This window comes from Euprymna scolopes, chromosome 15, assembly GCF_053919585.1.
Source record: "Euprymna scolopes isolate OS-2025 chromosome 15, ASM5391958v1, whole genome shotgun sequence".
NCBI lineage: Eukaryota > Metazoa > Mollusca > Cephalopoda > Sepiida > Sepiolidae > Euprymna > Euprymna scolopes.
This window is the reverse complement of record NC_136496.1, coordinates 13,285,983-13,530,982: the sequence shown is the minus strand read 5'-3', so window position 1 is coordinate 13,530,982 and position 245,000 is coordinate 13,285,983. Positions and strand designations below refer to the sequence as shown.

Sequence of the window (245,000 nt, the reverse complement as noted above, 5' to 3'; positions counted from 1 at the left end):
TATATATATATATATGTGTGTGTGTGTGTGTGTGTGTGTGTATGTATGTATGTACGTGTGTACATGTCTCTTGTTTGCTTTAGTCCTCCTTAGGACACACTTAAGAAGTAGCGGCATCATCTAATACGATTAAACACCTTGTAGAGCTCAAAAATCTCGGCTGAAATGGAATGTTATCAATTATATTTAATATCCGGCCACTTCACGCCAACAGATACATTCCAATATAAAACAAAAGAAACAACGACCACAAACGAAAATAGAAAATAAAACATTTCCTTTTTTTTTTTTTTCGACTTCATTTCCAGAGATTAATCAGAAAACCACCTGAATATGCTAAATTGCTTGAAATTAATTTCAATTAAGTAGATTTTAAAAAATAAATAAACAAAAAAGTTAAAATTGTTTTGTTTTTTTTGTTTTTTGTAGAATCATCTCTTGGGAAATTTTTCATTTTAATTTTTAATTTTTTTTCTTGCAATGTTCTTGATATTTTGAGGATATACATTTGATTTTGTTTTATATAATTATGGTAAAAACAGGAAAATCCAGAAGTGAACAGTTCTTAGAACAAAGATAGAGATCAGATTTGTATTTTGAAATTTTTTTGCCAATTTTTGTTTTTAGCTTTTTTTTTTTTTTTTTTTTTATGGAGGAGAACCAGTGCGCATGTCAATAACTACATCATTAAAGAGAATGGATTGCACACAGACGTGTATTTACTGTTTTGCTTAAAAAAAAACACTATTACAGTTTATTAAACCTTTTCTTTGCCATATGATGATTGTGATGTCATGTCAGACGAGTGCCACTCTCAGTCACTGAACGTTCACGTGACTGTAGATTACTTTTCAATCCTACCAGCGACTTGCACACCCTCAAACAGACATCACAGTCATTGGTTTGGATGAAACCAACAGCAATGGAACTTGTATTTTTTTTTTTTCTTCCTTTGAAGATTGTAATGCTGGGTATGGGGCAGCCAAACCAACTGCTAACATTGCCCTGCTTTTTATTGAAACCAACCGAGAGCTCTTTTTAGTATCATTGTGCGCTTTCATGTGATTAACGAAACCTGCCTTGGACAAAAAAGCCCGGTCACACACCTCACAGATCCAGAGATCTCCATGATTGGGTGACAAAACTTAGTGCTTCCTACATGATTTCTTAAGCATTGCTTGGTCCATCTTGGCCGCTTCAAAGTGTTCTGTGTCCCTGTATATCAGTGCCCTCCACTGCTTGCAATCAGATGCTAGGGACTCCCAACTGTCAACAGGAATATGAAAATTCACCAGACTCTCCTCGATGTTATCACGAAAATGTTTTTTGGGCTGGTGCTGGGGGGTTTTGCCAAGAAGGAGCTCATCAGAAAACAACTATTTTGGGAGGCGACAGTCATCAAGCCGAACAAGATGACCCATCTAACGCATCTGGTTCTTAATAACAATGGTAGCAATATTGGGCATTTTGGCCTTATTTAAGAAATATGTATCAGGGACAAACTATTCCACTTTAAACCAAGAATGTATCTAAGGCAGTGCTGATGAAATCTTTCGAGCTGTTCCACACACGTAGATATATATATTTGTTTGAACCTATACACACTAGTAGGTTTAAGATTTAGGGCGACCATCACACACGTATACGAATACCTTTCTTTCTAGTCTCCCATTACCTCTATCTTGCCCTTTAATCCCCCCCACTCTTTCACATTCATTCCTATATCTAAATACAAACACAAATCTGCATCCCTATTCGGTCTTATTTATATACAACCAAATATTTTTGACAACATTTGACGGAACTTCCTGATATTAACTTCCTGTGACAAGGAAGACCTGATATTTTCATTGCAAACTTTGCTTTCATATAAGCTATATCGACTGAAGAGGTCTCTAGTTATTGGTAACTAGCAAACCGAAACATGCTCATGACCTTGTAGCAACACAATATTGCTTATGTAAAAACAAATAAAGAGTATATATATATATATATATATATAACTGAAATTCCTTTAGACTTTCTCATTTCTCTTCAAAAACCACTATCACAGTTATAATATCTAATATCTTTTCTTTGTCATATAATGTCTACGCAAACAGTCATACTTTAGCACACAGATACACATACATCCAAAATGAGTGGTCTCAGCAAAGACAACAAAATGCAGGTTCTGCCACACAGAAGTAGAGAGTGTGAGCCACCTGATTTCTAGCTGTAAGGTTCTGCTAGGGGACGGCTACTATACAATGCGACACAATGAAGTATGCAAATATCTCCACTGGACGATCTGCAATAAGTTAAATATCGAATGCAGTAAGAAGTCATGGGAACATATACCCGAAAGAACAGTCGGAAACAAGTCATATACCATCCACTATGACTATGCAATCCCTACAGCCACATACCTAGAAAACGGAGCTATAAAACCCGACATTGTAATATGGGACAAGAAGGAGAAGGAAGCAACCTTGGTGGAAGTTAGTGTCCCGAATGATGCTGGGTTAAACAGAGCTGAGAGGGAAAAGATTACTAAATACCAGGGTCTTATGTATGACATGAAAAGAAACTGGAACCTTAAGAAGATCTCTATCATTCCAGTAATTATAGGAGCAACCGGACTTATGAAAAAGAATTTTACAAACTATCTTACAAATATACCAGGTAAACCAAGTGCAAAGGAGATTCAAACAATTGCACTTAAAGGGACGGTTAGAATCTTAAAAAGATCTCTCGGTTGGAGTGTCTAAAATAGCAGGTGTATGTTTGGCATCTGGTAGGATGCCCCATCCCTGGCTTAAACAAAATGATAAGAAAAATGAAAAAATAGAGAGAAGCCAAAGGCACATATTTTATAAGCACACATACATGCAAACACATACATATATAACAAAAGTATACATTCACTCAGAAACGTGTATGTGCATATATCCTACATACAGAAATACAAAAGATTCCAATATTCGTAGTTTCAAAAAAGTCTTTTCTACTTTTATCTGGAATGACATTTCCAAAAGAGGAATACGGTTCCATTACGACATTGAGAACATTTGCAAGAAGTTACCTTTTAAAATTTCACCCTTTTCTTCTAATTGATTTTTCTTTTGCCTCTACCTTTTTCTCCTACTTTCACTCCTCTCTCGCATGCAATCAAAAGAGAAATGGGGTAAGATACGAAACTATGGATTCCTCTATAAAAAAATAGATATTAAATGATAATATATATATATATATATATATATAAAATTTTAGATTAATATTTTCCAGAGGTAAAATAACCAATGAAGTTTTAACGCAGTTAATCCAAGAGTGCTCAATATTGAAGTAGGCCAAGATATACTTATTTGTTTTACATAAGCCTTAATATGTTGCTACACATTCATGAGCATGTTTCGATTAGTCAATTACTAGATACCTCTTCAGATGAAAGCAACATCGCTTGAAGAGGTCTTAAATTACTCGTAACTGTTTGACCCAAATGTGGAGCAACGTATTAATGCTTATGTAAAACAAATAAAAAGAGTGTGTATGTGTATATATATATATATATATATATATATATGTATATAAAGTCGAGTTATTTTATCACTGATATTAATATTAAAAGCCTATCTTTTCTATTGGTATTTGCTTCCTCACGAGAGCAAAATGTGACACAAAGTCGTTTTTAATGTGGGAAAACCAGCTCCCAACAAAGAGGCACTCTGGAAGCAGGCAAAAATAAAAATGACCTTAGTATAGAAGGGTTTCCCTTACATTGTCTAAGGACAAATTAACTCGAGTATAGCCTGAAAGCCAGTATTTACCACTCTCCCATTGTGAGAGGATATAACACAAGGTTGGAACATTTTGCATTGGTCTGATAGCAAAAAGGCCATTGAAATGGCCCAGTTTCTGTCGGACTGATTGTTGAGGTCGGAATCTCGAATAATGAGTACTACGAAAGGCCAAATCTACTTTTTTTTATTTAAAAATTATTAAAATGATCCTCTAAATATACTCAGTCATGGATATGCCAGTGACTTCATGAAGGTTAACTAATTTGCATATTTCTTTGAAAAACCAGTGTTCGTTAATTAATTATCTATTTTTTTTTATGTTTTCTTATTAAATGATTGGTTTCATTTAACTATTACACTTTATTCTTTTTATGCATAGTTTCTATGTGCATAATTGCCTAGAATTTAGGATGCAAACATTCTAGCACACAGACATGTTTTATATATATATATAAAAGTGACCTTGTCTGTGTGTGAAAAGTCTCTACCAAACTCCTCTCCAAATATTTGGTCCGCAGACTTGGAAATTGATATGTAAGACCTCAAAAACACTTGATTTGGTTTTTAGCCTGTACAAATAGCTTCTAAGGAATCAAAAAAGAAAAAAAAAAAAAAAAAAAAAAAACAATTGACCATAGCAGGATTAAATTGACTAACTTCTGAGTATGCGTATATTTAGATTTTTAGCCTTTTTTATCTATGTGGCAATAAAAAAAAAGTTAAATAAATAAGCTCAGATGGTAAGGACAAAAGCTAAACTGCTAAAAAATGAATATGTTTTGATTTTGATTCTAGTTGATAGCACCAAAGTAATTTTTGTTTTTGCAACTTTTCAAAATCATTACTATATATTTTAGGTACAATATAATAATAGAGAATTTGCTTTATAATCATAAATACAAAATCTGCAAAACTTTAAATGTCATATTCAAGCATATTTTACAATCGCCCAACACAGTAAACCTGCTGGTATATACATAAAATTAATTTAGACGTGACTAACTTCTGTCCTAAAATATCAATATTTTAGATAGCCATGTCATTTTTAGTGCTAGCCCATGTTGTTGATGGAAGCACTCTCAAATAAGTAAGCTATGAATGCACAATACCTTTAAAACTTCAAATACAGCCTATGGAAACGGTCCCAAAACGTTATCTACATCAATTAAGACAAAATCCCCCCACACACACCTAAAACCTACAAATGTGTATATTCGGTTCTAATGACATTTAAAAGACATATATATATATATATATATATATATATATATATATATATATATATATATATAAAAATGGTAATTAGTAAAAACCTGAATAAAGTGCTCAATACTATTGGAGAGCAATTATGTGTTTTGTTTTTTTATTACCGTTTTATCTGTTTAGTTACACATGTTTCGGTTACTGAATCGTATTTATGATCAAGCAACTTCGTCAGACATCACCTTCTATTGTTTAATAAATCTTAAAACTTAAAATGGAAATTTTCTCCCACCCCCTCCTTTCCTTATCCCTATCTTCCTCTCTCTACCCTCCCCCTCCCTATATCCATATATTTCTATCCGCGCCTCGCTGAACTTCCAAAACTTCTCCTCCCCCTCCCCACAACCGTATAATGTTCCTTAAACCTCAAAACTTAAAAAGGAATTATTTAGTGTTCTATTTATAGATGAATTTTATCCTTTCTTCAGAATTGACACATTAAACAGACTTTTTTGGCCGAGTTAGCCATTTTGATTTTACTGTTCGTTTGAAGAAGATGACAAGAAGGTCAATACTCTTTTTTGCATCCATTTTATTAAGATGGCAACAAGACGCAAGAGGTCAAAGGAGGAAGTCATTGTCCAGACTAATCACGGCTCAAGATGACTTAATTCATAAACCTAGATTCACTCATCCACTTGACCCTTCGGTCGTTGGATTCACGCTGGTCTACTTTACATTTTTTTTTTTTCTTGTTGTGTCTTTATTTCTGTTAATGTCGCAATTTTGAACTACTTATGCAGAATTTGAACTGCGTTACATAAAACGAACAAAAAACTCTTTGTTTTGTTTTTATTTTATAAAATACTGGCTAATTTTTAAAGTGCTGAACAAAAACTTTTTTCTTTTTTGGTCAACATCTAATCAGTTGTGAGTTTCTTTTTTTTAGATGAGGGCTGATTGTTTATATTACTGGTATTGACTGGACTATTGTTCTCATCTTGAGTTATATTTGTGCAACGTTTCAGTCAGTGTAGCCTCCAACCTTCGTTAGGCATCTTTCTCCTTTCTTTTCTAAGATGCCTGACGAAGGTCAGAGGCTAGACTGACCGAAACGTTGCAAAAAATAACTCAAGATGAGAACAACAGCTCGATCAAAACAATACAATCTCCTAATCAATTCTTAGTTTTCCTTGTCTTGACAAAATAAAGTTCCCAATCTTCACGATCCATACATCCTGCAGCACTTTGTTAAATTTAGCAGTCAGTGCTCAACTGTCTGATCAGTTGAGTTATAATCAAACTGAAAAGAACGCTAAAAAGCCTGTTTATAATTTATTTTCGAAATCTAGTGGACAATGCTTATTTTTCATTCCTACTACTATCTCTTTCTCAGAAGACACCTTGCTAGTCTTTCTCTACTCTATTGTCATTTTTATGGCAGATGTTCAACTGAGTTTCAATCTATAATCCCCTCTGTAAAACATTCTGTTAAGATAAACCTAAGAAAATAGTCATTTCCTTTGCATGGAAAAAAGTGTAATCGCCCATGGATTTTAAAGTTGGGGAGTCAGTTGTAACACCTTGAGATACACATGCGCGGCTCGAAATTGAGAGTAATATCCAGTGGTTAAAATTATAAAAATCTCAATTATAACTTGTTAAATAAATCTGTTGAACATTCCGAGTTCTTGTATCATTTGATACGCATTTATTTCAAAAACAGCACCCATTTTTAAATATGTAACACACTCACAACAGAAAACTTGTCTCACAAATGTCCACAACTCAGAACCATCTGTCAACACAACTACTTTGTGCATGTGGAGCTTAGATAGTAAGTGCTATGAACGGGGGGGGGGGGATATTATAACTATTAATGCCTGTCAGAAGATTATGCTCGAATTAGCTCCCCTTTTTTGCAGAAGATTATGCCGTTTCAGATTCCATAGGGAACGAACTCACATACTCAAAGTTCATTTTTATATAATAGAAGATAGATAGGTAGATAAATAGACAGACAGATTATAGTGACTAGTTAAATTCCAATGATCAAAAATCAGTTAATTATATTTATTTTGCAAGGACAAAATTGTCGATGATTTTATAAACGTTTCGTAATGTGAAAAACAATGCTACAATTAAGAGCAATTACGCTGCTCATCGGAAACTTCAAGAAAAAACATAATATTAGATCATGCCAATGAAAAGCAATCAACACTTACGCAAAAACACCACCACCACCATATATGCGTGTAATAAAAATATTTTTTGATGATTTATTTTAAAGTTTGCAACCTCTAAAAACAAAAAAGAAAAACACTCTTTATACATAAAAATCTTATATATATATATATATATATATATTATTTTTAAAATGTAATTTTAAAAATAATTATAAATAAAATAATATATATGCCGCTCCCCATGTGGGGGTACCAAATTGGTTAAAGGGAAAATTATACCCAGCTCGCATTTAGGTAAAAATGCGCTTTCGTAAATAATTGAATTCATTCAAAACATATCACTAAAACCAAAACAAACAGCATTTATACATATATATATATATATATATAAAAGACAAAATGTGTGTGTGTGTGTGTGTGTGTGTCTCACAAAACTTTCACACAGGTGATGGATTTTCGCCAGATCGGTATCATTTTGAAGCTCGAACCTTCGGAAGACAAATATCGAAAAATTGGTTAAAAACATTAATCCCTTCACCCTCAACGGGTTGCTTTTCTACAGGGAGGGGTAGCAAAAAAATCATTCCTTCATTTTCCTTTTCTACTACTACTACGACTATAGTGTGATGTTTGAGCTAGAAAACATTGATGTTAGTTTAATCACCTGCTGTTTTTTTAAACATTTAATTTTGTCAGGTCACAGTTCTCTGTCTCTTTAGCGTCGGGGTAACGTCAGACTGTTTTTTTCGCCTTAGCCCCAAGGCTTCGGGTTCGAGCCTACCTCCCTACCAAAACTGTTTTTTTTTTTTCTTTTAAACCGCCAAACACCAGGACAACGTTTTTTTTATTTTATAATAATTAATCGCCCATTTATTTGATCTAACCCCACCCCCACCCCACCCAACACACACACACCTCCAAACACCCGGGCAATGCCAGCCACCTCCGCTAGTATGTATATAAAAGAAAAATTATAAAATTATCCGATGCTGATAAGTTCACAATAAATGTTATTCCATTTGTCAACGATTAATTATAATGATGCCATTCTCGACCTGTATAAGAGCCAAGTACATCCTAGGATGGAGTATTGTTGACACATCTGGGAAGGAGCTGCTAGAAACACCTTATTTTGCCTTGACAGAGTTCAAAATAGACTTTGTAGCTTAGTGGGGGATGCCCTTTTCTCTTCTCTATAGTCTCTTTCCCACAGAAGAGACCTTGCAAGCCTGTCTCTGCTTTATCGTTATTTTCATGGCAAGTGCTCATCTGAGCTCCAATCTATCTTTGCTAAACTTTCACAAAAAATATTTGTCTCACTGAAACCATTATAACTAATTTCCTCCACTCTTTATCTGTGCCAAAACCTAAACGTTAATTCCATGAACAAAGCTTCTTTCTTAGAATTGCAGACCTATGGAACTCTGTTCCATTTTCCTACTTTCCAACTGACTACAATATGGTCGTCTTCAAGTCCAACCTAAACAAGTTCTTGATGAGCCGTCCCCTTTTAAGTAATCCAATTTACCAAATTTACACTACTAACAATTATTACAATATTTTCCCATCGACTACTGTACACTCATTAACCCTTATCCTCGAGTGGCTTCCGGACCTTGATAAGTGGTGACTCCTTTGTAAAAAAAAAAAAAAAATCTGTATATGTTGTGTTTCTACAAAACGCCAAACATTAAACCAAAAGAGGAAACATGGATGATATCAGCCGTTTGTTTTCATTTCTCCTCATAAATAAATAAAAGACGGAATTTAACGGCCATCATTCAATATTATTCTTGCCACCTGCTGAGAACTTTTACCGTCACACTTGGTAAGCAGCTTCCAAGACTGATTTCGCAGCTGATAAAAACAAAAAAAAAAGATAAAGCCGCACACACACAAAACGTGCAAATATTCACCGATTATATCAAGGTACTTTTTTTTTTATTCTACTTGTTCAGCAATACATTTCTTTTGGTTAAGATTTTCTTTCATTTACTGGGTGTCCGAAAAGCGTGAACATATACTTGGATATTCACCAGTTATCATGGTTGACTTGAACTTTTCTTTGTTAGGTTTGGTTGTTCGGCATATCAATCCTTTTCAAGTTATTTAATGCCGAATCTAGTTATTTTGGAAATAGTATTCATGTTGCATTTTATAGAAGGTTTTTATTTTTTGAGCCCTTTGTGTCTTCAATCGCTAGTTTGTAGTGTTTGGTTGGTTGGTTGTTTGTTTGGTTGTTTGGTTTTGTACTGGATTTTATCGTTTTTGTCCCTGCCCCGCACAACATGAGTTTTGCAATGGGAGAGGGAAAAGAATTACAGTACTAATGTTTAGTACATTTTAAGTTAGGAAACCAGTCAGGAAGTGGGGGAGATAGAAAGAAAAAGGGGAAATGGGAAGAAGGAAAAGGTGGGTTGTCGTTTTTGTTTTTGTTTTTGCAGAACATAAAAAAAATTTGTGCAAAACGAAGTAGAAAAACAAAAAGCAATCAATGTTAGCTGCATTTCATCTCAGGAAGCCAATATCTTCAGACAGCCTGATCTGGTAGCACCAGTTCTTTGTTAGAATAGGGTTATGTTTGGCTTGGTCTCAGAAGGTGGACCTTCTCAGGCATTACCTCCTCTTTCAAAAGAGATAGGCTATTAAAAATAAAATATCGATCAAGTTTAAATATCAAAATTGCCTAAATTTATTGAAAATATTTTTTTAACCAATATTTTGCTAAAATATTAATTACCAAAGTTCCAAGTAAAAATTATTTTTCTCTATACTTGATGTTTATCTGTTTCCCATGGCGGAAAGATGTGACATAATGTCTGGAAAATAAGATTTAAAAAGCTAGCGCTCCAGAAAATGAGCAGTCTAGTCTACAGAAAATACTAAGACGCCCCTACCAGAGAATGCTGAAGGGGGCCAATGCCCAGTCATTAGCAATAAACTAACCCCTTCTCCAAGATAAAGTCTGAGTCTCCTAGAACATCGCAGCACCATACACCTTAGAAAACAAGCCATATTAACAATACCAAAAATGTGTTCTATCCAAAGATGTCTATGATTAAACATATCATCATCATCAATTCAGAATCTGTCTTCCATGCTGGCATGTGTTCGACGGATTTTAGAAATGAATTTGTACACTAAAAATGTCTACTCAGGTCATAATTTATACCTATTTCTCGCAAATCCTTCCGTATCATTTCTTCCCATCTTCTCTTTGATTTTCCCTTTGTAACATGGCCGTTACACTTGAACCGTGTCGTTACATTTCAACCACTCAGACCCACACGTTGTAGGAAACAAAGAAGGACATAAAAAATACGACTCAGCATTTTTCTAGATGAATACAAAAGGCATTTATTCCAGTAATTTATGACAACGCACTTCTGTTTCAAAATATCACCCACATGTCGAACATATCTGTCAAGACCCTATTTCATGCACGTTTATACTGTCCCTTAAATGGCTGCTGTTGCTAATATTTTCACTAGTCAGTTATCATAGGCTGCTGCTGGTTTTCTCACACGCATCTATATGTGCTATGTTACACCTTGCCAACTAACCCTGCTACCCCAACTGTTCTACATCTACTAGCCCAGGCACCCTCATCCATTCTTTCATAATCGGTTTGATGCCCGTTTTATATGCTGGCATGTGGTGGATGGCTTTCTGAAATGGACTTCAAAACTAAACTATTTTGAGTTGGTTTCTTATTTACTCCTCTTTCTTGCACGTCCATTTTTAGCACTTCCATGTTTTCTGTCGACTTTCCCCGTGAACTGGACTTGCTACTTAAACTATTTTACATCTATGATGATGTACTTTTGTAGTTTGGCAGAAAATACATGCCTGAGTTCATTAGCATATGTTGACGTTCATATTGAGCAGAAAAAAAAAAGAGCTGAGATCAGCTTGACTATTGCACACTTGCCGGGGTGTGTTAGGTCGTGGAAGTGACCAAAATTTTTCTTCCAATAAGAAGGAGGCAAGTATGGTCTTAAATGCACAGTCAACATATCGTACCAGATTAGTTTGTCCGAAAACGGGATCAGAGTCTTTCTCAGCGGAATAGATGTAGTTCGCATAAACTCTGTTAGTGACGTGACTTGGTCTCGTTCGGCTGCAATGCAGTCTAAATCCATACGTTTCTCAAGACTTTTGAGATCGCAGAAACGAGAAAGGGTGTCAGCTACAATATTCGTTTTGCCGAGTAAATATTGAATGTCGGCAGAATATTGTGTCACAAAATCCATCTGTCGAAGTTTATGTTTACAAGATGTAAGGGAAACGATCTAAGGTTTGTGGTCGGTGAAAATTGTGAATTGTCTTCTCTTCCAACATGAAACAAAAAAAGAGTTGATATAAGAAAAGCTTAGATCTGATGACCTCAGAGGAAGATTAAATTTAGACAATATAAGGAGATATAACCAAAGAGCTCTCACCCATTCTTTCAACGTGACTATACCACCACAGTCTGCAAATATCTCCCTATACTGTTTATATTTAATCTTCCACTGAGGTCATCAGATCTAAGCTTTTCTTTAAGACTGATGTTACATATTCATTGCATCATCCTCATATGATTTCTATCCATGCAATACATGTCCTTGCTTCCACACATTACCCTTCCACATTATGACACTGCACACATATGCCTGATAGTTTCTTTCATTAAGTAGTCAGAATAAAAATTTTGTTTTAATTTGAAAAAAAAAAAAAAAAAAAAAAGAACTTAAAAAAAAAAGGGTTTGGTTGTTTTGTTTTACAGCATATCAACTCTTTTTGGATTATTTAATGTTGAATCCAATTATTTAAAAAGTTTTTATGCTTAAAGTTCTTTATATCTCCAAATATTTATTCAGGATGTTTGGTTTGGTTGTTTTGTTTTACAGCCTATAACCTCTTTTTGGATTATTTAATGTTGAATCCAGAAATTTTGGAAAAAAAGTTTCTTATATATCTTTATATCTTCAAATATTTATTTATAGTGTTTGGTTTGATTGTTTTGTAGAGAATAATTGTTATTTAGCTTTTGGCTTTGCAAAACATAATTGAGTTTTACCTTTGATGCATTTTAGATCATGAAGCAAGTATCTTCAGACAGCCTGATCTAAAAAGGCAGAAACAAGGACAGCAAAGGTCGAGCAAGGAAACAATCGGATGTGTTTGGACTCTTGTGCGGTGAGAGGTAAAATGTGCTGCATGGTTGAAAAAGCAGAAAGGCAAGAAACAGTAAAGACGTGCGTGAAAAAGGATCTCGATCAACCCAATTGAACAATGAGAAAACACGTCTTATTACTAACATTTGAATTCTACAATTTCTGGTGGATATGCCTGATTTTGGTCACTCTTGTACAAAAGAGGTGTAGCACTTATAGTGAATCAAGTTTTTCATTCCGGCAGATTCTTATTAATTACTGTTGAAATCTAAGTGCACAGACAGACCAATATTTTTTTGTGAACTAATTACAGATAGACACTGATTAATTTGGAACAGATAAATTAGTGAGAAAATAGTGATCATTAATCGTAGAAAATTAACAATTACACTTTATGAGAACGGAAGCTAATTTTCAGGTAATTACATGAAAGGTAAACAGGTGTATGTTACGGAGGAAATGAAGCGAGCGATTCTCACCATGGCAGGTGAGGTAAAAGACAAATAAAAAAAAGGTAAGTCAATAAAATTTGATTAGTCTTATATCTATATATCTATAAAAACAGAGATGTGTGTGCCACAGACGATTTCTGATTGGTTAATCCAATAATCACATCTCCTAAAAAACTATGGTTCGTAGGCTCTTAACTTTACCATAAAATATTATGGCTTTATTTATTGTCCATCTTGGAAGGGTTTAATTTTTTCCTAACTTGCGATTTACAAATTAAAAAAATACGAAACTTACAATCTAACAATCGAACCTCCGACATCACGGCCGCCATTATGAAACTAAAGTAAAAAAAAAAAAGCGCCTTCACTCGTGGTCTTTACATTTCGGGTTTGGGTACTTGTGCAGTTTTCCATTGACATTAAAAATGGAAATATTTAAAAAAAAATATATATATTGTACGTACTCGTCATGGGATAAAGTTTTCCTACAGAAAAAATCACGTAATTTCATCAAGTAGTTATTTTTTTATAGCGAAAAAAGAAAAAAATCAACGCTACAAGCGAGTCATTATTAATTAAACAGAAAGTTCAAGTAGGGGGATTTCCCCATTTTTTTTTTTTATAGCGAGGCCAAATTTCGCGAATTTGGCCTTTTGGCCTTTTTTTTTAAAGCAGTTTGGCCTTCAAATTTCTGTTTGGCCTTTTTCTTCACCGATGAAATAAAAAAAGCAAATAAAAACAACGCAACAAAACTTTTAAAAATACGGCACACTTTTGTTGTTCTTGTTTGTTTTTCTTTTGGTAATTTTCCTTATTTTTTATTTTTTCAAGATAATACTATTAAATGGACACTATTATGCCAAATTAGCCCCCCCCCCCCCCCCCCCGAAAAAAAAAATGCACAAAAATTCGAGATTTAAGGTTTTGACGAGATAATTTAGCGAATTGTCCGGACTATTGCGAGAGAACCATCCATTAGTTTTTCCTGAAATTTTGCCACAAATTGTATTTCAATACATAGATGTGCATAGTCACAACATTTTTTAGCCGAAAATTCCCGTTGCGTCCCCAGATTTCATCGGTGAAGAAAAAGGCCAAACATAAATTTTGAAGGCAAAACTGCTTTAAAAAAAGGCCAAATTCGCGAAATTTGGCCTCGCTATCAAACGATTTGACCTTTGAGAACTCTACCAAACTCCTCCTACAATTTTGAGTCTAAACACGTGATATTTTAGATATAGATTCCTTGGACATGGATCTAACTTATTACCTTTACTTGATCCCTAAACAATAAATGTTAAGAAGTCATAATAGGGGTCAAAGTTTAAAAAATTGACCGTTTTTTTTTCTCAGCATTAACCTCAAAACACCTGGGCAACGCCGGGCACCGATTGCTAGTATATATATATATATACATACACATACCGGCGTTGCCCGGGTGTTTGGAGGTGTGTGTTGAGCAAAAAAAAAAAAAGTGGTAGTAGGCAGGCAGGCTCAAACCTGTACTGTAAAGGAGGAAAAGAATGGGGGGGGGGATATCTTTGCCGTTGCATCCATTGTCAAACTGGAAGTGGCGAAGGTTTAAATTAAGGCTAGTCATTCGAAATGAGGGCATGACTTTCAAAAACATCGTCGAAAAAAGCGACCCCTCCTTGTAGAAAAGTGCCCAGTTGAGAGTGAAAGAATAAATGTTTTTAGCCAATGTTTTTATATTTGTCATCCAAATCAAATGTCTTCAAAATGATACCAATCTTGTGAAAATCCGTCACCTTTGTCAAAAGTTTTAGGCAGACATATAAACATACATACATTTAAACAGATAGGTGAGATTTATATAATAGACTAGCGAGGGGTACCCGGCATTGCCCGGGTGTTTGTAGGTGTGTGTGAAAAAAACCTGAAATGTGAAAAAAAACAGGTGCCTGTGAAAAAAAAAACGAAGCCTTGACGACGCGCAGTTGGAAAATAGTAAAGTGTGAAAAAAAAAAAACAGGTGTGCGTTTTTGATTGACGTGACGGCGATAGCTATTCAGCAGTTAGCATTTTGTGCGGGACAGTTCAATAAATCGGTTTGTTTGTTTTTAAAAACCCGCTCCCTCGTCTCGAAATGAAAGCTACTGTCTGATATGACGAAGTCGACATTGACTAAACGTTACTTAGCTCTCTAGAGACCACTGGCTCTGGGCCTGTGATTAGAGTCGAGTTTTGCTTTTTGTTTATACCGAAACCGAATGTAACGCATGCCGATGCGGGAAATGTGGAATAATTAACGTTTGAAAGCCAATAAAATTAAATAGACAGGCGAGCTCCGTGGTTAACTGTGAGATATTACAATTTATAGATGATATAAAAAGTTTTAAGAAGTTGTGAAGCGAGCGAGCGGTTCTCTAAAAGAAGCCTTTTGTGGACATCGAGGAAAAGTGTACATACATACATTTTCGCTTTTATATTTATAGATTATATATATTATATATATATTAGCTAGCTTGTTAGCACTTTATGATTGTCCTACAAAAGAGATATTCGTTTGAAGTACTTAAATGGTCTTGATTGCAGTATTCAAATAACAATAATCTAGCAAGTCGCTTTACTGAACGGTTGTTTGTGGTCAGAGTTGGTATATACTTAGCATACAGTTTCGATGTCCCTATCCAATGTCTCTACCAGTTGGTAGTTATGGCTTAACCATTCAATGGAGATCTAATGGTTAACGACACGGAATGACCACATAAGTTAAAATCCAGTTCATTCCACAAAAAACACTTTCACTTAAGATGTTGGCAACTTTCACATAGTTGCTCCCGTAAGTACCTTATGCATTTCAAGAAAGAATTCTGACTAGAAAAATAACAGGGAAACCAATGCCAACAATAGAATCTTCAGATTCATACGATATGATAATGATGATGAACCTGTTAATCATACTTCTTGGCATACCTTTCAACGTCTCTACCAGTCGGTAGTTATGGCTTAACCAGCCAATCATATTCTTGTAAGGTGGAAGAACCCGGATGTATTCATATTCATTGCATCAGTATTAAAGTTAGTTAACTAGTTCTTTTTTTTTTTTTTTTTTTGTATTTTACTAAGTACATCGGTCAATGAAAAGAAAACTTTTTTTTTCAGTTAATGCATTTAAATTTATTTTATGCATTAAATATTGAAATGCATGTATCACAAAATGATATATCCCAACAAAGAGATATATTCGTTTGAAGTAGTTGAGTGGTCTTGGCTACTATTTGAGTAATAATCAAGTAAATCGCCTTAATTTTCTTCTTTTTTTTTCAAGTTACATTTCCACCCCAAACAAGGCACAATGCCACTTTGATGTAGGGGGGTACTATCAGGGTCATAATTTGCAGAGTTGCTATGTAGGAAGTTGAGCAGCAAGATGTCTGCTCACATTACACTTGAACTTCTGCATGTCAGTACAGTTGGGAAAGCAGAAACTCAGACGGGAGTTTCAAAGTCTAGCATTTCTGAGCAAGAAACTATTAGAGTAGAAGGTTTTCTTACATCTAGGGATGTCTACTCTGTAGTGGTGGAATTTTGCTGCTTGTCAGGAGTATTTAAGGTTGAAGAGGTACCAAGGGCTTGTAGTTCGTCAGAGCATCCACCATTAAAATGGTTGTAGAACAGGCAGAGGGATGCAATATTTTGTCAATGGGACAGAGGCTGAAGCCTAGATGACAGTTCAGGACCTATCAAGTTGGCGACTCTCTTTTGAACCCTGTCCAGGAGTGAGAAACTAGTAGCAGATGCACCAGCCCAAATGTGACAACAATACTCCATGCATGGGCGAATGGTGGCTTTGTAGAGGTACAGGATACTTTCAGTCGTAAGTAACTTCCTAGCACGGTAAAGAGAGCCCACCTTCCTCGCAGCGGCCCTGGCAATGCTCTCAATGTATCTGTTCCAATTCATATTCCCTGTGAATTTTAAACCAAGGAGTTTGAACAAGTAGTCGTAGTTAGAGCTGGTATATCCTTAACGTGAGACTTTCAGCGTACCTGTCAACATCTCTCCAAGCTGGTCTACTTGTCAGTATTTATTCATAATCTTGTGAGGAGGAACCCAGAGATACTCATTACACCATTTTGCAAAGTCCACTACTTAAAATAGTTAAAACATTAATTTAAAATAATAAACATTTCATTCATAACTTTACTGTAAGCACGAAACAGAATGCAGATAGATATTAACATTTTGGTAACTTCGATACAAATTTATTTAGCTTTTAAATATACCCCTCCCACTCCGAAAAGAAAGAAATCAATTTATCAATTTTAATTTTTATTGCGGACTATTATCCTCATCTTTTCTTACTTGTTTCACAACGTTTTAGCCAACTATTCCTCTGGCCTTCGTCAGATTCCAGGTGAGAATGGTCTGAAGATAGCGGTTTCAATCCTACCCAAAGCCAGCCAGAGGCTTACTTGGCCAAAAACGTGGTGAGATGACAACAACTATGGAAGGCAGTAATTGCAGTGGATGCAGTCAAGAGATTCAGAGTTCCTATCCCGTCGCGGTTACCACCTGACGAAGGCCAGAGGAATAGTTGGACGAAAAGTCGTGAGACAACTAAGAAAAAGATGAGGATAATAGTCTGCAATAAAAATAAAAATTATCTCAATAATGAATTCCAATTAAATAATAAAAATCAATTTGTCTTTTCACTTGCTATTTAGAAACAGATTGCAATTTGTTGAAAATTAAATCTGTTCCTTCTAAAAAATAGGAACATTATCTATGAAAAACTATTTGCTATTTCAAAATCAAAACAATCATCAAATTATAAAACACAGTCACACAAAAGTTAATTAATATAACGTCTTTTTTTCAAAAATAATATGCAATGAAATCAGCACGATATATTACTGACAAGGTTCTTGCGGAATTTTTAATTTTGTTTTCAAATAAGTTTTCGTTATAGTACCTTTACTTTATATATCATTTTAAAGAGCGTTTTTCGCTCTATTCAATGGTTTAAATTACAATCGTTTTAAAACAGTTATGTTTTCTTTTCAGAACATTTAATATAAGATAGGCAAATTCGCAGAATTGTCTTATTTCAATTCAAGCTGGGCCGAAAAGGCTGGGTAAGAGTCTTAAGCAATTTGAAATTTCATTCTTAGTATTGAAATTTTATTCTTAGTATTGAAATTTCATTCTTAGTATTGAAATTTTATTCTTACTATTGAAATTTTATTCTTAGTATTGAAATTTTATTCTTAGTATTGAAATTTTATTCTTAGTATTGAAATTTTATTCTTAGTATTGAAATTTTATTCTTAGTATTGAAATTTTATTCTTAGTATTGAAATTTTATTCTTAGTATTGAAATTTTATTCTTAGTATTGAAATTTTATTCTTAGTATTGAAATTTTATTCTTAGTATTGAAATTTTATTCTTAGTATTGCCTGCAACGAGAATTGAACCTTTAATTTCCAGACGAATGTCACTTTAGAACTGAATTTTTTATTTTATACTTTATCCTTAACACCACAACTTCTTGCATGCAGATCCCCACCCCACCGAGTTCAGAAAGATTCTTGAGTTCTAAGTAAAACTCAGTTCTAAGTTACACACTGGAGGTTGAAGGTTCAATCCTCAGTGCAGGCGATACTAAAAATACAGTTGTTAATTACTTAAGACTTCTACCCGGTCATGGCGGACAAAACGAGAGTATGCCCCCCCCTCCCCATGGATTAAATAAAGAGTTCCATTTGAAATTCCCAGGTTCAACAGAAAGATTCTCAAATTTCATGATACATCTGAAGAAGATCAAAGGTTACATTGGTTGTAACATTATTTTGGAAGTCTCATAACCCTCGCATCCTTTATTTTGTCCTTTAGTCCTCACATGACATGAGTTAGGTTTCTGACAAAGGGGAAATAATGGCTGTTCTGGGTAAAAATCTATCCATATAACCTTCATTGTTATCTATTTTTTACTCTGAAGTAGTAGGTATTTTTTAAGTGATTTCATGCCTTTTCTGGGGCAATCCCCATAAAATAAAAGATGAGAATAATAGTCCGAATAATAGAAATAATACATAAAGTTACTACAGTATGGTCGTCTTCAAGTCCAACATAAACAAGTTCTTGATGAGCCGTCGCCTTAAGTAATCCAATTTACCAATTTTCCACTACTAACAATTACTATGACATTGTTCTATTGACTACAGTACACTCATTAACTCTTATCCTCAAGTGGCCTCCGGGCCTTGATAAGAGGTGACTTCTTGATAAAAAAAAAAAAAGTAGGGGGTTATTCTTGCCTGATGGACGGAAGAGATTAAGTGATAGAAACACTAAGTCGGACATGTAAGACAAAAGAAAACAAAAACGCATTTTGTATTGTAAAATTCTGACAACCAAATGTGGTTATTGTAGGATTATAATGTTTAAATGAAGTGCGAAGGGGGGGAGGAGGGGGGGGTCATGTTTTGTTATTCGAGCCGATTAGGGAGCAGATGTAACGAAATGCATTACAATACGTCAATCAAGAATTTGTTTATATTTTGTTCTACAATTATTACTCCACTAGCAGGACCCGTGGAAATTCCATATCTAATCAGCAAATAGGTTTTGATAACGCTCATATTTTTCTGGATAGCACAAAAAAAAATTAGGGTTTTTTTTTTCTTTTTAGACAAAAAATAAAAACAGCAACACGCCATAAATATGAGTTCATTAACATTTCTATGAAAATAATGTCCATTGACCCAAACGAGATAAATTAATAAGTACCAATAAATATTCAGAAAGTAATATTGTGCTACATAGTTCAATACAAATAATAAAATCACATTATAAGAGACAATGTTTAATTACTCCGGCACCTTTTGCATCTTTTTTTTTTTTGCTCTGTTTCTTTTGAATGTTCCCTTTTTTACGTAACGGTTTGCTGACTTTTTTTTGCTTAATTCCTCACATTTTCGAAGAATTTATAAGAATTTATTTGAATAAAATCTTAGTTACATTGAAAAATAGGAAATGTACATCCTAAAGTTTTCTTTTAATATTTTTGGTATATACATAGACATTCATTTATTTTATACAAAACTGAATAAAATATGCTTATAGTAAAAAAAAAACAAAAAAAAACGTGTTTTTGTTCATTATTATTACATTAAATGTTTGTTTATTCATATAGTTACTATTGAGATTACTAATGTGTTATTTTTACGTTTTTGAAATAATTATTTTTGCCACTTTGATGCTTCCATAAATATCAAATCGACATATCGATGAACTTTCAGTTTCGCTAATGGTAAATAACAATTGTCAAAAAAAAAAAAAAAACGTTTTCCAGGACTCTTTGTTTAAAAACCCTTTTATTTAAAAAAAACATGGAATATAATATATAAATATGGACAAATTCTTATATATGAAGAATAGAAGCACCCATAGCTTAGTAATTTTGAACAAGTTATTTTTTGTCAGTTATATATATTAGATTTCGATGAAGCTAAATTCGTTGATTTTCGTGAAATCTTTTTTAAAGAAAACCGATTAATTAAAAAAAAAAATATTGCATATTTTTTGATTAAACCGTTTATGATTTTAAAATTTGGTCTTTGCTCATTTTATTGAAATAAAAATTAGGGTTTGAAATTACATTTTCATATTGTTATAAGCTTGTAGACATGGAGAGTCTATTTAATCAAATGTTTGGAATGGCGACTTGCCCCAAAATTCTGATACACCTACCGCTACACGTTGAAATTACTACAAGTTCCTTTCTCATGCCATTAAAACAATGATGATTGAATATTATTATGATACTTTGAAAACAAGCCTACATCAAAGGGATGTCACTCTCATATTCTTGTCCAAGGTTTAGCCTTTTTAAAGCAGAATTTCTCGAATTTGGCCTGTTTTGAAGCAGTTTGACCTTCAAAAATTGTATTTAGCCGGTTTCAAAGCGTAATGTACGGACTAAGAAAGGAACAAGCAGAATATTATATAAATATACGTGATATATACTTGTATTTATACAGCATTGCCGGGTGGAACGCTTGACAAATTTGAATTTATTTTTAATTTCAGAAATCTTGCAATGTTTTAATTCCTTTTTGACTTAAAGACTAAATAGTTTGAGATATTAAAAAAAATATTCTGAAATATTGAATTTGGTTATTATTTTATAAATATGTAATTTTTTTTTTTTTTTTTTTACATAGGCATCCCCACATTATCAAGGCCAAGAGGCCACTCGAGGATAAGGGTTAAAGAGTGTACAGTAGAAATTGGACAATATAGTAATTGTTAGTAATGGAAATTCGGTAAATTTGTTAACTTAAGTGGAACGGTTCATCAAGAACTTGTTTACGTTGGATTTAAAGACAACCATATTGTAGTCAGCTGGAAAGCAGGAAAACAGAAGACGGTTCCACAGGTGTGCAGTTCTAAGAAAGAAGCTTTGTTCATGGAATCTATGTTTAGGTTTAGGCACAGATAAAAAAAGTGGAGGGATTATTGATAGTGTTTTCAGCTAGATGAGTGTTTCTTGTGAAAGTTTCGTGTGGGAGGATTCTGATTTGAACTCAGTCGAGCATTTGCCATGAAAATAACGCTAAAGCAGAGACAAACTCGCAACATCTCTTCTGTGAGAAAGCGGTTGCAGGGAAGAGAAAAGGACATCCCCTATGAGACTACAAAGTCTATTTTGGCAGGATAAGTTCTTTCTAGCAGCTCCTGCCCAGATGTGGCAATAGTACTCCATCCTTGGATGAACCTGGCTCTTACACAGAGAATTGCATCAGCAGTGAGATATCAACTGGATCGATAGAAAGATCCCACCATTTTTCCAGTGGCTTTGGCAACAGATTTGATGTACATGTTCCATTTAAGATCAGGAGTAAAGGTCAAGCCCAGAAGCTTGTCAAAACTTGAGGCCTCCTCAAGACGAGAGCCATTCATTTCAATTGATGCCAGATGTGGATCAGAATGATGATGTAAAGAGAGAAGCTTGGTTTTAGATGCATTAAAAGTAACCAGCCACTCCTTTCCCCATTGTACCACGTGCTCAAGATCAGAGGAGAGAGAATCGGAGAGAACTTGTTCGTTTACTGTCTTAGATGTGCTACCTTAATTCAATTTTTTTTTTTTTTTTTTTAATATTTAAATTTTTTATTTTTTACTTTTTATTTTTGTTTTATTTTTTAGTTTAAATAAAAACAAGAAATCGGCGTCATATATTTTTAAATGAAATAGAAATTCTGTAGAGTTTGAAAAATATCAGCTGTAAGAAAAAAAATGAACTGATATTTTATTAAATAGAAACTAACGTTATTAAATAGTAATATCTATTTTTTCCGTAAAACTACCCGGTGTTGTCTCGGAATAATTTTACTCTTATTTCAGGATATTACTATAACTATTTTGAAACATCTTTGCTTACCTTAAAAATTAAAGGTGGGTATTATTGTAGATCAACAAGGTTAGTTAAATGATCCCCCCTTACCCTCACCCAATAAAAAAAATGAGATTCTACTTTTTCTTTTCTTTTTTTTTTTTTAGATGATTGCATATAGATTGCATATAGACACCCTAAAAAAACTTAATAAAAATAGAAAAACAAAAGGAACATTTTTTAATTTTGAATGGGGGATCAGTTTCGCATATAAATTTAATATAAAATGCTCCTCGTTTCCATCGTTTTCAGGCTATCAACAAAAAAAAAAGATGGAAGAAGAAAGATAAACATGTAATTTTACAACTTTTTTACTTAGATATAAGGTTAGTTGTAAAAAAAAAAAATGTATTTACCTACCCTAAAAAGTTAGAACGGCACGGAAACGGATTATTTTACCTTAAATTTATGCACGAACGAATAGTGTGTGTGTGTGTGTGTGTGTGTGTGTGTGTGTGTGTGTGTGTGTGTGTTACTTTTTTCTGTCAAGTTCCTCGGGGTGTAAAAAAAAAAAAAAAAAAGAATTTCATGGGGGTGGGGGGTACCTAAATTATCGTCAGTCTTGGTTAGTGTCACAGTAACCTGAATTAAATAAAGAATTCAGTCCGAAATTCCGGGTTCTCTAGTTCGAAAAGATGCACCTAAAGAAGGTCGGAGATTATATCGGCCGAAATGTAACAATAGCAATCGGAATGAGTACAGTAATGTACCTATTTACTATGCCTCCCCACGGGACAGAGTTAGACACCAGGGTCGTTTTTTAACGTGGAGAAAAGGTACAAAAATAAAAATTGCCTCAGTCGTGAAGGATTTCTCCTCCACCGAAAGAGAACAAGAAATAGAAGTGCAGCATCTGCAGTAATGTAATTAATAAGAATAAAGTTTAAAATCGTAAATTAGTCATTTACAAAATAAAATTACAGAACACTTGCAGACAAATAGATTTTTTAAGGGTAGGGCAAAAAAAAAAAAGAAAGAACGAAAATGCCCTCGCCCTCCCTCCCCCTCACACAAAAGAAGAAAGCAAGAGTTTGCGGAATGTCAGATATGAACATTTGGAAATATCTTTCATCCCCCACCTCCATCCCACGAAGTTAACTAAAATAATACATTCCACGCCAAACAAAAGAACCCAATCCAATTCAAGAATCGATTATCCAAAAATCGAATTCTTAAAGTAAAAGCTGTTTAGTGTCCGTTTCATTAAAATAAAAAAGGATGGACTTTAAAAAAAAAATAAATAAATAAATACTGAACCAGATATCATTAACTATATTTTTTCAATGAGGGTGGTACCTACCGTTCAGTACCCAGGGTAACTCGGTCGCGGCGTTCTTTTTTTTTTTTATTTCATAGATACAAAGACTATTATTGTTGTTGTTTTTTTTTGGGGGGGGGCTGCATTTTATAGTAATTGTCAAAAATCGTTATATTAATAAAAATTGTTTCTCGTGTCAACTTTGAATTATTTATTTACTATTAATCGAATATTTGTTGAAATCAAATTTTAATAGCGTAAAATAAAATTTTTAAATTCATTTTTTTAAGTACAAAATAAAATCCACCAGAATACGTTTCATTTCTTCGTAAAAAGAAAGGGGGGGCAACTATTTTAATCCTTTCTTAATAGTTGGAAAAAAATTACTTCATGACCCTTGAAAAGTTTGAAGGCATTTGGAAGCCTTTAAACTGTCGAATAAGTCATTTCTGGCTTTTAAAGATTTAGCAATATATGACTAAGTTTTGGAACCCAACCCAATACTTTATAAATATGCATTTAATTTACAACATTAATTTATAATGAAAATAGTTAGTTTTATAAGAATTTTGAGTACTTATGGAGAAATACGAACCGTGGTGAAATAATAAGGTTATTCTTTAGAAACCCGTTCTTAACATAAGGAGGGGGATTCCCCCCCCTCTTTAACTATTCTGTATTTTTCATCTAAATAAACAAAATGTCAAATAAACTTGAATTTAACTTGAAAATCCTATCTAAAAAAAAAAAAAAAAAAAAAATTAAAAAAAAATAGCACGGTCCATGAAACTGCAAAAGTAGCCAATTTTGTTCGACTGGTGCCAAAAATGATACCATAAGAAGTAAACATAACTTTTAAAATCTTATTTTTAAAATAATATTTTGATTTAAAAAAAAAAAAAAAAAAAAGTCAAATTTTAAAATGGTAGGCAAAAATGTAATATCTTGTGCGATCAGTTTTAACGCAGGAATATTTTTATGCCTTTTTTATGCATGAAAAAAATATTTTTAGTTGTTTATTTTGCAAACTTTATCTACGAGATATGAACTAAAAATGAGGTTTTTAAGGGTGTTTTTCTCGCCCTTCGTCATATGATTATTGCAGTCATCATGCAGTGAAAAACTGACCGACACAAATAATTGGGTCAAATTACACAAAAGTGCGTTTTTTGTTTTTTTTTTTTTTTTTGTTTTTGTTTTTCTTTATATCTTTTCCACATTTCTATTTATTTAAAAGAATAGAAGTCAATATGTTGATCGGAATAAACATTATTATAATTTATTATCATCATTATTATTATTCAAATATATATTTAAGTGAAAACGTTGGCAGTGGGGGGGGGGTATCTTTATGTGTCATGATTTAAGGAAGTGCCCGGTAGGAAAAAAAAAAATGGGGAAAATTCCGAAAATTACAATGATTTTTGTTTTTTACCATGTTTCACATTACAAAAATAGTAATGATACTTTTTCTTTTCTTTTTTTTTTTCAATTATTATTCATTTGTAAAAATAAATGTTTACAAATAAAAATGGTATTAAAGTACATACAAAACTTTAATAGATAATTAAAAGAAATGAAAAAGAAAAAAGGTCAATTAGGGTCATTTGGAATTCTTTTCATTCTGTACGCTTTCAGCTTCCCAAAAGATTCGTCATTTTAAAATTACAAATTTAGATGCAAGAAATATTCATAAAAAGTAATATCAATTCTTTTTCCTAAAAAAAATATATATATTGTTTATATTTCAATATCTACATAAAATTTTATAAGGTGATCAATTTTCAGTATTTACTTCGAACAGTGCTCAATACGTGATTAGAAAAAATTACCATATATATATATATATGGTGCTTATGCTTATGCAGTTTTGTTACCGCGCTATTTCTTTTGAATAGTATTTTCAAGTTAAATTCAAGTTTCACAGTATTTTTTTTTATTGTTAGGTGAAAGAGAACCCCCTCCCCATGTTAAGAATGGCTTTCTAAATAACGTTATTATTTCAGCACGGTAACAAAAATGCATAAGTCACATATTTCATAACTTGGTTGATTTACTGAAAAATAATTAGGTATTCTTTAAGAAAATATTGCATATATTGTCTGCAATTATTTGTTAATCTTTTTTCGACAGTTTCGACTTTTTCTAACGTACTTACTTATGAGTTATTTTTTCATAGAATTTTCAAGTTATTTTACGGTATTTTTTTTTTTTTACTTAAATTGTAAGGTGAAAGTACAGATCCGTTACAAGAGGCTCTCTCCTCCCCATATTAAGAATGGGCTTCTAAATAATAATGTTATTATTTCAGCACATGTGCATATTCCATCGATAAGTAGTAAGTACCATATTAAGTCTTAAATTTAGATCTATCGTCTTCCTTTGTATCCGTAACTAAAGAGTTATGATTTGGGCTTATTTGTTTTTAAATCCTTTTAAAATAAATGAAAGAAAATTTTTGTAATGAATATTAAATAAACTTGTGAATATTTTATTTTGTTCCTGTCTTAAAATTGCAAAGTAATTTTTACGAATACAAATCGAATAATCGTATTTCAGAATGATCGATTTTTGAAAAGAGGGATTTGGGTCGTTGAAACCGTACTACACAACATTAAAAGAAATTCGTAAATGTGTCACGAGTTAAGGACCCCCCCCCCCTGTCCCCACTCCACCGGATAGGGAAAAATGGGGGAAAATTCTGAAAATTACAAAGTTTTCTTTTTTTTGTTTTTTTTTAACCGTTCTTCAGATTATGAGAATTGTATGATTTTTTTTTCACCCCAAACAAAGCACAATGCCACACTTGGAAGTGAGGGGCTAATATTTAGAAAAAATAAATACTATGTAGGGAGTTGTGCATCAAGATGTCTGTTCACATTTCACTTGAACTTCTGCATATCAGTACAATCGGGAAAGCAGGAACCCGAGAGGGAATTACAAAGTCCAGCATCTGGGGATCTCTAGAGTGTAGAGGTGGGATTTTGCTGTTTGTCGGGTTAATCGACCGTAGGTTGAAAGATATATATATTAGTTATGAACTTACTATATATATATATATATATATATATATATATATATATATATATATATGTATATATATACACAAGGTAGTCACCACCTATCAAGGCCTGGAGGCCACTCGGGGATAAGTGTTATAAGTGTTATATTGTAGTAATCGCTAGTAATAGAAACAGATAAAGAGTGGGGAAAATTACTGACAGTAGTTTCAGCTAGACGGGTGTTTTTCGTGAAAGACCGGCGAGGGGGGGGCAGAGATTGGAGCTCAGACGAGCACTTCCCATTAGTTATGAACTTACTACCTAGCTCTACTTATGTATTGAGCACTGTTGAAGTAAATACTTATAATTTACGCATAAAATTATATATTCGTACATTAATTTATGTGATTAAATGAATTACTCATATATAAATTAATTATTGTAGAATTGTAGAGTTTATACACAAAAATACAAAAAGGGTAGTTAGATTAAAATGCAACAAAAAAAATCAATATAACATTGTTTATTGCAATTATTTATTTCAAACAAAGAAATTCATTGTAAAATAATTTATTTTTAAACCACCTTTATTTACCTGGCATTGCCGATAGAGAGTTTAGAAAAAAATAATTCAGGAGTAATACTTATAATTTTATTTTTAAATAGTTTTATTATTATTATTCATTCTAAATTTTTTTTCCAACAAATATTCGCGTACATATACGAACCGCACTAACGTTATTATTTAGAAATCCGATCTTAATATGGAAAAATGGCGGGTTTTTTTTTTTTTTTTTTTTTTTTTTTTTTAATTATTTTGTACTTGCACCAAACAATTTTAAACTTAATACACAAAAGTTAACGCAAGGGTTGAATTTAATTTCAAAACTTTATCTAAAAAAAAAAAATTAAAAAAAAAAATAGCATTGTCGTAACCACCAATATTCGATTGATAGTAAATAAATAAATAATTCAAAGTTACGTATAGGCGAGAAACACTAGATCTGGTATGACAGTTTAATAAAACAGATGATGGAGAAACAAACATTTTTTTTCCTCAGTAAATCTATTTCTCGCTAATTTTATTTATTTTTTTAATATTGCAAGATTTCTGAATAATATGCTTTCTTGCTGCCTCTCTTTACCCCCCCCCCAAAAAAAAAGGAGACCCTTTAAAGTTATTTAAATTTTGTTTTGTTTTTATCCTCAATAAGTAGAGGAGGGTCTAATGTACTATTAGACTTGAGAAGTTCAGTTGTCATGCAACGTAGTGAGGGTGGGGATGATAAATGACAATTTTATGAATCACAACAAAAAAGGAAAGAAAGAAAATCACGCACTGACTACTACAAACGCTTTTATCCCCCACCCCCAAACACACGTGAAATTGAAAGTTCGTTTGACTTTTGTGTGTGTGTGTGTGTGTGTGTGTGTGTGTGTGTGTGTGTGTGTGTGTAAAAAAATCAATTCAAAAAATATATAAATATCTTTTCTACAGTTATTTCCAATTTGTTGACGTGTAGGAATACAAAAAGTCTTTCGAAAAAAAAAAAAAAACGAAAACGTTTTGTTTCAAAAGCACATATTTTTTTGACCGATCCTTCGGTCTTCTTCAGTGTGAAGATGATATATATATATATATATATATATATATATATATATATATATATACGCACTGCCTGTCCGTCCCTTTCACTTTTTCTCTGAAACTACTAGGTCAATCTGGATGAAATTTTGCTTTGACTTTTGTTATAATAAGATGCAGCGAACTAAGTATTATGGTATCTGTTCGACGCACAGTTAGGGATTAACAAGGATTAGTCACTACAATACATTTACTCTAGAAGTTTACACAAAACCCCCATTTTAAATGAACGGGCTATAACTTCTGCCTGTTAAAAACGGGCTAAAAGCCTAGTATATCCTACATAAATGTGATTGTGTGTGTACACACACACATTCATAAATGAATAAATGTGTGTGTGTGTGTGTGTGTGTGTGTATACACACACACATTTATTCATTTATTTATTTATTTATTTAAAGGGGCGGTTCGAATCTTAACAAGATCTCTTGGTCGGAGTATCTGAAAAGTGAATGTCTGATATCCGAAAGAATGCCCCAACTCCAACAAAAACAAATAAGAAAATTAAAAAAAAAAGTGGGGACTCATTATCTATGTCGGGGGATGGGGGTCTATAGAAAGATTAAATTTACAGAAAATCTAAAAGTCTATTCTTATGTAAATTTTACCAGGGAACACAATAGAAATGGTTCCCCGAATCTCTAAGTGCTCTTCTACCCTAAAGCAGGTATGTGGGTTAAACTTATGCTATTTTGATAAAAAATTATATCATACACTAGCGAGAGGGGGGGCGTAAAATACGCTTAAATATGATATTTTAATTTGTCCAGATTTCGTATATATCATTATAGAGTGATGATTTCAAAAGTAAAAAAAAGTATTTAGGTGCTAATTAAAAATAAACTAAGATGAATGTACAAAATGTATAACGATTTTTCCACTTTTGACTCATTTTTGACGCTTTAAAAACTATTTTAATCAACTAAAGACCTATAAAAGAACGGTCTGTAAAAATTCCAATCATTTGAGGCCCCTAAGGAGTCACTACTTAAGGCTAGAAGGCCACTCGAGAAGGGTTAATAAGTGTACGTTGGTCATCAGCACAACAGCATAATAATTGTTAATGATGGGAATTTAGAATAATTTGATTATTTAAGAACTTGTTTACACTGGACTTTAAGCCGATCATATTGTAGTTGGCTGGAAAGCACACCAACCAAAACAGAGTTTCACAGTAGAGCAGTTCTAGGAAAAAAGCTTTGTTCATACAATGCACATTTAGATTCAGGCACAGATAGAGACCGAGGGAAACTATTGATTTTTGTAAACGTTTGGCAAGAGATTGGAGCTCGGACGAGCACTTACCATGAAAATAATGATAAAGCAGAGACAGGCTAGCAACATATCTTCTGTGGGAAAGAGTTGCATGGAAGAGAAAAGGGCATCTACCTACTAGATTTCAAAGCCAGTTTTGAAGTCTATCAAGGCAGGATAGGGCGCTCCAAGCAACTCCTACCCAGACGTGGCAACAGTATACCATCTTAGGACATACTTGGTTCTTAGATAGACGATTGCATTGGCAGTGAGATATCTACAGGAGCCGTCCTCATTTAATCCTGAACAACATCTGATCTTATATTTACCTCATCTTCATAAGGGGGATACACAAGTTCAGGTGTGGGTTTTACACAATTCTGTGGAATGAACTGGATTCGAACTTGGCACATCTAGGTCTTCAATCAGTGCTGTTAACCACTTAGACACGATCATCCATAGTCATCCACATACAGTACTCATCAGCAACTACCTCAGCCAGGATCGAAACTCGACTGCCCAAATGACAGTTGGAGCTTTTAACCCTTGCGCTATTCGGTTGCTGCTATAAGGGTAGTGAATTAACAATGTTTTGACATTGTCCAAATACCTAAGCTCAATTTGGTTACACAAAGAACATCACTTAATACGCTAATGGTAATTTGTATATCACTTTCCAATATGCTCAACCTAAGATAAAGAGCATTATAGTCATCCACATGCAGTACTGTTTCGCTGTTTCACAGCTCATCAGTGCGGCTAGACAAGCAACTACCTCAAGCCAGGATCGAAATCCGACTGCCCAAATGACAGTTGGAGCTTCTAACCATTGCACTATTCAGCTGTTGCTATGAGGGCAGTGAATTAACAATGTTTTGACATTGTCCAAATATATATGTATATATATTACTAGTTGGCTGCCTGGGGTTGCTTGGTCGTATAATATGTATGAATATTATATTTTAATTCATGCAGATTTCGTATTTATTATTAGAGAGCCCATTCACCAATTGATTATTATTCATATATAGTCATGGTTTCAAAAGTTATAAAACAAAACAAAAAAAATATGACTTGGATGCCATCTGCTAGAATCCAAACCAAAACGTTTTTTAGCATTCTAGCCTTAGTCGTTATTTCTTGCTCCAGCATCGCTACCGTCTGAGCTATCGACAGACAGATACGAAAGGTTAAAAATTAAGCAATTTTAAGCTATGAATGTTTAATTTTGCACATGCACAAAAGTAACAGCTTTATTCGACTCATTCCTGCCAAAGTCAACTGTTTTGTTTGTAATTTTGACCTCTTAGCAGTTATTATTGCAGGTTTGGAACAATATTGAAATTGTTCTACAGGCCAAAATCCTCTATATATCAAATTTTAAATCTGGAGACCAAAATTTCAGAGAAGAGTTTGGTAGAGATGTTCTCCACACACACAGACAAGGTTACTATATATATATATATATATATATATATATATATATATATATATATGTATGTATATATAAATAAATACATACATGTGCGTTTGTTAGAACTGTTTATCCTAAATGCTATGCAATTATGCACAATGTAAAAACTATGCATAAATAGAACTGAATGTAGTTAAATGAATCTAATCATCCAATAAAGAACCATAAAAAATGAATAATTAATGAAATTCGTTGTTCAAAAAGATATGCAAATTAGTTAACCTTTATGAAGTCTCACATATCTATGACCGAGAATATTAAGTTTGTTTTAATAAATTTTAAATAGAAAAAATAAGCTTTTAATATCAATGTCAGTGCAACAAAAAATTCAACTTTATAGGCGTATAGATATGTATGCAGATATGCATATGTGTATGTTTATATGCATGTAGGTGAGTATACAGCATAATCGCTTTGACATACTGGTTCTCATCAGATGAACGAAGTTAAGCAACGTTGAGCCTGGCTAGTACCAGATGGGTGACTATTTGAGAATTCTAGGCGCTGTATGTGCTTTCCGCTTATCTCAGCATTGTTTCCAATTGTCCTGAACCTCCACTTGCCACGGGTATTTAACAACGCAGACTCAGCAGAGGTGTGGTTGGAGATTGTGCAACTCTTGCCACAAAAAATTTCATGCGAAAGCACCCTTACAGTGGGTATCCATAGTCTGTCAAGACTAAAGGAAGCTTCCAGGTGTGCATGTGAGTACATTTCAACATTTTATGACAGATTGAGGTTTTGTAGAAAAGCTATTTAAGTTGCTGACCATTTTGAGGCAGGATTGGTCACATATAAACATTTCCACATCCCATTGGCCATACTCTTTCTTCTCCTGCTACTAACCCTAATCCAACTGCACACTTAAATATCCATCATTACACTGAAGCAAACCATTCCATGAACAAAGCTTCTTTCTTAGAACTGCACGCCTGTGGAACTCTGTTCCATCTGCCTGCTTCCCACCTGACTACAACTTGGATGTATTCAAGTCCAACGTTAACAAATTCCTAATGAACCGCCCCTTAAGTAAACACTTCATCAAATTTCCACACTAACGTACTGTACTTGCAATAACCCTTATCCCTGAGTGGCTTCCGGGCCTTGATAAGTGGTGACCACCGTGTAAAAAAAAAAAGAGTGATAAAAAATTTGTTCTTTCAGGAAAAAGGATGGGGGGGAGGGTTAAAAGACATTTTGTATTCCTACACATCAATAAATAAGAAATAATAAAGAGAAAAGATGTAAACATTCGTATTTTGTATGTTTATTTTCTACACACACACACATACTAGCTAGATGCCCGGCGTTACCCAGTCATACAATACGCTTAAACATATTTTAATTTATGCAGATTGCATATGTTTTATTAGAGAATCAATTCTCTATTGAATATTATATATTACAAGGAATAATTTGCCTGGTGGACTAATTTGCAAAAAATATTTTTTAAATAATGATGATAATGTTGTTCATCATCAAATTCTGTCTGTGTTTATTTACAATATCACCTCAGCTGATATTTGGGCTTGTCGATAAATGCCCTGGTTGGTTGGTTGGTTGTTTTACGGCATATCAACCCTTTCCAGGCTATTTAATGCCGAATCCAGTGATTTTGAAGAAATTTTTTTTAATAGAATATATTTGTTTTTTGCAAGTCGGTTTCTATCCAACCCATAGTTGGGACCCTAACAGGTACTACCCCTCTAGGTCAGAGTTGACCTGGGAGCAATGGCAATTAAATGGTGGTTCCACACTCCCCAAAGCCCGCAAGCTGGGGCCTCAACATCGGATATAGTTTAAGGTCATATCCAGGACCGATAAATGCCATGGAAAAGTCACTTCTAATTAATATGCAAACGAATAATTTGAAGCAATTTTAAATGGTACCTCGTTTATCATAAATTGAACTCATTAAGAAAAACAAAATAAAATGATGAGGTACACTCAGGCTTGAACATGGGATCATTTGATCTGCAGTCGAATGCTCTACCATATTTATATCTCCAGATTATAATAAATCTGTTTTTTTTTTCAAAGTAGAAATGATTTGCTGAAATTTTATTATCTCCCTTTGCCAGTGTAACGTAAAATATTTCGCAATAAAAATGATTCTTTTTTATTTATAAAAGAGAACAACTATTTTTAAGATCGGATTTTTTGATTTTTGATACTTATTGGATGAATTTCTGTACAAAACATATCTAAGAACACTGCCAGACATATAAATTAGCTTTGTGTGTGAAATTTGCAAAGGATGGGCTCAGCTGTTTCGGAACCTATGAAGAAGGAACTCCTACACACATACACAAACACAAAGTGACTTTAATATAAAAGTAGAGGAGATCTGGGGACATTTTTGTTTTTTTCACATGGTAGTCACCACTTATCAAGGCCTGGAAGCCACTCGGGGATAAGGGTTATTGTGTGTACAGTAATCAATGGGATAGTATTGTAGTACTCATTAGTATTGGAGATTTGATAAAGTGTCTTACTTAAAGGGGCGATTCATCAGGAATTTGTTTGTGTTGGACTTGAAGACATCCAAGTTGTAGTCAGGTGGGAAACAGGCAAACGGAGGAGAGTTCCACAGGCGTGCACTTCTAAGAAAGAAGCTTTGTTCATGGAATCTACGCTTTGATTTAGGCACAGATAAAGAGTGGGGAAAATTACTGACAGTGATTTCAGCTAGATGGGTGTTTTTTTGTTTTTTTTACACAGGCATCACCACATTATCAAGGCCAAGAGGCCACTCAAGGATAAGGGTTAAAGAGTGTACAGTAAAAATTGGACAATATAGTAATCATTAGTAATGAAAATTCGTAAAATTTGATAACTTATATGGAACGGCTCATCAAGAACTTATTTACGTTAGACTTGAACACAATCATATTGTAGTCAGCCGGAAAGCAGGAAAATGGGAAAGATTGGCGAGGGGGGGGACCAGAAATTGGAGCTCGGACGAACACTTGCCATGTTAATAACGATAAAACAAAGACATGCTCGCAACGTCTCTTCTGTGGGAGAGAGGTTGCAGAGAAGAGAAAAGAGGATGGTGAACACTGAAAAGATACGGAAGATAGAAATTCCTGAATGCATGAATATTCTTTAACTACAAACAAGTTAAACTCATCAAATTCATTCTAAATAAACCTGAATAGCACTTCTTGCAAACTCAAACACAAACAACGTGGAGGTTTCTTCAATTTATTTCTTTTAATTAGTAAACTTTTATGAAAAGAACAGAACTTAATTTTAGACACAGGCTGACTTATTTACACCACAGAAGAAAATACTTCCTAATCAACTAATAATAACAACAAAGAAACGTTCATTTCATTTCATTTACGCATCCAACATTTGAATTATACCGGCCATATCCAGTCCAAAAAGAACAGAAATTGACTCATATCTTTTTAAACATCTAACGGCTATATGATGCTAAAATATTTCAACATGCAATGTGAATGCTAAAGGTTTTTTTCATTCTGAAATAAAACAAAGACATCCTTTTCACGTTACAAGCAAAACAATTATATTTTTAAATATTGTACTGGTATTTTATTTTCTTCAAATTAATTATACCGAGGAAGTCTAGAAATAAAGACGAAACATTGATGAACATTTGGTTTGTTTATGTTAGCTGTGGTTTTACTGTAGCCGGATAATTACGCGTGGTCGGGCATGATTTGAAAGTCTGGGTAGGTCTATCCATTAAAGGCATTGAGTGAAATTTGAAAATCAGACTATATATATATATATATATATATATATATATATATATTAGAGAATAAATTACCGATTCCACACTAAATTCCTGATTCCAATTCTTTATAAATCTCCAAATATTTAACTATAGAGTTATTTTTTCTGATTTATGTAAAAAAAACATGTTAGATCTGTAGATATTTTCCTAAATGTAAAATTACATATGCAGAGGATGATCTATCGATTTTAGCTTTATTGGTATTTTAAAATCAATAAATATTAATTATTTTATCATTATCACCAGCTATGGAAGATTTTGTTTTAAATAAAATAAAATAAAAAAGGACAATTAAAAGAATCGTTTTGGCATCGGAAAATAGACACCAATTTTTTTTATTCTGATACCATTCCTTCAAATGTGTAGATTTTTTCCGATTCCAGATTCCAATTAATCATCTCAATATTAATATATATATAGATTACCACTAAAAAAACATTAAAACTTGAAGTTATAGACATTTTGAATTATTAATACATCAGTAAACTTGTTTTTTAATATTTAACATTTTTTACTTTTTTTTAATAAAAGATGGTTTTTAGTAAAAAAAAAAAAAAAAAAAAACACTGAAACACAATCATATTATGTTCTTTCTATTATTAAGTTTGATCCTTCCCGCCATATTCTTCCAGGTTCAAGTGAGCAACTGCCTTTCCGATGGATACAGTGCAACAAATGATGTACTACATACAGGGTTCAATCATCATGCCCATGTTGTTTCTCATCTTCATCAATCACTTGCTTGAAGTGATTTCTCAGCTGTCCCTTCTGTTTGCCGATGACATCAAAATTCTTGCCCTCTGCAATGACTATGAAGACCTCCGGCATTGCCTCCATGAAATCTGGAGATGGTCACTGCACTGAGACCTGAGTTTAAACGTCGCCAAGTGCAGCCAGCATCCCCCAACTCCTCCATTTCCCCTTGACTTTCAACCAAGTGATTGGCTGAGTTCATCAGTCAAACCAAGGGTCTTGGAGTGATTGTACATTCCACATACTCACCCTCTGAACACTGCATCACCGTTGCTAATAAGATCAAGGGTGTCCTGTTCCTCATGCACTGCTCCTTTGATCATCTCACTCCCCCATCTTCCTTCCCCTCTATACCTCCATGGTGCACCAGATTCTCGAATAGAGTATTCAGGCCACATCCTCCTATTACGTGAAAGACGTCCAGCATCTCAAACAGGTTAAGTGCCTAGCGAAGAAAATGGTGGCTGGTTTCAGAGGTTTATTCACTCCTGCCCCAGATCACAGACTCCATGGGCACACCACAAAGATCTACCTTTGATAGTTCTGGAGGGTTTGATGCCAAGCAGAATTCTCGGTTCAAATGGCATTTCCGTGGAGCCAGCTACCTGATGAGTTTGTAAACCAGCCCACACTACAGGGCTTCAAGGCGGCCTTGGACAGATGTTGGTCAGACCTCCAAGGTTTTCTCTCTGTATAGTTTCTCTTTATACATAGCCCCCTAAATTCTCACAGACTTTTTCACCTTATAAATGGCAATCACCTGTGTGTTCATTCTTTGCCAATTAAATGAATGAATCAATCAATCAACTACCAAGTAATCCATTTCATTAACTCCTATTATCGAGTGGCTTTTGGCCTTTATAAGTGACAACTCATTAAAATGAAAAAAAAAAAAAAACAATTCACTCTAAATCATTTCTGACCAACCATTAGGAAATGTCAAGAAAAAAAATTAGTAGCTTTACATGTTGCATATCCTGAGCTACAAAATTTCTCATGAATGGTATTTGCTGTCTAGACTTCACAAGGCAATGATTCGTACTCATTTGGAATACGGGTCCCTAGGGTTAACCGGAGTTGGCAGAGTGTTCTCCGATTCTCTTGAGCGTTTACAAGGTTGTGCCATCAGATATATACTCCATATTTCTTGCCACGATCTTATTCCCTCTGGAGTATATGATATGCTTGGATTAGATATGCTGTCTACTTGCCAGACTGTAACAGTTGCATCCGTTGCCTACAGATTATTTCATGGTTCTTGCCTCACCGTAATGGTTAAATAGCATCCTGCAACGATATGCATTCGTATTAGATCCTCTGCATAATTACACCGGCGTTTGCATAGAGATGTACCATCAATCTCCTTTTCCATTGTGTTCTGCAATCCTGAACATGCTGCCTCAGAACTATGTGAATGAGCATGTATCAATATAACATTTTTCACGTTCTGTATTGTCTAACTATCATGATGTTCCTAAGTTTTATGCATTCCCTAATTAGCTTAAGTAGCCTCTGTCTATGGCTTAATAAAGGAGGAAAAAAAATGATTGCTCGGTAACGTTCAGTGAAACTCAGAATTGATGATGAAAATATTCTTGGATACTTATTCATAAAAAGTACCAAAATGAAAAATTATGAAATGCCATAGACAGCTTTGATTGCAAAACCGATTGATATTTCTTTCTTTTACTTTCTTTCCAACTCAGCATTCACTGTTAAATTAAAGACTTTTATAGACTTTCAGATATGCTGAAAACGAATATCATATTTAAATTTAGTGCAGACAAGTAATTTTCTGGATATGAAGATCTTTATTATCAAATGTAATCCACTACGTTTTTACTGTAGGCCATGTTTTTTCACAACTGAAAAATACTAATACACATGTATGTTACATAACACCCTCTCCTTCTCATGGCAAACGCCAGACATTTATTCAGTGATGTATTGAAGAAAATGTTTTAATATCCAGAAAACTATTTGCCCGTCCAAAATTTGAATGCGATATTCGTTTTAAGCATACCCGAAAATCTATAGAAGTCATCATTTTAAAGGTGAGTATTAAGGTGGAAAAAAGTAAAAAATTGTGAACAAATTTTTTTAGGTGGGAGGGGGGGGGTAGTGATTGTGATAAAAAATACGGTAATGTTGACCGATATGTTATCCAGCTCCGAGATGTAAAATAGTTTGTTGTAAAGTTGTGTTCATGAGTGGAAGTTGATTCATAAATTTCTCTAAGAAAATGAAACGAAACTTCCATTAAAAAAAATAAATAAAAATAATATCACCGGTCCTTTAGCAGTGTCAGATGTCGCCATTAAAAATGAGTGATAAAAATTTGAATAATTAGACTCCCTGTCTTTCGAAGCTTATAACTACTTGAAAAATGTAGTTTAAACCCTAACTTTTTTTTTTCAATAAAAGGAGCAAAGACCAAATTTTAAAACAATCAAAGGCTTAATAGAAAAATATGCAATATTTTTTTTAATCGGCTTTCTTTAAAAAAACATTTCAAGAAAATCAACAAATTTTAACTTACTTCGAATATAAAAATATATATTAATTCCAAAAAATCATTTTCCTATAAAAATTAATAATCAATGGGTGCTTCCATTCTTCATTGTTAAGAATTTATCCATATTTATATTTTATATTCCATGTACTTTTTAAATAAAAGAATTTAAGCAAGGATTCAAAAATACTGCAATTTTAAATTGTCATATGAGAGGTTCACAAACGGAGTTATCTCTCTTTCTTCCAGTTGACAAATACGGAGGGCGAAAACCACCATAATTAATTATTTCAAAAACGTAAAAACACATTAGACCAAATATATTTCCCGATAGTAACTATATAAAGAAACAAATATTTGAAGTGCTGATATCTCCCCTTTGAATTTCTGACATGTGTTTGCTGTCAAAAATCAAATAAGTCAATTATGCGTCACCGTATTTGAAAAATGATCACATTTCACTCATCAAAGTTTACTTTAAAAAAAAAAAAAACCCGCCGGCAAATTCTCCATTTTTTTTTTTATTCCTTTAAAGAATTACATGAGTTTTAATTTAAAATATTTTATTTCTTCTTTATGCAATGAATTTTTTTTTTTTTCAAAAATCTAAAAAAAAAACAAAAAAAAACAACTGAATGAAATAGAAAAAAAAATTGATGTAGGTGTCCAATTTTTACAGGACAATATTTTCAAAATATAAGGTTTCACTTACAAAAAAAATAAATAAAATCAACGTGTTTTTTTTTAAAAAACAGGTTTTAAACTTGACTTTACAGGTAAATTTACACATGATTATTCTTTTGTTTTTGTTTTAAATTAGATTATTTTATTTATTGATCCTTTATCTCCAATTTGTGATAAACCTTAGGTGAGAAAATTAATTATTTTAATTTTAATAGACATTTCAAAATGAGGGGGGGGGGGTAAAAAAAAAACAACGTTTATCTAGAATATTATATTCGGTTTATTGGAAAGAGCATAAAATTTAACATTAAACCTGAAAATATCTTAAAAATTGAACCAATAGAAAAATTTTGATAGATTTTTAAATTGAAAAAATTGAAAAAAATTTAACTCGTAAAATTCAATTCATTTCATTATGTAGAAAAAAAAATGACTGCATGAGTGCGCACATGCACTTTGTAAACACTTTTAAAAAAATAAAAAAAATATCTCTTATTTTTTAAAAAAAACTTTAATAGTTTATTTTGGAAGTATATTCCATAAAGAAATTAAACAACTCACTTTAAAAAAAAAAATTACGACTTTTGTATATTTTATTCACAGTTTTGTGTTAAGGGTGTCAAAAATTCCCAAAAAATTCTGTACCGCTCCTTTGCTTTTTTTGGATTCTCGTTTTTGTTAATTATTTTATTCTATGTATTTCTGTTGGTATCTTCATTTTTCACCGGGTTTTTTTCTTTCCTAACCACAAAAAAAAATTTTCTGGGATGATAATTGCATTGCAATAGCAGTGTCAGAAACCGATCTTAAGAATGCATGAAAAAAAAAATTGAATAATTTGACCTCCTATCTTTACAAGCTTATAACTACTTGAAAAATGTAATTCAAGCCCTTTTTTTCTTCAATTAAAGGAGCAAAGACCAAATTTTTAAAAAATAACAGGTTTAATAGCAAGTTATGCAATATTTGTCTTATTAAATCGGTTTTCTTTAAAAATCAACAAGATTTTACTTACTTCGATTATAAAAAATCGATATAAATTAAAAAAAAATCCCTTACCTATAAAAAATACTATTAAATGTGTAGTTCCATTCTTCATTGTTCAGAATTTATCAATATTTATATTTTAAATTCCATTTATTTTTTAAATAAAAGAATTTTTTAAACGACTATTTGAAAAAAGCGCCATTACGCAAGCATTTTTACGTTCTTATCAAAAAACCGGAAGTGCCGTTTTTTCTCGTTTAGAACTACGGATGGACAGAAGGCAGTAAAAACCACACGTTCGTGTTAGCCGTCTAGCCTTGTGCGTGAAGAAATATGTGTTCCCATAGTTTAAAAATAGTCAAATTTTACTTATAAGTTTTTGCCTTAAAAAAAAAAAAAAAAAAAAAAAAAAATAGTCGAGGATTTTTTTTTTCCTCAAAGAAATACATAAATTTTTGATTTATTATATTTTAATTCTTCTTTATCAAGTGAATTTTTTTTTTAAATATCTAAAAAAAAAAAAAAAAAAAAAAAAAAAAAAAAAAAAAAAAGAAAACATTGAATGAAATAGAAAAAAATTGTCGTCAGCGTCCAATACTTACTGGACAACATAAGCAGAACATAGGCTTCCAATTAAAAAATAAAAAAAAATCAACGTGGTTAAAAAAAAAAAAAGGTTTTACACTTTGGACTTTACAGGTAAATTTCCAAAAATACTTCTTTTTTTGTTTTAATTTACAATATATTATTTATTGATCTTTTATCTCCACTTTGTGATATATAAAACTTTGGTGAGTAAATTATTAAAATTTTAATAGACATTTCAAAATGGGGGGGGGGTTAAAAAAACGTTTGTCTAAAATATTATATTCGGTTTATTGGAAAGAGCATAAAATTTCACATTGACCCTGAAAATATCGTAAAAATTTTGATAGATTTTTAAAGTTTAAAAATTGAAAAAAAAAATTAACTCGTAAAATTCAATTGATTTCATTACGTAAAAAAATGGCTACATGAAGGCGAAACCGGCACTTTGTAAACGTTTTGTAAACACTGCTTTTGAAAAAATAAAAAATATTTCTATTATTTTTTAAACAACTTTAATCATTTATTTTGGAAGTATATTCCATAAAGAAAATAAACAATCCACTTTTAAAAGAGAAATTACGAGTTATAATATATATATATATATTTTATTCGCAGTTTCGTGTTAGGGGTGTCAAAAATTTCCCAAAATTCTGATACACCTCTAGCGTTGCAATACGTAAATTTTAAACCTCACACGTCCTAGAATTAAATAATAAAAAAATACGTGCTACAAAATATTTAAAAACAACAAATAAAGTTAAAAAAAAAAAAAATGAATTTATTGACAATACGTGGATGCAACGGAACTAGACACCAAACCGAAAAAGTGATAATAAAAAAAACTTAGCAAACGCAAGATTTTGGTAGCAAATTCTTTGAACTGTTTGGGGGGAGGGGGGCGCCATTTATTGGTTTCGGAGGTATAAACAAACAATAAATAAAAAAAAAAAAGTTTCGTTTCGATAATAATTGAGAAAAAATGGACAAAACAAATAAAACGAAATGTTTCGTTTCGTTTCATATTTTTATTTCCGGTTCGATGTTTTGCTATCTAAATTCAAATTCGAAACAAACTATTTCGTTAGGCCGGAATCACACCCATGGTTACATCTCAGTCAACATAACTAAAAATACCTATCTTTACAAACGTATAAATATTTTTGTAAGAATTTAAATGAGGAAACTGTTAGATATTTTATATTTACTCGTGCGTGACGGGAAATACGAGAAAAAATATAAAAGAGGCAGAGGGCGGGTTCAATGAATAAAACAAAAATGAAAGTAGAAAGAATCCCAGTAATTACCAAAGTTATAACTTTTTTTTTTTTTCGGTAGAATCGCTTGATATCAAGACCGTGAAGAAGGCCACGTTGATATACGGCACTATCATGCTGACACGCCAGTTCTCGCCAGATCACCGTTGCTAAACTTGGTTAAGCAACGATGTGCCCGGGCCCCGGCCAGTACCAGATGGGTGACCACTGAGGAAGGCTAGGCTCTGTATGTATCGCGCCGAATCATAGACATTTCCAGGTTGGTATCAGGGTGCGCATTTAACCACGGCCACCGATATCTTGGTTGCCCCAGTTTAACTCACTGGGGGGGGGGGGAATACACCGCCAAATCAAGATGGAAAACAACGGGAAACTACCGTCTTTATTTCCCGAGATTACCATGGCTCTTCAATTTGGAGCCTTGGTCGCAGACGCTATTAAAACAGCAGGGCCGCTCGCGCTGCCAGCTGCCTGCCCTTGATAAAAGTAAAAATCGCTTTTTCCGGTTAAAATAGTTGTCTAAAAGCATATAAATTTAACTAGTTTGACGCTTCTACACTATTAGGACGAAATTTCGGAAATCGTAATACTGAAATTCTCATGAAAACAATCGTATCTACTTATTCCTCGTATTTTTAAGAGGAGTATATCCCAAAATTACAAAATCGATAAGGTAGAAACTTATTTATTACAGAAAAAAAAAAAAATAGAATTTGATGAAAACGATCGTAACACAGAAGAGTTCAAAGAGGAGGCAATTTTTCCGTTTCGATTTAAACAAGATGGCTGCAATTTTCACCTGCTAACACGATTAAGGTTTTTTTTAATATATAATTAAGTAATATTCAGATAATTTCGACTGCATAATTTGGAAACTACCATTGTAATTTATTAGAATTGACAAAAAAAAATCAGTAGAAACCACTGTTTTTTTTTTAATCTTAAAACTCCATTTAGCGACTACAAAATTTCGTCCTAATAGGATAGAAGCGGCGAAAAGCGCCACCATTTTTTAATATTTCTGCAGTTTACGAACCATGCTGAAATAACGTTATAATTTAGAAAACGAATCTTAACATAGGAAAGAACTATTTTGTACTTTCAATTAACAATTTAATAAACAAAAACTGACGGAAAAATTGAACTTGAAAATCCGATATTTCTGCATTTATGAACCCGCGATTTCAACGAAATTACTTGGATGCCCGGCAGATGACAGGAAGAACCGGAAAAAAATCGGGCGAGCCTTATTACAATAAACACAAATTGTTACACCCCCCTCCCCCCCTCCCCATGTGAAGAATGGCGACGACAATTCATTAAAAAATGTTTTCCTATCCAGAAAACTAGTTGTCGACCGTTTCCGGTTCTTTTCGTCATTTGCCGGGCAACCCCGAGTAACTTCGTGAAAATCGTGTGTTCATAAAATGTAGAAGTACCAAACATCCATCATATATATATATATATATATATATATATATATATATATATATATATATATATCACCATAAACTGCATAAGAGCAAGGTGAGGTGCTATCAAGAGAAAGGAAAAATCTTTACTACAAAGGAGGATGCAATGTCTGGCTTCCTGTGATCGAACAGATATTAGACTTTGATCCAAGGCCGATTCAATATTCTTTACGATTACCGTTTCCACTTGACTTCTGGTTGCCCCTCATGTTATAAACGTTTTTTTGTTTTTTTTTCTAAATAATAACGTTATTTTATATAAACGCTTAATTCTCTTCCTTTCATTATTCTGCATTTTCACCAAACAATTTAACAAACAAAAAATTATGCAAAAAATCAATTAAAAACGAAGGAGAAACCGGAAGTGAAGTGGAAACAGTAATCGTAAAAATTACCAATTTTTTTTTTTTTTTTTTTTACCCAATATTCAAAAAGACTTTGTGTACTTAACAGAAATGAACAAACGAAATAAAAGAGGTAAAAAAATTTCAAATATACTACAAATAAGTATTACCAAACGTAAGTTACTCTTCTACCTACCAAGATAAGTTTTGCGTATTTTAAAGCTTTTATTCGATTCGAAACAAAGTAGTGCCAAGTTAAACCGTCAAGAACGTGCAGTTTTCAGAGTGTCATTAATGGCCCAAAACTCGAAGAAAAAAAAATAAATAAATAAAAAATAAAAAAAACTGATAGAAATCAACCCAATAAGTGTCACCATGCCATTTATTTACTAAAACTGAATGTGTGGAAAGGAACGATCTTTGGATTCGGATCGAAGTGTGGTATCTGTTTTGTTTTCTCAACTTGGATAATATTTATTTTTGTCTCACAATACAGCTAAGACCTTTTTTGAGGAGCTCGATAACCACTTTTTTTCTTTTTAATGTTAAAAACTGGGCTAATGTCTAAGTTTGCCCTCATGGGGATACGAGTAAATAAGAACTTCTAATTTACGTTATGAAAATAGAATAAATAAAACCCAAAAAATGCAAGGCGATATGGGGTCCGGTCACGTGACTGTTAGAAACGGAATTTGAAAAAGTAATAATAATTTCCTGTAAAAAAAGGTGCGATATCGATTTCTTTAAATTTAATTTATCTTTTAAAAAAAGGGGGAGGGGTACTTCTGCATGATTTTCAAGTTAAATTCAATTTTTACCGCATACTTTGGTTATTAAATTAAGTGAAAGTACAGAATAGTTAACAAAGCCCCCCATGTTAAGAATGGGTTTCTAAATAATAACATTATAACTTTATTTTAGATATTTTCATTTTTACTTCGGAAGTAAAAATGAAAATATCTAAAATAAAGTTATACTTGTATTTGGGGGAAATAAAAAGAATGGTTATTTGTGGGGGGAAAAATGGTTACACGTTCTTTCTTAAGCCTGTGTGTTCAATAACTATGCTTTTTCTGGTCATTAAGTGGGAGTTATTTATGTTAAATTTATATTTTAAAAAAAAAAAAAAAAATGAACCCCCGCTCTCTTGAAATCTAAAATATTTCATTTTATTTTTTCAGGAATTTTTTGGGTGTTCATCGCACAAAGAAAATAGAATATTATTATTGTTTGGTATTAGTGCACTGCAATAGTGCAGAGAGTTATCCGGACGTAAATAATAACGTTATTATTTAAAAAGCCATTCTTAACATGGGGAGGGGGAGGGTGTTTTGTACCTATTCTTTACTTCACCCTTACAATTGAATTAAACATAAAACTTTAATTAAACTTGGAAATACGATTTAAAAAAATAGCGCGGATCACTATCTACACTAGCACCTATTGTTTAATTGACAATGTGGGGGGGGATTTTGGTACTTATGCAGAAAAGGTACCGTGCTGAAATAATAACATTTAGAAACTCATTCTAAACATTTGGAGGGGAGGGTGTTTTGTAACTATTCTGTAATTTCACTTAACAACTAAACAAAAGCTACCGTAAAACTTGAATTTAACTTTAAAATACTATTTAAAAAATAGCACGGTACCTTTTCTGCATAAATACCGTAATTTTATTAAATTTTATTTCTACTTATAATTATTTTTTAACTGGATCATTTTTCGTAATTTTTGGAATTTATACTAATTTCGACAGGACGTAATGTTTTCATCTGAAATACGTTTGTTTCAAATTGCAATATTTAATAGAACCGATTTTTTTTTCAAAGTGTTTCCTGTGATGATGAGCGATCAACACTTGTGTGTAAACTTCTCTTGTAGTTCTGTTCTTCGTCTCTATGTAACTTAAGCAGTATCTTTTCCTTTATTTAAATCATAAATAATTCAAAATAATAACGTTATTTCAGTACGGTAACATAAGTGCATAAGTACCCAATTTTTTATTGAAATAAAAAAAATTCAACAGCGTAAAATACTAAAGTGAACTTGAAATTAAAATAATTACAAAATCAGATCCACCGGGATGCATTTTGATTTCTTTGTAAACAATTCAGCGATTTTCAATTAATAATTTTTATTTATTTATTTATTTATTTACATACATGAAAAATAAACATTTGATATTTCGATATTCCTGCAATTTACAAACCATGCTGAAATAATAAGGTTATTATTTAGAAAACCATTCTTAAGACGGGGAGGGAGATTTATTTTTAACTATTCTGTACTTTCACCTAACAATTTAATAAACAATAGATGGCGTAAAATTGAATTTAACTTGAAAATCCTTTCTAAAAAAATATATTGTGCATAAATACTAATAAATTCATTACAAAATCAGATCCTCCGGGATGCATTTCGATTTCTTCGTAAACAAGTCAACGTTTTTAAATGAATTTTTTTTTTAATTTACATACGCAAAAAACAAAAAAAATAAATAAACAAAATAAAAAAATAATATTTTAAAGTTTAAGTCAAAATAAAAGAGGAGTTATTGCTGTTATTATTTATTATTTATTTAGAAAAATGTCAAAAAAAGGCGTGTGCTAGTCGTGAATGCGATAAAAATCAAATTAAATAATTATAAAGATATAAAAAATGGTTTAAATATAAACAAATATGATATTTTATTATACAGAAAATATTGAAACTAAATAAAAATAAATAAAATAAATTGACATTAATTAATAAAAATCAATATTAAACCCGGAATTAAATGATTTATTATTATTATTATTATTATTATTATTATTATTATTATTACTTTACGACAGTCAGTTATGGTTTGTTGATATGTCGTAAAAGGGAGAAATATTGAGACTCTTTTTAAAGGATTTATATTAGTATATTTTTTTTACTTTTTTTTTTTTTTTACTTACCTATATCTACATGGTTCCATGTTCGAGTCTGCTGTTCAGTAGATAAATTTCAAACAAAAGAATCCAATCAACAAAGACAAGTTTTCATGTGTTAAACTCGCCAAAGCTCCGATTACCCAACATGGCGATCTTCCATTATTGCCTCAATGAAGAAGGGAAGACAACAACAACAAAAAGAAGAGCGAAGAAGGGAAGTAACTGCGTCGAGTTGGGATCAGAGGTGGTCCAATGGTGAGTATAGAGGATTATCGGAAAAAGGATTCAGATGAAGATTCCTTATTTACTTGCCTCCTGACGAGATCCAAAATTAGACACAAGGTCAGTGTTTTTAGGAGGGGAGGAAGCCAGCTCTTCCTCAAAAGATACTCTGGATGGGACAAAAATTAAAATTGTCCCCATCAAAAAGGATTTCTTCTTCTCCAACTGAGGACAAAACAGATACTACACTTTAAATTATTTATTTGCGAAAATATAAAAATACGTTTGGACAAATTAAACACAAAGCCATAAAAAATGTGGGAAGTGGAGGGTCATCTTATCTTCATCTTACTCTTAGCTGAACTTACCAATCCAACAAATTTTTAAAAATGTCTCAGATACCTCATATTTTGACAAGCTTCTGGGCTTGACCTTTACTCCTGATCTGAAATGGAATGCATACATCAAATCTATTGCCAAGGCCGCTAGAAAAATGGTGAAATCCTTCTATCAATCCAGTAGATATCTCACTGCTGATGCAATTCTCTATCTATATAAGAGCCAGGTACGTCCAAGAGTGGAGTACTGTTGCCACATCTGGGGAGGAGCTGCTAGAAAGGACTTATCCTGCCTTGACAGAGTTCAAAATAAACTTCATAGCATCGTAGGGGATGTCTTTTTCTCTTCCCTGCAACCTCTTTCTCAAAGAAGAGATGTTGCGAGTTTGTCTCTGCTTTATCATTATTTTCATGGCAAGTGCTTGTCTGAGATCCAATATATGATTCTCTCCCCTCGCCAAACTTTCACAAGAAACACTCGTCTAGCTGAAAACAATATTAATAATCCCCCCTCACTCTTTGTCTGTGCCTAAACCTAAACGTAGATTCCATGAACAAAGTTTCTTTCTTAGAACTGCACGCCTGTGGAACTGTCTTCCGTTTTCCTGCTTTCCAGCTGACTATAATATGGTTGTCTTTAAGTCCCACGTAAACAAGTTCTTGATGAGCCGTTCCACTTAAGTTAACAAATTTACCGAATTTCCATTACTAACAATTACTATATTGTCCAATTGACTACTGTACACTCTTTAACCCTTATCCTCGAGTGGCCTTTGGGCCATGATAAGTGGTGATGCCTATGTAAAAAAAAAAAAGAAAAAAAAAAAGATACCTCCAGATTCAAGTCTAGAAAGCCCTTCTACAACTCAAAAATCAAAAAATTCAATCCAGTTGAGATATGGAAGAAGGAATGGAGAAACAATACTCCCAAAGGAGGAGACATCATTGAAGACCCAACTTTGTGCATCCAAATAGTAGGAAGCAATGGGTAGCTGCAAACCAGATTAGAACAAGACAATGCAGTACTGCAGTAAACAAACACAGATGGAAACAAATAGACTCCCCAATTTGCCCAAAGTGCAAGTAAGCCCCCCCCCTCCCCAGGAAATAGACCACCTGCTCCATCACTCGGCTGGAAGGAGTCTATGTGACAGCCCATCTATCTGAAGACAATTTTTCAGACTGGCTAAAAAATAGCGGTATAGAGGTCTAACCTATACGATACTACTACTACTACTACTACTCTTAGCTCGACTCAATCACCACACTAATGCCACCCCACTTAAAATTTCCTCTTACATACTTACCTGGGTAGGTTATATTAAGTATACGTCCTCGACACAGTCTGACATAGCCTGGGTCATTTTTAAGTAGAGAATGATCTTGCATCTGTCAGGCTGAGGTAGGGTTCTGGGTAGTCCTAGATGATCTGCCGTCACAGGCCTTTCAGATGGAGTAAGTTTATTGCTTACTGGGGAATACCGACAGAGCTACCCATGCAGTTTTTAAAAAGCCAGAATGCTTCTCCTTTATGGGCATTGGCTTGACTTTCCCCACTTTCCGGCCTTGTGTCACATCTTCCTGCAGCAGAAAGGAAGTAAATCCTACTTAAAATATCCCCAATTGTTAAAATTTAATTTTGTTTAAAAAAATATACATAAGAAATGTGATTAAGAGTCGGATATGTCTCAAGATGGAGTACTGCTGTTACATCTGGGGAGATACCGCTTGGAGTACTCTTGCTTGTGTTGGCATGGTACAAAACCGACTTCGCAATCTAACGAGGGATGAACTGTTCTGTTCAGCTGAGGATTTTTATCCTCGGCTCCAAAAATCAACAGAGCTTAGACCATTCCTGTAATGATCCAGTCTCTGTTGATTTTGTGGTGGGAGTTGGTTGGTTGGTTGGTTGGTTGGTCGTTTTTGTTTTATGGCATATCAACCCTTTTCGGGTTATTTAATGCTGAATCCAAAGATTTTGAAGAAAAAATTTTTAATAGAATATATTTGTTGTTTTCAAGTCATTTTCTATTCAACCCATAATTGGGACCCTAACAGGTACTACCACTCCGGGTCAGAGTGGACCTGGGAGCAATGGTAATTAAAGGGTGGCTCCACACTCCCCAAAGCCAACAAGCTGGGGCCTCACCACTGGATATAGTTTAAGGTCATATCCAGGACCCCCATTGAGGGATTTTTACTCTCTGCAGGGGGGCAGTCGGTGTATTCTAATGCCCCACCGACAGGGCCTGTGGTGGGAGTAAAGTTCTGTGCAGTTCTAGGGGGTCCACCCTCCAGGCTTTACTTTCTCTCTTTGAGAAAGAGTTAGTTTATTGCTAATCGCTTGAGGCATCCTCACCAGGGAATACCAATGGGGCTGTCCGGGCATTTTTTGCAAGTCAGAGTGGTCATTCTCTCAGCGCTGACTTCTCAATCCTACTTTCCGATCCTGGTGTTCTTGCAGTGGACTAAATGCCTTCTGTTTCCTGAAGCAACTTAATAGTCTTTCTCTATTCTATCGTTATTTCCATGGAACGTGCTCGACTGAGCTCCAATCTTTAAGTCTTCTTTAAAAGACATTCTACAGCAAGAATTTATCCTTTCAACATCCGAAAAAACTTTCCTTTGTCTGTCTAATATCAAAAGGATTTCCATGAACTGAGTTTCTTTCCAAGAACTTTCCAACTGTGAAAAATATTACCACCGGATTACCTCTCTGCAGAATATGACATAGATTATCATCATCTATAATATAAATCTCATCTGTCTGTTTAACTGTATGTATGTATGTTTGTACGTTTGCCTAAAACTTTCGACAAAGGTGACGGATTTTCATGATATTGGAATTATTTTGAAGCTCGACATTTCGGACAACAAATATCGAAAAATTAGCCCAAAGCATTAATTCCTTCACCTTCAACTGGGCAGTTTTCTACAAGGAGGGGTCGATTTTTTGCAAGCCATTTTTGCAAGTTATCGTATTGGTTGGACTGACTTTGCTTAATTTTAACGTTCCAAACTTCCGGTCACGTCATGGAGTAGCGGTAAGACGTCAGATTTTATTTCACTTTCTTTTCCACCTTCGTGTCACGAGTTCAAGCCTGCCTGCCTGCCTGCCTATTACCATTTTTATTTATTTTATTTATTTTATTATTTTTTTTTTTGCTCAACACACACCTCCAAACACCCGGGGCAACGCCGGGCACCCAGGTTAGTATTGTATAACTCCAAAGATTCTATTGTTGGCATTGGTTTTCCCGATATTTTTCTAGTCAGAATTCTTTTTAGAAAGGCATCAGGAATTATGGGAGGGACCACGTGAAAGCTGCCAACATCCTAAGTGAAAATAATTTTTATGGAATGAACTGGATTCGAACTTGGGACTCCCAGGTCTTCAGTACGTGTCATTAACCATAAGACCATTATCACCCTCCATGAAATAGATAACTATTGAATATTACTTGCGTCAGTGTGGTTTAATAGAACGTCTGTATAATACATTTCGGGAAGAATATTTCACTTTATCGGATGTGTGTTTAATCTTAATTTAATGCATTGGAAGATTGTTGCCGATAAGAGCTTTACATCAGAAAATAAATTTCGGTACTTGTACGCGGTTTAATCACGATATTAAAAAATGAAAATATCGAAAAATAGGTTATATTGAACGTATCCGTTATGGGAAAAAATTTCACTTAATTTCATCAAGTATTTTTTTTTTTTTTTTATTGCGAAAAAAAAACATTTGTTATGATACTGAGCAAAAGGTTCGATCTTTGGGAAGAAAAGCTATATTAAAGATGGGGAGGGAGTGTTGGCGTTTTAATTGAGTTACCTCCCCGTCCATAATGGCTGACTTCAATGCGCTCTCATTAAAACGTGTTTTTTCGCTTTAAATTAAGTGTAATTTTTTGTTAGAAGATCTTCAGTCCAAAACAGATACGTACAATATAACCTTTCTTTCGATATTTTCATTTTTTTAATGTCTTGATTAAACTGTACAAGTACCTAAATTTTAAATCAAATTGAATTTTTTAATCTTATTTCAATTCTATTGTTTATCTTAAATATTATAATTATCACCAATTTTTTTTTGTTGTTATTTTTCCAACTTACTTATATAAACAATAGACAACATTAACTATTAGAATGCTTTATCTATATATCTATAAAAGTGAGAATGTGTGTGTGTGTGTGTGTGAGAGAGAGAGAGAGAGGACACTTCTCAACCTATATACTCAATGAATTTTTAATCTACAGACTTGAAATTTGCTATATAGGTTATTTAGGCCTGTGAAAAACTTTATAATCGGTTTTCATCCATAAAAAAAAAAAAATTAACGGTTGCTAAGGGATCAAAATTAGCAAATTGGTACATGGCGGCGTCAGATTTTTATCTATTTGTCAACTGTTTCATGACTGCACATATGCAGTCAAGACACATTACAGCTTCTTTATGTTAAGAATAAGATTTTTAGAAAACACTTTGTAAATGTCATGTCGAGCTGGTGTAATGGTTATCATACTTGACTCAATGACTTTAGGTTTTGGTTTCGATCTCAGCTTGAGTATTTTCTTTTTTTACTTACCAAATTTTAACTATATTAATTTATTTTTATTTCGGACTATTATTCTCATCTTTATTAGTTGTTGTTTTTCATCTTTTATTGGTTTGTTTATTCACAACGTTTCGGCCAACTATTCCTCTGGCCTTCGTCAGGTGGTAACCGCGATGGATAGGAACTTCGAATCTCCTAACTGCATTCTCAGCCATCACTGCTATCCATAGTTGTTGCCGTCTCAACACATTTTTGTTCCTATCCGTCGCGGTTACCACCTTACGAAGGCCAGAGGAATAGTTGGCCGAAACGTTGTGAATAAACAAACCAATAAAAGATGAAAAACAACAACTAATAAAGATGAGAATAATAGTCCGAAATAAAAATAAATTAATATATATAATGCTCATCTCAAAAATGAATTCCAATTAAGGAATAATATATATACCAATCGGTACGGACCCGACTATGGAAGATCAGATAATAAATAAATGTGGATTTATAAGATCAAAGAATCCAACCTTGATCGCCCTTCGAGGCCTGTGGCGCAGTTGATAGAGACATTGAATCTCTACAGTTCCAGATGAACATTGTCTGAAGATAGCGGTTTCAATCCCACCCAAAAGCGTACCAGAGGTTTACTTGGCCAAAAATGTGGTGAGACGACAACAACTACGGATGGCAGTGATGGCTGAGAATGCAGTTAGGAGATTCGAAGTTCCTATCCGTCGCGGTTACCACCTGACGAAGGCCAGAGGAATAGTTGGCCGAAACGTTGTGAATAAAGAAAACCAATAAAAGATAAAAAAAACAACAACTAATAAAGATGAGAATAATAGTCCAAAATAAAAATAAATTAATATATATAATGCTCATCTCAAAAATGAATTCCAATCTCTATCTTCTTCTATCTATCTATCTATCTTCTTCTCTATCTATATAAATAAAATGAACTCATTTTTTCCCGTGGGATTTTGACCTTAATAGGATTAAAAATCAAGCTATTTCATGCAAATACATTGTGCGTGCATGCGTGCGTGAGGACACTTCTCAACCTATATACTCAACAAATGTTTGATTTACAGACTTGAAATTTGGTATATAGAGGATTCAGACGTGTGGAAAACTTTTTAATCAGTTTTCATCTGGCGAAAAGGGCCGCTAAGGGGTAAAAATTGAAAAATTGCTTTGTGGGAGACCACCAGATTTTTATCTGTTTTCAACTGTTTCATGACTGCACATGCGCGATCATGAAATATCGTTATGTTAAGTTTAACTTGGTTTGAAAAAACTTTTTCAAGATTATGTCACGCTGGTTTAATGGTTATCCTACTTGACTCACTGTCTTCAAGTTTTCGTTTCGATCTTAGCGTGAGTATTTTTCTTTTTGCTTACAAGAAGTACACTGTTCAGAAAAAAAACAATACTCGCATGCACATGTCTCAGTTTCTTTCGTTTTCTTTTTTTTGTTTTTTTTTACTTCATTTTTTTTAAGGAACTTAATGTCATGTTTAATACCTATGGTATTTCTGTTTATAATAAAATAGAATTCTGCATTAATTAAAATATAATATTTATGCGTATTTTATGACTGAACTCAGTAATGAAATCTTGTTTTTTGAATTTTTTAGATGAGGATTAAGTATTTGAATTACTATTATCATCTTGGATATTATTTTCACAACGTTTCAGCCGATGTAACCTCCAGTCTTCAGATACATCTTGTTGAACTATGAACTCTGGAATCTTCATGTTGGATGCCGGGTATTTGTAGAGAATTTAGAAAATTGAACCTTTTATTTAATAAATGGAGATAGTTTGCTCTTGTTCCTTCAGACTGTGTAGAAGTTTTAAGTGATTCATGATTGTATTCTTAGTATTTATATATATTCTAGTCTGGGTGAGCATTTATTGGTTATAAATGACTTTTTTAATTCTAATAAAATTATAGATACAAAAAGTTTTGTTATAAAATTTAGTTTTTCTCAATTTTTCATTTATAAAAGTCTTTTTACATTTTATTCAGCACTTGCTAACTGGTGACCCAAATATTCCTCAATGTTTCATTTATTTCCATTTTAATAATAATATATATCTGTTACACTGTCTTCCGTCACTAAAAAATACCTTTTATAACTAATTTATTAGGTTGGTGCAAAAATAATGTTGTTTTTGAACTGCATCAACCTAATATATTAAATGTCGTAGTGATTTTTTGGCAAAACCCAAAGACGCTACTGTCGTCCAAAACTGTCCTTACCAAAGCTAGGGACCATGCTACAACTTCACTTCTTGTAAATGTTTTCACCAAGCACTAAGCGAGTTTACATCATTACCAAGAGAATTTGTGTAAAGTAAATAAAAAAAAAAAAGGATTCTAATATTTTGTTATATAGACATAATTCATGTTGACACACTGGTTCCTGTTAAATCACCAAAGTTAAGCAATGTTGAGCCTGGTCAGTATTAAAATGGGTGACCATTTGGGGATTCTAGATACTTTATGCACTCTCTGCTTAACTCAGCATTGTTTCCAGTCGTCTATCACTTCTCCTTGCCATTAGACTCAAGCAGTACCAATTCAGGAAAGATGTGATTGGGATTGCTCAACCCTAGCCTCATAATTACACATGCAGCTACCCTTATAGGAGATATCCATTGTCTCTTTAGACTGAATGAAGGCATCAACATAGACAAAGTAAAGTGTTCAGGACATATTTGCTTCCATAAAGTAGAAAGGTCAAAGTGCGATTTATATATATATATATAATTGATATGTAGTTTGCTTGAAGCATTGTGTGGGATAGGTATGTAGTAGAGAATTAGAAGGCTATCACAATGCGAGGAATGAGATATAGTCGTTGTTGTTGGAAGAAGATGAAGACAAGTGGCGATTTACAAATCAATAAGTACGTACACATATGTCTATATATACATATATTTATTCAGTTGTATTAAATACAAATGTCTTATTTGTTATGTCTGCGACAATATCCATTATTAATTTCGGAAAAAAATTCCCTTTTCAAATGGTAGACGTGACAGATCGATTCAAAGTATGTTAGATGATGGAGCGGGAATTGGATGGCTATGTAGAGACTCGGAGCAAATGTAAGGAGGGGGTTTAACATATTTTTTTTGTTCCTTTTTCTTTATAAAATTATTTTTGTATGTATATATATATATATATATATATATATATATATATATATATATTTTATTTATTTATTTTTATTTTTATTTTTTTATTTATTTCTTTTTTAAAGTATCTAGAATCCCCAAATGGTCACCCATTTTAATACTGACCAGGCTCAACATTGCTTAACTTTGGTGACTTAACAGGAACCGGTGTGTCAACATGAATTATGTCTATATATGTTTTTAAAAAACAAAAAAATAAATAAATAAATAAAATATATATATATACAAAAAAATTTTATAAAGAAAAAGGAACAAAAAAAAAATATGTTAAACCCCCTCCTTACATTTGCTCCGAGACTCCACACAGCCATCCAATTCCACTCCATCATCTAGCATGCTTATATTAATAATAGTCCTATCCCATTGAAATAGGCATGATCCATGCCACTCCACAATGTACATCATCGTGTACACTTTTTATAAACTGTCTCCTCTGTGTTTCTGAAGGAACTACCAAGTCTCCATTACATATTACCCCGTTTTCTATAGTCCTGAGTTCTGTGCATTGTTTGCATCTTTTTACATAGTTTTCTACGTCTCTTGAGTACTTCGACCACCATGCATTACATATTACCCCGTTTTCTACAGTCAGTTTATGTCTTATTTCTTTGAATGGTATTGCCCAAGTATACTAATTTATATACATATATATATTTTTAAAAAAACATTTTTTTATTTGAGGGTAAACAGTTACATATGGTCGCTACAAACAGCTATCTGTTTTAGTCAATGAGACTTTGTCAGGCGACCCTGAACCCATTGACACCACAAAGAAAAAGTGAAAAAAAGAAAAAATGCTTTTTCCTTTTTTCCCTTTTTCTTTGTATTTCTATTTCTATTCCCTACGCAATAACTCTGTCAATTTTAAGCCTACAGATTCGAAATTTGATATACTGAGATTTGGGAAAATCGATGTGATTGGTTTTCGGACAGAAATTTGGCGATTAAGGGGTCAAAGTTCAATGATTTGACCTTTGAGAACTCTACCAAAGTCCTCCTACAATTTTGGGTCTAAACATGTGAAATTTTAGATATAGGTTCCTTGGACATGGATCTAACTTAATAACTTGATTTGAGTCCAAAACAATAAATTTTAAGGGGTCATAATAAGAGTCAAAGTTAAAAACATTGACCGTTTTTTTTGTTTTGCTCAGCATACACCCATGCTAGTATGTATATATATATATATATATATATATATATATATATATATGTATGTATGTATGTATGTATACACACACATATATATATGTATATATATACACACACACATCATGATGAAGAATGATGCTTTCGTTTTGTTTTGTTTTTTGTATTTTTTAAACTACCTCAAAAGCTGATCTGCGTTTTTTCTCGCCCATCTAATCAATTAAATTGCTTACTAATATCAGTCATCGACTTTATTTAATGGCCGACTGTCCAACCAATAAATACATGTTATCAATTACACATTCTTTTCCTTTGTTTCTTTTTTATTTCCTTTTTTGTTTCCCTTTTTATTTTTTGTTTCCTTGCTTGTTTTTTTTTGTTTTTGTTTTTTGTTAAATTGTATTTGTTTTGTTTTTTTTTGTTTTGTTTTTTTTTTTGTTAAATTGTATTTGTGGTTGTTGAACATCATTCATGATAATTATTGTTGGCATTTGTTCCCCACCCTCCGATATCTTTCTATTAGAAATTTTTTCTAGAAGGATATCTGGAACTTACCACCTGAAGATTACCAATGTCCCAAAGTGAAAGTGTTTTTATGAGGCAACCAGGATTTGAACTTGGCACACCCAGGTTGTATGTTTGTGTCGTTAACCACCTAGCCTGAAGTACTTTTAACAACCACAATTCGCGCTTTCATTTTTTTGCAATGCAAATAAACATGTGAACCATGCAGAGACATGTTGTTGTTTCTTGAAAATTTTATTTTCATGTTAGCAGGCATGTGCGGTCCTAATTCAAGATGGCCGACTGGAAAACTGAAATCACTGCTCACTATTAGATGATCAGAGATTATTATCAAATGAGAGCTGAATCAAAGCAATGGAACTAACTCAAGCTGGTTGTCCTTAACTATGCTACATCAAAATATCTTAATTTTTGATTTTACAAAAATAGCTAATAAAGCAAAAAAAAAGGTGAAAAAATAAATACATAGCAAATACATGCTATGAAAGGCAAGCTAAGTTACTCTTCTACCTACCAGATAATTTTTTTTTTAAAAGTGTTTTCTTTTTTTTTAATTAAAAATATGGCGTTTCTAAATTTTTGAGATGATGATTGGTTATTTATATATTTGAATTTTTGGGGCTACTGTTCTTACCTTGAGTATCATTTCCACAACGTTTTGGTCAATGTAACCTCCGACCTTCTTCAAGTGTATTTTGTCAAACTCGGGAATTCTGTACAGATTCCTGACAAGATACATCTAATAGATAACACATCTGTTACATTATACACCTGTTACATTATACACCTGTGACATTATACACCTGTGACATTATACCCATGATACGTTATACACCTGTGACATTATACCCATGAAATGTTATACATTTGTTACATTATACCCATGATACGTTATACATCTGTTACATTATACATCTGTTACATTATACACTCGTTATATTATACACCCGTTACGTTATACACCTGATACGTTAATTGCTAATCAAAAAATCCAAAAGTTGAAAACATGCTTGAATGGTGCATATACACGCCTTCTCATATATGAACCTAAAGTCTCTCATGGAAGACCCATTTGCCCAAACAAATCTATGGCGAGCTTCCATTTGCATCATCTATTGTCAAAAGAAGACGTGTTCAGTTTGCAGACCATTGTTCTAGAGCAATAAATGAAATTATTCCTTCTCTTCTTCTGTGGAACCTTACTATCCACTCCAGAAGTAGAATGCTCACATTGCAAGGCATGCCAATGTTGAGAGGTGGGATTTGGAAGCAGTCATGTGCAACAGGGATATCTCGCATAAGTGTGCGAGCTCCATCATCTTGACTACGATCGGAAGATGATGGTGAAGCTGCTGCTGTTGCTGATGATGATGCTGCTGATGATGATGATGATAGTTAATAAAAGATACTGAATTTCTTTCACAAATGGAGCAAATTGAGTTTGCTTGATGCCACTTGTGCAGACTGGGCTGGTCTGGGCCAGTCTTGTCTGAGAGGTTGAGGGTACCTGACTGGCAGTTTATCTGGCTGCTGTTTCCAACTGACAGTACAGCTGCCCTAACTCTTAAGTGTCTTAGCACTTAGAGTGACTGCTCTATCATCAGTTCTATAATATTGGGATAGTTGTAGTGCCATATTGTGCATGGAAAGAGAACCTGTTGCTATCTCTGATGAGATTTCATGAAGCCATAACTTTCTAGGTAGAACTCGGCCAATGAATCACTTATGTGTGTGTATACTTGGCATAAAAACTGGCCCACTTTGTCCAACACTCTAGCCCCACAACCTGAAATTAAACAAAAACATTATGAAATGACAACCCAAACAAATATCACAATCAAACCAGGCAACTACCCAAACAAAACCAATTCACCTCTTGCCTTGAGGTTCACATTCACAAATATCCGTAGGCTTAGAAGGAACTTAGATGATGTAGAGTCTTAGTAAACTCCCCGGATATCTTAGCATTAAGTGAAGCAAATCTACACTCCTCAATCCTCTCTAACTACTTTAGCATGACAGGATACCTCCCCAGGATTGTACCCTAATCGATCATGCCACCGATAGTATAGATGCAGCACTCTTCTTAGATAGTAACACCCAAATACATGTGTTTGGTGACTTTAATGTCCACCATAAAAATTAGTTTGATTTGTCCGGTTGCACAGGTATAGCTAGACGTTGTACTTATAGCTTCTCTATAGCCCATGTTCTCGACTCATCTCCAATATCGTGAACAATTCAATGTGTCATCAAGTCATTGAGAGACAGGCTTTCTTGAATCGAACATTGACGGAGGAATCTGCCTGGAACCCGGGGGGTCGATAGTACCTTTCCCAACCTCATCCTCACTCATTTGGTCGAGAGTCATCATAGGCCGAGGGGCAATATGCAATTCCTCAGAGAGTGGCTCGCTGTGCTCAAGAGGCTTCCAAGATCTAGTAACCTTTCTCTAACTTCTAGGAAAGAATTCCATTGGGGATTAGTGGAGGGGGGGGGAATCGATGATCAATTTATCGAGGGGTTGGGGCTGTCGGAAGAGGCAATCTACTTCCAGTGGAATCAGGCGCCAGGTTCAAGTCATTTCAACAACTCTGAGTTTTCCTTGATTCCGTGATTGGCCCGGAATGTGTTACCCATCAGTGCCATACTACATAGTTCCAGATTAGTGGATTCGCCTGAGTATCTCCATTCCAAGACTTCAGGAGAAGAAACGTCAAAACATACTTTCTTCAAATTTAGCAAACTCCAGTGATACTGAAGGTATGTCAACGAAGTCACAGCTCGTATCAATCTTGAACACGAAACATATCCTTCGTCATCCACAACATCGGGCCGCTGTAGAACGGAGAGACAGATGGTGTTTCTCGCAGTTCTGGCTGTAGCACAAATGGTGGTGTGGACATTGTGACTGATCAGGATCTGATTGCATTGAAGGTCAAGCTCAGATGAAGAAAAGATTATATTCTGTGGGTTTCGAAAGAAGATGGATAAAAGTAGCATATTTTTGATCTATAATGGAGTCTTTGTCCTTTCTTTCTTTGTCCTTTCTTTCTCTTTTAACCAACTTCCTTCGTACCGACGGCTACTATCTATAAACACGTGTAAACGGAACTGAACTATTTTCTCCTCAACAAGCCGGCAATATATTAATTCTATCTCTACACAAGAACACTTCAATTTACTAACACATACTCTTCTACTAACGCCACTAACGAAAATGACAAATAAAGTTGTTTATCAATATAGAATGAAACTCCATCTCGTTTGTCCCTTATTCTATAGAGTCCATGAAGATCATGCTTTAGTATTGTCTAGTCTGCTTGAAGTCTTTCTTGTCGACTGCAGTTACAAGATTGCATATGAAGTTGAGAAATGTTTAACCCAGGATACACAAAGGAATGGTGGTTGCATATAGGCAGAAGCGACCTTGTTATCTTTACTTCTTGGATTTGCGATTCTAAACACAGAAGCAAAGATGACCAGAGGATGACAGATCCTGATGTGTGAAGATTCTATTTATAAACGATGCTGCTAGGAACTGACAAATCAAATTAATTTCACGTTCTGCTACGAACCAATCAGAAACCAGAATTGCTCCATAAAAATTAAACCTTTTTCTTTAGCAACCTTGCATATGTTTTCTTTGTGTCAACGCGAGAAGAATCTTTTGCTCTGTGGCTTCCAACTCAAGAACTGTCTACAGAGAACCAGTCACCCCCAGGACTTGTATAGAACAACTAACCATCGGAAACTGTTCTGAAACTAAACATGGCTTCCACCTCAAGACTTGTGTATACACAGAGGAGTCAAGTTTGAGTATGTGTTTTTTGCTTGAGCATGGCACACGCGATTTCTGGTCCTGTTGAATCCCAGCCTCTGAGGTAAACTTTTTAGCTTCTTAGCTAGTTGAGTGGATGATCACACTCCACTGATGGAAACCTCCAAGTTGCTCACTCCCCAATTTTTTTTCTTTTTCGTATTCATCTTGGAAGAACATCACTTACTCTCCCATACCAATTTTTTCTTTTCCCAGTTAGAGATTGGCAAGCTGGAAAACAATGGGCAGTCTATTATTTAGAAATGGTTTATCGGGTCCTACTAACTCATTTTTTCTATTTTTTGTTTTTTCATCACTCCACAATCCAATGAAATTATTTTAAATAAAAGATGATTTATTTATAAAAAAAAAAAATCGATCTGGGATTTTTGAGTCGGATGACCCCTGGAGTGAATGTGGTATTATGGTGATTGAGAATCTTAACTAATAAAAACATAGACAATCTTTAAGTAGAGTGACAAGGATGACCACAGACACCCACCCACCCCCTTACAAAACTTTTGAATGATTTTATTTTATGATTATTTTATGATTATTTTATGTTTATTATAAAATTTTCTAAAATAAATAAATTTTTCAATGTTAAATCTGAGAATAGGATTTCTATTCTGAGAATAGGATTTATAACCAACTCCGTGGCCTAAGTCTTATGTTGTAAATGAACAAATTCTAATAAATAAATAAATTTGCATTTGTTTCATTTTTTTATTGTCAAGAGAAAAATTAAAAGAATCGTTTTGGAATTGGAGATTAGGCTAAATTTTTCTGATTTCAATACCCGAAAAAGTTCTGATTTTTCCAATTCCGATTAACGGTCCCAACACTAATATATATATATATATATATATATATATATATATGTTGCGATATTTTTGAGATATTTTTTTTTTTACATGGGGATCACCACTTATCAAGGCCTGTAAGCCACTCGGGGATAAGGGTTATTTTGTGTACAATAATCAATGGAATAATATTGTAGTATTGGTATTGGAGATTTGATAAAGCGTCTTACTTAAGGGGGGCGATTAATCAGGAATTTGTTTATGTTGGACTTGAAGACGTCCAAGTTGTAGTCAGGTGGGAAACAGGCAAATGGAAGAGAATTCCACAGGCGTGCACTTCTCAGAAAGAAGCTTTGTTCATGGAATCTACGTTTTGATTTAGGCACAGATAAAGAGTGGGGGAAATTACTGACAGTGGTTTTAGCTAGACGGGTGTTTATCATGAAGGATTGGTGAGGGGGGACCAGAGATTGGAGCTCGGACGAGCACTTACCATGGAAATAACGATAAAACAAAGACAGGCTTGCAACATCTCTTCTATGGGAGAGAGGTTGCAGGAAAGAGAAGAGAGCATCCCCCACTAAGCCACAAAGTCTATTTTGTACTTTATCAAGGCAGGATAGGCTGTTTTTTGAAGCTCCAGCCCAGATGTGGCAGCAGTACTCCATCTTTGGACGTACTGGCTTTTATAGAGATAGAGAATTGCATCAGTAGTGAGATATCTTCTGGAGCACTAGAAGGATCCTACCATTTTCCCAGCGGCCCGGGCAACAGACTTTATATACGTGTTCCATTTCAGGAGTAAAGGTCAAACCCAGGAGCTTAAAACATGAAGCCTCCCCAAGACGAGAGCCATACATTTCAATTGATGCTAGATGAGGAACAGAGCATTGATGATGTAAAGTTAGGAGCTTGGTTTTAGTAATAAGTGGTGATCCCCCCACCATGTAAAAAAAAAAAAACTCCTCTGCAATTAAAAATGGCTTTCAATTCAAATATATCCTTCATGTTCTTCGTTTGTTAAAATATAACTTTTATGCTCAATTTTCATCAATTGTTTGTGTGGTTCTTAGGAATACTCAAAGACATTATTTTCGTCTACAAACGGCCCTATTAAAGCCAGAGATCATGCCAGCCACAATTTTACAAAATAAAGAATTGCTTAATATTAATTTACTTGTCCGTATGTCCAGTGTCACAAAAAAAAATGATCATTGCAAACATTAATTAATGAGAAACGAACTACCTCCCTTAATAGACACTCTTTATCAGTAAAAAATCATCAAAACCATTTCCTCTCCAAAAATTTAAAAAAAAAAAAAAAGAACATGACTGTCTGTTTACGGTTTCACAAATAGGCTATTTTATTTTATAATTAAAAAAAAAGTCATGTTGAGAAGAAACTGTGAGCTTTTTTTTTTATAGTTTCTTTTTAAAATGTTAAAAAAACTGTGAAAGTGAATTGACATCTGTTCTTTTATCTAGATATATAAAAGGCAAAATGTATGTATGTATGTATGTATGTATGTATGTATGTATTTTTGCTTTTTGTGTATGTCTGCAAAAGGCTTTTTTCGTCGGCCTTCTCAGAGGGGAGCGCCCATTCTTAAAACTTTTAATATCACGTCTAAATGATAATATCTACGACTTAAGAACGTGGGTCGCGTGTGTATTTAATTTGCCTGACTTTTACCAGCTCGCCCGCATCTTCGAAAAGCGAATGATGGAGCAGCGCAAAACTAGGTCAAACATCATGCCACTTCCTCGCACCTGTATATTTCACTTTATAAACCTTAACAAAACGTGCTTATCAGTTACTCTCCCCTCGTGGGCGAGATGTTTAGGTGGCTGGTTTTTTTTCCCTTTCGTTTCCACCTTCGCGTTAAGGCTTCGGGGTTCAATCCTACCTTCCCACCAAAACTTTTTTTTTTTTTTACACCTCCAAACACCCGGTCAACATTCTTTTTTTTTAACACACACACCTCCAAAGCCCCCCCCCCCGCTAGTAATTTATATAAAAAATTATTCAGAAAAAAACTCAAAACAAAACAATGTGTTCTGTGTTGAATTTTCATTGAAAAAATCTAAATTTTTTAAATCAATTCTTTTTAGCTTTGGAAGGTAAAAAAGAATTTGCTAAAAAATTGTTTTAAATTCGTTGTTCAACTACCGTGGAATTTTCATGAGTTCTGCTAATATCCATAATCATTATAAAATTTCATAATAATATCCATAATTATGGTAAAATTTCAGTTAATCTTAATGTTTTTCATCATTTTAATCTGTAAAAGGAAAATCAAAAGAAAAAACTTTTTTCTTTTTAAAAATGTTTTTCTTTATTAGTTTTATTTTGTAAAACATATACTTTTTAAAGCTTGATTATTTTAATGGCAAACAAAATAACAGTTTCTTTGTTTTCTTTGACTGTTCCCTTGTGTTTGGCACTATTTTGCGGAAACAATCAACTTTATTCTTTGCCAAAAAATCTGCTGCTACATTGTCCTCTCGTTGTATGTGCTTTGCGCTCAACAAGATGTGGTAAGTTTGGCTTACGCATTTCAGAATTTTGAACAGTTTATAATACCGCTTTTGTTGTCTCAACACGTTGAAACCTTCATTGATCATGGAAACCACAGAGATATTGTCCGAATAACACAAAACCGATCGCTCGTAGAATTTGTGTTTCCACGTGTAAAGAGCTGCAACCATTGCATAGAGTTCTATGAATTTAGAATCTCTCAGCTGTTGTTCTTTAATTTCTTGGTCAATGAAGTCTGGCCAGTTGTCATAAAACCAGCTCACGTCTGAACTTTCAGGAGAGAAGAAGTAGGCGCCAAAGCCAACATTCGATGCATCAACGTAGATGTGATAGTTGAAACTGGTATTATTCAAAGCAGTAGGGAGTTTGATCCATTTATATGGCCAGAGGTTATGATTTTCCAAATTCAGTAGCCCCAATTTCTGGTTTAAAAAAAAAAGAGAATGATTTATTTATGATTACAAGAAAAGAATATGACCCATTGTGCTTAGATTAATTAGTAAAGAAAACCTAAGAATTAAATTGTGTTAGTAATATTTATATATACATATATATATATATTTAGTAGAAATGGTAATTAATAAAAACTGAAGAAAGTGCTCAATACTGTTGTAGAGCAAATATGCGTTTTATTTTTTATTACCGTATCTTTCTGTTAAGTTACATTATTGTTTCAGCTACCCGGCCGTTTTTTTGACCGTCTGTAGCTTCCTCAGACTTTTACAGAAAACTTCTTTTTCTGTAAAAGCCTGAGGAAGCTACAGACGGCCAAAAAATCGGCCGGGTAGCTGAAACAATAATGTAACTTAACAGAAAGATACAGTAATAAAAAATAAAACGCATATATATATATATATATATATATATATATATATATATATATCCACATGTATTCCTTTTGATGTATATAAATATGTATGGATAAAATATCAATATGAAATATATATATTTTTATATCTTTTCTGTATTTATTCCCTTTGTGTTGACACGAAGGAATACAAAAAGTCTTTTGAAAGAAACAAAAATGTTTCTTTCAAAAGCACATAATTTTCCACCGATCCTTTGGTTTTCTTCAGTGAATAAATATATTTTTCCTATAAACATACACACACACACATATTATATATATATATATATATATATATATATATATATATATATATATATATATATAAGAGGAAGAAAGTTAAAACTCTAAGTTGAAATTTACTATCAAAATTTATTGTTCGACTGAATACTCCAAAAAAAAAAAAAAACAATTTACAAAGTACTTATTCTGCAGATTTCAAAGAATGCTATTCTTACTATTCTTCTCATCAGTGGACAGAAAGAAATCAGCAAATTATATATATATATATTTCTGTAAGGTCTAACGAGGCTGTTGGATTGTAAATATGGTCCCACATCCGAAACTTATGTAACCAAACAGATAAAACGGTAATAAAAAAAAATAGATGAATAAAACACATATTTGCTCTTCAATAGTATTGAGCACTCTCTTCAGGTTTTTACTAATTACCAGTTTTACTATATATATATATATATATATATATATATATATATATATATATATATATATATATGTATGTATGTATGTATGTTTATAGTAAAAATATGCTTATTCAATTGTATTGTACCCTTTATTTATACCAATCCTTTTATTTATTTTGAATATAACAACAAAACATATACAAGTAAATAACAAAATGCCTATATTCCAAATTTCGAGATGTTGTCCATCTTACCTTTTATTTCTTTCAGCATGTTAAAATGAAGTCCTCAGAAATAAAAATTGTTCAATAAAGAATTAAACATTATAAATATATACAGAGAACCTCGGGATATGGCATTAAAAATTAGTAACAAAAATACAGTACAGTATATAATACACATGTATATAATCAAATAACATTATAAATAACACAGTAAGACGGGGCAAATACTGTAACCAGGGGCGGGAAAAACATCATATACCACATCGTAACCTGAAAAAAAACATATCCTAGGGCCCTCGTATCCCAGGGTCCTACTGTATATACTTCATCAGAAGTAAAAGTTGTTCAATAAAGAATGAAACAATATTGTATATATATATATATATATACAGGAGGCAAAAAGAAAGTCCGCACTTGTAATTTAAAAAAAAACTGCAAATTTAAGCTAAATTTAATGTAACTGTTTAAACAACCTACACCTCATTTGATTCGCCTTTTATCCCTCTATAATTTTACCTGTTCATATTTGATTTTTAATTGAAATATTCTAGTGTTCACATCAATTTAAAAAAAATTGAGGAGGCAAAAAGAAAGTCCACAGCAACAAATTTGTTTAAAACCAGCTTAAATTATTGCCCCTAAATCAGTTTAAATCAGTTACAACGTAACATTTAGTCCATATGACACGACTTTCTCTTAGTGATCGCCAGGAGCTCATTAATCTCCACCTTTCTGGTTTATCCAATCGAGAAATCAGCCACAGATTGAAATGTGATGAGAAAACGGTATGAAAGACTGTGCAAAAGCACCAAAACACCAGCAGTGTTCATGATGCCCCTAAATCTGGTCGTACTAGAGTTACTTCTAACAGAGAAGACAATGCTATCAAGATCTACAGCCTAAGAAACAGATTTGAAATGGCTCCCTAAATCCAACAACAGTGCAATCTTTTTAAAAAGTGCTCTTTTTCTACTGTCAAGAACAGATTAAAGGAATTTAATTTGCGAGGATGTGTTGCAAGACGCAAGCCAATGATTTCTGTAAAGAACAGAAAGCGCCATCTGGACTTTGTCAAATGCAATGAAGATCATAACTCTTCATATTGGTCAAAAGTGCTTTTTAGCGACGAAAGCAAGTTCAGGAAAGATGAAGAATTTAATTCTAAGTGCTCAGTTTCAACATTGCAAGGTGGTGGAGGTTCAGTTTTGGTGTGAGGCATTAATAGTACCAATGGTCCAGGGCCTATAGTTCACTTGCAAGGTCAAATTAATTCAACCAAGTATATTAATATGTTGACTGAGCATATATATATATATTCAGGGCCTATAGCGCAGTGGATAGAGGCATTGACTCTCTATAATTCCAGGTGAGCATTGTCTGAAGATAGCGGTTTCAAGCCTACCCAAAGTAGGCCAGAGGATTAGTTGGCCAAGAATGTGATGAGACAACGACAACTATGGAAGGCAGTAATCATAGCGGATACAGTTACAAGACTCAGCATTCCTATCCCGTCGCGGTTAATCGCTTGAAAAAGACCCGAGGATGAGTTGGCCAAAACGTGGTGAAACAAAAACAACTATGAATATCAGTCCGCAAATGAATAAATAAATGAATTTCTTATCCATTGTTCCACTGATAAGCCCATTTCCCCTTTCTGTTGTCATACTCCTTTTTCTTTATCTCATTCACTTCCCAATGCGGGGAGGGGGGGGAGACACACGAATCATATAAAACTGGTATATATATATATATATATATATCAAGTGTAACCTACATAAATGATGAAGAAAACTTACTTTTAATTTGATGATGGCCAATAAATAACATTTGTATTCAGCCCCGGACAGAGTATCACAAATGGCCGACACGATAATATTGTCTGGCCAAAATATTTTCAGTGTCGACCTCCATTGTTTTTGACTGCTGATATTCAACCAATCGTAAGTGATTTGGAAACTTGTGAAATTAGAAATATCCTTGGAGATCTTGGAAATTGAATTTTGTATGATTTCCTTGGCTGGAACAATTTCGGTCTGGAATTTGCAGATCAAACCAAGGTGCTGAAATAGAAGAAATGTCTTAAATTTAAATAAGGAAGGAGATATTTGTTTCATTTTATGGGCATACTAGCAGATGTACCTGGCATTGTCTGGTATGAAACGTAACGTTAAATTACTAAATGAATGGCTCTCGTCTTCAGGAGGCCTCAAGTTTTGACAAGCTTCTGGGCTTGACCTTTACTCCTGATCTTAAATGGAACACGTACATCAAATCTGTTGCCAAGGCCGCTGGAAAAATGATAGGATCTTTTTATTGATTCAGTAGATATCTCACTGCTGATGCAATTCTCTATCTATATAAGAGCCAGGTACATCCAAGGATGGAATACTGTTGCCACATCTGGACAGGAGCTGCTAGAAAGGACTTGTCCTGCCTTGATAGAGTTCAAAATAGACTTCGTAGCCTCGTAGGAGATGTCCTTTTCTCTTCCCTGCAACCTCTATCTTACAGAAGAGATGTTGCGAGTTTGTCTCTGATGTATCGTTATTTTCATGGGAAGTGTTCGACTGAGCTTCAGTCTATGGTCCCCCCTCGCCAAACTTTCACAAGAAACACCCATCTAGCTGAAAACACTATCAATAATTCTCCCCACTCTTTATCCGTGTCTAAATCTAAACGTAGATTCCATGAACAAAGCTTCTTTCTTCGAACTGCACGCCTGTGGAATTGTCTTCCGTTTTCCTGCTTTCCGGCTGACTACAATATGGTTGTCTTCAAGTCTAACGTAAACAAGTTCTTGATGAGCCGTTCCATATAAGTTAACAAATTTACCGAATTGAATTGGCTTTTTGGTCGAGATCAAAGTGTAGTATCTGTTCTTCAGATGTTGCACTTCTATTTCTTGTTCTCTTTCGGTGGAGGAGAAATTCTTCACGACTGAGACAATTTTTATTTTTGTACCTTTTCTCCATGTTAAAAAACGACTCTGGTGTCTAACTCTGTCCCATGGGGAGGCATAGTAAATAGATACTATATTGTCCAATTTCTACTGTACACTCTTTAACCCTTATCCTCGAGTGGCCTATTGGCCTTGATAATGTGATGATGTCTGTGTAAAAAAAAAAAGAAAGTACCAATTTTTCAATTTTGACTCCTTAGCAGCCCTTTTTTCGGGATGATAATTGATTAAAAAGTTTTCCACTTGTCTGAATACTCTATACACCAAATTTCAAATCTATAGATAAAAAATTCGTTGAGTATATAGGTTGAGAAGTGTCCTCACAGTGGGTATTGGAATTGGAAAAAATTGTGCATATTTTATAATGCCAAAAACGATTCTTTTCATAGTTTTTATTTGTTCGTTTTTGTTTAAAACTTAATCTTCCATAACTCGTATTAATGATGAAATGAAAAATATTTATTGATTCAAAACCTGTAAAACTCAAATTTACAGATCATCCCCACACGTGTATTTTTACGTTTATGAAAATATATGCATATACTACGTGAGTTTTTATGGTGAATACACCCCCTTCCCTCTCCCAAATATCTATTTTTAAAAATCTAAAAAGAATTGGAATCAAAATAAGTAATTGTATCGTAACCAGGAATTTAGAACACAATCGGTAATTGTATCAGAATCGAGGAAAAATATTGGAATCGTCCTGTCACAAACAAATACTAGCACTTTTTGTGTCAGCCAGAATGCATTTCTCCAATCTTATCTGACTTTGTGCCTAATTTTCGGAAGAGCAAGCAACAACTTGCTTTCATGATGATTGTTATTTTCACGTTTCAACATGATTTTCTCGTGAGGATTGAACCTTGAACCCCCAGATATAAAGGTATAATCATTAGTGATGAGACGATTCCAATATTTTTCCCGATTTTGATACAATTACCGATTCCGTACTAAATTCCCGATTCCGATTCTTTATAAATCTCTAAATATTTAACTATGAAAGTGTTATTTCGTTCTGTTTACTGCAAAAACACATCTTACATGTGCATGTTTTCTCAAACGTAAAAATACACTTGTGAGAGAGTGATCTAGAGATTTTTGTCTTATTGAAAGTCTAAATCAATAAATATTTATTATTTTATTATTACTACAAGCAATAGAAGATGTTTTTTTAAACCAAAATCGAATAAAAAAGATAATTAAAGAAATCGGTTTTGGCATCGGAAAATAGGTGCAAATTTTTACCGATTCCGATACCCCAAAAAGCTCAGATTTTTCCAATTCCCGATTCCAATTCCGATTAATCGTCCCAACACTAATAATCATGTTGACACACCAATTCTTACTAGATCACTGAAGTTGAGCAACTTTGAGACTAGTCAGTATGAGATGGGTGACCAATTTGGGAATACCAGGTGCTGTATGTAAGAAGATGTCAACATCTTGCTGCAAGAGTTGCAAAAATCTCCCCTAACGTTGATATACATCTGACTGAACTTCATACTCTTTGGAGGAACATAGTTAAACCCACATTAGGGTTAGTGCCGCAGTTTCATTTCATTTCTTGCGAAATCTGGCCAAGTGACCATCGCAAGCTAGAGGTATTCGACCATCACTGCCTACGCTGCATACTACGTGTCCACTAGCAACAATTTATATCCAACAACACAGTCCAGGCATGCAGCAAGATATATTCCTTTCAACAATCCCTCCTTGTCAGACGCCTTCGCTGGTTTGCCGAAACCCAGGTGATCTCATTTATGAGATCATCGACCCAGCACCACCACAAGACTAGAAGAAATTCTGCGGTGGCCAACTCAAGACCTGGCTCAGGACAGTGAAACAGGATACTGAAATGATCCTTTGCACCCCCGCCCCTCTACGGGCTCCGCCGATCGCTTATGCTTGTAGTGGAAACAGCCACTGAACACCGCACCTGGTTGTTTGTTAACTGATCTAGGGTGAAGGCCGCAACAACCAACCAACCTCCAGAAGACTGTCACATAGAACTGATTGTAACTCAATGCCTTTAGCTGTTGTGCCACAGGTCAACACTACAAATAATAATAATTGAGAATAAAATAAACACGAAAATTACTTAATATTTCTACTGGGTCATGATTAATGGAATGAGAACCCGAACCCTAACCGCTGTAGACTAAATAAATTCAGTTCAAAATTTCACATAGGTTACCAAGGTCAACAGAAAGATTTCTCAAGTTTGAAAAGATGCATCTGAAGAAGGTCAGAGGTTACATAGGCCGAAACATTGGGAAAATAACAACCAAGAAAACTTTCACGACAATATAAAATTTACTCAATAGACTTTTTGAAATATCTCCAACTGTTTTATTTGAATTTTATTGACAAAAAATATATGTACAATCTCATTGAAAAATAATGGGGAGTACTATAATGAAAGACCCAAAAAGACAAAAAAAAAAAAAACATAAATTAAACAGGCAGATTAGTAAGACCTTCCCAACCTTTTTACTCTATGGACTTTTTGAAATATCTCTAATTGTTTTATTTGCATTTTATTTACAAAAAACATATATGTAAAAAGTTTTTGACTTCTAATGGGGGGGGGGGTATGAGACGAATGGATTCGCCAATCATTTTTATAACCAACGGCTGTGCTAAACAACCAATCAAAACGTCGCAAAATTATTATAAAAATCGTTGAATTTTGGATTCAATCAGTTCGCCATTTGCTACGTCACGGACCGCATTTGATTCTTTGCCGCCATCTTGGTTACTGATCTGAACTACGCCGCCATCTTGGTTACTGATCTGAACTACACCGCCATCTTGGTTACTGATCTGAACTACGCCGCCATCTTTGTTCAACATAATATCTCAGAACTTAAGAGGTTAAGTACGCGACGGACCGCATTTGATTCTTGGTCGCCATCTTGGTTACTGATCTGAACTTAGCCGCCATCTTTGTTCAACACAAATGTCTCAAAACTTAACAATATACATACACTTTCATTGAAAAATAACGGGGAGTACTATATTGAAATACCCCAAAAGAAAGAAAATCATAAATAAAATGAGCAGGTTAATAAGACCTTCCCAACCCTTTCTAAAAATAGAGCAGCCACTGTTTTCTGGTATTGATCTAAAACAAAAAAATTGATCTGAAATGGGAGTGGGATTTAAGTAGTAAGAAATTAAATATAGGTGGAGTTTGGCAGTAGACAGTGTCCTTCTCAGATAAAAAAACGATTGGGGAGGCCAAGGTCAAAATAAAAGTGGGAGAATAGGTAGGTGTGTCAGAAACTTTGTGGAAAAATATTGAATAATTCCACCCCCTGTCTTTCCAAGCTTATAACTACTCGAAAAATGTAATTCAAACCCTAATTTCCTTTTTCAATTAAAGAAGCAAGGACCAAGGTTTCATTTAAAAAAAAAAAACAAAAAAAAAAAAAACGTGATTTAAAACAAAAAAAAGGTTTTAAACTTCGGATTTTACAGGTAAATTTCTAAAAAAAAACTATTTTTTTTTGTTTTAAATTTGAATATATTATTTATTGATCTTTTATCTTCAATTTGTGATATATAAAACTTTGGTGAGTAAATCAATTATTTACCTTTTAATAGACATTTCAAAATGGGGGAGGCGTGAATTAAAAAAAAACGTTTGTCTAAAATATTATATTCAGTTTATTGGAAAGAGCATAAAATTTCACATTGACCCTGAAAATATCGTAAAAATTTAATCCATAGAAAAATTTTGATAGATTTTTAAAGTTTAAAAATTGAAAAATACTGAACTCTTAAAATTCAATTAATTTCATTACTAAATTAAATAAATAAAAAAAATAATATTTCTATTACTTTTTATATAACTTTAATAGTTTATTTTGGAAGTATAATCCATAAAAAAAATAAACAACCCACTTTTAAAAGAGAAATTACGAGTTTTTTATATTTTATTCGCATTTTCGTGTTAGGGGTGTCAAAAATTCTGATACACCTAGAGAATGGGGATCTTGGAAGATCTCTATTGGCAAAAAATAAAAAAAGGGACAAGAATCATTCACACATTTTAAAGTTGTGAGAGTTCTCTTAAAGGGAGATAATCCAAGAAGTTTATAATAAGAAATTTAGGTGCTTATATTGGAATTGGGAAAATTCCAAGGTTGCATCAGATCTTCCACTTAATTTTATTGGTTCCGGATAAAAATTTAAATGTTTGTCAACTGTTCAAAAAAATAAAAAAATAAATAAATAACATAAATAAATTAATATTTGAATAAATATTCAGATATGACTTTTTGCGAAACTTTACCAATTAGCGATCTTTTAAACCAATGCATTTAGTGATGGGACGATTCCAATATTTTTCCCGATTTTGATACAATTACCGATTCCGTACTAAATTCCCGATTCCGATTCTTTATAAATCTCTAAATATTTAACTATGAAAGTGTTATTTCGTTCTGTTTACTGCAAAAACACATCTTACATGTGCATGTTTTCTCAAACGTAAAAATACACTTGTGAGAGAGTGATCTAGAGATTTTTGTCTTATTGAAAGTCTAAATCAATAAATATTTATTATTTTATTATTACTACAAGCAATAGAAGATGTTTTTTTAAACCAAAATCGAATAAAAAAGATAATTAAAGAAATCGGTTTTGGCATCGGAAAATAGGTGCAAATTTTTACCGATTCCGATACCCCAAAAAGCTCAGATTTTTCCAATTCCCGATTCCAATTCCGATTAATCGTCCCAACACTAATAATCATGTTGACACACCAATTCTTACTAGATCACTGAAGTTGAGCAACTTTGAGACTAGTCAGTATGAGATGGGTGACCAATTTGGGAATACCAGGTGCTGTATGTAAGAAGATGTCAACATCTTGCTGCAAGAGTTGCAAAAATCTCCCCTTACGTTGATATACATCTGACTGAACTTCATACTCTTTGGAGGAACATAGTTAAACCCACATTAGGGTTAGTGCCGCAGTTTCATTTCATTTCTTGCGAAATCTGGCCAAGTGACCATCGCAAGCTAGAGGTATTCGACCATCACTGCCTACGGTGCATACTACGTGTCCACTAGCAACAATTTATATCCAACAACACAGTCTAGGCATGCAGCAAGATACGCTCCTTTCAACAATCCCTCCTTGTCAGACGCCTTCGCTGGTTTGCCGAAACCCAGGTGACCTCATTTATGAGATCATCGACCCAGCACCACAACAAGACTAGAAGAAATTCTGCGGTGGCCAACTCAAGACCTGGCTCAGGACAGTGAAACAGGATACTGAAATGATCCTTCGCACCCCCGCCCCTCTACGGGCTCCGCCGATCGCTTATGCTTGAAGTGGAAATAGCCACTGAACAACACTGGTTGTTTGTTAACTGATCTAGGGTGAAGGCCGCAACAACCAACCAACCTCCAGAAGACTGTCACATAGAACTGATTGTAACTCAATGCCTTTAGCTGTTGTGCCACAGGTCAACACTACAAATAATAATAATTGAGAATAAAATAAACACGAAAATTACTTAATATTTCTACTGGGTCATGATTAATGGAATGAGAACCCGAACCCTAACCGCTGTAGACTAAATAAATTCAGTTCAAAATTTCACATAGGTTACCAAGGTCAACAGAAAGATTTCTCAAGTTTGAAAAGATGCGTCTGAAGAAGGTCAGAGGTTACATAGGCCGAAACATTGGGAAAATAACAACCAAGAAAACTTTCACGACAATATAAAATTTACTCAATAGACTTTTTGAAATATCTCCAACTGTTTTATTTGAATTTTATTGACAAAAAATATATGTACAATCTCATTGAAAAATAATGGGGAGTACTATAATGAAAGACCCAAAAAGACAAAAAAAAAAAAAAACATAAATTAAACAGGCAGATTAGTAAGACCTTCCCAACCTTTTTACTCTATGGACTTTTTGAAATATCTCTAATTGTTTTATTTGCAAAAAACATATATGTAAAAAGTTTTTGACTTCTAATGGGGGGGGGGGTATGAGACGAATGGATTCGCCAATCATTTTTATAACCAACGGCTGTGCTAAACAACCAATCAAAACGTCGCAAAATTATTATAAAAATCGTTGAATTTTGGATTCAATCAGTTCGCCATTTGCTACGTCACGGACCGCATTTGATTCTTTGCCGCCATCTTGGTTACTGATCTGAACTACGCCGCCATCTTGGTTACTGATCTGAACTACACCGCCATCTTGGTTACTGATCTGAACTACGCCGCCATCTTTGTTCAACATAATATCTCAGAACTTAAGAGGTTAAGTACGCGACGGACCGCATTTGATTCTTGGTCGCCATCTTGGTTACTGATCTGAACTTAGCCGCCATCTTTGTTCAACACAAATGTCTCAAAACTTAACAATATACATACACTTTCATTGAAAAATAACGGGGAGTACTATATTGAAATACCCCAAAAGAAAGAAAATCATAAATAAAATGAGCAGGTTAATAAGACCTTCCCAACCCTTTCTAAAAATAGAGCAGCCACTGTTTTCTGGTATTGATCTAAAACAAAAAAAATTGATCTGAAATGGGAGTGGGATTTAAGTAGTAAGAAATTAAATATAGGTGGAGTTTGGCAGTAGACAGTGTCCTTCTCAGATAAAAAAACGATTGGGGAGGCCAAGGTCAAAATAAAAGTGGGAGAATGGGTAGGTGTGTCAGAAACTTTGTGAAAAATATTGAATAATTCCACCCCCTGTCTTTCCAAGCTTATAACTACTCGAAAAATGTAATTCAAACCCTAATTTCCTTTTTCAATTAAAGAAGCAAGGACCAAGGTTTCATTTAAAAAAAAAAACAAAAAAAAAAAAACGTGATTTAAAACAAAAAAAAGGTTTTAAACTTCGGATTTTACAGGTAAATTTCTAAAAAAAAACTATTTTTTTTTGTTTTAAATTTGAATATATTATTTATTGATCTTTTATCTTCAATTTGTGATATATAAAACTTTGGTGAGTAAATCAATTATTTACCTTTTAATAGACATTTCAAAATGGGGGAGGCGTGAATTAAAAAAAAACGTTTGTCTAAAATATTATATTCAGTTTATAAGAAAGAGCATAAAATTTCACATTGACCCTGAAAATATCGTAAAACTTTAATCCATAGAAAAATTTTGATAGATTTTTAAAGTTTAAAAATTGAAAAATACTGAACTCTTAAAATTCAATTAATTTCATTACTAAAGTAAATAAATAAAAAAAAATAATATTTCTATTACTTTTTATATAACTTTAATAGTTTATTTTGGAAGTATAATCCATAAAAAAAATAAACAACCCACTTTTAAAAGAGAAATTACGAGTTTTTTATATTTTATTCACATTTTCGTGTTAGGGGTGTCAAAAATTCTGATACACCTAGAGAATGGGGATCTTGGAAGATCTCTATTGGCAAAAAATAAAAAAAGGGACAAGAATCATTCACACATTTTAAAGTTGTGAGAGTTCTCTTAAAGGGAGATGATCCAAGAAGTTTATAATAAAGAAATTTAGGTGCTTATATTGGAATTGGAAAAATTCCAAGGTTGCATCAGATCTTCCACTTAATTTTATTGGTTCCGGATAAAAATTTAAATGTTTGTCAACTGTTCAAAAAAATAAAAAATAAATAAATAACATAAATAAATAAACATTTGAATAAATATTCAGATATGACTTTTTGCGAAACTTTACCAATTAGCGATCTTTTAAACCAATGCATTTCAGGTGAAAACCATGAAAACCTTATAATGTACTTACGTGTCATGTCGAAATTGATATAAATTCCAAAAATTACAGAAAAAAATGATCTAGTAGAAAAAGAATAACAAGTAAAATTAAAATTTATCGAATTATTGAGTTTTATTGTATGTTTAAATCCGAAAGAGTTGTGTGACCAAGTCTGTAGGCTAAACAAGGGAAATAACTCTCTACTTAAATTGACAAATTAAGGCACCGGCATTTTTAAACCAACGAATTTCAGAACATAATTGTGGATGACATTTTGGTAAAAATTAGGGATGGGACGATTCCATTATTTTGCCTGATTCCGTGCTAAATTCCAGATTCCCACTCTTTATAAATCTCTAATTTGTTAACTATAAGATTCTTATCTTCCCCGATCTTCGTAAAAAACATGTTAAATATGCAGACATTTTCCTAAATGTCAAAATACACTTGTGGAGGATGATCTATCGATTTTAGCTTTATTGATAATTTAAAATCAACAAATATTTATTATTTTATCATTATTACCAGCAACGGAAGATTTTACTTTAAACAAAATCAAATAAAAAAAGACAATTAAAAGAATCATTTTGGCATCGAAAAATAGGCATCGATTTTTCTGATTCCGATACCGATTCCAATACCCCCCAAATCTTCCTATTTTTCGGATTCCGATTAATCGTCCCAACATTAGTAAAAATACATCTAGCACATCTATTGGATCATTTTTCGTAATTTTCCAAATTTATACACTTGTTTTCCATGACACGTAATAATGTTTTCATCTGAAATGCGTTGGTTTGAAAGATCACTAATGTAAGCAAGCACTGGCTGGAAAAGATACCTGACCAGCCACCAACACCAGGCTACACTAGTCACAACCTCAATCCTCTAGTGGACTGGACCTTTGTAGGAAGTAGGCAGCCTGGATGCAGTGGAGCTCCAGCTCAGCTGTGTCAATAACCAACAAAATAACATAAACTACAAATTGAAATTTGCATACCGAGAACACCTCGCAGGCCTGGAGGTAGGCGTTGAGTTTTGCCTGGTGATGACAATCTGCACAGCCAATCACGGTGAGAGGAAAAGGATCTTTAAATTGAAGGACTGCTTTCCATTTTGTGGCTTTCAGACATGGCTTAAACAAAAGACTCGCTTGACTGGCTGGACTCACAGAGGTCAAAGGTTGCATCAGATCTTCCACTAATTTTATTGGTTCCGGATAAAAATTTAAAAGTTTGTCAACTGTTCAGAAAAAAAAAAAAAAATAACATAAATAAATAAATATTTGAATAAATATACATATATGATTTTTGTGAAACTTTACCAATAGTAATAAAACATAAATCTATATCTATCTATAAAAGTTAAAATGTCCATGTGTATGTGTGTTTGTCTGTGTGTACACTTCCCTACCAAATAACTCTGTCAATTTTCGGTCTACAGACTCGAGATTTGACATAAGGGGTATTGAGATTTGGGAAAATCTTTTTAATCGGTTTTCGGCCAGAACTTTGGCTTTTAAGGGGTCAAAATTCAACGATTTGACCTTTGAGAACTCTACCAAACTCCTCTGCCAATTTTGGGTCTAAACATTTGAAATTTTCAATAAAGGGTATTCAGGTATGCAGCAAGATTTTAATTCAATTTTTGGGTGAAAATTTGGCTGCCAAGAGGTCAAAGTTGAAAAAGTTGACTTCTGCAGATTCTATTAAACTCCTCTGTCAATTTTGGATCTAAACACTTGAAATTTTAGATGTAGGTTACCTGAACTTTTTAATATATATATATATATATATATATATATATATATATATGCATGTAAAGTTATAGGGCCTGAGCAAAGCTGGGATAAACTGCTCGTAATACAAAAATAATTAGCAATTTTCATCTTAAAAATATACATTCATCATATAAAAAAAAAACCGAATGAACCCAGATTTATTAAAAAAAAGAACGACTTGGCGCTATTTACGTTTTGAATTTGTAACAGCTATGTTTATTAGGAAATCAAAAACCAAACATTTTTCACTATTCACCATTAACATCCAGTGTGAGTACACCTGAAGATAGTCGGAGGTTACATCGGCCGAAATGTTGTGGAAAAAACAACCAAGATGAGAATCATAGTTCAAATAATAAAAAATATAATTATCAATCTTCATCTCCAAAATATACATCCATTATATATATACATATATATATATATATATATATATATGTATATATGCATTCATTATATATATCTATGTTTTATTTTTTTATTACCATTTTATCTGTTTGGCTACATATGGTTCATCTGAAACATACGTAGCCAAACAGATAAAACGGTAATAAAAAAATAAAACACATATTTGCTCTGCAATAGTATTGAGCACTCTCTTCAAGTTTTTACTAATTACCAATTTTACCATATATATATATATATATATATATATATATATATATATATATATATATATATATATATATATAGGCTCCACGGATTAAGGGCTTTCCTTTTCAGATTAAATGTTTTTAATTCTTTTTGAAAGTGTTTTTTAACATGTTTTGTTGACTGTTTTCTCCTATATATATATATATATATATATATATATATATATATATATATATATATATATATATATTATATATATATATATATATATATATATATATATATTTTCATTCAATTCAATTGCCATTCAATTCATTTTTTCACTTCATCATTCAGCATGTTTTGAATCGATCTGTCACATCCACCATTTGAAAAGGGGAATTTTTTTTCCCCAAAAAATATATTATGGATATTGTGAAAGGCATAATAAGTAAGACATTTGTATTCAATACAATTTAATAAATATATGTATATATAGACATATATGGATGTACTTATTGATTTGTAAATCGCCACTTGTTTTCGTTTTCTCTCATCAACACTGACTATATCTCATTCCTCGCATTGTGATAGCCTTCTAAATCTTTACTACATACCTAGCCCACACAATGCTTCAAGCAAACTACATATCAATTCTATACTTTTTTTTTTCTTAAATCAGCCCAGCCTTGACAGTCATGTTTTAAATTCTTCCATTTCTTTTTCCTACGGACATCTTATCTTTATTTTAATAATATTATTTGAACTCATTCACTTTTTCCTTGTGAATTATTCCACGGATTTCTGCCTTTTGGATTACTTTGAACCATCTTGCAATTACGCGATTCCCTTGGATTTTACTTGTGGAAATGGAAATTTAATCAACTTTTTGGGATTTTACCGTTATTAGATATTTTACCCTTCACCAGACTATCCATTCATGTAAAATCACGTTTTTCTTCATCCTATTATCCTCTGCTTCACTATTTGTTACCAAGTAAGATCTATTACTTACTTGTAGTTTCATTAAATACTTTTGCAAGCAAAATCCGATCCCGCATTTTGCTAAATCCTACCCTCTGATGAGAAGGAAAGTATTTCTCCGAAACTCCGCAGATTAAGGACTAACCACTTTATTTTGTGCTTCCTTTTTCAAAGTGTTTTTTAACATGTTTTATTAACTACTTGTTCTTATATATATATATATATATATATATATATATATATATATATATATATACATGACATGTTAGGGATGCTAGATTACACCTCTATGGATTAATTGGAACTTCTGCATTTACTGACGCACGGTTTCCATGAAGTTTCTTGAATATGCTTGGCCGCTGAATGAAATAACCGGAAGCAGCTGATCACGAAATGCTCAGAAAAAATTATAATGATAAACAGGAAAACATGGAAAATCAATAAAATTACTAACATGTATCTATTGACAGAGTACAAAATAGACTTCGTGGCTTAGTGGGGGATGCCCTTTTCTCTACGTTGCAACCTCTCTCCCACAGAAGAGACGTTGCGAGCCTATCCTTGTTTTATCGTTATTTCCATGGCAGGTGCTCGTCTGAACTTCAATCTCTGGTCCCCCCTCGCCAATCTTTCACGAAAAACACCTGTCTAGCCGAATCCACTGTGAAAAATTTCCCCCACTCTTTATCTGTGCCTAAATCAAAACATGGATTCCATGAACAAAGCTTCTTTCTTAGAACTGCATGCCTGTGGAACTCTGTTCCGTCTGCCTGCTTCCCACCTGACTACAACTTGGATGTCTTCAAGTCCAACGTTAACAAATTCCTAATGAACCGCCCACTTCATCAAATCTCCACACTAACGTAATGTACTTGCAATAACCCTTATCCCTGAGTGGCTTCCGGGCCTTGATAAGTGGTGACCACTGTGTAAAAAAAAAAAAAAGAAAAAAAAAATCTAACCCAACCCCAACCCTAACCTGTGCAATTAAAATTAATTTTTTACTTCTTCCAATTTATAAAAAAGTAGCTTTCATAGATTCGTATTAGCTAAAAACAAATGGCACATTCATTAAAAAATGAGGAATCCTTGTCCAACTTTTTGCAGTTATTCCTGCAAGATACTGACCGAAAAACTTTGTGGAAATCGCAAGTTGGTAAATGCAGAAACAACAATTAATTAATAGTCGGAAATGTAGCAAAGAATAAACAATAAAACATTTTTTTTTTTTAAAAAAAACAACAGCAGAAAGTTTTTTTTTTTGTTTTTTTTACATAGGCATCACCACTTATCAAGGTAAAGAGGCCACTCGAGAATGGATTGTAACAAGGAAAAGAAAGAATTGAAGTCCCTCTGCGATGTCGCAGTAGTTATCTTCAGGCAAAGATCGTCGATATTAGAGCATCCATAAATGAAGATGAGACAGAAAGAGAGAGAGAGAGAGAGAGAGAGAGAGAGAGAGAGAGAGAGAGAGAGCGAGAAAGAGAGATCTTTCTTCAATGCTTGCCGGGTTCTCTCTGCTGACTGGTTATATTTCCCAGTAGGGCTAAAGAAGTTGCTAAGAGGACAGATGGAATCAAAGCACACTGCAATCTGATTGGTCAGTGTTTAGCTAAAATCGCTTAGCACTGAAAACTGATTCGCGAGAAAAAATATATCTTTACTAGCGGGGTGGTGTGGGGAGATTGGGGCTTGCTTTTCCCAGGTGTAAAATACGCTTAAATATGATATTTTAATTCGTTCAGATTTCGTATATATTATTGTAGAGTGATTTCAAAAGTAAAAAAAAAAAAGTATTTGAGTGCCATCAGCTAGAATCGAAACTGAAATCAAAACTGTAGCATTCAAAGCTGGTGACGTTGTCCATTTCATGTATTCTTTGTTGCGACTTCTATGGCATCCCATCCCACCCCTAATCCTTTTTTCATAAAAACCGAGGCCATACACTAAAAGGTACACAAGTTCATTCAGTGTGTTTGTTTTTATCAAATAAAATCAAATTTGATATCAGTAAACGATTTCTAGCCGGTACTATTATTATGCCTGTGTGATGTTTAAACTCTGAATTATGTCCCTTGGCCACTGATCTTAAATACAAGCAGAAAATAGTGAACAAGACATTTCGCCGTTAAAATGTATTTTTACTCGTTAAAAAAATTGATGAATTTGCGTAATTTTTGGTGTATTGTCTTTTATTAAACCTAACACATACGTACAATTTTTTTGTATAATTGTTTATTTTTACAAACAGTTTTTGGTGCACCCAGTTTTTAATAACACTGGGTCAAAATGCGCTAGAGAACCAACTAAAGGTTTACTTTTTAAAAGTTAATTTTTAAGGGTAGTTCAGTCTGTTGTGAACGAATATCACATTTAAGATTGTCGCCGACAAGTGGTTTTAATTATATTATCCAACGTGTTCCGTATTGTTGAAGGCCATGTTGCTTTTGCGCACATGAATTGAATTGTTGCGTGCACGCAAAAATTGAATGCGCGCAAAAAACAACATGGCCACCAGTGAAAACAATATGGAATACATTGGATAATATCATGAAAACCACTAGTCGGCGACAATTTTAAATGTGATATTTGTTCAAAACAGACTGGAGTAGTGGAGTGGGAGTGCCACCTTTAAACATCAACTTTTTGAAAATAAGTCTTTAGTTGGTTTTCTTACGCATTTTGACCAAAACGGGATCACTTTATTTTCTATTTATTTATATGTGCCATTTTTACCTAAATTCACAGTAAATAATCTACGTGTATAGCGTAGTATACTTCCTATTAATTACTCTTTCAAAAACAATTACCTAAAATGAGATTCAGTTTAGATTTGCATTGCACACCTCTTGAAAAATAAAAAAATCATTAAAAAAAAAAAAAAAAAAAAAAAAAGGGAAAGAAATACCTTTTTGATTGTCTGGAAAAGAAACAAATTTAAAATTTGATTTTGAAATGTGTAATTTTTTTGAAATTATATTTTTATTGTTCGTTTTTTGGCCTTGAAAAACTATCACATTCAATGTCAATCCGTTGTTTATTGATGCCAAAATCCGTTGGTAGCGACACAGTCCGCACAAATGCACGCAACCAAGGAGCGACATCATCGATTGTTACGAAAACTCAAATTCAGACATTAAAATTTTTGTTGTTGGTTAGTTTATCTATGTTTTTGATACCAGAATGGAAAATAACAACAATAAGAGGTCGCCATGCTTTCGCATTTTTAAAGAAATAAGAGTTATGCCCCTTGATGGAATTTTTTTTTTTTTTCGTCGTTTTGGAGAACAGATTACATTTCATGTAAAACCAATGGTATCTACTGAATTGTCATGTCGCAGTAATGAAAATAGCCCAAAAATTACAAAAACGATAAAAGCAGAAAATTAGGCAAATGTGTATTTCAGCGGCGTAAATTATTTGACAGACAAAAATTTATAAAAATCATTTATTATTATATAAAACACGTTATTAGACCCTAGGCTGAAATAAAACCTGAAGAAAATTTTATTTTTATTATTTTTTCAACATTTTTTTATTAGACAAAATGTACAATAATCGAGGCCGCTAACATTTTGAAAAATTGGCCTTTGTAATGATTGCTAGATTGGCCTTTTTGAGGCCAAATTTGACCCTTTTTAGGCTCTTGCATTGATCATGGTGCCACGCAAGAGCGTAAAAAGGCCAAATTTGGCCTCAAAATGGCCGATCCGGCAAGCCTTACAAAGGCCAAAATTTCAAAACTAGCGGCCTCCGTTGTTATACATTTTGTCTAATAAAAAATGTTGAAAAAAATAATAAAAATTAAATTTTTTCGGTTTTACTTCAGCCTTTGAATCTAATAATGTGTTTTATAAATTTTTGTCTGTCAGATAATTTACGCCGCTGAAATACACATTTGCCGAAAATTAATTATTAATGAAATCAGTTTTCGAAGACAATTAGCGAAAATTAAGTTTGCTAAATTAGACAAGGAATTTTAGAAAATATTTACCCCCCCCCCTTTTTGTTACGATTCTCTGGCTCCTATTAGAAAAACAAACAAACAAACAAACAAACGTTCTTGGCCTTCAAGCATTTGAAGAACAGATACTTGAAGGCCAAGAACTTTTTTTTTTTTTTTTTCAAATTGTCTTCAAAAACTATTTTCAGCGGACCTGACCCCCCTATATATTAGTGTCAAATCAATAATAATCCACTGAAATATTTGCAAAAAACGTGACGTCTTTGCCGCATCATCATCATCTTTTTTCTTTTACAGTAAAGCAAAGCAACTCAATCTAATAGCTGACGAAATCTTTCAGATTTGGGAGAAAAAATATAAACGTTCTTTCATAAGATGAAGGCAGAGAATAGTTAACAGAGACTCCCCCCCCCCCCGATGTTAAGACTGGTTGTCGAAATAATAATATTATTATGTAGAAACTCATTCTTGGCATGGGGACAGTCTTTGTTAACTATTCTGTTTCTACACTATTTTCTTATTTTGCAAAGCAATTGTCGATTCTTTTTAATTGTTTACGGACATTTCAAATAGGATTAACGACGAACAAATGCAATTCGGCTTTGTTTTTAAAGACCAAATCTTGCTTCACAATTTTCAATCAATTACAAGGAAAACATTTGAAAAATCTTATAAAGATCTACTCTTTTAATATACGCCACCTCCTCACTACCAAGTGTATTTTTTACGTTTTGCATAGTATATGTATTATATGGAGGAGGTTATCGTAATTTGTACGTTTAAAAAAAAAGTATACACTCTCTAATTAAACATTTAGAAGTTTTTAAATGATCAGGGGTTTGTATTACTGCACACATAGATTCGAAAAAGTTGTCAACTGGGGGGGGGGCTACGTTGAGAGGGGGCCAAGTAATTTTTGGACGCCTCGGCGCAGTAGGAATGGCAGGAGTGGAAGGTGATAGAAATATCAGAACGCAAAAACTGGAGGCTTGCTGCATCGAGGACGATGATTTCCTGGCGAGGTTCGATGGTGAGAGGTGGACGGTGGAATGGAAATGGATCTCCGGAACTACGAAACAAAGTAAGCTGCTACGAGAAAACAATGCGAGGAGAAATAAGAATAGGATTCGAGGAAGAAGTGGAGAGGTGGATAGAGGAGGGAATTCTGAAACTGTGGACAGGGGAAGAAAAAGGAGTGCTACCATTACTGGCGGTTGTTCAACCCACAAAGAACAAAGTTAGACCGGTACTGGATTTCAGAGAATTAAACAGATACGTAGCCTGCCACACTGTATGCGAAGAGGTTACACTGGAAAGGGGATTGACGTATGCGAAGAGGTTATGATGAAATGGAGGAGGATGGAGCGGGCCACTAAGATTGTCGACCTGAAGTCGGCTTATCTCTAGATTCATGTAGATGAAAAACTCTGGCAACATCAATTGGTTCGGTACAAGGTTAGGCTTTGGGCTGAGCTCAGCCCCCAAAATTATGACTGCCGTGCTGAAGATGGTGCTGAGTAAAGACTGTACAGTGGACAAGGCCACTAGTTCATACATTGACGACATTCTCGTGGAGGAAGCAGAGATGACAGCGGAGAAAGTGAGAGGTCATGTCGCGAGGTATGGGTTGACTGCAAAACCGACAGAGTCCCTAGATGGAGGAGCGGCGTTGGGATTGCAACTATACCAAGATGGCAAATGAGGCCTTGTCTTTAGACGAGGGAATGCAATACCCGAAATCGGAACCAACCTGACAAAACGAGAACTCTGCTCGGTCTGCGAGAGACTGGTGGGCCCCTATCCAATCGTCAGCTGGCTCAGGATAGCGTGCAGCTTTATTAAACGACAAACGGGCACTGATGGCTGGGAGGGCCGTGTGACGAAGGAGGTCACGAACATGCTACAAGAAATCATCGCGAGAGTGACGAAAGAAGACCCAGTAAAGGGGGAATGGTACGTCAGCGGCGGAGACGCAGGGGTGATTTAGTGCGATGCCAGTAGTCTGGCATTGGACGTCGTATTAGAGATGGGAGGTGTAACTGTGGAAGATGCGGCATGGCTAAGAAAGAAAAACAACTATTCCCATATCAATGTAGCCGAACTGGAGGCCGCTATGAAAGGAATCAATCTGGCCCTGAAGTGGGGATTGAAAACGATTAAAATCAAATTCGATTCGGCAACGGTAGTTTCATGGATCAGGTCAGCAGTGACTGGCGATAAGAGAGTTAGGACCAGAGGTGCTGCAGAAATGCTGATCAAGTGCAGGCTTGGAGCACTCGCAGATTTGATAGTTGAAGTTATCTGTAGTGCTAGTCCCATCAGAAAAGAACAAGGCGGATTCGATGACACGGGTAAAGAAGGCCTGGCTGCAAGAGAGAAAGGAGGTTTCCTCAGTATGCTGTGCAGGGGAGGAAGTTAAAAAGTTACATAAAATGCACCACTTTAGTTGAGAACGGACGTTATTCCTGAAAAGAGAGGTTTATCCGGAAACCACCGAGAAGGAGGTCAGAGAGGTAGTGGAGCACTGTCAGGAGTGCCAATCGAAGCAGGAGAGTTACACATTGTGGAGGACTGGAAGCGATTGGTCATTGATGTGATCCATTATCGCCATAAGCTGTATCTGTTGATGGTCGACTGTGGACCGGGGAAGTTTGCCATATGGAGAGAGATCAGGGCAGAAGCGGCATGGGCGATCGGAGGGGTCATCGAAGAAATATTTTTGGAAAGAGGGCCTGTCGAGGAACTGTTAATGGACAATGGCCCCACTTTCTGATCAGAAGCCTTTAAAGAGGTGTGTGATAAGTGGGGAGTAAGGCAATTTTTTAGGGCAGCGTATCGGCCGAGTGGCAATGGGATAATGGAGAGGAATCATCGCACCATCAAGGCTGCTGCGGAAAAAAAGCAACATTTCACCCATGGAGGCGGTATTTTCATACAACATCTCACCAAAAACCAGACAAGATGAGACATCTGTGCCTCATAGAACTATCTTCACATATAAGTGGCACATCTGTGCAACAAAACAGTAGGAATTGAGGGTGAAGAAGCTAGCATTAAAGTGGGCAAGGAGGTGTGGGTGAAGCCCCCAACGCAAAATGTACCACTCGCTGGGGGAGGGGGGGTCGTAACGGGACACAGTTGAAGGACAACGTGATGGTGAATGGTGTTCCCCGGCATATCCTAGCCCTGCGTTGTGTAACTCTGCTGGTGCGCAGTGATGGCAGTGAAGAGGAGGAAGTCGAGATCCACCAAGAAGCTAACAGTGTACCTCAATTCAACTTAGCCTCATATTGTGGTTCTTTAGAACTGGACAAGAATGTCTGTAATGAACCTGAAAACGTCAACCCCCAAGAAGTTGTACCCCAGCGGCCTCAATGTGAGAGGAGGAGGCCTGCTTGGATGAAGGATTATGAAGTGTCATTGATCTCGAAGATCAGGGGGGGGGGGTATATGGTTAAAAAAAAACGTACCAAGCGTATCTGCATCGCTCTTTGGGAAAGAAGAAGGAAAGGATGGCTAGCTCATTTATATACATGAAGGGCATCTTGGGAAGGCAGGGCATGATGGGAGAAGCTATTTTTTTCCTGTCTCTTCCTTTTTTTTTTCTAGATAGGAGGATATAAAAGTTGGGAAAAATTCCCTGGAGGGGCAGAAAGAAAAGAGTCGTGAACTTCTCTTGAAAAGAATTCCGTATTGCTGGCGTTCAGATTGTGTGGTGTGACATTAGTGGTGAGAGGCCAGGTGTGGTCGATTGGAAAAGAAGAGGGCAGAAACGTGTTGTCGAGCGAATGACTCACTCCTTCCTGAACCCCAGAACCGAATCCTGATTGTAACCCTAGAATGCAGCTTTCATTTTGAACATGTGCAAACATAAGAGCAACCATGTTTTATTTGACTTTTATCCTGCCAAAGTCAACTGTTTTGTTTTCAATTTTGACCCCTTACAGCAACTTTTGCCGGCAAAAAATCAAATTGGAAGTGTATTACAGGCCCAAATATCCTATATATCAAATTCCAACTCTGTAAACCAAATATTCAGAGGAGAGTTTGGTAGAGAGTTTTCGCAGACACTGACAAGGTCATATATATATATATATATATATATATATAGTAAGTTAAGCGACAAATTCTCACGAGAATGAAATGCGGAAGATTCTGTGTAGCTTAATTGCCATATATATTTTCATAACTTACTACCTAGCTTTATGTATTGAGCACTGTTGAAGTAAATACTGAAAATTTATGCATAAAATTATATCTTTGTATATTAATTTATGTGATTGAATGAAGTAATCATATATATGTATGTATATATCATTCAAACATGGTAGTGGTTGAATCTTTCAAAACTAATGTGTTTGAATATATGGTTGTTAGTTTTATTCATTTAGAACTGCTTTAAAGTTTCAGCACTCACTCATTTTGTAACCAAATTTCAAACAATTTTTACAGTTCATAGGTCACCTTCTCAGCTATATTTTGAAGAAAAATTTTCAATTTTTGTTCAATAAAACAAGTTATAATAAAATTACTGGTGTTCAAAAGTTCTCAGAATATGTAAGGAATGGAGAGACGTTTTTTTCTCATTGTCTGTTAGTTACTATAGTAACCAAATCTGTTTGCCCTCCTTGCAATGTTTTCATTTGTTGAATGCCCACGTTGTTCGCCCTGTCACCACCATTACCTCAATTCAGCTTCTACTATAGCTAATAATTCAATGCTGTCCTGATCTGTCACTCAGCTGTACTGTTACTGATAATTCACCTACCAACCCTTTGCATTGGCTTGCCGGCCAAAACTGATCGCTGATATTTATTTACTTAATTACGTCTTTTATTTGATTTTTTTTTATTTAGTCAATTATAAAAGTTGGTAATAATTTTTTTTATGGATTGTTGACAAAGCAAAGGCTGGAAAAATCATGGATTACATAAAAAAAATGTGTGTACGAAAAGTAATATGGTTAAGATTAAACATAGAAAAGTAAAAGGACTAGTTGTTAAAAGTGAAAAAAAAAGATATTCTAGTAAAAAATATAATAAATTTATAATTAAAATATTGCAGCATTAAGAATTGATTATATAATGTTAAATTGAATTAAAAAAAAAAAAAATTCTTAATGCTGTAATATTTTAAGTTATAAATTTGTTTTTTCTAGAATATCTTATTCTTTTCCAGCTTTAACAAGTAGTCATTTTACTTTTCTATGTTTAATCTTACCCATATTTCTTTTCATGCTCGCATTTTTCTAATAAATCTATAATATATATATTTCTGTGTGCCAAAATATTTTCCCCCTAAATTCTATGCAATTATGCATAAATAGAATTCAATGTAATAGTGAAATGAACCCCCCCCCCACCAAATTAATTAACGATTATTTTCAAAGGAATATGCAAAAGTTAATCTTCATGTAGAAGCTAGCATATCCACGACCAAGAATATTAAAAAGTTCATTTTAATAATTTTGGAATAGAAAAGGTAGGCTTTTAATATATATATGACTGAATTCCAAATAAATTTTTTTTTTAAATGGTATTTTAATATTTTTGATGTAATTCGTATATTCTAAGAAATTACAATTTAATTCTGCCTATTAACAACGAAATATGGCACTATAGCATGTCTGCGAGCTGTAGATGATTTTTCAGCCACAGGTTTTAGGTCTGTTCATATAAATACTCGACAATGAAAGTTCTACTAGTCGATGACGTTTCCTATTTTTAACACAATAAGAGAAAAGAATTGTTTTTACCACTTTTGATTTGATTTGGACAAAACACGTGACTTTCTAGTCAAAATTTATAACATGTTGAAGTTGACACTTTCTAGTACAAAAAAAAATCAAGACCGAAACTTTGTTCAAACGGTATGTTATAGTCATTATATTTATTTCTTTTGTTATAAAATTTGAAAAGAATTGGTTAAGAAACTTTCATATGAGCACCAACATTTGATTGTTTTTTTTTTTAATGCTGTATCTCATCTCACGAGTGACATGCAATGCGGTCATATAAATTCATAAAACGTTTGTTTACAAAATGGCTTACAACAATGAATTATACATTTACTACTTTTATTTTTAACTAGCCTAGGTGCTCAGCGTTGCCTGGGTGTTTGTAGGTGTGTGTTGAGCAAAAAAAAACAAAAAAAAAAACGTGCTAGTAGGCAGGCAGGCCCGAACTCGTACTGCGGAGGAAAGAAAAGCAAGAAAAAAAAAAAGTGACGCGTTAGCTGCTGTGCCCATTGCCAAACTGGAAGTGATGTAGGTTTAAATTAAGGCTAGACAATTGAAAAGAGGTGATAACTTTCGAAAATATTAGCAAAAAAAGCAACCCCTTCCTGTAGAAAAGTGCCCGGTTGAGGGTGAAGGAATTAATACTTTGGACCAATTTTTCGATATTTGTCGTCCGAAGGGTCGAGCTTCAAAATAATACCGATCTTGTGAAAATCTGTTGCCTCTGGCAAAAGTTTTTGTGAGACATACATACATATATTTATACATTTAAACAGACAGATGAGATTTATATTATAGACTAGCAGGGGTACCCGGGTTTTTGTAGGTGTGTGTGTGTGTGTGTGTTGGGGGGAGGGTAGATCCAAACCCTATGTTAAACTTCTTTTGAAAAATCGTAAAAAAAAAAAAAATACAGAAAAGTTTTGGATCGAACCCAGAACATTGAGGCAAAAACCTTGATAAGTTACCCGCTCGCCCACGAAAGGAAAGTAACTGAAAGCAATTTCAATTTAACGTTTGTAAATGGCACGTGCGCGATAAAATTAATTAGGTCAAAGGAAAGTAAATACCGCACTTAATTTTAACTGCAGGATAATTCTTTTGGGTTTGTTTTTTTACCCAACTTTTCTAGTTTCGTTTCCCCAATGTGTTGGGGAAAACCAGCTCACTCCCCTTTAACAGGGGAAGTGTCCAAATGAAAGCAATTGTCTGATATGACGATGAAAACCGACACTGACCAAACGTCTATTGCTTTCTGGACACTTCCCCCCCGTAGGCCGAAAACCGCGCCTTAGTTTCACATCAGTTTCGCTTTTATATGAAAAAGCCGAATCAACACAAGAGGGGCCGAAATAGCAAGAACCGTGTAAAACTCAATGTAAATAAATCTAGCCGCGACACGCGTTCGCAATTCGTACATATTATGATCTACACAGTGTATAAGAAGTTCTAAGCGATGTCTTTATATGAGAACAAGAAAAAATGGCCGCAATGTCTCTTGAAATCAAGACAATGACTTAAAAATAAAAAAATTATACAAAGTAGTGGCAGAAACCCACCTGATAATCGTCACAGCAACTAAAAGCCATTAAAATGAAATGTAATTATGCTGATTAGTTTAAGGTACTTGAAAACATAATTGTAATCTGTACAAAATTTCCTTTCATTTGATATGCTACAAGCCACATTTTGTTTCATAATTTCTTTGAATCGTGTCGTGGTGGCCATCTTGGATTTCCTGGTCGCCATCTTTGATTTTTAACACTAACAAATTTAATGTCCATCAGTATAACATTTTGCATCATGATAAAGCCTTACCTCCCATATCTTTTTAACTATTTTTATGATGTTTCTATTGAAAGCCATTAAAATTAATTATGCTAATTAGTTCAATGTACTTCATATGATGATAAAGCCTTACCTACCATTTTTCTTAGCTATTTTTATGACATTTCTATTTAAAGCTGTTAAAATGAAATGTCAGTTTCCAAATAATTCTTTGGATTTTTTACTTTGTCCTCAAACTAGTTTGCCAGCAATCCAGTTACAAAATCAGCACTTTGTCTCATAATGTCACATACACACACTGGAAAAATTGTTGAAACAAATTCAGGAAGACACAATATCAATAAAATTAAGTCTTTTAATCAAATTTTTTAAACATTACAAAAAAAAAAAAAAAAAACAAAAACAAAGAATACTTTAGTTTCAGAACCATCATTGACCATTTTTTGCTTCTGTTTCTTCGTCAAACACTCTTTGATGAAGCTAAAAAACAAAACAAAAACATTAAATAAAACAAAGTGAATGCCCTATACACATCTAAATGAATACATGTGAAAAGTTTTCATTCATCAAAATGAGTTACTATTATTTAAATCAATAACATAATGTTTAGAAATACTGTGTGTGTGTGTATATATATTCCTATAAATTTATTTTTTTGTGTGTATTCATATTAAAAATCCTTTTTCTATTTATTAAAAAATAAAATACAACTTGGTTATATATGGGTTGTGGAATTGCATTCATCTACAAAAGATCTGGCTAATTTGCATAATCTTTAAAACATTCATTTTAATTAATTCCTTATTAGTTTTTTTTCTGTTTTCTTATAGGATGATCATCTTTAGTTACCTATTACGTGTAATTATTTCCATGCAGATATTCTACATGATTTATACTTGCGTAATATTTACGTAAAAAAGTTATAGTAAACACAAACCTCTTTTAAAATGAAATTGTAAACAGACATAAGAATATAACTGTATTATAATACAAGAAGCAAGCAAGCAAAAGTGCCTGGACAGTTAAGAGGTTACAAGGTGTCCAAAAAGTCACTGAAGGGTTTTGAACTTTAATATATTTTTTTATTTTTGATATCTTTTTGTAATTTTAACACAATATCTGACTAAAATATTGGGAAATTAAAAACATGTCAGTTTCCAAATAACTCCCTTAATTTTTTTCTGATGTTTACCATCAATTCTTGCAGCGGTTAGGGTGTCCAAAAAGTCATTGCAAGAATTGAAAGAAAACATCAGGAATAAAATAAGGGAGTTAAATCGCAATCCAGAGATTCTGCAATCTGTCATGAATAATGTTTTGGAAAGAGCACATTATGTATAAGTGTAGCATTAAACAGCCTTGTTGTGAAATTGTTTTACAAAAATCAGGGGTCAATTGTTTTGACACAAAGGGCTTATCGACGGCATTTTCATGTAAGATATATCCTAAAGAAAGAGTCTGCGTTAACAAAAACTAACCCCTGCAAGAATTGAAAGAAAACATCAGGAACGAAATAAGAGAGTTAAATCGTAATCCAGAGATTCTGCAATCTGTCATGAATAATGTTTTGGAAAGAGCACAAATATGCGAAGCTGAAAATGGGCAACATTTAAAAGACATTATTTTTTCAAAATATCCTTTAGTTCTGGGATGGAGTTATGTGTAAAAAATTGTTTTTGAATTAAATGAAAGCATAACAATAGTGTGTGTGTTTATATATACATATATATATAAGAGAAACGAGGTGATTCAACAGCTTTATCCCTTAAAATAGGGATTATGAATATGTTCATATATAACAAATGTATTTTGGTGTCTGAAGAACAGCTATTTTTTTAATATATTTAAATGATATGTTTAAATTTGTCTGAATAGTTATGAAACAATTGTAACACAAAGAAATACACCATATGACGTTTTTATATTTTGTTGTCTTGATTGTTGCAAAAATATTATATACATGCTTGATTATTAAAACCGATAATCATGAAGCTTAATTAACCCGAGTCAATTAATATTGATTTTATTGGTATATAAATATGAGCGGAAATTTAGATATATAAAAAGTTTGGTTAAAAAAATATTAATAAGAGATATATATATATATATACATAAAATGAACATAAATATCTTTCATTACCTTTTACACAAATCTGATTCACTTCATATGTTGAAGTTTCAATTTATGCACTAAACAGTAAAATCATAGTTTATCTATAAATAACATGCTGCTAATATTTTTCTTCTGAAACTCCACAGAATAAGGAGTTTTCTAAATGTGCATCGTTTGTTTCTTATCGATAATAAATTTTTGTAAATTTTAATTTACAGAGTTTTAATTTATATTCTCATATCAAGCTCTATTCCATTTTGGGTTTGAGCTTTTTCATCTGGTTGAGAGTATCCTATAAATTTTAGTACTAATATTTATATTTCCCTGGCGTTTATAGAATTACTCATTTAGTAAACTTAACTATAACCTTTTTGAAATTATATGTGTGCGAAAAAAAGACAAAAAAAAGTTACCCCTCGTGCAATTTGTGTAAAAAGAAGTGCTTTTGCAAGCTTATCCTCATCTGTGACTGGTTTGTCAAGATTCCAATAAGTAAAATTGTGGACTTTGGCTAGAATCCCAAATTCCCTATCTTCATCTTCCGTGAGCGGTTTTTTATTTTCTTTGATAATCAAACCTGCAAGAGAGATTGAAAGAACATAAACAAAATTTATATAAAAAAAAAAAAAAAGACAAAATATGATCAAATATTAATTGTAAAATTAGCAGATACAAATAGAATTGAGTCAAGAACATGAAAATAAACATTTTTTTAAAAAGGCATTATTGTATATGGAATGGGGGACAGCTCCCGGTAATTAGAGAAACCAAATAAATAGGATTGCAAATAATATTTATTGAAGGAGAATGCTAGAATCGAACTCAGTAATCGAAAGTTGAAAAGAATACTTATTGAAATTTAGATGCAATTCTAAGAATGTGGAGAATTGTCCATATCTATAAATATAAAAGCGAAAATGTTTGTGTGTGTGTGTGTGTGTGTGTGTGTGTGTTTTCGTGTATGTCCAAGAAAGGCTTCTTTCTGAGAACCGATCGGTCGCCTCACAACTTCTTAAAACTTTTTATATCGCGCCTAAATGATAATATCTTATTTTATTTTACCCCCCCCACCCCCACACAAACACCTGGGTGACCACACACATCTCCAAACACCCGGGCAACGCCGGGTACCCCCCGCCAGTCTATAATATAAATCTCACCTGTCTGTTTAAATGTATGTAAGTATGTCTGCCTAAAATTTTTGACAGAGGCAACGGATGTTCATGAGATCAGTATTGTTTTGAAGTGCGACCCTCCGGATGACAAATATCGAAAAATTGGCTAAAAACATTAATTACTTCACCCTCAACTGGGCACTTTTCTACAGGGACGGGTCACTTTTTTGCCGATATTTTCAAAAGTCATCTCCTCTTTTTGATTGACTAGCCTTAATTTAAACATTTGTCACTTCCGGCTTTGCGATGGGCGCAACAGCAAAGACATCACTTTTTTTTTCATGTTCTTTTTCTCCTTCATGGTACAGATTCGAGCCTGCCTGCCAACTATCACTTTTTATTTATTTTTTTTTTTGCTCAACACACACCTTCAAACACCCAGGCAACGCCGGGCACCTATGCTAGTTATATTAGAAATAACTATACAACTAGTTAGGTCAGAGAGGTAGAATCGTACAATGTAAATTAAGGAATGTCTTTGTGTTGCCAGAAACGTGTTGGAGACATGTAAATATGAATGTGAAAAAAAAAAACAAAAAAAAACGATGTGTTTGTTTGCTTGTTGCATCCATTGCCAAACCGGAAGTGACGTAAGTTTAAAATGAGGCTAGATAATAAAAAACAGGGGATGACTTTCGAAAATATCGGCAAAAAAAGCAACCCCTCCTGGTAGAAAAGTGCCCAGTTGGGTGAAGGAATTAATGTTTTTGGCCAATTTTTCTATATTTGTCGTCTGAAGGATTGAGCATACCGATCTCGTGAAAATCTGTCGACTGTTGAAAGTTTTAGGCTGACATACAAACATACATGTTAATAGACAGATGAGATTTATACTTAGGTTTGTGTTCCTTGATAGAAGTGCTGGTTGAGATTGAATAAAATAAATACGTACTAGAAACGTTCAAAGCAAAAACAACGCATTATTACAAAAGAAAGAAAGATATACTGATGATGAAGTGTATCTTCCAAATCTATTTATAATTTTCTTATTTTTAAATCTATTTATAAATGTATTTTGTTTGAAATCTATTTATAAATATATATTTTTTTTTAATCTATTTATAAATATATATTTTTTTTAAATCTATTTATAAATATATATTTTTTTTAAATCTATTTATAAATATATATTTTTTTAAAATCTATTTATAAATATATATTTTTTTTAAATCTATTTATAAATATATATTTTTTCAAAATCTATTTATATATATATATATATTTTTTAATCTATTTATAAATATATATTTTTTCAAAATCTATTTATATATATATATATTTTTTTTAATCTATTTATAAATATATATTTTTTTAATCTATTCATAAATATATATTTTTTTAAATCTATTTATAAATTTTTTTTTTTTTACATCTATTTATAAATATATTTTGTTTGAAATCTATTTATAAATATATTTTGTTTGAAATCTATTTATAAATATATTTTTTTTTAAATCTATTTATAAATATATTTTTTTTTTAAATCTATTTATAAATATATTTTTTTTTAAATCTATTTATAAATATTTTTTTTTAAATCTATTTATAAATATATATTTGTTTTAAATCTATTTATAAATATATATTTGTCTTAAATCTATTTATAAATATATATTTGTTTTAAATCTATTTATAAATATATTTTGTTTGAAATCTATTTATAAATATATTTTGTTTTAAATCTATTTATAAATATATTTTGTTTGAAATCTATTTATAAATATATTTTGTTTGAAATCTATTTATAAATATATTTTGTTTGAAATCTATTTATAAATATATTTTGTTTGAAATCTATTTATAAATATATTTTGTTTGAAATCTATTTATAAATATATTTTGTTTGAAATCTATTTATAAATATATTTTGTTTGAAATCTATTTATAAATATATTTTGTTTGAAATCTATTTATAAATATATTTTGTTTGAAATCTATTTATAAATATATTTTGTTTGAAATGTATTTATAAATATATTTTGTTTGAAATCTATTTATAAATATATTTTGTTTGAAATCTATTTATAAATATATTTTGTTTGAAATCTATTTATAAAAATATTTTGTTTGAAATCTATTTATAAATATATTTTGTTTGAAATCTATTTATAAATATATTTTGTTTGAAATCTATTTATAAATATATTTGGTTTGAAATCTATTTATAAATATATTTGCTTTGAAATCTATTTATAAATATATTTTGTTTGAAATCTATTTATAAATATATTTTGTTTGAAATCTATTTATAAATATATTTTGTTTGAAATGTATTTATAAATATATTTTGTTTGAAATGTATTTATAAATATATTTTGTTTGAAATCTATTTATAAATATATTTTGTTTGAAATCTATTTATAAATATATTTTGTTTGAAATCTATTTATAAATATATATTGTTTGAAATCTATTTATAAATATATTTTGTTTGAAATCTATTTATAAATATATTTTGTTTGAAATCTATTTATAAATATATTTTGTTTGAAATCTATTAATAAATATATTTTGTTTGAAATGTATTTATAAATATATTTTGTTTGAAATCTATTTATAAATATATTTTGTTTGAAATCTATTTATAAATATATTTTGTTTGAAATCTATTTATAAATATATATTGTTTGAAATCTATTTATAAATATATTTTGTTTGAAATCTATTTATAAATATATTTTCTTTGAAATCTATTTATAAATATATTTTCTTTGAAATCTATTTATAAATATATTTTGTTTGAAATCTATTTATAAATATATTTTGTTTGAAATGTATTTATAAATATATTTTGTTTGAAATGTATTTATAAATATATTTTGTTTGAAATCTATTTATAAATATATTTTGTTTGAAATCTATTTATAAATATATTTTGTTTGAAATCTATTTATAAATATATTTTGTTTGAAATCTATTTATAAATATATTTTGTTTGAAATCTATTTATAAATACATTTCAAAGATACACTTCATCATCAGTATGTCTTTCTTTCTTATTTTATTTATTTATTTTTTGGCTATGTTGTTGTTGGAGCATAGAATAAGCAAGTAGAAGTCCGTTTGTTGTTTTTACGGTAGTCTTTTCAAATGTCGGAACGGTGCGTTGGTCACGCGGAATTCACGTTAGGGTTTTTGTTCCTTGAATAGAAGTGCTGGTTGAGTTTGAATAAGAATATTTTACAAGAGAATTACCAACTTATCAAGTCCCAAATGACATTCAAAGGGGGGGAGGGGCTCCTTCAATCTATGACAGACTATGGATACCCACGAAGGGGTGCTAGCGTGTGATATTTTTGTGGCAGGAGGTACGTAATCTCCAACCACACCTCTCCTGAGCCGACAGTGTTAAATACCAGTGGCAAGTGCAGTGTATGTACAGGATGACGGGAAACAAACGCCGAGATAAGCGGAGAGCACAGCCTAGAATTTCCAAATGGTCACCCATCTGATACTAACCAGGCTCAACATTGCTTAACTTCAATGATCTGACGAGAACCGGAGTATCAACGCAATTATGCTGTATCGTCAGATTACCGAAGTTAAGCAACATTGAGCCGGGTCAGTACCAGATGGGTGACCATTTGGGAATTCTAGGTGCTGTATGTGCTCTCTGCTAAAGGAGAAGAATTAAGTATATATAGGTATTGAAATTCTCATGCATAGCAATAAATAGTGCATTAATACAAACGATAGAATCTGCATTCAAAGTAACACGATTACAAATATGGATGCATTAATTCTTTTATTTTCATAATGTATAAGCGTTAATTAGTGTACGTGGTCACTGTGAGATGGGTAGAATTGAAAGGGGCGACTGAACAAGAACTTGTTTACATTGGACTTGAAGACGGTCATATTGTAGTTGACTGGAAAGCAGGTCAGCAGAATAGGGTCCCACAGGCGGACAGTTCTAGGAAAGCAGCTTTGTTCATGAGATTTATGTTTAGATATAAGCACAGACAGAGAGTGGGGAAAATTATCAACAGTGGTTGCAGCTAGAGGAGTGTTTATGTGAAAGTTTGGCGGAGGGGGGGGACATAGAGTGGAGCTCAGATGAGCACTTGCCATGAAAGAACGATAGGGCAGAGGCAAGCTCTATATATATATATAGAGAGAGAGAGAGAGATCAATTGTTAGCTTCAGGAAAGGACCTCTTGGTTTTTTTAGACTTTACACTGAAGTTAAAAAAAAAAAAAAAAAAAAAGTAGGGAAATCTTACCTTGGTAATCATTTGGTGGTTCTATAATTTTACCATTCAAAGGTCGACCACGGAAAGAAGCCGTCAATTCTGAAATTGAGGAAAAAAAAAAAGCAAAGATTAAATTTTATTAAAATAAAATAAAATAAAATTTTTAATATACAATTACTAATTAACAGTAACCATGAAAATTTCACAGAATAAGAAATATATTGAATCAACAAATGTTTTGATAAAAACTGATATTTTTCTGGATGGCGCAAAAAATTAGTTTTTTGGACAGAAAATCAAATAACACACAGCAAATATGAGTTTCTTAACATTGCTATGAAAATAAAGAACTCACCCAAATAAGTTGGTTGGTTGTTTTACGGCATATCAACCCTTTTCGAGTTATTTAATGCCGAATCCAAAGATTTGTTTAATAGAATATATTTGTTGTTTTCACGTCAATTTCTATTTAACCCATAGTTGGGACCCTAACAGGTACTACCACTCCGGGTCAGAGTGGACCTGGGAGCAATGGTAATTAAAGGGTGGCTCCACACTCCCCAAAGCCCACAAAGCTGGGGCCTCACCACTGGATATAGTTTAAGGTCATATCCAGGACCCCCATTGAGGGACTTTTACCCTCTGCAGGGGGGCAGTCGGCGTATTCTAATGCCCCACCGACAGGGCCATCACCCAAATAAGATAAATAAGTACTAATAAATACTCAAAAAGTAATACTGTGCTACATAGTTGAATACAAATAATAAAATCATATTGTAAGAGACGGTCTTTAATTTACTCCTTCAGTTCAGCACTTCTTCGCAGACAATGTTCTTTTTTTGCCGTTTCTTTCCAGATGTTTTTTTCTTTTTTTTTTTATATAACATCTTGCTGACTTCTTTCTTCGATGAAGAACCGCTGGGTGTCAAAATCACGAGTTTCTTTCTCACACTATCACAGCAATGAGCATATAGCATTAAAATGATATTTGAAAACGAGGCTACATCATAAGGAGGTCACTCTCATATTCTTGTCCAGGGTTGCCAGATTGATGTTTTTAAAGCCAAATTTAATGAGTTTGGCCTTTTTATTTTAAAGCAGTTTTTTTCTCAAAAAATGGTTTTTGGCTTTTTTTCAAAGCATAACGTACAGACTAAGAAAGTAATGAATGGAATATTACAAAGATAGGATTAAGAACATTATGGAAAAAGTATTTTTTAAATGGTAAAAATTATTATTTATCATTATCTCGATTATTAAGTTACTAGCTGGCTGCCTGGCGTTGCCCGGCCGTACAATACGCTTAAACATATTTTAATTTATGAAAATTGCATATGTATTATTATAGAATCAATTTTCTATTGATTATTATATATTATGAGGAATAATTTGCCCGGTGGACTAATTTGCAAAAAAAAAAATAAATAATAATAATAATAATATCGTTCATTAAATTCTGTCCGTGTTTGTTTACAATATCACGTCAGCTAATATTTGGGCTTGACGATCTTAAAAATAGTCTTTCTTTTCTTATAGATAAAAAAGAATTTTTACAAACATTACACCAGTGTAACGTAAAAAAATCCCCTATAAAAATTCTTTTCATCTATAAGAGAAGAAAGACTTTTTAAGATTGGATTTTTTTTTTGATTTTCGATACTTATTGAATGAATTTTTTTATACAAAACGTAACAAGTGTCTCACCTGAGGAACATGTCACTCACCTCTGCCTACTGTTTGAACGGTTTCAACAGTACCAGGTTAGAATTAACCCTGGTAAATGTGTTTTTGGTGCTTCAGAGTTAGTTCTCCTGGGCCACATCATCAGCCCGGAGGGTATATCTCCCTTACTTGAAAAGGTTAAGGCTCTACAAGACCTAAAACCACCCACTTCACTTCAACAACTAAGGCACTTCCTCGGCCTGCTAAATTACTACAGGCGCTTCATCCCACACTGTGCAGATCTCTTGTCTCCTCTTTCTGACTTGTTATGTAACAGGAAGAAGAAAAATGAGCAGATTTCACTGAATGATATTCAGCTGAAAGCCTTTAAAGAAGTAAAGGAGAAACTAGCAACACACACATTACTTGCACATCCTGTGCCTGATGCCCAGTTTTCACTGGTTGTGGATGCATCGGGCACAGCTGTAGGTGCAGTGTTGCAATAACAGCACCAACAACTACAACCCCTCGCATATTTTTCGAGGCATCTGAAACCAGCAGAACAACATTACAGCCCGTTTGGTCACAAACTCCTAGCTATGTACCTCACAGTGAAACACTTTTAGCATTCACTTGAGGGCCGACAATTTGTGATCTACACTGATCACCGTCTGCTTACATTTGCACTGCGTGCGAAGCCGGACAAATATTCACCTCGCAAAACTCGTCACTTGGATTTTGTTTTGCAAATTACCAACGATATCCAACACATCTCTGGAGGACAGAACACTGAGGCAGATGCTTTATCTCGTCTTCCTATTAATTCTCTATCCTCACCTTCGCATATCGATTTACAACAAATGGCCTTAGACCAGCAAAGTCTGGACACGTTGGATCTGTTGTCACCTGAATTCGCAACTTGCAAATTCGCGTATCTGCCCGTGCCTACTTCGGACACGCAGATCATGTGTGACACTTCAACAGATTCACCTAGACCGTTTGTTCCCATGATTCATCGTAGAGCTATCTTTGATACACTACATAATATGGCACACCCCGGACGCAAAGCCACAGTGAAACTGATTACAGCTAGATTTTTCTGACCAAATATGAGGCGTGACATCACTGCCTGGACACGTTCCTGTTTTTCCTGTCAGAAGTCAAAGGTGCAAAACCATATCCGTGCACTCCTGGGAACATTCAGCACGCCAGATACTCTGTTCAGCTATGTTCACACCGATCTGGTTGAACCATGGTCAGTCAGCCAGGGATTTACTTATCTCCTGACCTGCATAGACCGTTTCACACAGTGGCCTGAAGCTATTCCCCTTAAGGACATTTCGGCTGAATCTGTAGCGCGAGCTCTTATATCGGGCTGGATATCGCGCTATGGAGTCCCCACAACAATTACCACAGACCGTGGAGCACAGTTTGAATCCCACCTGTTCCAGGAACTTCCCAGGATTTTAGGGATCAAGCGTATTCGAACAACAAGCTATCACCCAGCTTTGAACTGGATGATAGAACGCTTCCATCAACAATTGAAAGCTGCCTTACACGCTTACCCTGACCAACAGCGATGGAGCGAATACATGTCTGTTGTCCTTCTTGGCTGTCGTGCAGCTATCAAAGAGGACCTGGGATACTCTGCAGCCGAACTTGTCTATGGAGTACCTCTATCGCTGCCAGGTCAGATGCTGATCCCGATAGAACTAGGATTTTCAGATCCAACTGTTTATAAACAGACTGCAAGCTTACTTTAGTAAGCTCCCACCCATGAAACCTAGGGAGCAGACCATAAAATCTTCGGTCCGTAAAGACATTTCTTCATGGACACACGTTTCTTAGAAAAGACTGTGTGAAAGCCCCTCTAACACCACCTTATACTGGTCCTTATCGCGTGTTATCACGCACTTCTAAACTTTTCACCCTGGATATTAGGGGCAAAAAAGAAACAGTATCTGTTGACAGTGTGAAAAGAACTTTTCTTGACTCAGAAACACAAGACGCACATATCCCACCTACATTCACACATGATACACCTGAAGTGAATACTGAAAATGACAACTATGTCACTACTACACGTAGTGGCCGCCGTGTACATTGGCCCAAAAAATTATGCAAAACTTTGTATATTTAAACCCCTGTAAATTCAGTTTATTAAAAAAAAAAAAGAAAAAAAAAAAAAAAAAAAGAAATTTTAGCTGGAACTTTCTATTCTCATTACCCCTTTATATATTCTTTTTTCAGCAACATAAATTTCCAGACATTACGTTGGCTTATGTTCTGTATTTTTCTAAAGACTCGCAAATTAGCAGCAGCAGCACTTTAAGCTTATGGCACAAAACGCTTTACGAAAATGCAATTTTCTACGACCCTCGCTTTAAAAAATCCTTTTATTTAAAAAAATACATGGAATATAAAATATAAATGAAGAATTGAACCAGCCATTGCTTAGTTTTTTGTTTTTTTTTACAGGTAAGTGATTTTTTGGCATTTATATATACTTAATAGATTTTGGTATCAGTTAAAAATTTGTTGAATTTAGTGAAATCTTTTTGGAAGAAAACCAATGAAAAAAATAAAATGATATTTTTTCAATTAAACCTTTCATTATTTTAAAATTTGGTCTTTCCTCATTTTATTGAAAAAAAAATTACGGTTTGAAATTACATTTTCATATTGATTATAAGCTTCGAAACAGAGACAGTTATTACGAATTTCGTTATTAATGAAAACAGAAAACAAATTCGTGAGTTCGTAACAAAAAAAAAAAAAAGACATTCATGAAATACAATGATCATTAAAACACGTAGGCCCAGGGTTCGGTATACCTCGCTGAAATAAAAAATATGGGGAGACTCTTTCGAAACCAGAAATATACAATAGACGACGAACAGCGTATGAAAATAACGGAAAACACGACATGCAATTGTAATATTTTCGAAATTAAATTTTATTATCAAACACTAAACTACGATAGAGTAGGAGTAATGAGGTTAAGTAAAAAAAAAAAAAAAAAAGAAACATTACGAGGGTGTAGAAGGGGTGTCTTTATCTACTATTCGAAGATGCCAACGAGAAATATGTCAAAACAAAAAGTGTATCTTCAGTACAAACAAATGATGGCAAAATGAATTCAAGGTCTTAATATACGAGAGAGGGAAATATTCACAGAGATGACTTACTGAGTTTATTCCTTTTTTTGTTTATCTTTTCTTCCTTTTTGTTCCAAGCCATTGGTCAAAATGTCTTTAATATCCGTTCCTCCGGATTAAAACGCAAATGTGTAAAGTTCGCCGTTTACCGCCATCAACGTCGCATCCTTTTGCCGTTGGTATGGAGTTTCTCCCAGGCGTTATCTCTTTTTGCTGTTGGTATGGAATTTCTCCCAGACATTACTTCGTCTCTTTTGCTGTTGGTGAAGTTTCTTCCAGGCGTTATCTCCTTTCGCTGTTGATGGGGGGGGGGGGGTGATACCTCCTTACTCTACGGCATCACTGCCTCTGTCGCTGAGGTGGGAATTTCGCACATCCATCTGGCAGCACGGCCAGCGACAACTCTTGTACCCCCCCCCCCGAAAAGGCCTTTTCTCTTTTTTTTTTTTTTCTTTGTCTCTCTCCCTCTTCTCAGTATCTTTCTTAGCTCCTTTCTTTCCTTTATTCTTTGTTGCCAAGCAACCCGCACGGGTCGATGGGTTTCTGGTCAAATGACCCGGTCATCTCGCTAGCTTGCATGTCAAAAGGCTTTTCTCACCTCTCTCTCTTTCTTTCCTATACTCACTGCCTCTTTCTCTCTCTTTTTAGGTTTAGCCTCTCCCTCTTTTTTCCTATACTTTCTCTCTCTTGAAACTATGTTCATTTGCCTCGGTGCCTCGGTGATAAGATAAAATAAAATAATAAAAACAATACATTTCTCGTTGGCCCGAAATTAAATATTTCGATTTTTGGTGCAAGTCTATAAATGGTCCACAAGTAATCTTTTTTACTATAAAAATCTGAAAAAAATCTCTATAATGTACATACTTGTCACTGCATAAAAATGTCATATTCCAAAAATCACGTAAATCGATCAAGTAGTTTTTTTTTATTTAAGAAAATCAAATATTATGAGACATTTTATCGAAGAAAAACTTTACGCTATCTTATTTTTGAATGATACACTGCTAGCGACACCTATTGGAAATGTTGGGAATATAAGACCAGAAAGGGGCAGACAATCGACTTTCCACACTATAGAAAAAAAACTTGGAAAATTAAGACATTTATAAGTTTTTGAGGATGTTGAAAACGAAAATAACGTTTAAAATTCCAGCAAACGAGTAGTTTCCAAGATATGAAGAATTCGAGCACCCATACGCTCATCCAACAAAAATTCGGCAAATGTGTATTTCATCGGTGTAAATTCAAGTTTTACACTAGTGGTGGCCATAAAGTGTGTGATCATTATACGTTAAATTATTATAGAAAAGTGATCCCCCACTTTCTTTAAACTAACATTTCTTAGTAAAAAAGATTACTTGATAGACTTGCACCCGATTTTTAATTAATTATGTAATCCAAGTCATGGATTACATCACACAGTCTATATAATCAGATGTTTATTCACGTTTTCAATAGCGCCTTCTGATACTCCTAGCAGAGGTCACCTGTCGAACAATCACATCCTTGGACAGAACCGCTCTCCACAATCGCCTGAATAATAGATGATGCTATGGTAAGCCCAAATCCCATCCTAGTCAGGCAGTATCTCTGCTCCTTCACCACCGCACTTACAAACGGCCATAAAGAATGGTGCCGCTTAAGGTAACCTTTCTTTTCTCAAGTCCAACACAGAAATAGTGGATCCTTTCCTATAGCAGTCTCAGTTTTGGTGAGCACACATTGGAACATGCCATACACATGGTCGTTCAATTTGCAGTAATCCATAACAGGTCGCACTTTCCCTTTGTTATGCTGAACAATCGCTATCAGCAGGATTAATCCCTTTGGCACATAAAGTTCTTTCTCCGGGTACGAATCCAAGTTTACAATACGCAATAAGTTGGTATAAGAAGTACAAGCTCGGCAAATATATATATTATTCCTTAATTGGAATTCATTTTTGAGATGAGCATTATATATATTAATTTATTTTTATTTCGGACTATTATTCTCATCTTTATTAGTTGTTGTTTTTGATCTTTTATTGGTTTTTGTTTATTCACAACGTTTCAGCCTTCGTCAGGTGGTAACCACGACGGATAGGAACTTCGAATCTCCTAACTGTATTCTCAGCCATCACTGCCATCCGTAGTTGTTGTCGTCTCACCACATTTTGACCAATTAACCTCTGGCACGCTTTGGGTGGGATTGAAACCGCTATCTTCAGACAATATTCATCTGGAACTGTAGAGATTCAACTTCTCCATCAACTGCGCCACGGGCCCCGAAAGGCGATCAAGGTTGGATTCTTTGATTGTATAAATCCACGTTTATTTATTATCTGATCTTCCATAGTCGGGTCCGTACCAATTGGTATATATATATATATATATATATATATAATAGTCCGAAATAAATTAATATATAATGCTCATCTCAAAAATGAATTCCAATTAAGGAATAATATATATATATATATATATATATATATATATATATATATATATTAGGCACCGCCAAAACTGGGGGGGGGGCAGGTAAGTACTTTTTGACGGACCGTCTTTTTAAAAATCTACCAAAAATCAGATAATTATCCAATCAATACGAAATTTTCAGCGATTATTAAGAGAAGAATGAACTTTATAACAGTGTACTTATTTTTCATAAACGATATTTATATATATATATTTTTTTGCTTACAAAACCCTCCCTTGTTTTGAAGTGGGAACAAATATGCTTAAAATAATCATCTGAAACTAAACAAAACATATTCCGTTGTTGTAAGGGACAGGATTATAGATTAAAAAAAAAAACAAAAAAAAAACACTTGTTTACATACCTTATTTTGACGTCTGAATATCAGAACTTTGATTGTGTTTAAGTATTCCGCTTTTGACTTTTGGAGTGTGAAATTCGGTGAATATGTTAAGTAAAATAATTAATTTAAGCTAAGCGAAAAAAAAAAAAAAAAAATTTTTTTTAAATATTTATACGAAAAAAGCCATTTTAAAATCTTTGATAAATAAATTAATAATTTTTTTTTAGCGAGCCGAATAATGCATGACCATTAATTATTAAACAGGGAATTCTTTGAAGAATCGATACAAAAAAAAAAAAAAATCGATAAATATTGTGCCCTTTGTGTTAAAAAATATCATCAGTTTTTCGATCCCATTTGATAACGTTTGCCGCCTTTCGACTACGGTGGACCATACGCGCTGAAATAATTTTGTTGGATCTTCATGACTGCCAAAACCGGTGCAAGCGTGAATCAGTACAATTTATGTTGGTCAACACTCACATAGAAACGAGACGTTTCTCTTTTCATTGCATTTCATTTCAATTTTAATTTTTATTCTGCTTTACCCCCCCCCCATTTTTGGGAGCCTAACCCCCACACATACACATTAAAAACCAAACTCATCAAAATGGTCACCCATCTGGTACTGGCCAGCCTCAGGGTTGCTTATGTAGTTTAGTTTTTATTCTGTTTTAAATCCCCCCCCCCCATTTTGGGGAGCCTGAGCCCCCCCACACGCGTACACATTAAAAAGCAAACTCATCAAAATGGTCACCCATCTGGTACTGGCTAGCCTCAGGGTTGCTTATGTAGTTTAGTTTAATTTTTATTCTGCTTTGAATTCCACTCCCCCATTTGGGGGAGCCTGACCCCCCACACACATACACATTAAAAAACCAAACTCATCAAAATGGTCACCTATCTGGTACTGGCCAGCCTCGGGGTTGCTTATGTAGTAAAAAAACCCTCCAGTTCTTCCTCGTTCAATGAAGGAGAAATCTTTCTAGACTGGGTCAATTTTAATTTTTATTCTGCTTTACCCCCCCCCCCCATTTTTGGGAGCCTAATCCCCACACATGCACATTAAAAACCAAACTCATACAAATGGTCACCCATCTGGTACTGGCCAGCCTCAGCGTTAATAATACATTGAAATTTTCGTCACTGAAAAATAAGTTTTTTTTGGCCTGTTTGGTCTTCCATAGTTTGCTTTTTATTAAACACAAACGTAAATATTGTCGATCTGGACTCTAGATGGACGCGAAGTAATTGGTTGCCTATATGAATAAGTGGAATTATTTGAAATCCAGCTACTTATAATATTTTTGCATATATTCATAGAAAATCACCCTAAATCTTAGACTAAAAAAAAACAACTTAATTCTTTCAAAAACCTTTTTTTTTTTAAATGTATATGCTTTTTGTGCAAGACAAAAAATGTCAATTGTTAACTTTTGGGGAAATTTTAACATTTAAAATTTAATTAAAAATAGTAGAAAAAGTTTTACATTATTCAGCTTTCTATATGATAAAATTCAGGATTTTATCTTTCTGGAAAAAAAAGTTACTCAGAAATCATGGTTTTTAATAAATGTAATTTCGTTTTAAAAAACAACAACAACATTTTTCGGCCATTTTTGGCGGTGCCTTATATATATATATATATATATATATATATATATATATATATACCAATCGGTACAAAATAATGTTAGAAACTCGCTCAATATATGTCAGCCTATATCAAGGTAACATATATTGAGCGAGTTTCTAACGGTATTTTGCATAGTTTTTTTTATTTTTAACTCATTTTCCCAAACTTACCGTGTTCAACAGAGAGTCCAGTACCATTTTAAATTTTCGGTACTCGAGTCCCGTGCTGAAATAATAACGTTATTATTAAAAAAAAAAAAAAATCTTAACATGGGGAGGGGAGGGTATTTTGTACTTATTCTATACTTTAACCTTAAAATTGAATAATAAAAAAAAACAAAAAAACTTTGAGCTGAATAAACATGTTACATTAACTAAAAACAGTAAAAAATTATCCAGTTATGTAGAAAAGTAAATTATCTTGCCTTTGATAACATTTATTTGTTATATATTTGTTTTATGAACGTGAGACGGGCTTTAAAGTAAAATAATACCATTTTTTTTAACCTTTCGAATCAACTTTTTCGAAAAATCTGTCGCTGTTTCTAATATTAAGGTTTATCTTTTTTATTTATTTTTTTTTAATGTGCAGAAAGAAACAAAAATATAATAAATAAAATTACCTTCTTCGTTGTTCGGACTGTTCGGTCCCTTATTTTTCAGAATGACAGATTCAAAAAACTGATTAACGTTCGCTTTGCCACTGTATTTGATTTTACAAGGCATAGAATGACAACTTTTAGTCTCGTTAATTTCGGACAACTGGGGAATATTAAGATGAATAGACATAATTATGTAAACAAACGTTTCATGAAAAGAACTACGAAATTTTAAGGAAAAAAAAAAACTATCGAGAAACGGCGCGAAATATGTTGAACAACAACAACAAAAAACAAACACGTGTTTCACAATAAGAAGAAAAGCGACACCTAACGGCAAAACACGAGTGTTCAGGGGAGATCACCCTAAGATTAATTTTTGATTTGTGACAAATTGAAATTCGTTTACTTACTAACTTCGTGTGGCAGTGTGGCACAGTCTGAGTAAGTTACCAGTCGAGGATATGTCCTCAACCATGACCTTCATAATTTAGAGGGTCGTGCCAGCGTGCCTCAACGCAGTCGGGCAGAGTCTTAGCCATTTTTGAGCAGGGAATAGCCTTGTATCTGTCGGGCTGAGGTATGGTTCTGAGTAGTCCAAAGAGGCCCACCCTCACCCTCCTAGGTCGTTTTGCCTCCCGTCTTTCGAGTAGATTATTATTATTTTTTTATTGGTTACTGCTTGAGGGGCCTCTACCGGGGAATGCTGAGGGGCTGCTCAGACAATTTTTAAAAGGTCAAATTGACCCTCTCCACGTTCCTGGCCTTGTGTCACATTTTTCTGTGGTTGGAAGGAAGTAAATACTGGTTCACTAGCAGTGTCAGAAACCGATTTTAAGAATGCGTGAAAAAAAAAAAATTGAATAATTCGACCTCCTATTTTTACAAGCTTATAACTACTTGAAAAATGTAATTGAAACTCTAATTTTCTTTTCAATTAAAGGAGCAAAGACCAAATTTTAAAAAAATAACAGGTTCAATAGCAAATTATGCAATATTTGTTTTTTTTTTTTAAATCAGCTTTCTTTAAAAAAGATTTGAAGAAAACCAACGAAATTTTTCTTCCTTCAAGTATAAAAAATCGATATTAATTCAAAAAAATCACTTACCTAAAAAAACAGAAAACAATTCAATGTGTAGTCCCATTTTTCATTGTTAAGAATTTATCCATATTTATATTATAAATTCCATTTATTTTTTAAATGAAAGAATTTTTTAAACGACTATTTTAAAAACGCGCTATCATGGAAGCATTTCTCGAAAAACCGGAAGAAATCTTTCTCCTTGTTTTGAACTACGGATGAACAAAAGGACATAAAAACCACATGTTCGCGTTGGGTGTGTAGCCTTGTACCTGGAGAAATATGTGTTCCCATAGTTTAAAAATAGTCAAATTTTACTCATAAGATTATTCCTTAAAAAAAAAAGCACTCCAGGAATTTTCTTTTTCTTTTCTCAAAGAAATACATAAATTTTTGATTTATTATATTTTCATTCTTTTTTGTCGAGTGAAATTTTTTTTTTTAATTATCTAAAAAAAGAAAATATTAAATGAAATAGAAAAAAAATTGTTGTTATCGTCCATTACTTACTAGACAATATAAGCAGAACATAAGCTTCCAATTAAAAAAAAAAAAATCAACGTGGTTTTTAAAAAAAAAAGTTTTACACTTTGGACTTTACAGGTAAATTAAAAAAAAAAAAAACACTTCCTTTTTGTTTTAAAAAAAAAACACTTCTTTTTTTGTTTTAATTTACAATATATTATTTATTGATCTTTTATCTTCAATTTGTGATATATAAAACTTTGGTACATTAATTAATTATTTAAATTTAAATAGACATTTCAAAATGGGGGGGAGTTAAAACAAACGTTTATCTAAAATATTATATTCGGTTTATTGGAAAGAGCATAAAATTTCACATTGACCCTGAAAATATCGTAAAAATTGAATCAATAGAAAAGTTTTGATAGATTTTTAAAGTTTAAAAAATATAAAAATATTTAACTCGTAAAATTCAATTGATCTATTACATAAAAAAATGGCTTCATGGAAGCGTGCCAGCACTTTGTAAACACTGTTTTTTAAAAAATAAAAAATAATATGTCTATTATTTTTTATACAACTTTAATGGTTTATTTTGGAAATATAATCCATAAAGAAAATAAACAACCCACTTTTAAAAGATAAATTACAAGTTTTTTATATTTTATTCGCAGTTTCGTGTTAGGGGTGTCAAAAATTCCCCCAAAATTCTGATACACCTACCGGTTCACTACCGTTTTGCAAAGTTCATTACTTTAAATACTTATAACATCAATTTTTCGGGCCAAAATCAAAGTATAGTATCTGTTTTGATACCACACTTCAATTTTTTGTTCTAATTTAGTGGTGGAGAAATCCTTCACGACTGAGACTATTTTTATTTTTGTTCCTTTCTTCATGTTAAAAAACGACCTTGGTGTCTAACTCTGCCCTCACGGGGAGGCAAAGTAAATAGGAACATCAATTTAAAACTAGCAGAACCCGTGGAAACTCAACGGAATGAAAAATATATTTAATCAATAAATATGTTTTGATGAAGCTGGTATTTTTCTGGATAGCGCAGAAAATTAGTTTTTTGGACAGAAAAACAAAACTGCTTCAAAAAAGGCCAAATTTGTGAAATTTGGCTTTAAAAAAGCCAATCTAACAACCCTAAACGAAGCTGCCGAAAGTAAACCAAAGTTCCACTTTTTACTCTTCTTCTATACTGCAAATCCTAAGCTATACAGAGTAATCTCCCTTTCCATTAACACAATATTGTACTCCAAAAATATGAGAGTGACCTCCCTTTGATGTAGCCTCGTTTTCGAATGTCTAATAACTGAAAGCGTACGGACTAAGGATGGAACAAGCAGCATATCATATAGATAAAAATAAACATCTCATTCATAAGTTTGTTGTAAACATGCAACAAAGTTTTTGTTAATCATTTATTTAGTTAGATAAACATTTAACATTTCATTAATTTCAGGACAAATTTATTTATTATTTAAACGTGATTGTAAAGAAAAGAAAAGAAAGAAGAAATCAATTTGTCTTTTAACTTAAAACTTGATTAAAATCAAATCAGTTCTCTTAAAGAAAGGAACATTTAGACAGGAAATAAACAAACAACAGGCTCCTTCAGTCTTTTACAAATTATGGATACCCATGTTCAATTTCAGCACAGCGGTCCCTGCAAGCCATGCCAATGACAAAAACACTGCCATAATGATGCCAAGCAGATCCAGAGACAAGACTCATAGCAGATAGAGCCAACGTCAACCTTATTGTCCCCTTGATGTAATGAACATTTGTATCGCATTCCCCCAGGGAGCTCGATGCCATTCCAGTATGTTACAACAATTCCAGAAACATCCCCATGACAAACCAAGTAACGAATGTGCTGCAGCAGTACTATAAACAGTAAATGCAACAACAAGCTGCCATTAGCAATGCTTTAAATCTCAGCTTAACTTCTAAGCTGAACTCTGATTGGTGTAAGCATTTATCTTCATTTCTAGTTTGTCTGATCAGAAAGAATCTCTCATGTCAGCAAAGACTGGTTCAAGAATTAATAAAAGGAAGCAACCACTACTTTTTTTTAGCCATGAGACAGCTTTGCAACCTACTACTCATCAACCTTACTTAGATCAACATTAAAAACTCCCCTCTTGGAATGAAATGCAAAACCCATCAATCCACAGGCTCTTGCATCAACAATACTCCTGGATTGATATGGTGACCAAATGCATGCACATAGACTAATATCAATAAGCACACATGAACTCAGCCTTTCTTTAAACAACAACCCTACATACAAACTTACAAATATTCACAATATAAGAACTTTTCTTCCATTTTAAGAAGCATTTATTTAACTCTGCATAAACTTTCAAACCTTATTCTTCCTCCAGACATTCGGATGTATTATACTCTGCTTCTAACCCTCCTTCTCTCTCTCCTGCCTTTGTTCATTGAATTCCCTAACTCTAAAAACAGAAGAAGGTGTTTTTCAAATAACTGATATTTGTGAGAACTTATCTCTGGATATTCGTCCTTATAACAATAAACAGCAGCTCAACAGGTTTTGCTTTGCATCCCAAGAAGAAAGTTTTTAATGTTAATCCAAGTGAGGTTGATGAATAGTTTTCTTGTTCTCTGAGATCATTTCACTGAGTTATAGGAACAAGGAGCCTTGCCTTTCTGTGTTGCTATTTGTCATGGATATCGGTGGTTTGAGAGGTGTTTTGTAATTGTTAAAGGAGAGCAGCTTAGTCTTAGTAACATTAAATGTTACCATCCATTTGCGACCCCATTCCACTATGGTCTGTAAGTCATTTTCTAACGATTCTGCCATTGTCTTAGATTTGTGTACACCCGTTCTTCTCTCATGCACGTTATAGAGCATTGAATCATCAGCAAATATACCCATATATATTTATATGTTAAAGTCACTTCCATTCTTATGTATTTTAACCATCTATTGATAGCTCAAACAGTAACGACTTTTGCCCTACATATGCCGAAATGAAATCAGTCCTTAGATATGCCTTTCATTAAGCTAAAAACTAACCCTAAGTCTGGGCTGGTAATAATGAAAAAAATATAAAAATTACAAAAATCTTTATTCTTAATATGCATATTCGACCATGTTACTGACTGTGTAGGAATGAGAAAGACAAGAATTCTCATTCTAACATTAAATAACAGCTTTACTGATTATCTTCGTTAGTTGGTTGCTATAGGACGTTTGTTCAAAATAATTAGAAATATCCCATACCGCGTATTTTGAATGTTTTCTTTTTTTTTTTTTTAATTTCTTTCCCCATCTGTTACTGAATTTATTTTAAATTGTTTGAATTGTGTTAACTTCATTATTTCTCGCATTCATTGTGTTTGACTACTTATATTTTTGCATCCCGTTTGTCTCGTAAAAATGAATCCACGTCTCTTGTTTCAATCTTTCTGTATAGAAAAGGAAATCTGTACCCTAATAGGACCTTAACACGAGTCATTCCCTATGCGGAAAACTTGTCTGCATGAAATAAATCTATAGTATAAATCTCACCTGTCTGTTTAAATATATGTATGTATGTTTGTATGTTTGCCTAAAACTTTCGACAATGACGACGGATTTTCACAAGATTGGTGTCATTTTGAAGCTCGACCCTTTGGATGACAAATATCGAAAAATTGGCCAAAAACATTAATTCCTTCACCCTCAACTGGGCACTTTTCTACAGAGAGAGGTCGCTTTTTTTCGCAGATATTTTCGAAAGTCATCCCCTCTTTTTGATTGTCTAGCCTTAATTTAAATTTACGCCACTTCCGGTTTGGCAATGGACACAATAGCAAAGACGTCACTTTTTTTTTTTTTCACGTTTTTTTCCTCCTTCGTGGTATGGGTTCGAGCCTGCCTGCCACCACTTTATTATTATTATTTTTTTTTTGCTCAACACACACCTCCAAATACCCGAGCAACACCGTACACCCAGGCTAGTATTTTATAGAAGAGAACTCTTTTCAAAGAATCCCTCCCTCCCTTTTTTTTTCCTTTGTTTTCATATCCTCTTCCTTTTTTTTTACCCTGTTACCCATGCACCCTCCATATCCTAAACAGGGGAGGCATACGTGACAGTTTCTATTGAGAAATGCTTAGTATTGGGAAGAGTTCCTGTGTAGAGACGTTGATTACCCCCAAATCGTTCATCCGTTCATTTGTCCACACTTTTCTCAATAACCACGTTTTGGATTTTTATGAAATTTTGCACAAACATTAGTCATGGTGAAAGTAAATTTTTCACTCATGGAGGGGGACCCTGAATGCTCAGCTTGTTTTGTGCTGTATTCAAAATTAATGACCGAATTCCAGAAAAATTATTTTATGGAATTCGGACATTAATTTTTAAGGGATGTGTTCACTCCAGTTTTGGAGTTTTACTTTAGGGTATTTTGTGATGAGAGAAATATTTTAGGGATGAGCCGGATTCAGAAAAATATTTTCAGTGAGAAAAGTTTGCAGGGTTGATAATCGAATGTGAGAAAATAAGAGACATTGTTATATGGTAAACAAAGCAAAATAATAAGTTAAGAAGACATATACGCACAGAAGCGATATTTTATGTATGTTTAAAATGGAATGTTCATGAAAACTTTCAGGGTTCTTGTAAAAACAAGGGGGTTTCATTAGCTGGGACATTGGAAAAAGTCTGAACTGATTAAAAGCCGTGAGTTTCAGGGGTCAAGAAAAATCGTATTCAAAACTTCTCTGCTCATTTTTATAAATTATAATTCATTGAAAGTTGTTTATAGGAATCAATGTTCATTTGAATTCTTATTAGTAAGTAGTCAGAGAGAAAAATTAGAAGCATTTCAATAAATAAAGTTTATGCAGACGATAATAAAACAATGAGTTGTGTGTGTCTGTGTGTTCATTAATATGTGTGTGTGTGTGTGTGTGTGTGTGTGTGGAAAGAGATGCTGCAGAGGGAAACGCCCACAGTAGGGCACTCAAGTCTGCAGATTTGGGCCAACTGAGTTCCACTGGTTATTGAAGAAAAATTTGGCTTTAGATGGCTCCCAGAGAGCTCATTTCAAATAAGTTTGGAAAGTTATCTGATTGGTCCAAAATATAATTATTTGTTTTTATTCAGGATAGTGTAAGCACAAATGATATGCGCACAAATGCGTTTACTCATTTTGATTTGGACACCAGTATTTAAATATCGACTACTACAATTTTATTAGGGGTACTAACAAGTAATCCCTGAAACTTCTCAGATGAACATCTAATGTCAGCCATCTTACTGTTGTTCTAACTTACTAACCCGGTATTACTTGTGTTTCAAATTAAATAGATGCTTTAAAATATGTTAAACCACACAAAACTTATCCAAGAAAGTAAAATAGTAACTTATCTTGTTTTTGGTAGCATTTTTTTGTTTTCTTTTTCGTTTTATTTTATGTATGTTATATCGCATATCCCTCCATATTTTCATGAATAAACCGAAAACCAGCAATGGTGACGCTAGGACAAATCTGTTCGTCGGTACAACACAAATGAACACAATAAACACACATGACAACTCCAAATCCCATTTTTTTTTAGATACACACACATTAGAATAACTCACACCTTACTTCAACAAAGAAAACCGCCACAGAAAGCCGCACAGCAAAAGATAAACCCAAAATACAAAACACAAACATTACAGCAAACGCAACTCCTAAGCATATAAACACCAATATATAATTCACATAACAATGCAACCATACAACACTGACTAGATTACATTCACAATTTTATTAGCTTCAAATCGATATAACACATGCATACATACACCAAACAGACGGTTCACTACAACACATTATAGCACGAAAAACAAACACAATCATAAAGCAAACTCAACCCAGCGAGTAAAAAAACTTTATTTGCTCACTACTACGTCCACTTCATCACTATAAAAATACCAGCCTTTTCGACAACTGACAGACCGGCCCTAGCGTGGCGCGCTGTGAACACGCTCCATCTTCAACCAGCACCCGACCCCTCTCCAGCGACATCAGACTTGGAGCTTACTACGTACAAGTCAGCATCGCCCACCACTACCATCTCACCCGCGATCCTGATAGAAGCCCCTTTTCCTTCTTCGGCTGATACCAAATCATCACCTCTCACCAACCCAGCTAAGCGACATCAACTGACAAGGATTGCCGGACATGCTAAGCCACATTTCTGCCATCACCGCCCCGCACCCAACCAAATTCAAAGAACTTTGATCATTGATGAGTTTATCTCAACGCCCGACCGGCCATCATAACGACGATTCCTTAAATCTCTGATTTGGTGAGAAATAAAATATATATTTATTTAACCTTATTCGGTTTCTGTATTTTTCTTGCAACCATACGCTTGTTTATTTCATGTACAAGGTGCCTTCAATAAGTTTTCAGACTTTTTTGTACAGGCATTAAAAATTGTTGTATACTCTTGAAAGTTCAGTGTTATTGCTATACATCTTATAAGATGACTGACCAAATTTTATGATTTCAGGTTCAAATTAACAGCTACAGCAACAATTGAAATACACCCTACTAAAGCCTGATTGTCACGGCTGGTGAATCTTACAAATGCAATCTAGATGTGAGGATACTTTAGAAGAATAATATGCAATAAAATTCTGCATTGAACTTGAAAACGTATAGAATGTTTCAGACTGCTTTTGGACCATTTTGCATGAATCAAGCATAAGTTTCTGAATCGCATAAGGGATTCAAGGAAGGAAGTGAGTAATGGTGAGAGGTGTGGGAGGAGTAAGGAAGTCAGAATATCAGAGTTGATTGGCCAAATAAAGACTTTCGTGGATAAGGACTGTCATGTGTATATACAGACAATAAATGCACAATTTGATATCAGTTTGTGAACTATACACACAATTTGTGAGGAACTGAAGATGTGGAAGATTTGTGCAAAGTTTGTCTCAAGGGTGCTCAGGGAAGATCAGACTATTTGACCAAGATAAGCATCAAGACAGTTCCTCACCCTCCCTATAGTCCAAACCTTGCTCCCTGTGACTTTTGGTTATTCCCTAAGCTTAGGCACCGCCAAAAATGGCCGCAAAATCAAGTTGTTGTTGTTTTTTAAAACTAAATTACATTTATTAAAATCCATTATTTCTGAGTAACTTTTTTTTTTCCAGAAAGATAAAACCCTGAATTTTATCATATAGAAAACAGAATAATGTAAAACTTTTTCTACTATTTTTAATTCAATTTTAAATGTTAAATTTTCCCAAAAAGTTAACAATTGACATTTTTTGTCTTGCACAAAAAACGTACTTAAATATTTAAAAAAAAAAAGGTTTTTGAAATAATTAATTTATTTATTTATTGTCTAACTAAGATTTAGGATGATTTTCTAAGAGAATATGCAAAAATATTATAATATAAGTACCTGAATTTCAAATAATTCCACTTATTCATATAGGTAACCAGATATTTCGCGTTCATGTAGAGTCGAGATCGACTCTGTTTACGTTTGCGGATTATAAGAAGAAAACTATGGAAGACCAAACAGGCCAAAAAAACTTATTTTTCAGTGACGAAAATTTCAATGTATTATAAAGCTGAGGCTGGCCAGTACCAGATGGGTGACCATTTGTATGAGTTTGGTTTTTAATGTATATGTGTGTGGGGACCAGACTCCCCAAAATGGGGGGGGGGGCAATTTAAAGCAGAATAAAAAAAAATTATTTCAGCGCGTTTGGTCCACCGTAGTCGAAAGGCGGCAAACGTTTTCAAACGGGATCGAAAAAAATGATGCTATTTTTAACACAAAGGGCACAACATTTATCGAATTTTTTTTTTTATATCAATTATTCAAAGCATGCCCTGTTTAATAATGGTCATGCATTATTCGGCTCGCTAAAAAAAAAATTGTTAATTTATTTATCAAAAATTTTAAAATGGCTTTTTTCGTATAAATATTTAAAAAAATTTTTTTTTGTTTTGCTTAACTTAAATTAATTATTTTACTTAACATATTCACCGAATTTCACACTTCAAAACTCAAAAGCGGGATAATTAAACACAATCGAAGTTCTGATATTCAGACGTCAAAATAAGGTATGCAAACAATTTTTTTTTTTTTTTTTTTTAATCTATAATTCTGTCCCTTACAACAACACAATATGTTTTGTTCAGTTTCAGATGATTATTTTAAGCATATTTGTTCCCACTTCAAAACAAGGGGGGGTTTTGTAAGCAAAAAAAAAATATATATAAATATCGTTTATGAAAAATAAGTACACTGTTATAAAGTTCATTCTTCTCATAATAATCGCTGAAAATTTCGTATTGATCGGATAATTACCTGATTTTTGGTAGATTTTTAAAAAGACGGTCCGTCAAAAAGTACTGACCTGCCCCCCCCCCCAATTTTGGCGGTGCCTACAAGCTCAAGGAAAACCTTAAACGTTGTCGTTATGAGACAATTGAGGCAATGAAAGAGGCTGTGACGAGGATCATTGACACATTCACACACGTTGACTTCCATGGGGCCTTCAAGAAGTTGTTGAAATGGTACAGTGCACCGTCGGTACACTACACTACGTGCATATTGCAGCCGGAGGAAATTAAGGGGACTAAAGTTTCATGTGTGTCCTATCAATAAAAGTACCCAAATGAAAAAAGTCCGAAAACTTATTGAAGGCACCTTATATAAATATTGAAAGATTGGAAAACAAATAAAATAAAATAATTGATACTATTGTCGGGTAGAAGTTAGTGATTGGCATCTTGATATAACATTAGCGTATATATAGGTTTAAAATCAAAGGACAGATAACTACAACAGAAACTAGTCAAGGGCAGGTAACTCTATTTCTCCACGTTTCTCCATTTGAACATGTCTTTAATTCGCCCTTTAAAAAATGTCTGATTAAATGTTTCTTTTAGCTTTACCTCGAAAACAAACAAAACTTATCCAAAATGCGACGTTACTCTCCAGCCACTCGTTCTATCACTATAGGTAAAATAATGGTGTTCTTAGGTGCTTGGAATGTCATCGGCATGTCCGTCTACAAATATGTAATCAAGCGAGAAGAAGAAAAAGAACCGGGTCAATGGAAAAATAGTACTGGAGGTAAACAAAAATACTGTAATCAATTACGTTCTTATTTGATAAACGATTGTGTAATCTATATATATATATATATATATATATATATATATATATAGATTAAGCTATTTCCGTTTTTTTTTTTTTTTTGGGTTTAACACAAAAAAAAACAAGACGGACCTGAACGAGAATCCCCCCCCCCTCTAATTTTAACCGGTATTCTTTAGTTGGTATTTTTTTTTTTTTACGATCTAACCCAGCGTAGTAGAAATACCCCCCAACTTCGAAAACTATGCTACCTACAAAAACATACTATAAAATTATAGGGAGGGTATTCTTTCAGGTCCGTCAAAAGCAAAAATAAGATAAAAAAAAAAAAAAACTCAGTTAAAAATTTTTACTTGCAGTTTTTTTTTTTTTTTTTAATTTACTATCAAGGTCATTCATTCATACGCACGTTTTTGAAATCTGTGCATTCATTTTTTGGTATTATTATACAAACACCGTGACAGCGTTAGGGTTAGGGTTAGGGGTAGGGTTAATTCGCTGTCACGGTGTTTGTATAGTTTTACCCATTTTTTTGTTGTGGACAGTTATCCCCATCTTAATAGTTGTTGTTTCACCACGTTTCGGCCAACTCATCCTCTGGCCTTTTTCAGGTGATTATTAACCGCGACGGGATAGGAATGCGGAGTCTCGTAACTGTATCCCATATAATTACTGCCTTCCATAGTTGTTGTTGTCTCACCATGTTTTGGTCAACTGAACTTCTGACTTGCGTTGGGTAGGATTGAAACCGATATTTTCAGACAGTGCTCTGAAGGCCAGAGGATGAGTTGGCCGAAACATAGTGAAACAACAAATATGAAGATGAGAATAATAGTCAGCAAAAAGAATGGGTACTAGGACACTTATTGATCCTAGTTGATATAGTAACGTTATTTAGAAAGCCATTCTTAACATGGGGAGGGTGTTAGGGGACAGTAAAAAGATCACACCGCCGGTGTGACACACCGGTACAAAGATTAAGACTCAATATGATCGATTAAAGAGTTTCATTTTCTTTCTTTTTTTTTTTTTTCTTCCACTTAATGTTAACAAACAATTACTTAAGTTAACAAGTATTGTATTTTTAAACGATACAGAACTTGGTTATAAAATAAACTTTTTAAATAACTGTTTTATTGTCCAAAAAAAAAAAAGAAATTTAAATAACTTTTATTTATAAACAATGAATGCAGAACTGTGAACTTTATTAAAGACCATTAACCACCTCCAAAAGTCACCACAGAATTACCCCCCATATGTAAAACGATGTAACTTTATTATAAATTATTTTTTTTTTTTTTTACATAGGCATCACCACATTATCAAGGCCCAGAGGCCACTCAAGGATAAGGGTTAAAGAGTGTAATATTATCAATATAGCTTTTGTACTATTTAAAAGAAGAGCCGAATAAACTAATAATAATTAAAAAAAAAAAAAAAAAAACATTTTCATCGTACGAAAATAATGAAATTGTGAGACGAAAATCGTGTTTACATATTTGGCGCTTTAAAATAACGTTCCCATGTAGTAAGCATTTCGAACGTGAAAACATACCCCGTGTTTAATAAATCTAGCAAAAATTAACTAATGGTGAAATTTTCGATACTTATCCATTTTAGAATGAAATCAGATATAAAATGCAGTTTCTGTAAAATATACGAAGGGAAATATTTTTTTTTTAGTACGTGCCCCCCTCCCATATTTATTTTTTGGAAATTTGAACAAAATATATTTAAATCTATCGAAATTTATATTTATTATGAAACATAAGAGTTCAAATAAGTAAAACATTTTTTTTTAAATTTAATACACGTATTGAACAAAAATTTACCTTAAGTTGCAATTAAAAAATGATATAAATTTAATATTTTTTTTAAATAGCGTTTTTTCGAATTAATATATACTGTAATCAGTTGAATTGCCAAGAAAAAGAAACATTAATTAATTTTTAAAAGATTAAAAGGATTAAAATTCCATTATTTCAAAATGTTCCGTTACAACACAAATTTTTAAACGTGAAAACATACCCCGTGTTTAATAAATCTAGCAAAAATTAACTAATGGTGAAATTTTTGATACTTATCCATTTTAGAATGAAATCACATATAAAATGCAGTTTCTGTAAAATATACGAAGGGAAATATTTTTTTTTTAGTACGTGCCCCCCTCCCATATTTTTGGAAATTTGAACAAAATATATTTACATCTATCGAAATTTATATTTATTATGAAACATAAGAATTCAAATAAGTAAAAAAAAATTTTTTAATTTAAATACATGTATTGAACAAAAACTTACCTTAAGTTGCAATTAAAAAAAATGATATAAATTCAATATTGTAGCTCCCCCTCATATTTTGTTTGTCTCTTTTTACCGAACAAAATATGAAAGCCGGTAGTTAATCGAATGAACATTCAGTAAAACCGTATTTCATATTTAATATACAGATGTTTATAATATTATTAATCATTAAACTGTGTAAATCTTAAAACCTAACAAAATTAGGGTTTGTATGTATTACTGTACACATAGATTCGAAAAAGTTGTCAAAAAACAAATATATAACATAAATGTTACATAAGGCAAGATAAGTTACTTTTCTACCAAACTGGATATAATTTTCGTGTTTTTATTCACTGTAACATGTTTATTTAGCTCGAAAAACATAGTGTTTACCGGTGTATTGGAAAATTCAAAATGGCGCCCAATTCTCTCTTTAACACGGTAAGTTCGGGAAAAGGTGTTATAAATAATAAACTAGAGAAAATACTGTTAGAAATTCGCTCAATATATGTTACCGTGACATAAGTTGACTTATATTCGGTGGGTTTTTAATAGTATTTTTTCTAGTTTATTATATATAACACCTTTTCACAAACTTACCGTGTTAAAGAAAGAGTCAGACGCCATCTTGAATTTTCTACTACATCGGTAAACACTGCATGTTTTTCGAGCTGAATAAACATGTTACATTGAATAAAAACACAAAAAATATATCCAGTTTAGTACAAAAGTAACTTATCTTGCCTTTGATAACATTTATTTGTTATATATTTGTTTTTTGACAACTTTTTCGAATCTATGCGTACAGTAATACAAACCCCAAAATTATAACAAAATTAATAGCAGTTTCAAGAAGATAAACAAAGGTTTTAAAAAATCATTAAGTCGCTTCTGCTTTTCCATAGTTCGTATAGTTAACACAAGTCTGACGTCACGGAATCATGCTTTCTTTTTTTCACATTGTTTTGGCAGTCCCTAAAAACATTTTAAATAATGTTAATAAAATAAATTTTAAAAAATAAGTATTACTTTTACATTTCCTAATTGTAAAATTCATGAATTTTACAATTAGTTTATATATATATATATATATATATCTCAAAGTATTCTCACATTGAAAAAAAAAAAAATTATTGTTCAAAAATATATTTTAGTATGTCTTAAATGCAAGATACATTTTCAAAAACCGTTTTCACAGAAGTAAAGAAAAAAATATTATACCATTCCGAGGAATCTGCTATTTAACTTTCTTTCTTTCTTTAAATCGAAAGTTTATGAGGCTCAGTATATCTTCTGACCTCTTATTTTGAAAATTTATTCTATTAACATTATTTTAAAATGTTCAGCGCTTCTACACAATTGGGACGAGATTTCGGAAACCATAATACTGAATTTCACATGAAAACAATGGTATCTACGTATTCCTCGTATTTTTAAGATGATTATATCCAAAAATTATGGGTCCTGGATATGACCTAAAACTATATCCGATGGTGAGGCCCCACCTTGCAGGCCTTAGGGAGTGTGGAGCCACCCTTTAATTGCCATTGCTCCCAGGTCCACTCTGACCCGGAGTGGTAGTACCTGTTAGGGTCCCAACTATGGGTTAAATAGAATCTGACGTAAAAAAAAATATACTCCATTAAAAATCATTCCTCAAAATAACTAGATTCAGCATTAAATAACCTGAAAAAGGTTGATATGCCGTAAAACAAAAACAACCAACCAACCAAAAATTATGAAAATCGATAAGGTAGAAAATTATTTATTAAAGAAAAAATTATTTATTAAATAAAATTTAAAAACTGTCGTAAGATACAGGAGAGTTCAAAATGGAGGTTATTTTCCATTTCGATTTAAACAAGATGGCGCCATTTTTTTTCACCACGATTAAAGATTTTTAAATAATTTTTTTTTTTTTTTTTTTTTTTTTTACATAGGCATCACCACATTATCAAGGCCCAGAGGCCACTCAAGGATAAAGGTTAAAGAGTGTACAGTAGAAATTGGTCAATATAGTAATAATTAGTAATGAAAATTTGGTAAATTTGATAACTTATATGGAACGGCTCATCAAGAACTTATTAACTTTAGACTTGAACACAACCATATTGTAGTCAGCTGGAAAGCAGGAAAACGGAAGACAATTCCACAGGCGTGCAGTTCTAAGAAAGAAGCTTTGTTCATGGAATCTACGTTTAGGTTTAGGTACAGATAAAGAGTGGGGGAAATTATTGATAGTGTTTACAGCTAGACGAGTGTTTCTTGTGAAAGTTTGGCGAGGGGGGACCATACATTGAAGCTCAGTTGAACACCTTCCATGAAAATAACGATACATCAGAGACAAACTCGCAACATCTCTTCTGTGAGATAGAGGTTGCAGGGAGGAGAAAAGGACATCTCCTACGAGGCTACGAAGTCTATTTTGAACTCTATCAAGGCAGGACAAGTCCTTTCTAGCAGCTCCTGCCCAGATGTGGCAACAGTATTCCATCCTTGGACGTACCTGGCTCTTATACAGATAGAGAATTGCATCAGCAGTGAGATATCTACCGGATCGATAGAAAGATCCCACCATTTTTCCAGCGGCCTTGGCAACAGATTTGATATACGTGTTCCATTTAAGATCAGGAGTAATGGTCAAGCCCAGAAGCTTGTCAAAACTTGAGGCCTCCTGAAGACGAGAGCCATTCATTTCAATTGATGACAAATGTGGATTAGAATGTTGATGATGTAAAGAGAGAAGCTTGGTTTTAGATGCATTAAAAGTAACCAGCCACTCCTTTCCCCATTGTACTACGTGCTCAAGATCAGAGGAGAGAGAATTGGAGAGAACTTGGTCGTTTACTGTCTTAGATGTGGTACCATAAATGGTAGTGTCATCAGCATAAATGTCTACAAATGATGTAAGGATATGATTTGGAAGATCATTAATGTAGATCAGGAAAAGAGTTGGGCCCAGGATGGATCCCTGAGGGACACCGGCATTAATACTGTGAGCTTCTGATTTTTGCCCCTCAACTACTACTCTTATGAACCTATCAGAAAGAAATGATTTAATAATTGAGAAGACTTTTCCAGCTATACCATAGCTAGCGATCTTATGAAGTAAACCTTTATGCCATACCCTATCAAAGGCTTTAGATATGTCAAGAGCAATTGCCCTAGAAAGATTGCCACCGTCGAGAGATTTGCTAATCCTATGCGATATAACTGTAAGGACATCTGCTGTAGATCTAGCAGAACGGAAACCATATTGAGTGTCACTAAGAAGGTTATTTTTGTTGAGATGGTTGATTACTTCTGTATTTAACACAGATTCTAGCAACTTACTCATGACGCACAGGAGACTTATTGGCCTGTACTGAGAGGGGGATGAGCGATCACCTGAATTCTTAAATACAGGGCATACTGATGAGATTTTCCAGGGAGATGGGAAACTATTCTCCTTAAGACAACGTTTAAACAGTTTTGTAAGTATGGGCGCTAGTTCAGGTTGAAGTTTTTTGAGTACTATAATTGGAATACCGTCAGGGCCAGTTGCTTTACTCGAATCAAGGTTTTTGATTAGCTTCGCAACATCACGTACAGATATACGAATATCACATAGCGTGTTTTCTGATATAGGAGGAAATATTGGGGGTTGGCGGTCTTGGTCACAAAGGGTAGAATTAGCTGCGAAGTTCTTGACAAAGAGTTTGGCTTTGTCTGATGCTGACGAGATTACCTCAGGTCCATTGATAATAGTTGGGATGGAGCACACGCTTCTGTTCAGGATTCTGTTTGCTATTTGGCAAAACTGGTGGGAACCAAGCCGCTGCTCAGCTACTTTGGACTTAACAGATTGAGCATACAACTCTCTTGCGTTCCTTATTACTTTCTTACAATGGTTGCTGGCAATCCTGAAAATGGCTTTAGTTTCCATACATCTATTACGTTTGAAGCAGTGGAAAAAGTGATTTCTGTGCGCAATGGCAGCAGCACATTCTGGAGAGAACCATGGCTGGCTGTTAGGTTTTTGCTGAAACTTTTTAGAGGGTATGAAATGGTCAATACCTACAATTAACCATTCAGTCAGGTCTAATACTATAGAGGACACATCCTTTTTAAACATGGAATGCAGAGATAGATCAGATATAAATGTACGGAAGCTATCCCAGTCAGCCTTAGTGTATCGATATACTGTACGATGAAGAGGTACGTTTGGGGACTTATTACATTTCATTTTTATCTTAATTGATACAACAGAGTGGTCGGAAGATCCAAGAGGCGACAGAACAGAAACTGAACATAGTTCAGGGCAAGTTGTGAGAAAAAGGTCTAGTAGGCTCGCATACTGGCCGTCATTATCGGGCACACGGGTAGGTTCCTGAACAATCTGAGTGAGGTCATAGGCAATGGAGAAATCATGACAGAACCTCCCCTCATCATCGGTCTTGTTTGAGTGGGTCAACCATTCGACGTTGTGAACATTGAAGTCTCCACATACGTGAATGTTAGCTGAAGGATAAGTAGAAAGGACTTGGTCAATTTTCTCAGATATGCTTTGAAAGATAGTAACTCCGCTGTTGTGGGGGCGATAGAGAGTAAATATAAATGCAGTAGTGTGAGCTAAAGCCACCCGGAAGCACATATAGGGTAAGTTAGGATCTTCCCTGGAGATGTCCCTCCCACATGGAAAGCTATCTTTAATATAGGCACATATTCCATGCCCATGGCGATTTTGGGGGTCAGATTTAGAAGTTAAGTTAGAGTATCCTGTAATTGCAAACTCATCTAGGGAAATAGCCTGTCCAATGCCAGTTTCACTTAAAAATAAAAGGTCTGGTTTAGTCTCCTGTAATTGGGTTTCAACCTCTGGAAGGTTAGAACGAAGACCCCTGATGTTGGAGAAGGAGACATGGTAGTAGGGGTCTACGTTGGAAGTTGGAGAACCGGGTTTAATCGTGTATTTTTTCTTGAAACTTGTCATGATGAAATTTTGGAATTTGTGGACTAGGTCATCAGATTTACTTAGAGCAGGACAGAGAGGAGAAACTAAGAGAGAAAAAGAAACGAAGAATCTTTTTTTTTTTTTTGTAGCACATGATAAGGTAAAGCCGTAACAATTACCCACTAGTATGGCATCGAGAGGCCCCACCAGAAGCTACTGCATGGTCCAGATTCCATTCACCAAATGGCAATACAGCAGCCCCAGTACTTTGCACCTGCTGATAGGACAGCCTCCTTAGTGGTTAATCCAAGGTTCGGGTCCCTGACTATCAGGCGGATAACGTCAGCCCAGACAAAACGTTTACCTCCAGCACCCTTACTAGTGACATGACTACAAGGATAGACATAGAAACAGAAAATTTCGACCAACTCTGCCAACTGTTCGCGCAAAATACTGGCGACCTAGAAAACAGCTTTTTCTTCTCCCTTTGTCAGAAAAATCACTCATTAAAAAATGAGGACTGAGGGACAAATAAGAAGAAGCGAGAGTAACAGGAGCTGCCGATAACGCATCCACAATGCGTTTTCTACTCTCCATTAAAAAAAAAAAAATTATTAAGTATTCTACTTAAAAGTCCAACAGACGTGTTTAAGGGAAAGTATGGTGATAGATTCCCCTCCCACGAACTAAAAATGAGTACAATTAGGTAATCTATTTTTGCAATCAACTCGGTAGATAAATAAACATTTATGGACGAGAAAAAAAGCTAGCATTTAATACAACAGAAATACATAAATTAAATACTGAAATAAAATGTAGTTATTAATATTTGAATCTAAAAATAAAAAGTGCGAATTAGTAGAGAAAATCACTTATCACAACAACGCTTCCGTCTCCAAACTGCAAACTAGTGAAGAATTTAACTTTTAATAGCGTTCAGAAGATTTTTTTTTTTTTTTTAAATTAACCGTTAAGAGAAAGCGTGATTTTATTCTGAACTTTAACTAGTCACGTTTTAAGAAACTTATGATATAAAAGAAAAGCAGATGGGGAGGGGGTTTCTTCTGAAGTTAGTTGGTGACGTTATAAGTAATTGCGAGATAAGATGGGAGCCAGAAATTAGGGGTGGGGGACTGAAAATGATAATATAATGGATTGATTATACAATATTTAAGATCAACTTGGTAGATAAACATTTATGGACGAGAAAAAAAAAAAAAAAAAGCTAGCATTTAATACAAAAGAAATACATAAATTAAATACTGAAATAAAATGTAGTTATTAATATTTGAATCTAAAAATAAAAAGTGCGAATTAGTAGAGAAAATCACTTATCACAACAACGCTTCCGTCTCCAAACTGCAAACTAGTGAAGAATTTAACTTTTAATCAACTGTATAATTTGGAAACTACCATTGTAACTTATTAGAATTGACAAAAAAAATCAGTTGAAAACATTGTTTTTTTTTTTAATCTGAAAATTCCATTTATCAACTATAAAAGCTCGTCCCAATAGTGTAGAAGCGCCAAATGTTCTTTAATAAAGTTCACGGTTCTGCTGCTCTGCCTGCATTGTTTATAAATAAAACAGCTTTTTAAATTTCTTTTATATTTGAAAATAAAAGTTATTGAAAAAGTTTTTTATAAAATTCTGTATTGTTTAAAAATAAAATTCTTATTAACTTCAGTAATGCAAAAGAAAATGAAACTCATTATTCGATCGTAATGGTGAGTCTTGCAACTGTATCCTCAATAATTACTGCCTTCCATGGAAGGTTCCAGGTGAGCATTGTCTGAAGATAGCGGTTTCAATCCTACCCAAAGCTGGTCAGAGGTTTAGTTGGTCAAAACGTAGAGAGACAATGACAACTATGGAAGGCAGTAATTACTGGGGGATACAGTTACAAGACTCAGCATTCATATCCTGTCGCAGTTAACCACCTGAAGAAGGCCAGAGAATGAGTTGGTCGAAACATGGTGAAACAGCTATGATGAGGATAACACTTTGTAAATAAATAAATAATTATACAAATCACTCATCTCAAAGGATTCCAATAAAAAAAGTAATATATAATCCCAAAATCTTTGACACCTATATATATATATATATATATATATATATATAAAAGGCAAAAGTGGTGCACACGTTTTTGTATGTCCAAAAGACTTGGGGGTGGGGGAAGGGATTCTCGAGGGTTACTATTTTATTTAGAACTTTTTATATACTCCCTAGATTATAATATGTAAGATTTGTGAACGGACATCGTCTCTATATTTATTTTGATCGACTTTTATAAAATTCCCTCTATTCCGTCCTTTCATGTGTGTGTTCGTTTTTTTTTTCGTATAAATAAAGCGAAATTAAATCAAAGCAAAGGCAACTGCTTCTCGGTCTTCAGCCAGGACGTCTAGAAGGCAATTTGCTTTGATCAATGTGGAGAAAACCCTTCACATCAGACAATTGCTATTCATTTGGACACTGCCAGAGTTCCCACTTTTTTTGGGGGAGCTGGTTTTCCCCCACATTAAAAACGACTTCGTGAGGAAACAAATAAATACCATGACAGAAAGCGGAAGGCTAAACAGGCCCCAGGCCAGGTTTAAAAGCTATTTTCATTTCTGTGGCGACTCCTATGATTCTTAACTTAATTTCTAACTCAATAAATTCACTCTTCTCTCTGGCGTAACGGTTAGTGAGGATGACTAATTACCGTGCATTTTCAAGTTCAATCCCACCTCTCTCTTTCTATCTTTTTTCTAATTTTTTTATTTCATCTTTGTGCCAATATTCTCCACCCGGGCAAAAGTTAATTACCGACTCTTTTTTTCACATTGTTTTTCCTCCTTCGCGGTACGGGTTCGATCCCGCATGCCTACTACCAATATTTTTTTTTTTTTTTTTTTTTTTTTTTTTGCTCCAAACACCCGGGCAACGCTGGACACCCCTGTTCCTAAAAACAAAACATAAAAAAAATTTTGGTACAAAAAAACTTTATATTACAATCTGTCTCCAATGCCTATCTCAAAATTTACCATATTTACTGGATATATAATCAATGAAAACAAAATTGTGAGAATTTTATTTTGTTCTTTACCTTTGTCCATTATTGATTTTAGGAATAGTGAGTTTAATTATTTTTATTTATTTTTTCAATTGTTGATACTCAGGACAGGGGTCTCCGTGAGAGCCTCTCTTCTTTGCTAAGTGTTAACATGATTTGTTTTTTATTTTTAGCTATAAATGTTCCTTTTTACTTGCCTCCCCACGAGGGCAGAGTTGGACACAAGATTGGTTTTTGATGTGGGTGAAAATCCAGTTCCCCAAAAATGAACACACAGTTGTCTCAGTCTAGAAGGATTTCTTCCCCACTGACCGAGGACAGAAAAGGTGGAATGCAGCATCAGAAAAGATAGGCAAAAGACCAAGGAATGAATTTTACCTATAAATGCTGACGCCAAATAAAAACCACGTCTCTGTAGTAATGTTCCTATTTACAATGCCTCCCCACGGGACAGAGTTAGACACCAGGGTCGTTTTTTAATGTGGAGAAAAGGAACAAAAATAAAAATTGCCTCAGTCGTGAAGGATTTCTCCTCCATTGACAGAGAACAAGAAATTGAAGTGTAGATCTGAAGAACAGATGGTATTTATTTGCTCCCCCACCGATTTTTAATGTGAGGAGTGAAGGGAGGGGGAAGGGAAAAAGGGGACCAGCTCCCGAGAGGTGGGAAATGGGAGCTGGTTAATGGTCAGGCATGTGGGGTTGCCCCCACATCTGGTCTTTGCTAGTCATAGCTAGTCATAGCTTGCAGTATCTGCCGGAACAGATGGTATTTATTTGCTCCCCCACCGAGCAAATTAGGCACAAGGCCGATTTTTAATGTGAGGAGTGAAGGGAGGGGGAAGGGAAAAAGGGGACCAGCTCCCGAGAGGTGGGAAATGGGAGCTGGTTAAAGGTCAGGCATGTGGGGTTGCCCCCACATCTGGTCTTTGCTAGTCATAGCTAGTCATAGCTTGCAGTATCTGCCGGAACAGATGGTATTTATTATGGAACTGTAAATTGTATAGGAAAGTGGGTATGGGGGGGGGGACTTCTGTTTATACACTGATTTTCAACGTGTCAGGAAAAGAAGTTTGCAAATGTATTTGTTGACATCAAGAGTTATGTGTCATTATAAGTTAAGTTGGGGGTAGGGTGATAAACTAATGCAGACATATTCATACCGAAAAACCTACTATTTCACGATCAAAAACTAGCCGATGATGTCTAATTTATAAATCTCACTATGTCTATCTGTCTCTATACTTTCAAACTCTATCTCCTCCGAAACTAAAAGTCGCATTTGATTGGATTTTTTATGGACCGTTCTTTTAGCCAATTAAAATATTTTTTTAGGGGTCAAAAAGGGGTAAAAATTGAAAAAATCGTAATACATTTTGTACATTCATCTTAGTTTATTTTTAATCAGTTCATATGTGTGTCACGACGTTACAGTGGTAACGTCACCAGCTTTGAATGCTATAGTTTAGTTTTCGGTTTCGATTTCGATTCTATTTGATGGAACCCAAATACTTTTTTTTTTTTTTTTTACTTTTGAAATTATGACTATAATAACATATACAAAATCTGGACAAATTAAAATATATTTAAACATATTTTACAACTGGGTAAAGCCAGGTGCCCCACCGCTAGTGTTAGATGAATAGATTCCAACCCAGAAAACAACAGTCCTTCCCCCTTTGTCAAAAACATTGCTCATGGAATGTTAGAACTAAAAGATAATGGAAGCACAAAATGTGAGACTGCTGAAAGTTAACCCAATGTCCACTTTCTGCTCTCCTTATTTTTTTTTTTTTTCTAGTTGTATAATTTAATCAAGACTTTAAAAAATTAAAATATTGAAAAAAAAGTTATATTGTACGCACCTATTATGGAATGAAGTTCTCCAAAAAAAGCAATTTCACTTAATTTGATCAAGTATTTTTTTTTTCCAGTGGAAAAGCAATTTTTTATGACAGTGAGCTGAAAGTATCCCTGTTTTAATTTTTAGATGATGAGAAAGGGAGGGGATGCCACAGGGGAAATAACTCAGTCTAAGTGCTGACACCTCCCTACCCATGTTAAATAATAGCTTCTCTTCCTTCCTCGTGGTGTAAATATTGAAATATGTCTACCTTTTGCTCTGTGTCATAAAAAATTGTTTTTCCATTGTAAAAATCAAGAAAAAAACTACTTGATTAAATTAGGTGAAATTTATCTTTTCGGAGAACTTCATTCCATAACCGGTACGTATAATATAACATTTTTTTCAATATTTTCATTTTTTAATGTCTTAATTAAACTGTACAAGTACCTTTTTTTTTTTTTTATTTTTATTTTTTTTATTTTTAAAGATAGCTTTTGTTTCACGGCTGAAAGCAATTGAAATAGCATCTTCTCTTAGCAGTGATGGCAGCAGACTCGGGGAATTTATTATGTATTTGATTTTCACTGGAATTCTTTTTAGGGCATTTGATTAACTAGTCAGATATAGAAGAGTCAACATTGGACGTTATTTTTGGAAATGGAACATGTTGTCATAATATTTCTTATAAAAGTTATCCATCTCATTAGTTTATATCCTTGAATGGCTTTTAGCCTTCGTCAGTGAATCATCAGTAAAATAAAAACTAAACTTCTTAAAACCAGGCAAAAGTTATAGCCATTGATTTGGTTGAATATGGTTAAATGTGTGCTCTCATTTTACGATTAAATACTATGTGTGCTCTCATTTTACGATTAAATACTAATTTTGATTAATCTCTAATTGAGGATTGAATGGATATCATAACACTTAGTTTGCTGCACCTTGTCATAATAATCCATACAAAATTTCAACCCGACTGACCCAGTAGTTTCCGAGAAAAAGTGGAATGGACAGGCTGACAGACTAAGAAAAATATATATTTTGTTTTTATATTACTTGTTTTGATTGGACTATTGTTCTCATCTTGAGTGTTATTTGTGCAACATTTCGGTCGGTGTAGCCTCCAACCTTCATCAGGCATGTTGGTCGCCATCCTGGAAAAGGAAGAAGAAAAGTTACTGGCTTCATAGATGATTTTGTATTCTTGGAGTTGTTTTTGTTTTTTTACGCTGTGGTTTTGTATGTGTGAAAAAAAAAAAGCAACTCCAAGAATACGAAACCATTTACGGAGCCAGTAACTTTTCTCCTTCCTTTTCCAAGATGGTGGTAACCAGCATGCCTGATGAAAGTCGGAGGCTACACCAACTGAAACATTGCACAAATAACACTCCAGATGAGAACAATAGTCCAATCGAAACATAATTCAATCAGCCCTCATCTCAAACATTTAGAAATTATTTATTTTTTTATTTATTTTTTTTTTTTTTTCAGTCCAACAATATTTACGTTTTGTCAGATTTGGCAGTGAAAATGTTAAAAAAATCACAATGAAGGGTTTCTCGTCTATAGAGACAGAAGAGTTGACTCCAGAAGAGCTCCAGAAACTGAAGGGTTACAGAAACAATGAAAGTAATGAGGGAGAGGAAACCAAAAGCACGTAGAGACGAAGTAAGAATCATGCAAAGGTAATGTTTTATAAGTACTGATCAAGAACTTGACCCAAGGTTATGTTGGCATCCTCTGTCAGTTTATGGTAAGCTGTCCGGAAAGCAGCTGGGAAAAGACAAACTAATTAGCCAATCAGCTTTAAGCAGACAATATTTTCGTTAATAAGAAAAAAAAAAATCACTTATCTGATAATATTCTTAAAAAAAAATTGTTTTCTATCATATTTGTTTTCCTGAAAAACAAATTATTTTATTGAAAATTTTGGTACTTGATTAATTTAATCAACACACTACAAAAATGAAAATATTTAAAAAAAAAATTATATTGTATGTACCCCGTTATGAAATTAAGTTCTCATAAAAGAAATTTCACTTAATTTGATTAAGTAGTCTTTTTTTTATACAGAGAAAAATCAAATTTTAATGAGATCGCCCGTCTCCCGGCCATCTTGTCTACTTTGCGGACATGGAGAAGGCTGCCTTTAAACGAAAAAGGGATTGAAAAAGGGACAGAGAAACTCTGTAAAATAAGTGAAAAAAAAATCCTAAAATATTTATCTCAGTATTTTTTCTGCACGTTTCAAAATAATCTCGACTAACTTTAAGGCGGTGATGGAGTTACCTCCCTTGGCGCCCCACTCATCTTCGTTTGCAAAATATGCAAGATGGCTGGGATATGATCAATCTCATTAAAATTTGATTTTCCTCTGTAAAAAAAAAACAAAAAAACAAAATACTTGATCAAACTAAGTGAAATTTCTTTTATGAGAACTAATTCCATAACTGGTACGTACAATATAATTTCTTTTTTTTTCAATATTTTCATTTTTTAATGTTTTGATTAAACTAAACAATTACCTAAATTCTCCCGCAAAAATATAAGAAAATAAATTCTTCAATGAAAAAAACTATTGATTTGCATTTATTTTTTTTTTTCATGTTTTTGTCTTAAGAAACAAAGATTTTGTTGCAGAAAAAAAAAAAAAAATTAATATACTTTTCTTGAAAAAATTAAAATACAGGGTGGAACGATAAAATTGTTACCTTTAGAAAAGACATGATGATTCCATTTCCGTTTGATGAAAACTTTTTTTTTTTTTTTTTTTTTTTCAGACCATCTATTAGCTGGTACAATAAATCCCAAGAGCGATAAGAGCCTTCTAACATGTCTGAAAGTGACACAATGTTCAACGAACAAGATCGGAGATACGCTGCTGTACAACTCGCGCTTTCTACCGATCCAAGTTATGATAACAGGACCATTGCCAGCACCTTCAAAATGCATCACTAGATTGCCACGAATAACAAGGACATTCGCAGGGTGATGAAAACAAATTTTCCGGCCATGATTACGGTCTTTGGTGTGGTTCCAAGTGAGAGCCACATCATGCCACCTCACATCTTCAAAGTTGGCTGGATGTGCTGAAAAGTGTGATCCCCTGGTGAAATCAGGTGGCTGCTGGCAGACCCTGTCTGTGGCAGCAGGACTTGACACCAGCCCACAAGTTGAAAGCAACCCAGGCTTGGCTTGCAAAGGAGTGCTACAACTTTGTACCTTTTTCTCACTAACCCCTCCTCTTCCTCCTCCGACTACTTCATTTGGTTATACATAGAGAACATTACCAATATGATCTCCCACAATATCAAAACCAGCCTGATCACCGCCATCCGCCACGTATTCGCAAGCTCCTGCCAGCTCTTATAGAAAAGGCATGCAACCAGTTCCGGTCTCATATTGAGGCGGTGATTGAATAGATGTCAGCTCTATTACATAATCAAGTTACTTGAAATGATTTTTTTCAATAAAATTTTAAAAATAAAACTTTAGGGAGACACTTTTACCGTTCCACCCTGTATTTTTTTAATATAATTAAACTTACTGTAAATTTTATCTTATGTTAAAGTTTTGTTTTTAGGGTTTTGAATTTATCGTCTGACAGTGTTCACATCAGTTTTTTCTAGCAACTTACCATGAAACATTGCCTTGGTTCATGTTCTGGATCCATACCATTATGTGTTAAGCTACATTTTTTTTATGCTATTGTTTCCATGGATAATACAGGGTGAGCCAAAATAATGGTCCTATCTTTAAATTTGAATAACTTCCACAAAATAAAAGTTAAACTCACCAAACTTTATGTGTGTGTAGACTGACCCTTCCGAGATTTTTTTGAAATAAACAAAGCAAATTTTGGCCGAAAAACACTTCTTAAAACTTGCATGAATTTATGAATTTTTAAAAATAGGACCCTTATTTTGGCCCACCCTGTATTACTAAACTTGTAACTATTTAGTTCATGGCGCTGGACATAAACAAAAATATAATAAAGTAAAAAATGAGAATCTTGGAGGATTCAAACCTTTTTCTGAGAAGACAGACTGCCTATCGTGGACCTCATCTTAAATCACTTGGCTAATGAGTGATACATCCAGAGAAAGACGAAATTGTATAAATAACTCATCCCCCAAGTTTTTGTTTATGATTTTTTACTTACAACGTAACCACATCTTATCTCTGCATCAAGCATTTATGTATATTTTTTTAATACTTAACATTTTTTTCCTGACAATATTACAAAATATTAGATTTTTTTCCCTCAATGTCAGTGTTGTGTAAAATTGAATTAAAATTTGTAAAAAAATTTTTTTTTTTTTTCAATGAACATCATGCATATTTTTATTTTATTTTATTTTTTTTTTTAACACTTCTACAGAATTTGGTGTGTTTCACTAAACTGTCGCCAGGTGGTGCTTTTCGGTCAAAGAACAGGGGACGATAACTCATACTTTTTGGGAATTTGTTTAAAAAAAGCAAAACTTTTACTTTATAAAAATCAAATGTTGCTTTAATTACAAAACTGTTTTATTAAGATTATATTTTCTTACGCAGACTTTTTAATCAACTTCAATTCAAAAAATGTTTCAGAAAAAAGAAATCCAATGTTGCTTTAATTCAGAAAAAATATTTCATTAAAATTTTTTATTTGTTAAAAATAAAAAACCAAAAACTATTTATTTTATAAAAATCCAATGTTGCTTTGATTACAAAATTGTTTTATCAAAATTATATTTATGGAGACTATTAAAGAAATGTTTTTACAATTATATATTGATACATTTTTATGTTTTGGTTTTCAAATATTTTTGTGTTTGGAAAAAAAATCTTGCTTGTTATTTATTTGACCAAGAAGAAATTGGAATTATCGCTCCCTAACAATGGCGCTGGCCCGAATACTGCAGAAGTACCTTTTTTTTTTAATATATATTTTTTTAATACTTAATATTTTTTCCTGACAATAAAAAAAAATATTAGACTTTTTTTTTTTTCTCTCAATGTTAGTGTTGTGTAAAATATCTTTTCCTTTTCAATAAAAACTTTTGTTATAGTCAACTGATGTACTTCCTAACTTCCGGCATAGCGCTTCTGGAAGTAGCGAGAAAGCAAATCAGTTTCTTCGCTTTTTTTCTCTCATGCCTATATCCCCCCCTTTTTTTTTTACATAAGGCATCCCCCTTATCAAAGCCTAGAGGCCACTCGAGGATAAGGGTTAAAGAGTGTACAGTAGTTCAATTGGACAATATAGTAATCATTAGTAATGGAAATTTTGTAAATTTGTTAACTTAAGTGGAACGGCTCATCAAGAACGTGCTTACATTGGACTTGAAGACAATCGGATTGTAGTCAGCTGGAAAGCAGGCAAACGGAAGACACAGGCGTGCAGTTCTAAGAAAGAAGCTTTGTTCATGAAATTAACATTTAGGTTTAGACACAGATAAAGAGTGGAGGGGAATTATCGATAGTGTTTTCAGCTAGACAAGTGTTTCTCATGAAAGTTTGATGAGGGGGAACCATAGATTGGAGCTCAGTCGAGCATTAGCCATAAAAATAATGATAAAGCAGCGACGGGCTCGCAACATCTCTTCTGTGAGAAAGAGGTTGCAGGGAAGAGAAAAGGGCATCCCCTACTACGCTACGAAGTCTATTTTGAACTCTGTCAAGGCAGGATAAGTCCTTTCTAGCAGCTCCTCCCCAGATGTGGAAACGGTACTCTATCCTTGGACGTACCTGGCTCTTATATAGGTAGACAATTACATCAGCAGTGAGATATCTATTAGATCGATAGAAGGATCCCACTATTTTTCCAGCAACCTTAGCAACGGATCTGATGTGTTCCATTTCAGGTCACAAAAACAGATCAAGCCCAGAAGCTTGTCAAAACATGAAGCCTCCCCAAGACGAGAGCCATTCATTTCAAGTGATGCCAGATGAGGATCAGAGCGATGATGATGTAAAGATAAAAGCTTGGTTTTAGATGCATTAAAAGTAACAAGCCATCTCTTTCCCATTGTACAAGTTTCTCAAGATCAGAGGAGAAAGAATCTGAGAGAATGTGGTTGTTTACAGTCTTTGATGTGCTACCAATGATGGTAGTGTCATTAGCATAAATGTCTACGAATGATGTAAGGATGTTATTTGGAAGATCATTAATGTAGATCAGGAAGACAGTTGGGCTCAGGATGGATCCCTGAGGGACTCAAACATTAATACTGTGAGTTTCTGATTTCTGCCCATCAACCACCACTCTTATGAACCTATCAGAGAGAAATGATTTAATAATTGAGAAAACATTTCCAGTTATACCATAGCTGGAGATCTAGTGAAGTAAACCTTTATGCCATACCCTATCAGATGCCTTTGATATGTTGAGCAATTGCCCTAGAAAGGAAGCCTTGTGCGTGTATTCTTTTTTATTACATTTTTCAATTATTTTTTTTTTATTTAATAATTATTTAAAAGTTTTTTGGTCTTATTTTACTTAAGAATTATTGAAATTGTTATTTTTAAAGAATTATTGAAAATACCTTTTTAAAATATTTTAAAACCATTTTCAGAATATGTATTGGCTACATTTTTTTTTATGATGTTTAAAATTTTGTTATTTCAATAATTTCATTTGCTATTTTGATTTCAATAATTTTATTTTTAAACTTTCATAAAGATATATCTATTATATAATTTCAAGTAAAAACATTTTTAAAATTCAAAAAAAAAATTATAATTTCATAAACATATTTCTTATAAAATTTCAAATAAAATAAAAATTTTATTTTTTAATTTTGTTATTAAAAGTGCAAATTTTAATTGTGTTCTTTTTATCTATAATTTTGTGAATTTTTATTATATACTTTTCAATAATGTCCTTTGCTTATATTTTATCTCAATTAATCGCTTCACAGTAGAAATACTGAAAAGTGAGTGAACTGATTTGCCTTGTCACTGCTTCCGGTAGTTCTATGCTGAAAGTTGGGAAGTACATTAGCTGAATATAACCAACATTATGAGGGGTGTGCAATAAGTAATGCCCCTGACCCACTTTCCATAGCAGTAGAGCAACGAAACTTGGCACAGTTATTAGTCTTTCTCTACATAGGAACGACCCAAAGTTATGCCTTTCTCCCATCGTTTGATGCTGCTCTGTAGACTATTTTTGTAGAACACTCCAGGTTGGTCCTCCAACCATGAGGTGACTTCAGAAATCAAGACTGCATCATCTGGGAAACGCTTTCCTTTCAAAAACAACTTCATGGCTGGGAAGAGGTGAAAATCAGAAGGTGCAAGGTCAGGAGAGTAAGGAGGATGGGGGTTTTTTCATAACCACACGCCTGTGCTTCTGATCTGGCGACATGCGAGTTGTGGACTAGAGCGTTGTCTTGCAGGAGGAGGGTACGTTTGCTGATCTTGCCCCGCCTCTTGATTTTGATAGCTTCCCTTAATTTCCTCAAAAGTGAAACATAATAGGCTCCTGTAATTGTGGTACCTTTGCCAGGAAATCTGTCATCACTACTCCCCTGTCCTGGTCCCAGAAGACTGTGAGCATGACCTTGCCAGCGGAGGGCTGCACCCTTGCCTTCTTTGGAGGTGGTGAGTCCAAGTGCTTCCACTGCATTGACTGGACTTTGGTCTCTGGATCATAGTGATGGACCCAGGTTTCATCCTGTGTAATCAGTCTTTTGAAAACTTTGACTCATCTTCTTGGCACATCTCCAAATTCATCCTCGAGCACTCGACGCGTTCTCACTTCTGGAATGGTGTGAGTAACCTGGGAATCCGTCTGGCAGACACCTTATACATATGCAAATGGTCATGAATGATAGTTTCCACAGACCCTGTACTAATCTTAATATCTTGGGCTATTTGGCGAATAGTAATGCGCCGATCTTCCAAAATGGCAGCCTCAACTTGACGGACAGATTGAACCAAAAAGAAGAGCAAGTCAACATCATTGGGAGCAGCAGTCACCACAGATTTTATATCAGGGTTTTCCTTCTCCTAGAGAGGTTACCTTCACTACGGCTTAGAGGAGCCTTCTCCACCCACTATGCCATTTGATCCATGACTGAGACTTAGGTTGTTGGGCATAAGAGAATACTCTACATGCCGGTGGGTCATGTATGGCATATGTGTGTGTGTGTATATATATATATATATATATATATATATATATTATATACACACACATTTAAGATTAAACCTAGTATGTATGTGGTCTTAAACAGTGATTTTTAAGACCACACGGACTTTGCTTTATATACAGGGTGGACCACTTAGAAATATCCCAGAAAATGTAGTAGAGAAGAGAAACCATTCTTTTATTGTTTAAATTACCTGTTGTCTTATAAAAGATCCTGGAAGTGCTCCCCATTGATATCTATGCATCTCTCGGCACGTTTAACAACATTTGCAGATATTGCCTGTAGATCTTCTCTGGTGATTCTCCTGATAGCGTTGGTCTGGATTGTGAGGATTATTTGCATAAATTTTTTGTTTTAAAGTCTCCCAAAAATAAAAAAATCACATGATGGCAAGTCCGGGAAACGTGGTGGCCATAACCCTTTGCTTATTGTTCTCTCTTCCGTAACGTGTCATGAACTCGTGTCAGTGATCTGTGAGACGTGTGGCGTGTAGCGCCATCTTGTATTAGATTAAAACTTTTTTTTTTCTTTTTCAGTTGCTGATAATTTACATATCTTTGGCATAGCATCATTTTTCGAGAAAGATATTCAACACCATCAAACAGAAAGAAGAAATTTGCAGAATCAGTTAAAAATGGCAATTAATATTCATATTAATTCATGTGTGAATATGTCAGTATAGCAACCATGTCCTTCCAAGAGGAGACAACTCCATGTGTCGTACTGACTAACCAGAGCTCTTCTGCCTCCATTCTTTTTTTATAGTTAAGATTAATTTTAGGGAAATCCTAAAAAAAAAAAAAATGATGTTCGATACTATTTCCAAACAACTTACTGCATAAAACCATTTAATTTAATTTAATTTTTCTGAATTTTTGAGATGAGGATTGATAATTTGTATTATTCAGACGAATGTTCTCATGTTGGTTGCCATTTTTACATTTCAGTCCATGTAACCAACTACCTTATTTAGGTGCATCTTTTTGAACTTAAAAACCTATTAATAATTTTAAATTGACAAGGCTATGCCTATGGAATTGTCTTCCGTTTTCCTGCTTTCCCAGCTGACTATAATATGGTTGTCTTAAAGTCTAACATAAACAAGTTTTTGATGAGCCGTTCTATATAAGTTAACAAATTTTACCAAATTTCCATTACTAACGATCACTATACTATTGTCCAATTTCTACTGTACACTCTTTAACCCGTATCCTCCAGTGGCCTCTTGGCCTTGATAAATGGTGATGCCTATGTAAAAAAAAAAAAGGCTATATTGTTCTTGTTCCTGTCAGCCATTCCTAAGTAGAAGTGCTAATTTTATTTCTTATTATTTTAGTTATTATGGCTGATGGAATTAGAAGAATCTGCCTCCATTCATTTCAAAATTTTCTATAGGGTCCCAAGTTCAGCATAAAGATTCTCAAATCTCTAAGAATGCCTTTGAATGAGGTCAGAGGTTACATTGTTCAAAACATTGTGAAAATAACAATATGAGAATAGTAGTCTGAATAATCCAAACTTAATACAAAATTACAACAACTGTTTTCTTGGTTAACACAAAGCGAATTTCTAAATGCCACTATTTGTCTATACTGGTTTTTGATTGGTTAACACATTGATTGGAAATCTTTCAAGATAGCTGTTCTATGCTGAGTAATGCATTCTGGTCATGAAAAAACTTTTTTTAAATTGTTTTAATTTAACTTATTTTCCTGGAAAAATGAACTTAAACCAATTTTGGGAGAATGAAAAGTTTGCAGAAAAAAAAAAAAAATGAAAAAAAACCAAAAAAATTCCTTCTCAAGGGTTCATAATTTTAAATTTCTCATTTTTGTACTGTGAAAGTTATGAACCCCTGATTTTCCTATGGATTAGAGAAAATAACACATTTTGTTAAAACCAACATCAGACAATATAAAATTAAAAAAAAAGTTTTGATGAATTTCTTCATGAATCTTCATCAGAGAAATAAAATTCTAATAACATGAAGATTTGATTATTGTCGGAGTTATTTAACGATGTAAATAAATTTGTGCTTTTTTGTTAATTTATAACTTAGTTTCCTTTATTATTATTTTATTTTATTTTTACAGAGAAGTCATCACTTATAAAGGTATGAAGGCCACTCGAGGATAAGGGTTAATGACGTGTACGGTGGTACGGCAATAGTAATCGTTAGTGGTGGAAATTGGGAATAATTTGATTATTTAGTGGTCGCCTCAATAAGAATTTGTTTACGTTGGACTTGAAGATGACCATATTGTAGTCAGCTGGAAAAAAGGCTTGTGGAACAGAGCAGGCAGTTCTAGGAAAGAAGCTTTGTTCATGGAATACACGTTCAGATATAGGCACAGATAGAGAGTAGGGGGAAATTATGGATAGTGGTTGTAGCTAGACGAGTGTTTTTTTGTGAAAGTTTGGCAAGGCGGGACCATAGATTGAAGCTCAGACGAGCTCTTGCCATGAAAATAATGATAGAGCAGAGACAGGTTTGCAATGTCTCTTCTGTGCGAAAGAGAATCCTGGGAAGAGAAAAGAGCATTACCTTTTCGGTTTCAAAGCCGGTTCTGAACTCTGTCAAGTCAGGATAGGGTGCTCCTGGCAGCTCCTGCCAAGATATTGCAAAAGTACTGCATCCTAGGACGTACATGGCTCTTATACAGATAAAAGATTGTATCATCAGTGAGATATCCACTAGAGCTGTATAATAATCCAACCACCTTTCCAACAATCTTGGCAATGTGTTGCATTTTAGATCAGGAGTGAAGGTCAGTCTCAGAAGCTTGTCAAAACATGGTGCTTCTTCAGGATGAGTCATTCATTTCTATTGGGGCCAGGTGGGAGTCATTGATGATGGAGAGAGTGAAGCTTGGTTTTGGATGTGTTAAAATTAACCAGCCTCCTTTTTCCCCATTGCATCACGTGCTCAAGATCAGAAAAGAGAGAATCAGATATCTTGGTCATTGTCGGTCTTTGAATTGTTGTCATAGATAGTAGTGTCGCCAGCATAAATGTCTATGAATGATCAGGAAAACACTATGGGACACTGGCATTGATACTATGAGCTTCTGATTTTTACCCATCAACTACTATTATAAACCTATCTGAGAGAAAGGATTTAATAATTGAGAGGACATTTTCAGCTATTCCGTAACTGGAAATTTGTATATATATATGTAATATATATATATATATATATATATATATATATATATATATATATATAATTTTTTTTTCATTCCAAGTAATTTTTTTGTTTTGTTATTTGACATATGAAGGCTTTTTTTCTGTTTTATTTAAAACCTTCTTTAAATAAATGTTATTTTGAATATTTGGTTAGGGGAGAAATATCCTCAAGTCAGATTTTCCTGACAAATCTCTGTACAGAGAGATCTTAGACACAGTAGGCATTCAAGTTCTCTCCTTGTAACAATATGCATTCGCCTGTGTCTGAGAAATATTATCCAAGGAGTTTTGCATAAATTATCCAGAAGAGATCCTATATACTTATGACTGAGGTGTCTTCAATAAGTTTCCAGACTTTTTTGTACAGGCATATAAAATTGTTGTACACTCTTGAAAGTTCAGTATGTTATTGCTATATATCTTATGAGATGACGGACCAATTTTTATGATTTTAGGTTCAAATGAACAGCTACAGCAGGAATTGGAATACACCCTACTAAAGCCTGATTGTCACAGCTGGTGAATTTCAAAAAATGCGATCTAGATGTGAGGACACTTTAAAAGACTAATATGCAATAAAATTCTATTTTAAACTTGGGGAAAAAGAAAAAAATGCCACAGAAATGTATGGAATACTTCATTAAAAACCTGTAAAGAAAGTATACAGAATTTTTAATTATCTGACAAGGAGTATTAATACTAATAAAGGAGTACAGATAAAATGGAAAGACTTGATTCCGCGGAGTTTAGAAAAATGCAATTTTTCTAATCAAAGAAAAGAGATTTGCAAAATATAATATAAGTTTTGCAGATTAATGCATTAAAAGAAACTACAAATATGATTTGCAGATTAATGCATTAAAAGAAACTACAAATGTGATTTGAATCATTTTTTGCATAAAAGTTTTGAATCGTAAATGAAAGTTTATAAAGTTTCATAACGATTATGAAAGCAGGGACAAGAAAAAAAATATTTACAAAGACTGAACTATTCATTATTCATTAAGTTAGTATTTGTTATATATGTTACCATCAAGCAGAGCTGCTGTTGCTCAGGATTGAATTTTATATATATGTTTATCAATAATTCTGTAAAATAAATAAATATGAGAAAGATAAATAAGGAAATATAAATATAACATATAAATGTGTGAAAATTAAATATATAATTTATAATAATATTTAATTAAATATGTGAAAATTAAATATGTAAAATAAATATGTAAAAATATAAAAAATATGTGACATATATATATATATATATATATATATATATATATATAAATGTGAGAATTATATATATATAAATGTGAGAATTATATATATATATAAATGTGAGAATTATATATATATAAATGTGAGAATTATATATATATATATATAAATGTGAGAATTATATATATAAATGTGAGAATTATATATATATATATATAAATGTGAGAATTATATATATATATATATAAATGTGAGAATTATATATATAAATGTGAGAATTATATATATATATATATAAATGTGAGAATTATATATATATATATATAAATGTGACAATTATATATATATATAAATGTGACAATTATATATATATATATAAATGTGACAATTATATATATATATATAAATGTGACAATTATATATATATATATATATAAATGTGACAATTATATATATATATATATAAATGTGACAATTATATATATATATAAATAAATATGTGACAATTATATATATATAAATAAATATGTGACAATTATATATATATGAATAAATATGTGACAATTATATATGAATAAATATGTGACAATTATATATACATAAATAAATATGTGGCAATTATATATATATAAATAAATATGTGGCAATTATATATATATAAATAAATATGTGGCAATTATATATATATAAATAAATATGTGACATATATATATATATATAAATATGTGACAATTATATATATATATATAAATATGTGACATATATATATATATAAATATGTGACAATTATATATATATATATAAATATGTGACAATTATATATATATATATAAATATGTGAAAATTAAATATATAAAAATAAATATGTAAGAATTAAATATGTAAAAATTAAATATATAAAAATAAATATGTAAGAATTAAATATGTAAAAATTAAATATGTAAAAATAAATATGTAAAATTAAATATGTAAGAATTTCATACATGAAAATAAATATGTAAAAATAAATATGTAAAAAATTAAATATATAAAAATATGTAAAAATAAATATGTAAAAAATTAAATATATAAAAATATGTAAAAAATTAAATATATAAAAATAATATGTAAAAATTAAATATATAAAAATAATATGTAAAAATAAATATGTAAAAAATTAAATATGTAAAAATAAATATGTAAAAATAAATATGTAAAAAATTAAATATGTAAAAATAAATATGTAAGAATTTCATACATGAAATTAAATATATAAAAATAAATATGGTTCACGTGTATGTGCGGTACCTCCCTTATATTTTTGTCTTTTTTTTTCAGCAGATTATAAAAAAAAAAAATCAATATTTAAACATTTGTGGGGATGCCCAGTTTCAAATAAAACGTTCTAGTAAATCAATAACCCATTTTAGAATCACTGAAGTTTTTGGCCAAGTTTCACGAATTTAGCTTTTTTAAGCACTTTGGCCTGCTTGACGTTTTTTAAAAAATTTGGCTGGAAATTTGCCTTTTTCTGATTATTTTATATAAATATTTACGGTTATCTTCAAGTTTCGTTATCTGACATTTACTAAGGTTCTTTTTTTTTTTTTATCGAATTGTATTTTTTATAAGCAATCTTCAAAAATGCTAAAATAAATAAGTAAAAAGAAAATATGTAAAAAATTAAATATATAAAATTAAATATGTAAAAATAAAAATATGTTAAAATAAATATGTAAAAATGAAAACAAAAATGTAAGGATTTGATTTCGTACTTTATCTGTTGTCCAGCAAGAAAACTCTGAGTTTCTCCCTTCTTTTTTGATTGCTGATAATCAGGACAGGGGGTCTCCTCCGAGCGTCTCTTTTCTTAGCTTAACCATGAATGAGTGGGCATGTTAGCGTGTTTTTCTTTTTAATTATAAATGTTGACATCAACTAAAAATTGCGTCTATATACTATTAATCTTCTATGGAAATGTTACTTAAAAATATATGACATCATAAAATGATGTATAGTAGTCACCAAAAATCAGTGTGACATCATAAAGGATGAAATGTAGTTGCCATAGCATTGTGACGTCATAAAGGATGAACGGTAATGGCCAAAAATAGTGTATGTGTGTTTGAAAGCAGCAGCAGCAGCGGCCGTAATATGTTTGATAACATTGGCTGTAATAGAAATAAAAATTCAAGCAGAAGACAATTCCATTTAAGACTTTTTAGATGAGGATTGATTATTCATATTATTTAGATTCTTCAGACTACTTTGGAGTACTGTTCTCTGCATTTGAAAAAGAGGTTTTAAGGAAATAGTGGCCTACATTTTACGTTCAGCTTCAAGTTACTAAATATCTTAAAATGAGTGTGCAAAAATTTGTGCAAAATTTATGATTGAAAACTTATTTACTCTCCCCTTCCCCCCAAGCCGGTATTAGGGGCTGAAAACTCCATGATTTTCTCTCTTTGTCGATTGCTGAAGCTGGAGACAGGGGTCTTCCCAAGTGTCAAGTAAAATATGCATCATGTTCAATTCTTTAATGCAATAATTAATCAATTCTAGAATTGCTTATGTCGTATGATATAAAGCAATTTACAGAGTACGAATAAAAATCTATAATTGTTGTCACTTAAGTCGATGAGCATATTTTTTGTGAAGTCGACAACCTTCAAATGGTGGTTTTTTTTACATCCAGTATTATCCACCAAATATGAAATATCTGTATGTATTCTGTGATTTCTGCACAGTTTGGCAAACATTCGTTTTCCTAAGGTCAGCAATCTCAATCTCTGAATTGTATATTCAGTGAACATTTGCAAAATCAGAGTAACATATCGCCATTTTTTTTTTTTTTTTTTCTTATCAGTTCAAGTTGGAAAGGCGGCATAATGAGGATTTGTTGGGCTATTGTAAAAACAATAGCCCAACAAATCCTCAACACAATGTAACACAGAAAATTTTGTGTAACAGTGTGCATTATATATATATATATATATATAAAAATATTCCAATATATATATATATATATATATATAAAAATAACCAATATTCCAATGGTTGGTTTTCTGTTTTATACAGTGCCAGGTGAACTATCATCTCAATATCATTGAGGCGTTAGTCATTAATAACTCTCGATCTAGCCTGTGTAGACAAAAGATTTTGAAACATCAGTTGGAAATATTTACTGATTTAAAACCACCTGAACAGTGAGAATTATATATATATATATATATATATATATATATATATATATATATATATATTTTTTTTTTTTCTCTCAGTTTTCCAACTGAAACCAATTTCCCTCTTTCCTCATTCGATTCTTAGCTTTTAATTTATCATTCTGACGTTTCCTCTTAGAAGGTCAGACGATAAGGCCTTAAGGAAAAAAATTTTAACAATTCCACCTGCCCGTTTTTTTTGTTTCTTTGATTTTTTTTTTTTTTTAAATTAAATTATGTTTCCTCTGAAATTTCTCCTTCCATTTTGCTGTACCAGGGAGACATGATGTTGCCAGGGAATGATTAAGGATCAATGAATGTTTTACTCCCCAGATTTTCTTATCATTGAAATCAGTAAAATCAGCCATTTTTAAATCCTCCCTGCAACTACTTAGTCCACAATACATTTTTAATATTCATTTTAATTTTTACATAACATTTTTACATATTTATTTTAACACATTTTTGATATTCATTTTTATTTTTACATAACATTTTTACATATTTATTTTAACACATTTTTAATATTCATTTTTACGTATTTATTTTAACACATTTTTAATCTTTCTAGGGCAATTGCTCTTGACATATCTAAAGCCTTTGATAGGGTATGGCATAAAGGTTTACTTCATAAGGTCGCTAGCTATGGTATAGCTGGAAAAGTCTTCTCAATTATTAAATCATTTCTTTCTGATAGGTTCATAAGAGTAGTAGTTGAGGGGCAAAAATCAGAAGCTCACAGTATTAATGCCGGTGTCCCTCAGGGATCCATCCTGGGCCCAACTCTTTTCCTGATCTACATTAATGATCTTCCAAATCATATCCTTACATCATTTGTAGACATTTATGCTGACGACACTACCATTTATGGTACCACATTTAAGACAGTAAACGACCAAGTTCTCTCCAATTCTCTCTCTTCTGATCTTGAGCACGTAGTACAATGGGGAAAGGAGTGGCTGGTTACTTTTAATCCATCTAAAACCAAGCTTCTCTCTTTACATCATCAACATTCTAATCCACATTTGTCATCAATTGAAATGAATGGCTCTCGTCTTCAGGAGGCCTCAAGTTTTGACAAGCTTCTGGGCTTGACCATTACTCCTGATCTTAAATGGAACACATATATCAAATCTGTTGCCAAGGCCGCTGGAAAAATGGTGGGATCTTTCTATCGATCCAGTAGATATCTCACTGCTGATGCTATTCTCTATCTATATAAGAGCCAGGTACGTCCAAGGATGGAATACTGTTGCCACATCTGGGCAGGAGCTGCTAGAAAGGACTTGTCCTGCCTTGATAGAGTTCAAAATAGACTTCGTAGCCTCGTAGGAGATGTCCTTTTCTCCTCCTTGCAACCTCTATCTCACAGAAGAGATGTTGCGAGTTTGTCTCTGATGTATCGTTATTTTCATGGAAAGTGTTCAACTGAGCTTCAATCTATGGTCCCCCCTCGCCAAACTTTCACAAGAAACACTCGTCTAGCTGTAAACACTATCAATAATTTCCCCCACTCTTTATCTGTGCCTAAACCTAAACGTAGATTCCATGAACAAAGCTTCTTTCTTAGAACTGCACGCCTGTGGAATTGCCTTCCGTTTTCCTGCTTTCCGGCTGACTACAATATGGTTGTGTTCAAGTCTAAAGTAAATAAGTTCTTGATGAGCCGTTCCATATAAGTTATTAAATTTACCAAATTTTCATTACTAATGATTACTATATTGACCAATTTCTACTGTACACTCTTTAACCCTTATCCTTGAGTGGCCTCTGGGCCTTGATAATGTGGTGATGCCTTTGTAAAAAAAAAAAAAAAAAAAAAAAATATTCGTTTTAATTTTTACCTAATATTTTAAAACAAACAAACAAACAAACTCGATGACGAATTTTACAGGTTTTCCAGTATGCTGAAACGAACATCACAGTAATGTCCCATTTTAGCATCTGAAAAAAAAATTCCAAAAGTATTCACTTCAAAAAAGCAATTGAATGCCAAGTTTTATATACTATATTTATATATATAAAGGGCAAAATGTGTGTGTGTTTGTATGTCTTGCAAAAACTTTCAACATCTGCGACGGATCCTCACGAAATTGGTGTCATTTTGAAGCTCGCCGTCTCGGGCGACAAATATTGAAAAATCAGCCCAAAACATTAATTCCTTCACTCTCAACGGGCCAGTTTTTTTACAAGGATGGATTGTTTTTGCGTCGCCATTTTTGCAAGACATCGTTCCCTTTTTCGATTGACTACGCTTAATTTAAACGTTCTCGACTTCCGGTCGTGCCATGGAGACAACATCAGCTAAGACGTCAGGTTTTTCTTTTCCTCCTTCACGTTACAGGTTCGAGCCTGCCTGCCTACTACTACTTTTTTTTTTTTTTTTTTTTTTTAACACCTTTCTCGACTCTGTTTTGAATTTTTTTTTTTTACTCGACACACCCGGGCAACATTACTTGTATATAAAAAAAAAAACGGGTTTTTGGTTATGAGTAACTTGTCACTTTTGAAAACTGAACATGTCTGTATAGACATGGCATGTCCACAAGAACACAACTTGTTGCTTGCCACAAGAAGTTTTGCCCGTGCAGAATGTAACACATTATTTTCCGTAAAATTTTGCAAAAGGTTCATTCTTGGAATTGCCATTTCAATTTTTTACCAAATTCTTATAAAAAAAAAAGTTTTTTTTCACAATTTTTTTTTTTTTTTTTTTTTTTTTTTTTTTTATTACATTTTCACCCCAAACAAGGCAAATTGCCACTTTGGTGTAGGGGGCTACTATCAGGGGCAACAACTACTGGGGTACTATGTAGGGATTTGGGCAGCAAGGTGTCGGTTCACGTTACACTTGAACTTCTGCACGTCAGTACTGTTGGGGAAGCAGGGACCTGGAATGGAATTCCAGAGTCTTGCGGTTCTGGGGAAGAAACTATTGGAGTAAAAAGATCTTTTACATCTAGGGACCTCTACAGTGTGGGGGTGGGATCTAGTAGCCTGTCGGGTTTGTCGAGGGTGCTCGCGTCGTGGGGGCACAAGTGATTGCAGTTCATCAGAGCATTCACCACTAAAATACTTGTAGAAAAGGCAGAGGGATGCAACATTTCGTCGATGGGACAGAGGCTGAAGCTTAGATGCCAGTTCAGGGCCTATCAGATTTGCGACTCTCTTTTGAACCTTGTCAAGGAGCGAGAGACTAGTAGCAGATGCACCAGCCCAGATGTGGCAGCAATACTCCATACATGGGCGAATGGTGGCCTTATAGAGGTACAGGATACTTTCGGGTGTTAGTAGTTTTCTAGCACGGTAGAGAGAGCCTACCTTTCTTGCAGCGGCCCTGGCAATGCCTTCAATGTAATTGTTCCAACTCATGTTTCCTGTGAACGTTAGGCCAAGGAGTTTGAAAGATGGACTCTCAGATAAAGAGTCGTTGGCCATTGCTATTGGTGGTAGAGAGGGTTTCTTGTAATTATTGAATGAAACTAGTTTAGTCTTGGCAGCATTGAACGCGACCAACCACTTTTGTCCCCATTCCACTACAGATTGGAGGTCTTCCTCTAGTGTTTCTGCCATTTCTTTAGAAATGTGTTCATTCGTCTTCCTGTCGTGTCTGCCATAGAGTGTAGTGTCATCATTTTATAGTTGGGATTCTTTTAAACAAGACAACATGGTTGAAATAGGTAAACGAGAGAGAGAAGGGGTTGAAGAAAGTTCCCTTCATAACTCCTTTTTTAGACGGGAATATTCACTGGTCACGTGAGAGTCATAATATTTTTTCTTGGTGATGGTCACAAAGTAGGTGTTCAATTTAGTAGAACGTTATAATTGAAAACTGATCCCCGACAATAAGTCATAAATAGTTTTTTTTGTTTTTTTTAATCTGAAAGTTAAGTTTATAATCGACTAGCGGGGGGTACCCGGCATTGCCCGGGTGTTTAAAGGTGTGTGTGCTAGGGCGGTGGGGGGGGGGGTAATCAAAACATAAGAATAAGCGAAGTAAAAACTTTAAAAAATCGAAAAAAACAAAAAAAAAAACTAACGTCAGGCAAATGGGAGGGGGTAATCAAAAATTAAGAACAAGCGAAGTAAATATTTTTAAATATTAAATAAAAATTAAATATTATATAAAAAAAAAGTTAAAACTTAAAAAAATCGAAAAAAATACACAAAAAAAAAAAAACTAACGTAAGGCAAACGAACGATGTTAAATGAAATAATCGGAAAAACAAAAACACAAAAAAAGAAAACAGAAAAACGAACGTTAAAACTTCTTTAAAAAATCTGAAAAATCCCCCCCTCCCCCCAAAAAAACACAAGAAAAATGGCTGAAATAAACCTCCGGGTGTTTTTGGGTGTGTGCGGTCAGTCGGGGTGGGGTGGGGTGTTAATGTAAACCTAAGAATAAGGGAAGTAAAAAAAAACAGAAAAACGAGCGTTATGTGAAAAATGGCTTAAATAACCCTGCTTCAATATTAAGATTTAAAAAATGGAAAAAAAGAAGACATCTCACACCACGATTCGAACCCAAAACCTTTAGATAATGATCTAGCACTCTAACCAACTGATCTAAGACTATGTACACAAAATTAAGTCATTTTTTTAAATCTTTAAACTAAATCAGGTTACGATGTCGTATGATGCATGCGTAGAAGCGACTTCGTCATGAGAGGACGGCTTTTGCTGACCCCCCCCCCCCTGTAGAAAAGTGCTGATTTCAGGGTGAAAAATTAACGTTTTTGGCCAATTTTTCAATATTTGTCGGGCGAAGGATGGGGCTTTCATATGAGATCATATTTGTGAATTTTTGTTCTGTCTGTCGAAAGTTTTTAGCAGACATGCAAACACACACACACACACACACACATACATACATACATTTTCGCTTTTATATATATAGATAGATGAGATTAACGTGAAAAAAGAAAAAAAAAGTGGGCAATTTCCTAAACGTCCGTCCCAAAATGAAAAGATTTTATTTCGTTCTTTACCTGTGGTCCTTTACTGGTATTAGGGACAGGGATCTCCATGAGTTTCTCCCTCCTTGTGTGCTTGCTAGAACTTTGAACAGAGGTCTCGTGAACATGTTAACATGTTTTTCTTTTAAACTATAAATATTGACGATAACTAAAACTCATGTTTATATGCTACCAAAATTTCTATGGTAATGCTACTTGAAAATGTATGACGTCATAAAATGCTGTATGGTAGTTGCCAAAATCAGTGTGACATCATAAGGGATGAAATGTAGTTGCCATAGCATTGTGACGTCATAAAGGATGAATGGTAATTGCCAAAAGCTGAGTACTTGTGAAAAGTAGCTGCAGCAGCAGTAATGTATATGTTTGTTTATAATTGTTGGCTGCTGCTGCTGCTGATTTATTTATATAATATATCTCTTATGTTTTTCTGTCTTTCATTCTACGTTTTTTCACAAACTACCGAGCTGATCTGGCTGAAATTTTGTATAGGTCTTTGTCATAATAAGTTGCAGCAAACTAAGTATTATGGTATCTGTTTGATGTACATTAAGAGATTAATATGAATTTTTATTTAATGAAAAACACGAGAAGAAATTTAATCATATTCAGCCATCAATTTGACATCAAGCATTCATTTTAAGTAATTTTTTCTACCTTTTTTAATGGATTAAAAATCAAGTATTTTACTAACACTGAACTTATACATGTTGTTCAAGCATCATCATCTATAATTTGGAATTTCGAAATATGATTACATAAAAGGAACTTTGTGTGTGTGTGTGTGTGTGTGTGTGTGTGTGTGAGAGAGAGAGAGAGAGAGAGAGAGAGAGAGAGAGATGAACGGTTGGCCCGATTTTTATGAAATTTCACACAAATGTACTTTATGTGCCTGGTAGTATGTTCAGATAGGTTTTATATCAGAATGTCTTCAATAAGGATCAATAATCGATAATCAAAAAAAATCCGATAAAAGAAGGAACAAATGATTTTAACTAAAGGTTATACAGTCTAACATCACAAGTACAGGGGTCTTGACGAATGCCACTTGTGAACATGTTAATGTTTTTAACTATAAATGTTGACACCAACTAAAAAATCACATCTATATGCTACCAAAATCCCTGTGGAAATGTTACTTGAAAATGTATGACGTCATAAAATGCATGTCAAAAAGATATGTAAGAATAAGAATGAATATTAAAAAATATGTGTTAAAATAAAAATGCAAAAAAAAAAAAAAGAATGCAAAAAAAAATGAAAAGATAATATTTCACTCCTTACCTGTTGTCCATAACTAATATTAGGGATAGAAATCTCAGTGAGTTTCTCCCTTCTTTTTCAATTCCTGATACTTGGGATAAGGGGTTAGAGTTAGGGTCTTTTCTTAACTGAGCTATGTGTGCACGAGTTAACATGTAATTCTTTCTAACTATAAATGTTGATGCCCAAATAAAAATCACGTCTACATGCTACCAAAATATTTGTGAAAATGTCACTTGAAAACGTATGACGTCATAAAATGATACATGGTAGTTGTAGAATTCAGTGTGCATCATAGGGGACAAAATGCAGTTGTCATAGCATAGTGACGTCATAAAGTATGAATAATAATTGCCACAAGCTGTGTATGTTTGGAAGCAGCAGTACTGTATATCTTTGTTCATAATTCTTGGCTAATAATTTATCTATATAATATATCTCTTGGTATATCTCTTTTGAAAACAAAAATGAAAAGATAATATTTCATTCCTTACCTGTTGTCCGTAACTAATATTAGGGATAGAAATCTCAGTGAGTTTCTCCCTTCTTTTTCAATTCTTGATACTTGGGACAGGAGGTTAAGTGTTAGGGTTAAGGTCCGCAATGCCTCTTTCTTAGCTCAGCTATGTGTGAACATGTTAAAATATTTTTCTTTCTAATTATAAATGTTGACACCAAATAAAAATCACCTCTACATGCTACCAAAATCTTTGTGAAAATGTCACTTGAAAACGTATGACGTCATAAAATGATACATGGTAGATGTAAAACTCAGTGTGAAGTCATAAGTTGTCATAGCATTTTGACGTCATAACGAATGAACAGTAATTATCAAAAGCTGTGTATGAATGTTGGAAAGCAGCAGCAGCAGCAGCAGTAATGTAAATGTTTGTTCATAATTTTTGGCTGCTGCTGATCTATCTATATAATATTTCTCTTAGTATGTCTCTGTCTCTAATTCTACTTTTTGCCTGCTGATGATGAGTCCCTGATTAGAGTAGGCAATCAATTGATTTGATTAAAAAATGGACGATTTCGACGATTTCTTTGACAATAAAAGCATTGAAAGTGTTGGACGTAGCCTAGTATGGGATGTCCTTTTCTCTTCCTTGTAACCTCTTTCTCACAGAAGAAATGTTGCGAGTTTGTCTCTGCTTTATGGTTATTTTCATGGCAAGTGTTCGATTGAGCTTCAGTCTATGAAAACGTATGACATCATAAAATGATACATGGTAGATGTAGAATTCAGTGTGCATCATAAGGACATACACTAACACCTCCCCCCCACACACACTCTTGATAACATGTCAATACATTAATACACTGACATACACTAACACACGCACACACACACTCTCTTGACAACATGTCAATACATTAATATACTGACATACACTAACACACACACACACACACACTCTCGACAACATGTCAATACATTAATACACTGACATACACTAACACACACACACACACACACTCTCGACAACATGTCAATACATTAATACACTGACATACACTAACACACACACACACACACACACACTCTCGACAACATGTCAATACATTAATACACTGACATACACTAACACACACACACACACACACACTCTCGACAACATGTCAATACATTAATACACTGACATACACTAACACACGCACACACACACACTCTCGACAACATGTCAATACATTAATACACTGACATACACTAACACACACACACATACACACACACACACACACTCTCGACAACATGTCAATACATTAATACACTGACATACACTAACACACGCACACACACACACACTCTCGACAACATGTCAATACATTAATACACTGACATACACTAACACACACACACACACTCTCGACAACATGTCAATACATTAATACACTGACATACACTAACACACACACACACACACTCGACAACATGTCAATACATTAATACACTGACATACACTAACACACACACACACACACTCGACAACATGTCAATACATTAATACACTAACACACACACACACACACACACACACACTCTCGACAACATGTCAATACATTAATACACTGACATACACTAACACACACACACACACACTCGACAACATGTCAATACATTAATACACTAACACACACGCACACACACTCTCGACAACATGTCAATACATTAATACACTGACATACACTAACACACACACACACACACACACTCTCGACAACATGTCAATACATTAATACACTGACATACACTAACACACACACACACACACTCTCGACAACATGTCAATACATTAATACACTGACATACACTAACACACACACACACTACACATACACACACTCGACAACATGTCAATACATTAATACACTGACATACACTAACACACACACACACACACACACACACTCGACAACATGTCAATACATTAATACACTGACATACACTAACACACACACACACACACACTCGACAACATGTCAATACATTAATACACTGACATACACTAACACACACACACACACACACACTCGACAACATGTCAATACATTAATACACTGAAGATTTTGCCCTTTGTTCCTCCTTTAATGAGCTTCCTTTGTACCGATGGCTACTAGCTATAAACACGTGTAAACGGAACTGAACTATTCTCTCCTTCAATTATCTGGCAATCATCCAGACTAACGCATGTACGGACGGACGCATGGATGGATGGATGCACAGACAGACGCACAGATGCTACTGAAAACATAGGTTCCTCTCTGATAAATTGGGGGACCAAAATACAAATTGAAAAGTGAAAAAAAAAATAGTGCTAACTGTAATATCACTTGGGATTAGTAAATCTCTTGACAAGGGCTTCATATCTAGAGCAATATCTCTTGACATATCCAAGGCTTCTGATAGGATATGGCATAAAGGTCTACTTCACAAGATTGCCGGCTACAGAATAGTCAGAAATGTGTTTGGAATTATTAAATCCTTTCTCTTTGATAGGTTTATAAGAGTAATCATCGATGAGCAGAAATCAGAAGCTCATAGTATTAAAGCTGGCGTTCCTCAAGGTTCCATCCTGGGCCCAAATTTCTTCTTAGTCTTCATCAATGATCTCTCAAATCACATGAATGATCTATGATCTCTTAAATCATATACTTAGATCATTCATAGACATTTATGCTGATGACACCACAATCTATGACAACACTTCAAAGGCTAGCAATGACCAAGATCTTTCTTATTCTCTCTCTTCTGATCTTGAGCATGTGGTGCAATGGGGAAAAAGGTGGCTGGATAATTTTAATGCATCTAAAACCAAGCTTCTCTCATTTCATCATAATCGCTCTGAAACTTATCGCACCCCAATTGAAATGAATGGTAATCGTCTTTAGGAAGCTCCATATCTTGACAAGCTTCTGAGACTGACCTTCACTCCTGATCTGACATGGAATACATACGTCAAATCTGTTGCCAAGTTCACTGGAAAACGGTTGGATCATTTTTGTACACCCTAAAATGGAGTACTGTTGCCACATCTGGGCAGGAGCTATTCAGCGCACCTTATCCTGCCTTGATAGAGTTCAAAACTGGCTTCGAAACGTAGTAGGCCATGCTCTTTTCTCTTCCTTGCAACCTCTTTCCCACAGAAGAGACTTGTGAACCTTATACGACTTTATTATTTTCATGGCAAATGCTCGTCTGAGCTCCAATCTATGGTCTCCATTTGCTAAATTTTCACAAAAACACTTGACAACCTAGGACCACTCTCAACACTTTCCCTAACTCTCTATCTGTACCTTAAATCTAAACACAGATTCCATGAACAAAACTTCTTTACTACAACTGTCCGCCAGTGGAACACTGTTATACTGGCTTGCTTCCCAAACGATTACAATATGGTAGCCTTCAAGTCCAATGTAAACAAATTCTTGTTGAGCTGTCCCCTTAAATAATACAAATTCTACCTAATCTACATCATAAACGATTACTAGACTACCACTTTACATTCATTAACAATTATTCTCAAAAAAAAATACTAGCAGAGAGACCTGACGTTGCCCGAGATTGAATAAAACTACAAAAAAATGTTCAGCATTTTCAATATTTTTATTGTCATCGAAATAGGTGAAATCGCCTATTTCTAATCAAATTGATTGATTTCCTGTTCTAGTAATAGATCAATCAGCAGCAGCCAACAATGTTTAACAAACACATACATCACAGCTGCTGCTGCTGCTGCTGCTTTTAAACACACATAGGCAGCTTTTGGCAATAACCATTCATCCTTTATGATGTCACAATACTATGGCAACTACATTGTGTCTCTTATGATGTCACACTGATTTTGGTAACTACCATGAATTCTTTTATGACGTCATACATTTTCAAGTAACATTCCACAGAGATTTTCATAGCATATAGATGTGATTTTTAGTTGGCATCAACATTTATAGTGAAAAAGATGCTGACACGCTCATGTGTGGCTTAACTAGGAAAAGAGACATTCTAGAGTTCCCAAAAAGAAGGGGGAAACATGATGGACAACAGGTAAAAAACACCATAAAATCTTTCCATTGTTTTGTTCATTTTTCTTTCTTTATTTTTTTGCATATTTCTTTCAACACATATTTTTTATTTTTACATATTTATTTTATATTTATTTTTATATTTAATTTTTAGATACTTATGTTCCCATATTTATTTTATATTTATTTTTTCCATATTTATTTTTATATTTATTTCTATATATTTTTTTGCATATTCATTTTTCCATATTTATATATTTATTTTTATATAGTTGTGGAAGAAGGTTTGTGTAATCCTGCATTAATAGCCGAGAAGCAAACAAACACTCTTTATCTGTACCTAAACCTAAACATAGATTCCATGATCAAAGCTTCTTCCTTAGTACTGCACGCCTGTGGAATTGTCTTCCGTTTTCCTGCTTTCCAGCTTTCTATAATATGGTTGTCTTCAAATCCAACGTGAACAAGTTTCTGATGAGCCGTTCCACCTAAGTTAACAAATTTACCGAACTTCCATTACTATCGATTACTATATTGTCCTTTTGACTACTCTACACTCTTTAACCCTTAACCTTGAGTGGCCTATCGGCCTTGATAAGTGGTGACGTACTATGTAAAAAAAAAAAATCTTTCAGCAAATAACTTACCAAATGCATTAAAATTGAATTTTCTACCAATCTGTACACATTTAGCATTCTAAAAGGATTTTTTTTTTTTTAATTTATCTATATAGTCCTGAGCGAATTCCGCCAGAAAATGCCTGGCACGCTGTTGATTAACCCATTTATCCAGTTTTTTTTGTTTTTTTTAACAATGGAAGTTATTGGTGTATTTTTGATTACTCTTTTGAGCTATTTCCTTAGTTGACTCGTTTTCTGATTCTGTCTAATTTGTAAAACAATCTTGTGCACAATGTTTGGCCAATTTGGTGATGGAGGTTGTTTTTTTTTTTTTCGTGACGTTGATGTACGAATTTAAAGTTTGGATTTTGGGAGCTCAGCAGATATTGTCCAATTTTCACGATAGTGGCACAATGCTGATGGTCAATCTCTGAGAGACCTACACCTCCTGCTTCTCTGGGATAATATAGAAACCAATGTCTGCCTAAGCTATATGTTATACTGTACAGCGTTAACATTTTCCTGGTTTTAGTGTCACCTCTGTTTATGTCTTTTTGTAACCAAAGTTGTATGTCATCACAAGTATGACTAGTTGGTTGCAGTTATTTTCTTTTGTTTGTAAGCGGTTTACAGATTTTCTTTAAATGGCATATACATTCATGGCCAATTTTTTCTCTCATCTTGGCATGCTAAACTGAATTGTTCTCTTCTATGCCAACGTATTTGTATTTTTCCTTACTCTTCTAGGTTCTCGATGTCAATATTTTCGTCAAGCTGTATGTTTGGTGTTTGGACGTTCTTCCTCTGATGGAGCACTTAGCACATTTGTCAAAACCAAACTTCATTCCAATGTCTCTGGAAAAGTATGTATAACCTACAAGAGTCGACTTAAGTCAGTATCTGAATCCCCATCTTGAGGTTATCCGGGAAGAACAGGTGGTTGACTTTTTTGTTTGGGTTTTCTTAGCAGCCCTGGTTCAGATTGTAGGCATTCCGTTTTTTATTGAAATGCAAGATTAGTGAGATGAATGGTCACTCAAATCAATTTGTAACAATATTTCAAAAGTGATTGAGATTCCAGGACATACAGTTTATGTATGGTGCACTTTGGATGTTATCCAGTTTATCTTTTCAGTCAAGCAAGTTGTTTTAATATATGTACGAAGTTGAATAAATAGGAAAGAGGTTTAGACTTTATAACTGGATGTGGATATACAATTGAAAGTTTTGCTGGGCTACAAAAGAAAGACATAGCTTTTTTTATTCATTGCCTTATCTGTTATAACAGATAATACTCTAAAGCCTATCTTTTCTAAACCAATTATTAAACATTTGAGTATGTCAAATAAGTTCTCAGCGAGAAGACATTTAGTTGGCATAACGTGCACAACATCCTTATATTGTGAGAATACATAGCTAAGCATAAAAGCAAATGCACTTGTGACACCTTCATTGCTGTTGGCTAAAACAACAATATTAGAATTCTTATAACCAAGGTTTTAGGTGAATTTCATTAAAAAGTAACTTGAACTTTTAATATACACTAGCATTTCAGCCCGGCGTTACCCGGGTGTTTTGAGGTGTATGCTGAGCAAAAAAAAAAAAAAGGTCAATTTTTTTTAACTTTGACCCCTATTATGACCCCTTAACATTTATTGTTTAGGGCTCAAATAAAGTTATTAAGTTAGATCCATGTCCAAGGAATCTATATCTAAAATTTCACGTGTTTAGACCCAAAATTGTAGGAGGAGTTTGGTAGAGTTCTCAAAGGTCAAATCGTTGAACTTTGACCCCTTAATCGCCAAATTTCTGTCCAAAAACCAACCACATCGATTTTCCCAAATCTCAGTACCCTGTATATCAAATTTCAAATCTGTAGACTTAAAATTGACAGAGTTATTGCGTAGGGAAATGTACACAGACACAGACACTTTCACATTTATATATATATATAGATAAGGAAATTTGACACAAGTGCACTTTAACTCACCAGAAGTATTTTTTTGTTTTCATTTTCAGAAGAGTTATACTAACAAAAAGGGAAGATAATCCAAAATTAATGCTACTTGTTTTTTTATGGTTTCAAATGATCTGAAAATAACAAATATATTTCATCTCTTTTAGAAATAGGGTACGATTATGAATATCTACAGTATCAAATAATCCTTATACATTGTGAAATTTATTTTATGTATGAAAACCAAAGAGGGAAGATATATAACATATGAGAAATATTTGGAATCAAGTCTCCCTTTGTTATTATTTCAGATCATTTGAAACCATAGCAACAAACTTTAGTCTCCCCTGTAATGAAATTTGGGGAAACATCAGATATTTTTTTAATTCATCTGCAAAACAAATGACTATGATGGAAACATTTTATGGCTGTAAAATGTGCCAAAAATAGACTCTGGATGATCTCCTTAATGTGCAATGTGAAGGGCAAATGTCACATTGCCCACTACACACTTCAGGTCATTACCTTTCCAACGAGCCTTCATTTGTTAAATTCAGATCAATAGTCGCTGAGATTTGATGCCCAAATTTGCCTACATTTGTATATATAGTGTCCTGGCAGGTTAGCTTTAGTTTTGCTGCTTTGGGATGATTTTTGCGTAAGGTTTTTTTGCTTGGTTGTCTCTCGTGGGCTTGCCAGGCCACTAACATATAGCGATAGATACATATATGTACATGCAGTACTCTACTTATGTAAGAATGAAATTTGTCCTAAGATGGAGCACTGCTGTCATATCGTCTTTAAGTCCAATGTAAACAAAGACTTGCTCTTGGAAAACAAAATCCTCCTGAGTAACGCTGTTCATTCCACCCATTGTTTCAAATCCTTTCGTAACAGCGTTCATTGTTCAATCAGCAATCCTTTTAACCCTTATCCTCAAGTAGCTTCTGGATCTTGATAAAGTGATGCAAGAAAATCATTTGAATAAATGTTGAGAAGGTACAAATTCTTAAAATTGTTTTTTAAAGATCGTTTTAGTAAATGCATATTTTACTTATGAAAATCATTGTTTATATAAAAAACAAAAAAAAAAAATGGAAAAGAACAGTTTTATTCACAAATTTATTTGTTAGTTATGCTTTGTGACATTTCACAAATATGGATTAGTTTAAGTTTAATGGATCAATTAGATTTTAAGGACCCTAAATATAAACAAATTAGAAGGGACACTTTCCAGTTGGTGCCAGTTGATTTTTTTTATGCACGTGGCATTTGGAAATACATAACCATAGAGATTGAACTCATTTTAAAACAAGAATTTAGAACAATAGGATACAATGTTTATATATTAAAAAGTTTGGTACCCCCCCCCCCCAAAAAAAAAACAACCTGTACAATACATTGATAAATAAATATTTAATATATTTCCCCTTTCTTAAAAATAAGTTTTTTCCAATAAAAAAAATCAACAAAATGAGAGAAAAAAGACAAAACAACTTTTGTTTTCCTATTGGTTTACAGATGCCATGTGTGTCAAAAGTCAACCGGTTTCGACCAGAAGTTCCTTCTGTTTTGTTTAATTTGTGGGTTTTGTAAAGCCTAATTAATCCACTTTAATGATAAATAATTGTTCTTACAGAACAGAAAGGGAGCTGACTCCTCCATTTTTTATTTTTTTTAAGCAAACGTGATCGTCTGCTTTTACAAAGACGTTAAATTATAGCAAATAAATAATTATTGTTAGGTGTTTATAGAAAAAGCAAAAAAATTAAAAAAAAAAAAAAAAAAAAAAAAAAACCATTAAGTAGGGAAACAACAGAAACATGACTCCCCCCTCCCCATCTGTACATTCATTCTTTTCATATCAAAATTGCTGTCATATAGAAAGATAAATCACAAGAGTTCAAACAATATTTTAATATTACAATGTTTTCAACCCTAAACAAGACATCTTGCTACTTGGAACACAAGGGGCTACTATTTGGAACTGTGTCTAACAAGGGATTGTGGGCAGTTGAGCAACGAGATATTTGTTCACATTACATTTAACATTCAACAAATTAGTACAGTCAGGGATGTAACAAACAGGGAGGGAATTCCAAAGTTTATCAGGGGAAGAAACTATTAGGGGAAAAGGCTTTACGGCATCTAGGCACCTCAACAATGAAGGGATGGGATTTTGTATGCTTGTCAGATTGGTCGGGAGTATGTATGTTGATGGGGCACAAGTGCTGTGAGTTCATCAGAGCATATCTGAATAAAGTACTTGTGAATGCAACATTACGGCGATGGGAGTTTGGTTGATGGTGTGGGACTTATTAGGTTGGACAACTCTTTTTTGGACCCTGTCTAAGAGTGAGAGACTAGTGGTAGATGCACTAACCCAGATGTGGCAAAAATACTCCCTGCATGGATGAATGGTGGCTTTGTAGAGATATAGGATATTGTCAGATGAGAGTTGCACTGTGATAAAACAACACAAAACATTGATATATAGTGTAACCCGGATACAAGACAATTTCTCTTATATCCGGGTTACACTGTATTATTCAGTTGAGCTGTGTGTGTGTGTGAGAGAGAGAGAGAGAGAGAGATACTGTTACATAACGTAGAAAAAGGGACATAAAACATTGTCGTTGCTAACAGTCTGATCGTGTTGGTCCCCAGTGATTTTTCCTCTTGGTCCGATCTACTCTCGCTTGGCTTTGACCCCAATCTCTCTTATTAGACCACCGAGACATGAACTATCTTCCATTGGGCCCCAAAGTAACTTTCTCCTAAATTTATTGATTTGGGGTTTAGTAATCCAAAATATCTCATCTTTGTTTCAGATTAATCAATAAGCAAAAAATGACTCGCCTTTTCAATCATTTCCATGACGATTTGAAAACTCACTACGAGCCGTGAGGTGTCTCCTTATCGCAAAGAATTCAAAAGGCCCAGACAATTCCCCTATAGTATTGTTTTTTTTAACTTTTTTTTTTTTTTTTTAAACAAAAGAGCACCACTTATCAAGGCCCGGAGGCCACTTGAGGATAAGGGCTAGTGAGTGTACTGTAGTCAATTGAACAATATTGTAGTAATCTTAGTAGTGGAAATTTGATAAATTGGATTACTTAAGGGAACAGCTCATCAGGAACTTGTTTACACTGGACTTGAAGATGACTATTGTAATCAGTTGGAAAACGGAACAGAGGTGTGCAGTTCTAGTGGTTTCAGCTAGACGAGTGTTTTTCATGAAATTTAGGCCAAGGGTGACGGTAGATAGTGATGCTAATGAACTATTTCTTCCCATTGTTATAGTTTTTTTTTTTTTTTCTTTTTTTTAAAATCACTGTTGCTAACCTTCTGGGAGTTTGGAATTGATCACTTTATTTCTAGCATCTAGAGTAGACAACTCTTATTCAATGTTTAATGCAGGTTTCGATATCTTGTATCAGTTCATTTTAATTAGGTGAACCTGAAGAAAACTAGATTATAATGGTTGCAACACTTTTGATGAAACATAAGAATTAAGAAGTCTAAACTAAAAGGAAAATACATTTTTGTTTTGCTAAAGTATGACATCCAAAATTTTTTTTGATATTTTGTTGAAAAGACCTACCACTAATGACAAAATGAATAAAAAAAAAAAAAAAAGGCACAGTTGGCACACTCATCGATGACTTACTTTTATCATGTCTAATTCTGTCTAACATGTTTAGAGTTAGTGTTTATATTAGTGTTAGTGGTCAGCTGTTCATGTGGTAATTGAGGAAGTCCTCATTTCTTACCATATGAAATACGGAATAAACGGAACTCTGGAATGATGAAAAATTGCGTGAATTAATTATGGTGGCAAAAATACAAGGGAGATAATCTTATGCAAATACTGAAAACCTTTTTCTACATGAATTTATGTTTTTTTTTCTGTTTTAGTTGGGGGGGGGGTGCAGACATCGTCTATAAAAGATGTGCATTTTTTATTGTTCAGGAATTAATGCATTCATATGGTGAATAAAAAAATAAAACTAAATCTAAAAGTGTTATCACCAGTAAATAGAAAAAAAAAAATGTGGTTTTTAGCATTCTTTAACTATTAACCTACAAGAATTGCAGAGCACCAAAATCAAACGCAGATCGTTGAGATGTCTTGGTCAAATCCTATGTTTCGACACAAAAATGAAAACACCAGCCAGAGAGCATTGAAGGACTTTTTAAAACCACGCAAAAAAAACAAAAAAAAACAAAACAAAAAAAAAACACCTGGAAGACCCAGCTAACTTGACTGTGATACTCCCAATGCAATCCTCTATCTGCATAAGAACCAGATATGTCCTAAAATGGAGTACTGTTACCGTATCTGGGATGAGAGCTGTCTTAAAATTCAAAACCGGCTTTAGTAGTAGGTCATGCCATTTTTTCTTACCTGCAACGTCTTTTCCACAGAGGAGACGTTGCGAGCCTGTCTCTGGTCTATCATTATTTTCATGGCAAGTGCTAATCTGAACTTCAATCTATGCCCCCCCCCCTGCTAAACTTTCAAAAAAAAAAAAAAACACTCGTCTAGTTACAACCACTATATACGATTTCCCCCACTCTCTATCTGTGCCTAAATCTTGACGCACATTCCATGAATAGAGCTTCTGTCCTAAAACTGCCCACTTATGGAACTGTTCTGCTGGCCTGCTTTCCAGCTAACTACAACATTCAAGTCCAATGTAAACACGTTCCTTGTTGACCCCCCCCCCAATCTATTTCCACCATAGTGACTACCGTATGCTTATTAATCCTTATCCTTGAATGGCCTTGAGCCTTGATAAGTGATCACTTCCATATAAATAAAAAACAAAACAAACAAAAAAAAATGAACTCTTATAAACAGTAACGAAGACATGAATTACAAAAAAATTAAATAATTTAAAAAATTAAAATTTATAAATAATTTGAGATACAAGACTTGTATGGCACAAGAAACTTAAAAACTTGTAATGCCCAAAATTCATTTAAAGATGAAGAAATTATTCAATATCAATATATGAATAATAACTTGAAGGTTAAAAAAAAAAATTTTTTTTAGTGAACTCGAACAGATATACTTGAGAACATTAGTTTGGCTTTGTTTTATGAGATATCAATCATCTATAAGTTATTTAAAACTGAATAAAGTTTTCAAATATGAGTTTATAGGTTGATAACTTAATTTTATATTCCTAGAATACATTTTAATTCAGTAGTGCACCTGCCATCTACTGAATTACAATGTACCATAGCCGCAACCACCAAAGTTGCCTTCAAGAGATTGTCATTAATCATGACTAACAGAAACATTAAAATAGACATCAAATTCAGAATACTCTGAACGTATGTATGGTCTGTTCTATTATACGGTTGTGAGTGCTGGACAATCACCAACAGCACGAGGAAAGAGACTAGAGGCAACTGAAACTGGATTCCTGAAGAGAATTTTGAAGATATCCTGGAGAGAAAAGAAAACAAACCAAGAGGTATTAGAAATGGCAAACAGAGAGACCTTCCTGTGTTTACCATTTCTAATACCTCCTGGTTTTCTTTCTGTCCAGGATATGTAATAAGAAGAGTATGGAAAATGACAAACGAGATTCATGGGCCATGTCTACAGAAAAGGCAGAATAGAACAAATTAGTTTGACGGGAAAGGTTGAAGCAGAGGACAACAGCGAGAAACATTAACAGTCTGAATACCTGGGCAACATCAAAAATGATGAGCAACACTGAATTCATGAATGCTTTGAGAGAGAAAAAGAGATAGATGGAGAGCTATAGTAATCAATGCCTGTACTAGGCAAGACACTACTTGATGATGAGAATATATTAATTTCTATTTATTGTGGTTGGTTGGTTGTTTTACGGCATATCAACCTTTTTCAGGTTATTTAATGCTGAATCTAGTTATTTTGAGGAACGATTTTTAATGGAGTATATATATATATATATATATATTTTTTTTTAAGTCAGATTCTATTTAACCCATAGTTGGGACCCTAACAGGTACTACCACTCCAGGTCAGAGTGGACCTAGGAGCAATGGCAATTAAAGGGTGGCTCCACACTCCCCAAGGCCCGCAAGGTGGGGCCTCACCATCTGATATAGTTTTAGGTCATATCCAGGACCTATTTATTGCGGACTATTATCCTCATCTTTTCTTAGTTGTTTCACGAAGTTTCGGCCAACTATTCCTCTGACCTTTGTCAGGTGGTAACCACGACGGGATAGGAACTCCGAATCTCCTGACTGCATCCACTGCAATTACTGCCTTTCGTAATTGTTGTCGTCTTACCACGTTTTTGGCCAAGTAAGCAGGAATACAAAATGTTATTATAAAAAAAAAAAAAAATTTAATAATAGTCCGCAATAAATAAAAATTAATAAATAATACTCATCTCAATAATGAATTCCAAAAGGTGCAGCAGGTTGGTTTAGTATCGGACTCTGTCGTTCATTGACGTGAATGTTTGGATTGCCCAGAGTGTTGAAAGCTGGATCGCCTTGAGTTGCCATGTGTCCCAGTCAAGAGAAGATCATCACAACCGTTATGAATATATGAGAATATATTGCTCTCAAAATACGTTGATACCAGAATGATTAACCTCCTTACATAATGTACATGTAAATATGGTCTCATATAGTAGCCCCTTATGTCCAAATGGCAAGAAGTAAGAGTAAAAATAAAAATTACACTACATTACTCTTATAAAACATTTCTTTCAAAAACCATTACTCCTAGAAGGGAGTTTTAGAAAGAGGCAGCCATCATTATTCTCCTAGAAAAAAAAAAAAAAATTGCTCCCAGTATACCTTGCCCCCACAAAAACTTCCCCAAAACAATTTTTTGTTAAACATTTTCATTTAAACCTTACGACATTCCCGCATAAAAGCAATTTTAAATATTTGTGTTTAATACTACATCATATCAAAATACAATTTTTTTTTTAAACAGGGGGCTTAAAATGATGCCAATCAACCAAACTTTTTGTCATTACCAAAATTACAAATAAGCCAAGTGGTTGAATATAGTCAAGGGCGATTCAAAGGTTTCCTTTTTATTAACTGCTACACCGAGATGTAGGTGAGAGAACAGCTCCATTTCCAGGATTACTCCACTTATCCTTAATGCTGAGTGTTTAGCAAGAGGATATCAAATACCATTTTTTAAGTCTTTAGTATGACTTAACCAAGGATTGAACCCTGGTTTTCCGGCTTATTAGTGAATATACTTACCATGATGGCAATGGGCAAAAAAAAAAAAAAAAATTTTCTATCATATAACATGTGGTAACATAAATGAAACTTTTTGTACAACATTTTATTTAGGGGGTGGGACGAGGGGAGGGGTAGAAAAACCGATGTTGGGTGATCACATTGAGAAATTTATTCTGTTACCAAAATTAAAAATAGCAAAACTGAAAAAAAAAGAAAAAAAAAAAAAATTAAAAAGAAATTAAAATAAAAACAACAAAAAAAAAAAAAAGAAAAGAAAAAAAAAACACTTTACAATACGATAAAATAAACGGAACTTTTGTACACAAACATTTTTTTAATAATTTTTCATTTTAATTATTTTGGGGAGCTTATAATTACGAAACTCTAATCAGTATAAATATATGTGGCAATAACCCCCCCCCCCAGGACATGTGCCCAAGTTTTTGTTCTTTAACCCTTTATGACCTGGTTGAAGTAATTCATTCAGTTGTAAATAAATGAATATAACAGCATAAATAAAGTGGGAATCGATTCAAACATGCCTTGTATGTGTTAGATTGCAACTGTCCATTGCTTACATTCAGTATGCCGTCATCTGTCTTAGAGAGTGGAGGATTTTGTTTTTTGTTATAAATACCTTTATTATTATCTATAGTGCTTGAAAAAAGTGTAAGTTTATGAAAAGCAAAAATTCTCATTGGTAGTTAAACTATTGAACTTCATCATTTTTCCAGTTTGAAGGCAATCATATTATCATTACCGTTTAAACGAACTAAAATTAACAATACTTATTTTTTTTTATCATCTCAGGTCATAAAGTGTTAATTAAAAATTTTGCACTTTCTCCTATTCTTTCTCACAGCATTTATTATTGTTATTATGACTATTATTCAATGCGACAATTTATTTTGACCAATAGGTGCAGCAGGTTGGTTTAGTATTGGAATCTGTCGTTCATTGACGTGAATGTTTGGATTGGCCAGAGGGTTGAAAGCCGGATCGTCTTGAGTTGCCATGTGTCCCAGTCGGGAGAAGATCATCACAACCGTTATGAACGTGATTAAACCGATGATCAGTATCATCAGCAGCTTCTTTAGCGTGGCATTTGGATCCCTCATCCGCTTGCCTTCCGTTGTTCTACAGAGAAAACAAAGACAAAAAAAAAAACAAATAAAAAAAACATCAGAGTTAATTGCGAATGGTGGAGAGAAAACATTCAATTTTAACGAGCAAAAAAAAAAAAAATAAATAAATAAATTAATTAAACAAAAAAAAAAAAAAAAGACATCTTTACCAAAAATTTTAGTATATCTATAATATTTTTCAAATAAATATTAATTATTTTATACCTACAAACACTAGTGCAGGAAGTGTTAATTACGAATCCAGTCAAAATGCCACCTTTAACTTCGTAGGTTAGTTTTTTTTCTCCTGGCCACCCACAACTGTTGACCAAAATATTAGTTATAGAGCCAACAGGATCTTTTTAATTTTGTGCGATTTAAATTTTTGATCTAAATCTCAAATCAGGTGCTTGTGTTCGCTGTAAAAACATTATTACATACTTACAGGCCATGTTGAAATTAGTATAAACCAGCAGGACCTGTGGAAATTCCACAGCAGACTCTTTCATATGAAATATACTGATGTTGGCATTCTGGATGTTCAGCGTAAATGAAGATGCCCTGATATATTGTAGCTCTTTTGTTAAAATTGCAAAAGTATTTATATAAGCTAACAGGGACGCTCGACGTAGCCCGGTCATAAAATACGCTTAAATATTGTTGTTTTTTTTAATATATAGTTGAACATTAAAAAACGACATTATTTTTTGCACCATGGAGATGCCCTGATTATTATTGTAGCTCTTTTGTTAAAACTGCAAAAGTATTTATCTAAACTAGTAGGGATACCCGGCATGGCATAGCCCGGTTGTAAAATATGCTTAAGTATATTTTAATTTATGCAGATTACATATATTATAGAGTCAATTTTCTATCGATATATTATAAAGTTGTGATTTCAAAAATAAAAAAATATATCCATATGACTTGGGTGCATCAGCTTGAACTGAAACCAAAACTTATGAAGAATTCTTGGTAAAATTATTTATTACTAGAAATAGAAGGTCATAGCAATTAAATGACAATCACTTGGAAATAAAAAGATGTAAGCATGGCACACAAAATAACACACATGCTATTGTATTAATATATAGATTCTAAAAATTACGAAAAATGATCCAGTAGGATAATAATTACAAGTAAAAATTAGAATTTATCGAATTATTGAGTTTTATTGTATATTTTAACGTGGAAGAATTGTGCGACCAATTTAGTATGATAAACTGACTTATTTTCTTTAATTTAAATTATGGATCCACCATTTTAAAACAATTTCTGAACATAATAGTAGATGAATTGTTTGTTAAAAATATATCTAGCACATCTTCAACTGGATAATTTTTTTTGCAATTTTTGGAATTTATACTAATTTTGACATGACGTGTAAGTATGTAATAATGTTTTCACCCGAAATGTGTTTGTTTAAAAGATCATCAATCTAGATAAGCATCGAATAAAATGTAAAATAAAGTTTAGACAAATTATAGGAATTAAATTTTTTTTCTAGAACTAATCTGTATTATTTCTCTGTCTATCGTAACTTAAAAAACAAATGTTTATATACGTACTTAAACAACCTTCCGAGCCAATTCAGAGCAGGACGTCGTCTGTATTTGTCCTCGTCATGGTCGTGTGACATGTTCAGTATATCATCTTTAGTTGAATCAAAAAGTTTTCTTGGACCTGAATTAGTTGAAATAAATCACAAAGCAACATTTTAAAATCTATGTTTTAACTTGAACAATTATACAAAATCAAATTATTTTTCGTTTTACATTAAAAAAAATAAAAATAAAAAAAGTTTCAAGTTTTTGTTTTAGAAACTTGAAATTTTTCAATTTTGAAATAGAAACTTAAAAATTGTTTTAATTTGAAAACTTAGATAACTGAATAATGTTACAAAAAGTATGTCGTAGTTCGCTTGAAGCATTGTTTATCAAAAGCGGCAGCCTAAAAAGTGGATATACATTTTCTACCTCTTGAGAATGGAGGTTGCCCCGAAAATATTTTAGAAATATACCATCTACAGTTAGGTAAATAAATGAATAGTATTGAAAACTATTGAATTATTTATCATTGTTTATTTATTTATCTGTTTACAACGACTGAATAATTCCTGCATTGACAAGCCTTCAAACACTTTTTAATGTTATATAATGTTTTTATTAAATTATTAAAATCAATACTTTTTTCTTCTGTTGTTCATAATTCACAGAAGAGTTAGTAATTTTTTTTCCTCTTGATTTTGAATATCAATCCGAGCAGTCGGCTCCTCATGAAAAGAGGAAAAGACATGTCTGATGTTGTGTGGACAGTTGCTGTATGAATAAATTGTATTAACAAAAGTCTCTGAAAGAATAAAATATTTTAATCATTTAATAAAAAATTATATAACATTATTCGGGGTTTCTAAATTTTCGAATTAAACTTGTGAAATAATTGTTTTAAAAAATATGACAGTTTCTCTATTGAAAAAACTTTTTATAAATTAATTTTTACATGAATTTTGTTTTTAAAAGTAAAAAGAAATCTTTAATATATTTTAAAATCTCAGATCACATTTTATTAAAGTACTTGTAAGAAAGTCACAGGGAAGCAACATTGCATTGATGGAACAGGAGCTGGTGCTTAGTTGATAGTAGGGTTGGGACAATTAATCGGAATTGGAAAAATTGGAACCGTTGGAGGCATCAAAATCAGAAAATTTGTGTATTTTTCGATGTCAAAAATGATTCCTTTAATTATTTCTTTTTTTCCATTTGATTTTGTTTAAAATATAAATCTTTTACAGTTGGAAGTAATAATAAATATTTATTGATTTTAAACAACCAGTAAAACTAAAATCTATACATCACATCTCGCAAGTGTATTTTTATTTTTGAGGAAATAAACTTACATTTAACATGTGTTTTTATGGTAATCAGGAAAAATTAAAAGCTCTTTAGTTAAATATTTAGAGACTTATAAAGAATTGGAATTGGTAATTGTATCGGAATTGTCCCATCACTAGTTGATAGTAATAAACCTATTAGAGGAGATTCTTTTTGGGACACTGTCTAATAGGGAAAGACGAGTGATAGATGCACCAGCCCACATCTAGTAACAATACTCTATGCATAGGCGAATGGTGACTTTGTAGAGATGTAGAATACTACCAGATGTGAGTAGTTTTCTAGCATAATAGAAGAAGAAGCCCACCTTCTTTGCAGCAGCATTGGCAACATCTTTAATGTATTTGTTCCAATTGTATCTTATTGAACTCGGGAATCTTTATGTCAGACTTGGGAACCTGCACAGGATCTTGAATGGGACCCTTCATTTAATCCATCAAGCTAGCATGCTCTCGTTCCAGCAGTTAAGACTGTGGCCCATTGTGTATCAATAATAATATCTACAAATTTAGCTCTGAGATCATTTCTGCCAAAAGCTCTCCAATCTAATTCTAGTATTTCTGACTTTAGTGGAATGCTTACCATTGTTAAACAATTCAGGTTATCAATGGAAACAAGATTTTCATTGTATCTAAATGATAAAAACTTGTGTATATCTACTTTCCTAGACCCATGATTCAAATATTAATTTTAAAAGATTGGCATAGAAAACATATTTAGAATTGGATTCTACATCTATTTTTCACTGATGATCAGCAGTATACACTAACCTGCTGAGGGTGAAGAAGCACAAAGATGTGTAAATTACAACATGACAACTTTGAAACCAATTAAAAACAACCAGTAAAAATGTCACAAAAGATGTTTTCATCACTCCTAAGTAGACAGCAGGAAGTAAAAGTACAATTATTTTTGAATTCAATTTCGGCCTTCATTTTTGAGGTGTGAAAAGTGAACATCATTTATAATTGCAAAATTGCATTGATGGACAATTTTTAAAGTATCATCAAATAAAACTGAATTTAATGACAATAAATATGAACATTCAATATAATTCTATACATAATGATTATTATGTCCATTTTTTTTTTTTTAACAATTCCAGCTGCAACTTCATTATAAATAGATAAAAATGCTGATTTATTCAACTTTGGTGGCAGAAATAAAGTACCAAATGTCATAAACATACATTAATTTCAAAATCACATATCACAAAACTATTAAAAGATACAGATATGTAATATTGCATTCCTAATCAATGAATATTGTAGAATGTCGTATCCAAATGTCTTTACACTATGTATTTCTTAAATAGTATCCTCAAGAAAATATAATAATTTAATTGTTGTGGTCCTGTTTAGGGGTTACAATATTAAGGTGAAAGAGTCCTGGTGTCCACTAGGAGTGGTTAAACTGCGTGTGTGCTCTTCAGCTCGACGGCAGAAATGTCTGGCCTCTGACCTTCTGTGCCAGACGGATCCATATTATGAATATAGAGGTGTTAACTATCCCAGAACATTTATATAGTGTTTTTTCACTTTGTTTATCATGGCAATGTAATTAAGTAAACGTATATATATTCAACATTAATTTAAATAAAAGAGAGAGAACTGCATGTTAACGATAGAATTCTTTATAAGTTGTTATTTCTTTGCGATTCTATTGAATTCTTTGCTTGGCACTGATCACATTCGTCCATTTAAGGAGGTTCCCTTAACCACTTCATCAGTCAAACACATACAAAGAAAAAACTTCAGTTGTCCTTCTTCAATGCTTGACACAAATCACATTATTAGTTATTCAATCGTTAGATGAAAGTACAGACGAGTTAGAAAAACACCCTCTCCTCCACATGTTAAGAAATGGGTTTCCAAAAAGTTCTCCACATAATTACTATTGTTTTTTTATTGTTTTAACATCTTTATTTTATTTTTGTATTGGCTTTGTTCAAGTAAACACTGTAATTGTTTACAAATGATTTATTTCCGTTGTTTGTGCGGACCATTCTGCTTTACATTCAATGCCCAGAAAAAAGTCCCTTCTTATTAATGTTTACCAGTTTTAAAATAAGCAAACAAACTTGGCTGTTTTTCAGAATAACAGATCATTTTTTAACTGGTAAACATTAATAAAAAAGGAACTTTTTCATAGCATATATGTGAAGCAGATTCGCACAAATCAGAGTTTTTTTTAATAAGAGATTCGTTCACTTTTTCATACAAAAATTTGTAACACTATAAAATTCCTAGCATAACAACTTACCATTTGGGACTTGCTCCAAAAATTGTCCAGTTACTGAATCCATTTGAAGAAATCACCAAAGAAGCAAGTCACAGAACTTCGACCTACAATACCTACAATTTTAGCTTTGAGGTTATTTCTTTCCAAAGCTGTCCAATCTAATTCTGATATTTCTGACTTTAGTGGAATCCTTCTTACTATTGTTGAACAATTCAATGAATCAATAAAAACAAGATTTTCATCCCATCTAAATGATAAAAACTTGTGTTTCTACTTTCCTAGATGTAAGATTCAAATTTAAATTAAAAAAAAAATGACATAGAAACTATTAAGAATTGGATTCTACATATACTTTCTACTGATGAGAATGAAGCAGAATCAAGCTCTGTTGCGGGTTAAGAAGATTAAAGTGAAAGTAAAACTATCTCTTTCAAATCTGTTTGATGAATTAGCTTCAAATAAGACTACATAACAAATAAAAACTTAGAGCAGATAGTAGCTGAGTTAAACCTGGAGATTTTTTTTTTTTTTTTTTACATAGGAGTCACCACTTATCAAAGCCCGGAAGACACTCGAGGATCTCAGCTGCACCTGCAACAGACTGGAGCCCTGCGCTGGTGGAGTTTGTCCTTGTTTACGGTGCTACAACCTGGACACTCACCAAAAGATTGGAAAGAAAGCTAGACGGCACATACACCTGTATGCTATGATCAGTATTAAACATATCTTGGCAAGATCATCCCATGAAGCAGCAACTTTATGGCAACCTACCTGCCATATCTACCTCCATCAGAGAGTGATGTCTACAATTTGCCGGTCACTGCCAGAGGAGCAAGCAAGAGCTGGTGAAAAATGTATTGCTGTGGACTCCATGGCACAGGCGCATGAGCATAGAACGATCGAGATCCCTGTACATTCAGCAAATTGCACGACGCCAACTGCGATTTTGAAGATGTGAGGCAGCTGATGAAAGACAAGGAAATCTGGAGAGTCACATTGGTTCGGGCAAGGAGCCCAACCAGATAGTAATGAGAATAGAGTATGTTAACTAAATAGAAATGTAGTTTGTACATCCACAACAAGAAATGATAGAATATGTAGTTTGGAAGACAAGTAGATAAATATTTGACAAGAAAGGAATTTAAAACGATAATGATGAATAATAACAAACACCTCAGCTGATCTAAAATGTCAAAGATGACACAATTGGATTACCAAAAGAGGTAAAAGTTTTTAGGAACCAAGAAAACAGCTATTACATGATAACAAGAATCAAAGGAGTTAATCAACCAGAGTTGTGGGAGTGAATGATGGACCTTCAAGCATGTAATCCACAACAAAATAACTAGAGAAATTGGCGATGTGTCTAACACGATGGTTAAGCAGAATAAAACTCAACGATATATCAAAAGACAAAAAAAGATTTACACCATTATTGCTGTGTTATGATAGACTTCCATTTGCAGAAAACAGAATAATTCTGGTTAGCAGGTCAACACGAAGGGTGCACATTCACGTAAGGGAATAAACACACACTGCACAACCACATAATTGCATCAAATGGATAACTAATGCAGTTCCACATACTGTAAAACCTATATTTTATGCTAGAAGATTGTTGTAATTCCGAAAAGGGTTGAGATGCCGTAATGAAACCAAAGTAAATAAACGTTAAGAGCAGTATATAACACATCTATTATATAACAAAAAACCCAAAAATTAAGCAAAAACAAAAAAAAAAATTAAGCAAAAACAAAAAAAAATTAAGCAAAAACAAAAAAAAATTAAGCAAAAACAAAAAAAATCAAGCAAAAACAAACAAAAAAATTAAACTGAAAAAGAAAACAAAAAAAAAATTTTAAACTTACTTGTAAGCATTCCTTTGTCACCACGGGACGTGGTCCCTGCATCTACATTGATCACACTGTGCTGCGAGAGAGCTGATGAAGAGGCCATGGTTGGGGTGCTGGTATAAGGGCTCACCTGGGCACTTGGCCGCGTATACTGAGGCATATTGCTACTGCTGATATTTGGAGTGAGAGATTTCTTCAGTTCGCCTTGAGAATGAGCTGAGGTTAATGATTGTGATGAGGTGCTGCTGTGTACAGCCAATGGGGGTAACGTGAAAGACGATGCCGTACTAGACAGCGCAGTGCTTGACTGTTTGCCTACAGCTGAAGCCTCCTCTTTTATCTATCGGCAAGAAAAATACATCATACATACATTAATATAAATGTTATTTATAAGTTTAGATACTCTTTGGAAGAATATAATTTCTATAATAGTAATAGAGTTAACAGCTACATTGGTTTTATTATCACTACTTTATCCAGCCATCATACCATGCATTTTGAAACTCTAGTTCAATTTTTCAATATCTGCAAAGAGGAAGAAAAAAAAAACAACATCAATGCTTGGTGCATTTTAGGTAAGCAAGCTAGTATCTTCAGACAGCCTGATCTGGTAACACCATTGAAGAACACATGAAACACGGTTGCATGTTTGGTTACTCGATTAACTTTAGGAAGTGTCGAAGAATAGAACAGAAATTCCTATTATGTTTTTCAATTTAAAATGTATCATCCCCCTTTGCGGATTTTTATTTTTTTAGATGATTATTTAACTGGAATTATCTAGGGCGGACTATGTAATTTTAAAAATAGATTGTAGCGAAAGAACATTATTATGTAGGCTATAACATGGTACAAGAATTCATTCATTCAAGTGCTGTCCTGCCTGGTACAGGCATTGGCGGTTATGGTTCTCCATCGATCTCTTTCCTTCGAGGCATTCATGAATTCATTGTCATCATTTTTTATGTTGCCCAGATGTTCAGACTGTCAATGTATGTTTCTCGTTGTCCTCTGCTTCTTTTACTCACAATCTTTCCCGCTTTTCTTTGCTGATTGTCAGAGAATAGTTTGATGAGCATCAGGTGTCACCTGTTTATCATGGTCATCTTTACCGAGCAAAAATTTAGATTTAGAACACTATTCACGCTGTTTCTCAAATAAAATGTTTGATGCATTGCCATAGTTTTCTTTGCAGTTGTACAGACAGTAGGTTGCAGTTTCTTTCTGTCCGAGCAGCTCCCATACTGGGCAATTGTCCTGACCATTGTACCCAAAGGTATCTTCTGCTCAGTACAATGAAACACGAAACCATGAACAAAATTATTTCTGTTTGCTTCCGTATTACATCAGTCATGACCTCACATTATTCTGATCAGATGGGTGGGTTAAAGTGGGCACTCAACCATGCCCAAGGGTCTCCCACAGACTAGTGGAGGGAAGGAGGCGTCTTACTTTTCCTTTGACAGTAGTTCTGTCCCGCTACCCATGGTACAACAATAACAAATGCAAAATTTAATTTTTTAAGCAAAGCTGGATTTTTCAGCTTTGTAACATGGCAGTTACGCTTGAACCATCGTCACAGTTAAAACCTCTTCTGGACCCGCACAAAGTTTCCGTCCGGCACCGTCGAAAAAGAACAAACAAACAAAAATAAATCTGACTCTGCTTTCTTTTCTTTTTTAACACAAGTCATTTATTACCGTTTCTCTTTCTCCCGTCTCAACACCGGCTTAAAAGTCTTGCTTCTGCTCTACTACACGACGGGCATAGACAGTAATTTCTTATACGTCCATTTTTTTGGTGTTGACTTTGTTTCTCCTCCAGGCACGTGGTGTCCTTTTTTTCTTTTTCTTGTCACACCAACTCGCGCACACTTCCTTATTTGCATATACACTTTTTTTTTCGCCTACTGTTACTAATCTCTTCGCAAGCCAGCCATCTTTTGCTGCTGCTGCTATTTTCTTACACGCTCATATGCACGGTGTTGCAGCTTAAAATGCTATTTGGGTGTGATTTTAAAAATGACCAGACAACTGATAATATGAGACCTAATTTTAATTTTTAAAAATCCAAACTCTCAAAAATGAGCTTATCATCTAATGGTTGGTGAGGAGAATGGAGAGGGGCTCAACATGATAATAAGGTTGACAAAAGATGATCTCACCAAAGGTAATCCTAATCCAGCTCTGGCCCAATTGACTTGAGTGAGCATCTGTCTCAACGCTTCAGCTACTGGCGACATCAAGTTAGCAGGAGGGAAGAGTCCATGTTTACAGGTGGGGCAGGTGTAGCCAGCAGGGGCCGTGTTGGATGGCATTTGGCTGGCAAACTGATTTAGGCAATCCCAATGGAAGACATCTAAAAAACAAAAAAAAATCCTCTTAATATAAAAAAAATAGAAATCAAAAACAGTCAATCTATTTTTTTTTCTGGTGTTTAATTTATGCTTGTATCTATTGACCATTTCATCATGCATTTATTTAGTACTCATACTTATCTAAATTATTTTTTTTTAATGGCAACATTAAGGGGGGGGCTTATATTATCTCATGTTTATCTATATGGGTTTTGAAGTTAAAAATTTTTCCTCACTAGATATTAATGTAAATATTCTACTGTCTACAATTTATTATAATCTTAGATCTGTTATTGAAAATTTAATCCTTACATCTCTAGTTTCTCATTTAGTCACAAATAACTGTGCATGTTTGAAGATTCTCCATTCTATTAGTGATATTTGTTCCTTTCTATGTAGACTCCAAAAGTAAAGAGTATTTTTTTGTAAAAGTCAGGCCAGGGGGATCATAGATTGGAGCTCAGACGAGCACTTGCCATAAAAATAATGATAAAACAGAGACAGGCTCGCAACATCTCTTCTGTAGGAAAGAGGTTGCCAGGAAGAGAAAAGGGCATCCCTCATTAAGCTACGAAGTCTATTTTTAACTTCTAGCAGCTCTTGTCCATATGTGGCAACAGTACTCCATCCTTGGACGTACCTGGCTCTTATACGAGTAGAGAATTGCATCAGTCGTGAGATATCTATCCAACTATTTTTCCAGCAGCCTTAGCAACAGATTAGCATGTTCCATCTCAGATCAGGAGGAAAGGTCAGACCTAGGAGCTTGTCAAAATATGGAGCCTTCCCAAGATAAGAGCCATTCATTTCAATTGATGCATGACGGGGATCAGAGCGTTGATGATGGAAAGATAGAAGCTTGGTTTTAGAATCATTAAAATTAACCAGTCGCCTCTTTCCCCATTGCACCATGTGTTCAAGATCAGAGGAGAGAGAATCAGAGTGAACTTGGTCGTTTACTGCCTTTAGAGTGTTACCATAGATGGTAGTGTTGTCAGCTGGTGCATCTACCACTAGTCTCTCACTCTTAAACAGGGTCCAGAAAAAAAAAAAAGAGAATTTCAAATCTAATAGGTCCCATACAGTCGACATAGCTCCAACCTCTATTCCATCAAATCAATGTTGCATTTTTGTGCCTGTTTTACAAGTACTTTAATGAAATGTGCTCTGATGAACTCATTGCACTTGTTTCACCCCTACCCCCGATATTTTAAATCCTGTTTTTTCATAAGTTTCGGCAACGCCCGGCAGACGACGCAAACCACCGGATTATACAGAGTGAAGTTAATACAAAAACAAAAAGAAAAGGAAAATAAACAACTTATCGTATGAATTTCATGAAATTTACTGTTTTATTTATTTTTAAAATTTTTTTAAAAGAACAAATATTGGGGGGGGGGGGGAGGAATGTATATTTTTTTCGTAAAACTTTTTTTTCAAAAGAAAAAGTGTATTTTTTGGTATTTGTAACAATTTTGGCAGTTTTGTTTTTGGATTTTATGAACCAAATGTTTTTCCAAAGAAAAGTTTTGTTGTTTTTATTTTTATTTTTTTTTTATAAGCAAATCCTCCTTTTCAGCAACAGAGCAGTTCAATGATTCTTCTGACATATTTTCATCTATTAAAGACAGACTCGTCCATTTTCATTGTGTGCCCTGGATCTTCAATCTGCCAGGGATTCTGAAGAAAATAGTCCTGGCAAATATCCCTCAAGAAGTTTTCCCAGTTGTTGAGAGTGCAATCCAACCAGATATCACACTTCTTGCCGTAGGTTGTTGTGCGTTGCCGTTTCGTAGGCTCACAAATATATGAACCTTAAGATAATTGGTATCCAGAGATGGAATCATTGGAAGAAGGTGCCATGGCGCAAGGAGGTACAATGTCTACACTGGCCATTACTGCACCTCCTGTCGAAACCATCAGTTATGTTTTTTCAAGGATACACTTCCGTTGTCATTTTATAGATCTTCTTCCGGCTGCTAGCAGTTAGTTTTCTTGGCAATACACAATGGACAGTTTCCGGAGATTTCACGATATCACCCAACCAAGAATTGTTCATTATCCTTGTCACAAGAACAAACATTTGTTGTTTTTGCAATGGAACTCTTCCTTTACCTTTTTTTTTTTTTTTTTTTTTAATTTGGTGTCGTCTGCTTACTCGCATCTCTTTTAGCAACTATTTCTCATTGAATAAGCTCACTTGTCATTTTCTAGGCCAGTTTGCATCGTCTGTCGGGCGTTGCCAAACGAGACTCGCGGAAAAACAGAATTTAAAATGCAGTAGTACCAGAAAGTCTTCTACTTTAATAGTTGGTTCCCTCAAACTTGTAGACCTTGAAATTTCTTGTTTCCTGATTTCTTTTTACTCACCTGCAAAAGTTTAAATGTAATGTGAACAGATATCTCACTGTTCAACACCCCACAGCCCTCTTTTAGCGATGATCCCAAATAGAAGCCCTTTATTTCTAATTGGCAATATACTTGTTTGGGATAAAAAGAAGTAATAAGTAAAACAAATATTTGTGAACACAAGTATGGCATGGTTTGCTTGAAACATTGTTTAATGGATAAAATATGTTTTTGAAGGTTTACAATGTAGGAATGTACAGTCATTACGAGCAAATAAATAAATGAATAATAAACAATTCAATAATTGAATTCACAATTGACAGCCTAGAAACGGATTTGTTTCTCCACTGATGATGGAATAAATACCATTCACAGTTGAAAAAAGAAAGAAAAAGAAATCATTCAGGTAAATAAATAAATGAATAAACTTATTGAATTATTTATCATTTATTTATTTATCTGCTCCTAACGACTGTACCTTCCTGTATTGTAAGCCTTCAAAAACAGCTTTTATTTGTGAACACAATCTGTAGATGGGATTTTATAATTTTGAAAGCAATCATTAAATTTATAGAAACAGAAAAGAGGAGGAAGTGGGTGGATATTAAATGTCAAATTTGGGCAGATGCTGGCAATTAAATACTTTACAAGATAGATTTGAATAAAAATGATAAAGCTGCTTACCATAGCACACTAATCGGACACATTCTCCACAATCTTCATCCGTCAGACCTTTATTGCACAAACTGCACAAGGGGTTGTAATCACTATCCTGTAGCCATTGCAAATATGACTGGACAATACACTGGATATAAAAAAGAAAAAAGATATAAAGAAAAAAAATGAAGATCTGAAAAAAAAAATAAATAAATAAATAAAATAATAATAATAATTTCATTTTTATTGCTATCATCATAAAGTTTTGGCTCCAACCTAATTCAGGTGCATCTTTTGGAAATTGGGAATCTTTCTGCTAAACTTGGAAACCTTTATACAGCCTAACATCATGAGTGCATTTGATAGGTTTTATCACCACACAAGCAGAAAGGTCTGGCATATAAAATCAACAGTAGGTTCTTGGAGAAGACAGAGGCGTGCTCGGAATTAATCAAGCACAATTTAACCATAATACTTGACTTGTTATGAAAAAGAACGGGTTGGAAGCATGATGGCCAGCCAGTTTATCAATATCTGAGAGAGAGAACGGATGGTGGAAATTACAGTTGAATTTAGTCGTGGGAAAGCAGGAGTTTGAACAAATATTTTTCCTCATTTAATTTTTTTTTCATTCATTAAGTTAATAAGGAAATAATTTTAGTTATTTTGTCTCTCTCCCAATCCAATAAAACCTTGAAAAACTTATCAAACATCTTTCTTTGTTTCATTTATTTATAAAAAGGAAAATTTGCTTATTTGCTGCTTTCTCTACAAAATCAAACAGTTATATTGAAAAATTTCAAACTATAATTCGTATTGTTTTGTATTTGCAAGGAATTTCATTTAAACCTTTAAAATATTTTTTGTGATCGATTTCGAGAAACGTATGAATATCAAAAACGTTCCGTTACTGAAATCCAATTTTTTAAAGGGTAGATATTAAAAACTAAATAGCAGTTTTTAAAAGCCATCATTTTTTTTTTTTTGTTATTAACCTATCAACCTATTTCTTCTTGGGAAGAGTAGGATCAGATATTAAATACTCAAAGAAAGTGAAAGTAAATCAAAAACCAATAGTCATTGATTTTAGCAGATTGAGAAAAATCAACACTGTAACATTGTCTGGGAACCAACATGTAGCCTCAGTCGCAAAGGAAACAAAGACAAGAACTTCAACTCGTTTTTTTTGTTGTTGTACAACAACATTTATTTTATCATTCTCATTACCTCTGTGACGTTCCTCATATGATCGTCTTCTCGAATGTCATCCACACATCTCACGTGATCTCAAACGTTCTCCCAGTCTCTAACGTGATCGTCCTTTTTAAAGTCTTTATTTTTCCCCTAACAGTGATGTCATTTCAGATGCATTTGCATATGCGTGTCCTCGCTATGTTGCACTGGAATTGTTCCATTCTTTTTATTTGTTTGTTTATCTGACTCCACACTTGTTTTCCTTTAAATCAATAAAGTGTTGAAGTGTCTGTTAAGATTTATTTAAAGTTTATTTTATGAAATTTCCAACAGACCATATGTCACTTGAAATCAATCTGCAGCTGGTGTGAATGGAAATGTAGAGAGGAGAAGGAGGAGATGCAACACTGCAGGTGTCGTTTTCATTTTACTGTCCTATTTATTTGCCTCACCACAAGAGCAAAGTTTACATAAGCTTTAAATGTGGAAGAAAAAAAAAAAAGAGAACAAAAATACCTGAGAGTGATTAAAGGTTGAGAGTTGGAAGAGAGCGAGAAAGAGAGAGTTGATGAGTTGAAATATACAATTGAGAGAGAGAAAGAGAGAGAGAGAGAGATAGAGAGATAGTACATAGAGAAAGAGGGAGAGAGAGAGAGAGTCAGTGCCGATAGAGAGAAAGAACCAGTGCTGAGAGAGAGAGAGAGAGAGAGAGAGAACCAGTGCAGAGAGACCAAGTGCAGAGAGAGAGAGAGAGAGAGAGAGAGAGAGAGAGAGAGAGAACATGTGCAGAGAGAGAGAGAGAGAGAGAGAGAGAGAGAGAGAGAGAACCTGTGCAGAGAGAGAGAACCTGTGCAGAGAGAGAGAACCTGTGCAGAGAGAAGGAGAGAGAGAGAGAGAACCTGTGCAGAGAGAGAGAGAGGGGGAGAACCTGTGCAGAGAGAGTCAGAACCAGTGCCGACAGAGAGAGAGAGAGAGAGAGAGAGAGAACCAGTGCCGACAGAGAGAGAGAGAGAGAGAGAACCAGTGCCGACAGAGAGAGAGAGAGAGAGAGAACCAGTGCCGACAGAGAGAGAGAGAGAGAGAGAGAACCAGTGCCGACAGAGAGAGAGTGAGAGAACCAGTGCCGAGAGAGAGTGGGAACCAGTGCCGAGAGAGAGAGAGAGAGAGAGAGTGGGAACCAGTGCCGAGAGAGAGAGAGAGAGAGAGAGTGAGAACCAGTGCCGAGAGAGAGAGAGAGAGAGAGTGAGAACCAGTGCCGAGAGAGAGAGAGAGAGTGAGAACCAGTGCCGAGAGAGAGAGAGAGAGAGAGTGAGAACCAGTGCCGAGAGAGAGAGAGAGTGAGAACCAGTGCCGAGAGAGAGAGAGAGAGTGAGAACCAGTGCCGAGAGAGAGAGAGAGAGAGAGAGTGAGAACCAGTGCCGAGAGAGAGAGAGAGAGAGAGAGAGTGAGAACCAGTGCCGAGAGAGAGAGAGAGAGAGTGAGAACCAGTGCCGAGAGAGAGAGAGAGAGAGAGAGAGAGAGAGAGAGAGAGAGAGAGAGAGAGAGAGAGAGAGAGAGAGAGAGAGAGAGAGAGAAAATCATTGCCGAGAAAGAGAGAAAATCATTGCCGAGAAAGAGAGAAAATCATTGCCGAGAAAGAGAGAAAATCATTGCCGAGCGAGTAGAGAGAGAGAGAGAGAAAATCATTGCCGAGAGAGAGAGAGAAAATCATTGCCGAGAGAGAGAGAGAAAATCATTGCCGAGAGAGAGAGAGAAAATCATTGCCGAGAGAGAGAGAGAAAATCATTGCCGAGAGAGAGAGAGAAAATCATTGCCGAGAGAGAGAGAGAAAATCATTGCCGAGAGAGAGAGAGAAAATCATTGCCGAGAGAGAGAGAGAAAATCATTGCCGAGAGAGAGAGAGAAAATCATTGCCGAGAGAGAGAGAGAAAATCATTGCCGAGAGAGAGAGAGAAAATCATTGCCGAGAAAGAGAGAAAATCATTGCCGAGAAAGAGAGAAAATCATTGCCGAGAAAGAGAGAAAATCATTGCCGAGAAAGAGAGAAAATCATTGCAGAGCGAGTAGAGAGAGAGAGAGAGAGAGAGAGAGAGAGAGAGAGAAAATCATTGCAGAGAGAGAGAGAGAGAGAAAGAGAGAGAGAGAAAATCATTGCAGAGAGAGAGAGAGAGAGAGAGAGAGAAAATCATTGCAGAGAGAGAGAGAGAGAAATGTTTCAAAAGAGAAGCCCTTTTTACATTTTCTGCTGCAGCTGGTGTCAAATCTTTTCAGAACTGACATGGCTGTAAGGAAATCACAGAATAAATTGCCCAGAACGGACAGGACAGTCTATCAAAGCCTACTTTTCTAGCAAGCAACTTGTAAAATAAAAATATATCCCACCAATGAGAATCGACCTCGGCAATGTGACAAACCTCAAAAGGCCAATGGAAAATAGCCAAGAAGAAATTACCTGGAAATGCCGACAGTGAAATTCTAACAGGTTTCAGTTTGGAGTCATGTTCAATTATAAACTTTTTTTTTTACAACCGAGCATTCCAGAAGAAAGTAACAATTTGCCTTCTGACCCTGTTTAACATTGACACCTGAAATGTATACAATCTTCTAGTATATAAAATAAAGTCAGTTTATCATTTCTTTGTCATCAATAGCTTTTTCCTTACAAAATCAATATTTGATTGTAATTTTTTTCTCTTTTGTTTTTTTTTTTACCTAGGAGTTACCACTTATCAAGACTGGAGACCACTCGAGGATAAGGGTTAATTAGTGTCCGTGGGACAATATTGTAGTAATCGTTAGTAGTGGAAATTTGATAAATTGGATTATTTAAGGGGGACGGCTCATCAATTATTGAAAGAATTTCCTTTTGCCAATATTGGTACACTTTCCGAGAACTAATACACGACTTTCATTTGTAGGGTCACTCTTTACAAATTCAAGAATGTTCTTATGGAAAATTTTGGCTTTTGCCTACACATGGTGCATGAGTGGAGGCACACACAGCGACATGGGTGTGTATCAGGTAAGCCGAAAACTGAAGGTCTTAACACACACGATAGTAGATTGGTACCAATTTTAAAATTCAGAATTTGTCAAAGAAATTTTAGATTATAATTTTTTTGTTGTTTTAAACAAAATTTTGGATTTAAAATTAAAATTAAAAAAAAAAAAAAAAAAAAAAATTGCACTCAATGTTACTCATAAAAATTTGTAACAACATTTACCAGGAATCGATTAAGCTGGTTTCAAATGAATTCACTGCATCACATGAAGGTGGCCCATCCATGCTAATCAGCAGTAAGGACCCTAACTCTAAGTAATGATCAAGTTAGCTTGTGTGAATTTTGATGAGGGTCACTTTCAGTACACATCACGATAGCCTATTTGCAAACCACATTATACCAGAGATAGGTGATGTTGGTTGGTTGGTTGTTTTTGTTTTACGGCATATCAACCCCTTTCCGGGTTATTTAATGCCGAATCCAAAGATTTTGAAGAAAACATTTTTTAATAGAATATATTTGTTGTTTTCAAGTCGGTTTCTATTTAACCCATAGTTGGTATCCTAACAGGTACTACCACTCCGGGTCAGAGTGAACCTGGGAGCAATGGTAATTAAGGGGTGGTTCCACACTCCCCAAAGCCTGCAAGCTGGGGCCTCACCACTGGATATAGTTTAAGGTCATATCCAGGACCGTGACGCGAGTTGGAGCAGAGGTCAAACTTTGTAGACAAAATAGTCAAACAAGATCAGGATATGACGAATGAGTCACGTTTTTGAGTGAGAAAAAAAAAACTAAGGATTTCAGTTAGTCTCGTTCTGGAAGCCGTGTGGATGGGATAAAGCCTAATAATGTAGAATAATCTAAGGCGAATTTCACTTTGATGTCTGCCCGTCTGCGTCTCCCAAGTTAAAAAAACTAAGTGTAGAGAAATTGAACAATAACATTAGGGATATTGATTATATGGTGAAAGTAATGAAGAAAGGGACTTACACAAACAGGTGTGCCTCTCTCTTTTCTATCGTGTGAGGGAATGAAGGAAATAAAGAGAAAGTAAAGATCTTCATTTGTAGAAGGCTCAGTAAAATACATATGGCATTAATTTGCATAAGAGGACAGAAACTTATGAAAAGGATGGATTGGAAGCATGACGGGTAATCAGTTTTTCGACAGCAGAGAGAATGGATGGTGGAAATTACAGTTGAATTTAGTCGTGGGAAAGCAAGAATTTGAACAAATATTTTTCTTCATTTAATTTTTGTTTTCATTCACTAAGTTAATAAGGAAATAATTTTAGTTATTTTGTCTCTCCCCAGTCTATTCTCTCCAATAAAACCTTGAAAAACTCATAAAAAAAATCTTTCTTATTCCTTTCATGCATGAAAAGTTTATTTGTTCTAGTTTAACATGGATGATTGAAAACCACTAAATGGTCACAGCTACACATGAAATATGGTGAAGATGAAAAGTGATGATGCCAAGAATAACAAGGACCCCCCCCCCATGAGTGTACAGTGAACGAGGCATACAAAATACTAAGTTCAGCATTTGTCCTCTCCCCCCATTTAGCCCCAAGAGTCCCCAGGGGACATCAAATCCTGGTGAAAATGAACAAACTGTGCAGTTTTAGGCCTTAACATATGTAAATTTGAGTTCTGCACCATGCAAAAAAAGAAATGACTAAGTCCATCACTCCCCCCATTTAGCTCCAAAAGTCCCCAAGGCCTTAATATATTTAAATTTGAGTTTAGCACCATGCAAAACTGCATAAAAAAGACATACACAGAAAATTTTGGACAACCATAGTAAAATAGTCCCAAAAATGGAGTTTTTATTAACCCTAAAAGAGCCCCTGGGGCACACTCAAGAGTTATCACAAAAGTATAGACAAACAAAATTATATAGAAATCAGTTAGTTACAACTTTTCAGAAAGTTTTAGAAAAATCCAAGGCATTCACAAAAGTGTCAATGTTAGCCATTTTAGCCCGAAATGCACCCGGGAGGGGGGGGGGCAACTGGAGTTTTCCCGGCAAATCCATTCTGTTACTTTTTTTTACTCATATCATATTTAATGTTTTTAATGTTTGTACACAATTTCAAATAATTCAAAGGCGTAGTTATTGAGAAAAGTGCAGACGGACAAACGGACGAGGGTAAATTTACAAGTCCACCTTCCTTTTTGTCAGGGGGGGGGGAACACTGCATAAACATCTGACGCATATATGTATAAAAAGATTATTTCATTTGTCAATCAGTTAAGATTGAAAACGTAAGACTGAGCGCTCAATATACTTCAGTCATTCCTGGTTGCAGCAAGAAATACCCAAAACATGGAGACTGGCTATCAGTTCAGCGTCTGTCTTTTAGCGTTTTCATCCATAATTTCAGCTGACCACCTTCGGGTGCAACTGGGATCACCAACATACAAAATTGATTAAAAAAAAAAAATAAGACAAAAAATTTATTTAAAAAATAACCACTACTCTATAGGCACAAGTCCAAAGTAACAGTAAATTTTTATTAAAATATACGGCAAATTGCTTCTTTTTTTTTTTTTGCTATTTATTAACAAAAAAATTTGTAGAGCATTTAATTGTCCAAAATTGTTACCCAGACAAAAGCAGGTACGTTAGCTAGTTCTTGTTCATGCAATTCAAAACTGAATTCATTGATTCATTGTGTAGGCAATTTTGATGTTTTCGCTTCGAATGGACAGCAAACATGATGAGTGACATCATTAATGTGTAATTAGTCATCAGAAAAGATTAAATCCACTTACTCATTATGGATACGGTCGAAGCTGCGGAAAATTAAATGAGGGTCAGAAAGTTTTAATGGGACAGAGGAGCTGGCTGAGGGCCAAATTAAAAGGGGAGATAAGAGTTGGCAATGGAAGTTATTTGTGATCAGAAACAATGATCAAGGAAAAAGAGGAGGAACATATATTTATTCTTCGGGGTAAAATCCCAATTAGGAACACATTTGAAGCCTGGACTAAAAAGAAAAGGTTATTGATTTAAGATAAATATCAACTGCATGATTAAAGAGGTTTATCTTTATGAAGAATATACATGTTATCCATATGAGAGAGAGTGAAGAGAAAGAGGGAGAGAAGGAGAAAGATAGGGAACGAGACGTGGAGAGAGAGAGGGAACGAGACGTGGAGAGAGAGAGGGAACGAGACGTGGAGAGAGAGAGGGAACGAGACGTGGAGAGAGAGAGGGAACGAGACGTGGAGAGATACAGACTTAAACGAAAATAAAAAGCGATAGGGAGAGAAAATGATAGAGAAAGAGGTCTTTCTCTAGAAAACTCAATAGTAAAAACAATTCTAAAACATGAAACGGAAATGAATCTTTACAATGTTCCGTTGTATGATAAATAATGATGGTACAAAACCAGACAAAAATTAAAAGATGAATTTGTAATAACAATTCGACATGTTTTAATACTAACCTCACTAAGCATACATGTTTTAATACTAACCTCACTAAGCATACATGTTTTAATACTAACCTCACTAAGCATACATGTTTTAATACTAACCTCACTAAGCATACATGTTTTAATACTAACCTCACTAAGCATACATGTTTTAATACTAACCTCACTAAGCATACATGTTTTAATACTAACCTCACTAAGCATACATGTTTTAATACTAACCTCACTAAGCATACATGTTTTAATACTAACCTCACTAAGCATACATGTTTTAATACTAACCTCACTAAGCATACATACCTACACAGCACTATGAACTAGCACTAATCATTAGTATTTGCCAAGTGTTTAGCGACATTAAATTTCAAGATGTTAAAGCTCTCAACGAAGAAATCTTCTGGCGATGTGTTCCACAGGTGGGAAGTTGTTGGAAAGAAACTCCGTTTATGGAAATGTAATATTGGACACGTGCAGGAAGAACAAAAATGCAAATTTATTATCATTTCGAAATACAGACTCATGATACAACACATCAAGTGAGAGCTAATTAAATAAGACCGTCTCAACTAAACATTGAATAATAAAATCTAGCAGAACCCCTGGAAATGCCACGGTAGTTGAAAATTTTTAAAACACATAAATAAAATGAATAAAAAACAAAACAAATAACGAATTTAAAACAATTTTATAGCAAATTCTTAACCCTTTAAAACTAAAAAGAATCGATTGAAAAAAATTAAGATTTTTTTTCTATGAAAATTCAACATACAACACATTTTTTTTCTTTTTTCTTCCTGAATAATTTTTTATATAAAGTTTGGAGTCACAGACATTACGCGTCAAAAATAATCATGGGTTAATACCAGGGTTGTGGAGTTTGAAATACAAAACCTCCAACTAGGGCACCTCTATTAAGCAGACCTTTTTCCTCTTCTCATCCAACTTGAGCTCTTCGATTTTGGCTGTCCCTTTTCCTTGGGCTCGTTCATTTTGACTACCCCTTTGACTCCACACACTTCCACTATGAGCAGCTCTACGTGATTGTTTCATGTATTTAAAAAAAAAAAAAAAAAGTTACCATTTATCAAACCTCAAAGGTTACTCGAGGATAATTGTTAATGAATGTCAGGTTGACAGTGGCTGCTTTTGTTTATTGGTATATCAATCATACTTGGGTTATTCAATTGGCAAAACGATACCACTTTAGGTGTTTTTAAGCTAAAGCAGTTGACTCCAACATGCATTAGAAGCAATAGTTTTGAGGCACGGAGTTTCGTCCCTATAGTTAATGCGTAACCCAACTGCCCTTAAAAATGATTGGGAACCACTATACGAGCAAAAACAATTATTCTATGATTCACTTCAACAGTTGAACTTGTTTTATCTGTTTTTGATCCAATTGTGATCTGCAAATTAATGGCCGACGGTGATTTCACCGAATAAGTTTTGTGGATGAAGATTTGAGGTGCCAGGATGTTGGTTTTTCTTGGTCGTTTTGTTTTACGGCATATCAACTGCTTTTGGACTATTTAATGCTGAACCCAGTAATTTTGGACAAAGCTTATATGCTTCAAGTATTTTATACCTTCAAATATTTATTCATGGTGTTTGGTTTGTTTGTTTTGTAGAGGAAAATTGTTTTTTTTTTGTTTTTTTTTTTACTTTGCAGAACATGATTGAGTTTTGCAAAATGAAAGAAAAAAACAATAACATCAATGTTTGATGTATTTAAGTCAGGAAGCTGATATCTTCAGACAGCCTGACCAGGCAGAATGAGATACACATGATTGCATTAAATATTCAAATCCACGACTTCAGGTGATGTTGAATTGTGTCCACAACAGAGATGGGAAACGAAAAGAATACATCTAAGGCAAACAAAAAAACTGCACAAACCTAGAACAGACGCCTTTATTTAGCTTTCTGGTTCATAGATGCAATCATTCGATTTCTTCCTTCTTTTAATATTCCCATAAAACTTCCTCCTTTGGAGGAAGCCAGTTCAACTGCCTAAAATGAATGTGGCTTCAGTCAGATCAGTAAATCAGTACATAATAGTGTGTAGTGTGCGTGACCCCCCCCCCACTCCACAATTTGAATTTGGTCAGTTACTGTAGAAAGTTGGGGGTTTTTTTGGGCGAGGTGGAGCTCATTTTCAATTTGGAGTTATTCAGTATAAACTGTTTTAACACTTTGAACAAAAATGACCAGTTTCCTAGAGTTGTAAAATCCGTCATTACAGAGCATTTCATTAAGATGGCCTTGTGCCAGATTCAGCTCAGCTTATTAAATTATTTCACCCCTGCATTCATGCAAATTTGACACAAATTCCAAAAACTGAAGAAGAGAAAAATTCTGAACAGCGTTTCCAGCATTATTGATTGTTGCAATTAAATCAATTCCCCAAACAATCCATTTCTGGCTGCGAAACTATTTAGATTTGGGTTTCATCCAAATCCAATTAGGCTTTCATCCATATTCACACTAAATCTAAACTATTGTGAAAAAGAAAAATCATTTTGAAAAGGTATTTAGAAACGTGATTTTTTTTCTCTCAAAATTTAAACATAATAAAGACTAGTAAAAAATATTATGCACAAATGTTTTAGCTAATAACATGTGGATAGAGAAATTAATCCTCGATGCACTTGTTTATTGTTAGAAATGGAAATCGCTCCAGACAAGACATGAAGCCAAAATATACTACTTCAAGGTCAAAAACTTGCCAACAATAAGTGTTAGATGGAATAGATTCTAACCCAGAAACCAGCAATTCTTCCCTCTTTGTCAGAAATTCCATTCATGGAATGTGAGGACTAAAGGACAAAAAAAAGGGAAGCAAAAATTATGTGAATGCTGAAAGTAAGCCGAAGTTCCACTTCCTACTCTCTTTATTGCCACGATTCATCGAATATTGGTTGAAAATATAAGCAGATTTTTTTAAAACTCTTTTTCAACCCAAACAAACCATGCTGTCACTTAGATGTGAATCATGTCTTCAGTGGACTATGTGGGGAGTTGAGCAGCAAGATGTCTATTCATGCTACATTTAAACTTCTGCATGTTACTACAATTAGGGAAACAGGGAGAGAATTCCAAAGTCTAGCAATCCACATGAAGAAACGATTAGAGTAGAAGGCTTTCCAGCACCTAGGCACCTCAACTGTGAAAAGACTGGTATAACTAAATGGTGAAATATAATTGAATAAACATACACACCTACACACACACATATATATATATATATAAATTTAGAAAGGCTTACTTACACCACAGAAAATAATACCTATAATATTTAATATATAAATATATAATATAAAATCAGTCAGTAAATAACAAAGAAACACTCATTTCAATTACGCATACAACATTTGAATTATAACAGCTAGATTCATTTAAAACACACACACACACACACACACACACACACAAAAACAGGCATTACATCATAACTGTTTAATAATGTGAAAAAAATCTCACTCACTCCGTGCCACAATGCCATAGACACTTTGAATGTTAACAGCTTTATTTCATTATGAAATCAAACAAAGACATCTTTTTTACGTTACAAATAAAACAAGTATATTTTTCTAAATATTGTACTGGTATTTTATTTTCTTTAAATTAATCATCCCGAGGAAGTCTTGAAATAAAGACAAAACGTTGATGAACATATAATTTGGCTTGTTTCTTTATATCTATCTATCTATATATATATATGCACACATAAAAATAAATAGAATCTTACAGAATCAAAATCTCTTCATTCTTAACCATTATACATATATATTTTAATTCAGTTTTTAATTAACTTTTCATATCATTATTCACAGCATAATGCAGTAATAATAAAAAAAAGTAATTTGTTAAAAAAAAAAAATAAATAAAAAATGCCATTTTGACATCTTTATTGCCAAGAAATTTTCAGTGTAAAAAGAAAAAAAAAAAAAAAGATAAAAAGAAAAGCCCAGAATTTGTGAATGGCGATTATGGAAAGCAGCAACAGCAGAAATACTTGTGAACAAGATTCTATTTATGTTCAAGCAGGTTTCAACTTCCTGTAAACAAGTGTCACCTTTAGATAGGAAACATAAAGCGACACAATGGATGTGTGTGTATCTATTTAACTCCAACAAATATGAAGGTCGGCAAACAAGTGAGGAGAATGCAGAGTTTTTAAACACAGTTTCTCAATTTTTGAGATGAGGATAATTCGTATTATTTGGATTCTTCAGACTACTGTTCTCATCTTGAGTGTTATTTTCACAACGTTTTGGTCAATGTAACCTCTGACTTCCTTCAGATGTATTTTGTGGAACGTAAGAATCTTTCTTTTTAATGGGGGGGGGGGGGATCTGGGTGAAATTTCGACTGGAACCCTTTATTTAATACCATATTGGATAGAAGTCCTAACTAATTTACAATTGTATTTTGAACTCTGAATTTTCACCCCCCAGAAGAGTGTTTGTTTTGTTGAATTTTACGGCATATCAACCCTTTAGGTCATTTTATGCTGATTATCTATAGATTTAGGAGGCCTTTACTCCCTGCTCTAGCTAACATACGAGTAGTATGGTCTTTTTAAAAAGTTTTTGATAAAGGCTATTTTATTTAAGGTATGAAAGTATGGTGTGGGGGTTTGTTTTACTCAAATAGATCCTCGATGTTTTTTCTTTATATAAACTATTCCTCATCCTATATATAATATTTTCATTGCAGAAATTCCCCTTTGCACCAAATTACCATAGGTTTTCATTACCAGACGCTACATACAAATTTACTATGCCTAATCCTTCAACCCCCATCTTATCTAACTACATTACGTCTTTATAATTAGATCCTTTGTTACATCCTAGGAGAGGCATCATCACTATTGCTCAGATCTATAGACAAAGTAGTTCGCATTTCCCCTCTCCCTGACAACTCTTTCCACTCTCTCCAGACAACACCAGGTAAATATATAACCATTACAACTATTTTGACCTGACACCCTTATTAACTGGATTAAACACTTACAAATACAACGACCATTACACTTCACTATTCGAAAATAATTTCTCCCCAATATATTCCTCCTATTCTCATTGGCTGTTACCTTGAAATTCTATCCGGGATGATACAAAAAATGAACACATCAGCCCTTATTCAAGATGGCTGCTCGATCTTCATGCATTTACATAGATCATTTATAATTTAGTTTACAGTTACACAAATCAAAAAAGTCATAACTTCCATATAAAGCAGTTACCTCTGGTGATGTTTACATCTAATGAAAATACCGTTCTTTCATTCTATACTGTCCAAGCTTTCTTCCTTTATTCATTTGAATTAATAAAAAACATCGTTTGATCGATTGTCAAAACTTATGAAATGAAAATATGAACGAATCTCTGGCGTAGTCTATGAAATTGACCTCAACCCCACTCTAGGAACGTTATAACTGAAAATTGAACATCCCTGACGATAAAAGTAATAAAAACATTTTGTTTTGTTTGCTTAGCGAGGCTTGCAAAAAATCGTTCCTTTCGGCAATCATGCATACCGGTTTTCCTTGAATTGGTTAAAATAGAATAAAACATGACGTTATTTCAATGACGTCTTTGTGGAGCAACGGATAAAAGGTAACCTTTGGGTTGAACATTCGTGCACATGCAGCGGACCGTTTTTTTTTTTTTTTAAAGTTTTAACATTTACGCAGGATTATTTATGTGATTTATGTTCACTTCTTTATTTTCATGTTTTTATATCTTTTTTATATTTTTCCATGCTTTTTTTTGCGATAAATATGCATAACTTTTCACGTTTTTTCTCTGTTTTTATGAGTTTTTTCTATTATCGAATTCACAGTTTGTTTTTTGTTTTTTTTTCTTTTTATTTGTTTTTATATTCCTTTTTATTTGTTTTCTTTTTTTTATTCTCAAAATGAAACAAAAAACCTTCATTTGTTTTCGGGGTGTTTTATTTTTTTCATTTTTGGGTTTATTTTTATTTTATATATATATATATATATATATATATATATATATATATATATATATATATATATTTCTAACGATGATAAGTGACATAACTGCAATCAAATATTGCAGTAATTAATGAAAGAAATAATAAATGATAAAATGCATGGAAAAAGTTCTGTTTTCGTTTCATTTCCTTAGGATAGGATTCCACGTTTTCGTTCTTAAATTTCTACTTAATAAAACTTTGGGACAAACTATTTTTAGTCGCAGAGGCTGGTAAGTAACCAGTCAACATTACCACAGCTTCAATGGCTAAATGGATGGTTCTTTCTATTTTTTTTTTCTCACCTGTGGGCAACAGCAACAACAACCGTACTTTACTTTCTTTTTTTTTTCGAGATGTTGCTAGTAAAAAGACCCTGCCATAACAAACTTATGGCATATACATTGATTTGCCAGTCAAAAAGGTAATACGGGTCCAAACGCTTTATTAATCAAACACTTCTTACAAAAATTTCAAAAGGAGATCCGCATTCCTAGCAAATCAAGTCACCTAACTGGAAACAGAAGGGGAATTTAAAAACTAAAATTAGGATGAAAGAGCGGGCATAATCAGAAAAATTTGGACAATTATATTTATAGTGATGATAAGAACAAAGTGATCAGATACCAGATTCGCTTTATCAAATATTCTGAATCTCTTCGTCTTCACATGAGAAAGGAATTATGTTCTGTTGATCTGCATCAATATTACCAATTTCTTATCTGGAATTCTTTACAATTCAAAACTTCTTTGAGAAGATTGTTGCTACCACTTTTGCTTTAGACAATAAGATTTAATATTCTTTTTTTTTTTGGTTTTCTTTAACGGCATATCAACCCTTTGTGGGATATTTAATGCCGAATCCAGTTATTTTGGGAATAGTATTCAATGTTGTATCCAGTTATTTTATGAGATTTTTATTCTTCAAGCTCCTTGTATTTTCAATCGTTAGTTTGTAGCTTTTTGTTTGGTTGTTTTATAGTGGATTTTGTCATTTTTGTTCTGTTTTGCAGAATATGATTGGGTTTTGCAATGGGAGGGGGAAAAGGGTTACAGTATTATTGATCGGTGCATTTTAAGTTTGAAAACCAGTCAGTAAGTGGGGGAGATAGAAAGAGAAGGCAAAAATAGGAGGATGGTAAAGTGAGAAAAGGCAGACTGGGTAATTTTCTTTTCTCTTCAATACTTATTTCCTTTGCTATTCTTTTTTGTATCACTTTTCTACCATAGGAATAGTTCTCTCAACACAATAATATTCTAACAAGGATGCATTCATCACCTAACAAAAAGAAAAAAAAAATATGAACTCATGTCTGCTTAATTAGAAAAGTGAATGTTCACACCAATATAAAATAGTAATGATAAAAATCGATTAGTCTTATCAGTAGGAGGAAGACGTTCTCCAGGCATCTGGTCCACACATGTAGTCGGGTCTCTTCCTGAGATGTTGTTAAGGGTTTGACAAGGCTGGGAAAACTTCTTGATTTCAGTTGCTAGTTCATGTCCATGAAAGAGATGGCGATCATCACCGATAGATTTTGTGATTTCTACTCAGTTGGCAACTTTCCGTCTTACATCTGAAGGGCCCATGCCAGTGAAGAGGTACAAATTCTTCAAGTTGGTAGGCTTCAGACAGCTAGTGATCAAGCGGCAGGTGATGAATGAGGATCAAGGTAGAGGCATTCATGTTGCGATCCCTATTAAGTGATATTTACCAATCTCCTGTATATTATGACTGTTGCAATATTTTTGGCATAATAAGAGATGGTATGACCACAAAGATTTGGACAATTATATTTATGACCAGGGGTGATAAGAACAAGCCAATTAGATACCAGAATCGTTTTATAAAACCTACTGAACCTCTTTGAATTTTTCTGTCATAACATTTTGTTTTGACACAAGAAGTAACCTTGCTCTGCTGATCCTGACTACCAATTTCTTACCAGAAATTCTTTACAATTCAAACCTTCTCAAATTGGATTAATGCTGCGAGTTTTTGCTTGGGACAACTACATTTATTCTTTGCAATTGGATTTTTTTTTTTTTTTTCTCTAAGATACTTATTTCTTTTGCCATCCTTTTGTCATTTTCTTTTACACGACTGTCCGCCACAACAAAGTATGTAAATCCCTTCATTGAAAATCTTTGAAGAGATGCAGCTTGGCAGATCATCAAACATCTGGGAACATGACCCATCACCAATAACATCAAACGGAAAAAGTGAAAGTATTCTATAACAAAGACATACAGGTGGGTAGATAAATAAAAGACAAGCCCATTAAACCATTGTAATATGCAACAAGCCTGAAAGAACTGCATTCATTATCAATGTCACAGTCCCAAATGATGATGGCTTTAATATTGCTTAATGGGAAAAGATAACAAAATATCAGGACCTCAAGAATGATTTCAGAATCAACATTATACCAGTTGTGATAGGAGCAACTGGCTTAATGAAAACAAATCTAAAGAAATGCTTGGAAACAATCCCTGGAAGAGTAAGATGATACGAAATACAGATAGCAGTCATAAAAGGGAACAGTATCTATCCTCAAAAGAGTCCTCGGATGTAAATTCAAATCCTGATGAAATCAAGTGTTACTTCCAGAATGGAACCTTTTGATTTCTTAAAACCAAAGTAAAATAAAAAACATTCCAAAACATCAATTTCTAACTGAAATTAAATTTAAGAACGCCATGTAAAAAATTAATATAAAATTAGATCAACCAGGTTTCATAAGCAGATATATGACTCAATGAAAGTATCTTGTCAAGAGCAAAGGTTACAACAATTATATTTACACATAATAAGAGTCTCTCTTCTGATTTAAGTTTATTTATAGCATTTTGAACTTTGATCTTACTGCGAAGAATTTATTCAGATCCTCTTCATTGACACAAAAAAACTAGAAAAAAATCTTATGTTTTTGATTCATCAGACGACTGTTCTCATCTTGAGTGTGATTTTCATAACATTTCGGTCGATGTAATCTCCGACTTTCTTCAGGTGAATCTTGTCGAACTCGGGAACGTTTCTATTGAACTCGAAAATTTGGATAGAATTTCAAACAGAACCTTTTATTTACTTCACGGTAAAGCATGCTCTTGTTCCATCAGCCATGACTGAATAGAGGTCTTTAGTAATTCGCAATTGTATTTTTTCTTCGCCCACATTGAGAATTGGACCTTCAAGAGAATATCAATTTTACAATTGATTTTTCCACGTACTCTAACCACTGCGCCATGGGTCCTTGCATTGAAATTTCTGAGTTTGACAAAATACACCTGAAATGAGTTAAGGAGATGGATAGACATTGGAGTAACATTTGCCTTAGTTTATTTCTACATTATTGGCTGTGTCTTGTTTGCATGGCTTCCACCAAAAAGACTGATCTGAAAATTTTTGTTTTCTCTTTGATCGAAAATGACGCCATTCTTTATTGTTCCATTTTGTTTTGTCTATTGCGTGACCTGTTGCCCCCTTCCTCAACTTTACATCACCCGTCTTTTATTAAATCCAGGGAACGATTCAGTTTTACAGATATGAGTTATCATGCACTCAATGTGGCCCCCGCCAAAGTTCAAACTAGCTAACTTTATTGCTACTGGCAGTCCATAATATGTAAAGGTAATATGTTGTAGCTCTAATACATAATGAGATGGACAGTCTACGATTAACCAGTGCAACGAAGCAACTATCAAGAGAGAATAATACCAGCAACAAGAAATCTGAAAAATCTAAAGAGAAGAGTGCAGAATGCACTCAGGAGAGAGAGAGAGAGAGAGAGAGAGAGAGAGAGAGAGATTGAAGTAACATTCTACATTACATTATGGTGTTCCGTCTGCACATTTCCACGGAGAGAATAATCTGAAAACCTCAGTATTTTTTTCTCCGCTCAAAAATGTGACATCATTCTTTCATTGTATCTCTGGTTTGCTTACAGTATTTAACCTGTTGCTTCCTGTTTCAACTGTACTTTTCTGTTTAAACACTTTTTCTTGATTTGATGAATTTCATGCTTTCATTGAAACTTGTCGTCTGAACTTTCAACATGAAATATCAATGTGAAATATTGGTGACCCCCCCCCCCACTAATTCCTTATACCGTTTATTTCTCGAAAGCCATGAAATGTCAATGAACTTTGGGAGATCTTGAGCGTGGCTCTACACTCCATAATGAACTGCATGTTGCCCCACAGCCTATGATGAGCCTCGATCAAGTGGTCGAGGAGAAGGTCAGGAAAGGCACCATTGACTGCAGAGTTCCATACAAGTCCTTCTGTCAAGATTTGACTCAGAAAAGCTAGCCTCTCAGCATTTCCATGACACCTCAAGTCAGGCGGTCCCAAGCCTCTCTCACATGGACGTTGAACACAAACCTATCTGCAAATCCAATGCCTCCCCTTGTCCCAAAGAAACAAGGACTGGAGGATGTTTATACAATTTGCAGGCAGAGAAAGTACAGTCAGTCGGTAGAGGATGAGAGAAAAGACGTAAGTAGCACATGCCTCCACTCTACCTTTCAAAGAAAGTTTCCTTCAAACCCACGAGTTGACCGTGGCGACGCACCAACCAGGAGATGACAAGATTTTTACTGCTTTTCATTTACTTGTACCACTGCCATTGGTGTGTGGTACAATACCGCAATCCATTTGCAGAAAAGCCCGGTTTAAATTTGGCGGTTTCTAAAACATGCCATGAAGTGATGGTCGACCCTATCAAAAGTTTTGACTGATCCAATTTAGATCGTACGGATCAGGTGCAAGTTGTTTTAAATCAATCTCCCCTTCATGGCATAATTCTGCTTGAGTTAATTCAAGTCACCAATAACCTGCAGCTGATTCGATAGGACCATGGCCAAAATATTTAGTTCTGTGTTTAGCAGAGTTATGGGCCTGTAGTCATCTAGCTCTTCCTTGCCATGCCCATCCTTCTTTCTCAGCAATATGATCACTCCCTTGATGACTTGACCTGGGATGGAACCTGCATCAAACCAATGGTTGAACATATCCACCAGAAGCGGTCTAAACATGGGCGACAGCCTAAAATACAGTCTATAGGGCAGACCATCAAGTCCTGGTAATTTGTTGCAACCAGCCCACTTCAGCACAGTAGAACCTTCCATTCTGTCACACTGCCGTTGCAACCAGCCACTTTCTCTTCTTGCTAAAAACAGGGACACATGGCTAGGGAGTGTCTAAAAAGCTTGTCACTGCCCAGCAGAACAAGCTTCCCCGACGCCAGTCACAAAGAAAGCTGCAGACGCTTCTCCGAAGTTGGCAACAACATCTGCCCTGAGAATAAAACGCTGGGGAGAGACCAAGGAGGAGTGAAGTACAATGGCAAGTCGCAAACGGAAAAACATAACCACTTCTACCGTTGCCCCATTACCCGCTCAGCAGCAGCAATAACAGATGCAGCCACAACAACAGAAGCAACAAATCACATAAATTGATTATATAGTCTTATTTTTCTTAAAAAAAAAAAAAAAAAAAAAAATTAATTATTTTTAAGTGGATTTGACTTTTTCCAATGAAACATGACTTTATCATGTTAAGAATGGCTTTCTAAAATCTTTATTTGGAGTTAACTCCCTGATTTCCTCAGACTGTTTTCCAGATAGTGTCGTGAAATTGTCCCACATAGTTTAGCAAGTTTTTTTTTTTTTTTTTTAGATCTATATAAATAAAACATGTCTGCGTGTGTGTGTGTAAATATTTAACCAATAAACTCTTAAAGTACTGGTCACATAGCATCGAAATTAAAAGAAAATAGTAGTCATGCACCAAGGATGGTTTATAATGAATAAAATCTGTTTGGATCGATGAATAACGCGGACAGAAATACGTCAGCAAGGTTGGAATGCGAATTATTCATTTCAACTTGCTTTCTGCGCATGCTCAAATTTAATTCATTTCTTCAAGCTGTTTTTTTTTTTTTTTTTTTTTTTTTTTTTTTACATAAAAGTCACCAATTATCAAGGCCCAGAAGCCATTCGAGGATAAGGGGGTTAATGAGTGTACAGTAGTCAATGGGACAATATCATAGTAACTGTTAGTAGTGCAAATTTGGTAAATTGGATTACTTAAGGGGAACGCCTGATCAAGAATTTGTTTACATTGAACTTGAAGACAACCACATTGTAGTCAACTGGAAAGCAGGAAAACGGAACAGAGTTCAACAGGTGTGCAGTTCTAAGAAAGAAGCCCTGTTCATGGAATCTACGGCTTAGATTTAGACACAGATAAAGAGTTAGGGAAATTATTGATAGTGGTTTCAGCTAGAGGAGTGTCTTTCATGAAAGTTTGGTAAGGGGGGGGGTATAAATTGGAGCTCAGACGTTTAATATTAAATCTTTCTTACCTATCTTTCGATAGTGACATCGGTAGGAAACGTAGCTGGAGTGCTAAATGTTTTGGTTCTAGCTGATGGCACCCAAGTACTTTTTTTAAAAACTTTTTAAAATCAATATTATATATTAGGTACAATATAATATTCAATAGAGAATTGGCTCTGTAATAATACTAAATCTGCATAAATAGGTGCTTATTGAGATGGAGTCGGCAGATTGATTTTTTTTAATCTGTCATTTAAAGCAAAAAACAGTATTACATACTTAATTGTCATGTCGAAATTAGTAATATATCAAAACATTATGAAAATTCATCGAGTAACTGCTATTGTGCTTTTAGTAAAATGAAGTCTATCGATATAGGTTAAATTAAATTCGACATTAAAATGTAATGTACAATGTGTGTTGCAAGTTATGTTCCCTTTTTGTGAATTCTTTACCATCTACTTTAAAACATCCAAGAAAAATGCAATTTTACCCAATTTTCCTTAAAATTACTTTTAACTATAAATAATTTTTTACTCGATGTATTTTAGTAATTTTTGGATATAATACTATTTTCGATATGACAATTGGGTATATGATATTGTTATTTTTTTTTTTTGCTTAAAAACTATTAAAAAGGGGAAAAAAAAAAAAAAAAAAAAACAACAACAATCTGTCGACTCTAAAATATAATTAAGCGTATTTTACGACCCGGGAATAACCCCTCCTCTAGTTTAGAAATAAAACTACTTGGTCAATTTACCTAATTTTGGGTATACAATATTTTCTTTCTGTCACGGGTACATACATCGTTCAAATTTTTTTTTTTTTTCCAGGTAGGCGGGGAGTGCTGGTGCTGGACAAGCACAAAAAGCTTGAAAGAGAATATTACTGAATATTATTCTTTTTACGAACTGACAAACGATCGCTTAACAAAAGTTAATGCGATTTAAGTTTGTATCAAAATAAATTACGTATTGATTCGCGAATTTAAATCCTTTTTGGGTTTGTATTACTGTACACATAGTCGATTCGAAAAAGTTGTCAAAAAACAAATATATAACAAATAAATGTTATCAAAGGCAAGATAAGTTACTTTTCTACCTAACTGGATATGTTTTCAGTGTTTTTATTTAATGTAACATGTTTATTCAGCTCGAAAAACATACTGTGTCTACCGATGTATTGGAAAATTCAAAATGGCGCCCGACTCTCTCTTTAACACGGTAAGTTTGGGAAAAGGTGTTATAATTATAAAACTAGACAAAATACTGTTAGAAACTCACTCAATATATATTACCGTGACATAGGTTGACATATATTCGGTGTTTTTTTTTTTAAAGTATTTTGTCTAGTTTATTATTTATAACACCTTTTCCCGAACTTACCGTGTTAAAGAGAGAGTAGGGCGCCATTTTGAATTTTCCAATACATACATCGGTAAACAATGTTTTTCGAGCTGAATAAACATGTTACATCGAAAAATATATCCAGTTAGGTAGAAAAGTAACTTATCTTGCTTTTGATAACATTTATTTGTTATATATTTGTTTTTTGACAACTTTTTCGAATCTATGTGTACAGCAATACAACTCCCCCCTTTTTTTTAAAACTTTAACGTAAGTGCAAATTGTCATGACACATTTTTCCACGTTTTCATTTCAAATGGTTTAAAGACTGGCAAATCAACTGATCAGGTTTTTAAAAGGCTTACCATACTTTAAATGCCACGAGTTAATCTTTTTTGTGTGTGTGTGTGGGGGGGGGGTAATGGTAAATTTTCAGATTAGGTCCAGGTCCACCTCCACAATTTTCTTTTAAATGACTTTTCGGCCATGCTGAATACGAAAATCGCCTTGAAATTTTGCAGAAATAATTAGTTATCAAGATATAAAAAGTTGTATTATGCATTGTATTCTTTGGCGGCCATCTTTGTTACGCGCGTAGATTTGTTTATGGACCGCGCGCACGCGCGTAAAAACGATGGCCGCCAAAGAATACAATGCATAATACAACTTTTTATATCTCGATAACTACTTATTTCTGCAAAATTTCAATGCGATTTCCGTATTCAGCATAGTAGAACACTTATAAAAGTCGCCATTTAAAAGAAAATTGCGGAGGTGGACCTAATCAAAAAAAAAAAAAAAATACCGGTCTAATTTTTTTTCATACCATTCCCCCCCCCACCGGCGCCACCGCTACCAACAGAAAAATAGGGCAAATTTTTACTTACTTTCCACCTTAACAATCACCTTTAAAATGAAGACATTTAAAAGTTTTCAGGTATGCTGAAAACGAATATCGCATTTAATTTTCTCGCAAACAAGCAGTTTTTCGGATATTAAGCGATGTAATTCCTTACGTTAATACTGGTGGCCATTTTTGTACGCACAAGCGCGCATATTTCTGACTGCATATCCGAAAACCTATAAAAGTCGTCATTTTGGAAGTGATTATTAGGGTGAAAAGTAAGTAAAAAATTACCCAAATATCAAATAATTTTTTTTTGTTTTTGTTTTTTTAGCGGGGGTAGTGGGGGGGCTTTCTACTTCTTTTAGGTGATAACGCGTTTTACAACCTTGCCATTCGGACTTAGGGTTAGTGGTAAAAGAAATTTGGGGTTTGTATTACTGTACAGTGTACACACAGATTCGAAAAAGTGGTTAAAAAAACAAATATATAACAAATAAATGTTATCAAAGGCAAGATAAGTTACTTTTCTACCTAACTGGGTATATTTTTCGTGTTTTTATTCAATGTAACATGTTTATTCAGTTCGAAAAGCATACAGTGTTTACCGATGTATTGGAAAATTCAAAATGGCGCCCGAGTCTCTCTTTAACATGGTAAGTTCAGGAAAAAATGTTATAAATAATAAACGAGACAAAATACTGTTAGAAATTCGCTCAATATATGTTACCGTGATATAAGTTGACATATATTCGGTGTTTTTTTTAAATAGTATTTTGTCTAGTTTATTATTTATAACACCTTTTCCCAAACTTACCATGTTAAAGAGAGTGTCGGCGCCATTTTGAATTTTCCAATACATTGGTAAACACTGCATGTTTTTCGAGCTGAATAAACATGTTACATTGAATAAAAACACAAAAAATGTATCCAGTTTGGTAGAAAAGTAACTTATCTTGCCTTTGATAATATTTATTTGTTATATATTTGTTTTTTTGGACAACTTTTTCGAATCTATGTGTACAGTAATACAAAGCCGAAATTTGATTAACTCTCTTAATTAAATGTTTACAAACTAGCGAAATGAAAAATTTCGAAAAAAAAAAAAAAAAAAAAAAAAAGACAAAGTTTTTTGTTTTGTTGATAAATAGCGTTTGTTAATTTTCGATTACGGCACTTCTGCAGTTTACGAACCATACTATTTTTAGATAGGATTTTCAAGTTAAATTCGATTTTTTTTTGTTTCATGGTATCTTTTGTTTATTAAAATGTTAGATGAAAGCACAGAATAATAAACAAAGCCCCCCCTCTGAGAGGGCCTCTCCATGTTAAGAATGGGTTTCTGAATAATAACGTTATTATTTCAGTAAAGTCTGTAAATTGCAGACGTAACTCGATTTCAAAACTGGAAACTGACATCAAGTAATTGTTAATAATTGAATCAATATCTGCCGTATTGATTAGACATTCGTACCGGCAGTTTCTTGGTTAATATGTAAAACAACCCAATGGAATTGAATACCACCCATGTCCTAGCGACTACATAATAAAAATAATGATAAAATATAATTCGTTTTTATCATAAGATATCTGTGTATTGCTTCGGGTAGTATATATATAAATATATAAAATCGACATACCCCAAAATATTAAAATACAAAAATCTTAACTAGTTTTGTTGATTAGTCCAGACCGGGGTTTGCCATTCAGAATAAATATAAGTAGAGTTCATGTTAAATACACACCATCAGGTATAAACAAATAAACAAATGATTATAGAATAATAATAAATATTATTTGTAAATAATAATAATAAAGAATCATTATTATTGTGACTTACCCGAGGGTGATTGGCAACAAGGCAATGTTCACAAACGTTTACTCTGTGTTCAAAGCAAAAAAGGTTTGTCACTTTCTTCTTGGGACATTTACAAAGCCCCATGGTTTATCGTGAATCAATTAATCCTGTTAAACAATAAAGATATGAATAAATAAAAAAAAAATCAAGAGAAAAATAAATGACGACGACGCCTTAACGAAAGAAAGTTGTGTTGTCTTGTCAAAACTCAAAAAACACGTCATACACGTCTCGTTCAATTCTCGTTTATTTCTCGCCGAACGAGATTTGAACTTCCGGCCACATGGCAGTCTTCTTGTCATAATGTGTAAACGTTTCCTTTTAGTAAATCTAACATACCAGCCCTCGAGTTTATGAGTGAAATATAAATTTGGTGATCTTTTAAACTAACGCATTTCTGGTGAAAACATTATTATGTACTTACGTGTTATGACGAAATTAGTATGAATTACAAAAAATAAGTCAGTAGATGTCTGTGCTAAAAAAACAAAACAAAACAAAAAAACAGCAATAACAATTATTATGCCCCTTGTTTTTTTTTTATACTGAATTGGGTGCACAACTCTTCTACATTAAAACATGATAAAACTTGATAATTCGATAAATTCTATTTTTACTTGTAATTATTTTTCTACTAAATCATTTTTCGTAATTTTTTTGACTTACTATTAATTTCACCATGACACGTAAGTACGTAATAATGTTTTTAATGCGCTGGTTTAAAAGATGACTAATATAAACAAGCACGACATGTCTGAATGAAAAATGGTTCTCTTCGGTGATGCAGGCTGTCCTCCCAGGCATTACTTTCTCCTTTGAGAGAATTTTCATTTCATACTAGCCCTATGTGAACTTTGGCACATTTCGATTCTACAGTCTGGTTTACTAAGAGGCTCACCCTTTTTGCTTGAGGCCATCCCAAGCATTATTTCCTCAGTCAGAAGACACAGTTATTTGCTGGTTGCTTGATACACCTCTACCGAGGAATACTGACGAGTTCATTCTCGGCTACTTTGTATGAGTTATCTACTTCCTTCCCGCTGCAGAAAGATGTGACAAGGTCAAGAAGGTGGGGCAAAAAGTGATTGCCAACGCCCCTAACAGAGAAGCACTCTGGTAATTTAAAAATTGCCTGGACAGCCCCATCAGCATTCTCCAGTAGAGGCGCCTCAGGCAGTAAGCAATAAACTTACTCTACCCGAAAAACGAGGCAATGACCTGGGAAGATGGACCTCCTAGGACTACTCAGAATCACATTTCAGCCTGATGGATGCAGTGTCATCCTCATACTCACAAATAACCAAGACTTTGCTCGACTGTGTCCAGGATATATCCTCAACTTGTATCGATATAATCTACTTAGGATGTGCATGTGCACGGTAATAGTTGTAATATAGTGGGGTTGTATATATAAACGTTCGTGTGTTTATGTGTCTATTGAATGTATATAACGTGTATCTATTTATGAGTGCACCTATTGATTGTTTAGTATTCTCGTGTTTGTATGTGCCCATATATTAACAGATACAGTACAACAACGGACATATAACATTTACAACAAAAAAGGATGGATAACAGTTCCCTGGGTCAATTGGGGAAACACACCTGGGCTATCTTTGGTCTTGTTTAACGGAAAGATGCACAGAAGATTCGTCTCAAGTAACCAGCAAGTCTGTGGTGTGTCTTTTCAGCAACTTTATTCCAAATGTTTCCCTATTGGAAAGTTACATGCTAGTCCTATGTTCGTTACATTTGATGGGCGTTGGACCCCTCGCTTTCCCTGGTGCTTTGAGCCATTACGACAGGTTGGCTCGATATAATAATTTCCCCCACTCTTTATCTGTGCCTAAACCTAATTGTAGATTCCATGAACAAAGTTTATTTCTTAGAACTGCACATCTGTGGAACTCTCTTCCTTTTGCCTGCTTTCCGGCTAACTATAATATGGTCGTCATCAAGTCCAATGTAAACAAGTTCTTGATGAGCTGTTCTCCTTAAGTAATTCAATTTACCAAATTTCCTCTACTAACAATTATTACGACATTGTCCAATTGACCACTATACGCTTACTAACCCTTATCCTCGAGTGGTCTCTGGGCCTTGATAAGTGGTGACTCCTTTTTAAAAAAAAACAACTTTATTCCAGATGTTTCTCTACTTAAAAGTTACATGCTAGTCCTACATTCGTTACATTTGATAGGCGTTGGACCCTTCGCTCCCCCTGGTGCTTTGAACCATTATGACAGCTTGGCTCAACTCTATCTGTCTTCTTCAAGCTCTAACCACTGACTGACTAAAACTTTATGTATACAAAATACATCTTCATTCTAATGACGTCATCAATACATATCAATCATAACCATCGGTTGATATCTGTAACATATACTTGTTTATCTGCTAACATTTTTGTTTGTGTTAGTTATGAAAACTAACATTCCTTTTCATTTATAACGTAAATATTTTTATCCTTGATACATTATTTCTAACATTCTGTTTTACAAAATCAATAATGATCATGATAATGGCACAAAATAAATTTAAAAAAATGGCACAATGCAGAGTTCAAAAAGACTTTGTAGCCTAGTGGGAAATGTCCTTTTCTCTTCTCTGCAACCTCTTTCCCACTGACGAGCTTGTCTCTGCTTTGTTGATATTTTCATGGCAAGTGCTTGTCTAAGCTCCAATCTATGATCCCCCCTCACCAAACTTTCATGAAAAACACTCATCTAGTTGAAACCACTGTCAATAATTTCCCCCACTCTTTATCTGTGCCTAAACCTAAATGTAAATTCCATGAACAAAGCTTCTTTTTTAGAACTGCATGACCATTAGCTGATATCTGTAAAGTATACTAGTAAACTGTTTTTGACTCCTAGTTAGGAGGTATGAGACAAATGAATTTGCCAATCGTTTTTATAACCTCCGGCTGTGCTAACCAACCAATGAAAACCTTCCAAAGTTACTGTAAAAATTGTTGAATTTTGGATTCAATCAGTTCGCCGTTAACTACGTCACGAACCGCATTTGATTCTTGGCCGCCATCTTGGTTACTGCCAATTACACTCAGAATCTGATCTGAACTACGCCGCCATCTTTGTTCAAGATAATGTCTCAAAACTTAACAACCTAGTTAACGCTCCTGTTTGTGTTAGCTATGAAAACTAACATTCCTGTTCATTTATGATATAAATATTTTTATCCTTGATACATTATTTTTAACATTCTGTTTTACAAAATCAATAACAATCATAATAATCGTTCAACCCATAATGGCACAATATAAATTTAAAAAAATGGCACAATGCAAGTACAATGAAAGGGCCAAACATAATAAATATTTGTCTTATCCTGTGTAGGAAATGAATTTATTTGTCAGTGATTTAATGATTGAGCAGAGCACACAACTAAAAATTTGTGTTATTATATGTTACTAGTTTCTGGCTTGTATAAGACACTATTCAAGTCTCCATAAAAAAAGTTTTTCTCATGGAGGTTAATTTAGGTCATTTTTTAAAGTAAGGTTATATGGCTTGTCATACCACTTTTTTGGGTCAAAATTTAATGGGGAATTAAAAAAATCTATCAGAAATACAAAATCTCGCCTAGTTTTAGAGATATTTAGCAGGCTCAAGGTGTGTAAGATCGCTTAATTGAAAATTAGTATTTTGACCGGTTTCCCAACCATAAACCATATTCGTTGTACTGTTTTTTTTTTTTTACCAGGAACCTAAAATTGAAATTGAAAATAAGATACTTTTTTAAAGAGGCTGGAAAATTGTACTGATTATTAAATTCAGAAATAACATGTACGATCATATAGATGGCAAACAAAATAAATCACTTTACAAAAAAAACCGATAATCAAGCAGTGTATGACAATCTCATCCCTAAGGCAATGTTATACTGTTGCATGATATGCTTCGAATTTTGTAAGCCAGTGCAGCATCAATTAAGTTTTCACTGAGTTCCTGGATATGATGACCAGGTTTCTGGTTGTAGTCATCCTTGCCAACTCAATTCACAATCAGTTTATTTCTCTACCCAGAGAAGTAGTGTTGTAAATGCCACTTAATTGATCCCATTGAACTGCATATTTGAGTGTGAACAACCATCAAAATGGCTTTTTGATAATGTTGTACCACAACAACAACATGACATAAAGGAAGCAACACTTCAAATCTTGTGTTCAATGTCGTAAAAAAATATAACGTCATTATCGTAACAAATGTAGAATATGTCTAAGTAGTATATATTGGGGTAATTTCCCAGTGCTTCGATTTTGTGATTGTGCACTTTGGGTACATTGTTTGGGACATAATTCATGGGTTTTACAGCATTTTCCTAGCATACAGACCATAAAAAGTGCATTTTTTCAGAAAATTTGAAAATTTGACCTGGATCATAAATTAATGTGTCGTCTGAATTTTAATACTAACAAAAAAATTTGGCTCATACATATTGTCATAAATACACATTGTCATGAATACATTTTGTCATAAATACATATTGTCATAAATACATATTGTCATAAATACATATTGTCATGACTACATATTGTCATAAATACATATTGTCATAAATACATATTGTCATGAATACATATTGTCATGAATACATATTGTCATAAATACATATTGTTGTAAATACATATTGTCATGAATACATATTGTCATGAATACATATTGTCATAAATACATATTGTCATGAATACATATTGTCATAAATACATATTGCCATAAATACATATTGTCATTAATACATATTGTCATAAATACATATTGTCATAAATACATATTGTCATAAATACATATTGTCATAAATACCAGTAAGTAATTTTTCTATGAGTTGGATTTTTTATATGAACTTATTTATGTAGAGGTGGAATCGAACCCAAGACGCCCAGTTACAAGACCAGAGTGGTCTTGGCGTCACACCCCCATAGAAGTAGACTCACCTGCTTGCATGAGAAGTGAGAGTGGGCTGCTTAAACAAGACATTCATGGCAACCGGTGTGTTTTCAAATATACGTTGTCTTGCCGACACTTTACATGGCGCCGCCGATATAGGAAACCTTCTATAACAACATTGGAATATGGGCTAACAAACACAGCAGACATTATTTCAACAGATCCTCGAGCTACAGCAAGAGAACATCGCCCTGTGAAGAGACGAAGGACAGCCCAGCAAGCCACTTACAAAGAAACCCGACAGACCTACCACAGAACCCAACTCAAGTGATGGTGACTGGGTGATATTCATTGACTGCTGGAATAGATACAAGGAGATGTGTGGGTTGACGGAGCCAACAGCATTAAGAAACGAGCTGAGAATGGCCTGTTCCCCAGAAGTAAACTAGTTGTTGTCTGACATAGTAGCAGCAGAAATACTGAACTCTGTTACAGAAGAACAGCTGTTAAAATGCATGAAGCTCGTAGCCATCAGAAGCCTACACAAAGAAGTGTACTGGCAAGAATTCCACTCCATAAAACAGAAGGAGGGGGAATCGGTTACAGACTTTGTGGCGCAACTTCGATCAGTCGCAAGATTCTGCAACTTTTCAGTGACTTGTCCGAACGGGATAGGATGCGGTCGGAAAGTCAGCTACTCCAACGATATGGTAACAGGACAAATGGTGGCAGGGCTGGCAAACCTGGAGCATCAAAGCAAGGTGCTGTCGGAGGCTGTGGCACTTACAACACTGGAAGAACAGGCTTGTCAGAAATCACGTACAAGTCTATCCCCCATCTCTATAGTAGTGTATACCCTACTACAACGAGCATACAGAGTTCGAGCTGCAGGCAGCGGCCCCAGAAGAACCCGACCGTATCAACCCCGAGAGACACTGAACCCTGTAAATGGTGTGGGAAGAGCTCACACGCTCACAGCTCAAATGGACGAGGGGGCTGCCCGGCAGCAAAGATGACTTGTCACATTTGCGGCTTGACCAGACATTTAAAAAGGGTCTGCCGAAAACTGAAGCAGGGACCCAGCAATAGATCTACAGCGGGAGTGATCAGAACAGAATCTAGAACTCTCACTACCCAAGGACACAAAAAGGGTTGTAACCGGATGATTTTCCAAAATGGACAAAGAAGAAAGAGGTGAAGCCAACCTGACAAAACCGAAGGCCGTGCCGCACCTTATTTGGAACAAAAATAAGTTCCGAATAGGTACTCCTGATCCAGCACCAACTCTGACGATAGAGATAACTCCGATTCCAGAGGCCCATGCAGAATTCAGGCACATCTTCATAGGACCAGATGGCCTACATACTCATCAGATTGATGTGATTGCAGACACTGGGGCACAGACATGCTCTAGCGGACCAGAAATCTAAAAAATTCTGAAGTATCCAGACAAATATCTAGTACTGACCAGTCACTGAATTCGGGGAATCACAGAAAATCTACTAAACATGAAAGGCGTGATATTTGCTAAAATCAGAGTAGGATCGCGGGAAACACTTCAGATTATATATGTATCAAGAAATACATCAGATTTCTGCCTGTCCGAGTCAGCCCTAAAAGACCTTGGTCTGGTACTGGAGAACTTTCCAGACTCAATTTCACAGCAGAACGTGGCAACTAGCGATGGCAGAAAGGCACCATGTGGGTGCCCACAAAGAATTAATGTCCCACCTAAGCCGGACAATATCCCTTTTGCCTCTAGAGAAGAAAACAGATCCCGATTGAAACGATGGATGAAAGAGCACTTTGAGTCCAATGCATTCAATGTATGCCCACATCAACGGCTGCATTCAATGTATGCCCACATCAACGGCTGCAGGCAATGAAAGGAAAACCCATGGACATCACGTTCATCCCGGGGGGGCCAAACCTTCAGGTGTCCACACCCCTACCCGGTCCCACACTATTGGAAGAAAAGAGTCAAGAATGACCTCAACTGAGACGTGGCATTGGGCATCATAATAAAACCCATACCAGTGGGTACACCTACAACATGGTGCTCCAGAATGGTGGCTGCACGAAAAAAGGATGGGTCACCAAGGTGTACGGTAGACCTACAAAAGCTCAACGCTGCTATCCTATGAGAGACCCATCATACACCGTCTCCTTTAAATCAGGCATCGCTGGTTCCTGTGAAAACTAGAAAAACGGACTTGGAGTCATGGAATGGCTATCATAACCTAACTCTCTTCCCAACAGCAAGAGATGCAACTACCTTCGTCACGAAATGAGGTAGATACCGTTATCTTCGGGCACCACAAGGATTCCAAGCATCAGGAGACACATATACAGGTAGGTTCGACAATATCACTGTAGATATGCCCAGGAAAACAAGATGTATAGACGACACGATACTATGGGACGACTCTATTGAAACATCATTTTGGCATACTATGGAGTACATAAATAACTGCAGCAAAAATGGTATCGTATTCAACCCCCAGAAATTTCACTTCGCAGAAAAAGAGGTTCTTGATAACGGAAAATGGGATAAAACCCACCAAAAAATGACTGAAGCAATACGGAATTTTCTGACACCAAAAAATATAACTGACATAAGATCCTGGTTTGGAAGAGTAAACCAGGTAGCCTACGCTTTTTCTCAGGCTGAAGTAATGGCCCCGTTCCGGGAGCTGCTGAAGACAAAAACTTGAAAGTTCTACTGGGACAGCATACTCGATCGAATCTTCGAAGAGTTGAAAAGAAGGATCACAGAAGAGATTGAGAACGGTGTAAGAACTGAAGAAGTGAACAGACCAACTTGTTTGTCGACAACTTCAGTAGGACAAGCTTGGGATATTTTCTTTTCCAGAAGCACTGCAACTGTGCCACCGAAACTGGACTGAAGTGTGGTGAGGACCACTGGAGATTAATCCTTGCCGGCTTCCGATTTACTAATGATGCAGTCCAGATACACACCAGTTGAAGGAGAGGCATTGCCATTAGTTTACGGACTGGAAGCATGCTGCATGTTCGTTTTGAGATGCCCAGAGCTGTTAGTCACCGTGGACCCTTGGTGAAGATCTTCTCAGACAAAGCTCTGGAGGACATAAAGAACCCAAGACTGTTCAACTACAAAGAACGGTCCTTGATGTACAAATTTCGAATAAAGCATCTCCCTGGCAAACTCAATGCGGCACCAGATGCCCAGTAACATTAAGCCATGGGGAAGCAAATGAAAAGGACATCGCACAAACCATGGATAGTGCCATAAGAGCGTCATTTAACTCCACCTATGAGCAGGACCCCAAATTAAGGGCAATAACATGGGACAGGATTGTGGCTGCAGCTGCTACTGACGAGGAATGCCATATCCTCACCTAATTCATACAAGATGGTTTCCCTAAATCTCGGCATAAACTGCCTGAGACAATTCACAGGTTTTGGCACATGAAAATAATGTTTCTTTTTCTGTTACTCCCTGTTTTTACTTTCAGTGAAATCTTTGTATATAAATATATCTATGAAAAAATGAAACTTTCAATCAATTTGGATAGAGCTTAAGTAGGACAGTTGCAAGTGTAAATGTGGTATTGTGGTGACTGAGATGATTCTAGTTAAGAATAAGGTAGATATTGTTATAATTTTTGACCATGAATGCCCAACGACCCCTTTATTTTCTGACACTTTTGATGGCCTTATGTCTACTTTATTCTGAAATTCAATTTTAAAATTTTCTGCAAATAAATAATTCAAAGTTAAAATGGCTGACTTTTTAAGAAGCAAATGAAATGCATCATGGTGGATTTAATATTATTATTTTTTTTAAATTGGAATTAAAAAAATTTGTTTTATTTAATGCCGTATTTTTTTTTTATTTCAGCAAATAATCGATTAAAAGTAAATAACAATGTGTAAGTCACGTAGGGGCGGGAAACACATGCACAGTAATATGAAGAGTCATCTCAAAATTTAATTAATATATATGGCTTGCAAAAAAATGCCTGGGGAGCTCTGGCGATGCTCCTGGTAGAGGCACTTCGAGGGATTAGCAATAAACACATTTTTTCTCAAAGTGAGAAGGTAAAGCCTGGGAAGGTGGGCCACCTACAATTGCACAGAACCAAAGTCATACTCTAGTCAACAAGGAAAAGGTCATTTCCAAAATGGTTTGTACTCCATAGGCTTTTTTGGTGTCAAGGAAAAATTATTTTCTTTTTTTTTGCTTTTATTTTATTTCTTTTTTATTTCTACTAATGAACTGTTGAAAACCTTGTTGAACGTTGTGAAGACTCAAACAACAAAGGAAAATACATTATTCATTAATCAGTACATTTTATTCAAACTTTTAAGTTTAAGTGAAAATAATAATTTAAAACAATCGTTGACAACTCAATACATTAACATGAACATAAACACACAAACAAAGGCATGCACAAACACACCCACACACAAGCACATACACATACACAAATAGGCACATGCAAACACACACACAAACAAATAAAAATAAAATTACTGCCATCAACCAGCTTGCTATGCCAGTAATAACATACAGCTTTGGTATCATTGACTGGCTACAAAAATACATCAACCGGCTAGATGTAAAGAAGCTACTAACGCTTCATAAAATAATATATAGAAATCAGTGTTTACCAAGGCTGTATATGCCCAGGGGAGAAGGAGGTCTGGGACTCTCAGAGATCAATCATCAATATAATGCGACTATTGTGAGCACAGGTCAGTATCTGAGAAGCTCCCAGAACCACACCCTCTCAATAGTATATGAACATAAAGAGACAAGAGCCAGCAGAACAATGTCAGTCACCCAGCTGGCCAAGCATTTTGGTCAGGTCTGTCTCACAGATGAGGATAAAGCACTAAAAAGCCTGCCGCAGAAATAGCAAGAAAGAGGCGGCAAAAATATACCGAGACCTTCCAAAGGATGAACCTTAAAGAATGAGATCAATATCAACGTGCAAGGTATTTTTGGGAGAACTCTCTCAGGAATACATAGACAAAGAAGGTTACTTGGACTAGTTCAAAAGGGGAGCCTTCCACCACGATCAGGAAAGGATTATAATGGCTGCTCAAGACCAGGGGTTGATGACCAATGCATTCAAAAAGATGGCAGGTATCAGTAATGACAACAAATGCAGGTTCTACCATACAGAATTGGAAAAAGTGATCTGATATCAAATTGCAAAGTTCTTTTGGGGGATGGTTACTATACAGCGAGACATGATGGAGTATGTAAGTACCTCCACTGGATCATCTGTAAAAAATTAAACATCCAGTGTAGCAGCAAGTCCTGGGAACATCATCTCCCTCACACTAAAGGCCAATAAATCTCCTGTGCGTCATGAGTAAGTTGCTGGAATCTGTGTTAAATAGAGAAGTAATCAACCATCTCAGCAAAAATAACCTTCTTAGTGCCATGCAATATGGTTTCCATTCTGCAAGATCTACAGCAGATGTGCTTACAGTTATATCTCATAGGATTAGCAAATCTCTCAACGGAGGCTACCTTTCTAAGGCAATTGCTCTTGACATATCAAAGGCCTTTGATAGAGTATGGCATAAAGGTTTACTTCACAAGATCTCCAGCTACAGTATAACTGGAAATGTCTTCTCAATTATTAAATCATTTCTCTCTGATAGGTTCATAAGAGTAGTGGTTGATAGGCAGAAATCAAAAGCTCTTAGTATTAATGCTGGAGTCCCTCAGGGGTCCATCCTGGGCCCAACTCTCTTCCTGATCTATATTAATGATCTTCCAAATCACATCCTTACATCATTCGTAGACATCTATGCTGATGACACTACTATCTATGGTAGTACATCTAAGGCCGTAAACGACCAAGTTCTCTCTGATTCTCTCTCCTCTGATCTTGAGCAAGTGATACAATGGGGAAAGAGGTGACTTTTTACTTTTAATGCATCTAAAACCAAGCTTTTATCTTTACATCATCAATGCTCTGATCCCCATTTGGCATCAACTGAAATGAATGGCTCTCGTCTTGGGAAGGCCTCATGTTTTGACAAGCTTCTGGGCTTGACCTTTACTCAATATCTTAAATGAAACACATACATTAAATCCGTTGCCAAGGCCGCTGGAAAAATGGTGGGATCTTTATATCGATCCAGTAGATATCTCACTGCTGATGCAATTCTCTATCTATATAAGAGCCAGGTACGTCCAAGGATGGAGTACTGTTGCCACATCTGGGCAGGAGCTGCTAGAAAGGACTTGTCCTGCCTTGATAGAGTTAAAAATAGACTTTGTAGCCTTGTGGGGGATGTCCTTTTCTCTTCCCTGCAACCTCTTTCTCACAGAAGAGATGTTGCGAGTTTGTCTCTGCTTTATCGTTATTTTCATGGCAAGTGCTCGGCTGAGCTCCATTCTATGGTCCCCCCTCGCCAAACTTTTACAAGAAACACCCGTCTAGCAGAAAACACTATCACTAATTACCCCCACTCTTTATCTGTGCCTTAACCTATACGTAGATTCCATGAACAAAGCTTCTTTCTTAGAACTGCACGCCTGTGGAATTGTCTTCCGTTTTCCTGCTTTCCAGCTGACTACAATATGGTTGTCTTCAAGTCTAACGTAAACAAGTTTTGGATGAGCTGTTCCATATAAGTTAACAAATTCACCAAATTTCCATTACTAACGGTTACTATATTGTCCAATTTCTACTGTACACTCTTTAACCCTTATCCTCGAGTGGCCTCTTGGCCTTGATAAGTGGTGATATCTATGTAAAAAAAAAACCCCAAAAAACCCCATCAACCTGAAAGAACAGTTGGAAATGACTTATATACCATACATTACGACCATAATGTAATCCATACAGCTACCTACCTTGAAAATGCTGCTGTGAAACATGACATAGTTATATAGAATAAGTCAGAGAGAGTTGCAACCTTAGTTGAAGTGAGTGTCCCTAATGATGGAGGTCTGAACAGAGCTGAAAGAGAGAAACAGACCAAATATAAAGATCTCATGTATGATATGAAAAGAAACTGGAATCTTAGGGAGATTTCAATCATACCAGTTATTATAGGTGCTACAGTCCTACTTGAAGTCCTACCTAACTAATATTCATGATGAACCAAGTGCAAAAGAGATCCAGACAATTGCACTGAAGGGAACAGCAAGGATACTAAAAAGAGCTCTCGGTTGCTTTCATTAAAAAGCAGGGCAATGTTGGCAACTGGTTTGGCTGCCCCATACTCAGCATTACAATCTTCAAAGGAAGAAAATGAAAAGAAAAAAACACATAAACACACAAACAAACAAAGGCATGCACAAACACACCCACACACAAGCACACACATACACAAATATGCACATGCGGAAATACACAAACACACTCACAGACACACAAACACACACACATGCAAGCACACACACGCACATGCAAGCACACACACACACACACAAACACAGACACACACACACAAACACAAACACACGCATAAACGTAAGCATACATTCGGACACACACACAAACACACAAACATGCATGCAAAAACATACACACATAACATACATACACATGCAAGCACATACACACAAACACACACGCACACATAAGCAGAGACAGTGACACACGCACACAAACATATGCCTAAACATAAGCATCCACTCTCACACACACACATACACACACACACACACACACACACACACACACATAAACGTAAGTATACACTCGAACACACACACAAACATACATGGAAATTAAAAGATGTTTCAATTATACCAGTCATCATAGGAGCAACTGGGCTTATGAAAAAGAACTTTAAAAAGTACATAGCAAGCATACCCGGTGAACCAAGTGCAAGTGAAATACAAACGATTGCACTGAAAGGGACGGCTAGAATCCTGAAAAGATCTCTTGGTTGGACTCACTAAAATAGGGGTAAATGTCAGACATCTGGTTGGGTGAGAAGAAAAAGTTTAAGAAAAATGAAAAAAAAAAAGGCAGAAACACACACACACAAACATACACAAACACACAAACATACATGCAAAATCCTACACATACAAACATACACATACAGACATACACATACACACAAAAACACACACACACAGAAATATAGTGAAGCCAAAATTGATAAAAATAGTGAATCGTAGTGATTATCTCCCTTGAACCAGACATAACTTGAATTTCTCTCGCTTTCTCTTTTCAAATATATTTAGATATATGTATAACTAGCAGTTCCGCCCGGCTTTGCTCGGGCCCTATGTACTGTTCATAACTTTACGTGCCTATGTATATATTAAAAAGTGTGAATATGTACAGTAATGCCTTTCTATATAATAGTCTTCCTTAACTACCATAGAGAAAAGTTGTTAGAGACAGCAGACGTCATTTTTTTTTAACTTTGACCCCAATTTTGACCCCTTAGCATTTATTGTTTTGGGCTCAAATAGAATTATAAACTTAGAAGATTCCTGTCCAAGTAATCTATATCTAAAATTTCAAGTGTTTAGACCCAAAATTGGCGGAGGAGTTTGGTAGAGTTCTCAAAGGTTAAATCGTTGAACTTTGACCCTTTAACAGCAAAATTTCTGGCCAAAAACTGATTAAAAAGATTTTCCCAAATCTTAATACCCCTTATGCCAAATTTCGGGTCTTTAGACCGAAGATTGACAGAGTTATTGGGTTGGAAAATGTACACAGACACACAGACACAATGACACGCAGACAGACACTTTTACTTTTATAGATTTTAGATATCCCCTCCCTTTCCTGCCGGAAATATGTAAATGTGAGATGAGGATGCTGATTTTCACTGAAAAATTTATTTATTTACTTATTACTAGCTCAGTAAAACTTTATACAAAAAGAAAACAAAAGGTATTTCTGAACATGGTCGTTCTGTTAAAAATGTAAATTAGAATCAAATTTTATGAATAGAATAGTATTAACATAAATATTTACTTGGCAATCATGCAGGATAGTTAGCAAGGAGGAAATCGAAAATAAACAAAATGTAGGTGCCTGTGTAGAATATTATTGATTTTGAAGCAAACGCATTTCGGGCGAAAACATTATCACATACTCAAGTGTCAAGGGGGAAGTAGTACGATTTCCAAAAATTACGAAAAATGATCTAGTAGAAAAATAATTAGAAGTAAGAGTAAAATTTATTGAATTATCGAGTTTTATCATAATGATAGCTAAGTACTCTAACTAAATTTGGCATAAGGGGTACGTCCAAGGATGGAGTACTGTTGCCACATCTGGGCAGGAGCTGCTAGAAAGGACTCATCCTGCCTTGATAGACTTCAAAATAGACTTTGTAGCCTTGTGGGGTATGTCCTTTTCTCTTCCCTGCAACCTCTTTCTCACTGAAGAGATGTTGCGAATTTGTCTCTGTTTTATCATTATTTTCATGGCAGGTGCTCGGCTGAGCTCCATTCTATGGTCCCCCCTCGCCAAACTTTCACAACAAACACCGGTCTAGCAGAAAACACTATCACTAGTTCCCCCACTCTTTATCTGTGCCTAAACCTAAGCGTAGATTCCATGAGCAAAGCTTCTTTCTTAGAACTGCATGACTATGGAATTGTCTTCCGTTTTTCTGCTTTCCAGCTGACTACAATATGGTCGTCTTCAAGTCTAATGAGCCATTCCATATACGCTAACAAATTTACCGAATCTCCATTACTAACGGTTACTATATTGTCCAATTTCTACTGTACACTCTTTAACCCTTATCCTCGAGTGGCCTCTTGGCCTTGATAAGTGGTGATGCCTATGTAAAAAAAAAAAAAGAAAAAAGGGCTTTGGGAATGGAATACTCCAACAATATAGACAAATATATGCTTTTATGTATTTTTGCATGTATATGGTTTGTAAAACCTATCTCTATAATGAAGCATATAAACCTGTAAAATAGATCTATATTCTAGTATTGAGGCAAATTCTTCAAGATTATACAAGATGATGACAAATGATAAGAAGCCTTCAAATCGGAGGTTGTGCCTATATTATGTCCTCGACGCTCTAAAAAAAAAAAAAAAAAAATAGAAAACATTAAAATGCACCCCTAAAACTGTGGGGAATATTTATCATTATTAATGTCTAACGGATATAGTTGTGATTTGATAAAAATTATTTGAATTTTCACAAAAGCCTTCCACCCCTTCTTGACTCTATTTGCATACAACTAGATTAAACTAAATATAGTCTACATTACAAGCCCTTGTACCTAGTAGGTAGTTTCCAAAATTTATAATGATCGGTTAATTAGTTTAGCAATGAATCTTGTGCATAAAACTAAGTAAACATACCTTACTTTATATATAACTAGCGAGGGGTACCCGGCGTTGCCTGGGTGTTTGGAGGTGAGTGTGTGTGTGTGTGTGTGGGGGGGGGGTTTAAACAAAAGTAAGTATGAGGATCGAACCCGAACCGTTGAGGCAAAGTTGTGAAAAAAAAAACATGCAACGTTAACAATTGCCCCACCGCAACATGCTTATGGAAACACGTTTGAATTTATTTAATTACTTGGATTTAGCAGGTGCTCGTTTTAATGAGTTAATGAGGTCAAGTTTGACTGCGGGATTTGATTTACTGCTGAACGCTTCCCCCCCCCAAGATGTTATAGGAAAAAGACTAACCCACATGCGGCGAGCGACAAATATTGAATATTTGTCTTCCTGAAATCGAGCAAATTAAATAGACAGGCGAGCTTCGTTGTTAACTGTGAGATATTACGATTTATATGTGATATAAAAAGTTTTAAAAAGTTGTGAAGCGAGCAACCGCTTCTCTGAAAGAAGCCTTTTGTAGACACACAGAAAAAGCGAACACACATACATACATTTTTGCTTTTATATTTATAGATTACAGTTAATGCTGTTAGTTATCAAATTTACGTAAGGTTAAATTTTGAAAGAAATTAAATTTGGGGTGAAAAAGTAATAAAAGAAAATGTAATAAAAATTGTATTCTTAGTATCGTCTGCGCTGAGCATTGGACCTGCAACCTCCAGTAGATTGACACTTTAGAACTGATTTTTTTGCTTAGCACTTTATCTGTTGCGCATGCTACCTCCATAGATTAATGTTGTGGTTTAAATGTTGAAAGAAGAACGCAGAAGCATGGAAACAGTGAAATGAAATATATATTAACAGAAAACGCAGAAACGTATGTTGGTTGAGTGGGACTCTGCTAAACTGGAAGGACAAAGTAAAGGTATGACCCACCCCCTCTGAGTCTCAGGTCCAGACTGCCCGATAGCAGAAACTGGTTACCAGAAGTGATGTCAGGAGTAGTCCATCATCAGAATCTGTAGGGCAGCTACCCCAACAATGAAAATAAAGAGTTCTGTTTGAAATTATGTGCAAATTTCTGAGTAGTGCAAAGGGATTCCCGAGTTTGACAAGATAGACTCGAAAGAAGATTGGAGGTTACATTTAGAATAAAACTGAAGATGAGAAAAATATGTTTCTGAATTTTTGAGATGAAGATTGGTTATTCGTATTATCATTCATCGGACTACTGTTCTCATCTTGAGTGCCATTTTCACCATGTTTCGGTTGATGTAACCTCCAACCTTCTTCAGGTATATCTTGTCGAACTCGGGAATGTTTCTGTTAAATGCGGAAATTTGGACGGAATTTCGAGCGGAACCCTTTATTTACTCCATGGGGGTAGCATGCTCTTGTTCTGTCAGCCACGACTGGATAGCGGTCCTAAGTAATTCGCAAATGTATTTTTCGGTCGGCCACATTGAACCTTTAACCTTCAGGAGACAATCACTTTTACAATTGATTTTTCCCAGTACTCTGACCACTGCGCCGTGGGTTAGGGTTAGGGTTAGGCTTGCGTACAATTCTAGTATGAATTTTAGGAGCCTTAGACCTAATTTTATTTCTAATTATAAATATCAATATTTATTACTAATAATTACTATATACAGGGTATTCCAAAAGTCTTGGACACATTTTGACATCGAATATCTCAAGAACTATTAAGGATATAAAACCCATCTGGTATATTCAGAAGGCTTGTAACCTCAAGTTTTCCGTGGAATCTTCAAAGATGTTCAATGTGAGTATCAATGGTCACAGGACACACATCAAGCCAATAATCTAATTCTTGCTAAATTCGTCCTAGCTGGAAGGCAGTTCAAACTTGTTCAACCACATCTGAAGTTAAGCAACATAAGCATCCATCTGCCATGAATTTACAATTTATCGTCTCACTATGGACTTCCTTTTGTGGTGGCTGTTTTCTGAATTTTTTGCAAAAATGCGTATTGAACAAGTGTCCATGGTTCAGTTTTTGCAAATTCATGCACACAAAACGCCTTTTCTGGTTGACTGAAATCCATTATTGGATCTGAAAAGAAATTTTTTTAAAAAGTCAATAACCTTACAAAAAACTTAATACATTTAACTTTAAAATGACACCACTTTCATCTTCCTACCATTCATAGTTGAGCAGATATGAGAATTTGAAATGTGTCCAAGACTTTTGGAACACCCTGTATTAATGTATATCTATCTATGTATATATATATTGATGTTTTTACTTATTACTTGTATATATTATCTATTGTTCATAATTACTGGTTCCCATATCGGGTTAAATTCTACACTAGGTCCACTTGGCAGTTGGTTATTCCCTAGCATATGTGCTGCTTCTTTCAGTCGTCTTACTCTCCACTGTTTCTCTCTGTCTATAATTTTTACTTCGTCCCATAATGATAGATGGTTTTCCTTTTCCTTCCAGATATGGTCAGCTATACCTGACTTTTCAGGTATAGCATTCCCGAGTTCGACAAGATACACCTGAAGAAGGTCGGAGCTTACATCGACCGAAACATTGTGAAAATGACACTCAAGATGAGAACAGTAGTTCGATGAATCCAAATAATATGAAAGAGAAAAATAGTCCGAATAATTCAAATCTAAAGCAATGGCTGAAACATTAGGGGAAGAACTTCAGTTTGTAGTGGAATGCGGTCCTAAATGTATCGTAACACTTAATGCTACTAAGACTAAGCTTCTTTCCTTTAAAAATTACAAAAAAATCTTCTCAGTCACTGGTTGCCATGACTAATAATATGCTACCTGATAACCCTTTGCTTAACAGTCACAGGAAACACGAATTGAAACAAATACATTGAAGACATTGCCAAGGTTGCTGCAAAGAAGGTGGGCTCTCTCTACCATGCTAGAAAAATTACTCACACTTACAAAGCTACAATTCGCTCATGCATGGTGTATTATTGCCAAATCTGGATTGGTGCATCTACCATTAGTTTCTCCCAAAAAAGAGTCTCGAACCTAATAGACCCCCACACTATTAAGCAAACTTCAACCCCTGTCCCATCGCTGCAATGTTGCATCCATGTGCCTGTTTTACAAGTATTTGACAAGCTCATAGAACTGGTACTCCCTCAACATAAATACCCTCAACTAACCTGACAAGCAGCAAAATAACGCCCTTTCACATTAGATGCAAGAGAACTATCTACTCTAATAGTTTCTTCTCTGGAATTGCTAGATCTTGAAATTCTCTCCCTGTATCTGACTTTCCTGGCTGTGCTAACATGCATAAGTTTAAATGTAATGTCAACAGACATCTCGCTGCTCAATTCCCTACTTAGAATGTCCCTGCAGGTATGGTCCTTAATTCATGATAGCCCCTTATATCTCAGTGGCAATTTGCTTTTTTTTGTTTATGATAATAAAAGAAAATGGACCAGGATTAATGAAGATACTATTGATGAGTGTCCCAGAAAAATTCTGTGCATGGTTCCTGGCCTAGGTAAAGGCCATTTTTAGATGATTAGAGCATCTTTTGGGTTTTGCCAGGAGCCACACCAACATTAAATATGAATTATTAGTGCTTATTCCAATTGGCACTTATGGCGGCAATTAAAAGTAGAAACAAAAAATACAGAAAAGTCTGCATGATGTATGTACTCATAAAATGAAGATGTCATATTCCAAAAATCACGTAATTTGATCAAGTAATTTTTTTGTTTTTTGTGTATTCATGAAGCTGGTATTTGAGTCATTGAGTCCTCTTTGTCTCCTTCTTTGCTGGGCATGTAGGGAGGGGGGTGTTGAGCAGGCATTCTAGAGTCCTGTTCCAAGTGGGGCTTAAGAATTTTCTGTGTCTCTATATCTTGCATTTGTTTTATTGAAGTTTCTAACTTAAAAAAAATTTTTTTAAGTGTTTTTTCACCCCCTCCAAACAAGACAATGCTACTAAGTCATGAGAGGTTACTAGTTGAGATCAGATTTGCAGAGATACTATACAGGGAGTTGGGCAGCAAGATATCTGTTCACATTACACTTGAACTTCTGCATGTCAGTACAGTACAGTTAGAGGGAATTCCAAAGTCTAGCACTTCGAGGGAAGAAGCTATTTGACTTTAATTAAAGCCATTTAATTTTTAGCATTCGTTGGAATCACTTGGCAATTCATTCGCCACAATTCTAAACAAGAAAAGAATTTAATTCCCCAATGGTAAAATTTGCATATGTTATAGCATTTCTTGTGCTTATGTGGCATCAAGTGACAACCGGTTTAATGCAGAATGTCATCATTTGCAGGGCTGTGCAGAGAGGGGGTGGGCGCTAAACATGTCCAAGCAACTGCCCCTTTCACTCCTGTTTTAAAAGTGCCCTTTTCAGAGGAATGTGTTATAGGCCTGTGCCCCACCGAGACGTTGTTCATTACTATATTTTTGTCGTTTTTTTTTTTTGTTTTCACTTGAGCACCTGCCCTGAAAAAAGAAAGAGTTTTCTGTGGCATTTTTTCCAAGTTTAAAACAGAATTTTATTGCATATTGTTTTTTCTAAAGTGTCATCACGTCCAGATTGCACTTTTGAAATTCACCAGCTGTGACAATCAGGCTTTAGTGGGGTATATTCCAATTCCTGCTGCAGATGTTCGTTTGAACCTGAAATCATAAAAATTGGTCAGTTATCTTATAAGATGTATAGCAATAACATATTGAATTTTCAAGAGTCTATGACAATTTTAAATTACTGTACAAAAAAGCCTGGAAACTTGTTTAAGGCAACTCGTATCTCTCTCTCTTTCTCTCTCTCTCTCTCTCTCTCTCTTTCTCTCTCTTTCTCTCTCCCTCTCTTTATATATCTATCTCTATTTATCTCTATAGGTCCTTATCTTTCTATTTATCTTTGTCTCTGTCTGCCTCCTCTCTCTATCTGTCCCTCTATTGCTCTCTCCCTCTCTCAAATCTATCTGTGTAATCCCTATCGATTTATATATCTGTCTCCCTCTAATCACTTTCTTTTCTTCTTCTTCTTTTCCCTCTTCTCTGTAATCCCATATCGATCTATATACCTACCTTTCTCTAATTCTCTCTCTTTCTATCCGCCCGTCTGCTTGTCTTCCTTTCTCTTCCCCTCTTTCTCCCCCCCTCTAATCTATCTGTCTATTTTTGCAATCCTCTATCGATATAAATTTCTGTTCTCTCTCTCTCTCTCTCTCTCTCTCTCTCTCTCTCTCTTCCTGTCTATCTGTCTCCCTCTTACTCTCGAATCTATCCTCCTATTTATGTAATCCCTTATGTATTTACACACTATCTTCCCATAATCTGTTTCTCACTCTTCTTCCTTTCTTCATTATTTCTATCTCTCTAAACCTATCCATTTAATAACTTCTCTCTCTCTCTCTTTCTTTCTCTCTCTCTCATATATATATATATATATATATATATATATATATATATATATATATATATATATATATATATATATAAAGCTGAATGTGTGTGTGTGTGGCCACGAATAGGCTCCTATATGCTTGACTATTTAAAAAAAATTACATATAATGATAGAAAATGTATCGAGACACAGGAATAGGTATGTTTGATCTGGCAGAACGGTGGTTCATTAAAATTGTGGGATCTGCGTTTGCGCCTGGTCCACAAAGTATGGAAATAAAAAATTAAAAAATTAAAAAAAAAACGTTTACAAGTGTTTTTGATATAGATGTACATAAGAATACTTTGATAAGTATGTTTTATCTTAAATAGGGATAGTATAATAAAATTGTGGGGTCTGCATTCGCGCATGGCCCCCATAGAATGGAAATAGGCACCAACTTTAATAAAGACTTTTCATATCTATCTGCGTAAGTATACTTTGATAATTATGTTTCAGTTTGAAGAAATATGGTATAATAAAATCATGGGGTGTTCGTTCGCACCTGACCTCCATAGAATGGAAATATGTCACAAAGTTTAACAAGGTTTTTTAATATAGATCCACAGAATATTGTGTTTCAGTGTGAACAGGTATGGTATAATAAATTATGGGGTTTATCTATTTTATTTTTACTTTCATCATATTTTTCTTTGGTTTTGATACCCCCAAATTCAACACAAATTTACAACCCTTCATTTTCATAACCTATCATACTTTCATAAATCAGAGTCCATTTTCTGTAGGCTGTTTTTGAACCCAGTCAACGACGGGTACTTTTGCTAGTAGATATATAAGTTACTTTGTTTGTGTGTGAGATCCTTCTTGATAGGTTGCGAAACAGCTGAGTCTATCTTTTGCAAATTTCACACAAAGGTAATTTATATGTCTGGCAGTGTTCTTAGATATGTTTTGTACAGAAATTCTTCCGATAGATATAAAAAATCGAAAGATATCCGATTTTAAAAAAAGCTTTTCTCGCTTATAGATGAAAAGAATAATTTTTATAGGGAAATATTTTACGTTACACCGGCAAGGGAGATAATAAAATTTCAGTGAATGTGAATCATTTCTTCTTTAAAAAACTCAAATTTATTATAATCTGCAGATATAGCTTAGTGGTAGAATATTCGACTACAGATCGAATGCTCCCTTGTTCAAGCCTGAGTGTGTACCTTATCATTTAATTTTAATTTTTTTTTTCTTATTAATGAATTCAATAAAAGAAATCGCCGCAAATCATTTCTTCGTTCGCATATTTTAAAAGTAAACATTAATCAGAAGTGATTTTTCCAGGGAATTCATCGTCAAGCCCAAATATCAGCTGACGTGATATTGTAAACAAACACAGATGGAATTTGATGAACGACATTATCATTATTAATTTTTAATTTATTTTTGCGAATTAGTCCACCGGGCAAATTATTCCTGATAATATATAATAATCAATAGAGGATTGATTCTATAATGATACATACGCAATCTGCATAAATTAAAGTATCATGATTAAGCGTATTATACGACTGGGCAACGCCGGGCTGCCAGCTAGTATAAAATCTCCTTCAAATCTCTCTCACTTATATCGTATCTCTTCCTTACCTCTCCCCTCAATTTCTCCCTACTCCTATCTCCCTCTCTTTCTCATCTATCCATTCCAGGACTTGTTTACATGTCTGCCCGTCAATTCATTCTGTCGTTATCGCGTTCTTTTGTACCTACCATTCTTCGCACTAGCATCGTTCACCCCCCCCCCCCTCCACACACACATTCCTTCACCCTCATCCACAATCGCACTCCCTCTCGTCCCTTATACCCCCCACCCGTCACCACCGTCTCCGTCGTCACTGCCGTCGTCGTAATCTGTTATTGTCGTCAACATCTTCTCGTTGGTGTTGTAGTCATTTGGCTGCGTGAGTCAGAATCTCCATCTCATGTCAACAACAGGAAATCTTTGGCGTGTTTGTTGCAGGGGGGTTCGTCCTGGGAGGGCTAACGGAACGGGGATCGGTGAAGGAGATGAGGAGGGGAGTAGAGGACCTTAACGGGTAAACACACACACACACACACACACACACACACACACACACACACACACACACACACACACACACACACACGCGTGCGCGCGTGCGCGCGCGCAATTCACAGGCATTAAATTGATTAGATAATCATGCAAATTTATGTTCAAGTAAAACAGATATGATTACATAGCATTCGTTTGATTTATACATAGCGCACGGATATCTCGTATATACCGTACAGATACACGAGCAGACCCGTGTCCCGGCGTTGCCCGGGAAAATTGAGGAACCCAAAAACCTCAACCCCCAAATGCAAATTGATCAGAAAAACAAAAGAAAACTTTTTAAACGCAAGATGCTAAGCGTTTATTCAATATATACATTTTTTTTTAAAATCAGAATTCTCTACATGTTCCCTGTTTCCCCAACAACATGTGAAATTTAGATCTAATGTAGGTACGGCCAACGATGGAGTACTGTTGCAACATCTGGGCAGGATAAGCTGCTAGAAGCAGCTTATCCTGCTTTGACAGAGTTCAAAATAGACTTCCCTGCAACCTCTTTCCCTCAGAAGAGACGTTTCAAGCCTTTCATGGCAAGTGCTCACCAGAGTTTCAATCTATGGTCCCTCCTCTCCAAACTTTCACGAAAAACACTCGTCTAGCCAAAACCACTATCAATAATTTCCCACACTCTTTACCTGTGCCTAGACCTAAATGTAGATTCCATGAACAAAGCTTCTTTTTTAGAACTGCGCGCCTGTGGAACCCTCTTCTGATTGTCTGCTTTCCAGCTGACTACAATCTGATTGTCTTCAAGTCCAACGTAAACAAGTTCTTGATAAACCGCCCCCCCTAAGTAATCCAATTTATAAAATTCCCAATACTTATGTTTACCACGGTATAATCACATTGACTAATGTATACCCATTGACCCTTATCCTCGAGTGGCCTCCGGGCCTTGATAAGTGGTGATTCCTGTGTAAAAAAGAAAACCTCATTGAACAACTCCCCACTTAGAATGCCCCTATAATTTTTTTAATAACAGTTGTCTCTTACGCCTGTTGTAAGGTGCCTTGTTTGGAATGAATATCAAGTAATATATCTATATCTATCTATATCTATATATATATATATATATATATAAATTCACTCATCTGTTGTCGAATCTCAAATGAAGGGTCGCCGGGTCGAATTGTGGTCCAACAGCACAACATATAACCCGACATGCCTCACTTAGGAATCTACGCCGGTATATGAGTTAATTTTAGATTTTCCGATCACAGAACACCCCCAAAAGTTCAATAGTCAATCTGGTCACTCAAAACAATTCTCACGGCACGACAGTTTGGCCTCGATTTTCTACACAGAGTAAGAGTTTGACGAGGGATTCTGGTTATTCTGTTTCAACAAGAAAAGTCCGGATCCAATGTGTTTGTTGTTGTTGATCTGCGGATCACAGCCCTCTCTCTGGCGTCAAGGTAGGCAGTCCTCTCCTGAGAGATGGCTTCTGAAAAATAACTCAATTTGACCATCCGGTCTGGAATAATGCAAACTCCTCGCAATCGTTGTTTTTTTTTAAACGTTTTTTTTTACAAGGTGGTCACCACTTATCAAGGCCCGGAAGCCACTCAGGGATAACAAATGATATCAACAGAAACTATATAACTACAAAGTTCTAATACAACTGTACAAAGACAAATGTATTGGCAGTCGAAATCAAATTATTTCAGAGTCCATTGTCAACACATGTCGCACCATCTGCGACTGATAGCACTTAGTATTAATATAATACCCTTGTACAAGAAAATTGTATAGGCAGTCGAAATTAAATCACTTCAGAGTCCACAGTTTAACATGTGCGTATCATCTGCGACCAACTGTGCTTTCACCTGGAGAAACAGTCACCCATAATTCCAGATTCAAATTTTGTATATTGTAACCTCAAGAGATGGGACTTTGACAGCCACAATTACGTGACTCTGACTTTCTTTCTTTTCTTCTTATGTTATCACCAACAGTCTACAGAAATGAATGGGGGGGGGGGAGCAGTGAGGGTTTTTCGCAAATCAATTGTGCAAAATACAATATGTGACAAAAATATTATTCAGCTTGCAAGTGTCAGCGGCATTTTTAAGCCAGGGGCTGTTTGTTCCACTCTCCTTGATTCCATTGCCCCACTCCCCTAAATCACTCATGCATAAGTTTATATATCTAGGGTATGGGTGGGAAATGAAGCTTCCTCGATCCAAACTAACCAATCAGGGGCCGTTACAACATATTTTCTTCTCTTCTGGTTGTCTCTGTACATTATTGCGTATTGAAGTAAATTTCCTAGATCGGGGCAAGAGCAAGGGACAGTTCCACACCTTTCAATATTCAAATACTCCTGGAGGCATCCTAGGGTTGAGCCGGCAAGTAGTTGCAGATGTGCTAAAGAAGTGGAATGTCCATCAATTCTTTAGGATAAAGGATAATCAAAGATTTGCCGGATATCCAATCAAAGCAAAGAAAAACTGTGGAAATATGTATATGTTGGATCGTTACCAGCTTCCTTGGATTTATTATAATACGCGTTGGATCTTTTTACCTGCCGAATACTAAGAGCTTCTATTATAAGATTTAGTATACACTTCTCGATAATTTTCCCTAATTTTTGTATAGATAACTACTTTTGCCTTATAAATGTATATCAAAGAATTGCTTTGTTAATTTATTTTTAACTGTCATATTTCATCTGTATATTTTGCTTGTTCATTGTGACCCCCCCCCTAAAACGGGCCCCAACTCTAATTAATAACATGTGCATAGGGCCCATTTTTTTTTTTTGGGGGGGGGGGTCTAAGCACCCCTAATTTTATTAAGATATTATTAAGGCAACAAATATATATATATATATATATATATATATTGTAAGACCGATAATCACTGGATTTGCACACCAGTAGATTTATTGTATTTCACTAATTAATCCAGTGATTATCGGTCTTACAAAATATTATTGGATGTAATATTTTATATAAGACTATCCCAGCTAAATAAAATTGCTCAATACCAGAGTCCTTGGATTTATGACAATACGCGTTGGATCTTTTTACCAGCCGAATACCAAGAGCTTCCATTACAAGATTTAACATACACTTTTGATTTGAAGTTCAATATCCTTTTTTTGCTGCATCAATATCCAATTTCCATTATTCTATGTAGCTAAAATGATTTTAAAACTTTAAAACATTTAATTTAATTTTCTATGTTTATTACCTTTAGCAAATTAGGTGCAAACCTTTAATAATATTTGCTAATATTTCCCCCCCTCCCCCGTTTAATTTTACTATAATTTCATTTGCCTTTTGGTTTTTATTCGTTAATTAATTGAAAACTCGAACTGGATTTTGAAACTGATATATAAAAAAAAATATATAATCAAAGATTTATCGGATATCCAATCAAACTAAAGAAAAACTGTGAAAATATGCGGAAATATGTTTATATTGGATTGTTAAATGCTTTCTTGGATTTATGACAATACGCGTTGGATCTTTTTACCAGCCGAATACCAAGAACTTCCATTACAAGATTTAACATACACTTACGATTTGAAGTTCAATATCCTTTTTTTTGCTGCATCAATATCCAATTTCCATTATTCTATGTAGCTAAAATGATTTTAAAACTTTAAAAACATTTAATTTAATTTTCTATTTTTATTACTTTTAGATAATTAGGTGGAAACCTTTTATAATATTTGCTAATATTTTTCCTCAATGGAGATGTATAAACATCGAAAACTCATGGGGTAAGGAAATATATTTTACTATACTGTATTCTTTGTCTTGCATACAATAAAATTTCTATATTTGAAATTTAACTTTTTCAAATCACAAATTTTGAATTCCTAAATTATGATTTATTTGCTCTATCTAATATATTGAGCAATTTTATTTAGCTGGGATAGTCTTATATAAAATATCATAGCCAATCGTATTTTGTAAAACCGATGATCACTGGATTTGCACACCTGTAGATTTATTGAATTTCATCATTCTGAATAATTTTATATATATATATATATATATATATATATATATATATATATATATATATATATATATATATATATATATATATATATATATATATTGTGTGATATTTATGGGAAAGAACCACAGTAAAGTGCTCAATTAGGAAGAAAATTCAATAAAAAAACATAAACTATATTTTGACATTTTACAGAATATCAGAAAAGCATCGATACTGTCAGTTTCAAATCCGATATAAGGGGACAAGTTTGTGGTCGAAAATATCGGACTTTCTTCAGCCTCTGTGTATATTCTGAAGAGTTCAATATTTTGCGTGCAACCACTGATTTTTTCTGACCTTCTGTAAAATTTAATATATATGTGTGTGTGTGTGTGTGTGTGTGTGTGTGTGTGTGTGTGTGTGTGATTTTCACATCCTAAGTTGTATATTATGTCTATTTAAATGTGAATACATATGTACTGTTTGGCAATATTTATATGGGATGTTGAGTTTTGTGTGCGTATTTGTGTTTATGTGTGTGTGTGTGTGTGTGTATTTGTCTTTTAATCGAACAAGAGATAATCCTTCTTTTCTTTCTCTTTCTTTCCTTCTTTTTTCTTTAGTTTCCTTCTTTTTACTTTTAGCTTCCTTCTTTCTTTCCTCTTCATCCCCTCTCTCCTCTGCCTCGTCCCTGACTAATCTCGTAAACAACCTTTGTTTGCCTTTTATCTCCGTTTTTTCCCCCTCATTCAAGTTTCACGCGTGGAATTGGATTAAAAAATACGGTTTGTTGAAATTACAAACAAATACATATTGAAAAGATCTTTCCTCTTATTTCTGGCATGTAATAGCAATAATAATTTGTAGTAGTAGTAGTAGTAGTTGTAGTTGTAGTAATAGTAGTAGTGACTGTATCGAAATGCGATTCGAATGAACATCACAAATAGACTGGCTTGAATAGCTACCCTCTTTCTTCTCCACTTTGTAGTATAACAAGTGTGCGGCAGTAGTAGAATTATTATTATTTTTTTTAAAATTACATTTTCATCCCAAACAAGGCACATTGCCACTTTGATGTAGGGGGCTACTATCAGGGACGTAAGCTACAGGGGTACTATGTGGGGAGTTGGCCAGCAATATGTCTGTTCACGTTGCACTTGAACTTCTGCACGTCAGTACAGTTGGGGAAGCAGGGACCCGGAAGGAAATTCCAAAGTCTAGCAATTCTGGGGAAGAAACTCCTGGAGTAGAATGCTCTATCACATCTAGGGATCTCTACTGTGTAGGGGTGGGATTTAGCTGCTTGTCGGGTTTGTCGGGGGTATTTACGTTGAGAGGGTACAAGTGCTTGTAGTTCGTTGGAGCATTCACCATTAAAATACTTAAATTATTATTATTATTATTATTATTATTATTATTATTATTATTATTAGTAGTAGTAGTAGTAGTAGTAGTAGTAGTGGTGGTGGTGGTGGTGTAATAGTATTTATATACCGCTTTTCCCTCACAACGACATCCAGTGATTGACATCACTAAATTTGGCCGTTCTGGGTCGCGGTTAGTCACTCAATATCTGGCGGTCACCTTGGCGGAAACTCTGTGTGCTAAAAAATCCTGTCCGATGAATCTCCATTTTCCTCACGTTATGAAAAGATCGAAAGGTCAATCGTCTGGCACTGGTCACCAATCACTGTATCACTGGAGAGCAAAGGTCATTTGAAGTTAAAAGAAGAAAGAATAACACTTTGACCACTGATATTTTTGGCTAAAGCAACAACAATTATTTGTGGAAAGACTTTACCACTGATCATTCACAAGTTATCAACGTAAACTCTTTATATTCGTGTTTGGACGGCGATAAGTCTGGTCGATTTTCGAGTTTAGTCATTTCAATCCTAAGTCTGAGGGTCAGTCTTTTAACGGTGTACAGTTAGCGGCAAGCAAAGTGAAGTCGGGGCGATTTTCAAGTTTAGCCATTTCAACCTTAAATCCAAGGGTCAGTCTTTTAACGATATAGAGTCCGGTGGGCGAGCAGAGCGGAGTTACTGAAGCTCAATATGCTTTGTCTTGTAGGGAATTTAGGTAAAGAATACCGGTTTATATAGACACCGGGAGGAGTGATTTCCTCGGCCCTGACACACGGAGACACGTAGGACGAGTTTGAGCATCGAGAAGAGCCACCGCGTTAACCCCCCCCCCCCGGGAGAGATGCAGAGATGTTTCGGCCTTAACAGAAAATGGGTGCTAATGCACTTACTGATCCCTGCTATTTTTTAAAATCGTATTTCCAAGTTTAATTAAAGTTTTATGATATGTTTTTTTTTTTTTATTGAATTGTAAGGTTAAAGTGCAGAATAGGTACAAAACACCCTCACCATGTTAAGAATGGCTTTTTAAATAATAACGTTATTATTTCAGCACGGATCAATAAGTGCACTGCATGAGTACCAGAAAATGTAAGGTTTTACCCCGATGAGAACATTGTCCCACTATGAGACAAAGTAGGACTTTAACCACTTCTAAGTAAATTATTGTTGCTCTGTATCGTTACATGACTTTCCTGTTTGTTAACCGGTAATAAAATGTGTATTCATGTACTCGCATGTGTTTGTTAAGTAATTTATCGTTGTAAGCATTTCTAGTTTCAGTGATTCAGCTAACTATAAAACCCCTAACATTTACAACAGTCTTATATTGAGGATTAGCTGAGGATGACATCGCTCCTCCACTAATTAAATTTAATTCATAATTCTCAATAATACATTACCGGTAATATTTAACAATTCCTAACTCTGGAGAATATATTATGAGACCATAAGTGGACAATGGACTTTTAGGTTCGCCTGTCTTTTCTTCTTCGTCTATTTTCCATCTCTCCCCACTACCATGAGTGATGGCCTCCGAAATTACAATTCTTCTTTGTTTAAATCCCTATCAATATTTCTGCCACAGGAGAGGGTCTATTGGCAGGTAGTTTAATAATTATCGCTATAGACACGTGTCTCCGTTCAGTTTTTGATAAACATATTTCTTACCACTTGCCATATTTTAGAACTCGGTTAGCGGTGTTAAAAGCGCCAATCGATCTGCTCAGTTTCTTGACTTTGCCCATAATCGATGTCTGAATAACAACATGCAATTGATTACCCCTGTGACTGATATCGGTCAAAAGCTTAATGTTTTTGTCTGGTGTTGCGGACCAGGATATAAAATACCCTAACTCGCTACAAAAAAAAAAAAAAATAAATAAATAAAATAATGAAACGAATTGAATGAAGGAAACAAAGAACTCAAATGCTGGAATAAAATAAACATGTCGTTTATTTTCTGTTGAGAAATGAAAGTCTTCGGTGTACACGTGTTCATTCGGCTGTTGACGGCTACGCGCGTGGAAGGAAAGGGAGAATGCAATAGAGAAACGCGAAGTGGCAAGCCGGCCTGTAGAAAGAGAGAGTTAAGCTCAGTAGAGCGTCGCACACGTCTGTTTTGATGGACAAAAGGCAAAGGGGAGATAGAGTGACGTTAGAGCACGCGGTCGGTTCGTCGACTAAGCAGCTCGAACGCTGGTTCGGACGAAAAAAAGGGAAGTTGACAGGTTTTGTTGACTTTTATACTGGAGTTAGTGTTCTGGGTGCGCATGTCTGGTTTTCACATTAAAGGAAGTGACGTCACAGCTCGGATGTGTGTGTGTGTGTGTGTGTGTTCGTGTGTGCGTGCGTACGTGTGGGTGTGTACATGTGTGGGAAAACATGTTCGAACACTGGACACTGTTTTGTGACGGGACCACCCTTGATGAGAAATGTTTAACACGGCTAAATAAAAGGCTAATCATTGTTTATTTTTAATTTAAAAATTTTTTTTTAAATCAAAACCTCAGGAATAATGACTTTATTACCAAGTCAGTATTTCTTTTTAAGGCGCAAATAAGTGAAAGGCAATCCTTGAGAACCCCCCCCCCCAGAATATTTCTTATGAATCCCTTTTGAACGACCCCTACAAGCATTGACCACGGTTCAAACTTTTTTTTCCTTCCTTTTTCTCTGCTTTTTCTCTTTTTCGTTTTCCGCAGTGGATACGTTACAACATTGATCATTACTGATTCAAAGATGAAAAGTCAGTCAATCTACTGATTTGTATGTGTTCATAAACGTTATTTTGAAGGGTCATGGCGTCATAAGTCGTTGTGTGCAGTTGGCGGCAAACGAAGTGAAGTCGGGGCGATTTTCAAGTTTAGCCATTTCAACCGTAAATCCAAGGGTCAGTCTTTTAACGATATAGAGTCCGGTGAGCGAGCAGAGCAGATGTTTGCCAAGTAACGTCTTTCCCCTCTTTCCCGCGTTCTCGTTTCAGGTTCGAGCCTGCCTACCGCAGTTATTTTTTTTGTGATCGTACACACTTGCTGCAATTTTGATTGAAATAGAAGTTTATTTTGATTCATTTTTTGGGGAGGTGGGGGGCAGGTTGTCCCCTACTTCTTCCGTTCTTTTCTAGGAGTTGCTTAATATCTGCAACTCTGATTAATTCTGTGGTGATCAACTGGACCATTTCTTGCAAGGAGGGTCACTTTTCGCGACATCATTTTTACAAGTCACGTATGCATATGAAACTGAAACCATGTTTATAAACGTTATTTTGAAGGGTCATGGCGTCATAAATCGATGTTTGCCAAGTAACGTTTTTCCCTTCTTTCGCGTTTCAAGTTTGAGCCTGCCTACCGCAGCTAATTTTTTTGTGTGTGTGGTCGTACATACTCGCTGCTATTTTGATTGAAATAAAAGTTTACTTTGATTAATTTTTTTTTTTTAGAAAGGTCTACTTCACCCGATCTCCAGCTATGGTGTAGCTGGAAATGTCTTTTCAATTATTAAATGATTTCTGTCTGATAGGTTCATAAGGGTAGTGGTTGATGGGCAGAAATCAGAAGCTCACAGTATTAATGCTGGATTCCCTAAGGGGTCCATCCTGGGTCCAACTCTTTTCCTGATCTACATAAATGATCTTCCAAAGATCATTTCGTAGACATTTTTAATGACGACACTACCATCTATGGCAGCACATCAAAGGTCGTAAACGACCAAGTTCTCTCTGATTCTCTCTCCCCTGATCTTGAGCATGTGGTACAATGGGGGAAAACTATACACCGCCGACCATTTTACTGTTGAACTTTATTTCAGTTTTCTTGGTTTGGTTATTTTGTTTTACGTCATATCAACCCCTTTCGGGTTATTTAATGTTGAATTCAGTTATTTTGGAAATAGTATTCATGTTGCATCCAGTTATTTTGTAGAAGGCTTTTATTCTTTAAGCTCTTTGTATTTTCAATCGCCAGTTTGTAGTGTTTGGTTTATTTGTTTTATAGTGGATTTTATCGTTTTTTGTTCCCTGCACCACAGAACATGAACGGGTTTTGCAATGGGAGAGGGAAAAGGGTTACAATATTAACGTTTGGTACATTTTAAGTTAGGAAACCAGTCAGAAAGTGGGGGAGATAGAAAGAGAAAGGGGAAATGGGAAGAAGGAAAAGGGGGAAAAGATGGGCTGTTGTTTTTGTTTTTTGGGTTTTGCATAGCGTAATTAAGTTTTGCAAAAGGAAGTAGAATAACAAAAAAGCATTTCGTCTCAGGAAGCCAACATCTTCAGACAGCCTGATCTGGTAGCACCAGCTTTATTTCGGAGTAATCCTTGCGTTAGCCATCGACATTATGTGTGTCGAATCTTTTCTTCTGTACACTGTTTTCTGAGATTGAATATAAACGTTTTTTCTTCCTTTACTGGTTTCGGTATCATAAGCTAGATTCCCTTCCCGCTTTATATCTCATATTTATCTTTTGTTTTGTATAACATTCCCTTCTAATTGTTTGCTGTTAATAAATAGTCATACTTAAATTAACGGGGGGAGGGGGCACCCGGCTTTGACCGGGCGTAAAATACGCTAAAATATGATATTTTAATTTGTCCAGATTTCGTATATATTATTATAGAGTCATGATTTCAAAAGTAAAAAAAAAAAAAGTAATTAGGTGTTATCAGCTAGAATCGAAACCGAAACTGTGGCATTCAAAGCTGGTGACGTTACCACTGTACCAATGTGACACGTATGTAAACCGATTAAGAATAAAAATTAAAAATAAACTAATATGAATGTACAAAATATAAAACGATTTTTTCAATTTTTGACCCCTTAAAAACAATTTCAACCGGCTAAAGACCCATAAAAGAACGGCCCGTAAAAAATCCAATCATTTGAGACCCCTAGCGCCGCTCTGCGACTTTTAGTTTCGGAAGAGATAGAGTTTGAAAATATGGAAACAGACAAACAGACAGACAGACAGACAGACATATAGCCTTTTATATATTAGAATATACCTCAGTGGTTTTGCGTTGTCACTCGCATGCTTATTCTGTTTTCCCTTTTGTATACACGGTGTCTTAAACTGGAGACCCACCCCCCGCGTGTTCTGTTATTGATATTGGAATCCAGGTACCTGTGAGTCGATCCGAATTTTACCTATTTATTTTATTATCATTGTCATATCAAAGTCTCCCACGAAGGCCGAGTGTTACAAGCTGAAATCCTCCTCACGGTGTTGGGACAGTGCTAATATGGTTATGTCAGAACTATGTTTTACCGATTTTGGAAGGGGCCACCCCTGGTGACATTTCTAACACTCAGCAACCCGGCTAACAGGGCTCTTGTGAAAATCCACAAGGAGGCAACATCAGGATCCGTCGTTTTCTAATTGTCTTTGTGCCAGTGTCTATAACACACAAGGGCGTGTCAAGCGCACGGAACTGCAAATTCATGAGGTACTGTCAAGAACTGAACATTTTAACATGCTTAAAGAAATTAGCGGTAAGATGGGCAACATCTTGAAAATTTGAATATAGAACTTTTGTTCTCGTGCAGTGAATTAACAATGTTTTGACATTGTCCAAATACCTAAGCTCAATTTGTTTACACAAAGAGCATCGCTTCATACGGTAATGGTAATTTGTATATCACTTTCCAATATGGTCAACCTAAGATAGGGAGCATTATATATATATATATATATATATATATATATATATATATATATATATATATATATATATATATATATACATATATATATATATATATATAGAAAGAGAGAGAGAGAGAGAGAGAGAGAGAGAGAGAGAGAGAGAGAGAGAGAGAATTATAGTGATTTAATGAAATTTTAAAAAAACCTTTATTTAAATCAAGGATTTTTTATTATTCCAAGTAAGACAAAAAATAAAGTTTTTTTTTTTTTTAAATATTTCATTGAATCACTATAATTTGATTTATTTGCTCTATTCTATATATAGAGCAATTCCTATTTAGATGGGATAATACATAGAATATTACGACCAGTAATATGTTGTAAATCTTATAATCACAGGTTTCCATACCAGCTGATTGTTGGATAAATCTATTCGGAAGTATATATATATATATATATATATATATATATATATATATATATATATATATATATATATATATATATATATGTTACATGATAAGGGCTGTCCCCTGTTCATGTAAGTATAAAATAGAGAGATTAGTTAAAATGAAAATAAGAGAAAGCAAAAATCGAACCCTGGACATAAGTTTTAAAGAACAATAGGTTTAAATGGAATGTCCAGTAAATTGTTAATTCGGATGAAATAAATAATAAATAAACTATTCAATTGTTAAAAGAATGTGGATAATAAAATATGGGTTAAATAAATTAGATATGTAGGTTGAATTCCTTTGTGGAAACAACACAAGAAAAAATAGGTTATTGGGAAATCAATGTCGGAAACGTGCAAAGTCGCGCATGTTGAAACACGTGAATTTTGCTCACGTGGCCGGGATGCATGGATTTCTCAATATAGGAAGTGAGAGTTAGTTGGTCGGGGAGACAGTCAGGGGAGACGGTCAGTGAGAAAACTCAGAGACAGGCGGACGTCTGAAGCGAGACGTCACTTCAGAAACTAAAATGTGAAACTTTGAATTCTTAATGAGGAAATCACGACCGGTCGTAAAGAAATAAATTCATCATGTGTTTTGTGATAAAGCTCATCTTTGTGTTTGTGATTTCTACAAAAAGGTAAATTGTATTGTTATTATATGTGTGTGTTATAAAATGTCATTACAACAACATCTCTCTCTCTCTAAGATACAACATCATATGTAATAAGACAAGAACTCTCACTAAGACTCGTATCTTTACTAATAAGAACTCACGTAACATACGCGCACAAGTGGTATCGTCTAATACTAATAATAATAACAATATAACATATATATATCGTACATAAGAGCTTTGTATTTCGTTATCTTTTCCCTTTCAGGCCTGTTTAACCCAACATCATGGGGGGGGGAGAAATAACTTCTACTAAGGTTTCTTCTTTCTCCTTCTTATCCTATATTACTATGTCAGGTTTCGAATTTGAAGGAGAAATGGGTTAAGAATAAATATGTCCTTTTGGTTGTGGATCATTTTAGGGCGTCACAAATCCCTCTAATTCGAAAAATTTAAACGTAATGGATCCCAGGCAACTCCGAATCGGGACAGCTAGTAAATAAATCAACTAAGCGTGCAAGTATTTTTTCTGTCTTTTTCTAGTCAAATCGTCGTCTTTTCACGCGGCAAATCTCTAAAGTTGACGTTTTGATTTGCTCTTTCATCTTGCCGCTCGCATTTATAAATCTCAATTAGGTTTATTTAAAAGCGACCAAAGAAAGCGCGCGATTGTTCCCTTTGATGTTGGAAGGAGATAGAGAGAGGTGGAACTAAAAATTAAATAAACAAAGAGAAAAGAAAAGAAAAAAAAATTAAAGAAAAAGAAAGAAAGAAATAAGAAAATCGTAGAGTAGGGATAAAAAAAAGAATGAATGAAAGAAAAAAGGAGAGAGAGAGAGAGAGAGAGAGAGAGAGAGAGAGAGAGAGAGAGAGAGAGAGAGAACAAAAAAAAAAGAAAGGAAAAGAAAATCACATTTATCCGTTTCCCACTACTACGAAGTAAGAACTTGGCCTTCGGGACAAGATCAAAGTGTAGTACCTGTTCTTCAGATGCTGCACTTCTATTTCTTGTTCTCTTTCGGTGGAGGAGAAATCCTTCACGACTGAGACAATTTTTATTTTTGTACCTTTTCTCCACGTTAAAAAACGACCCTGGTGCCTAACTCTGCCCCGTGGGGAGGCATAGTAAATAGGTACTACGAAGTCAGACATGACGTTACCTAAATGTGTGTGTAAGACGAGGACAGTTCTCAAGAGAGGATATCCTTTCTTTTTTCCTTTTTTTTTTTACACGGTGGTCACCACTTATCAAGGCCCGGAAGCCACTCAGGGATAAAGGTTATTGCAAGTACAGTACGTTAGTGCGGAGATTTGATGAAGTGTTTACTTAAGGGGGCGGTTCATTAGCAATTTGTTAACGTTGGACTTGAACACATCCAAGTTGTAGTCCGGAGGGAAGCAGGCAGACGGAACAGAGTTCCACAGGCGTGCAGTTCTAAGAAAGAAGCTTTGTTCATGGAATCCACGTTTTGATTTAGGCACAGATATAGAGTGGGGGAAATTTTTCACAGTGGATTCGGCTAGACGGGTGTTTTTCGTGAAAGATTGGCGAGGGGGGGGACCAGAGATTGGAGTTCAGACGAGCACCTGTCATGGAAATAACTATAAAACAAAGATAGGCTCGCAACGTCTCTTTTGTGGGAGAGAGGTTGCAGGGTAGAGAAAAGGGCATTTCCCACTAAGCCACGAAGTCTATTTTGTACTCTATCAAGGCAGGATAGGCTATTTTTAGCAGCTCTTGCCCAGATATGGCAGCAGTATTCCATCCTTGGACGCACTTGGCTTTTATATGGATAGAGAATTGCATCAGTAGTGAGATATCTTCTGGAGCGGTAGAAGGATCCCACCATCTTTCCAGCGACCATGGCAACAGACTTTGATGTACGTGTTCCATCTCAGATCAGGAGTAAAGGACAAACCCTGGCTGGTACAAAAATATTCGAAAACAATCCATCGGCATTCCTCGGTAGGAGCATCTCAGGCGATCGACAATACTCCCTACCATAGGAGTAATACCTGAGGGAAGGGATGCATATTACATTCTAATACCGAGCTGCATTATATTCCGTCCTGACAAAGAATTATCGTATTGTTCAGGAAAAATCCTAGGTTGCCTTAGCGATGTCAAGACGAACCTTGACTGGTATAAATACAGATCCACTTTTGGCATCTTGGGCTCGGAGCAAAGTGTGTTCTTTTATATTTGTTTCAATCCGAAGTGTGCATTTTTACGAAGCTGTATTTTTCCATATTAAAAAAACAAACACGAGAATAGATGACACAAAAAATTCCTGAGCAGCTCCGCCAGCATTCCCCAGTAGAAGCGCCTCATGCGATTAACAATAATCTTATACCTTCTCAAAGGGAGATTAGATAAAGTCTAAGAGGGTGGACCTCCTAGAACGGTCCAAAACCATTCTTCAGCCCGGCAGGTGTAATGTCATCCTCTGACTGATTGTCAAAGACGTATCCTCGACTGTTATAGAAATAACTCGGCCCTCGTGGGAAGGCAAGTAAATAAGAAAAAAACTGGCCGAATGAACCAATGCAAAGGGAAAATTATGATAAGTATGAGTAAGATTTGAATCCAAAATCGATATTTGATCGCTGACCAGTTGTTGATCGATGCAAATCACAAAGAAAGGGTAGTGTTTGAATATATGGTTAACTGTTTAAACTCCGCGGATTAAGGACTATCCACTTATCTAGTGTTTCCTTTTCAGATTAAATATGTTTTTAACTCATTTCAAAGTGTTTCAACAAAATCAAAATCTTCAGTTCAAGGTGATTTCAGCCTAATTTGAAAAAAATTAAGGTCAGGCTAAGAAAAAAAAAAAAAGAAAAAAAAAAAGAAAAAAAAAAAAGAGAGGACAGCACGTGAAAGTTTCTATTACTCTATTGTCTAGACAGACAGAAACAATTCTTTCCGCAAAGTATTGCTAATCGATGTTAATATTAAAAGGGTGGGCCGTTGATTGCTAAATCTTATTTTTAGCTCCCATTGGCTAATTAATTTTTTTTTATTATTTTCCTCTTTTTGACCGGATGGGTGCGTGGAGCTATGCGTACTGACGCGTTTACACACTTTGTCTGTGACAATCGACGAATCAACATCCGGTTAGGAGTTTATTACTTTTTTCACGAATCCCCACATAACTACACTCCCTTCTTCCCACAAAATAGTAGTGTTGGCATTGACTAGCGCCACACCAAACTGCTGTGAAGGGTCAAGGATGGTGTAAGGATCGAGGAGGAAAAACACTGTCCAGACATCTACTGGATGAGTGGGAAGGGTGCTGGGACGTTGTGGCGGCTAGTTGCCACCCGAATTCCCGTGAAGACCAACGGTCGTTACCAGCGAGAAATTAATGGTAAGCGGTAATGGAAAGTCTTTTGTAAAGGTTATTGAAAGAGGTGGAGAGGACTAGAAATACCGGAAAACTTTCTGTCATCCAGTCCCCAGGAAACACTAGTGGTTATTATGAGTGTAATCTCTGAAAACGGCATGTTTGAGAACACCTGGTGCTGCTGCAGTGCAGCGGCCCTGCTGTTTTAACAGTGTCGGCGACCATGGCTCTCCAAACTAAAGAGCCATGGTAATCTCGGGAAATAAAGAAGGTAGTTTCCTGTTGTTTTCCATCTTGATTTGGCGGTGTATTTCCCCCGTGACTTAAACGCGCCCCCAGATGCCAACTTGGAAAATTCTACGATTTGGCGCAGTACATACAGCGCGTGGTCTTCCCAAATGGTATGTATGTGCAAAAGGATATACATACGATACACTCATTTTGACCTCTCCCTTTACTTGAAAATTCACCAAAAAATCGTAAATTATAACAACAAAAAAAGAAATTAAAAAAAAATCTTTTCAGGAACATTACCCCCCCCCCTAAAACCCGTATTAATGAATTCGATATCTCGAACTACCTATATTATCATTGAATTAAGCATTGTATATTTAATATCTTTACACAAAAAAATTATAATTGCAAAAAATATTATACTTTTTTAAGATTACATGTTTTGTGTAATTTTTATATGTAAGATTAATCTTGCTTGAATAAATCTGAAACTTTGGGCGTAACATAATTTTTATATAATCTTGAAAAATAAGAAAAACATTAATTTAAAAGAAGGAACATAGAAAATAATGAAATAAATTTAAAAAATGGTAAACATAATACAAACGATACGAATGTACAAATGCACAGCGGGGGGGGGGGGGGGAGAAAAGAAAAACAGCACTCCTTGGACGATTTTTCGCTTGTCACGATTGTGCGAAGCCAGAATCTCTAGCTTTCGGGGCTAATTAAGCTACGTTTTTTTTTTGTACAAACAAGATGTTTAAAAAAATTTTTTTTATTATTTAATTCAATATCTTTGGATTTTATTTTAATTATTATCTTTGACTCAGAAAACTAATGTTTATCTTTCAAGGGATTTTTAAGAATGAATTGGGTTTGTATTACTGTACACATAGATTCGAAAAAGTTGTCAAAAAACAAATATAGAACAAATAAATGTTATCAAAGGCAAGATAAGTTACTTTTCTACCTAACTGGATATAATTCACGTGTTTTTATTCAGTGTAACATGTTTATTCAGCTCGAAAAACATGCAATGTTTACCGATGTATTGGAAAATTCAAAATGGCAGCCGACTGTCTCTCGGAGAGGGTACGTTTGGGAAAAGGTATTATAAATAATAAACTAGACAAAATACTGTTAGAAAACAACCGAATACATGTCAACTTATGTCACGGTAACATATATTGAGCGAATTTCTAACAGTATTTTGTCTAGTTTATTATTTATAATACCTTTTCCCAAACGTACCCTCTCCGAGAGACAGTCGGCTGCCATTTTGAATTTTCCAATACATCGGTAAACATTGCATGTTTTTCGAGCTGAATAAACATGTTACACTGAATAAAAACACGTGAATTATATCCAGTTAGGTAGAAAAGTAACTTATCTTGCCTTTGATAACATTTATTTGTTCTATATTTGTTTTTTGACAACTTTTTCGAATCTATGTGTACAGTAATACAAACCCAATGAATTTATTTAACTTCAAAATTTAGCTGAATTTGTCAGCTCCCGAATGTCGCCGTGAAAACATTTTTCATTATAACTTTTTTTTTTTCATATGCACAAATATTTTTTTTTCCTTTTGGAAATTAATTTGCCTTTAATTTTTAATCTTGCGAATACAAGCTGTCCAAAAAGTCACTGAAGGGTTAAAAAATCTTTGTCATTTTGCCATAAATGATTAATTTTTTTCTCTATTTCTGATATTTTACAGATAATGTTTTGGAAAAAGCACATTATGTATAAGTGTAGCATTAAGCAGCCTCGTTGTGAAATTGTTTTACAAAAATCAAGGGTCAATTGTTTTGACTCAAAGGGCTTATCGATGGCATTTTCATCTAAGAGATATCCTAAAGAAAGAGTCCGTGTTAACAAAAACTAAACCCGGCAAGAATTGAAGGAAAAAAAAAAAAATCAGGAACTAAATAAGGGAGTTAAATCGCAATCCAGAGATTCTGCAATCTGTCATGAATAATATTTTGGAAAGAGCACAAATATGCGAAGCTGAAAATGGGCAACATTTAAAAGACATTATTTGTCATAAATACAGATTATTTTAATTTTGCATTAAAAAAAAAAAATTCCCAATCTCTTAGTTCGATTCTGTTAAAATTACAGAAAGATATCATGACAAATAAAGAATCTATTTAAGT

At 34.2% G+C, this 245,000-nt stretch overlaps 5 protein-coding genes and 1 long non-coding RNA gene across 14 annotated transcripts in view; 2 read left to right on the top strand and 4 right to left on the bottom strand.

The window, feature by feature from the left end:
• LOC145293736 (rho guanine nucleotide exchange factor 7-like) overlaps window positions 1-46,720 on the bottom strand; it is a 624,934-nt gene extending 578,214 nt beyond the window's left edge. For 5 of the 6 annotated variants that reach the window (XM_080140205.1, XM_080140207.1, XM_080140210.1 and 2 more), the window contains exon 1: window positions 46,157-46,720. The gene's annotated coding sequence lies outside the window, so the exon portion shown is untranslated. The remainder of the gene's footprint in view (window positions 1-46,156) is intronic. The other variant, XM_080140206.1, reaches the window with a different exon arrangement.
• A 16,339-nt stretch (window positions 46,721-63,059) lies between these two features.
• On the bottom strand, window positions 63,060-91,024 carry LOC145293733 (uncharacterized). 2 transcript variants are annotated; one of them, XM_080140185.1, is made up of 4 exons: window positions 90,957-91,024; window positions 76,718-76,959; window positions 66,800-67,063; window positions 63,060-63,710 (listed from the first exon to the last, which is right to left on the bottom strand). In XM_080140185.1, the coding sequence occupies exons 2-4, from the start codon at window positions 76,904-76,906 to the stop codon at window positions 63,129-63,131; spliced, it is 1,035 nt and encodes a 344-aa protein (XP_079996311.1). In that variant the 5' UTR covers window positions 76,907-76,959; window positions 90,957-91,024; the 3' UTR covers window positions 63,060-63,128. The 2 variants fall into 2 exon arrangements, with proteins under 2 accessions (XP_079996311.1, XP_079996310.1); XM_080140184.1 differs by lacking the exon at window positions 90,957-91,024 and adding an exon at window positions 81,963-82,302.
• Window positions 90,879-108,207, bottom strand: LOC145293734 (ribonuclease H2 subunit C-like). The gene is made up of 4 exons (XM_080140186.1): window positions 107,905-108,207; window positions 98,054-98,122; window positions 93,070-93,233; window positions 90,879-91,023 (listed from the first exon to the last, which is right to left on the bottom strand). The coding sequence occupies exons 1-4, from the start codon at window positions 108,068-108,070 to the stop codon at window positions 90,973-90,975; spliced, it is 450 nt and encodes a 149-aa protein (XP_079996312.1). The 5' UTR covers window positions 108,071-108,207; the 3' UTR covers window positions 90,879-90,972.
• A 10,049-nt stretch (window positions 108,208-118,256) lies between these two features.
• LOC145293735 (uncharacterized) lies at window positions 118,257-140,836 on the top strand. 2 transcript variants are annotated; one of them, XM_080140188.1, is made up of 3 exons: window positions 118,257-118,551; window positions 132,193-132,386; window positions 139,379-140,836. In XM_080140188.1, exons 1-2 carry the CDS (start codon window positions 118,398-118,400, stop codon window positions 132,360-132,362), a joined length of 324 nt encoding a protein of 107 aa, XP_079996314.1. In that variant the 5' UTR covers window positions 118,257-118,397; the 3' UTR covers window positions 132,363-132,386; window positions 139,379-140,836. The 2 variants fall into 2 exon arrangements, with proteins under 2 accessions (XP_079996314.1, XP_079996313.1); XM_080140187.1 differs by lacking the exon at window positions 139,379-140,836 and adding an exon at window positions 135,083-135,421 and having other exon boundaries at window positions 118,267-118,551.
• Window positions 140,837-156,976: 16,140 nt separating this feature from the next.
• Window positions 156,977-168,355, top strand: LOC145293732 (uncharacterized). 2 transcript variants are annotated; one of them, XR_013869756.1, is made up of 3 exons: window positions 156,978-157,231; window positions 158,577-158,692; window positions 167,927-168,355. It is a non-coding gene; the product is annotated as an uncharacterized LOC145293732 (long non-coding RNA). The 2 variants fall into 2 exon arrangements; XR_013869757.1 differs by lacking the exon at window positions 158,577-158,692 and having other exon boundaries at window positions 156,977-157,231.
• LOC145293731 (zinc finger protein-like 1 homolog) lies at window positions 160,882-205,508 on the bottom strand. The gene is made up of 6 exons (XM_080140182.1): window positions 204,497-205,508; window positions 180,506-180,626; window positions 177,281-177,474; window positions 175,132-175,456; window positions 169,700-169,814; window positions 160,882-168,144 (listed from the first exon to the last, which is right to left on the bottom strand). The coding sequence occupies exons 1-6, from the start codon at window positions 204,596-204,598 to the stop codon at window positions 167,898-167,900; spliced, it is 1,104 nt and encodes a 367-aa protein (XP_079996308.1). The 5' UTR covers window positions 204,599-205,508; the 3' UTR covers window positions 160,882-167,897.
• Between the last annotated feature and the right edge of the window lie 39,492 nt (window positions 205,509-245,000).

Coding starts and splice junctions, on each gene's coding strand:
- LOC145293733 (XM_080140184.1), bottom strand. CDS start 82,161: ATGATGTCGCTCCTTGGTTGCGTGCATTTGTGCGGACTGTGTCGCTAC. Junction 76,960..81,962: donor TTTTCCAGACAATCAAAAAG/GTATTTCTTTCC, acceptor TTTTCTGAACAG/TTGACAAACTTTTAAATTTT. Junction 63,711..66,799: donor TGGCCATCATCAAATTAAAA/GTAAGTTTTCTT, acceptor TTTTTAAACCAG/AAATTGGGGCTACTGAATTT.
- LOC145293735 (XM_080140188.1), top strand. CDS start 118,398: ATGCGACGTTACTCTCCAGCCACTCGTTCTATCACTATAGGTAAAATA. Junction 118,552..132,192: donor ATGGAAAAATAGTACTGGAG/GTAAACAAAAAT, acceptor TTTTTTTTTCAG/TCCAACAATATTTACGTTTT.
- LOC145293731 (XM_080140182.1), bottom strand. CDS start 204,598: ATGGGGCTTTGTAAATGTCCCAAGAAGAAAGTGACAAACCTTTTTTGC. Junction 180,627..204,496: donor TTGTTGCCAATCACCCTCGG/GTAAGTCACAAT, acceptor TTTTATATCCAG/TGTATTGTCCAGTCATATTT. Junction 169,815..175,131: donor TGACAAAGGAATGCTTACAA/GTAAGTTTAAAA, acceptor CAACTAATTCAG/GTCCAAGAAAACTTTTTGAT.
- LOC145293734 (XM_080140186.1), bottom strand. CDS start 108,070: ATGTCTATTCATCTTAATATTCCCCAGTTGTCCGAAATTAACGAGACT. Junction 93,234..98,053: donor ACCACCAAATGATTACCAAG/GTAAGATTTCCC, acceptor TCTCTCTTGCAG/GTTTGATTATCAAAGAAAAT. Junction 91,024..93,069: donor TTACACAAATTGCACGAGGG/GTAACTTTTTTT, acceptor TTTGTTTTTTAG/CTTCATCAAAGAGTGTTTGA.